The 226,219-nt window shown below is 40.9% G+C and overlaps 6 protein-coding genes across 13 annotated transcripts; 3 read left to right on the top strand and 3 right to left on the bottom strand.

Annotated features, from left to right (window-relative positions):
* The first annotated feature begins 22,058 nt into the window (after positions 1 to 22,058).
* PPP1R13B (protein phosphatase 1 regulatory subunit 13B) lies at positions 22,059 to 66,640 on the top strand. 2 transcript variants are annotated; one of them, XM_063399453.1, is made up of 17 exons: positions 22,059 to 22,206; positions 28,952 to 29,071; positions 30,540 to 30,607; positions 48,358 to 48,459; positions 49,498 to 49,672; positions 50,028 to 50,224; positions 51,921 to 52,085; positions 52,883 to 53,063; positions 54,755 to 54,910; positions 57,625 to 57,794; positions 58,646 to 59,147; positions 59,732 to 60,498; positions 62,058 to 62,195; positions 62,273 to 62,406; positions 63,108 to 63,274; positions 64,049 to 64,248; positions 65,106 to 66,640. In XM_063399453.1, the coding sequence occupies exons 1-17, from the start codon at positions 22,059 to 22,061 to the stop codon at positions 65,145 to 65,147; spliced, it is 3,432 nt and encodes a 1,143-aa protein (XP_063255523.1). In that variant the 3' UTR covers positions 65,148 to 66,640. The 2 variants fall into 2 exon arrangements, with proteins under 2 accessions (XP_063255523.1, XP_063255524.1); XM_063399454.1 differs by lacking the exon at positions 54,755 to 54,910 and having other exon boundaries at positions 51,921 to 52,061.
* Positions 66,641 to 66,937: 297 nt separating this feature from the next.
* ZFYVE21 (zinc finger FYVE-type containing 21) lies at positions 66,938 to 80,762 on the bottom strand. 2 transcript variants are annotated; one of them, XM_063399458.1, is made up of 8 exons: positions 80,573 to 80,762; positions 74,726 to 74,776; positions 73,238 to 73,406; positions 71,467 to 71,542; positions 70,993 to 71,084; positions 70,146 to 70,199; positions 68,543 to 68,685; positions 66,938 to 67,700 (listed from the first exon to the last, which is right to left on the bottom strand). In XM_063399458.1, the coding sequence occupies exons 1-8, from the start codon at positions 80,693 to 80,695 to the stop codon at positions 67,665 to 67,667; spliced, it is 744 nt and encodes a 247-aa protein (XP_063255528.1). In that variant the 5' UTR covers positions 80,696 to 80,762; the 3' UTR covers positions 66,938 to 67,664. The 2 variants fall into 2 exon arrangements, with proteins under 2 accessions (XP_063255528.1, XP_063255529.1); XM_063399459.1 differs by lacking the exon at positions 70,146 to 70,199 and having other exon boundaries at positions 80,573 to 80,761.
* Positions 80,763 to 81,231: 469 nt separating this feature from the next.
* Positions 81,232 to 92,819, top strand: XRCC3 (X-ray repair cross complementing 3). Of its 2 annotated transcripts, none has more exons than XM_063399456.1 (8): positions 81,232 to 81,371; positions 82,674 to 82,786; positions 83,137 to 83,274; positions 84,086 to 84,298; positions 86,918 to 87,072; positions 87,886 to 88,098; positions 89,107 to 89,153; positions 91,773 to 92,819. In XM_063399456.1, exons 2-8 carry the CDS (start codon positions 82,732 to 82,734, stop codon positions 91,786 to 91,788), a joined length of 837 nt encoding a protein of 278 aa, XP_063255526.1. In that variant the 5' UTR covers positions 81,232 to 81,371; positions 82,674 to 82,731; the 3' UTR covers positions 91,789 to 92,819. The 2 variants fall into 2 exon arrangements, with proteins under 2 accessions (XP_063255526.1, XP_063255525.1); XM_063399455.1 differs by having other exon boundaries at positions 90,189 to 92,819.
* Positions 92,820 to 92,967: 148 nt separating this feature from the next.
* On the bottom strand, positions 92,968 to 141,315 carry KLC1 (kinesin light chain 1). Of its 5 annotated transcripts, none has more exons than XM_063399449.1 (16): positions 140,970 to 141,315; positions 122,620 to 122,881; positions 119,488 to 119,718; positions 117,419 to 117,497; positions 115,292 to 115,517; positions 114,658 to 114,745; positions 113,908 to 114,009; positions 113,119 to 113,292; positions 112,879 to 112,978; positions 111,964 to 112,013; positions 111,807 to 111,874; positions 110,363 to 110,471; positions 108,328 to 108,462; positions 102,907 to 103,037; positions 98,278 to 98,344; positions 92,968 to 96,959 (listed from the first exon to the last, which is right to left on the bottom strand). In XM_063399449.1, the coding sequence occupies exons 2-16, from the start codon at positions 122,878 to 122,880 to the stop codon at positions 96,894 to 96,896; spliced, it is 1,887 nt and encodes a 628-aa protein (XP_063255519.1). In that variant the 5' UTR covers position 122,881; positions 140,970 to 141,315; the 3' UTR covers positions 92,968 to 96,893. The 5 variants fall into 5 exon arrangements, with proteins under 5 accessions (XP_063255519.1, XP_063255518.1, XP_063255521.1 ...); XM_063399448.1 differs by having other exon boundaries at positions 108,301 to 108,462; positions 140,970 to 141,312; XM_063399451.1 differs by lacking the exon at positions 98,278 to 98,344 and having other exon boundaries at positions 140,970 to 141,314.
* A 15,899-nt stretch (positions 141,316 to 157,214) lies between these two features.
* Positions 157,215 to 164,520, bottom strand: LOC134551616 (cytochrome c oxidase assembly factor 8). Its single transcript, XM_063399447.1, has 5 exons — positions 164,336 to 164,520; positions 163,138 to 163,335; positions 162,051 to 162,114; positions 159,980 to 160,070; positions 157,215 to 157,465 (listed from the first exon to the last, which is right to left on the bottom strand). Exons 1-5 carry the CDS (start codon positions 164,459 to 164,461, stop codon positions 157,360 to 157,362), a joined length of 585 nt encoding a protein of 194 aa, XP_063255517.1. The 5' UTR covers positions 164,462 to 164,520; the 3' UTR covers positions 157,215 to 157,359.
* Positions 164,521 to 164,523: 3 nt separating this feature from the next.
* Positions 164,524 to 169,974, top strand: BAG5 (BAG cochaperone 5). Its single transcript, XM_063399446.1, has 2 exons — positions 164,524 to 164,656; positions 165,235 to 169,974. The coding sequence occupies exon 2, from the start codon at positions 165,264 to 165,266 to the stop codon at positions 166,614 to 166,616; it is 1,353 nt and encodes a 450-aa protein (XP_063255516.1). The 5' UTR covers positions 164,524 to 164,656; positions 165,235 to 165,263; the 3' UTR covers positions 166,617 to 169,974.
* Positions 169,975 to 226,219: the final 56,245 nt, after the last annotated feature.

Raw genomic sequence — 226,219 nt, 5'->3', positions numbered from 1 at the left:
TTTTGTGTCGACACATTAAAAGTAAATGTTAACAAACTTTTGTAGTTTCTTGAGATTACTGTTTATTACACTTGAAGTAATTGATTGGGGTCACTTCTGCATTGGTACATTTGTACAACTATCTTTAAGAGTGAAGTAGTATCTGAAGTCCCTGTCTTTCTCCTTTGGTGTCTGTTGTGATTTTTTTTTCTCCCTTCACATGGGGAACAGTGTTACTTCTCAGTGGTTTTTATCAATTACAATTTCTTTGGTGAGTGGGATACTTCCCACTCTGTTCTTCAGGATCCTTTCCTTACAAGGATTTTATTCATTATCCTTTTTCATGTTGCTTACTCTGGTTCTGAAAAATACAGAATAACTATTCTTGGTCCTGAACACAGTTGAGCGTGAAGAAGAGTTAATGATTTAGACTACAGTCTTCTCACCTGGATTTTTTTCCTTTACTGACAAGACATATCAATCATAAACCCTTCCATGGCCTTCAAGAGATAAGGGCTGTGTGTATGATGAGTTTATGATGCTACACTGAATATCTCCTCTGCTAAGTGTTCCTGTGAGCATGCCTTTAATAGAGGGATATTTTTGCACTGAAAAGGTTAGTGTTTCTTGCATTCTTGGAATAAAGTGTGCAAACCTTGAACTATATGGTATCCTTTCAAAGAGGAAATCGTTTGGGTTAAAACAACAGTTATATTTATTTGCAGAATTATTGTGGATATAGTTCCTTTTTCAGCCACATTATCTATAACCTGATTGGAGGAAGAGTTATGTATCTTTTCTGTCTATTTGCCCCAATAGAAAGGCGCTTTTTTTTTTTACTTCAGAGTTTGTGTTTGAAAGAGTGTTAGAAACTTTTCCTTAAATAACGCAATGATTTTTTTTCTTGGATGGTAGTTCCAGAATTACCTTTTGAGTCAAGAATTAGCATTTTCCTTGGGCACAAGGATGCAAGCAAGAAAAAAGTCACTTTTGAGGAGCACTGTTTTCCCACTTACAAAGAAATAAAATGCAATAAGCAACTGATATGTTGGAGAAGCATTTAAAGCTTTCCTTTCTTTTTGCCTTAATTTTGGGTATAATTCTTTCACAGCTTGTGAGGTAACACCACACTAAAGAACTGTGTAGAGTCTGTGTCCCATCAGTAAAATGATAACACTGGTGATGGTGGGCGCCGTGTAAGAAATTGGATGGATTGAATCTTTTAGGAGGAAGAGTTGGTATTGCATTTTCTTCTAGCAGAGCTTTTCTGGTTTTGCCTTTAACTCCTGAATATCAGTGAGGTTGCAGCCAGTCATTCACATTTTGGAAAGCATCCATGAGGAACCATACGAGACTTTGTGTGAGGCTTAGAGTTGCTGGACCCATCTGCATGTGTATGATCAGGCAGCTGTGATGGTTGTTTCCACAGAAGGGAGAGTGAAAAGTTTAGAGTGTTTAGTGGTTTAATTTTTTTTATTCTAGTTAGTTTTGTGAGACACTGCAAGTCTTATCTGAAGATGCTCATGACTAATGCCTTTCTTATGTTAGACTAGAGAATTTGTACGTAAGCTCCTGACCTATGAAGATAAATAATATGACTAATAAATACAGAGAAAAGATGGGATATCTGCAGGAGTTATTTCTCAATTAAGCTGGTGAATTAAGAAAAAGTAGGGGCTTTTTGTTTTTTTGGTTGGGTGGTTGGGGTTTTTTGTTTGATTTAAAATGGATATACACTTGCCCTGTGTTGGGTCTAAAACATTTCCCAAAAAGTCCAAAGTGGGCAGTGTTTATTAGATTGCTTATAATTTAAAACCAAAGTATTCTTAAATCAGTGTCTCCTCTTCTCACTCCATAGGAAGGTTGCTACTGATATAATTATACATTATAGAGGAAGATATGTTGCTTTAATACACTTAAATCAATATGATGAATATTAATTATATTAATATGAGCAATTGTCAGTGATATGGAGATAAAATATATTGTGATTAATTCAGAACCATATAGTTCTCAGCAATACTGATATTCTTGTTTGCTGAATAAATCTGAACTGACTGTAGAGAATAATTTGCATGTTTATCAGCCATTATTAATGGAGTTATTTATTGCAACAAAGCTTAAAGGCCATTTCATGTTTTTTTGGATCATGTCACTGTTTTTTTAGGTTGACAGAATATGGCCTGTTCTGTGGTAAAATTAAGTTCATCAGCTTCACCATGTCAACAAAAACTATTATACACATGCTAGTCTGATAATAGAATATTCAAATATATTTATTAGATGTGTATGGGTTTGTTGAAATATATGAGAATTTTGAGGGAAAGGATGCTCTCTCATATGTTAACATAGATGAGTTTGTTGTCCATTGCAGACTTCAGAGAAAATAACTATTTGTTTGACAACAAAATTCCATTCCACCAGATTGATTTATCAAACAAAGCCAAGTTTCATATGCAATACATTATTAAAAAACCTTGCTTATTCACAGTTTTATATTGGGATGCATACAGCTGTGGAGCAGCCCCCATTAGGCCAAGAGTTGCCCATAGACAGAAAAAAGGCAGTCCTTTTTTGTAAAGAATTTGGAGTCTAATGCTTGGTTTGAAAATCAGTGCTCATGGTTATTATCTATTTAAATGTCTGGGGGGTTAGATTTTTTTTTTTGTCTTTATAAACTATAGGCATCTTTAAAAATAAAAAATCATTGCTGAGAATAGAGATTTGAAGAAGGAAACAAATTATTGCCTGATTAGGGGAGTGGGGGGAAGGCGTCTTGCTCCCTTTCCCTCATGACTCACGGTTGGAATTTACAAGTCTTATGTGTTTGTCTAAATTAAAAGCTTAGTATTACCATACATTAATTACTAGCACAAGATAGCTCAAAATAGTTAACCTCTTAAATGAATGTGCTAGCCTAGGATATAGGAGGTTCATTCCTGGGTTTGTATCAGACCCCAGCAAAGGGAGATTCTACATTTTTTTTTTCTTAAATTGAAAAATTATGTTATTAGGTGATCTAAAATATCTTTGAAATCTTTCTGCATTTATGAGTAGTTTTTCCATCAGCCTTGAATCCAGTTTCTCATTTGTTCTTAAACTGTGCTAAGATTTTTAAGTAAACAAATATTCTAAGATACGAATTTTAACACTTCAGGCTGGTACATTTTTCTGGGAGTTTGGGAAATCTGCCATTATCATCTATTAAACTTGAAAGCATGTAATAATCTTGAATGTGTTAGGCAATTTATCAGTGGAGTGTGCTCAATGTTTTGAGGTTCTGGAAGCAATTTTTTTATGACAGACAATAATAGAATTATATTGTGCAATAATAGACACCATCCTTCAGAAGCAGATCTGTGTGTCAAAGGCAACAATGGTACCTGGAGGACAAAGCATAAATTCTGCAGTAACTCAAAGGACCAGCAAGAATATGAATTCCTTAGTGGAGGAACAAAAAAATGTTTTGAACTTCAAATTTCAGTCACTTTACCTGGCTTTTAGGTCACCTTTTTATTTTTCTAAGATCGTGCTTGGAAGCAAGTACATGTGCTGTAGTGGAGAGCAGGTTTATCGTTGTGGTGCAGTGGGATGTCAGAGCAGCTGAATTCCTTTTGGGCTGAGGTTTCACAATGGGGATGAGCTGGGTTAACCATTTCCTGCAGCTCTGGAAGAGGTGGCTTCCTCTTCCTGGCTCATCCCCACCATTGCCTGTGAATGGACTGCACTGCTTGTCTCAGTAAAGCCGTGTAAATGTAAAAATAGCTGTATCCAAAGAACATTGAAGAGATTTCTGTACATGTGTGTACAGGTGTGAGTGCATACGTGTACATGCGTGTGCATATTGCACTGAATGTTGTCCATGATGGTACAGGAGGGAGCAGATTGCTTGGCTGAGACTAATAACAGAGAAGGGGATGGGCAAGTGGAATCTCTCTCTTCAAGTGTTTGTGTTTATTCAGTTTAGTTTATTGTGGAGCTCTACCCCAGGCAATGTATTTTGAGCAGGTAAGTAGAGCAAGGAGGTGAAACTGAAGTCTCCGCAGTGCAGTAACGTTGTTACTTCAGAGATAAGTTATGGTTTCACCAGTTTCCACACCTTTATTGCATACCCAGTAACATGTCTCATTTTCTCTGAAATGGGAAAATTAGGGGATATTGGGTTTTTGTTAAAGTATGTGGTCTTTGAGGAAATCTTGAGAAAGAAATGTAAAGTTGGGACACAAAAAAAATGGAAAGCCAGTAAAACTTAACTGGCAGTTGCCAGTCTGTCATCATTTCCCACCCCTCACTTTGCAGTAGCGCATTTCTTCTGATTTCTGACCATCATTTCCTTATTCTTTAGATTCATAGTGTATTCTAGCCTAGTTCTTTGGTAGTGGAAGTACAATTAAGATTTTTGTTTTAGTTTCCAGTTCACTGCTTTGCTTAGCAGCAGAATTCTATTTATGTATGAAGAGTCTGTAGCTATAAAATACTTTATTTAAGGAATTCTAACACCAGCAGGAAGCAATCTCATCTAAACTTGCATATGTTGCAGACACTGTATTTAACCCATGTATCCTTATGTCTAAGTTTGACAAAAGGATTTCAGTGTTCACATGATTAAACTTCTGTTTATAAATTGAGAATGAGGGAGGAAACAGAGGCTTCAGTTTTGTGTAGGGGAAATGGATGTAACTGCAGGGGTTGCTGAAGTCCTGCATCCCTGCTGCCCCCTCTCTTGTATTGGCTCTCCCTGGTATTTATCTGTTTCTGTGCTGAGCTGTTTGCAAACTCAGCAGGAAGCTGTTTGCCTTTACTTTTTTTTCCACTCCTTTGTTCCTTTTTTTCCCCCACCAGGATACTTCTCTCCAGCTGAGCACACTGGAACTGACTCAGGGCAGGGTCAGATAAGCACTGGAACCAGCACAAGAAAGGGCAGAAGTATGTAGATTGTAGGAAGGATGTAATCAGTTTTATCAGTTTAGGCTTGGATCTTGTAGCCTGAAACGACTCCATGGTGGTGAATGAATATGGGTGGGGAGATGGATTCATAGCATCTAGAAGCATCTAAAATCTAGATCTAGAAAAGCATCTAGATCTATGTCCAAAATGGCAAGGAAGTGTAACCTCCCTGCTCTCTGAAGTCAGAACAAGTGAACAGTGAGTTTCTAAGGTCTCTGCTAGGCTAATCTGGGAGATTCTCTCCACTCCCAAATCCCATGCTCATAAGCAAAGTGCATTGACTTGCATCTGAATTAATTCTGTGTTCTAATCTCTTGGGAGCCAGTTAGACACTGGGAGACCAGTAAGCCTTGTTCTCCTTAAATTCAGAATGTGTCTTCCAGACCTGCTAAGGTGAATAGCTGAGAATTGTTGAGAGTTCCTGTATTAGATGATAAAAGTAGACAGAGCTGCATTAACGTGTAGAGAAAAGTCTTGCCTGCATTTCTCTCTGGTGTTTAAAGGGAGGGAAACAGTGGTTTGAGACTGGCAAGGTTTACCACAGGCTTACCTGCGTAAATTTTTTTTTTTAGTTTCTCTAAGAATCTGGGTAAAGGCTTAGTTTATAGTAACAGGTACAGTTTGAGAAGTCATAGTTTGGATGCATTTTTGCATGAGAAAATCCTTTTCTAATCCTGTTTCCTAATGCAATTTGTCTAATTTATATTTCAAGACAGTGCTGCACCTGTTGGTATTCTTACTGCTGCTCTGCAGGTGATAATTTCAACATAATTCAACTTTTTTTCTTTCCTCCTCCTCCCCCCATGCTTACTACTTTATGAACAAACACGATTCACAAAGCGTATCTGACTATTTTCTGAAATCTTAACCAGGGTAGTGGTCAAAATCTGTCCTGAGTTTATTCTACCTAGGCAGAGGGGTTTTCAAATTACTTAAATCCCAAACATTGTCATAATATGTCTTTAATAAATGTTCCTGATATCTCAATCACTTCCTTTGAAAACATAAAATGTAATTGTTATGGTATAATTGTAAAATGTAATGTCTGTAAAATGGTTGGCAGGCTGTTAGTGTTTCATAGAGAGAATAATGTGATAGCAAAAGTATAATCCAGGTATTGTTTATGGACAGCATAGGAAACTAGAATCCCTAGCAGGTTTAAACAGTTCAACCAATTTGACTGAAACTGTTACCCACTGACAACTTAACTAACTTGTTTGGGCCATTGCTTACAAATCCTACAAGATAATTTTTATACTACCTGGGTATGTTAGATACCTAACTTATTCAAATAGATATGTCAAAGTAGTTAAACCAGGTTCTTAATGTTAGAGTTGCTGTTCAGATCTATCCACAGAGAAGTGGTTAGATTTTACTGCTGTGTATTTAAAAGGCAAGGTCTTGGAATTGAAATTTTGGATGATTTTTCAGGCTAGTGCACGGGTTAATTACTGTTCAGGCACCAAACAGTTGGATTGTAGGTATGCTTTGGGAGATGACTGAGTTCTTGAAACAGCATCTTGGAAAAATAAACTATGAAATTCTTCTCTGTGTGCAGCTTCATCTCTGCATGCAGCTCTGAATGTCTCAGCATGCCTGATGCTTAATTTCCTAATGTATTGTTTTATTGTCCCAAGTCATCTAAGTTTCAGTCAATTTTAGCTGCAAGTCTGAATCACGTACTTCTGATTGTGGAAAAAAGATCTGTAATGGTTGACCTCCTTTACACTTCTAAATCATGTCAGGATCAATGCAATTATTTTAAAACCATATCACATGGATTTGAGTCTATTCTAGCCCATGCCACTTGGAAATCTTTTCAGTCCTTTTTCTGAATAGTTTTTTTGCTGTACTAATAGTACAGTGTAGCTGTCATTTTATTGTTATTTATTGACACTTCAGCAAGGGCTTGTTGGATATGGGAAGGTGATATACATATCCAAGCTTTACACTCAAACAAATAAATTTCTAGTCTTGTTTGCAGTGCTCTCTTCCTGCCAAGTTCCTGACTGCAGTACTTTATTTTTACCTTCCCCCCCACCCAGATGGTGGAGAGCAAAAGTATTTGTTTTTGTCAAAGTGATAGGATGTAAAGTGAAGAAGGAGGTTTAAATCAGTTTAAATTCTGAATTATAAACTGTTCTGTTTACCCCAGTGTGATTTTGAAATCCAGTTCAATATTTACATTGGAAAAATTTAATTTATATATCAAGTATTTTAGTTTTGCTTATTTTTAGCTAAACATAAAGTACTTTCGAATTGGATCCACTTTTATGTGTACTAACCTTTAGAATATTTCGATAGAGGAATTTTTGTGTCTATGGTTCAAAATTACAACCTGAAAAAGCACTTCAAGGGATGTCAGATACACACTAAATCAGAGGATTTACGGTACAGTCTTTCTAATATGGTGTTTTTGTGTTTCTGGGTGTTTTATAACATTCCACCTGACAAATCTTTGTGATTTGAGTCTTCAAGGCATTACTGGATTACCCCCATTTGCTGCTGCTCCCTTCCCCCAGCCATCTGAAGCTACCAAATACTGCTCAGTTCACTCTCTGAGTTCTGAAGAACTGAAAAGCTTTGACACAAAATTACAAGTAAGCTTGATCTGGAGTGTGCGTGTAGTCGCCCTTATCTTTTCTGAGCAGGAAAAAGCTTTTGGTCAGCTTTTTCTTATTATCTCTCCAATGATTTAAAAAATTTTCAAGCACTGAGGTTTCAACAGCCTCTTTTATTCCTGTAATCAGGGATGAGTGTTCTGATGTGTATGAATTTGTCTTCCTCCCCCCACTTAAAGTGGGTACCGAAGTCATTCAGTGATTCTTCTTGTTAAGTAATTCAGTTTTCTTGTGAGACAAGATGTGTTGAAATATGTGAAAGAAAGCAAAAATGTGAATGTTTTCATGTAGATCTGTATGCTTTTATGTATTAGTGTTTCTAGTCATACTGGAATAAACAGTCTGGTTTCCTGTGGGCTTAGGGGTGCCACTGTATTTCTAACATCTTTTGGAGAGCAGATTGTAAAATCCCTTCAAAACACTCCAGCCTCATATGGGAAAAAGGAAACGAGCTCACCAAAACTCACTCTCTGTAGGTTATTGAGTGTACAGTGATTAATGTAATGGAACATCTCATTTTTATCCCAGTGCAACAGGTTTAAGAAATGCATAAACTTGGTTGCCAGTTTACTGAAGTGGAAGTATGTAAACCTAGATACCTGTCTCATTAAGTGTTATTAATTTGTAATGATCTGTGAAAATATTGATGTTCTTGTTATTGTTGATGGGATTTTGGTTTTATGTTTGTTTGTATTACTTTTCCCAGTATGATCCATGGATTTTTGATTGATTCTACTGTAAAAACAGAAAGAGAATACATAGAAAAAACCCCGTAGTGCTTTGGGCTTGTTAAAATTTTGGATGCAAATAATTAGAAGTTAATTTTCATCTAGATATAATATTAAGGTGTCTGTTTAGATTAATTTTCCACAAATATGGAAAAGCTTAGCTTAGAGAGCCTCTGTGCAATTATGCATATTTGTAGTTAAGCATGTTTAAATAAATTGTACATTTGCACATTTGGCATTTATAGTATGGCTTATGTAGCAAGAGGAGAGAAGTGACCATAGTGAAAGAGTAAAATAGGCTGGCAAAGTGAAACAAAATTATTAAAAGAACCCTTAATTTAAAGTTATTGCTACCCTGCATGCAGTATGGTGTTTTGTTCTTTCTGAACTCTCTTTTCTTCTTGTTCATTGATTCTCTGAATATTCTTAGCTGCTCACACCTATCAGTTTTTTATCTCTAGCTTTATTTTCAGTGGTTTTCCATTTTGCATAGATGTTTGACACAAAGTTGTATACATTTTAGAGAATTAGACTTTTGAATTTTCCTTTATGTACTTTTTTCGTACGCCATTCTATGTAGTTTTCAGAGATCACGAGTGTCTTCATATTAAAGTACTTTAGTGGGATCACAAGCAGCAATTACTTTCCTGCTGAATGATTTACATAATCTGCAGGTGTATAGATTTGCTACATGTGAGCTTTGTCATACAGGCCAAGACTTCTTGCATTTTACACAGGATTTTTTTTGATTTTAATGTAGGAGAACAACTGATGTCAGTGAAACAGTGCATGTATCTTACCTCCTTCATTAAGAACATTCAAAACTTCTTGAAATTTTAGTGAGGAAAATTCACTTCTTTCTTTAGTTTGGGATTTTGAGGCTGATACAATAAGCAACCAGAGGCTGTGGTATTCTTATCTCCCTATATATACCCAGATTTGTATTTACCTGTCTGACAGTAACAGTTCTAAAGCAGCCAAATGCCTGCACTGGATCAGGCACTCAGTGTGGAGAAGATACTTTGATAGAACATAAGGGGCTACCCTGTGTTTGTATTGGTTTTATTATTTATCTGATTTAACAAATTACACACAGATATTTTCAGTTATTTCAGGAGGGATGACAGGATGAAAGGGAAATTTCACTGACACATGTTTATTTTAGTTCCTATTATTCTTTTGAAAGAACCCAATTATCCAATAGATATGACAGGCTTCAGTGTTTGACCCTCCCATGTACTGCTGGTTTGCATGTCTGTCTTGTCTTCCTAAGTAAGGCTTTTATGAGTCTGGGGGCAGTTTAGAAGAATTCAGACCATAGAGTGGCATAATATGTGTTAAAAGAGGCCCAGCTTTTCCTCTCAAATATTTATTCATGTGATAGTTTGTTTTTGTGGCAGATCAAGATACAATCTGGTTTTGGAGAACAACCAGATTAGATTTTTTCCATCCTTCCTAAAGCAAAACAACCCTTCGCTTTTAAGAAATAACCTTGAGTTTCTCATTTATTTAAAATGTTCTTAGTTGCTAACAGGTTATTTTTTTTAGGTTGCAGCATTTTAAACATCTGACACCATTCTACCCATGATATTCTCAATAAATCTCTCAACATGTACATGTTTGCTGAGCAGGAAGGAAGAATACTGCATGGGATCAGAATGTTTTTGTTAGTGACAAAATGCATTTTGGGAGGGCTGTACTGATTCTGAATGTGGAAGCACTTTAAATAAAGTTATCTCATTAGCTTTGTCTGCTCTGCAGCTGCTGGTAGGGAAGGGTAAAGTAAAAAAAGGGTAAAGGTGAGAGCTCCATACTTTCCTGGTCTTGCTATTAATGTGTAAGGTGCTACACAGAGTGTGGCTCATAGCTCTGAGGGAGATGGGTTATTTGGTTCTGCTGATCTTTTGTAGTGTAGGTTGGTTTGAGTTCGTTTTTGTTTTGTATTTACCCTTGGATCCCTCCTTCTCCATTTGCTCGAGGAAGGAAATGGATCAGGCTGGAGAATGATGCGTTCATCCTGCAGTTATAGAGTAAGGGCAAAATGCACTGCTGGTGCCATTGCTCTCCCTGTTCCCCATGCCCATTCCTGCATTGTGTTGACAGGAAAGATGATAAACATTTGCTGTCCCTTGACATGATGAGACAGTCAGAAACATAGTTTACAGTTTACATTCTTGCTGCTTGAATTATGTCCAGCAAGAAGTCAAACTGCCAAGAATGTGGTAGTGCTTGAACTATAGTATTTTAAGGCATAAATATATGGTGGTGTTGTTTTGAAGGTAGTTGGTCCATTTAAAACATTTTTTGATTTAAGAAAATGTGTTGTGGGAATGTCTTTTGACAGTTGCTAGGATCATTTGCTCTTAGGACTTCTGCTCTTGTCATTGCTTCCTTCAACAGGAAAATCACTTGTGTGTCTTTTGAGACAGGCAGAGCCTTACATGTAAATTTATTTAAGATAAATGCTTACTATTTATCATCATTATAATAGCAACAAAGACTACTGTTGCACAATGAGAGGATAGCAGAACTCCCCTACTGCAACCTTGCCTAATTAGGTGAAACTTGATCTAGCCTATCTTGTTCCTGTCACAGCTGTGGCCTGTCTTGTTTCTTTAGAACATCTTATCACTGCTCGTCATTACTGCCTAAATTTGTGTGCCAGTAGACCAAAAATACTCCATTTAAGTAGATTTTCACTGTAGTTCTTGCACAGAAACTGTTATTAGGTTTTGGCTTTACACAATATTTTTATATTCACTGCTATTTACAACTGTACATATGAAGAATATTTTAAGGATGGTTCTACAGAATATTGTAAAAACATCAAAAGGGAAATCTTGGCTACCGAAAAAAACTGGACTTAACTCGAAACAGCGGACCAAGGACAGAATTATAAAAAAGAAGGTGGGACAACATTAGGTTTTGTTTGTTTGCTGTGTATCTTAAGTGATTTGGGATTTCTTTTTGTAAAACCAAACAGTGAATCTTTATAATGGAATTGTGTGTGTGTGTGTTTGTGTGTGTATGTGAGATTTTTACTTGAAGATCAGGGATTATTGCCTTATATGAGTTTCCTTAGTATATAAAATCCCTGAAATCTTAAATTTTACCTTGCATATCTTGATTTATTATTAGTAGTAGTTTTTGATTCAGCCAAAATGGACTTCTGAGTACAAACCGATGGCTTTTAATTTTTACACCTGCCACCTTAAAGCTAAAGAAATGTTTTGGTTAGAGTTCTTCCACTCTTGTGGAAGGAAAATTCTGCTGGCTTGCCTGTAGAATCCCCAAGGATGTATTCACTTTTCACTTAATAGTTTTTTACAAAGCCAGGTAACATTTTTACATCTAAGATTGAATGGCTGGTATTCCCTGAAGACAAAGCACTAAACAATCAGTATTTTGTTAATACTTCCTGCTTATTGGAAAAAAGCTATGGTAGTACTTTCTGCATTCATTCTATTGAAAATAAAGAGGAAAGAATAGTGTTGGTTCTATTTGGAACACTATATATGGTTGTATGACTATAGATTTTGTAGAAATCATTCCTTGTTTATAAAATGGTAAAATTATGTTTGGTGCTGCAATTCACCTTTATTATTTGACAAAAGCTGTGATCTTTAGTCAAAATACTATGTTGGTTGGTTTTGGTTTGTGGTTTAAATATTTTTGTTTGATGGGGTGCTTTATTGATATTTTGTTGAAAGGTTTGTGAAAGAAAAGATACAAATGCCTGTTTTTGTATCCTATGCTTTTTCAATGAGATGATTTTTCAGTGCAGTAGGTAGGTCAGACTTCTGGAATTCAGTGGATTTTGGATGACTTTGCTGTAGCTGTTGACAAGGTCAACCACAAGACTGTAGAAACATCAGCACCTCCCTGTCCTTAACCTTGGCCAAAATATTTTTAATAATTTGAGAACATTCAGTTCTATGCTACAGATTCAATGGGACACTTCTGTTGCATGTAGATTTTGAAGATTGTTTTCTTTTAGGAAAATCGACTCCAACCCTCACACTGAGTTTGCTCTTCAGCTTTGCCGGGGTTGTCAGACTGAACTTTCTTTCCAAGTAAATCGCGGTGTTGTTAATGTCAATAACAAAAAAGCTTGAATGGGACTTTGCTACATATCCCCACATCATAAAAGTAAACCACTTTTTTTTTTTGTCGTTTTTATCTATCATCTGGTTCTCGAGTCTTTGTAGAGGGTGTCCTTTTTTATAGAGTTTGGGGTTTAGGGGGTTTTGTGTGTGTGTGGTTTTTTTCTGGTTTGGGTTTGTGAGTGGCTCTTTGTTTGTGTTTGTGTGTGGTTCTTTGGTTTGGATGGGGGTTTTTTTTAAACCTTTCATTTTAGTGAACACAACTACTTTTTTTTCCCCTGACTGGAAAGCTGAGATTATTATGTAGTAAAAGGATCTCTGAAGCTGAGTCATCTTGAATTCATTTAGTTTTGGTTTTAATTTATTGCCAGTTCACATGCGTGTACTGCGAATTTTACAGCACTACAGTTGTGTTGTTCTTCAGCCACGTCTTCCTTAATGATTTGGGGAATAAAATATTTAGGAGTATTTTTAGCATGTTATTCATGTCTCATCGGTTGATGAAATGGAATGGGCAGTTTATACTTCAGGACTGTTTTAGTAAGCTTATGATGCATTTGAGGTGTGGCATACTGGTTACCCTGTCAGATATGAAAGATTTAAACCTCTGAACATTAAGTGATGGATGGCATTTAGTACAATGAGATGCAGTTGTAGTGCCACAGTGGTTCCTCCCTCTTTTCCCTGGCTGCTATGAAGCCACACCTGACCTTGTACTGGGGTCCCCACATAACTCTGAACCATTTGGTTTGGAGGACCCTGACCTGAAGAAGTGAAGAATAGCAGAACTGGGAACGTCATGTTCATATTTTATTAAGTAGAGCTGGTGGAGTTCATGGACAATTGGAAAGATCACTGCACCAGTGCAGCCTTGTTTTTATCTGGAGTCTTGCTGTCCTCCAACCTTCTGACTTCCTGTGCATTAGTAGTGTTTTGTGCATTTGCAAATGCAGCAACTGCTGCAGTTTTCTGAGAGTTTAATAGGAATCCATTATTTAAGGAATTCTCATATTTATAGGCCTTATCAATTTCCAAAACCCTTTGTTATAGCTGGGCTATTAGCTAGTTTCTTAAATAGATCAGATTTTTTTTTCTTTTTAATTAATCAGCACAAAATTTTGACAGCTGATTTTTTTGTTTGTTTGTTTCAAGGTGGTCTAGATAAATCTCATTGAAATTAGGCAGGTAGGACTAGATTAGGTTTATAATTAAAAAAAAAAGTATTCCAGAAGGTAAAGAAGGGTCTCCTTAATGAAGACAGCAAGTATCAAAAAAACCTCTGGAACTTCAGGGTGGCTTGATTTGAAGATCAGTCTTCTGCTCTTGCTTGATAGATGATAAGACCCATTTGCAACAATCCTATAAGAAATCATATAGTGCTAAATTGCAAGGTGAGAACTTTTAATAATAATTGTGAATATCATGAAAGATAGTATATGGCCCACTGTCTTTTAAACAGTGAAAGAAAGCAAGATTTCAGAGCCTTGTTTTGGGAAGAGTAAAAGTAAAAACATTTTTAATCTGTGTTGCCTGATGGAGAAATGTGCTCAGCAAGGACTTGTCAGTGTACCTAGAATTATCCCCGTGTTCCAAAGTCTCTTACGTGGTAACCGGTGTTTTCACAGTCCTTTGGTAGAATTATTTGCGTCAAGGAGCAACAACAAGATCTCTTGCTGTTTCTCCAGATGTAGCAATTTAGGAATCAAGCCAAAAGATAATATGATGGAGGGATGTTGAACTCACTCTGCAGCAAGTGCCAAATTATATCTTCCACGGGAAACATCACAAGAGGCATGTTTTATAGATTTCGCTAACTTCAGGCTGTGTTGCTTTAGCTGATGATGATAAATATTGCACTTGGACAGATATTCTTCTGAAACAGCAGTTTTATATGTAATGCAATCTCTTTGGGTTTTTTTGTTTGTCCCTTTTGAGCTATACTTGTTTTTCCCTGCTGTAGCCACAACTTTACTGCCCACCTTTTAAATTTTATCTAAATCTCAGCTCCTGCTTGATTTTAGCAGAACTGTCTGAATCTAAAAGAAGGCATTTCAATGTTTTTACAAATAACAAACAGCTTCCCTAAAGATAATGTCTGGAGATCTGGCAGTGGTTCACTCCCATGGATTGACTCTGACTTCTTATATAGCAAAATGTAGTCTAAAATCTGATGTAGAATTATAATGTCTAAATTATGTCACTCTTTTGTCTTAGGCCAATGCTAAAAACTTAACATTTGTTAGGTTAGTTGTTTTTTTAGCCCTGTTGATATCTTGCTTCCACAGCATGTAGTCTGTGGGTTGTTTTTGTTGTTTACACAATTGAACTCTTAGTTGCCATTGTTTTCAGTAGGTATTGTTTTCCTAGAGCTCTGGAAGTCTTTCAGTAACTGCTGCCTACCTTTCATTTACCAGTTGGTGGATCTGTCCCACTGATGGTGGTTGCTGTTTCCTTCCTTTAGCAAAAATGCTGGCTTATTTCCCTGCACTGCACTAAGTTTCCCCTCAGCAAATAAATACCAGGTAGGTGTAGGTTTGTGAAATAGTCTGAGTCCTGTTGAACACCTGCTGTCACGTATGACAGCTCCTGAAGGGGACAAAGGCAGCATTCCTAGAAGTCCTGAGAGGAAATCTCTGGGGTTCTATTAGTTCTTTAAGCCTTCACAACATATAGGCCTTGAACAAGATTTCCCTAGGTTTTTATATGATTTTCTTTTAAATCTATACATCTACATTTCTGTAAGAGGGGTTAAATACTTAATTAAAAGGAGTCATGTACTTCAGCAAGGGAAGTAATTTTTCGCACAACTACTGTCTGAAGTTCCTGGTTGTGCTCTCTGTTGGTAGGTTGTCTAGTGTAGAGCATGGTGAAAGTGGATCTCAACATGGATCAATTTTTTTTTTCAGTGATTGCAAAATAGCAAGTTAATGTAACTAGCATATGAGCTGATGCAGGAAAAAAAAGCTTTCGTGAGATAGGTATATTGAAGTACATTTAGGCAACATGAGATTTTCAGAGTTGATCAAAATCAAAAGTGTTGACCATAAATAATATGACCTTGTTCATATTTTTGAGTAACTTCATGAATGCTTGAGTTTACCAATAGTAAAATTTAAGGTTTTAGTGTTTGTTAGTAGCCCATAGCTGAATACATTTTTAGTGTCTGAGATTCACTCCCAGTTTTGTGGATTCCTTTGCAGGCCATAAGGAAGCAGTTGGCTTCAAAACTGAAAGTGTAGTAAGAAACTATTGCTTTCACAAGTCTATGTTTTGGCAGAAAATTTTGCTCATTTTTGTATTCTGTGCAAACTGAAGTCTGTTGGTTGCACTGCCTTTGTGAATTTTACTAATACAGTCAAATCATCACTGGGCTTTAAATTTTGTCCTAAACTCAAAGTTTAAACAGCTTGAATGTGAGTAGGATGTGAGGAAAGCTGTTTAGAAATATGGAAATTGATTGCAGTCATTTCTCTCTCCATATATGGGGAACGAGAACAAGATGATGTTAGAGGACAGAAATCTTCTGCTGAAAACCACAGTAATTGATAATAAATTTGCTGTATGTTCCAATGCTTTAATTTGAATTAAGACTCATAAGCATACTGCAAGAAATTCAGATTTATTTTTAAGAATAACAGCTTGATTCTGAAGAGCAATAATTATTGGAAAAAGCATGCTGGTGGGTAACTTGTTGATTAGATGGATTTTAAGTGTTTCTTATTAATAAAGGGAAGTGAAATTGTTTGATCTTACTCCTGTTTTTCTGGGGTTTGCACATAATTACATCAGACTTTTCTTTGGGATTTTGTTTCTTCTGAAATCTCAATAATATAAAGAAATACTTGTGACTTGAGTCGAGAAAGGGTTTGTAGATGGCTTTAATTCAAACAGCTCTGTGGTTATAATTTCATAGTCTGTGGGTTTTTTTTAATGTAATTGCCCAACGTTTTACCTAATTAAGTCTGTAATCATAAAAAAGGGGCTGTGCTCCTACAAAAATTAAAACTCTGCTTTAAAGCTTGAAATGTACAACTACAATTTCTACAGCTATAGCTGATGGAAGTTTTATATAATAGCCTGAATTCCAGGCAAGCTAACCTGCATGTGATAATTGATAACTTGTAACTTTTTCTGACTGTTCTACATGCAAAGTTGTGCATATTAATATATCTCATCTCCAAAGGGATGATTTTTTACATTTTCACATTTTGCTTGCCTCTCGTTCTATAATTTTTCTAATAGCCGATTCCTTAATCTTATTCAAAGTTCATATTTCATTGATGGGACTATAACATTTCAGTAAGATATGGGTTTGGAATTTCCAGTTAAAACTTTATTGTAATAGCACCTTGAATATAGCAAACTCCTGGGACTCCCAAGTTAGCAAAATCAAGGACAAAAGTTGTTAAAATTCTTGGGAGATGCTGAGGAGTCTGCTGTTCTAGAGAGATTCACTTTGAATAAGTCGTGTTTTTGCTGATTGCCAAATCAATTGGAGTTGTAGGCACCACTAAAAGCACTGAAATGGCAAAGCATTGCAAGATCATGAATGAATGTTTTGGAACTCTTTGTTGGGGAAAATGCATGGTGAGAAGATAATGCCTTCCAGTTCCTGTGAAACAGAAGGATTGAAGTTGGCATTTCTATCAGAAACTGTTTTGTACTTGAAGTTTGTTGTATGTCAGCCTTGTATTTGAAATGTCTGTTCAGTGATCTGCTAGAAGAGAAGGGTTTTTTCTTGTTCATTTACACAGTGAAATTTCTGGGCTGGTTTAAAGACCAAAGAAAAGGCAAAGAGAGAGTCTAATATGACTAAACAGTAGTATATTACTTTAGCCATATTAAATATCTGGTATGTTTTTAAATTGCAGTCATATGTTTGATAATTCTTAAATTCAAAGCTTTTTTTAAAAAAAAATCTCTATTATCTCCTCTATATTTAAAATCATGTAGGCATTCAAAATTGGGGTAATAAGAGTAATGGATAGAATGAAATGGTTGTCATTTTCTGGGGATACAGGGTTTTTTCTTTCTTAACCTTTGGTTCTCTGCTGGAGTGTTCTTGCTTCTAAACTTTTCTATATGTGTCTTTGTTTTTTAAATTATGGACACAAAATAATGTGCAAGAGAAGTAATGATCTTCAGATCAGTTTTTGCCAGAAAATGCTAATACAGAAAATAAAAAGCCAACTGAATAGTTCGCCATCTTCATCCACAGAATTCACTTCCTTTTTTTTTTTTTTTGTAGGAGAATACATCAATATTACTGTAAGAAAATAATCTTAAACTTGCTTTCAATTCTAATGTTTTCAGCATGTCCTGAACTAGTACTTGTCTGGTTCCTTTCTGAGAGCTTAACTACCTCAATTTGGTGTGAGTAGGATATCAGGAAATGCCTACTTAGATGCATTTGGTTGTTGATTTTACAATAAATGTTCTCAGCTGCCTTAGTGAATTAGCTTGGACATAAAGCAATGGAGGTGTGAGTGTACAATTTATTTCTTAAACTGCAGTGTTTTGGGTCCTGGTGTCATAAGGTAATAGTTGAGAGAGATGACTTAGATTTGTGTCTGATGTGTTTTTTTAGCCAGAAAAGCAAAGAAAGGTTTCCAAGAAAAATAATGAGATTGCTTTGCAGGTGTATATAAGGCATGGTGGACAACACTGAAGAAACCCCCTGTTAATGCGAAGCACATGGAGAGCATGGAGATGTAAAGGGCCAATTTGACATAAATTTCTTGACAGAGAGTGAAAAGTGATAAGAAAGAAGATTGAAAGTGAAAACAAATAAATTGTGCTTATCAGGACTGACACAGAAAGGCAACTGGGTCAAGAGTGATTTTCCTTGTGATAGTTGTCATGAATGAAAAAGGTACACCAGTGAAAAGTTGGAAAACATTTTTGCAGGTTTGCAAACTGAGAGCATTAGCTGGACCACTTTATGGAAAAAACCACTTTTCTCTGTTTTACATATGGCACAGGAAAAGTAGATAGATCTCAGACAGAAGACAGAAAATGTTTTGTGTCAAAGATGGCTATACTGCAGCTGAGGGTGATTTGGTGCCTGTGTGTTATGATGAATGAAAGCTAGGGAATCACTAGAGAAACATGGCTAAGGACTGTGGTACAGGCTTGTATTGAATTGACAGCTAGGCATTCATAAGAGTCAATTGAAGATTGCCAACATTTCAGTTTCCTTAGCAGGAGATCAGGTCTAGATAGATAAAACTGTCATCTGTGTGAGTGATGCCTATTGAAATTTTTGTAGGTGATGTTATTCAACTGTAGAAAGAGGTGATATAATAAGCGAGGAAAATGTTCTTGTAGATTTATCCCTGTTTCTACCTCCTTGAGAAACAGCAGGGATGATAAAATGTGTCCTTTAAATAATACAGGAAGTATGATTTGAAGAGGGAATGGATGAAGGGGAGAGACCATGGTAAGAGGAATGTGTGCAAGTATTAGGGATTTGTGGGACAGAGAAGATTCAGGTAGAGTTCTGATTCCAATTCCTAGTAGGAGGTCATCTCTCAGCTGAGAAATGAGGTGACAGTAGTTTTGAAGCCAGCTTGGGAGGTTTGCTGTAGCTTATTTGGTATGGAAAAGATCTGAAATGTGATGGGGTACACTTGAGTTTGCATGAAGGTTAAAAACAACAAATAACAGACTGAAAAGAAAACAGAATTTGTGAAACTTGGAATCAAACCATTGGTTTGGTAATAGGAGCCACAGAGGAGAGAAACAGGCAATACCCATGTGTGTGGTGAGAAGGAAGAAGTTAAAGGTTTGGAGCTTGATGTTTATTGTGGAAAAAAGACATGATTTAGAATCCCTGGGGGGATTTGCTAATGAGTGTTTTAGTTAGTGATGATCCTGTTGTGTGACATTGTGTTCGCTAAAAACTGTGAATTGAGAGATGATCAAAGAAATGGTTATGATCACAATTTTACAAGATGGGTTTTATTCAGCTGCTCCTATTTAGAAATCAATTTAAAATGAGAAATCAAAGAATTTATCAGTTCCCTTGTGTCCTAATCTTTGGCTAAGAACATTTTTTTCATGTAACTGGTTTACTTCAGTGGCTATACTTGGGTATTTCACGTGTATACTTCACTTGCCTTCCTCAGCAGCAAAATTCCAGGCTCCATCAATGCTTATTTGTGTTTTACCACCATGTAATACCTCTGATTCTTACCCATTCCCACCACAAACAAGGACAGGTATGACACTGACTTGAAAATCTAAATAATATTGCCATATATTAATTATGTTCAGTATTTTGAGTCTTCCTGTGTATGTTTCAGGCTATTTGTTTTGCACCACAGTGTTTCAGTTTTATTACTCAGTAATAAATAATACTGAGTATTACTCAGACAACCTGTTGAAAATAAATCCTTACTTAATCAAGTTTCCTTGAGGAGTGTTAGTCCAATAGCTGGCTGCAGCACCTTACTTCCTCGTTAGTGAGATTCCTTTTCCTGGGCCGAAACTCGGACTACACAGCTTTGCAGAAGACAGCACTGATGCCCTCTGAGCTGAGGGAGTCAAGTATTGTGATTGAGGTACAGCAGACTTTGTCCTGGTGTTGCCAAGGGGACTGTGAGTTTATGTAGTGCTTGAGATCGGAATTTATGGAGAAGTGACTGAGATAAATAGGGTAACTCACACCTACAAGGCTTTTCTTTCTCATTCAGTCTGCAGAAGCAGATACATAATCCTGAAGACGTGAAACAAGTTTTCTGGGCCAGTGTTACTTTTACAGCAATAAGGAAATCAAAACCTGGAAACCATGTAAAAAAAAATCACATGATGTTAAGACATTCTGTATATCCTTTCATACCAAGAAAACAGGTCTCCCACACAAATGATTGAGGCAGTAAAGCCAGGGTCTCTTGGTGTCTTCAAAAAGTTTCAGAAGTTTGGGTTTTGCTCTGAAACTGCTGTCAAATGCTATGGGGAAACTGTTTGGAACACTGGCACCTAATAACTTTGTTAAACCGGTGGTGTTTAATTTAAGTTACTTAATTTACTTACATATTGCACAGTCTTTAAATTTAACTGCAGAGGGAAAAAAAAGAGGAAAAAAGGGTTTTCTGTTTCCTCTGTGGCTAGAAGAGCTAGGGGGTTTAAATGGTGGTAAGGAAAATTTTAACTAGACTTTAAGAAACTTCCTCTTCCAACAGGAATCCTGGATTTCTTGGGCGGATGGCTTAGGGAAGTGGTGGAATTTCCATCATGAAAGGCTTTTCAGAACAGGTTAGACAAGCATCTCTGCAGAATAATGCAGGTGTAGTTTATCCTGCCTGAGGCCAAGAGACTGCATTAGATGACCTCTGAAGGTTTCTTCTAAGCCTGTTGGTTTACGTTCATGTATGTGACTCTTTCCACTTAAATACAAGGTCAAATTCCTCTGGTAGATTCAATATCAGTTCTTTGTTATATAACCACAGTCGCTGAATATCGAGACTGTGTGAATCTTCTGTTGGGGGTACAATAATGTTTCGAGCTGTTTACAGTAGGTGGTTACAAGCACTTTCGTTATTATTTGTTGGCTGCATCCTGTAGCTTCCTCCAGCTTGTATCATAGCTTTTACCATGGCTTCCTTTATGCTGCTGTTGGAAAAACTCAGGGGTGAATTTTGGTATATTTTCAGTTCTGGTTGACTGCTTCTTGTGTTGAAGTGTAGGTACTTGAAAACTTCAGGACACAGCATGCAGACTTGGCAGGCTGAGGGAGAGTAGAAACCTGGACTGAAATAGCCTGGAGGACTGACAAGACTGAGAGCTTGAAGCCTGGGCTTTCTTGGAATTTGTCCTGTGCCTATGTCTAAAGTAGACAGACTGCTCTCACTCAGTATCTAGCTGTTATTAATGTCAGTCTCCAGTCTGGCTGATGTTTGTGTCCCACAGATTAAAGTATTATGAATGTTTTTAAAAGTTGCCTATGCAAATTGAAGCACAACTTTTATTTACCAGGAGAGTGCTCATTTAATGAAGAGCTGTTATTAGGTTCGGTATGTGATGTCACATTTTATTTATGGGAAAGATCTGAAAGAACTTTCATTGCAGGCAAAGTCACTAATTTTATCATGTTCTTTAGGGACACTTACTGTTATGGTATTTTTTGCCTTCTAAAACATGATGTTCTTCTCTCTTTTCCATCCACTCTTTACAGAATAGTGTTGACTACAGATGGGAATTAAGGTGCAGAGAGAATGTATAAAATTTTCATTTAATTATAAACAGAAGCTTAGGGTTTGATATCTTTCAGTGTATTTAGTGCATTTTAGGAATATTTGTCTTTGAGTACATCCTGAAGCTTCTGGTTACTTTGCCAAAGTGTGCCTTTTTCTTCAACATTTAAATGCTATGATTTCAAGCATCTAACACAGCTGAAACTTGTTCCTTTCTTCCCAGCCTTATTTTCAGACAGGACTAAAGCATTTCAACTCAAGGTTTCATAAAAAATATTTGTCAATTCAATGTACTGTAAAAAAAAAAAGAACACAAAGGACTAAATCTTTGTCAAAGTTACAGGAGGCTGAAAACTACTTTGGAATGTGGTAGCCAAGCCTGGGCATACATTTCCATTTACAGAGGGAAAAAAAATTTACTCATAATCATATTTTTGTCTCTCTTTTATTTTAATATTCTGCTACTTTTCTTTTTATTTCTTTCAGATGATATTAACTGTGTTTCTGAGCAACAATGAACAGATTCTGACAGAAGTTCCAATTACACCAGAAACAACCTGTCGCGATGTAGTGGAGTTCTGCAAAGAGCCTGGAGAAGGACTCTGCCATCTGGCTGAAGTATGGCGTGGAAATGGTAAGTAAAATGTTCACTGGAAATGGATTTTAGTATGTGCAATTATAAAAAAAGAGTGACTTCTCAATACTAATTATTTCAATTACATATTGTACTCCTGTTTTTTTCTTCTAGTCTAGTAGACTTCCACACAAAGGATAGTAATTCAAATAACTGCAGAGATACATGTAATTCTTGACTCTTTTCTTTTCTGTTTTCTTCCTCAGCATGAAGTGTTCCATAAAATGCACATATAAGGTCTGTTAGTGTTCTGTTTCTAATAGGATGGAGGATATTTAAATGACAATAGGGAATCTCATGATTTTTTTGCAGTCAGTGGGTACAGATCGCTGTCTGCACTCTTTCCAGTCCTATTTCTTCGCTGTTAGCATATGAACACAAGCTGAAATTTAAGGAAGAGTATAGATTTTTTTTTTTCCTTCTGAATCATGAATAGCATATGCTCTGCAGATAGAATTATGCCAGATAGCATTATGGGACATAGTATCTCTCACCTATTCATGAACATTTCCTCTCAAAGATTTGACAGCCTCTCTTGGATTGGGTAGTAGTGTCCATATCCTATTTGTGTTGCAAGTATTATTTTACAGAATAGTGAGGCAGGCAGCTTTTTTCAGGAATGTGTCAAAATCTATGCACAATAGATTGTTTTTAAATGAGTTCTTGTAGTTGCATGTAGTACAAACCTCCAGGTTATCATTTATCAATGCAAGTAGAATTGGTGGATGAGTGGGGATAACAGATGTTCATAGAATCATAGAATAGCACCATGGAAGGGTTTGGGTTGGGAGGGACCTTACAGATCATCTTGTTCCAATCCCTCATTCTTATCTCTTAGTTGTTATAGTGACTCCTGTTTAATGTAGTTTGTTCTGTATAAATACTGATGAGATCATAACTTGATGCTGAATTCTTAAATTCTGTATAGAGATGTTTTATTTTGATTGGGGCCTTTTTTGCCGGACAGACACAACAGGCATTACTCAGATGTCTTTAGAACTTTCATATATTGGCAGTCCAGAATATTTTCCTCCTAGGAAAACTATGCCTCTTCTTTTTTTTAACTGTTCTAAGACTTTGTAAAAGGAAGAGATACCTGAAGAAGTTATTTCCTATCTGAGTGGGAACTCAGAGTTTAGGCAAGAGTGAACAGGGGAAAGGTTAAGAATTGTATGCACTTATTCAGTATACACTTAGTTAGAAAACCTGTCTTTAAGGATAGAACTTGAAGAAAGGTTAAAATTCTTCAAAATGGAAATTTAGATTATGGAGTCCGTGTTGCCAAGTGCATCACAGATTCCTAAAATGGATTTGCAGACTTTGATGACACTCAGATATTCCTAGTATTTTCCAATCCCTTGTCAGTGTAAGTTCCATATGTAGTATTATTTATTCTTTTGCTTTCACAATACTTTGAAGGTGTACTTCTTAAAAAATGTAGGAAAGAATGTTGTCAACTAGCTTTAAAGGATGACTGGAAACTGGAAAAGTAATCCACAGCATCTTCCTGGAACACTTAAACCTTGCAAACCTTGGGCCTTAGAAGCTCAGGTTTTCTCTGATAACTTGTAAGATTGAGAAAATATTTTATCTGTGGATGTAATGCTTTATTTCTCGATGTGTTAGATATCAAAAGCTACAAGCTTCTATAAAGTAGGAAATAAAATTTATCCATGAAGTTGCAATGGAGGGACCAAGGCTAAATTTTGGGTATCTACCATGAGAATTATCTTTCTTTGATCCCATTTAAAGTCAGTGGAGATCTGGATATTATTGTGAACAGAACAAGGAGGTGACTGATTTTAGCTAGTTGTTTTCTGTTTATTATGAGCACTGGAGCTCTCCCAGTTTTCTGGAGATCTACATATAAACACTCAGGTGAAGGAGCATAAGTCTGCCCTGAGCTTCTGCCTGTTGTTATCTCTGAGCTTCTGGTAAAACTCACATGAAGGTGCTTTCACAAAGGTAGGTTTACTTGCTAAATTCCTGAGGTGGTGACTGTATAGATCTATTCCACTGAAAGTGTAGAAGAGAAAATACTGGAAAGAATGAAAGAAAAAAATGAAACACTCTTATGTTTCTTGGTCTTTCAAACAGACCTGTAGTATCAGCAAAAATGATATCCAGCACGCTGCTTTTGAGGCTCTCTGACAGGACTTTCAGCACAAGTGTTTATTTCATTGTTCTTAAATGTAGGATGCTATTACAAAATCTGTGACCTCAGCTTCTTGACCCAACGTCCAGGGTACATAGATTTCTCAGTGGAATGACCTGGATATATATGTGATAATTTTTCCTTCTGCTTCTCTGAGAGCTAAATTGAACTCTTTCCACTGAAGTTTTTTAAAAATAATTTGGCCTGGAGCAGGGATCTGATGTGGAAAACAAGAGTCTGAACAGTTAAATGTGGCAGTTACAACAACAAACTTTAAACTATGGTTCTGAGTGGGAAGTGTGAGGCAATTTGCAGTAAAACTGCTGCATGTTGTGGCAGTGGAAAAGCATATTTTATCCCTTCTATTACACTGTCTCTGATCTCTCACCCTTATCCTCAGGAGATCTGCAAGTGTTCTTTCAGAGGACATTTTGGAAGGTAAAATTCGAAACAGAATACAGCAAATTATGGCATGAAAAAACACGTTAGATTTAGTCACACACCATAAGTGGTCTGTTTTCCTGGCAGTCTCTCCATGTGGCCCAAATGACAAATTGCACCTCCATCCATGAGAGTCTACCTGGCCTCTTGTGAAATATGTTTAACTCCTCTGCTCTACAGGTAGCCACAGCTTCTTTTAGGTAGCCCAGCTGAATAATGCATGTCTATTCAAATTCAAAGCACTGGGGCTGGTGGACTGTAATCTTATCATCAGGTACAAATAACAGTTTGCATGCCCAAAAAGCCTTTCTAAACTGTATTGCTCTAACAAAATACTTTCTCTTTTAATAGTCTTCCTGTTCTGAATGTGTATGTGCAAGTAGATGATAAACACTTGATTTTATTTTTAGAGGCTGAGACCAATTTTCTTCCAGAAAAATGTTACTAAAATCCAAAAATTATGTAAGATTTCAACAGTGCAGAAGAAGATTATAATAGCTTAGCTGTTGGAAAACATATTGGTTTATTTATTATTGTAGCTTTTATCTCTTTGCTTTTGTGTGACCAAAAATGGTTGAGGGCTTAACAAGGTTTGTAAAATAGTTCAAATGCTGTTTGCATCAGAGTCAACAAACTGATTCTTCTCAGACCTGCAAGGCCTAAGCATTTCATTTAGTCACATTTGATTTTGGCATTTCATTCTCTGTTCCCTCTCCTTTCCAGTTTCTTGAGATGAGTAGTAGTTGAAAAAGTCAACAGCATTTGTGCCTGATACATCAGTATACTTTGTATACCTTGTGCTTTGTCAGTTTGAAGCTTCCTCTTTTTGCAAGGATTTCTCATGCTGTAACAGGAGACAAAACCAGAATGTTCTTCCTCATTCCCCTGTTATTGCAGAGAGTAAGGAACAGTCAGTAAGGAGGGTCAGAGACAGGTATGATGACTACAGCCAGGAACTTGTAGTATGTTGCAAGAGAAAATTGATTTCAACCTTTAAATCCACCCAGTACTGAATTATTCAATCCACTTACACCTGAAATGCCCTTCAGCAAATGGTCATAACTGGTATTCCTTGGTGTGGTGGTAACATAGGATGCAAGAAAGTGTGAAAGAAATAGTTTTTTACTCTGAGTGTACTTCTGCAAACCTGAGCAGGGAAAAACTCATTCCAGACATCACTAGCCATCTCCCCTACGGAGAAAATCCATTATTTTTTATTCTGGTTTCATGTGGAGGAGGCATAAATGTGTTTATTTTACATAGCAGGATCCTTGAAGTCAGGATAAAAACAGATTTTGAAGACTGAAACTTACTTTTAGGTAGTGGATTTGTAGCTTCCACAATAAGAATTTTGCAACTCTTTTCTGAAACACTGGTGCAGTATCTGTGTTTCAGATTTACAGAGTGTTTTGTTTTGGAATACTTAAAACTATCCCATCCTCAAAACTTTTACTTAAAAGAAAAGTATTGAGCTAATTTCTCAAAAGTATTTTAGAATCTTGATCCAACTTAAAATCTAAGGCAGTTTTTTCAGGTAAGAATGCATGTATGCATTTATCATGGGTTTCTGCCTTGTTATTCATGAAAAAAAATGTTCTCTAGATAATTTTTGATATGTTGCTAAAGAATAGGGATCCAGCCTTTTTGTTGTTACTCTACACCCATTCTCCTATTTAAGGTTTTCCTCACACTCCCAGCATGCTCTCTACTATTTAAATTTTTTAAAAATTAATGTTTGAAATAGTTTTGAGAAACCAGTTACTGACAAATATTTCTGAAGCTATAACAACTGGGAAAAAAATAACTGTAGCTCTCCCCTTGTTTTGATTTGATTTGGTTTTGATTCTTAAAGAACTGGGACTTTCAGAAAATATCTCTTGTACTATACTACATATTTAAAATCATGCTTTCTTCTTGCACATCTTACAGATTTAAAGGATTTAAACTGTAGGAAGGGATGGGTATTTCAATTCTCATCATGTCTCGTGTTAAGTATTAATGTCCATTTCTTCTTCCTCTTTGTTTCCTGAATTAGTTTCATGTAGCCAGGTTGCACAGAGTGATCAGTGCTGCTCCATCTTTCTTTTTGTTGCTTCAGTGCTCTTGATGATGCTGTTACTACTTAAACCATTTTCTATCTACTTTAGGAAAACATCCCAAACTGGTTTTGTGGAAGAACTAGTAGAAAACGTCTTTGCCATTTCTTTCCATTGTCATTGTCTGAAAAATATTAGTCTTAATTATTGAAGGTGGATTATGTAAATGACACCTCTTACTTTGACTAGCCCCTGGGATCAGGGCCTTACTTTTAATGGGAGACCAGCTCAACCAGGAGTGAAGATGCAGCTACTCTTCACCATTCCTGAATTAGCCCAGCCCTGTTATAGTTGGGTTTGCCTGGCAATTTTTCTGCTTGGGAGAAATTCCTAAAGATTCATATCTTGTGTCCTAAAGTCTCTGAACTAAGCCACTTAAATATTTTTACATTCAGTGATCTTTAGAAGACTCATGCTGCAATTTTAGTGGATATGCTTCAAAGCACTTGAAACCTTACTTTACTTTAGAAGTTGAAAAACCTGAAAATCATGCTTTTTAAATTCCTTTTCAAGAACTGAGTAGTAATAAGCCATTGACTTTATTCTTGTGTGCTTAAACATTATTGACACTATTTCTAGGACACCATGTGAGTGAGGAACAGGAAGAAGTGAAGCAAATCATCTGTTTTTTAAATGCCGTTGTTTTGGTTTTGGGGTTGGGCTTGAGGGGGATCAGGTTCTTTTTTGTGTTGTTTTATGGGTTTTTTGGGGGTTTTTTTCTGTGTTTTTTTGTTTTGTGTGTTTTTTGGTTTGGGTTTTTTTTGGGGGGGGAGGGCGTGTTTTTGTGTTTGTTTGGTTTTTTTGAAGAAAGATAAGTAACCAGTCACCTGATGAATATGATTAGCTTGTGGTTTAAATGACCCTTGCCCACTGAAAGCAGCTAGATCTGACTGTGGCTAATTGGTGTTAATCACATACCTATTTGATATGACATATTTTGATAAAAGTTTATTGTATTAAATGCATTGTGAAACAATTGATAAAATTAGATTATTTTTAAGTACTGCAGTTAAGTATCCCAAGAGTGTCAAGATGTGTACATCTATGTAGTTCATAATGTATATAAATTTAGGTAAATTTAATTTCATAAAGGTATATTTGTGATTTGGTTTTCCCAAGATTTCTCTCATATCTGAATCATTTTGTCTTCTCATGTCGAATGAGTGAAGTATGAAATGCATGACAAACTTAGTGGTGCTTTTCCCAGTAGGGGATAGTGTGGTTTGGGTTTTAGAGGCTCAGAATATTTTGCTTTTTACAACAAAGTATAGTTATAATATCATTTTATTCTGGTTAGAAGATGTATTTTGGTATCTTAGCTAGTATTAGATCTTAAAACAGGGATTTTATTATCTTAATAAAAACATCTGGTAATAAATGTGAGCATAATTATGGAAGCAGTGAAAAACTTCTTAAGCGCATTTTCATTTTGAAATACTAAATATATAGTGTGCAGTCTCTTACTAACAATATATTTGATCAATTTAGAAGAGATAATTACTCTATGCAGATGTTTTCTTGGGGAAAAGCTGAGAGAGTGACTGTTGCACAGAACTTAGTCTTTATTTGTTCAAAGAGTTGCCAGTAATTCCATATATACTGGAAGTTAGTGTCTAGCAAAGTGTTTTAGAGTGGGAGTACCTGCTCAAGTTCTTAGGAGATGAAATGTCAATATAATGATAAGGCTTTTTGTGTGTGTGGAAACCCAGAGGTTCAAATTGAATTAATCATTTTAATAATGGAGCAAATTGCCCATTTGGTTGTGATGGGGAGAAAGTTGCTGTTTCCTAAATTAGGGTTCCTAAGCACTGGTGTGGATTTGCAAGCTGGTTCTGTAGTGCTGTGGAGCAGTGAGCTGTGCTACAGTAACAGGCCAGCTTTTAATACCATACACCCAGTTGGTGCCTGTTTCTTAGACTTCACATAATAAAAAATGCAATGGATAGATTGAATTGCTACCAGAAAGGATATTCTGACCATTAATAAGAGTTTTGTATAACCCTGCTTGATTTTAAGGAGTTGTGATGAGTTTTTTTTGGTTTTGTACCTCTAGAGCGCCCCATACCCTTTGATCATATGATGTATGACCACCTGCAGAAGTGGGGGCCCCGCAGGGAAGAGGTGAAATTTTTTCTTCGTCATGAAGAGTCACCAGCTGAAAGCAATGAACAGAGTAAGTACATTTATCCTGTGGTGTTGTTGCTGAAACAGATTTAGATGATTCCTGAAAGGAGTTTGGTTTTCAGTTTGTTCAGTGGACTTCAGTGGTTCTATGTAATACAACTTCCTTGTACCAAAGTAGTTTTGAACCTTCCTCAGGGGCACCTTTATTCTTGTTCTCTAATTCTCTTCTTTAGAATAATTTCTACCAGTCTGTTGAGAAATAGCAAGATCTGTTTGTATTCTGCTTATTTTTGATTCAAAGAAGTTGATGGATATTAGAGACTTGATGTAGTTTTTTCTTATTGAAAGTCCCTACATTTTGAGAGGTTCTTTTTGAGCTCCTATTCTTTCAGTTGCACGGAGAAAGACTTAGTAAACTCTTTTTCCTCCTTTAAAAACTCAAATCTATTTTTACAGACATCACTGGCAGAGGTTTCAGTCCTTTGCTGTCTCAGTACTTCACGTAGGTATGTTTAATAGTTGGGATAATCTTGAAAAATTGCTGGTCTGCTTGGTTGTACAGCAGAAATGATTACATGAAACAGTGCCCTATGAAGTGGGGTTTCTTAAAAGACTGGAAGAAAAAAATTAGAAGTGTTAATTTTCTGAACTTACTGGTGTAGACTGTACTTTATGAGAAGAGTTTTGAGGCTGCATATTATACACTTAATGGCCATCAGACTGTCTGAAGGGCAGGAAAGGTGTCTTGGTGAAGTGTGTTTGCATGCCCAGATTATCCTGACTGATTCAGCTAATCTGACTACTTTTACAACAGGATTTTGAGTCTTTCCTGAGTCCTTATTGCTTTCAGCTGAGGCTTCTTCTTTTATATTTAAGTGGTTCCTGCTTCTTTTGAATGCAGAAGTAGCAGACCCAAAAATGTGTGAGGGAATTTTATATTAATTAGGTACTTTGTAAAATAGTCTGTTATCCTTTGAGCAATACAAATATAAAGTATGTTAAGAAATTTAAGATACACTTAAAGCCAAAGAATTTCAATGTACAAGGAAAGCGTTGCTCCTGAACCATGCATGCAAGGCTTTTTAACTCATCACTGGGCTATGGATCGATTTCTAGATTAAAGTTGTTTACAAGTTAGACATTATAAAAGCTTCCTCTACTACATTAATTTATATTTTATTAGTTGAAGCTACTGCTTCGCATGGACACAAACTCTAAAACTTGAGTACATTGCCCTTCATGACATCTTTGCCTAAAGAGAAGTCAGGAAAATAGAGATGCATGTACATTTAACTGAGAAATTCTGTGAAGTAAAAGCTTTATTTCTGCTTATTCACTGCTTACAAAAAGTAACTTTAGTAAGAAAGAGTTGGAACTAGCAGAATAAAAATTCACAAGTGAAAATTTGGTACAAATTCTTGAACAGAATTCTCAGAACATTTGAGGACAGACTGGAGAGTAAAATGCATTTGTGTTGAAAACTGAACTTGGCACTAAGAGTGATGCTTTACTTTTAGGTGGACGTCAAGCCCAAAATCAAAGGAATGGCATAAATCTACCTGTGGAGAAACGAACAGAGAATGGGGTATGTAATAAATCTTAAAGGTTTGGATCAGCACCACTCAAACAGTTTGTGTTTTAAAAATTATTCCTTTTCAAGGTGTGTTATGATGGGAAATTGGGAAAAATACGTTGATCTTGTTTCTGTTTTGATTGTGTTAAAGTGAATGGGACAATGTGTCTTTTTCATCAACTGCTCTGAATTTACTGTCTAGAAAGAATTTACAAGATGTGAGAATCCACAGAGTCTTATTAATTCATGTTCTAATCTGTTTCATTCATTCTGTGTGAAGTAAAAACAAGCAACACTATTCTTTCACACTTGTATTGCCTGTCCACATATCTCTTCTTATCTCACTGGTACTGATTCATGACATACAGTTATATGTTGAGACATGAGGGTATATCTATGAATTGGAGTTTTTTCAGATGCTGGTAGAAGAGCTTGCATACCCCTCAGAGCCATCACTTTATACTGTTTTTATGCACTTGATTCTTTTCTACACATGGAATTTTTTTAACTAATACATTACTAGGTTTCTAATTTAAAATACAAATGACATGCCATAGGCAACCTGTGATTCCTGGCTTGAACATTTTCTCTTTTATACATAAAACATAGTATATCTCTTTCAAAATTAACATGGCTTAAAAGCCTTGTACTCCTGAGCTGAAACTCTCCTTACTTTCTTCTCTCTTGTCTCATCTTCAATATTAATGAAGATTCTGCAAACCCTAGTCTGTTCTTGTTTGTTCAGGACCATTCTGCTGCCTTTACCAAGACACTCCAGCTATGGTTAGCTATTTTAAAATTTCAGTAAAAACACTTCATCTCACCAATTCACAGTTATATTATTTCAGTGAAGCATTGTCACTTTACAGGTGTGCATATGGTTCTTTCTCAGAGTAAAATAATACTTAAAGTTGAAAAGCAAACAAATTAGTTCTTTCAAGCTGAGGATCTTAAAAACAATTGTGCAGATTCAACACTTCTGTGCTTGCATATTGCCTGATAATTAACATCTGAAATTCACATACACTCCTGTCAGAGATCAGACAGCTACAGAAGCTGAACTGGATAGCATTGCAGACTTTGTGGCCCTGGTACAGTGGAAGCCAAGGGAGAGAGAAACTTAATGCAAGAACAGAAGTGAAGGCATCATGTCTGGTCACTCTGACCCTCAGATGCTGGCTGCTCTGACAAGGGAAGATGCAACAAGGACTTTGCTGGTAAAATAAAATAGCAAAAGATATTACTAGAGTAAGAAGAATAACCAGAAGATTGTGTTTCTAAAAGGGACCAGGACAAAGGGATCCGAGTGGAAAATTTTGTACAAATGTAGTGACCTATAAATATTGGTAAATTGTGTCATAAACTGGCTTTGCTTTGCTGGCATAACAGATCTGTGTCAGTCAATCCTTGCATACTCCCATGTAGCAAGAGTTGTTCAGTCAGTTTGCAGCTCTTTGCAGCTTGTTTTGTGTATGGCATGTGGACCTAGGGGAAGGAATTTTTTTCCCTATTCAAAACAGTTAATCGTGTATTGCTTTCTGCGTTCCTTTTCTGTAGAGAACACTGGCTGATATCCTCTGCTGCATGGATCCGTTGATCCTGCTGCCATTGTCATATTGACAATGCAGTGAGATCATGGTGCTGTAAAGTGCTGGGGGAACATAACCCTTTCGTGACCTCCCCTGATCTACTCCTCCATGTGGTTACAGCTCAGATACTGCATTGAGATACAGTATATTTGGAAATCAGGATTGACATGTGAATGTGAAGACTACCTTACAGCCCTTCTTGGCAGGGCTGAGCTTTTTGATAGCATGGCTCTGTATTGAATTGAATTTGCTGTGAGTTTTTATGGGTAAAGCTCAGACTTGATAACTTGAATAACACTTCTATCTTCATTCTATTCAGGACACCTTTTTTTTTTTTTGTAATTCAAAAAGTTGGCCAAATTATTATTATTATAAATTCCAAAAATTAAAATTTGTTGGGGAACTGATCACTTTAAAAAGGACTTTTACTAGATTTAGGAAATAAAGTGTATTAAATACCCGATTTATGAAAACAGAAGAAAGACTAAAATCTGAAGGTGTTATAGTAATGTAAAATTGAAGTAGGTTTTATGCTAAAAATGGTACAAATTAGGTTTTGGAAGTGTTTAAAACTAAGATTTTCAATTATGCTAAGTTTTAAATCAGAGGGGGAGGGGGGAAAAAGAGGTGGCTTCAGGATCAAGGATTTAATCAGCTTACACTTACGTAATGCATTAGGCTTATTCATTGTTGCTGGCATGCTGAATGTTAGACTGGCCCTAAAATCAACACAAACCAATGGAACATTGAAGACAGCTCAGATCTTACCAAATCCTCTGCATTCAGGTATAGTTTTATTACGTGTACTGCTTTAAAGATGAAATAGTTGATTTCTTTCTTAATATTGGGTAGAGCTGGAAGTGTGATATGCATAGAAAACTTTAATATTAATGTTAGTTTTATTGATCTAACCAATAGTCTTGGAGAAAAATATGGGCAATCTATCCAGTTAAATTTAGATGATTCTAAATTGGCATTTTGTCATATGCAGTAAGATTTTGTTGTTGTTGTTCTTTGAAACTATATGTGCTTGATCAGCAATTATTTAAATAATGGTTAGCTTAAAATCACATTATGTAAATGCTTAAATTTCATTAGATTATCTTTCAAGTTAAAAATAGAATGGACTAAGTCTCTTCCAGCAGTGAAACATGCACTGTTGTAAAAAGAATACTTACCTGTAAGTATTCATCTGCTTTGCATTCTGCATAACAAAGTCAAAGGAAAAACTCCGTGAGGTTTTGTGAATTGACAAGTGCTCTTATTCCAGAGGTGACCGTTTGGGGTTTGCTTTTTGTTTACATCTTCCTTTCTTAGAAGTGGAATTATGCTGTAGTCAGGACCTGATCTCTTTCTGCCAGTACACAAAGGTACAGATACATGAAGATCGGACTTACATAACCAAACATTTCCTTTTGCCAGGGAGGTTGGACAGTGTCTCAGGAGGGATTCTCTTCTCTGAGAACAGCTGCCTCTTCCTCTTCTTTCTTTGGTTTGTGTAACTGAGCCAATTGGATCTGAACACAAGTTGTAACAAGGGAAATTCTAAATAAATAAGGGGAAAAGTGTTTTATCATTGAGAGTAACAGACATTGGAACAGACTGTTCAGAGTCTGTGGAATTTTGATCTAGCTGAATGAAATCCTGAGCAGTCTGGATGCTCCAGTCAGGGCTTATTGAACCCGATGACTTCCAGAGGCTCCTTTTACCTAAATAATTATTTGATTTTATGATTGGTGGCTGTGAAATGGTGGTCATCCAAATGCTGGCTCTTGTTTCCTTCCAGATATCCTAGCATGGTCCAAGCATAGCAGCAGCAGCAGTCTGTGAACTGTGTGGCAGAGCAAATATAGGTGAAACCACTGGGGGTCAGTGGCAGACAGGACAGGGACTGGGGAGCCCCATCCGGGCTGAGCTGCCGCCCTCGAGAGATGGGGATCAGATGCTGCTCTCCTGGAAGGACTGACTGCATCATGACAGCTGTCCAGACGAAAAGGTCATCACATAACCCAGAAATTTCTTGGAGATGAGGAAACAGACAAACAGATGTAGCTCAGGAGGGAAAAAAAGGATGTGGTACAGGAACATGACCGAAGTCAAATGTATTAGACTGAATAAAAGTAGATTAGTGTAATAAAAACAATCTGTATATGAAGAAATACTATTTGCTGTAGTTTCTTATACATAAATAATAATATAATTTAAATTTAAATTATTTTTATACATAGTAATTTACTTGGGGAACATAAAATCTCAGTTTGTTGTCTCTGGTGCTGATTCTTTAAACTTACTTTTGCTGTTTCTAAAATTGCTCCCCTGATTCAGAGAGAATTATCTCAATAAGCCTTTTTCTTAATGGATGTTGACTGAAGCCTTTGCCAAGGAATGCAAAATCATTTTATCTCACTACGGAAATTGTGTTAACTTTAGCATAAAGGAAATTTCTGTAGAGGAAGAAAACTTGACCATCATCACAAACCAGAGATGCGCTCCTGCAAATTTTCTTAATATTGAAGCTGTGACCAGTAGATGAAGTTGTGTGTTAAAAGTTGTGCTGATTAAATAACAGATCTCATGCTCACTATTTCTGTTACAGTGTCTCAAATCAGGCTTTTAGCAAAAATTACAACAGGTAGTCCAGCTGTTTTGGTATCAGGAGACTTATACTGAGGGAATTCTTAGGGAAATTCCATTAACAGATGCAATATACCTGTATACATAAGGCAGTTTTTTATAGTACTGATTTCATTTCAGAGGGTGTGTGGTTGCTGATGGAGGGTGGATACCCTCTTTGCAGTCTCTGTATTTCACTCCATCATGACAGTAGCAAAGCTACACTGCTTTTGAGTGCCTGTGGTGTGACTTGTCCCATTCTATGCTTAGAGATTAGATAGATTTACAAGTGGTGCCAAAATCCCTGAATAGAATTATATATTGTTCATTAGTTTTAACCATTTCATCCATACGCGTGTGACCAGATAAAAAGACATTAAACATCTAATGTACATTTTGTTATGGAGGGGGCATTTACAAGTATTCTTCCACATAGAATATAATAAAAGCTTCCTTAACTTGTCACGTGAAGATACAACAAAATCTAATTGTGAGGCAAACAAGCCACCTTTTTGACAGAAGTAATAAACTCAGATGAGAAATACATTTTAGGTACTTGCTTGAAGTTTCTCATTTGAACTATTGAAGGATAAAGAGCTTAGTCTGGATAGAAGTTGTTGTTCAAAGCTGAGCTGCAAATTCAATTTAATATAAGCTTGTAAGTATTAAGCACTCTGTTTATAACATTTAACAGTGTGCTTGGAAGGGGCTGCCATTCACATCAGACAGACTTTAATCAAATTTGTTTAAAATGAACAGAAAACAATGTCACTCTTGAAATTTAGATTCAGGGATTTCATAGCAAAGTCAAAGCAAATAATCCCATTAAGAGTATTTTAAACAATTTAGGCATAAACAATTTTAACAGTTTACAGAAAAGTATTTTTTTCTGAAGAAATATTAATGTAAGCTTCCTGGAACCTTTTGACCTTTTAATAAAAGGGTAATTAAATCAGATTCAAGTTTTCCCAGTTTTCTGCTGGAACTTTCTCTGTTGCTTTTGTTAAAGAGACAAAAACTTGTCTGATACTCTTGCTGCTGAGATGTTCCCCTGTGTAAGGTATAGATTCTGAAAATTGTTTACCTGTCAGAGAGGGGAACCTTGCTGCCCCTACAGCAGCCTTTTGCACCATCAAATTCCTAGTTCAGTTCTTAGGTCAGAGTTAATCGAGTTTGGATTCTACACGGACTGATAGAGTTCTTTGAGTCTGTCTGAAGCATATTCCAGACAGCTGGCAGTATGTTACTCTTCAAAAAATTAGAAAAACTAATCCAACTAAAGGATTTAAAGGAAAAAAATTAAATTAGGAAGCAGAAAAAAAAGTCTAAAGCTAATTTTAATGCATACAAATAGCTTTTGAATTCTTTCTGGACTAGAAATTTGGGTCTTTTCACACCTCAGTAAAGGATAGTTATGTAGGGGAGCATCTCTACAAGACTAATAATTGTGTAATCCCATAGAAAGAATTTCTTTGAAACTGTAGGGAATTCAAATGCTCTTGACCTCATACCTTCCTCTGAGGCCTTTTTTAAACCTTTTAGGCAGAATCACATTTTTCTTGGATTTGGAATGTCACAAAAACATAAACACACAAAAAGTGTTTTGACTTTTCCTGTGCAATCTCAAATATATTTCAGTCCATAACGGACAAAGCTTCTATATGTTTAGATTTTATAAATAACTTTATGAGTTTCATTGTACTTACTCTGTGATTATTTTCCTGTTACAATTTTAATTATGTTAGAATTAGTTTATCAGTAATACTCACTTTTAACATCTGACTTAGGTTGGTTTGAGGAATCTAAAGATGATTTGGCTAGTTGGGACCAGGGAGCATTCTTGGAACCCACTTGGAGCATTGTGGAAGGACTGTTTTCCTCCATGACTCCTCCATGTAGTTATGTAATTTTTAATCTCTGTCACTCTAGATACCAGGTACCTATCTAGATGGCCATGTGTATGAGAGTCACAGTACACAGGCTTGTATCATACAGACATTTACACACACTTATTTACAGTGTACAGGTTTTGTAGTTTTGCTGTTACTCTGGGCAACAGAGAGAGTTCTGTTCAATAAGTTACAGGAACTGAATATGTGGTTTTCTAGTTCATAACAACCAGCAGATGTGTTCCCATTTTGCAGAGGAGAAAATACCTAAACTGCACCACTGACTGCATCTCTACCTCTGGTTCCTGTTTTTACAGGTCTAGCTTTGCTTTTTCTCACTCATGGCTTTGCAGTTTGACAGCAGTACCTAGTTGCAGATATCCATGGAAGGGGGAGGAGGAGAATTCTGTATGTTTGTTTAATCTCTAACTATTTATTATTAATAGTTATTTATTTTCCTGCATTTGTGTTGTGGACATGGAGCAATACAATTCACTCTTTTCCCTGGCTTTCTAAATAAATGAAGCATGTGAAGAATTGCTTCCAGTTGTCACTGCACATAGAGATCTTCAGTTGCTTGGCTCTTAAATAAAGTTAGAACAATTTAGAATGAGTGTTTCAGCTGATGTATAACATTATGCACATTAACTCAAAGTAAACGCTACTTAAAGACTTGATACTTTTCTGAAGTGTTGCTGTGCAGCCCTTAAACCTGCACTGTGCACTTCAATGCCCTTTGTCACAGCTGTATCCTTTTGCAGTCACATTAGTATCATTTTTAGTTAAACCAAATATTTTAGTATCAAATTATTTTAAGGAAGTTGGGATTTGTCCTTTCCTTCACTTCTGTAGATCTTTATAGGAGACTGGTTATGAAAATCACTGCATGGCTCTGAGAGCTTAAATGTGAAAGTTTGAGAGTTTGGATGTTTCTTTGTCTCTGAACAGCTTTCAGTGCAGAGCAGGAGATTCTACTGGTCCATGCAAGGCCAGCTATTCATTTTCAGTCCATATTTAGAGTTCTGTCTTTTATGTAGCTGTGTCATTTGCAGATCAGTATTTTCTCTCATCTTTTCCACGGTCTCTGTGGTGTTTCTCATGCAGTGCTGCTGTGGCCTCCTTTCTGTGACACACCTTTCCATGTTCACTGTCTTGTTCATTTAGTTTCCTGTCCATCTCGCCTCTGGACACCAGGCATACTTATTTCCCACTGCATGTTTTTCCCAGGCGAGTGAACCTTTCAATTTCTCTGTTGTTTCTGCAACTGCCTCCAGATCTAATTGTTGTTAGTTTGTTCCCCCTGCAGTCTACCTCGGATCAAAGCCGAGAAAAATGAAAGTCCCTCTGGCTAATTTAGGAGCAAGGGAGTTAAACTTGTTCTTCTTCTCGTATTCCTAGTGGATGATCTTACTCTACAGCTCATACCTTTACTTGCTTGCTAAAAATAAGCCTGTTCTTTATTCAGCTGGAATAGTCACTGTACTGTGCTTAGACACAGAATTCTTCAGTGTTCTTATGGAGACCCATTTGGCTGGATGTCTTGTATAAGTGCACTGAATCATGCTTGAATTACGTTCTTGAAAGAAGGAAGAGAGCGTAAACTTGAATTCTCAAGTTGTGATTTTGACAAGGTAAATTACAGCTTTTAATGTTTTGGAGTTTTATTTCCTACAGTATCCTGATTTGTAGATACATAAGAAATTGTTGATGGGGTTTAGTATTTTCTGTAATATTTAATATTTAAAATTCTTTCATCCAGGTTTTGACTTGTTCCAGTCTTCTCTGGCTTGCAGATTCTTGATTTATGCTATTGCACACATGCTTTAGCTTTATTGCTGGCTCATATATCCTCATCTTGTTGCATGCAAGATTTAAGAAAAAGCTGAATTATGTAGAGAAAAGCAAATAGCAAACACTGGAAAAGTTACTTGCATAAGATTGTGGTATCTATTCTCCCTCTACTGTTTGCCTTTTGTCTTAGGTGGTCTCTGTTAATAAAGAAATTCTTTGTTAAGTTTCAGGTGGTATGGTTTGCTGTCACTTTAAACAATAAAACTACATACAAAAATCAATAATTTTTGTGATCTCTTTGGTATTCAGTTTCGGCCCAGCATTGGTAATACTACAGAAATACAAAGGAACAAATAACCCATGTGTTTTTAAAGCTAAATTATCTACAGTATTACGTTTTCAGTTTCACCTGATAACTGTGAAAGAACTGTGTATTGCTCAACATTTTCCATTGAATATGAAAAGTGCAATGAATCAAGCTGATTATAGCTGACAGCTGGCTTGATCTTGCCGTGATTAGATCTTTTACTGCTGGCAAAATCCACTAGCCTTTTCCGTTAGCTGATTGCTGATGAGTGCACAGAGACAGCTTTTCATATTGATAAAGAGTTTGGGGAAACCTGTATCCCACGTGGAATAAGATTAAAAGGCATCCTACCTACTATCGATTGCACTGAGCCAAAAAGCCATGCAGGAGCTCGTAAGAGGTGCAGGGTTGTTGTTTTGGCTTGTTCACAACAAACTGTTAAAGCAGTAGTGTAGACAGAAAATAGCAGAAAGATGGAGCTGAAGCGTGTTGAGGCGTCGGAAATGTTTACAGTTGACGGGCAGTGCTGCGAAATAAAGATGTGCTCTCTTGCAATTAGATGGGAAAATAGTGATCAGGTAATGACTTGCTTTTCAAAATTTGTTTGTTCTGCACTTTGGTGGGCATGTTATTTAAGGGCTGTGTAGCTTTTGCACTTTAATTTAAATGATTGTGGGTTTAGTTGTCACATGACCGGAATGCAGACCAGCTCGGGTTTTGTAACACCTTATCTCTGAATTAAAATCCTTTATCAGATTTTCTTACATGCATTTGCTATCTTTCTTGCATTTTAAGACTTTATCAAAAACTCATTACTTCAAAATGTCACGGTCAGCTTTTGCTTTTGACAGTTGGGTTTTATGGGGAGTAAAGTTGTACGCTAAGATCACAACACATATTCAGTTACAGGATACTTATTTTTAGTGCTTTTTCTTTTAGAAATGTTCTATTATACTGTTCTCATATGGACATATATAAAACCTTCATATTGAAACAGAATAAACACAGAATTGGTGCTAAAGATATTACTCAGACTAACAATAACTGCATCTTAAGCATCCTTAGCAATCCTATCAGAATAAGCTGTTGCTTTTAGAAAAGACCCAGTAAAATATAATTCCAAGACCATTTCTAAAGGATCTAGACAGCGTATTTGCAATGTGCATTGTAACTTCTCTATGACTCAAAATCACTATGAGTAAAAGGATTGGTGTTGTAGAAAGGTCTGAGATTTTGTGCACTACTGATATTTCAACAGGAATGCGTAATCTTTTTTAAGATGCTTTTTTTTTAGGAGTATGAGGTTGATGTTTTAATTAAAATCAGCTACTGGATATTTTAGCCAACACTAGAATTAATATATACATGCTTAAGATTTCTGTGGCTGTTTAAAAGTGGCTGCAAGGAGAAGGAAGAAAGTAGTGCTTTAAATAAACAAGTTTCAGATGCTACTTTCCTAGAAGTAATTTATAAGCAGTCTATTTCAGATGTAGCAGATGTTCAATATATGCTTAAATCCATTTCTAATTTTGAAAATCTATTCTAACATAGTTTTCATTTTTGTTAAGTTCTGCCTTTTCTTAGCTGTTCTGCTTAAAATAGATAGCACCCTCACTAAGAAAGTAATATGGGAAAACAGGAAATCTGGAGTCTGTAGCTTATACTTAGTAGACTTTCAACATTTTATTATGGAATGACTCACAAGCATCAGCAAACTGGAGGAATTACTAACAAGATAGTATAGATTGAGAGAGGTTAAGATTTTTATTAACTATAGCTAATGTGACATTTTTCAGCAAACTGTGATGTGGTTGAAGCAACTTTATTGTAAGAAACTGTTAGCGTATGAAATTTGCATGATACAATAATAAACTTTATAATAGCATTTTGGGGTAAAATTACCCAATTCTGTTTGTGATGTTAATTGCAGGATTATTTTATTATCATGAGACAGTACACTGGGTAGGTTTTTCTTTAATTCCCAATATTCTGGGTGTCTTTTCTGGGTTTAATTAGCTTGTTCATTTCCATTAAGCTAAAAAAAGGCACGTGCTGTTGTCATTGGATTCTTTAAAATGGATTTCTGCTATCGGCATGTTTCTGACCCAATTAAAAAAAGGCAAGGCTGAGCTGTGGATAAAGCCACTAAACTGGAAATAATGTCACCCATGTTGAGTTCAGCAAAAACTCAATTTTAGATTAAATAAAAACAGATACTTTCTTTTGTTTTTTTATAGCATTACACATGAGTTTAGACAAAGAATTTTCAAGTTGTTTGTTGTGCGTGTCACTATGATCAGGTTTTATGGAAAGTGTGGTCAAAAATCTATTAAAATCCTTGAATTTGATGATATATATGGTCAGTATATTTCAGAAATGTATGCAGGTCTAAATCACTAATCTTCAGCAGATGCTCCATCTCCTCCTGTAGACCTCAGGGAGCACAAGGAGGCCACATACTTTTCATATAAGACCTATCTGATGCAGGAGTGACATAATAAACTCAGATATCTTCCATCTGTTTTCCTCATCACTACTGTTGTGGCAAGGACAGGTACCCAAGGTGTGTCTTGGATATTCTCACCAGCAACCCTTAAAGCTTTGTTGCTAAGTGGGCTTTTTAGAGCATCTCCCAAACTTGGTTATTTTGAAAGAGGCTTAAGGCAAAGATGGAACTACCTGGGCTTCTGCTGCTCCTGTCCAAGTTAGCACTGGAGGATTAGGAAGTCCTTTGGTAGGTTCAGCAGGCAAAGCAAGCTGTTCCTTTCTTTCCTGCTCTGGCAGTTTAGCGTTCTTCAGCCAGAGCTGATGTTCTTTTGCTGTAAATGCTACACAGGGGAGGAAATGCAGGGGTGGCCCAGAGTGGTGACAGCTCCCTGGTTTGGGGGAGCTGAAAGTTGTCAGAGTACTGATCCCAGTCTGGCATTCACTGGCTGGAGAGCACTCCAGCCTAGCACTTTTCATTTTATAGTTGTCATTCTGCTTCGTCCTGGGGAAATGCTCATTTATGTGATACACTTTATTCCCTTTTTGCCCACATGCTCTTATACCTAGTTCCAGATCTGCCAGTTCTGTTTGTCATGTAGCTCTGTAGATTTCTGGGGTTTGACAGCTCTGCAAAGGTCAATCCCTAGTCTGGAGATAAGTTTTGTATTCCCTCCTGTGCCCTAGGAAGTAACAGCAACTTAAAACTGCTGTAGATTATGGAAAGCTGAGTCTTTCAACATGTGCAGTAAAACCTAAATATTAACTCTGCATTTCCATGTAGCCATTTTAATCCCTCTCAGGAGAAACTTGCAGCGTCTTTCTCACCTCTGCTGTCCTCTCTTAGTAGGGTGGTGAAGATATTTTCATTTTACCATGGCAAAATTGTACATCTCCTTAATGAAGCCCACATGAGGGACATAAATTCTTGACAAGCTCGAAGTTGTTGCTTCTTGGAACTTTTCTCACTCTTGTGGTTTCTGCCTGTAATAGTACTGTGGTTTTGGTTTGGTGATGAGTGTGAGTCCTCACACCCCCAGCCTTTGATATGCAGGTGTTGTCCCCATTTGGGTAAAGAGTGTTTCTTTCATATTTTTGCTCCTCGAGGATATGGTTACCTTTACTATCACAAGGAGAAAAGGTATGGAGGACTTCAGAGAAGTATTGTCCTTTTGGTTTGGTTTTGAGTTAGGCTTTTTGTTTTGTTTTGGAGTGCTTGGTTTTTTGTGGGTGTTTTTGTTTGTTATTTTTCTTGGTTTGGGAGTTTGTTTATTGAGGTGATCATTTTTGTTGTTTGGGGTTTTTTTTTGCTATAAAGGTCATTTGGCAAAAATCTTCCTTATCTGTGCCACAGTTTTAGAGTGGCAGCCTATGTAAAGAATAAACAGTGAAGCTGGGCTGCAGCTGGTGTGTCTCCTGTATTATCTTCAGTAGCTGCTCTGTATTGACTTTTTAATAAATTAATAGATGGTTGAAAGTAGTGCAATACAAACAAAAACTTTCTGGGTTGCCATTTTGATGGCCAAAGCTAGAAGCAGCTCTTCTGGGCTCCACAGTAGAAGCTAAGGCACAGAGTTTTTAAATTCTGTGTGCTGGTTGTTCATATTTAAGTGACATTGACCTTGGCAATTTGTGTTTTAACCTCAGATTAATTTCTGACTGTGACAAAAGAGGAACAGAGTGGTGGAACAAAGTACAAGAAGAGAATTACTAAATGAGGGAGAAAGGATAGAGATAATAGGGGTGACTGATAGGAAGAAAACTAGAAAATATTTGAGAGTTCCTAGTACATGACTGGGTGTGCAAGAATATGCATAGGAGAAGGTGGAGCTTGGCCAGTCTCAGGAAGCTTGAATTATTTGAACCTGTGGTTCCTCGTGCAGGGTTTTGGGAAGGGAACTTCAGAAGATTTGTGTGGGAGATGGGTGTGAACTAAAAAGAAGGAAGAAATAGATAAGGGAAGTTAATGACATGGTGGTTCTTGCAAACCTAGAAAAAGATCTGAAGAGATAGCATGCAGGAAATGATTAGTAAGTTTTTGTGCTACTGTGCTTTTCTTTTTCAATTAGTTGGTTACATTATGCTTTACACTGGCTCTTTGGCTGGATGTTGCTGAACCAAAGCATGAGACCATCAATCCTTACAGTGGCCTATAAAACTTTTGAATATTTAGGTTTTCCTTTAAAGCTCATTTGAAATCTTAACAGTCTCAGATGTGGATTTAGTGTGTGTTTCATTATTATTTTAAAAGTAACTATTTTACTAATGCAAATTTAGAAGATTATCAAAAATAAGTATCTTCATGGGTTAAGCATGGAGGCAAAAAAAAGCACATAAAATCAGACCACATTCCAATTACCATCTTTTAAAAAATAATCTATTCAAAAAGTTTGTCTCATGGGGTTTTTATTTTAATATTGACATAATTAGATTCCTCTTAAAAGAGCGTTTTCTGTGGGGAGTAAAGGCAAAAAACCACTGGAATTTGCCCTTATTGCTTCCATCCCTTGACTACGGTACATCCCTCATGTGAAAGAAATATTTTGAGTTCAGGCACAGTTTTTCATTTACCATTGTGAGCTGCTAATGAATAAACCAGTAATAATAGCCCATAAGTATGTAGATTGAGGAGTTTGTGATATTAAACAGCATAGAAAGGAAGGAGGAATAAGAAAATAAATTTTCAGACTGACAAGACTAATGTGTAGAAATCAATATTAAAGGATGTTTGGTTCATTAATTAAATGCCTAAAGTATGATTTGTTTCGAGGCTGCTTGTAAAGTGGTTCCCAAACTGTTTAATTACTACTGTACTATTCATCTCACCTGTCTCAAAAATATTAGTCATCATATGGTAAAATATTAGCTTGTAGTATGAGGATGATGTCAGAAGCTGAAACTCGAGTTCATTACAAATTCTGTCCTTCATCACGCCTTTTAAAGTGCATATTAAATAACATAAATATAATTTTTTTAAGATCCCTGTCAATATTAAGAAATTGGTGAATATAGGTGTAGATTATTGTTGCCTATGTGAGACATACATAATACTTCCTCAGTGCTTAATAATGCAGTGGCATTTCATTTAGGAGTTCATCCCTGTGTAAATGCTGCTGTGAATCAAAGAAAAGAAATTTACAATTCAGCAAAACTGTCTGCTTTGATGTATCACTATGTAGCAAATGAATCTGTGGAATCTGGAGGAGTAGGTATTTGTAGTGGCTTTTTAGTACCTCCTTCAGAAGTCGGTTCTGTAGGAGGTCTGGTTCCCTTGCTGCAGGAGGAAGGAGGAGGTCTGGACCTTAAATGTGATAGGCTCGTGTTTGTTATGAGAGGTGAGTGTCTTGACTTCGTGGATGGAATTATTAATAACTAGTAGGAACAGCACAAACTTAAGAAGCTGAGAAACCAACAGCTTCATTAAAGAACTGGAAACGCAGTGCTGTCTTTGCCTGGTATAGCCTGAGGTTCTGGAGAAGAACTGAGACAGACTTTTTTTTTCTGTGGTGGTGTTTGCATACAGATTATTACAAGCAGACTCAACTAATATGAAGGGCTCTAAACTAATTGATTTAACTAGATCTCGACAAGAGAAGGATTCTGTGTTTTTCATGCTCTTTCAAAAATGAAGCTGTGCTGATTTGGAGACCTGAAACCAGCAACAATCTATCTGAAAATAATTGATTCAATGTTGAAGAGGACTTCTACTGGCTCTTTCTACTGCTTTTGCCATGTGGATGAAAAGGAGAAAGCGACGAGTGAAGTTACAGGTTCAATGCTGTGTTTCCTCAGCATTTTTTTTCCCTAAGTGTGATGTAGCTCTTGAAGTGAAAGGGATACTTACTTGTAGTCAGTGAGGTGAACATTAAAAGATTTCTCATAGGGTGTTTATATTTAAATGGTTAATTATCACTGTTTCCCGTGTTCTTGTGTTTTGCCATTTATAAAAGGTTTTTTAGACATTAGAATTTCTAAATGGAACATTTTACAGTAGTTAAGAGCTTCTTCAAGGAGATGCTAATATTTGCATTAATCTTATAATTAATCCTCTATGTTTTACATGATACCAAATAATAAAGTACTTTTGCCAGGCATTATGAGAGAGACTTCCAAATAGGCCTGTTTAGACCAGTAAAAATTCTGAGCTCTTGGATTAAACTGGATTGGGGATTTTTTGGTTAGTTTCTGCTTCTTGTCAGTTCTGTTTTATATTAGAGGACTCCTTTTATGAATCAATTTCTTATTGTTATTGTGCATTCCAGGTTACATTATCCATTTAGAAAATCTTTCATTTTCATGTGGTAAAATGGCATTTTTACTTTGAAATGCTCACAATTCCTACACAGATACCACTTTTTGAGTCTGGATATGTTTTTACCAAGATTACTTGGTAGAACAAAACATCTCAGTGTTTCTTGGACAGTGTTATACTCAAAATTTCTACTGGAAATACAAGGAGCTATCAATGAGTGTTATACTCAAAATTTCTACTGGAAATACAAGGAGCTATCAATGTTTTTAACTTCAACTGGTAATTAAAGCAGAAAGAAAGGAAGCATTGGAAAAACTATGCATAGTCTGATGCAAGTTGCATATTTCTGAAAAAGCACATATGTGTATTGAGAAAATACTATTTATTCACACACACTCCCCTTCTAACTTCTAAAATCAATGATCCAGAGGGGAGCCTTCATGCCATTCTGAGCCCCTTGTAGGAACTGCCTGCAGAGCCCAGCAGAAGCAGATGTAGAAGTTTAGTTTTTTCTGGCAATTGGTCATGCCAGCTAAAGTCAGGAGAGCCTGAATGTGTTTTGGGAGCAGCATCTGGTTTTCTGGTTTGTTTTCTTGTCTCAAGTAAGCAGACTTTGGGTTGTGAATGGCACTTGGAGAAGCTTCCGTACTTTCTTAACCAATTAGTGCCTCTCAGTCAGTAATTAATAATAAAATGTCTCTCTCAGTGGCCACAAGTGCATACAAGTTACTTGCCCTGAAAGAATATTGGGAACTTCTCTTCTCTGCATAAGTCTTGCTAATAAAAAAGTACACACAAGGAACTTTTATTTTTTCCCTGTGTTGAAATAGAAAATTATAAATCTTGACTGGACTTCACCTCTTTTAATTACTTCTCTACTATAAAAAAATTTTCATGAATGTTCGCTAGTAAGAGAAATTTCAGTTGTCATTTCCAGTAATCATTTTAAATTTATTTCATAACTTAGTTGGGGGAAATGTTCAAACAGGGACAATATCTAAACATTTTAGGTGACCATATCATGTGCCCACTATGGAGCACCTTTAAAAGTTAGTGATCCAAATCTGGCTCATTTCAATGATTGACCTTGAGGTGTTTGTCTTACTTGAAGAATTCCATGCAACAACATGAAATATTAATTCAGGTAGAAAAAAAATATATAATTCAGTTACTTTAAAACAAACAGTATTTTCCTTTCCTAATAAAGCTTAAAGAAACAGTTCTGTATTGTGCATTGGTTGGAGAACTGAAACTTATGTAGGAGTTTGATGCAGAAATATGAAAAAAGCCGTTCAAAGTGCCTGAGATGATGTGGTGTCAAAAAGCTGTTTGTGAGAGTTCAGTACAAGTACTGCAGGCTGTACATCACGGGGCATCAGTAGGGTGGGCCCAGAAAAGCAGAGCAGCTAAATCAGATTTCCTGTGTGAACAGATCTGTAATCTGATGTGCGGTGGATTTTGGGCACTGGGGGGTTGTTTCTGTTTGGGTTTGTTGGGTTTTTTTTCTGTGTGTCTGTAAAATGTTCAAACCTCATTCCATTTTATAATCATTTGAAACAGTATTATTTATCAGTATGTCCAAAATATTTAATTATCTTTTCTTTTTCACCAGTATTGACTGCATTTGGGATAGCAAGTGATGTAGTTTTTATTTGATTTACTAATAGTGTAGCCCTGTAATTTGGTGAAAAAATTACATTGTTTAGAGAATTATTAAAGTGCAGTAGTCCAGTGTTTACATTGATCTAATAAATTAACTGAATTACGTGTAAATACTTTAAAACAGATGTTGGGCTATTCTAAACTTTGCAGCATAATTTTTCAAATGCTGGTATTTTCTTTCTGTGGAAATTATGAAGCTATGGTTAAACCCTGCAATTCTAAGGTTATGAATTTTGATTTTCTGAGTAGCAAGCGTCAGCTTCTGGAATTTTTCTTGATACATTGCACTCTTTCTTGTGATTGCATACAAAAAGGTGTGGTTGAAGTAATTTAGTGTATAAATGTAAATCGTATTTGTTGATAGAATTCTGGATATACTGAAACAATATGTCTGTTTTTAAAAAAACATGAGATCTGGTCACACACATGGTATGAATTTTAAAGAATTTTCATCACTTATGTCTGTATCCTAATTTTGTGGCTTGTGTTAGTTTTGAAATTCAGAAGGAGTGAGGAAGCCTTGCTAATACTTTGCATTTCATTCAATATAATAATCACTTACTTATCTGAAGAGGATCAGCTTTTCTTTTCTTCACTCCTACAGACTGTTTTTCACAGATCCTTACCCTAAATGGCCCCAGTATATCAGAATTTTCACCGTCTTTGAATGTGAGCTTAGTGACCCTTTATCTAAGGGTTCTCATGTGGTCTTGTCCTGTGCTAGGTAAATAACGTGAACCAGCAGTTTAAGCTGCCAAGGCAGTTAAGCTGAAAATATTAGGAAAGGAAAGCAGCTTCAGATTCTGCTGCTGCCTAAAATACCTCCTTGCATGTGTGTTAGCATGTGTGCCTTACGAGGACTGTGTGTCAGTGCTACCAAACATCTGAACAGAGGGGAGTTAAATGTAGGATAAGGGCTCTTATTTCTCCTCCTGTTTGTTTTGCCTCTTAGTGTTCTCCCCTGCATCCACTTTTAGCTTTTTCTGCCCCTCTGCTCTATGTTCTTCCTTTCTGCCCTGATGTTTCTCTCTCTTTCACAGGTGCCTATCATGCCTCTTTCTCTGAGGACCTGGGGGGACACTTTAACCTTTCTCTGACTAGTGGGGGTTTAGTTTCTCTGCTCAGAATGCCCTGGTACACATCGACACATTCATGGAACATTTTCTGTCCTGCAGGTTGGGAACCCACGTGTTGAGCTCACTCTGTCTGAACTGCAAGATATGGCTGCCCGACAACAGCAACAGATTGAAAATCAACAGCAAATGTTGGTTGCTAAGGTAATAATTATATACAGACCGATTTTTTTTCCATATATGCAAGCATAAGTTTCGTGGATAGAGAAAAACACACTAAGTCATTTCAGTTAAGCTCAAGAAATAGCATGAGAAATCCATCATTTTACCAGAATAATCTTTGCTTAGGCAATGCACAGTCTTTTGGCATAAATGCTGCTAGAACAACCTATGTTGTGTCTCTATAAAAATATTGCTAGGGTTTGTTTATCTCTCTTTTGTGGCCCCCTTCATGATCTGTGGCAGAACAGGCTCGACTCCCATGCTCATCTTTAGTGGCTTATTCACTCCAGTCCAGTAACAGTGGTGTGAGATGAGAATATGCCAAATCCATAAAAATTTATGTATTGCATTTCTAAGTCTCAGAGACAGAAGAACCTAAGTATGTTTGCAGAGTGGAGAGGGGGCTTAATGGTTTTGACATTTTTGTTGATGTTGTTTGAAGTATTATACAGCATGTCTTTGATGCTTGGAGTACCTAGGAGTCAACCTACTGATTCTGTTCTTATTTCTTGATGGAAATGATACAAAAAAAAATTTTTCCTAGTGTGCCCAGCAGAAAAACCATTATTTAGAACTGGAGCATTTTCTTACAGCAGGTCATTTTGTTTAAAATGGTTTGTTGGACATACTTTGTCATCTTTGGGAAGCTGGGTAATGGCACTGGAAATTTATTTTGCCAACAGCAAAAAAACTGTTAATAGTGGTACAAAACAAATGCCAGAGGAAGCATCACAGATGTATTTGTATTTGTTCAGACTAGGGCTGTATTCCCATATCTATGTAAATATGGTATTTTTTGTCTAAGAAAATGAATCTTGAATCTCTGCTCTAAACCAGCAGTTAACTGATGTTAAAGAATTTTTTCTAGGACTGCTACATACTTCAATGAAATGCAACATTTTCTGATCCATGGAAGTAGAAAACCTGATCAAAATGATAGGGTTTTCTAAGTTAATGTGTTGTGGCTTTTTTAAATAAATGGGTAACAGATACCTCTTGTTTAAAACCTCCTTTTCTCAGGAACAACGTTTGCGTTACCTGAAGCAGCAAGAACGTCGCCAGCAGCAGTCTGTTTCTGAGAGTGAAAAGCTTCAAAAACTTAAAGAACGTGTTGAAACCCAAGAGACAAAGCTGAAAAAGATCCGTGCCATGAGAGGACAAGTGGACTACAGCAAGATGATGAATGGCAATTTGTGTATGTGGAATTCTTAATTTATTTAATTTACTAGTCTTGTAAGTCAGTATAGCATTGAAGGAGGTTTTCAGGGACCAAGATTTTTGTTTTATGGAGGTTCTGTGTTTCCATGAAATTTGTATGCAACAGAACCTTTTGTTAGTTTTACATAGTCAAACATAAAGTCAGAATAAGTCTGTTCTCTAACTATTAGGAAATAATATGACTGTTAGCAAATCTGCAATACAAATATTTTATATGTATTTTAGATGTACAAACTAGGGTAATGTGTTTATTAGTACTTGTAGAATTAAAAAAATAAATAACTTTGGTTTTATTTAATTGTTTTTTGTTATTTTTATCTTGTTAATTTTAGCCACTGAAATTGAGCATATAAGTGCCATGTTCCAGGAAAAGCAGCAGGAGCTGCAGGCTGCAGTGTTAAAAGTGGATCAACTCACTCAGCAACTGGAGGATTTAAGGAAAGGGAAACTGAACGGGTTTCAGTCTTACAATGGACAAATGACAGGGCCTGCAGCAATAGAATTAAAAAAGTTGTATCAAGAGCTACAGGTAAGTAACAAAAAGATGTTATTAGAATTACAACTGTAGATTTTAAAAGTTTTAGTACTGCTCTTACGGGTGGCAATTTGGTTCTGTTACACCTCATAAAAGTAGTGTGTTGGAATGCTGTTAATGTGTGAAGTTGTAGTTGGCATACAAGCTTTTGTAAGAAAGAACTTCATTAGCTTTAAAAACTATTTTGTTTCTTATAAATGCAGTGATAAAGTGTGCATGTTTTGAAGGGCATTTCTCAGCCCCTAATACTGAAATACTGGAAGTCCACATAATTTATTTGTTTTAATCTCTCTCAAAAAATTGTTGTGAAACTAATTTTAGTACTTTTATGTTTTGCACTGATCTGAGTATAGCAAGCTCACTTAGATGTCATCTTAACTTGGAGACATGACTGTAATTTTAAAAGTATATTGTAAAAATATAGCTATATTGTCTGGTGTGAATAAACAAAATACATAGGAATTAAATAACACATTTTAATAGAGTAATCAAAAATGCAAGCTGCACTATATTCCCTGCACTAGATAGTGCAACATGGTTGCAGTATATTCACACAGTATTCCCTGCATCAATATTGTATATCTCCTGTAAGAAGATTATTATATCTAGAGTGTTGCTCTCACATGAGTACTTAAGTATCTAGTTTACATTGAAATTTTGTCAGTGTGTGCTAGCGCATCAGGATTTTGAGGGCTTTTTTAGTTTATTCATGTGCTTTATTGTGATCAAGGTAATAGCTCTAATATATTTAATATTTTAAGATTAATTTAAATTTCAAAATTAATCTAATTTATTTAAATGAGCAAATACAGCATAGAAATGAACCAATCCTGTTTTCATGCATTAGGAATAAGTGTCCTTTTTTTTCCTCTTTTCCCCTTTCCCCATTTATACAAGACACATCTGCATTTGAGTATTTTTAAGTGCAAAGATGCTCAACAGATGAAGATTTCTCTCTTGTGCTTTACAACAATCCCATATAAGTTTATCAAGACTTAAATTTGCCTCAGGTGTTTTTTGCTTGTCACATTACCAGGAAAATTAGAACACTGAGGCAGTGTCTTGAGTTATTGAAGGTGTGGAAAAATGGCAATGGCAAAGCAAGAGAAATAATTATAAAGAGTGTCATGGTTGATTTAAACCATAAATTTATAATCTACTGGAAAACTGCTGTGAAGGTTCCAGTTTAATCCCCATGCAGAGAGGAAAATCTGTCCCCAGTCCCTCCACTAGCAGCTCAGTTAACCCCCCTTCCAGACATCACCAAGTCTCATGTGGAACTGGAAACAGAATCAATAGCATAATTTCTGTTAAAAGTTTTGTATCACTTCGTTTTCGTGATAGACAAACTGTCTTGGGTAAGCATAACTTGAAACAAACATTTTCTTTGATTTCGTTCTTCACAGTAGAATTTTCTGAAATGTCTTTCTGCCTAATTCCTGAATCCATTTTCTATAAATGGGATGCAGTCTGTATGTATTTAATAGGCATCCACTAGTTTTTTAGGATATCTTTTCACTGTTTTTTTGACATGTGTGGAAGCGTAAATTAGACACCAGAACAAGTTGTTGATCCAAATTCCTTTGTTTTTTTTTTTTTTAACACTGCGTTAAAAACCAACTTGCCAAGAGACAGAATGAGAACTGTCCTACCAAGTGGGGTTTTATTTTTCATTTTTTTGCTTTTGAAGATCCGTAACAGGCTTAACCAGGAGCAGAACTCCAAGCTCCAGCAGCAGAAAGAACTGCTAAACAAACGCAACATGGAGGTGGCCATGATGGACAAGCGAATCAACGAGCTGCGCGAACGACTGTACAAGAAAAAAGTTGAGGCACGTCAAAAAGAAAACATTCCTGTAAGATAAACTGTTAAAAGGGCCACACTTCAGTTTATCAAGGGCCTGTAAAAACTACATAGAATCTCCCTTTTCCCCACTCAACTAATAGAGTTACCTATGATAAAAGTAGCACTTAAAACTATCTTAAGGTTTCTCATAGATACCCAAAAACTGTAAGACAGAATATGTTTCCTTTTATTTTTCTTTATGGCACAGACAATACTATATTAAAAATTAGAAAAGTTTATATTTTTAGGAAGGAAAGTATGATTCTGTGCTATGTGTTCAAAAGCATGAATGCATTAAAAAATTGGGTTTTATAAAATACTGATCTTCCAGTATGGAAAGTAGATAAAAATATCAACAGTTTGATAAAGTTAGGCTTAATAGTCGTCTGGAGCTTCAAAAAGATTTTAAGAGATGAATTCTGGATTTCCATGTGTATTACTAGCTGGAGGTATTACTTTAAAAAATCTCAACACAAACATATTTGATCATTTAAGGACTCATTTTAGACCTTTTGCTTGAGAAAGGCACAGTGAAAGAAACATTACAGAGATAAAGATATCTACAGGAGATGTATGTGCTGTGGCTAAGAAATTTAATTTTTGAGGGATTGATTTTAAGGACTAAAATTTGTGCTTTCTAGTACATTTTTTCTCTATTTCTAGAAGCATAGAGTGTAATAACTTAATTATTAAGGTGTCCTAGCTACAGTGCATGGTTCTAGTTAATTAAGCTTAGACCACCCTGTTGATAGGGAAAGGTCTAGATGAACTGGACATTCACATTTCAATTTGTCTGATGGTTTTCAGTTGAATCGTATCAATGGCACTTCATCGCCCCAGTCGTCCCTGAGTGCTTCAGGAAGGGTGGCAGCAGTAGGACCTTACATCCAAGTTCCAAGTGCTGGCACTTACACTGTACCAGTAGATCCAGTTAAGCCACAGTCTCTCACCATTGCTCCTAACTCAACACATGGAAGGTCAAAATCTGGTAAGTACTGGTGTGATGTTTATGAATAGTTAGGGTTTGAAAAGGGGCAATAAAGAAAAGGAGTAATTTAGGAGACCCAGTGTTCCCATAATTCGTGTAGGGGAGGAGGCAAGTTTCGGATGTGTTTATACTGTTCTGTGAATTTGACATCAGTCATGTGATCTGTGGCATTTTTGCTTCTTTCCATGAATTTTTCTTAGAAATTTGAGTGTTTTCTTTGAAAAATTACTGGTACATCCATAAAAGGAGCATGTTTTTGTCACAGATTCTATGCTGTGTCTTTAACAGCTTTTTCAATTAGTTTGTGTTGAATATAATAATGAAATCAACTTTGTGGAAAACTGTACTATAAATAACTATTTACAATATGTTGCTTTTTGTCAAGTAAAACAAAGTTAGAGAGTAAATAATAATATTTCTCAGAAGGAGACTAAATAGGAAAATAGAATAAAACTGTGAGAGGTTTTTGCTCCATCTGAGATGTGGGAATTTGTGGTCCTTATTGAAGCCTTTCCAGAATGGAGTAACCATAACATTGATGTTTGCTTGTTTCTGCCCTATTTAGTGAAGAAGCTGCACCTCCAGAATTCCCCAGAACTTTGTGTCCAAAATTGGCTCCTATATCTCTCATTATTTATAATTCCATCTACAGTATAAAATAGAATTATTATTTGGTTTGTGTTGGAGACTGAAAGAAGCAGGTCATATTTGTGCCTTAAGTTCTCAATTCTAGCAAATCTTACCTGTCTGCTCATACCTTAGAAAAATCAGAATTCTTAAGAAATTATAAGCTAGGAAAATATGCATAATACAAATAAAAATGCACAATCCCATTGGTCTAACCACAGGACTTATTTTACCTAGTCTCCTAGGAGAGATCAAAAAGGGGATAAGGAATGACTAGGAGACCAAGGCTGCTGCAATGTTCACATATATTCAAGTACTTAAAACTGAAATTCCAGAAGAACTTGCATCATGCTTTCCACATGGGCAGAAAGAGATGGAGAGAAGACAATCTGAACTTCTCTCTAGGAAAGAATGCCCCCCTGCCAAAAAACCCCAAGGTCAGGAAGTAAAACTGGCCAAACAGAACTTAAAAAAAAAAAAAAAGACTCCAATCTTTCCCATTGATATTAGTGATTTAGCAATATCTTTATCAGCTAAAAGTATTCAAAATCTGTACAAACCCCATCACTGCGATTTTATGGAGAAGTCTCAAGAATATGGAATGACTTAATTGTGAGGTGAAGGTACAGATGTGCAACAGGTTTTTTTTCAGATTCCTGTGTCCTTCTTCCACATACGGAAAAGGACAGTTCCTAACTTTTAAGTTTACCAACTAAAACCCACGATTTTGTAATATCAACCTCCCAAAATATATATAACCACTTTCAGACCTACTTTGGAACTTTTAATATTATAAAAGTAATTATTCTGCCTTAGGACTGACTTTGTATTTATTATTTTGAAGGTACTTGGATGAAATTCTGTAAAATAGATTTATGTAAGGAGAAGCATATCTGCTCCCAGGAAGAAAAGAAATTAAGAATTTATTTCAACTGTCATGCCTTTATTTCTCATTATCTCAGTGTTCCTGTTCTAATGTTCTCCATTGTCATTGTTATAATTTTTCCACCACTTTTTTTCTTTCTTTTTCTGTGTAACTGGATCTGCCTTGGTGCGTCCGGTAGAGACAGACTGTGGGTGTGTGAGAAAATCTCCAGACACCTGGAAGGTTTCTGATTTAGACATAATAGTGGATCCTATTCTGTCACCTCCCACTTCTCTTCAGTCTGCTGTTCACAATGTCATCCGCCTGGCACCTACTGTGTTTGACACCCAGCACTGTGAGTCCGTAGAAGATCTCTAGCTAGCTAAGAACTCAGCTTTTAATATGGTCATCTGAGCTCTTGCACACAGATGCATATTAAACAGCATCTTTAGAACTTGTGTTGTGGTCTGGCATGTAGAGGATGCTGTTGAAATGTAAATTGCTCAAGAAGTTGCTTTTCATCTTTGAAGGAAACAGATTTGCAGCAAATTAATCCCAGGAGTACTGGAGTAGTGTACTAGGGTTGAGTTTTTTCAGAGAAGAAAGTTTTCTAAATGTTAGAAATTTCTGGCAATCACTAAAGTGTTTTTTAGTATATTTTGGATTGGATAGATGTATAATATACAGGCTTAGTTTGAATTATTTGTGGGAAATTTTAAGTTTCCGTGTTGCATTGACCCCAGAGTTGGGATAAAAGCTCACTCTGTCCAAGTCAATACCCAGAGTCTTGCTACCTTTCATTGAACTTGGAACATGCTTCAGTTGCCACAGTTAATATCCTGGATCCAGACCTACAAAAATTTGAGGTAAAGTCAGAGAAAATGCACAAAACCTTTTGTGTCTGTGTGTCACTGTCCTATTTATGTAAATGCACAATGGCCTGGTGAGAGCTGAAATGCCCTGGGTGTTACATTTACAGGCACAGGCAAGAGGGTGCATTAGGAGGGGAAGATGCAGCCAGTTGGGAGCAGGAGCTGGGGTGGCCTTGTCAGGAGGGTGTTGCCATCAGATCCCCCTGGAGCAGGTTGCTCAAAGCCTCACCCAGCCTGGCCTTGAACACAACCCCCAGGGATGGGGCATCCACAACTGCTCTGCACAACTTGTGCCACTGACTCCCCCTCAGAGTGTAGAGTGTAGAGAGAGGAGAGAGAGAGTCTGAATCTACTTCCAGTCTCTTACCTCAGAATTTGGGGATAAACATGCTGATGACAGTAAGCTTTTGTGTATCTGTCTTTCTAATAGAAAAGTGTTGAATTTGCAGGTAAGATATTTTCAATTTGTCATGTTTTTGCTTTTTGTGTAAGTGCTTTCCTCATAACTAAACTTACAGATCCAGATGCTTTCATGTTTAGCATGAATCAATTATAACACCTTTCACTGATCTTCCAAACAAAGGTTTTAGTGAACTGTAACCTTACTGGAGGTACAGAATGTCTTGTGTATTTTGTACAGTAAGCATTAATATAGTGCCTGGTTGGAAAAATCACCATTATTTAGGGCCTAAATGTTTAGACACCTCTTGGTCTCACTCTTGATAACCAGATGATTAGAAACAATAGTAAACAAACCCACAACATTTTCAGCTGTTGGATAATGCCAATAATAAAACTGGGCCTCATAACTTTACTTCCTAGCAGTTTGCAAGTGTGAAAGTGATTTCTGGACTATATACTGTATTCTCAGTGTAAAAATATGCAAGTATTAATCCTGTTTTGAGAGATCTCAACAAAGAGGGTAAGGCTCAAGGATAGAAAGTAGACTGGTAATGGAAAATTCACTCTCATTACAATGTTCCTATGCAGCTTATTTTGAGACTATCTACCATACTAGACAGAGAATTCTAGTAATAGCCCTGCTGATTCTGTTTTCTAGAGGCTTAGAACTGAAATAGGAAACTTGGCCTCTAAATACCTGATTTTAATTTGATATTGTATTACCATGGGGTCCAGAAATCTCATTGAATCTCCACACATACCCAATCCCCCTCCATTTTAGGTGCTATCCTGCAGTAAAGTCAATTACATGCTACGTGTCACCTTCACTGATTTAAGTGCTTCACTGCAACAGTTACAAGCCATAGGGATGGAGCAATGATCTCCAGTCTCCTTAGAGGAAGAGATGCCTGAAGTTCAATCTTGTAAAGGCAAATCAAATCCTTAGGATCTAACATGGGATCTATTTAGTTACTATAAACCATATCTAATTCTTAGGCTAATTAAACTCTTTTGCTTACTTAGAGAACTGAAACTAAATAGTTCACACAGTTAATAAAGTAACATCAATGCATCTAGGATTTCATTACGGATTTGTTGCCTCAGCTTATGTGCAGCTATGCATGATTTTTTGCATATGATGAAGATAAAAGCACATGACTTGTGTCTTGACACTGAGTTAAAGTTGTCAGCTGACTTCATAAATTTATTTTATATTATATCTCTGGGGCAATTCTAATCGGGTAAGTATGCTGAGGAAAAATAAAAGGTGAGTTAACCACCACTTCCAGCAAAGGAATGTGTGCTTTTGTTCCACCCTGCTGTTGAAAGGAGTTTTTACATCCTGTTATGGGTGAATGAATCTGGTAACCAGAGTTTAAATTTGGAGTAAGTCCACTCAGGGCTTACACAGATTTAACATTTAACGTAATTTGACAGTGTCTCTGGATAGTACCCAGAGAATTGTGTTGATGAAGTGTTTCTGTACGGATTGTTACTCTGAATTTGTTTGCCTTCTAATAGCAGAATATGCAACACTCAAGCCGAAATTTTAATCACATTTTTTCTATAGAAATTTTCAGTGCAATTTGAATGTTAAAGGGTACTGCAGGAAATCAGTGCAGTGATTTGGCTTTCAGTATTGATTTCTGAATCAAATATTAATAATGATTTATCTCGCTTCTAGAATAAAACTAATCCCACTGTGATCTAAATTGTTTTATTTCACGTGTTGTTTTGCTTGTTTGCAATGCTAGTATGGATTATCTTAAATCTAGTATTTTTGTCTGTTTTCAAGCTAATGATGGAAATTGGCCGATACTTAAACAGAGCTCAGCCCCTGTGGTGAAACCCCCTCAGATCTCCAACACAGACTGGAAAGAATCGAGCATGGATACTGCTTTAAAACAAGGAACTATATCCAGCCAGCCTTTGCCAACTTCAGTATTAGGAAGTACTGATAAGCTGGTGGGTTTCATCTGTGACATATTTATAGATCTGCTTTGCTGAAATTATGAACCTTTGACTTTCATAGCTAAAACTCACTTCAATTAGATACACATTCCATTTCCCTGGTGCTGTTTATTTTAAAAGTCATAAAGAAAATTACCTTTGTATTTCTTCCGTTCATTTCTGGTTTCACCACATTAAAATGTGGGGGTTTGTTTTAAGTTCAGTACTTTGTATTTCTTCCTGTTCTTTTACATATCTAATCTCCCCTTTTCTCTCTCGGCTTCTCCAAATCCTCTCTTCCTCCTTCATGTTTTTCTAATTCATATCTTTGTTAGTCTTTTTCCTTTGTATAGATTATTGCTTTTTCAAGGTACTCTTTTTCTCATAAAAATCTCAAAAAAGAAGTAATTAAATCCATCTTTAAGTGAGTCCACCAGTAGTATCTGTCTGCACTGTTGTGCTAGTACTTTTGAATTCTTTAAAACTATAATCTCTAAAGAATAAGGACTTGGTCTTCAAGTTGTTTTGGTGACAGTATATATTGTCAAGTATGTTATCAACTAGACACTGAGATCTGGAACCTAGAACAAGTTATTCAGGCTTTGCATGTATGCAAATGGTTCTGAATTGATATGAATGTGTTACAGCTGAAGGTGCCTTTTAACAGTGGCCTTTGTCTCAGGTATGATGACATCCTCAGATAAACTCAGGTAGAATCTTATCTAGTGATAAAGAAACACAAATTGCTTATGCTGACTCCTTTGCTGTCCCACAAGATTGCTTGTATGGTATGTTGAAAGAGGGATGTTCTTGCTCAGAAGTACTTTATTAATAAATGATATATACTATTTATTGTTCTTACACAGGGTCTTGACCTGGGGAAGGTGCCACCAACAGTTCCTGGTGTAAGCAAGCAGTTGCCTCAGAACTATGGGACCTATCCAAGCCCAGTTCCCCTAGGAACAGGTTCTACAAACTCTCTAGAAAGAAGGAAGGACGGCAGCCTGCCCAGACCTGGCAGCAGCATAGCGAATCGGCAGCGGCCGGTTCCGCTCCCGCCGCCCAGCAACGTGCACCAGCCCAGCTCCTCCCAGCAGATCCAGCAGAGAATCTCTGTCCCTCCCAGCCCCACGTACCAACCCTCCGGCCCCCCCTTGTTCCCAGGAGGAGAGGCCAGGCCAGAACTGCCTTTGACTGTGGCAATCAGACCTTTTCTTGCTGATAAAGGATCCAGACCTCAGTCTCCCAGAAAAGGGCCACAGACAGTGAACTCCAGTTCCATCTACTCAGTGTATCTTCAGCAAGCAACGCCACCAAAGAATTACCAACAAGCTGTGTACAATACTTTAAATAAGTCGGTAAAAGCAGGTAAAATATATTTTCCTTTTTTTCTTCTTTGAAATACATTAAGATCTACTTGTTTGGCTTAGTTGACTTCCCATATCGATTTGGAAAACTTGCCTAAATCTGGGAGGAAAGTTATTTTTGTATATGCAGCATAGCAGCAAAATCAATATATCAATATATTTTTATATCTATATATTTTTATATTTTTATATCAAATTTATTCAATAGATTTTTGAGGTTATCAGTAAGTAAGGCCTTGATTTGCCTTTTGTTTTAAAACAAGATACAATTGGAACAATATAGCATGGATAGTTAACCAATACTTTGATAAATAAGTCAAAAAAACAGTGTCTAGGCAAGAGAATTTTTCTCCTGTTTCCTCATGAAAGAGGAGAAACACTACAGATGCTACTTGTAACTTATAATTGTAAGAAGCATCAGCATCATCAACAGGTAAGTATTTATTTCTTCTTTGACAGTCCCCAGAACAATATTTTTTTCCTTTCTGTATTAGTGTCAAACAAGTAGCAATAGTTTATTTATAAATATTTTATTATGTAATGTAAGAACAGTTCTTCACTGTTTTCCATCTTTCTTTTCTTCAGTTTATGGAAAGCCTGTGTTACAGTCTGGTTCAACCTCTCCCTCACCCTTGCCATTCCTTCATGGCTCTTTGCCTGCCCAGTCTCCTTCACAGCCACAATCTCAGCCTCAGACTGAGGTCACTGAAAAAGATCAAGAGGTGGAAAATGCTCCACCACCCAGTGAAAACAGCAATGTGGAAAACATTCCCCGTCCTCTCAGTCCTACCAAGCTCACCCCTATTGTGCACTCGCCCCTTCGGTATCAGAGTGATGCTGACCTCGAGGCTCTGAGGAGAAAATTGGCCAATGCTCCGAGGCCACTAAAGAAACGCAGCTCCATCACCGAGCCAGAGGGCCCGAGTGGACCCAATATACAAAAATTATTGTATCAGCGCTTTAATACCCTGGCTGGAGGGATAGAAAGTGCTCCCTTCTACCAGCCCAGCAATCCACAGGACTTCATAGGCAACTTAGCTGACGTTGATAACGGGAATGCCGGCACCAATGGCAATATCGAAGAACCAATCCCTGTGCAGCCTACAGTTCCTGTCCCTGATGAGCCACCCCCATCATCCGATGCCAATGACAACGAGTTACCTTCCCCTGCTACCGAGGAGCTGATAAGCACTGAAACCACGAATCAAACACCTGACACAACTGAAGACAACAACAACAACCTTGCTATAGTTCCTTCTACTGAGCAGTCACCCAGTCCCACGCCAGAGGTCAGTTCTCCAGTAGAAGATGAAGCTCCTTTGCCACCTGCTCTTCCTCCTCCACTTCCTCCAGTAAGTTACAAAGCAAAAGACCAACTTTGTGAACTACAGAATTAGCTTTGTGCATAAGCATAACTGCAATATGGTAAGCTTGTGCTCAGCAGTATCTTTGCACTTGAAGTCTCGTGCTATTAAAAGGAAAGAAAACCAGGAGGAGTTCCAGGGAGAATTCTGATGGATTAGTTTCTTTACTACTCTAGCTGCTTAATAAGGCAAATATGCAAATGGGTAACGGGAGGTTGTGTATGTGTTTTTCAGCTTTTTGGAGGTTCTGTTTGTAGAACTAATTCTGGAATTGAAGAGTCCATTAATATATATATTTTTTTTTAATTTGTCCAGTCCTTCAAAGATAGCTTACCCTTAGTTTCATACGAATAGTTATGTCAGTGGGAAGCTTTTTAATTTGCAGGCAAGCTGAAATAGCTGTTCTGGGGAAACTGCACTCCTTTTGCCCTCTCAGTGGAGATGGACCAGGGCTAACTCCAGCAGCAGCACCAGCAGGCTCATGATAGCAGAAATGTTCTTCTATGGGCTTGTCACATACTTTGAATTGCTTCTGAAGTTCATCCTCCAGCTGCACTAAAACCTTTTAAATACTTGGCATAAAGTCTACCACATTTGGAGAATTTAAAAATACAGAAAAAAGTGGATTTTATTATTTGTTGTTGTGATATCACACACTTTGAAACCAAGGTTCATCCTTACTTTTAGATTCAGGTCGGAACCTTGCATTCCTCTAAGAATTTGACTGCAGTGTGCACAAGGCTTTATATGGTTTTCCATGAGCCTAAGGGCCAGGATACTTCTAGGAGAATTGGATATGCTAGCAACTAATATTATTCATAATGTTAAGGTTTATTTTCCAAACTGAAATAGCCATCATCCTATTTAGGACCATAAGTGAAAACAGATCCTACTGAGCTAGAGACTAAAAGCATTCTATAAAAGCTGTAGTTAATAATAGATTATTTTTCCTCAGAAAGTGACAAGAACACATGTAAGAGATTCAGAATATTCTCAAAACACATTTAAATGTGCTTCAGATCTTGGAAATGCTGCTTCTGATAACACCTGCTAGAATGTCACATAAAATAGCTTCATGTTCTGTACTTTTTATTCCTACAACAAAACTCCCAACTTGCCAGGCCTGACCTTCAACAGAGACTCCTGCTAATTCAAGGCATTGGTTCCTCTAAGTACAGACTCTGGCTTAATTGTGTGGTGCTTTCCAGGCTAAGCAAAAGTTTTCACAGTGTCTCAGATAATCCACCAGCAATATGCACACCTTATATTAGATACAATTAAAATGATGATGCTTAAAACACTGACTTAAGTACTCCATTCCTTGCACTCATTATCTTTAATTTGAAGCTTTGAAATTATATTGGCTTGCTTTTTCATTTTTTAACTGCATAAAATGTAGTAATGTATCAAGGCTTTTATTTAGAGACTTTTAAACAGAAATGATTGCATCGTTCTAAATATCATTTAGGGAAGATGAAATTCATAAATTAATCATTTTTCTACTTGTACAACCTGAAATGATCCTTCCAACCTTCATCTCTACTCAGACAAAACGCACCAACTTGAAGAAACCCAACTCAGAAAGAACAGGCCATGGTTTGAGAGTGAAGTTCAATCCCTTGGCTCTCCTCCTAGATGCTTCTTTGGAGGGTGAATTCGATCTGGTACAACGAATCATATATGAGGTAAGCTTTTAAACAATGGCAACCTCATGCACTATTCAGGAAAAAGAAAGTGCTGAACTATTTTATGTCTTCAACAGGTCGATGATCCCAGTAAACCAAATGATGAAGGCATTACACCTTTGCATAATGCAGTGTGTGCTGGTCATCACCACATTGTGAAGTTCCTACTCGATTTTGGTGTAAATGTAAATGCAGCAGATAGTGATGGGTGGTAAGTGTCAAGATTTTTAACCTACTATGTGGGAGAAGCACACTGAAAATTTATTTGAGACCTGTTTTGGCAACAATTTCTTTCCTCTTTATCCCCAGCAAATGAGTACTCTCTAAGCTGTAGGTGGAGATGAACACAAATGCAAGGTTGCAGCGTGTTCAGCTCCTGAGCAAGCACACTTAAACCATAAATTAGATTACAGTTTGTGATAATTAGAGGTAGAGTTGCATCTCTTGTTCAGATGCTGAAATAATTAAACTATAAATAACAAACAACTGAAGTCAATTTGTTTAAGTTTCTTCATCATAAATCCCACGACAGATGTTGCTGTTCTTGAAGAATCTCACTTTATGGGTAGCTGTAGCATTCCTGAAGTCTTTGGGGGAAATGTGAACCCTCACCTTTGATTTACCTTTCAGGTTTCCTTGTATGGGAAAATACCCTTTTACACCCAACAGCTTTGTAAGCTGTGAAAATTATTAGTTTTGCTATCATCTGTTTCATAATGCTTGGCTTTACTGGAGTCAGGTAAATCCTGAAATCCACCCTAGCTGCTTGACAGGTTTGAGACAATGCATACACATACTATAAACAGAAAGAAAAATTTCCTTTTAAATCAGACAGGCTCTACATGGCAAGATGAAAGCTAGGATTCATGGAAGCTTCTTTCTTCACATGTACATTTTTTTGCTTTATTTCAGGACACCCTTGCATTGTGCAGCTTCTTGCAATAGTGTTCACCTCTGTAAACTACTGGTTGAATCTGGGGCAGCTATTTTTGCTTCAACTATAAGTGATATAGAAACTGCTGCAGACAAGTGTGAGGAGATGGAAGAAGGGTATATTCAGTGTTCCCAGTTTTTGTATGGTAAGCTGTTACACTTACCAGCTCTTTTCTAAGATTCATCCTGATTTGTCCCTCTGATCTGTGTGAAACGTCTGCTTAGGCCCCAGACTGGATGATATGGCCCATCTTGTCCCTGTGCTTTCAAAGTGCTAAAACCAGAATCACCTTTTCACTGTGATGTTTGTGTTAGTCCTTCTGGGTTTTGAATTACTTCAGAGGCTTCTTCAAATGTTAAGATTTTTAATTTGGCTTCATTTCAAGGAAATGCTTCTGCAGGGAGGTTTTGACCCTAACAGTGAGTTGTCAAGTTACTCTGACAGAGAGATTCCTAACTTCCAGATGCACAAATTTCTAGCAGATCACACAAAGAAAGAAATACACTTTATGAATAATTAACTTACAGAAGGTGCTTAGGTACTAAAATATATTTTGCAAGAAAAGCACTTCAATGGAGCAGACAAATTTTCATTTCCATTGGAGGATTTAAGCTTCATTAAAGCTCTGTCAGATCTGACACTGTGTGAGTTCTGAAAGCCTCAAGAGTCCCTGTACAAGGCCTGCTGTAGAAAGCAATTTCCACTGCATGTATAATAAAAGAGAAAAACCTCATTCTCTAAATTATTCTGTAAGATTTTTTTATCATGCAGTTAAATTTCTGACAGCATTTCATCGTGGAAGTGCTGAAAACTGTTCATGAAATGTTATTAACAGGAGACTAATACTTGGGCCACCATGTCAATAGTAAAAATCTCAGAGGGAAAAAGAGGCTATTTTACCATCTGGTGTTGTTAACAGGAGTGCAGGAGAAGCTGGGAGTGATGAATAAAGGGGTGGTGTATGCCCTGTGGGATTATGAAGCCCAGAACAATGACGAGCTGTCATTCCACGAGGGCGATGCCATCACCATTCTGAGGCGCAAGGATGACAATGAAACAGAGTGGTGGTGGGCCCGCCTCAACGACAAGGAAGGCTATGTGCCTAAAAACCTCCTCGGGGTAAGTTCTTCCACCCTCTCCCTTCTGCTTTTCACATGCACCTGAAGCAGGAACAGAAGATGGATCTTTGGTCAGAATCCCTCTGTGCACCATCCACAGCACTATGAAGTGGTGTAAAGCAGATTATCCTTATTCTCTCTGGCCTCTGTGCCATTGTAAACAAACAGGAGAGGCTACTGTTCAAAGATTAGTGGTGGTTGTCATTGAGCAAGTTAGTATATTATAGTTTATGCTTTAATGAGGCTTTTTTCTCCCCCTTGACTAAGATATAGAGCCCTTACAGAAAGCATGGTGCTTTATTAAGCATAGTGCTTTATTTGAAGCTTTGGTTCTGGAAGTTCTTTGGGAAGGTTTTTAATACCTGGCACAAGATAAGAACATAAGTGTGTGAGAGTTTAAAACAGGAAAGAGTCTTGAAGATGACAGATGTGGGCACATCATTTATGCTGCTCAGACAGATGAAACACTGTCAGGAGAGGCCAGGAATGTAAGGTGACTAAGTAGAGAGCTACTGAGGACAAAATGCATAAGAGAACCTTGCAGAGCAGGAAATAAGCTCTCTGGAGTGCTCAACAGGGAATTTTTGTACCTATGTAAAAGCGTCCTTTGTCTGTTCTGGATCTTGAGCTAAATGTGCCACGTCATTTTCAGAGCAGCCATGTTGCTGCCATTGGCAGGAGTAAATCAGCCCTTTTCCTCCTGCTTCTTGTTTTTCAGGAGCTGCCTAAGAACACCCCCAAGCTTACAAAAACCTCACCCCCCAAAACACCTCATCACCCAGTTCTGCCTCTTAGTTATAAATTATTTAAGCTGGTATTAACCATGCAAAGTCTAATACTGTTATTCTGTTTTTTTAGTTGTATCCACGAATAAAACCTCGACAGCGAACCCTTGCTTGAATTCAGTTGTACGACAGTGCAGTACCATGCTGGTAACTGGAAACTTAGAACATACACTGGAGCCATCATTTTTTGATCATTTCACACAGAGAAATTAAACTACGATACTTAGTTTTAATGGTGCTTTCTCTTGTTAAATGGACAGCATCCACGATTTCCAAGATCTGCAGTTTGTGATGAGGATCGTTTCTGTGTGACCCAGCACTGAGGAGGAGAGCGATGCCTCCGCTCCCGACAGTGTTGTGCCAACTCTCGTCCGCCGCAGTGTTTGAGTCAGAGTTCCGTGGTAGGAGCTTCCTTGTGTCCCGTGTTCAGAGGTGTCATTTGCAGAGTGCAGATGCGCTGTCCGGTTTGCTCCAAGCCCCCACAGCAACTGTCCCATGTCAGCATTTTGGGTATTTCTGTTCCATACCAGTGAATGTTGAGTTCTCATTACCCATCAACTCTTTGGGTTCTAGGACATGAGATCTTCATCTGTTACATGCATAATTAAGTAGTTACCAAAGCTTGGTGAAGGCTAGGATTTTAGGTGGCAACATGCTAAACACTTAAATCCTAGTCTGGACAACCCCAACGAAAGCTTTACCTAGTCTAGCATCTTGCATTATTTGCATTAGAATCAAGCTAGAGAACTAACAAAACCAACAGTATTTGTACACTTCTCAAAGTCCCTACACAATATTTCACTTGGTGTTTTATTTTCTTATTATTCAGCCTACAGCACCGGTGTTACCTCTACAAATGTAAAGGTTCCCCTACTAACCCCCCAAGCTCGTCCAGCCTGGAAACAACAGTTAGTACTGAAGTTGCAGCAGCTTAAGGGATTTGTATGTCTGCAGGGATGAAAGTGCAATAGTTGAAAAGGGTAAGAGTCTGGTAAGGGTTATACTGTGTCACCTGAAGTCTGCCTGAGTCAGTCTAGAAGAAAATATGAAGGACTGGATAGAAGTTAGAAAGAGGGTCGTGTAGATGCCAAGTCGAGGAGAAGAAAGAAACAAGGTTTAGAGAAGGATTTAAGAAAGGCAATAGCTTATTTGAGGATAGTTTCTGTGGTTCTTGGCAGCCTACAACTGCTGCCAAGGCAAGTTATGCAATAACCTGTTCCACTACATTGTAGTTTCAAGCAAAAAAGAAAAACCCCACAAACAGGCACTTCACTGGAATTTTAATTGTACATGATTTTATATACCAAAAGTATATTTTGAATTTCCCATTATAAGTTTTAGCCATATTTCTTGTACTTTTCTCCCACTTAACAGTATGCAATTTGATTAACTCTTCATGTACAAGTTCTGTGTATAATTTATATATCCATTTCTGCAGTGCTGTAACTTGCTTTTACCACAGGTCAGCATTAACTGTATATATTGTGGTGAAAAGTGAAAGGGTATTATTGTTGAAGAATTTGCTACATGAATGTGATGATTTCAAGAGCCTATGATACACTAATTCAGAGAACATGTAAATGTGCACAATAAAGTACTGCTAAGGCATGGCTGTGTTCTTCACTCTCTTTGTAGAGGTCTCTACAGCAGATGTGGCTTTGGTCAGAGTCTGCATGAAAACACTGACTGCAGCTTGCCAAGGTACAGCTGTCAACCCACCTTTCCTCCCTGTTTTATCAGCTTCACTGAAGATGTGCTGGCACACTAGTATCCCTATTCCAACTGGGACAAGTTATCTTAGAACTAAAATTAGTGTTTTCTTTATAAAAAGTGAAAATTTTCAGAGTTCTGATACCACGGTGGCCATTACTAAAGGAGTTGTATATTACAAAATTAAACAGCACCTTTTCTTTAAATAAGTGAATTAATTTATTTGTATTTGTACATTAAATTGTATACAATTTCAGATAGCATTACAGATTAGATTAACAAAAGCTAGTTACCAAAAAAGAAAATACAAAACTAAAAATTATTCTGGAAGCTTATTACAGAAGTGAAGTTTCAAGGTTAAGTTCATGTAAGTCAAATTTGGTGGTATTTGGTGAAATATTTAGATGTTTAAAATGAAATGTTTAAAAAAACCCACATGATTTCTATAAAACCCTATCTAAGGCAGATTTTTTTTGTACATTGATTTTAAACATTTGGCTAGAGGGAAAAACCTGAGATCTATACCCAAAAGCTATTCTCTGCAGAAGAGACATACACATTTGTTTGCTTCCTGTAGCAAACAGTATATAATGGTTACTATAAAAGTTGTGCTGTACATTAGCTGTAGTGCAGGTCACTTTCATATTAAGTGCCAGTAAAGGCTTAACAAAATATACAAAGTCTTAAAAGGTGAGGCTGTTTAAAGCATTAACTGTATACATATTGCACACTACCGTGAATACTCATGGTTCAAAAAAAATACTCACATTGCATTTGCCAGTTCTTACATAATGAACCACACTGGAATGAGAGAGAGTCAAGAACAGCAAATATTTCCAGCTGTCAAATCAGCACAAAGTGAGAGGCAGGTCTGTGGAGGCTGGTGTCTGTGTGTGCCCTCAGGAGGCCACATTTGCAGTTCTCACTGGTCCCGAGACTCATAGAGAAGTTTTGTTGCCTAACAGGAAGGGAAAAATGGCAGTGTTAACTCTAAGTTTCACTTGCAGCCACCTTATCTGCTTCCTACCTCTCCAAAAACCTCCTTTAAATCCAGGGCTTTAAATTCTTCCTCTATTTTCCTCCATCTGAGGCATGTACTAGCATTCAGGAGTGCTAAGTGCACTTGCATGGTATAGAACCTTTGAGCACACTGTGCTGAACAGAGTAAAAAGCACCCTGTTGGGGTAGGGGCACCTGGGGAGTTCTAAATGGCAATAAAGCAGCAAAGGGCCATGAACCCACCCATACACATTATAAATTACAGTTCTGATCAGCACTTGATCAGGTGACTGATCTGCGTGAGGCTTTGGGTTTTTTTCCCCCCATAACTGACTTAGAAAATATGAATCTTCAGTTTAATTACTCATGCAGGGCCTCGCACCAGAAGGTTCAAGTCTTCCATTTTCAAAAATCAACAACTTCTTTGAACCTTCATGAAGTAGTAAAAACAATTAGCTGAATTTAGGTTCAAGAGAGTATTTCATAGTGCATATTCTTCAGCCAGTAACAAAATCCAAGGAAGTTTAAAGCCAAAATCTTAGTTCTTTTCATCTAATAACATACACAGGATCTTGGGAAACCCTTCAGAGTACATAAATTCTTCAGGTCTCTCAGCAGAAAGCTGAAGTCATGTTCATTATACCCAGCCATAGCTTGTGTTTTCTAAGCAACAAGGCCCTCAAGTCCTTAATAAAAAAATAACATAAATACTCCTAAGGCTGAATGCTCTCTGTGGTGCTGCTAAACACCCCATGTCAGGATTTTCTTCAGCCTTGTCTGAGTTTTGGCTGCTGTGGTTACCTTATGCATGGCTGCCAGCCAGGCTGCCGACAGCTTCTTGTTACAGCTGAAGTCTTCACCAGCAGTAAACTTCATCTGCGTCACCTCCTCCGACCCCGGGACCTTGTACTGCAGGATCATCCCTATGGCACGAGTGTTGCCTCCTGAAAAGAGGAGTCACATCTGGAACAGCAGCAGGTTTTACCAACAAGTAACACAACGTTTTCCTTCATGAGCATGTCTGGAGAAACGTGCTCATTGCTCAGTTCAGAGCAAAAGCTGCTGCTGGGTCCGAGGAGCTCGTGAGCACAGCTCACAATGCCAGGCAGGGGAACCTGCAGCCTCATTCATAATTGTTTCATTCTCTCTGCCAAGCACCAAGGCACAACCTGCATCAACCATCAGGTGAAGCCAACACCTGGAACACCCTCATGATTTACTGTCACCATGTTAAGACACTGATAGCACAGTTTCCTACAGCAGCTTGCAGTCTGTAGGCTTAGGGTCTGATCAGACTGATGGCACAGCAGGCTCCTGCTGGATGGAGGCTGGCACAGCAGGCAGCAAACCTGGCAAAGGTTGGGAATGATGCTCATGGAAGGCTAGAGAACAGCTGGCAACATCATTTACTTCCTGAAGGAAATTGCTACCAGAGACCCCGCTCTGACAGCAGCACAATAAGCGAAGTGTTTGTATCTCTCTTACTGGGGCTGCAGAGATGAAAATAAACCAAAGCAAAAATACAGACATTAAACAAGAACTTTTAGAATGACATGTTACTGCCATTACTTCCTGCAGCAGTGGAGCATAAACTAAGCCCTAGGAGCAGCACCAGCATACACAGGACACTTCTTACAAAGCTCTTTTCAAGCAGTGTCTGCATGAGAGGGCTCCTGGAGGCTGTTACTGCACTATCTGAGGAGCCAAAACAAATCACAATCTAAGCCAAACTCAATCTAATTAGTGCTGTTAATGCACCTAACCCAATCAGAACCCCACAGCTGGGTTTATAAAAGAGCTATTTTCTACTCTCCTAGGATAAATGGAAATTCAACTTCATCAATTGCTTCTCTGCACCTACTGGTCAGAATAATGGATTAAGGGTCTACTGAAAAATAAACCAGCGGAAATCACACACCTACAGCCTTGACCAGTTTGCCCATGTCTGCATTACTAAGACAGAACACACCTTGCATAACAAAGAGGCCTTTCTTTTCAAGTTGTGTAAAAGCAAGCCATTAATTAACAGTTTCAGGACAAAGCCTTTCCAGACAGCACACAGGGAGCATATTCAGTTCTAGTATGCCCAACTCAGCAACCTGCTGAAGCAGGTAATCTCTAACACTGTGTACTACTGCAGATATCATTTCTCATCTTCACTTTTCCCAGCAGTCTGGTGTAAAGAAGGCCATGAGTGCCTCAGTTCTCCTCCAGACTGTTGCAGAACATTCACTCTTGGTTTATTAAACAGACATATGGGAAGGAACAGATACATGTCAGACTTGAACACAACTCAATTGAACAGCAATTATGGATCAAGCAAATAATCAGCACTGCAGAGAAGGAGGAGGTGAAGGGGTGATGACATGCTTTGGTGAGTCATGCTGAAAGGCACTGCAGATACCTTCAGTAACAGGCGGGCTCTCCAGGAGGCTGGTGTAAGTGTGAATATCTTTTTCTACCATCAAGAAGGAAGGCAGGCAGAAAAGAGATAAAGCAGTCAGAAGAGTGGTGAACAAGGAATTACAGGAGCATTAAGTGACTCAGCAATACACCTGGTTCATTTGAATACCAAGGTAAGTTTGAGTTAACATGCTGCACTGACTGAATAATGCACAGATGGGCTGTGCAATTAGAAAAACCCAGCAGTGACAGAAGTGTTGATAAAGAACAATCAATGAAATTCCTGACCTTGTTTGTTCTCATTTCAGTCAAATCATATTCAGGTTCATCCTGAAATACTCTAAAATCTGGTAAGAGATGGGGCAGTAAGTGGCTGCACTCCAATTTAGATGATACCAATTTCATTTGGCCACCCCTTCATCTTGAATGAAATTAAGAAAGCATAGTTTTATTATTTACTTCCCCTCCCCCATTTCATTCTGTTAATAATGTTTGTACCAGTCAAGGCAAAATCCCAGCTGGATTCTGAAATGGAAGCTACCAAAACCTCACAGTTCCCTCCTGTGAGCTCTTAAATCAGTAAACATTTGTACACAGCCAGGAGAACAGATGACAGCCCCCCTCACTCAGGTTTATCGAGAGGCTCTCCCACATCAAGGCTGCAGGGGAACTTCTCAATCTTGTTCCCCCAAATCCCAGTAGCCACATGGGACTGAGCTCTATTCTGAGAGCAGTTGTAACCAACACAGTTACACACTGAGTGCACTGTCTAGCTCAACAAGTGCAGCTTCACTTATGAACAATGCTTAAACGAACAATAGTTCATTTATATCAAAAGAAAAAGTTACCTCCAGGAGTAAATCCCTCTGTAAGTATCTGAACAGTTGAAATCTGTATAATTTCAATTTCATAATGGCTGTCTCCATCCAAAACCAGGTATCTACATAACAGAAGAAAAAGGGTTTTTTTCAATTTTTTTTCTACAATATCAAGTCCAAATCAAAGGAAAAAAAAAAAAAAACAATCTCTCAGTAATGCTGTTTATATATTCTTTGGGGTGAGGAGGGATAGAAATCAACCAGAAAATGCCACTTTTCATTGACATTCCACCCTTCCGAGACATTCTGATCCATGCTGTTAGTAAATTCAAACAATTGAATTGTTGATCCAGTATTCTGGATCTATCCTTTCAGTCTGAGTACTCTCTCCAGTATCCTCAGGGCATGTTATTCTTACATTTTTTTAGGTTATTATGTAATAATAGAGCTGTAACTACAACAATGCTGTAGTTTACAAGTGCAATTTCTATCAATCTTTCTCACCTCTGGTTGTTGGAAAGTCGACAAACCATGAGCTCAGATTTATCAGATGTTCCCAGAGTTACAAAGAATGTAGCACCTGGAAAGAAATGTTTTAGTACTCTAATAACGAATTCAAGAAGCAACATTCAAATATCAGAAAGAATAGCTAACTTTTACTTACTAGTACACTCTGAGTGAAATAAGAGAATAACGGAAATGTTAATTAACACCAGCAAAACCCTCAAGTATAAAAAGCTGATCTTTAATTACCATGTTCTGACTTACAGGACCTTTCACACATGCTATGCAATTTCTCCCACATGTAGAAATGTAGATGATATCCAAGAGAAATCTTCTAAAAATGAGAAGATATTTGGAGGTGGCAAAGACAGGCAATTAAAGGGCCTCTGTGGTCACTGTAACACAAATAATTGTTTCTGTATTAAAAAAGAACAATTTAATAGCAGGATGTGACCATCAGTTCTCTGCTTAAGAAACTGTAAAGACATCTCTCTTTCATTACTGAAGGCTGGCTCAGTCTTATTGTGAGGTCAATGAACTTCAGCCTTCACGTTGTGTTTCTTCCCCCTCAGAACTGCTCTGGCATGGGGAAAGTCACTGTTGCTACACTCGAGAAGTGACTCAGAACTCCAAGCAGCCCTACACACCCGACCCCTTCCTCCATGCCTCGTGCTCCCTCTATTACCTAATCCCAACACTGCTGGCCTGGGAAATGAAGAAAATAACATCCAGCCCTGCCAAATGTCTGCAAGCCATCCCCATAACCAGAACCAAGCAGGCCTGGAGTTTCACCTCGTCACTTCCCAGTTCACCCAGGCTCACTGACCCCAGCACAGACCCTGTGCTGCTGAAATGAGACAGAGACAGCAGCACCAAGGCTGAGAAGGACATCACAGCCACCACCACCATCTCTCTGACCATGACTTGTGGCTCTACAGCAAGTCAAGAACAACTTCAGAACATGAACACAAACAGGACAAGCTTTAAAAAAAGTCTTCAGTTTAAAAGATGTAATTTAAAAACTCTACGCATGAGGGTCTACGCCCTCATGGCAAGGCAGAGTGAAGAATGATTTATGTGCTCCAGGATGAACACACTCCCTTCAGAACCCAGGATCTCCCCAGGAACATCCGTGCCCATCACATGTGGGGCTGAGCTTACCCATTATGCATCATGCTGAGAGATCATCAAAAGGCACTCAAGGATCACAATATTTTAAAAACTGAAGTTTCAGCTTTCTTAATGTAATTGGAACGTGAATTACTGTATTGCATGAAGGTTTAAACCTATGGAAAATTGAGTACTCATGATGAACTGCCATCAACCACAGCTGTAGGCTACAGACAAGATCAAAGCTCTCAGATGAAGCTTGAAACAAGCACTGTATCTTGTTCAAAAATATTAAAATATTCCCTAGAGTATTTTTCATTCTTATTTAATGTAACAGGAATATGGCTAAAAGACGCATTATTTCAAGGAAAATGCCAACTGCACACACATCTGTTCTCACAGGTATTAAAAATCTGTCTTTAGTTAAATCACTCTTCAAAAAGACCAAGTACAAACTGAGAGGTGTAAACACTGACTAAGAAGCGTGAACCTCTCTCTAAACAAACCACGAACACAAAACTATTACCTAAAAAACAAGAGGCGTGACAAAGAGGAGACAGAACCGCAGCTGCTGGCCAAGAGGCACTGCTCTTGCTGTTCATCAGAACTGGAATAAATACAACTGAGGCAGTCACAGCACCTCTGAGCACGCAGGGCTTACCATTCATGAGCACTTTGAGCTGTTTGTCGTAGAACTCTGTCTCCTTCTGCGAGACCAGCGCGCACTCCGCACACTGGCGCACGGGGTCCACGAAGCACATGCGGGGCAGAGGCACTTTCTTACTGCAGCACTTGTCACAGAAACACTTCCCACACCTCCGGCAGTGATGCTAAGCACGGGAGAACATTTGTTTATTTATGAAGGAAACTGGTAAGGAATGATTTGAGAAGGTTACTACAACGGTTTCGCTGGTGTGACACAAGCTGAGGGACAGGCAGAAATTAACTGCTACAGCGGCACACAGCAATCTCTGAAGGTTGGACACCAAGGACTGAGTGTAGCATGAACAGCAGCACTCTAAGCCTTTGCTGGCAATCTGTAAAGATGCTTCTGAAGCAGAAAAGGCAGGAAAGGGTCTCTCTGCTGTCCAGTAAATCCTTCACCTCCCTGTCAATAAAAGCCCATGAGAAGAGTGGTTTTCAGGTCCCTTCGCATTTCTGAGAAAACATCTTGGGGAACTTCAACCAAAGTTTTTATTCTTCTTTAACTGAAAATACTATTCTTCTCTTTTAAAACTTATTCTCAAGTCTCTTCCAAGGAAAAAATATAAAAAATCTTCACACTTAGAAGCTAAACTAAAGCTGTTCCTTTTATCAGAAGTATCAGGCAGCACAGCACAAATCCAGTGAAGTTGCAAAACCAGAACGAGTATTGCAGTGTGTTCACAGCCCCTACATCTGCAACCAGTGGCCTGTGCTCCAGATCCTGCTGGGGTGTGACAGTGCCAGCAGATCTTCCTGATACAAGTTTTCATGACAGAGCAAGTACTCCCAGGCAAGCAGGAACTAATCTGTGGCTCAAAGCAAGCCTGAAAGTTTGACACAAGGAAATGATAACACTGCACTTTTGATCAGTGTTAGGATTTACTTCCAAATGTTCTGCAAAATTCTCTGGAGCACCTATTTCCCAGGGTACCTCCAATTGCTTCCCACAGGTAACACAAGGGAAACACAGCAGCTTGGCATCTGGTATAACATATGTCTGGTTTAAAATGTCTCCTTCCCTCTCCCTCCAAACAATTAAATTAAAAAACACAAACTATGTCACCGCAATACAAGTCACATTTTCACATCTTTCTTCACTTTCATAAGCTTGTGCTAACAAAGTATCAATATAATTATACAAAGGAATGATGTTCCCTCCTAAAAATCACTGCTGGCCTTCTTTGGGAAGGTGTTTGCAGAATTCTCCATGTCATATTCTGCACACAGGTCTGCATTCCACAGTGACTTCTTACCATTAATAAACATAATTTAATCTTAGTGTTTTCTGTTCATCTAGTGAGCCTAATTATGTAGTTTACACTTTCTACTTTAATTGCAATTTCTCTCTTCCAAACTCAAGACAAATCCTGGTTTACTTTTCAAAAGACGTCAATATTAGTATTTTGCAACACTTACTGCTTCATATTCCATTGATTTCTCTTACCTTTCTAGTTATGAAGTCAAATTTTGTATCACACTGCATACATCTTGGGCACTAGAAAACAGTACAAATTAAGATTAGTCTACAATTTTTTAAAATCTCTAATTCTAACCACCATATACGAAGAATTGTGCTTTATATTATGCCTCATAAATAAACACCTCCAACAAATTTCCACGCTTTCTCTTTTCACCATGGATAGCTTTCATTTAATACTGATGTATTAATTCATTTAATTTGATGTAGCAAAAAAATGTCATCTCCATTTGCAAGACAAAAAAAAAACAAACAACTGCCAAACTTCCCCCTAATGAGTAGTGCATCTTGCCAGCAGGCAAAACTACATCTCAGAATTACTTACCAGTCTTGATCATGTCTGGCTATCCAGACAGTCCTATATTCCAGAGTCAACTGTTTTTCTGTAAGTTGTCCTCACTCCACTCTACTACAATGCTCTGCTGACTCGCCAAAACATTGTTTACACAGTTTAATGCTCTCAATACTCACACATTTTGGAAACTTGCTAAGAGATACTTGGTTTTCTTCCAAGCCACCAAGACCTGATATTTATTCCAGCTACAAAAAGTCACTTCCTGAAATATCTTTCCTTTAACAAACTTACACCCACACTCCTTTCAAAAAAATGACAGAAAAATTTGAAGGAGTTTCTCCCTTGCAACTAAGTAGAGTTAAAGGGGTGACAGTTTTGACTGTGTTAACAACCAGAAGTGATCAGTGACTGTTGGAAAATCAAAATTTTCTGTATAGAAAGTCACCTATTGATACCCAGCCCTTAGGTCACTGGATTTTCAACAAAACTTTACCTATTTTTACCCACCATGTCAAACACCTTTGCCTGAGGCTTATAATGCAATTTTTTCTATATTTACTTGCACATATTAATGTAAAATTATGCCTGATATCTTATTCAGGAGAACATGGGTAGAAACTGTACTAAGTTTAATAACTCTAGAAACCAAAATTCCTCAAACCAGACTATCTCAGACTACAGCAGAATGTCCTCTTAAACACATGCCCTAAGCTGAGCAGGTGCTGTTTGCTAAGCACACAGTAATCATCCTTTGCCTTTAATTATATAGTTCAATACTTAACCCTTTTTCTTCTATAAATCCCCTCAGGTTACAACAGCCTCTATTCAGGGACTTTTGCTCCAGCTGACACTCAATCACTGTCACAAGTTCAACAACTGCAGCCAAGAAAATATTACAGAAGCTAAATTAAAAATTCTCCAGAATTTTTTCATGTCCTTTTGAAGTGTAAGCTTGTTACAAATTGGCAATAGTTTATATGAAAGGCTCTGCCGTCTAAACAGACATTTAACACATTAGACAGCAATGGCAGTCTCTGTAGTGGAATGTAATCACCTACTCGCAGAATTTGTTACAACAAGCTGTTTCTAAATCCCACACAAAAGAGCACTAGAAGGGTTCCTGAATTGTTTTAAATAACACCGAACTAAGGCATCCAAACACATTTTTTCACAATGGCTGCAGAAAAGGTTATTTCAACACTCACTGATAAATAACATTCAGCATGAAGCAATTTCAGCACACATCAGATTTCACCTCTGTAACAAGTAGAACTCTACAGCTAATATCATGTTCTACTCTACCTTTATGTTTTACTTTTTGACATGTAGTTTAATAGCTTGCCTGGGAGCTGCACCTGGCAATAATTTTGGTATGCCTTGAATTTACCTGACTTCTAATTAATTTTCTTAATGAAAATATTTGGAAGTTTTCTGGTTGGGTTTTGGTGGTGGTGCAGTTGTTTTAGTTGGCCTGGACTGGGTTTTTGGAGAGGCTGGGGCTTGGGGTTTTTTTGTTTATTTGGTTTTTGCCAAAATGCAGAAAGCACAAGTCACAAGCTAGAGGGGAAAAAAAATCAAACTCAAACTCTTCTAGATACTGTCCTGATGGATTTTATACAGAATGCTATGCTAAACATAAAAGTGATTTTTAGGAAGGAACAAAATTATTCATCCTTTTATTTAACGTGCACTACAGGAATATATTTCTGAATGCCAGACCCATGATGATAGCCCTGCCTGATACAAAGAGCAGTCCTAAATAAATCACAACTTAAGTTGCACCTGGCATTGCAAAATGGAATTTTCCTAGGAAAATATTCTGCACAAGCAAGCTCAGGATACTGTTCCTTCGAGGTATTTCTGCTTTAAGTAACCAGAACCAAGTGAACCATTTGCATAATGTCAACTTCTACTTTGCCTGGGAGAAGACATTTACTGAGAACACCTTGAAAGGTGAATTCTTCCTATTCATCCATCCACTGACATAATTAGAGAGTGAGAAGTAGTGAATTAAGCTTTATTGCTTGGAGGGGTTTTATCACTTTAACAGAGAAGGAAGCACAATGTCCAAGTTACTCCTTGTGTCTTCAAACAAAAAAGATGTGAAGCAAGAAATTAAATAAGAATTCATTTCATGTGCAGTCAACCGCGGACACCAGTATCAGATTACTTCATTCAGCAAGAGGAAAATGGAAGAACATCCAACAGCTGCTGGATCTTGGCATTAATTTAAAAATACAGAGAGCTGGTTCATTGCAAACTTCTCATGGGTTTGCTCAAGTGTGATAATTTATTTCCATAATGCCACAGATCCAGCCAGAGGTGAGAATCCCATCCATGCACAGGAATCTATAATTACACTTCACATGCTTTCTTTGCATAAATAATAACAAAGTGATTCAAGAAGTGATGCCTGGATTCTGCCAGGAGTCCAGGGCAGCTCTGCCACACACCCAGTGCCCCTCTGAGAGCTGAGGAAGGCTCAGTTCCACCCTGCAGCCACGGAGGAGCCAGGGAACCCTTCCACCACATCTGTCGGCTCCTCTGCAGCACACAGTGCTCCTCAGCCACGGAAACATCTGGTACACAGCTGGATATCACGAGATTGGGCCACCTCTGCAGCCAAACTGACACATTTTACTCAATTTCTAATCCAAGATTTCCTCAACAGAAATATCATCAATTAAGGTGTACTGGTGATTAATAAAGAAATTCTGAGTCAGGCAAGGCACATGCAGAGACCAACATTTTAAGCTCTGTCTCAAGTTTAATGATGCTCAGTACAGACTTTCATAAATCCCCCTCTACTCATTACCAGTAGTCCTGCTTCAGCCTTGCATTTCAAATTCCTCATAGTAACTGGTGGTTTAAGACTATACAATCTTGTGACATAAAAATTAAAAAATGAATTATATTTCAATGATGTATAAGCTGCAGAAAACTACCAACTGCCATAATTCTTAGGTGGCCTGAATTTTAAAAAATAAGCCAGTTGACTCTTCTTGCATAAGAAAAATAAAGATACTGGATTTGTGGGCAGTACTGGCTGCACAGCAAAAGCCACTGGATTTGAAAAGCCAGATCAGCATTTGCTAATAACACTCAAGGTCTTGCCTTGGACAAAGACACTTCAGTTTTAATTATGTCTGACACGGTAACAAGAGCAAGCATTCTCAAATAGTTCATTGCCCAGGTAACTCTGTCCCTTTAAATTTAATTGTTCTTAACAAAAACATGCAATTTATAGGCTTCCCTGTGTATCACACACCTGCTTTATTTAAGGAAAAAGTTTGTAACATATTTGGCAATTGTTAAAAATCCATCCAAAGGGATGTCAGAACTCTACAGTACTTCCAGAAATCTAGTCAAATAACTAGCCAAAAAGAACAACTCATAACCTTAATCTTGCATTAAGAAATGCATTTAAAGTATTTACCTCTATCACACTTCCTCTCAATAGCAAATACTACTGAGCACATTCAGTCACAATTCAACAGCCTCAGCTTATAGACCAGAAAACTACAGGGGAGAAGTTGAATTTAAGGTGAATAAATACCTACAATAGAACTGTAATATAAAATTCAACCTAACAACACACATCAGACTGATGGATCTAAAATACACAGACCTAATTCTCTAATATTTAACTAGTTTTAATAAATCCTACCACAATCCCCGAACAATCTTTAGTTGAATTAAGATCGTTGTACATATTAGAATCACATTAGAGGTACTTTGTTTTCCTTAATGAAACCAGTCTGCTATAATCACGCACTACTGACAGGCTGAACTGCACTTCTGAAGGTCAGGGACAAAATTAATTTCAATTGAGCTGTTACACAAACGAGACCCCCTGATGATGTCAGGAATCTGATCTGCAGGTGAGGGCACGGGATGCAGCCACTCACGCAGGCAGCAGCAGCAGCACAAAGGAAAAGATTGGCACAAGAACCGCTCAGCCCTCGCTACGAGCCCAGAGATCGGCACAAACCCGCTGGGACACACCCAGAGCCCGCAGCACCCGCGGCGGGACACGGAGCCCGGCCCTGCACAGGACACGGAGCCTGGCCCTGCACAGGACACGGAGCTCGGCCCCGCACAGGACACGGAGCTCAGCCCTGCACAGGACACGGAGCCCGGCCCTGCACAGGACACGGAGCTCAGCCCTGCACAGGACACGGAGCTCGGCCCCGCACAGGACACGGAGCTCGGCCCCGCACAGGACACGGGGCTCGGCCCCGCACAGGACACGGAGCTCGGCCCCGCACAGGACACGGAGCTCGGCCCCGCACAGGACACGGAGCTCGGCCCTGCACAGGACACGGAGCTCAGCTCCTGCACTGGACACGGAGCTCGGCCCCGCACAGGACACGGAGCTCGGCCCCGCACAGGACACGGGGCTCGGCCCCGCACAGGACACGGAGCTCGGCCCCGCACAGGACACGGAGCTCGGCCCCGCACAGGACACGGAGCTCGGCCCCGCACAGGACACGGAGCTCGGCCCTGCACAGGACACGGAGCTCAGCTCCTGCACTGGACACGGAGCTCGGCCCCGCACAGGACACGGGGCTTAGTTCCTGCACTGGACACGGAGCTCCAAATGCACCCGAGCCACGCTTCGGGTCAGGGAAAACTGCTGCTGCTGACGGCGGGATTGTCCATGCAAGACTTTCTATGTATGGAAGAGACGAACAAACCCTTCACAGCAGCAGAGACCCGCCTGAGCTGCAGAAACCGTGCTGGCAGAGCGAGCCTCCAGAGTTATTAGTGTTATTTTACTCAGAACTTTCTGTCTCAAGAGATATCAGGTAGAGGAAAAAATGTTCTTCATTTCTAACCAAGGGAGGACTCAGTGTTCCCGTACAAAACAGACCAAGCACGTCCGTATCCGCCAAGGAACGGCTTTGTTGGACGATTCCCGGCTTAAATTCACATTGGCTCATCTAAAATAAATCTTCATTCCGGTCACATTTAAATGCACTGGCGTGTGTCCACACCACTGAACGCTGGCAATAAATAAATAAACAATGGGTTCTGTGTTGTATGTCCATCTGGCCGCAGCGACTGGCAACAAAAAACTCTCATTACGTGAAATTAAAAATATCACCATCACATTGTTTACTTGGCAAGTACGTAAAAGCAAAGTTGACTGAAACAGACTGAGTTGTTCAATGACTGTTTAACACTAGGAACAGCACACCAGGAGCCAGAAGGGCTGTTCTAACTCAGCCTTATTGCTTTGATAATTTATGCAATTAGTTTTAGACCCACACGGCCTCCAGAACCACCTTTACAAGCATTTAAAGCAATGCTACACAGTTCGCTGCACTTCTGAATCACCAAATCGCTGTAAATTTTCGCGACGGGGCCGCGCACCCCTGAAGAACGAGTGACAGCCCCATCCTTACGACCTTTAACCCATTAATCTAAGGGAAATAAAAAAGCGAGGGGAAAGAGGAATGGGAAGGGGGAAAGGAAGGGGGGCAAGGGGAGCGCGGCGCCCCTGCCCGCGGCGGTACCTCCTTGTCGGGCACCCAGGGGGGCTCGTCGAGGCCGAAGGGGCTGCGGGCGGCGCGGTGCTCGGGCACCATGCGCAGCCCGCTGGGGGAGCGCACCAGCTTCTTCGCGTCGCCGCCCGACATCTTCCCCCGCGCGCCGCCGCCGCCGCGGGACGGCCGCCGCCCCCGCCCAATCGCCGCGCGGCGCTGCGCGACGGGCGCTGCACCCAACCAATGGGAAGCAGCGATTCGTCGGCCCCGCCCACTACTCGGGGCTTGCCAGCCAATCCCGTGTCCCTTGGCGCGCTATTCCCGCCTCCTTCGTGCCCCGCAACCCGGAAGCGAAGGGCGCGGGGGCCACGGCCGCTGACGCGAGGGGCGGTCCCTCCGCGAGCCCCAGGCGCTGACCCTGCTCGGCCCCGCCCCTCCCAGCGGGAGGGCAGCGCGCGCCGCCCTGCCATTGGCTGTCCCGCCGCGGCAGTCGCTGAGGGAGCTTTGATTGGCCTGCGGCGGGAAAGCTGCTCGCTGATTGGCTACGCTGGAGGCGCGGGATTCGTGACGGAGTGAGGGCCCTGTGGCGGCGCCGCGCTGTTCGTCCGTGTCCGTCCGTGTGTGTCCGTGTGTCCGTGTGTCCGGCTGTCCGCCTCTCGCTGCCCCCGACCGGTCCCGGTCCGTAGGACACCCCTGGCTGCACCGTGACCCGCTCCCGGTGTTTCGCTCTCCCCTGTGCCTCATCCGTGGAGCGGCTTCCTGTGAGGGGAGAGTGCGCAATGGTTTGGAGCCTTTCAGTCCAGGGTCGTCATGATCGTGATTGATTTCAGTAAGTTTCCAAACCTTCTCAGAATGTTGTTTTAAATGGGATTTATTCTGTGATTAGCACCCATCACAGCCTCTCCCCCCATGTTGAAAAAGGGATTGTTAATAAAGTCGTGTATTCTCATATAACTCCTGGGTGTCTGCTGCAATCCTTCATAAAGTTTATCAGAATAATGCTAAGAACCTCACAATACTCTTCTAGGCAGCCACGGTGCTGAACTGTTGTGTTTTGGATCAGAGTATTAAAAGAGCTGTTTGATGTCGCTACAAGAAACAAATAGATTTAATATTAAATTTACTTTCAGCTAATAAATTTGACTGTGCGATGCATGAATAATCCTGGGTCGTTCCACATTGCTTTTGTGTGAGACTTTTTTTCTATTTGAAAATGAAAGCCTCGTGTGAAGACCAACAGGGTAGAAATAGGTGTCTGCCCAGCCTGCCAGTGAGCTGCAGAGCAAAAGCACTATGCAAAATTACAGGCAATTAAAACTCCTTCTTAACTCAGGGTTATTGGTTGAACTCTTTAATAGGATATACATCAACAGCCAGCAGAGAAGACTTGTGCCACAGGGCTGGATTATGGAATAGTCAGGGTTGGAAGGGAGATCACCCAGCCCAACCCCCTGCCAAGGCAGGGTCACCTAAAGCAGGTGACACAGGAACGAGTCCAGGTGGGTTTGGAATGTCTCCTGAGGAGGAAACTCCATGACTTCCCTGGCAGCTGTTCCAGTGCTCTGCCACCCTCAATGTCATCAAGTTCTTCCTCGTGTTGACACGAAACTTCTTGTGTTTTGTTTATTTTATGGCCCTTGCTCCTTGTCCTGTCTCTGGGCACCACTGGAAGGAGCTTGGCACCATCCCCTCGGTGCCTACGTTTGAGATATTTGTGTGCATTGAGGAGCTCCCTCTCAGTCTGCTCCAGCTGGACAGGCCCAGCTCCCACAGTCTCATCAAGGAGATGCTCCAGACCCCTCACCCCTCTGTGGCCTCTGCTGGCCCTTTCCAGCAGCTCCTGGTCCTCCTGGGGAGCCCAGAACTGAAACACAGCACTCCAGACGTGAGGGCTGAGTAGAGGGGCAGGATCACCTCCCTCAGCCTGCTGGCCATGCTCTTCCCATAATAAAATAATATCAATATATAAAACTACCACCAATAATACCAACAACAATAATAATATCTCAGAATAATGTTACTTCTCTAAGCTAACTGATAAATATATTGTTAAAAATAGAAAAAAAAAAGCCCTGAAAACTTTTGATACTGATTTATGCCTATTTTTTCTTGTCTATGTCTGTGATAAAAGCCACTTTAATCACAGCTAATTACAGGATGTGCTGTTCATTGCTGTGCTGTGTCAGGAGATGGATTGGGACCAGTTTGACTTGAACCCTAAAACAATTGCTGCCCTGAAAAAAGGTAATTTAATTTGCCAGTGTCTCATTAACAGATCTGTCACCACAGATCTTTGACATAATTGTGTGTTTGTGGGTATAAGCAGGCAGATGGACACTAACATTTTAGAACTGTAATTAAGTATTTCATAAAGAAGTTCTTTGAGTAAGCAGAAGTGTTGGGTTTTGCCCATGCTTCAGTAATAATTTTCCAAACAATTTTCCAGCTTGTGTTGGTGCATTCAAAGTGAGTGTGGCCTGCCCACCATACAAGAATGCAGCACAGATAAACCTCAAGTAAATGAGAATTAGAAATTGGGAAAGCTTTGCTGTGTAAGACAGCCAAAAGGATTAAAAAAACTCCTCTTATTTCAGCTGACATAAAATCAGTAAGAGAAGTTTTAAACCTCTCTGGAGCAGACTTGCAGAGACTGATGAAGCTCTCCAGTGCAGACATCCAGTGCCTGCTCAGAACAGTGTCCCACATGCTGAGGAGGAACAGCATGCTCACAGGTAATGCAGCCAGGGCAGAGAAAGTCTTCTATCTGAAACTCAAAATAAATGTCACTGGGAGAAAATGCAGTTCTGGCTCCTCAATGACACAGTAATGTGGGTTTAAAATGAGAAGGGAAGTCGTTTAATTATGCTGAAGTGAATTATTTAACTATCCTAAGGACAGCTCCCCAGGGCTAAATGGAAGTGAATGGGTGTCATTTTTCAGGATGGAGCCTGCTTGACACAGGACAAAATGTTTCTCCAGTCTGAAACACTTCAACACAGGAACAAAATATTTCCTTTTTCTTTCACACTCTCTTTCTCTCTCTCACTGTTCTCCTTTTGGACTAAGAATAGTTGAAAAATATGTATCAGATATTAAAAGCTTCATAAACTGGTTTGTCATAAACACCTCACTCCAAAACAAGCAGGACCTAATAGCTCCTGCTGTACAAATTCTTAATGACAGCTCTGTACTTAAAATCCATTTTCTTGTGATTGCATGTGTCTTCAAGCTTTGACCAGATGCCTGCTGTGCTGTTTTATACTCTGCTGTAGCTTTCTGTTCCCAAAATTGCTGTGCTTCAACCTTTGCTGTCAAAATCCTCTCAGACTGTAACTTTCTTCAGGGACACCTTAGAGGCAGAGGTGGAAAAAAAGGAGTTTCAGAGGAGGAAAGAACTCTGTGTATATTATCCCCCTGTAGGTATAAACCTTGTATATGGCATCTCTTTTGTATCATTGTGTTGGAAAAATAATAAATGAAGCTACCCTTTTCTTTCTTTTTTTTTTCTTTTTAATCACTAAAAAACCCTCCCAAACCCTGCAGCACTTCAACTCTACCAAGATAAAGATCATTTCACCTCCCAGCACCAGAAGCTGAGCCTGGGATGCTCAGTGCTAGACAACCTGCTGAAAGGTGGCATTCCTTTAGTGGGAATCACGGAGCTGGCTGGGGAGAGTTCTGCTGGGAAGACTCAGATTAGTTTACAGCTGTGCCTGTGCGTGCAGTATCCTTACAAGTACGGTGGATTAGAGTCTGGTAAGTGCTGAACATGGATTCATTTCCCTTTTGGGGGAATGTGCTGTCTTTAGGAACCTCATAAAGCAGGAGCACATGTTCAGTGCATGTCTAACTTCAGTAGGAAGCCAGTTAGTGAGTAATGTGTCTTTACAGAGAGAAAAGCTTTCTGTGCACGTGCTGCAGCACAACATAACTTAATTCAGAATTACTGTTGGCTGTTTGCCTGCCTGCCACTCTGGGTTAAGCTAAACACACTCTCAAACAGTGTAAGAGAAGTGTTGCTGTCACAGGAGCTCATTGACTCCTCTGGTAACCACCTCAGCAGAACAGCTCAGCAGATCACTTCTACAAATATCTGGGTAAATGGTATCTATTCCCTAGCTGAGGATTTCAAATTTCAAAGATGATTTGTTTTGATAACAATAACTTTATTGATTTACAGAGTGAAATCAATGGAAATGTAATTGAAGAAAGGTAGCATTGGTTTGTACCTGTGATTTTCCTGGGTTTACCAAAGTGTACAGGTTTATTCTTTGAGATTTTTTTTTTGCCCTTCTATCACAGTAATCTAACTCCTTTTTTTTTTTTTTAATATTGTGTGCTGCTGTAGAAAGGGAGGAAACCTGTGTCACTTTGAGAATTCTAGCAGTCTGCCTTAGGTGTGTTTTGCCTGTGACCTTGCTGTCCCTTCCATACAGCACTGGCTTTATGTGGCAGCTCAGTGGCTCCTTGTGGGGAAACTTATTCATTTCTTGAACTATATCCACTCATGTGGAAAAATCGTGGACTGCACAAATTAAGATCTTGCTTAAAGGGCTGTGAGTGGCCTGTGGGTTACATTACATGATGTCATTAATCAGAGCAGAAATAATTATATTTTGTTCTGCTCCTTTGTGTGCTGCTGCTAACTGCTGCACGTAGTTTGACTGCAAATACATTTTTATCCATGTTCCAGCACTTCTCCCTGTTTGTGCTGAAATCAAGGAACAGAGGTACAGAAGAAGGTGCCCAACACTCTACTGGCACTCTCGTGTTGAGACTCCCATGAGAAATACAGCAATTAAAGCTTAGGTGAAATGTGAGGAGTTTTATCCTTTAGGAAACTTGAGGAGAACAGCAACGCTTAGAAACTTGGAGAAATCTGCACTACCAGTGGAAGATTTTGCTACTGATTTAAAATTATGGTGCATTGTATTTTTTACTGCTTAGAAACTCCCCTTCTTATCAGTGGTGACGTTGGAATACATTTCTTTAAACAGTTACTTCACTGAATTTAGTGCTAGTCTTGTTTGTAATTCTCAGTGCAAGGAGGTTGGCAGTACAGAAATCCTGAAAGTAAGCAAAGGCCTCCTTTGCCTCCAGGATATCTTCCTGCTGTTCTAGGAATGTCAGTTGTGTTCAATTGTGTGTTGGCTGAATTTATTTCATATGCCCATATTCATAAGTAATACATGAATATAATGGGACAAATTCATATCCATATTAGAATTCTGAGTTAGAAAATAATGTTTGCTACTGATTTTTGGTAACAAACTGGTTTGGTGCATGACAGATTATGATCATAGGAATCAAAATTGGTTCTTTTTGAGGCTGAGGGGTTTTAGTGGATTTTATTCCTATTTGGTTGATTTTTTTTGTGGGTTTTTTTTTGTGGGTTTTTTTTTTTTTTTTTTTTTTTTTTTTTTTTTTTTTTTTTTTTTTTTTTTTGTCAACAACCAGCATAACATATTTGTTGGCCTGAATAAGAAATCTGATGAAATTGCTGATTTCTGTTTGGGTTTTGTTGGACCTGTGACTGTTTCCAGTGTCCTGAATGTTGTAATAACTCTGGATCAAAACAGTTATTTAATCAATGGAGCATCAGTCTGTCTAGAAATGCAAATCTGCACCTGGAAGAACCCCAGGGACTATGAAATCTGAAGAAATGGACATTCCATCCTTTTTAAGTAAACCAAGGAGAGGACAAGTGACGCCCTGCTTAAGGCAGGTCTGGTTTTCAGAAAGCAGATGATTTCTCTGTGAGCCCACAATTCATGGCAGAGAAATCCCTGTCTTTCAGCATTAAAGCACCATTGTGCAAAAGGCACTCAGCTTAAATAAGAATGGTAGCTGAGGCAGCCAGAATGTTTTACTTAGGAACTGTTGTCTCAACACAAGTTAGCACAGGTTTTTTAGTATGAAATTGGTAGTGCTGTGTTTTGGATTTCTGACTGAACCAGAGAGACCATGCAGAGTGTCTCTGTGGGTTGGGTAAAGTGTGATACTTCTGATCCCCAAGGGCAGCTGTGGGTGTGCCACAGCTGTGCACAGTGAGTGTCACCCAGTGGAGGGTACAAAATCCACTTGTCCCAGCTGGTGCTGAAGAAAGGAATCACAGAATCACACAGAATAATGAGGTTGGAAGAGACCTCTAAGCTCATCAAGTCCAACCTATGCAACCAGGCAACTGCAGCAAAGTCACAGGAGTGGGGTTTTTGTTCATCACTGGTTCAACATGGTTGCAAAATAACCAAACAAACATGAATTTCCAGGTCTGTATGTGTAGCCTTTAAATGCAGAATGTCTGATCTAATTTGTGTGGTGTTAAGAAAACTGTGAGAGCCCTGTTGTAACCACAGGTGGTTTCCTTGGCTGCAGGAGCTGTCTACATTTGCACAGAAGATGTGTTCCCAAGCAAACGTTTGCAGCAGCTCATAGAGCAACAGCACAAGCTGCGTGCAGATGTTCCAGCTGAAATCATACACAAGATCAGATTTGGAAACAGCATTTTTGTTGAGCGGGCAGCAGACCTGGTAAGCAGTAGCACAAGAATGTTTCTAAGAGTCTTGATCAGTATGGATTTGAGGCAGTGTTTTTCTGTTAAGGGGTTAGTGGAAGAGCAGCACAGTCTGTAACTGGTCTGGAACATTAATGATAGTCTGGTGTCCTGAGTGCTTCAGTGAGAACCACTCCTTCCCCAGGCAGGCTGAGAAAGTTGGGGCTGTTCAGCCTGGAGAAGAAAAGGTTGTATGGGGGCCTCACAGGAACTTTCCAGTGTCTGAAGGGGCTGCAGGGAAACTGGAGAGGGACTCTCCATCAGGAAATGTAGACAGGGCAAGGGTACAAATTGAAAGAGGGGAAATTTGGATATTAGGAAGAAATTCTTTACTGTGAGGGTGCTGAGATACTGTAACAGCTTGCTCAGAGAAGCTATGGATGCCCCATCCCTGGCAGAGTTTAAGGCCAGGCTGGATGTGGCTCTGAGCAACCTGGTCTGGTGGGAGGTGTTGCTGCCCATGGCAGGGGGGTTGGGACTGATGACTTTTAAGGTCCATTCCAACCCCTTAACATTATATTACTCTATGGAGACAGGAGCAGTTTAGGAGTGTCGTGCTACACCCTTGAGATTTGAAAGTATCAGTGTCAGAGCTGCAGGTGAATGCAGGTTGCAGTTTTGTCTCTTCAGTTTTCTCCTCAGTAAAACCACCAGGTGTATTATTGGTGAGACTCAGAGATCCACCAGCTGCCCTCACGATTCGAATCTCCTCGAGCTGGTGCTGCAGCAGTGACTGTGGCAGCAGGTCCCTTGCCCCGTGTCACTGTCCCTGTCCCTGTGTGTGTGGCAGGACAGCTTCCAGCAGTGCCTGTCGCGGCGGCTGTCGCTGCTGCTGGCGCGGGGCATGGCGCGCCTCGTGGTCATCGACTCCCTCGCCGCCCTGTTCCGCTGCGACTTCGGCCCCGCACAGGCCGCGCTCAGGGCGCGCTACCTGCAGAGCTTCGGGGCACAGCTGCACAGCCTCAGCACCAGGTTCAGCACTCCCATCATGTGCATTAACCAGGTATGGCAGCAAACGGCTGCTTACTCTGTGGGGACTCTTTAATAAACGGCTGGAGGGTGATGGAGCAATCTGTAAATGCAGATTTCATGGTGTTGAATTATCACTGTCAGCTACTAATGACTGAGGGAAACTGAAGCTTCCTTAAACTGATGTACTTTAGTAAATGTTAACTACTCAAATGTTGTCAAAAGTTGTGCACTAAAACAGAAAAAGGTATGTATAGCAACTGCACAGAGCATCAAAGCAAAATAACAGAGTTCTTTCTTATCATTGGCATCAAATGCCATTGTCAGCAGGATTGCTCTGGGATTTCTGCAGGCACAGTTACATTCCAGGAGACAGGGATGCAGCAGGGACTTTGCTGCATTTCTGTGGAACTCAGCATCTTTGTGTAGCTGCTGAGATTACTGAAGCACTGAAGTGCATGCACTGACTTGAGCTGGACCAAAACGAGGCCACAATGATACTGGTCACAAAGAGTATTCTTTTGAGAGAACAAGGCAAGATACTCTCTTGGTCTGCTCAGAAATTGAAGAGGCATCTGAATGCCAGAGGTGAAGCATTCACACTCCAAATGTGGCCTTGGGAAGGCGTAAATCAGTGTGCAGGCAGGCCACTGAGAAACCTCAAAGATAGTGAAATCATTGAGAACAGGGCACTTTTGGGAGATCTAGGCTTTTGTACTATTTATCTCCAGCTACAACACTGAACCATTTTGTGAATGTAGGGGGTTTGTTTGTAGTTTGGAGGGTTTTTTAACAAATAAAGCATCTAGAAGTAATTTAATTAATATAAGCTGTAGCTTGCTAAATAGTTCTGACACTGTAAACTCAGCTCGTAATTCCCAAATCCATTTTAGTTTGCCTTGATAGAGTTTTTTCTAACTTGGCTTAATATATGCTCTGATAACTTGGATTTTCTTGCCTTGGTTCCCTGCCCTGCCCTCCTGCTTGCTCAATACCAAGGCAGGAGCCCAGGCCAGCTGCAAACCTTGTTTTTGTGCTGCAGGTGTCGGATGCAGTGAGCGAGTCAGAGGCTGCTCAGTGCAGCTGCAGGTGAGTCACGCACACAGAGGGGCAATGCCAAAAACAGCAGCCCTGAACCTCTGTTCTTTGTCACTCCAGGGTAAGCTGCAAGGTCCTGAGAGGAGCAGGGGGCATTGACCCAGCAATGCTGGATGTGCTGGAGATCAGTACTGGCTGATGCTGTGAAGGGAAAGAAATGTCACATACACTTACACTGTGATCCCTAATCACAAGTTAGCAGGGAAAAATCCATGGAGTTAATAGCTTGAGTACCTGCTTACACGAGAGTATTTTTGCATCTTGTCTTGTCTCTGAGTGCACATTCAGTCTGCTTAAAAAACATAGCAACCAAACCCTAGCAGCTGGCTTTGTTAGTGAGCTAAGAAAAAACCCAAAATAGTAACTTTTGTCACCAAGATATTAACAGGATTCAAATATACTTATCTGTTGTTTGAATCCCAACTATAATCTTGATCTACTGCATATGCTGGGTGCTACATAAATGGGTGTTTATGAGAAGTTCACTGCATCCTTCAGATTCTGACACTGACACAGAACAAGGATAAGGTTCAATTGTTATTTTCTGGCTGGTTGTCTTATTGTTATTTTACTGGAAAAATTGCACTTTTTCCTGGAAAAATGGTTTTAAACATTGGCGTGAAAGTCATACATACACAGTGTTCTGTTTACCCAACATCTCTAAATATAACTGCAACTGGAATCCAAGGCCAACAGTTACACATTTCAGATATTAAAAGTTCAACCATTTTCCTCTTGTGGTTTTCCTGTTGCAAGAGAGGCCCGTGCAGAGGGAGGCAGGTATTCCCCCTGGCTGTAGTTCAAAGAATGGCAGCTCTTCTGTACAGAAGCACTTCTGCTGTTTCCTTGGCACAGGGAGAACCTAAGTTTTGTGAGTAAACCCTGTCACCTCTGTCTTCAAAGACCTACAGTGTTCAATACATGTTAGAGAAACAGTAAATGATGTCTTCTAGAGCAGTTTTGTTACAACAGAAGGTATTTTATAGGACATCCCCGCATGCAGAAATGTTAATACTTCCTTTGTAGGGTAGAGGGCAGCAGAGTCACTCCAGCACTCGGAATAACCTGGTCCAACCAGCTGCTGATGAGACTGATGGTCAGCCGGGCCTCCCTGCCCGGACACTCACCCGGGGCAGCATCACACTGCGCTGGAAGCGTCAGGACTTTAAGGGTCGTTTTTGCTCCTCATCTCCCTCCATCCTTTTGCTACTATACAGTACAGCTGGAAGGTGTAAAAGGAATAAAATAACTCTTTTACACAGTGAAGTGTCTTGCCCCACAAATGTACCAGAACTTGGCTTCAGGAAGAATTACTGGTGAAATGGAATTCTTCCTAGACGAGAGAAATCGATGGTGAACAATGAACAATGGTATGGGTACCTTTAGCCTTGTCTGCATTGTGAAAGATGAGCTTTGTACATTGGATATTCAGCTTGTGAGATGAGTATCCTGAAGGTTTTGAAGGAGAGGGAAATTGTGGGCTGGTGGAGGCTGCACAGTGGAGTGAGATGTAGCAATCCCCATGATGGGGGAGACCTGATGTCTAATTTTATTTTAATAGCAAGCTTATCTAGAAACAACATTTACTGTAGTTTTGTATCCTCTGTTTCCAGACCCAACAGGTCTTGAAATTCAACCAGTTTATGTTGCCTGCTGGTGGTTCTGAGTCTGATGCTGCCAATTAAGGATAGCCATTCTTTTTCACAAAGCAGCTGCTCTATTTTAAAACCATTTGTTATTAAGATTTTAAAGAAAATAATCCCATAAAGGCACTTGATTTTAACATCTTACTGTAAGAATTAAAATTGCACTGCCTTTGTACTGGATGAGAATATCTGACTTCATAGCACTGTTAAAATTTTTTCTAATGGTTCATTTCCACTCTCTTCCTGCTTTCCAGTCCCTTCCCTTCATAGCAAAAGCCCCTTCAGCCTCTTTCATTTGAAGGACAGCAAACCACATCCCCCATCCCTTTGTTCTCTTTGCCTATTGCTGAAGCTGTGTAGCCTCAGGCCAAGGTCTCTGCTTGTTCCTGGTGCTCTGCCCTGCTCTGTGCTTTGCTGGATCAGCATTCTTCGTGGGCTTTGCATTGCCTCTCATGTCCTGTGTCCCTGCTGCTGCGCTCTCAGCTCAGATGCCAAAGGGCACCTTCAGCTCTTTTCATCCATCCAGAGGTTATTGCTCTTCTCAGGTGATTTTTGTTGTTCCATTAGAGCTTCACATGGGTTTTCTTCCTGTCTTTGTGCTGTCACATTTTCCTGCTGTCCTCTGGCCATTCCATGACATCCTCTTTTCCTGTGGCTGAGTTTTTCCATTGCTCTGTTCCATGTGCAAGCCAGCCAGGTGAAGTTACACTGTGCAAAGGCCTCTGTTCAGTGGGTGCCTGCTCCCATCAGTGGGTGACGTTCACTTGTATCACACAATCACCAAGCTCTCACCTTTCCCCTCCTGCTGTGGCCCAGACAGGAGCTCCAGGTGTTTCTGTGAGTGCCATTGCTCAGGTCTGTCTTTGGGCCAGGGAACCCTGTGTTTGTGGGACAGCTGCCTGGCTCTGCCTGTCTGCAGTCCCGCTCCTTCAGGACACTCATCCATCTTTTCCTGTGGAAGCAGGCAGCTGTGTAGCTGAAAGGGAAACTTCAGTCTGCCTGTGAGCTGCCTCAGCTGAACTATGGCAGAAGATTTCTCAAGGGACAACCGAGTATGACTCCAGGAAAAGAGACCATGTGTGACTGCCTCAGGAAGTTCAGAGGAGAACAGGCACAGCTTGAAGCTGAAGCAAGCAGAAAGGATGAGCTGCTTTGAGTGCCTTCTGCAACCCCTTCAGATGTCTCAGGGGCCCTTGTGCAAATACCACAAGTTGTGCCTAAGTAATTTTTGTAAAATGTCTTAATTCTCTGTATTTGGAAATGACTGCACAGCATTTTTTTAATAAAATCCAACCATGAAGCTTAGAAACCTTTGTGTTCTCTAAGAAAAGGTGACAATGCCACAGGCAGGGCCACCTCCTTCTTCAAACCCTTATCTTCTGTGTCTCCTCCCTCACCACTTCAATAAGGATCAACTACTGCAGCACAGGTACCACTTCAGCTCCCTTCTGTTCCTGCCCTGTGTACCTGGGCTGGAACTGCAGCCAAGATAATGCTCATCCTGTTATGCTGACTGGGAAAAGCAGCCACAGAGAGATGCAGCTGATTAATGGGAGTCATCAAACCCTACCTGGATATTCATTTGCAGAAGACCCTCATCAAATCCTGGGCTCCAATAACAGGAGTTTGCCTTGCTGTGAGCCATGTCCAGAACAGTGAGAAACCTCGGAAGGTTCAGTCTGTAATATTTTGATCACTCTTTTTTGCAACGTGACTGCTTGCAGGAATGGCCCCAAAGTGTTGAAGTCACAGATGGCTCTGTGATCAAAGTTCCAGTTTACCTGATAAAAACCACTTTTACCTACAAAGAGAAGTAATATTTTACCTGCTTAAGTGTTCTGTCATTACCCTGTTGGTTTGTGGTTATTTCTCTCCAGCTGAGTCAGAGTGCGTTACAGTTTGTCTCCTGACTCATGAGCACACACACACAGACCCTGGAATCTCAACTCCAGCTGAGCCCCTCTGAGGCTCACAGCCAACACTCACTCAGCCACTCCAGTTCTGCCCTGCCCCTCAGTCCCACCCCAGGCACAGCCCAGGGTGTCCATCTGACCCAAGTGCAGCTTTGGGGCTGCAAACCCTCACAGGAACCCAACACAGCACCTGTCTGTTCAAGCCTTGTGTCAAAAGTGTTGAAAAATAAATGCAATTTAAGAACCTTCCCTTTATAGAGCTTTATTCATCTTTGGGTTTCACAACTGAGATTTGTATTCTATACAAGAAAAGAAATCAAAGTAGTTTTTACAAAGAAGATTTACAGTCTAGAATGCATTAAGTCTTTATCCTGCAAGACTATTTAAATATTATTCTACACTTTGAAAAGAAACGTTAAATGACACTTGAGAAACTAAGGCTCCCTAAGTACTTCTCGTTTACAAGCAAATGTAACCAAGGAAGTGTTGCAACTTCACTGAGCACAAGCACCCTCCCAGCTTGGGCCTTTGGAGCTCCACCAGTCCCCCACACTCTGTCTGGCTTCTTGCTTGGTTGTTTCAGGTTTTTAACAACTGACCTCAACTATTCAGTGTACTGGCACAATTGTGAATGGTTTTAGGGGAAAAAATAATCCAATGTAGATAAATGAGATATTCATTGATTCTAAATATTTACACACAGCCCCCATGTATTTCTAGAAATCGATGAGAATGAAACTAAACTCCTCAGCATCACATCTGTTAACATTTATTCTCTCAGTACAGACTAACGTGACCAAAAATGCCACTCTCTCAGCAGCCTTCAGACACAACATGTGACCTACAGAACAAAAACCAAAGTAACTTAAACTCAGCAACTACTGTAAACACCCTGTCAATGCAGCACTGCACACGCCTTTTACTAGATATTTACAACAGAACCACGCCGTTTTCAAAATCTCTGGATTCAAAGGATACAATTTAAGTACAAATACTTCTCAAGCTCAAAACCATTTTAATTTACTACAGTTCAGGAGTGCTTGGAGGATGAAGGTATAATTTAGTAAGAAAAAGTACAAACAGTAGATAACTGACTCTTTTTGCATTGTGTAAGTGCAGACATACCACAGCAACAGGTCAGTTACTCCTCCTGAAGAGGAGCAAATCATGGAACAATTACATTTTACAGAACTTTTAGTAAGATCTAAACTCAAGACCAAATATTGCCAATATAGCACACAGCCAGAGACAGAAGGGCAGTGACAGTTTCTGTCAGTAACAGTTCCATGTACAATCCATCCCACATCCTGCTGTACACCCAGTCTCACCACTGTCTGCAGGAGAGGCTGAGGCCTAACGTGGAATCCTCATTACATTTTCATTCAAGTTCACCCTTAAAATTTTAGTCAAGGACAAAAATGCCAGATTAAAACCACAACTGCACTACCAAGGTTGCAGTTTTCCTAATAAGCTGTCAATTTTGAAGGTCTTTTCCAGTTTTCTGTTTCATCACAGCTGTTGATTTAGTTTGGTGCTGAAGACATCCCAGAATTACACAATTGGATATTCTGGATATATATTCTTTATATATATTCTTTATTCAGACTCTTAGCTATAACTGGAACCTTACAAAAGGAAATCCAGAAAGAAAATCTTGTGTAAAAGTGAACTGAGAAGCCCATCTGAAATATAAACGCACTCAAACCATGTCCTGACAGTAACTCATCCATGATTCAAACACAGGGAATGTTGACTTTAATTTGGTTTTTGTTTTTTTAAAGTTCTCAAACTGCTAACAGCTCACTGGCTCCTAACAGTAAGGACTTGGCTACTACTCTCAGGGATTTATGCATTAAAGAAGTCTTGAAATTTGTTTCTTCTCAGAAAAAAAAACCCTGAACCTTTTAAATAAGAGTTGTTTAACATGCATTAGCTCAACAACTTAACTTTCCATCACACTTTACAATACTATATAAAGAATTAAAACATTTAAAAGCACAGTATTAGTAATGCCACCACCAGGAAAGTTCCCTCACTATCACCATCAACACACCACAATCTTGCACTTGGAAACTTACTGTACATTGTCATTTGGCATGCTTACATAATTTATTGCTTATTTACACAGGGTTGGGGGTTTGAGAGGTGGCAAGAAATCATTTTGCTTCGAAGCTGAAAGATGAATGTGGGAATCACATCCTTTACTTTAAGTAATTCCCTACTACCCAAACAGTTTTGTCTGAAGAGTTTTGTGAGGTTTTTTTGGAAGCCAGATTTCAAGTGGGGTGGGAGCTGGACACGGGCACCCCTAGCCTGGCAGCCAGCCACAGTTCTTTTACAAAGCCAGCTCAGTCTGCCTTTGTGCAGAGAGCCCAGTTCACCATGAGGGCATAGAACACACTTTAGGGGAGAAAAAAGAAGTGTATATATTACATATTTTTTTAATATAAAAAGCTCTTAATAAAAAGATTAAAACTCAAGAGTCAACATTATATGAGTATCTACTGTTAAGATAACCGAGCAACAACCTGTTCCTGCTCGAGTTCATTAATGAATTGCACTATGTGCTAAAACTCTACATAATTATTAGCAGCATTGTCTCTCACCATTCCTACACTGTCCCTAAAGCAGGTGCCCCACTCACAGCTTCCTCTGCAGGGATGCTCAGAGGGTACCTCCTGGTAAACATTGTTAAGTGCATTACACAGACAACTTCTGCATCAGTTACTGTAACCAACTTAAAACCAGGTGCAAACCCAGTCAAAAACTCCTACTAGTACTAATTCTAATGACTTTTCACAGCCTGTTCAAATACTCAAACTTGCCTATGTTCCTATATTTTACCTCCTTCAGTTGGTGCTGACCTTGAATGAATTTTCCAGCTTTTCCCAAAGTTAATTTTGTTCGACATTTTCCAACTCACAGCTATGACCACAAATACATTTATACACACACAGCTTGGTTTTTTTACTTTCTCATCCAACTTCACACGAATAGGAATTTTTACAAATGATTAACAAAATGACAAGCTTTACAGAAAAGCAAAAGGAAATCCTAACATCTCTAAAATCCTTAAAACATACATACTTCGTTCCAGCAGCAGTCCTGTACACAGACAGCATATATATATTAACCTAAGTGGATTTAACATGGATATGTGGTCACACAGGTCACTTGCCACTTACGGCCCTCAGCACTGCTGGTCCTTGCAGAGCAGCCACCTTGCAGTGTGACATCCTGGTGTGCTGTGCCTGCTTCTGCTGTCACCAGCTGGTGTGGAGAAAGGCAGGGTTTGGGATCAGCACTGGGAAACGTTGGGCACTTTCAGCAAACAGAGAATGGGACTGTGAATTCCAGTGGACAGCGAGAAAGTCAACCTGAGGCTTGAGGTTTCCCTCAGAGCAGCAGCAGCTGCTCTGGGACAGTTGCAGTCCAAAACTTAAGTATTCTTCAATCACACAAATTAAAGGTTTTTTCCATTTCTCCTGATGTACACAAACCATCCTATGTCCATTGGTTATTGTGCCCTAAGACTTACACTACCAAAAGTTATGGTCACAGGTGTTACTGTTCATTCTACCTAAGGTAACTTACCTCCAGCCATCACTTCTTTAAGATTTAATAGCTCAGTCTAGTGGTTAAATCAGTCTTGTCTAAGTGCTGTTTTGCTAGCCAAGGCTTCTACCATTACAAGAATCAGTGGTGCAAGGGCAAACCCCACCACTGCAGAATGCTCAACTGGAATTTCTACAGTAATGCATATAAATTTATCCACGTCTCATTCCAGCGTGTGTGTATTCAGTGTCACACATTTAATTTTGCTTGCATTTTCCAACACTTGCATTTTGGTATGCTTTGAATGTATTTGTATTTTTAGGTGTTTTTTTTTTGGCTGCTGTAATAGATCTATTCAAGAAATTTCTGTAAGTAGCACAAATGGAAGCAGTGCAATGAGCAGTAAGTATCTATAGTTTTCCCTTAGAAGAAAACACACACTAATGCTGTGTTTAAAACTGTCCCTATTTAAAAAGTAAAAACAGCAGTCCATTGGAAAAAACCGACATCATTAACAAACTAGGTGTTCCTATACACAAGGATGAGGAACCAAAGCTTTGAAGGTCTCAGTGCTTCTTTATTCACACAGGAATATTAGCTAGCTTCTGTCCCAAATCTCAATGCGCCAGATCAGAGTGACTGACACTCAGAGCTCGCGAGTCTGTCAGACAATTATTTCGTTCCTGTGTGAAGGGGAAAAAAACAAACAAAAAAATTAAGCAGATGTCCAGACAGTTCCAGCAAACAAACAGAAGTACTAGTTTTAACAAACAGGAACAAACATAACAAACTGCTGAGAACGGTTCATGTTGGATAGGGGGATGCTCTCTGGAGTCCAACAAACAACTTTTTACCTAATTTTTAACTAGCAATATTGTGAAGTTCACACAGCCTTACAGTCCAACCCAAGCCTTCCCAGAACTGCAAGAGCCCATTTATGGGAATTGCCATGGGTGCCTATAGAGGAGGAACTACAAAAGGTCACAAGAAAAAAGAACTGATTTTACTCTTGTGTTGTACACACCAACAAAAGCCCCTCCTCTGGAAGTCACACCAATTAAACACACCCTGAGGATCCACCCAGCCAGGGGCACCTGGGACACGGCTCTTTGCCACCCTTGGCACTGCTGCTGCAGAGAATTGTGCTTTACCCTGGATTTGCCTTGGCTGAACCTCACCCTGAGCAAAGTTTAGCTCACACTTCCAACCACAGAGAACTCCGCAGCACATTTGTTAGGGATCATAAAGTTGCAACACCTTTACACCACTGGGGAGAACAAGAGCCACACTGGGGCTTTCCTGCTACTTTAGGACACACCGTGATAAAGATCCTCACCTACATTTTGTTAGTAGAGAAGCAATTTTATCTTCCTAAAATTAGTGGCAGTTACTGTGTTAGTAAAACACACAGCAGTGTTTAGAAGAACATTGCTCACTCATTTGACAATTTAAACAGCGATTTGTTAGGTAAAAACAGGCAATGAGGAGTAGCACTTGGGCACACCATGAACAGTTAAGCAAAAAGAGGTTTTGTATTAGCAGAAGCAAAACACAGATCAGACAAACTTTTGAGACTGCTCCTGTGCCACCTCAGAAATGTACAGCAATTACAAGGACAGGGCTCTTTGCAATAAAGGGGCTGAAGTAAAAAAATATTGAAATTATTGGGCTTTAACAGTTCTTGCATTTTTAAGTTGCTTTTACAAAAATCTAATATTCCATAAGTTTTATATCCACTGTAACAAAAGTCCAAGGCCAGAGACTGCTTGGTATCATAAAAGCCAATGCTCTTTCCTGGCTGGACCTGAACCCTTCCTTAAAATGAATCATAATTCACAAAAGTGTCAGAGAATGATGCCTTAAGCACAGCCTTCAAACTCCTTACTGAAGTAGGATCTTACAATCACTGTGAGTTGTTGGTTTATTATTTATCACACTCTTTTTATCCCAAACCCTACTGACAGTATTTATTTTCGTAAGAGTATGGTAGGGCTTTCTTACTTGAAAATGATCTTCAGTAGCCTTGCCACCCATGTTAAGAACATTCAGAGAACTGGCACGCTTCATGCTGCAACCAGGACAGTGAACATGCAAGGATAAACTGATCAGAATGGCTGAAAACTACAGCTCTAAAAACACAAGTACAACAACGAGCAATGCACAGTGAAGGGAGTGGGAACAACGCCCCAAAACTGAGCTGAGGGACAGCCTTTAAGGTAACAACTACAAAAGTTCAAATATGTTTGTACTCACTTCTAATTACATATAAACCCCCCAAAATTACAAGCTCCTTGGAGCTTAAACATTGCAGGCAACTGATTTAACTTAAAATCTCAATTTTTAAAGCACATCAAATTAATACAGTGACTTACACTGAGTTTTAATTAATTAATTATCATGTTCAATTTTGTGTGGCTTCTTACAAAAGCATCAAAACATTCAAACAGTTCAGGAAAAAACATCTGAAACACAAGTTTGTTGTGTAGGCAGTATTTACCTTGAAAAAGCTACAAAAAAAGTTAGTTTGGTACTTTCTGCCTCATTTATTTAAGTCTTCAAAAGAAATTTTTAAAAGCATTTTAAAATGTTATTTCAAAGTGAAAGGAACTAAGATAGTTGCTGCTGTCAGCTTTGGTTGTGCTTTTGGCTTTACAACAAGCAGTGGTAACAAGCATCCTAGAATATGGGATGGAAAGCAATGGAAAAGGGGAAAAAATTCATCACCTACCCAGGAGCTACTGACAATCAAAGTAACATTGCATTAACTGCAGTATCTGCTGCTGTTTGAAATGAGGATTAATAATTTGCCTACATTTCTCAATACACAAAATTTAACAAAAAATATTTTCAAGTGTGCGTCATGAAATTCAAGATCAGCCCTTAAATTCCTATCATGGAATGTCTGGTGTCCTTTACTCCAGTGCCTGTCCACTCCTCAGAATGTTCTGCATTTGCTCTGATTTTCCATGAGATCTTGAACTATTTCAGAACTAAATGAGGGCTTTGAATACATATTTGATGAACTGGTCACAGGACGACGAGCCCTAACCCTGCAGTGCTACCTGCAGCTTGGGACACTGGCTAAAGCAGATGTTCCAATGCCTTCCAGTAACAGGGGCAGGTTTATCCATACAGATCACCTTAGATAGTACCAGATCTGCCTTCTACTGAAGCAACACTGCTAACAGTCAAAGCACAGGTTTTAAATGCTTTGCTAAAGCAAAAGCTTAGCAGGACAATGAACCAAAACAGGGGCAACAGCTGCCACACAACACAGCCTGGCTGCTTCCCCCAGCACTAAACCTGGCTGTTTCCAAAGCCAAGCCAGAAGCACACAATTTAAAATATTCGACATGAGTGTTAGCAACAACAAAGCAAGGACTCATGCATGGTGTACACCTCTCATTTATTCAAGGAAACAGGTACAACAGGGGTTATATATGGAAGTTAATCTGTAAAACAAACAAAATGTTATAGAAAACTCTCCAAAAGAGCATAAAGGTTTATGGAAAACATTCCAGGGAAACAAAAAATCCACCAGTAAAAGTTCACACGCTTATTTTAGGTTCTTGCTAAAGTGCCAATTAAAAAAAAATTTAGTCATACCTGAGATACTACTTTGTTTGTGGGTCTTTTATATGTTTGGGTTTGTTTAAAGCAACATTTTAAAGAACTTTAGTCTGGCAAATGCACTTTTAGTTCCCTCCATGCCACAAATAAGACTCCATAAAGAACATGCAGGCATTTTTTTTGGTGCATAAATAATAGCAGTAAGGAAAGCTTGTTTTTTCCCTTTTAGATTAGAAATCTTAACTGTTCAGCTGTATGATCAGTATTTTTAAAGTGAAAAAATAAAGAACACTAACTAATCAAAGTTAAATTATTCAGAACTGAATTCTGAAATATGATCAAAAACGGATACCTTGCTTCAGGTATTGCATGTTTCAAAGACCACTATTAAGATACTTGTCATTTGTCAAAAAGGCATTTGCAGGATTGTAAAGAAACAATTTCCCTGATGAGTTTTCCATTTTATTCTCTTCAACCTTCTGTATCAAGCAACAACATGGGCACTAAGTCCTTCCTTCATCCTGTGAGTGTATTGCTATTCAAGCATTTTTCACTCAGTGCTCACACCAGCACTGTCAATTCCTATCTAGAGAAGCAGAGTATAAACAAGAGGTGTAAATCAAGTGTAAATCTTGTAAACAAAAGGTGTAAATCAAGTTCAAAGTAACGCCTTCCTAGAGGCACAGGCAGGGAATGCACCGTTAAGGAAGGAGGCACAGAAGTGTTCTACCTAAAGTGGCTGCCCTCACAGCAAGCAAAATTTTTATGTGTGCTATGTCTGTATTGAAATATTCAATAAACCCCAAAGGTCTACATGCTAACAACTGAATATGCCTTCTGTAACACTGAGAGGAAGAACAAAAAACAATTCTATTCACTGATGTTTCTTCAGGAAACAAAATCAAAATGATTTATTGGAATATCATTATGTAAGTTATACTTTATACCTACAGAGCTGGTGTTCAATACCAGAAATCTCTGCATTTGTTATTAAAACCAGCTAATATAAATCACGATTTAAAAATTCCATTTATTACAAGAACAGAAATTATAGCATTTGTTGTCCTATACACTGGAAGAGCCTATCTACATAAAAGCCTGTCAACGTAATACACTTATTGCAAATTTTAAGAATAAATTACTCCTTGAGAACTATGGTGACATCTAAACACAACATGATTTTGCCAGAAAGGGAAAGCAAGGAAGATACTGCTTTGCTTTCAATTTTGTTTCACATTAGTGCCTCCATCTGAGGAAACCTCATCTGGTGCTAAAGACCCTCCAGGGTAACTCATGTGAACGTGAGCAGAGGGCTCTGGTCAGGTAACACAACTCAAGTGCAGACAGTAACAAGGCAGGTGAGTTCTAACAGGCACTGCAAAGCCAAACACCTTCAGTTATTTGTAAGCACCATTTTCTACACCTATAAACATGGACTTACTTCACCTGCAGAAAGAGTTAGCTATAAATACTACAGAGATTATGGAATAAACCTCCAGGCTTTTGTGAAACTGAAAGCGTTTCCATGTCTCACAAAAATGAGGAGAAAATGCAAAATTAGCTATGGATAAATGTATCTATTCATACAATATACCTGAACTATGATGAATGAACTCTGGACAGAACTGAATAGAGACAGAAAACCAATGTATAAACTGCTAATACTGAAGAAAAAGAAGGAAAACTCCCATTTATTCTAATTTGACTTGCTTCTGTTTGTTTTCCCTAACGCATTTTACATTTACACATTTCCTTCTTCTAATCTCATGCTTTCCACACTTTATTCCCAACCTCTTATCTCAGAGGTAGTTCCTAATGATGGATCAATAAATGCAAAGGAATTTGACCTTCAGTTCTATTCAGTGCCTTCATCATCAACCTGAAGTTGAAGTTGGGCTGTGAAATTTTAAGTAACAACTCTACAATTCAGATCTGAATTCTTCAAATTCAGGCTGAATTTGAAACAGATACGCAAGGAAGCAAATTTTACATGTGCTACTGCTGTACTTAATGTTTTACAGCCATAAAAACAATAAAACTTCACTGGAGCACTTCCAGAAACACAGTGAGACCCTGCCTCCAGGTCACTGTCTCAAGTAATACTATTATCATCATCATCATCATCATCATCACATTACTCAGATTCCATCAGAAGCTACTCCAAGTTCTCCAATATGACTGTTTTAAAGCACAAGTTCACACTGTAAGTTTCCTGTCAACTAAAGGAGTTCTAGTTTTTCACAAGGGCAAAAAGCCCTGTAAAATTGACTACAATGGTGTTGGGAACACCCAGAAGGGCCACTATGAACAGCAGTAGGTGCATTTTAATGTTTCAACTTCTCTGCAGCAGGTGGTAAGTGATGAATGATTTTATGGATTTATCAGAAATATTACATACATTCAAATCCATCATCATATGGTAAGCTGGAAAGAGTGAGCAGTCAGACTCAGTAAATGTGGATTTTTACCAGACTTTACTGGGGCCAAAATGTTAGTAAGATACACAACTAGGCTCAAGTTTTCAACATTCTCTGCTCTCTGACATCTGAGTTGTCCAAAAACAGAAACCAAAAAGGGCTTCAGTTGGTAATTATGCTCACAGCAATATATAAAGCTATATCAAGAATATATCAAGATACTAAGCTTTATCAAGAATGTTAGTTGCAGGTTTACTGTACTTAGGCTTTTACTATAAAGATCAGTAACATCTATTATTCTCCACTGCTGTGTGAAAAGAGTAGTTTTGCACGTAACTAACATTTATTTATCAGTAGTTCTATGAAGCTTTTCTAATCTTCAAGTAGGTAAAGCAGCAAAAAGAAAAAAATTATTTGTTAAATCGAGTTAATTCTTACAAGCAAATATAAATCCTCAGATGTTACAGAACGTACAATGGAAGTTTAGGAAGTTATTCCCTATTTTATTTTTCTTTAAGATATAGCTGTGTATGACATTGCAGTTAGCTAAGCAGGGAAGGGAACACTGGCCCAGGAGTACCCTAGGCTGCACGGGGCACAGAGCAAGGGACAGCAGCACAGCTAGGAAGAGATAAGGAATTACCCTGGGTTCTTTGGTTCAGTGTCCCGGGAATTGCCTCCCTTCAGCTTCCTAACCAGCTTCTCACTGCTGCGCCTAAGGGAAGCGCGGAGCTTGCTAAAGGAACCACTGCGCTTTAGGGATCCAGTGCCATCCTGAAAGAGATTGAACACATGTGAGACTGCAGGAGCCTGCTGCCCTCCCCCCAGCCTGCCTCCAAAACAGTTCAGAGATGAATTATTACTTTTTCATTGCTATTAATATATACTTACACTATATACATTTACCTAAACACGTAATACCAAAAAGCTACAGCTTTACCAAAGCAAAAGGGTTCCTTCCAAAGTGTAAGAAAGATTTCTAAATGTGAAGGCATGCCCAAGCCACAATTCATCATTAATAAAACCACAGTAGTCCAACAATTCACCAGCACCATTTCATGTGAGCGCACCGTGGTTAACAGAGTACAAGCCCCAAGCAAAAGCATTCCATCAGTCTAAGAAAAAAACATCTTTTGTTCTTTCTAAATATCTCCATTACTTACAAACATATTTAATTAACCCTAAAATCCCTAAACAAAAATATTTTTGATCAGAAATATGTCTGGTCAAATTCATGTGCTTCGTCTTTAACTTTTACCAAAGAAAACGTAAACCACAATAAAATAAATTTTTCATATATTGCATTCATGTTTTACACTGCTGTGCTGACCCAGAGAAATTCATAGGAGTGACCACAACTCTATTTTTAAATGTTTTACTCTTACAGGACCCAAACAGTTTAGTAAGATTAGAAGTGACCACTTCCTACTGCACAGAAAACCTATGTGATTATGAAAGAAGAGTTGAAAAAGAAAAAAGCACTACTAAGCAAAGACAGACACCTGAGTTGGAGTGAGTTTATTAGAAGTTAGAAAGACAAATACACAAATCACTGAACACCAAGATTAGTAGAGAAAAGCATAATTGCCAAAATCTCACACAAAGACTAAACAGCAATGCTACTTTAGAATAATCGTAAGTGAAGACATCCAGAGTTCCATATTGATGTTAACCATATAATAGGTCTCTAAATACATTTTAAAGCACTTGGAGAACATGCTTTACTTTTACTGGTTTGGTTTTTCTCCTGTAAAGATCACCATCATGCCATTTCAATAATACCTTGTGTGATACTTTTAACTACCTTTATTCCATAGTGAACAGCTACTTATAAAGGTCATTGTTACTTGTTTGGTTTTTTTACTAATGTATTACACAGCAAATGGTTGTAGTAACATTTGGTATGACTAGATACATATCTGGCAAAGCTACACAGGTACAGAAATAGAAAACCAAAAACGACACCAGCACTGGAGGAATGGCCAGTTTACAGGGAAGTGTAGCTCTGACAAGAATCTTAAGGGGTTTGCTAAAACACAGCAGTCAGTACTGAAGAGAGAAGTTAAAGCTTGAAGATGGTGCACGCCCGTCATGCAGGAGACAGTATAAGAATCACAAAAGGCATCTAGGCCTGTCAGAAACGGAGAGAGAAAAACTGAATGAAACTGTTGGGAAAAATTCAACAGTTTTCAATTTTGAACAGTTAGTTTACAGTATTTCTAGGTCATGTTCAAAACCTTTTTTTTTTTCCAGAGTAACTATTTGGACAGCCCTTAAGTACAAAATGCAGGCCCTTGAATTATCAGAACCTACATCTTTATGCAGTTTCACCTACATCACTGAGATGGGACTGACAAATGAGCATGACTGATGCTGTGCATCCAAGTTAGAATTTGTACAAAATACAAAGCACCTTTACCAAGAAATAGCTTGGCTATTACATTCCACAAACAAAAAAAGGGATTTTTTTTTTCCCCAGTTCACTGTAACACAAAAAAGAGAACAAAAAAAGAGAAAAAAATAATAAAAAAAGGAAGACTAGAGCAAAGTGCATTCATTTCAGCTTTAACTTCTGTCAGGAATTTTCCTTGAAACAAGAAGAAAGGTCTTCACCTAACCTCCAGACAAAATTCTCTTCATTCTCGTAAGGCACTGGAATCCAGCTGGTCTGGGTCAATTCACTTTCACAAGGACTTTTTAGAACATATCTGTGTCTATATTTACAACCCAAGTGGGATTTTCTCGACTGTCCCTAATGCAGTGAGGCAGCTTTAAAATAAACTGTGGTTCAACTTGCACACTTTTCATTCTTTGTGCAAATACAGAAACCACTACTGATAGGTTCATGATACCTGTCCTTGAGAGCCTTCACATATAACAACTGTAATGAACAGTAATTAAAATTATCCTTGGAAATGGCAGAATGCCTTGCTACCAAGTGATTAGAAGACCTAAATCTAACTGAGTATTTATGTTTCAAACTAAATTGCATATGTTGTTCACACTTAAAGACAGACTTCAGCTTTGCGGGACTGAATAAACTGAAGTCTAAATTCCAGCTAGAAGTATTGGATCAGTGAAAAGGCTAATTATTCCTGTGACCTGCAATCAGCAATAGTAGAGTAGTGAAAATGATCCAAAGGCAAGACAAATTTGGTAGGTATGGAGTATAACTCTATACAATAAACCTGACTAGAACTTTAGGAATAAACAGACAAGCTTTTGGGTACTTCAAATCTAAAATAAAAATATCAAACCCCTAAGTTAAACACTGCTTGCTTAACAAAACACTTCTAAAACATGAGCTCAGGATAAAAAAAAAAGTCATTCCCGAGTCCAGAGTAAACAAAAACCAAACTCACAAGCTGTTTTTATGGCAAAGTTTAACTGCTGATTTTTTATGTCATTCAAAATGAGAATCACCTTATTACTGCTGCTTACACCTCCTCACCATCACCCTCTCCTGTACTTTGTCTGCTACAGCTCCCTCTGTCTGGCATTTATTTCAACAAGAGTAACTCTCCTCCGTGGTAGGGAAATCCATGGCTTTCCCTTTACACCTGGAAGTGGAATTACATGCTCAAAAGCCTGTTTCTCTGAAGCATATGGCTTAGAGTATGAAGAGAGAATTCCTCACACTACAAATATTATAATAAGTAGCACAAAGATTTTCATCTGTCCTGCAGCAGGCTGAGAGATCAGTTTACAAAAATGCCACTCAAAGGCACTCACTGTTATTTTTTATATAAAAGGATAGTAAGGGATCCAAATCTTGGCCCCACATTTTTAAGACCAGGCATTTCTTTGCATTTTCAAGTATCTTCTGTTCACTTTAAGTCATGAATTTTACAAGTAACATGTAAAGATGCACTGTAACACCTCACTTAAATGCGTCTGTTTTAATAGTTATTGGAAGATTTACTTCAATAGATTGTTCTGTTCTTTTGTAAGAGTGTAAGACATTACACAAAGCCTACAATGCTTAATATGGATACATTACATATGAAAGCCCTTAATTACATCTTCTGACATAGTTTTTTGGTTGAGTTTGTCCCTTTGCATACTCCACCTATTCTCTCTGACAGACAGAGTAGGCTTGACCACTTCAGAAGAATTTAAATGGAAAAGGCAGGCCTCTCTTCAGGCTCTGAAGACACAAATAAAAGATTCTACTACACTTTATGAATCAGAGTTATTTTGTCTGGAGGGAACACACAAGGGTAAAAAAACTACACAATATAAAGAAGAGGGAAGAACATCACTGAAATAGAAACATTTGCAGGGGGGAGGGAGAGAGAGTTGCCCACTTCACGTAGAGCATGTGATACAAAATACCTTCTCTTAAGAGAGGGAAAAAGAAATAATGCAGATGACAATGAAGTAATGCCACTTCAGCACACTAAAAATGAAATTTGCTTACCCTGAGATGTCAAAAATTAATTTTTCAGACCAGGAAACGTTATCACTGAGTTTTATTCAAATATTGACCTAGAAATACTGTCTATTGCTTTTCCCCAGAAGGCCCTTTCCATCCAAACCCTGCATGCATTGATGTCAATAACAGAAAAAAAGTTTAATTCATTTAGAACATACAGTCATGCAAAGTATAGCGAAAATTAAGGGAGGAGTACAGTACACAGTTCTAATGCTGAATGGGCAAAATGAGAATTAAAAAGAGAGTTATTCAACCTGACTTTGGCTTTATTAATGATGTGGTATTAATTCACAAGAGATGCTGATTGACTGTCTTGGCACTGAGAACACCAATGCCAAGAAAACAGTAATAAAGAGACAAAAGCAAAGATGGAAAGTACATTTTCCTTTAAGACTAAAGCACTGCGTGTTTTCTCAAGGTTTCCTTGGAATGCTAAGCTTTGTCTCACGTGGCTTACAAAAAGATGGGGAGAAAAAGATTGCTATTGTAAGAGAAATGAAGCTTCAGAACACTCAGTATTGCAAAGTAGGCTACTTCCCCTCCCATACAGCAAAAGCAACACCACTTTTATAATCTAAGAGAATGTTTTCAGCAGAACTGCAGCTGGGAGTTAGTTAAGAGAGCAATATGTATCCCATTGCCAGCAATGGGATAAAGCATGGGAAAGCTGGTCATAGAAGCAAACTACACAAGCCAGATAATAACTAAAAGCTTGCATTGTCCTTCAAATTAAAGGAAAACAATGGTTAGAAAAATGCACATGTAACCACATTTATATATATTTATATATATATACACATATATATACATATACATATATAAAATATTTATTTTTTTTAAATATATATATGTTTTTACATTATGACAATCAGTATAACACAGTGAAGCCAATATATGGGAAGCAAACAGGAACAAGCCTTGGCTCCAGACAAATTTTAATACGAGACAGTCACAAAGTCACCATCAGAGTGTTATGTGATGGCACTGCCTCTTAAAATAGATCTTATAGCAGCTTGAAAAGCTGTGTTCCTTCCTCCAGCAAGCTGGGTAAGGAGGAGATTAGAATTATTTTAGTGTTAGACTGGTCATTTTAATTTACTCTGAAACTGCTAACACTCAGTACACTTTCATAGCAAATGTTCTTTGTGATTTCAATTGATGGAGTATTTTTAAATAAACATTGAAATTACAAGCAAATACGGCACCAAAAGGAGAAAAGCAAAAGTGAGTTAATTGCCAGAATATTTCTACCAGTAAAAACAAATCACCGACAAGCAATTGTACACCAGACCACAACCAGGACACTCAATCAGCATTACACAACTTAGCCTTAAACACAATTGCTTGGGATTCTTGCAGAAATGTCACCATTCAGGACAGCAACAGGAAAGATGACTTAAAATTTTAAAATATGATGACTTTTTTAGCATTATGATAGACAAAATGTTACTCTTCATTTCTTAATTGATTCTGCAAAATCACAAACTACAAGGTAGACCAAGCAGGAGACTCCTGGGAGCACAGCAGGCTGGTGAGTGGACAGCCCTAGGTGTTAGGGGGTGATTTCCTAGGCTACTCTGTCCAACTGTGTACTGTACTTACCCCGTTCCACTCTACGCTCATACTCACTTCCTCGCCGCCATCAGGGCCACTCTCGTACTTTACCACATCCACGTTGAGGCTCTCCCGGCTCCGCCTCTTCTCTATGCTCTCAGGGTCGTTCAGCACTTCGGCCACTCTCTGTTTGTGAACATTGTCAAGACCCTGAGAATTTGATAGAATGGGAATAGGCTTTATGTTCTTACAAGCTCTGTTCATCTACACCTTACACACCAAAGCTGCGCCAAGCAAGAAGTAAAACCAACCCAAATTCATCAGTCCAATTCTGCTTTCAGAGAGCAGCTGAGCTGCCCCTTCTAAACAGGATCAACACAGCATGAAGTGGACAGCTGGGCAGTTTGAGAATTCACTGACTTGCCATTTTTTCTTCTTTTCTTATTGCTGGTCTAAGCCTCGTGGTGTTTGTGTCACTTACCTGGTGCAATCTGGCAACCAGCTAAGTATTTAAGCAATTTATAGATCATGAACCATCAATGTAATTCTCAAGCTTTCCAACCAACAAATGGTGCAGTTTTCACCTGCCTTTGGAGATGTGTCTGAATATCTACACCTCAGAAACAGGTTGTATTATTTAAAAATACTGACATACAAAGAATACTTGGCATTAATAAAATTTTCCCTCAATACAAACTCGTAATAAACATACTAAATATATGGTCAATAAGTTTACTTTGTGCCTATCAACTATCAAATAATCCTTGAAATATCTTAAAAGTGCTACAGTACATTCCGTGAAAACCCTGCACAGAAGGCAAAATCTTGAACACAGAAACTAGAAAATATCAAAGCTCAGATCATACTTATTTTCAGTTTTGTTTTCTTTATAATAAACCTACTCCACATCATAACCAGTTTTTGCTGACAGGAAGAGATCCCAGATGAATGTCTTATGCTTTACAAAATATTCTGCATCTTCTACACTACAGCACTAGCAGCAAATGCAGCAGGGATGTGTGTGGCAAATCCATAAAGCCAACCACAATGCAGAAAGTGAGAAAGATGCCAAAGTTCTTAAAAGTGCACAAACAAGAACAAAGGTTGTTTTAATGGCATGGAGATGTCAGGTTCCCATCTAACTGTTTTTCCCTAAGAGCATTGAATGACCCAGAATAAAAAAGTAGTGTTAAAATGCTGCTGTAACACAGTCTCCTACACATCTAAATCTAGGGGTGTATATACTGCCATATAAATGGATTAATGGTATAGGTGGTGTATGATGCACAGTGAAATTCTGAAGCATGCTTAAAGAGTCAGCAGCAAGCTTCTGGAAAAAATACAGGTCTTATTTATTCTCATATAGAAAAATGAAATTAAAATTGAACTTTCATGTTGTTTGTTTACTTGTATTTTCTTATTTTGCTTTCCATTTTAACACCAGATGACACCTCATTATAAAAGACATTGTAGCAAGCCATTCAAAAGGGAAAGGAAAAAAAAAAACAAAAACCAAAACAAACCAAAACAAACCCAAACTCTCTTCTACCTTCTAAGAGAAGAGAGAAAGGGTGACTTGAACAGTAAATCTGAGAGCACATTTAAAGAAACACTCCACTGAAACTGTGGAGTGTTTCTAAACTAAATTATCACTAAACTATCCCATTGGTTTACAGAAGTAACAAAAGGTTTCTGTTAGCTAGTCAGTTGTATGCAGAAACTGAACATTTTTAAGTCTGACAGCTCTTTATTAAAAACAGAACAGCACAATTGGCAGAGATTTCCAGCAGAACCTCCCCATTTTCCCCCAGCTACAGTCTTTTTCCCAGGACAAGCAGCCAATTGAGGACTGCTGGCCAACACAATGTTTTCTGCTTTTTCATTTTCCACATAATTTCACCCCCAGTCTGAATCATGTCCCCAGTACATGGTGCCACTGCCCTAACAATTAACCAAACTGCAAGTGTTAAGATTTATCAGTTTATCAACAGTTCAGTCTGAAAACAGAGGGTGATCAGGCACTGAAAGTTTCTATATTCTGCACACATGAAGTTGAAAATCTGCATGGCCACAATGCAGAAACATCATGAAGGTGAATTTTCATACTTGCCTGTTTACGAGATCTCATTGCTGCCTCTTCTAATGTTTCAGCAGCTTCAAATTTGCCCTGTCGTCTGTAAAGTGCCCCCAGGTTCTTTAAAGTAGTTGTTACTGTTGGACTATTGAAAGAAAAGAAAATTAACTCTGTGTAAAATACATACTCAGTAAACTCTTCTCAATTCACTAATAAAGCTTAGATCCAGTGTTTATCATATTTTTGGAGTAAGTTATTACAAATGGAATACACTACACTGTACTTCATGTACACACAATAACCTGCTGACCCCTTTCAAAGTGCATGTGTCTCACCCTGTGACCAGCCAACATCCCTGAAACTGGCCTGCTGAAACCTTGTGCTCCTCAGCTGCACATCAAGGTGAAAACTTATCTCTAGACAAGTGCATCCAACTGAGTAATTGTGCAGCTTCCAAAAAATATGCTTATTCATGCATAGAGAGACCATTACTGTAGGATGTGTTAGTCACAAAAGTAATTAATAGTTCTTTCATCAGCTTTTACTTAACACCTATTTGTAGTTTCTATGCATTCAAACCATGCCTGAACAACAAGAACAAAAACATTGCCCATCATTAACAAGTCTCACACTCCAACAAGACATTTTTGTTTCAACGGCACAAAATTAGCTCATCACACTATTTTTGAGTGAAGATTGGCTCCAGGAACAACACAGAAAAGGTTTTCTCATGCATTAGAATGAACAAGTACATGAAAAACAAACCAAGCAAATGTACTGCACACAGAACTCAGATGGAGAAAGATTTCAACAGCACAAAGGCTCTGATGCTTGTTAAACATGAGCATTCAAATACCCAGTAAACAAAAACCCCTCATTCACTATCAGTACTAGTTGTAGGTTTTTTCATACACTGCACCACCTACATGTTAAAAAAGTGACAGTAATGGAACAAAATTAGAGCAAACACACAAAAAAATTGACCAGTATAATCCAAGTTGAAATCCTTGTTTCTCTTATTTCACTTTAAAATATACATGCTCATTCACACAACTATATTCTTGAAGATTTAGTAACTCAGTGCTTATTTGTGGCAGTTTAGCTTTGTTTTCTTGTGCCAGCCAGGTAACTAAAGGTGCAGCTATTTGCAGTCTCATTTTGGCCCCCTCCAGAGGCAGGGAGGGCAGACATGCCAAGGATTGGTACAGAAGGAAAGGTGACCTACGCTGCCACCTGAAGGACTGCCAAGAACACAACTGGTGCAATTTTATGTCACTGGATCTAACCAGCCTCGAGTAAAAACAGCCCCAGGACTTGAAAATTGTTCCTGTATTACTGAAAACCAGTCTCACCCCGGAATTTTTAATGCTTTGGTTTTTATAGTCCTAACCAAGGACTTGCTTTGATTTCATTTTTGAAAATGTTTTAATCTGAGATACTGAGTATTAATGAGTTGTTTGTCCTGTAAAGAAATACTCACCTGTCAACTTTGCAAGCTTTGTACCAGCCACCATACTCCCCAAAAGATGTGCCATCTTTTTGCTTTCCCTAGAACAAAGGTATTGTTGAAAAAAAAAATCTGATTTGCAACTTAAACAAGTATAAACTCCAAAAAAGATTGATGGCAATGGTCTTACTTTGCATTCTTCCCTCTCTTCTGCATGCATCCAGATAGGCTTATTTTCATCTGGTGAAACAAGAAAAGTACTTTATAGAAGAACAAAACTACAAGGTATTGATTGTCTGATTTTCACCACTCTGGAACGAAGCTGTGAACCAGGGAATTATACTATTGCCACAAAAAACCCTTATTTATCCATCCCACAAGCAGCAGATAAATAAAACACACACTTCTTTTACAGTTTTACAATTCTGTCTCCTTTTCTTATCTGAACTTAGAAACAGTTACTTCTGAGAAGCTTTGAAGTCAGTATACACTGCCACCCATTTGTCATGTGTCTAGTTCTGTGCTAGAAAACATGAATTTATTTCTTTTATCCTAGCAACTACTTTGACATCTACTAAGTGGCGAATATGCTACTGTCACGGAATACAGTGAAAATTCTTTACTGGGATTTTTAGTTTATAAAATGCTCATGACTTCAATGTACAGTGTAATTCCCAATTTAAAGGTATTTTCCCCATTCTTTAAATGTGTTCATGGGAGGCTTGCATTAACAATGTCTTTATTCACGTCAATAAAAATCCTGCATTGACTTTTTCCTGTGACTGGAAAGTGATGTACATTTTTCTGCCTCTATAAAAATACCAGGATTTGGTTTAGTGGGGTGTAAAGATAAATTATGCAAGAAATAAAATCCATAAAACACAAACCCACTAAGTCTACCTCATGCTTGTGAGTCAATTTTTTTCTGCAGTATCTAAAAGCTTTCTTATGATGAATGTACTTCCAACACATCTATCAGCTCACTTTTTAAGCCCACCCAAAGCAAGTAAGAATTTTAACCAGGATACTATTGACTTCTTGCAAATTTTATTTCATAACTACAAAAATAAAGGCTAAATTCAAATCTAGGGACTCAGTTTCTTACCATCTACAGAGCCAAACTCCCGTTCATGAGCACGAGTAAGAATCTCTTTGTATAAAGTCTCCGCTTGCTTAAACTTGCCCTGTTTTAGATAGCAGGATGCCTAAAAACAAAATACCCCCAAAAGGTATCAGCACACTGCTTTATTTATCTTTAGAAATAAGAAATACAATACATTGTGGATAAAATTCCATTTCAACTCATGAGAAATTTTGTCTCAGGTCTTCTTTGGGAAAGGCTTACCAGATTGTTCTTTGTTTTTGCAACATTTGGATCATCTGGTCCCAGCTTAGTTTGGTAGATTTCAAGTGCCCTCTGATAATAATATTCAACTTCCTCATATTTACCCTGGTTCTGGCATAGCAAAGCCAAGTTATTTAATTGCTTGGCAACATCAGGGTGATCTTTCCCCAGGACCTGGAATTGAAATATGATGTATTAAAACATTCTCTAATCATCAGGTCAGGGTTTAGAAATAAATCATTTAGAAACATCCTGTTAGTTTTATTCCTCCTCAATTCAACATAAGGATGACAAAAGCAAAAGCTGCATTTCAAAGATATGAAAATGACTCAATTCTATCACACCCTGAGAATGATGCAGAACAATCTATAAGAGGAACAAAGTAAGCAGCAAAACAACATTATATAAAACTGAAGATGCAGTCTCATGGACTAAAATAAATATCCACATAGAGAACAATCAACTTAAAAATTTTAGCTAAGTTTCGTTTTTTAATTCCAATGCTCTTCTCAAATCAAAGACTATTTAGCTATCAAAGAGGAAGGAAAAAGGTAGATAAGGTTTCTCAGAAAATACAGAATTAAGCATATACCCAGAGTGCTCCAGCAATTCCGTGGCACTACTGGAATTTCCTACTGTTTTGAATTTCAGACACTCCTAACTGCTAGGCATTGTTAACTCTGGGGTTTATCTGGCAGATCTACCGAACCAAAGCACAAAAAGTAAGTGTTTAACTTTGCTCTCTCCTTCACAAAGTCCCTTCAGAGGCTCTGTATTTGTCACTCATACCTTTTCTCTGATCTCCAGAGCTCGCTTACACAGTGGTTCTGCTTCTTTGTACTTCCCCCGTTTACCATAAAGGACTGCAAGATTGTTAAGAGTTGCTGCCACCTGTCAACAGCAGAGAAACATTAAGTACACTGAAATCTGCTGATAAAAATGCTTGACAAACGAGCACATCTGCAAGGCATTGATGTTATCAAATTTTCCATGCACAGGATAGACCTCTTGAAATTTGCAAGTGAAGAAATAATTATTATTAAATGCATACATACACAATAAAAGAAAGAAAAACGTAAATCATGAAATAATTTTGCTTCCTTTGTGGAAATGTCATTTACTGCACGTCTTCACATGTTCCTCTCTTACAGAGGTACCTCTCACACCTATACTTGGAGCTGCCCTGTGTCCCACAGGCCATGGAAGTATCACATGAATTTTGCAAAAGTTTGATTTACATTTCACTGACAAGTAGTAGTAAATCAAATCAGAAGTGTCCCTTCAATCTCAGTATAATAAAGTGATTTCAGTAAGCAAATTAAAATTTTTCTTCTTCCTTTGAAATCTTTCTTTCATAGAAAATCCAAGCAATCCAAAATCAAGTATGGGCAAATTATTTATGATGAAACAGCACTGAATATAATGTGGCCTCCTACAAGCCAGGTCTTAAAACCTTTCCTATTGACTTTGATATTAGAATTAGTAGAAAAAAAGTTCAGTGAAAAAGAAAGTAAATTATGATATTGCATGTATACAAACCGCTGGATGATCTTTGCCCAAAGTCTTTTCACGGATGGCCAAGGCATCATTCAGGAGATTTGCTGCATCTTTGTATTTGTTCTGGTCTCTGAATTGGAAAGAGATGTAATTAACACCGGGGATTCAGGAATGAAAAAATCTTAAAAATTAAGCTGAGTTCACTATTGACCTAAAGATACTACTACAAAAGAAGAATAATTGAGAATATATTCATAAATAAGAAATAGAACCCTGAAGCCTGTAACTGTAAATAGTTTGCTAGTTGAGGACTGTACTGAGCACATACTATTTCTACACTGAAGTCCAATTTCTACCTCTAGATTACCTTGAAGGGGATAATCAAGTATGCCCTCTCAGTAGACAAAAAGAAAAACAAACCCAAAACCAATCAAACAAAAAAAAAAATCAAAGCCAACTTCATTACCAAAGCAAAGGTATAGGCAAGAATACAGCAACTTGTTTGACTTTTAAGTGTAGGGAAACATACAAATATTTTAGGAACCTCTTGAGGGTTTTAGTACTAATTTTAAAAGAAAAATAGAAGAAGGAAAAAACTCTAGTCTGAATGTTAAAAGGTTGTAGCCAAACACTAAATATTTATTTCACTGGTATTTATCTGTGCCAGTATACAAACCTGTACACCAATGCAAGAATGTTCAACATAGTGGCAACATCAGGGTGGTCATGACCTGAAGTCTTCTCCAGATCTTCCAGAGCTTGTTTACAGAGAGGCACAGCAACCTCGTATCTACCTTGGGAAGCATACTGGATAACAAGATTATGTAGGGTCCGTAATCTTGCTGGAATTTCATAGCCACCTTGTTGGGCAGCAGCTGCTGCACTGCTGTGCTGCTGTTGAACTGAAAGAAATCCACAAAATTTCAACTTTTATAAAAGATAACTGTAAATAAAACATCTCACATGAGTGCTCAATGGCACAAAATGAAACTCACTGAAATTTGCTTCTTCAATACACAGAATTGGCACTAGAACATACTTCACAGCAGTCAGGCTATCTTGAACAGTGACAGTGGAAATATGACTGGTTTATTCTTCATATCCTGTCCAGTATTGTATTACTATCATTTTTAGAATTCTAGTAGCTCAAAGGGCCAAATGTAATCAAGTAATGAAGAAAGCAGGAAACTATTTGGGCTCAGCAAACCATTAACACTCTCAAGATTATATCATAATTTTGCACTGACAAATATCGCTGTTTTTATATGAAAAGAACACTAACATAGATAAGCTGAATACCAGCAGAAAAGCTTTTTCCTTTATTCTTCTTCTCTAAACATACGATTTTTTTTTGTTTCCCTTTTGTTTCCCTTCCCTTGCTTTGCCAAGGAGCACTTAAGGTTAGCACATAAAGGACTGAAACACATGGATGCCAGAATTAACAGCTGCAAGACAAAATGCCCTGAGTCAAAGTCAACCTTTAAGTTTTACTCACTAATTCTCAGGCTTAGCCACTTTATTTTCCAGTAGCTCCTAACCTTTGGTTGTTGCAACCCTCACTCTCCCACTGCCCCTCAAACTGTACTACCCCTTTTCTCTTCAGCTGACCAATTTCTAACATTTAGAATATCCCCTCTTGTTCATTTTCATTCAGCTCTAGAGAAGGCACAAGATAAGGGCTGCAGCCAAGAGCCTGACTTTATTCTCTCCTTTCTATTAAGCAAAAACCACTCTCACAGAAAGTGGGAGCATTTTATGTCAGTGGAACCACACAAGTCCAAGCCTGTACCCAGAGTCACTGCAAAGCACTAAAGCATTTCAGCATTTTTTGGAAGGTCAGAGAAACCACTGACATGTCAACTTTGTCTTTTGTAAAGGGAAGTAAGGGAGCTTTGTCTCTCAACCTTCCCACTACAAAATTCCAGAGAAGCAAGGATGAGCTAGGAAGGAGTTCATGATCAACACTGACCTACTGCAAACTCTGCAAGCCTGCCCTTCAGTGCTGGCTGTGGATAGCTTTATTATACTGACAAGAATGCAGTGTACCTTGTATGCATCCCCATAAAGGAAATTTGAAACTGCTGATTGCAAAGGTGGGTCCCTTCAGACATTTTCCCTTGAGTCATTTGTCTGGTAAGAACCATTCTGCTCCCAGCACACTGCACTGACTCCACGACATCAACATATTCTATGTTTACACACGTACAAAAAACACATTCCACTAAGCAGAGCTTACTTATGTAACAAGAGCTTTTTTCAATCACACTACCAAAACATCTACCTCAAGTTCCACAGCATATGCCTCAGCCCTGCTCACCTGAAGACAAACAACACTTCCCCAATTAGTATTAAAACTAATGCAGACAACCTTAGCAAAGGACAAAAGACTAAATGAAGATGATTTCAAACTGAAACCTGCCACAAGAATCTCAAACCAGATCATTAAAAAGGTCATTAACAGAATTCACTATCTGATCAGAATCTGCCTCAGTCACTTGCAACAAACAATTCTGAGGCCCCAAAGAAGGAAAACGGGACAAATTCTTAATTTTAATCAGTCTGAAGAACTTCACAGCAGCTAGTAAACTCTCTTAAAAAACCTAAGCCCCAGTTCTGTACATACCAATGTACAGAATGCATATCAATGACTGTATTCCTTATTCTTATTCTTTACTCTAGCAGAGGCATTCACCACTCCAGCTGTGTCTCAGAGGTCTCCATGCTTGGACACATTTTTGTAAAGAGCATCTTTATATTCTGCACTGCAGAAACACATCAACAGTGTAATCTGAAATACACTTACTTCCCTGTCCTTGGTCATCTTCATCATTGGGAAATAGATCATCCAAAGGCTCTTTGGTGGAATCCGTGTCTTTATCCTCCTACAGAACAACCCCAAACCCAACAAATTAAATCCAAGGCATAAGAGGACAGTCCAGTTCATCAGTAATGTTAAAGGAAAACCACACATTCAGAACTGACAGGAATAACATTTCTCACTGAAGTTTTAGAAAGGTCTTATATTTTAATGTATTTACACACTCTGTCCCAAAACAATACAGGACACCTTCAGAAGGGCCAGGAATAGAAATGAGGTCTCCTAGATCTCAGTCTCAATTTAAGCACATTTGCCATTCTCACAGAGGCATTAGGTCTCATGAAAGTATCCAATGAAGAGTAAGCACTACTCAGTACAGAATTGTCCATGGTACCTTTTGTAGTCATAAACACAGCTATAGTTGGGCAAGGGAGAGGAATACGGAGACCTCAATTTCTGAGTACTCAACTTCTGTACAAATGATAAGATTTTGCAACTATAATCTGTAAAGTTCAAAAATCAAAATACAAAACAAAACAAGAACACTTGAAAGGAAGTTCATTTCCAGCAGTCTCCATCTGGAACCATAGTAATTTCTGCACAATCTGTCAGTGTAAATTGATTTTAAGCATCCAAAGACCATTTCAAATGTGAAACAAAGAGACAGATCATCCCTCAGTCCTGTTTCCTAAATGTTGAGCCTACACAAAATAGTTGAAGTTCTCAGAAATTAGGAGCTCAGTAAGGAGAAAACCCAGAGGCAGAACACATTCTTATTTTTCTGGCTCTCCATTCAATACCTTCTTCCACAGATGAGAAAAAGCCAACTGCTGCTGCTGGCATTCAAATTCAATGAGGGCAGAGCAAAGGCACTGTAAAACCAGCAAATTGATGGGACTGCATCTCAGATGGGAAGCTCATAATTTTAATTTTGATTCCAACCTCATACAACTATTTCAAAGGCTAGAAACAGAGACCTGTCCATATGGTTAGTAAAACTATAAAGATGCTTGGCTTACTTGGATTCTATTTGTTAATTAAACTTCAAATAATGGAGCTATTTAATCCATTTGCAGCCTATAGTCTGACAATGTAGCTCATCAAAACCCCAATATTCCCTCTGCTGCCCCTTTTCCAAACAAGCTTCACTGGCAAACTCATCTACAAATACCAAGTCATGGAACAGCACTGGAAAATTCCAGGTGCAACTGACCAAAACAACTCTCACCATGTGCAGTATGTTAAAAAGGAATAGTCATGCAGTCAGTTAAGCATGACTAAATCACACCCATTTTTAACCATTAAAATTGCTGAAATAATTAGCTATGAAAAACTGCACTTTCCAAGACACCACTGAGAAGGTTTGAACACACAAAATGAGATCCTTTTCTACACTGCCATCTAACCTAAGGAAGCAAAATAAAATTGTAAAAAGAAGGGCAAATAAATCAGAAGTCTTTTTAAGTAATAAGTTCCTTCTGTAAATTAAAGTTGTGCCCATTTTCTCTCTGAATCAAAGAATACATCACACAATAGGCTTGAATACACGTAGATGATGATGATGTCTGGCAGGTGGTCCTGGAAGGAGATTAAACAACATCTTATCCTTGTGTAAATTCTCAACAGATATAAAAGCTATGCACTGATTTCACAAGACAAAAATTAAATATTTTTCCTGCAGTTAAAATAAGACAAGTCCTCTGTGTATTTAAAATGTCTCACAGCTTAGATTTCTCACTTATTTTAATTGCTGATTTATTGAAGTGAGATTTTTGCTTTGGTCCAGTTCTTCACATTTTTAAGCTTATGTGATACTAAATGAGTATTTATCAATTTTGTTCCTCATGTATTTTATTATCTGCAGACAGTAAAATACATACTCTTAAAATAAGAATGAGCTCTCAGAATCATTCAGCAAACTATGTGACACAAGTACCAGGTAGTATTTTAATATATAGGGACAAATAAAATGTATCTTATTTCTTGTTAAGCAGGCAGATTACAACAGATGTAAATGTGAGGTGCTTTTAATGTTTTACTATGCAGGAACTTACTGATGGTGAAATATCGTCGTCGTATTTTTTTAATTGATTCATGAACTCTAGATGTTTCTTTTCTTCCTCCAGCTGAGCCACAGACTGCTCACTCTTCTGTAGTTTCTGCTGTGTATTGGCCAGTTCATCCCGCAGCCACTGATTCTCCTGGCATAGCCGGCGAACCTGAGCCCGCAGCTTCTGCTTCTCTGACTCCACTGCATTTAAGTGATTTGACAAGGCCATCATTACCTGAAAAGCAGAATGTGCCACATGACATACTTCCCTACAATGCAGTCCTGTTCATAACATGCAAGGCTTTCATTATTTAAACCTATGTCAGCTGTGAAATCTGATAAACATTCGCATTTCTCTTCTTTTTAGCTACGGTTCTCACCTGTCCTCTAAACCTTTTTACCATTTAGAATCACAGAATGATTTGGGTTGGAAGGGGTCTCTAAGATTATCTCTTCCTAGCCCCCTGCCATGGGCAGGGACACCTTCCACCTTGCTCAAAGCCCCATCCAACCTGGCCTTGAACACTTCCAGTGACAGGGCATCTGTTCCACTCCCTCACCACCCTCATAGGGAAGCATTTCCTCATAAATCCAACCCAAAGCTACTTTTTTTCAGTTTGAAACCATTCTGCCTTGTCCTGTAACTACGTGATCTTTGAAAAGTCCCTCTCCAGCTCTCTTGTAACCCCTAGCAGCCCTGGGAGGGAGTCTAAGTCCTCCCTGCAGCCTTCTCTACCTCTCAGCCTGTCTCCAGAGCAGAGGTGCTCCAGCCCCCTGGCTGTCCTCATGTGCCTCCTCTGGACTGGCTCCAACAGGTCCATGTTCTTCCCTTGTTGAGGTTCCAACCTAAAGGAACTCTTTACTAAATAATGGTTTTCCATGATGCTACCAGAAATTAAAACTGTTTCAGAATTCCCTCACCATTAAATATAATCTTAAAATACATGAAAAATTTGAACTAGGTTACTGAACTGGAAGTCTTTGTTCCACTAACATAAAATGGAGCAGTAATACCTTCAGCTTGCAGGATCACAAAAATAACCTAAAAACTAACACAGAGCTCTAATTTAGCACCTTCCAGACAAAAAAGGATTTGTCTACATGGTTATAGCTCCTGAAGATGAACACCTCATCATAATGGTAATACTTCAAAGGGACATTTATTTGACTGAGATTTGAATGTGCAACTGAACACGTAATTTATAGATGCACTTTATATCACTAGTCATAAGCTTGAGTGTGCAGACTTTCAAATACAGTCACATTAAGGACAAAAAAATAGAACACCCATAAAAGCAGCTTACTTGGACTGGGGTAATTTTGCTGAGCAAAGTTAAATGAAAAAGGAGCTTATTAAGTGAAAGCCAAACACTACCAGCAGAAGATATTCTCCCTTTACTGTTTATGCAATCTCCCACTGACACATGTAGAACAGCTGGCAGCAGTCCCAGCATGCACACCTTGCAAGAATGGATCACTGGTGAGAGCACAAATCTTTTGGATCAGTTAGACATCCCCAAGTTACTAGTATTTCATCTTCTCAACTTCATGGTTTTTTAAAAAAACAAAGTTATCTTTAAGTGGTTTTAAACTAAGTACTTCATGTGAAACAGATAATGTCCTTAGCTGAAATTTCAGGTGTCAAAACACTCATTAAGCCTTTAGAAATTAATTTTCCCTATAAAAGTAAGGAAAACTCCAGGTGTAATTTCATAACACCAGTGCAGAAACTCCAGACTTCAGCACCTATCTATTTACATATTAAAATTTTTTCTAATATTTTTAATTAGCTACAATGGCAAACTAAAATATTGTGCAGTCTTACTCACTACAATTAACTGAAAGAAAAGTCTGATTACTTCTTCAGCAAAGTTAGTTTCATTTTCATGGAAATAACACATCACCAGACCTACACGCCTGCCACAAAAAAAATCTACTTCCCTATCTTAAATTTAAAAAATAATTTTAAAAATACTACATTGTTACAACTCAAAGCATTCAGGAAGAGTAACCTTATCAGGTCTGAGAGCAGCAGTCTGAAGTGGAATTGGCTTCCTAACAAAGGCAGCAAAGGCAGACTTCTTGGCTTCTCAGCACCACAGTTCACAAAGTACCATGTGAGGCAAACAAGGCAGGAACATCTGCATCTGAGGCTCCTGATAGAGCCCAGGATCAGAACCAGCTCTTCAGAGCCCTAATACTACATAGAAGTTACTCGTTCACTTGCACATCTTCTCCAACCTTTAAAGGCAACTCAACTATTGCAATTTTACTCCACGTATCTTCCAGCATTTTCCTGCTATACAAGCATCAAAGTGTGTACAATGTATACACTAAGGCCTGACAGCCTGTCCAGGGCTTCTGCATTCCCCTGTCTGATAACCCAGATTTCATTCTCTCACTCCCAATTCACCATGATCCACTGCACACAGCTTCCAGATCACCACACAATAACAGCTTGATCCAGAAGAGAAGTCTGAGCACAGTTATAGACCAACAGAAAGCCTGTTAATGTAGAACTAACTCATTGGCACTCTCAACTCACTTGCAAATACAATGCCATTTTACAGTGATGACTGTCACATCACATCTTTTCAGGTTTTCAACTTAGTACAAAATATCATAATGTTGTACTGTAAATATAGTCCTGAAAACCCAATAAACATGCAACTTTTCACTTATCTTCAGATGGTATCTTCATCAGCTAAGAGTCCACAGAAATCAGCTCAGTCCCCTCTTTAATGCACCAGTCAAAATTGTTCAGATTCTTTACTCAGGTCTTAAACTTCAAAATGCTTTTAGTTTCAATTTTAGTTTAGTAAAATGTTCAGTAAACATCAGAGATTCTCAAGCTCTAAGAGCATCATGTGCTACTATAAAAAATCTGAGTCAAAGGAACATAAACATGAATTTAAGGCTACACCAAAGCTCAAAGGCTGGAGCAAATTCATCTATTATATGTGTGCTTGTTTGAGACCTTCCTATGCCATTGTTTAGAGTTAAAATGGACAGTAACTACCTTTATTAATTACAGCACCTTTTGTCCTTAATATCCAAGAAAAATGTAAATGTCCCAGCATATTACTAAAATCTGCAGAGGAATATCTGAAATGCTTAATTTTTACCGCAACTTTACCTGTGCTTCACTAAGGCCAAGCTCCAGCATTTCCAGTGACTTTCGAATCATGTTTGATTTTTCTTCAACCAGATTAGTTTCATCATCTTTCTTCAAACATTTCAATGTTTCAAGTAAGCTCTGTAAAATTGAATTGTGTTCATTCTTCAGTGCCTCTAGTCCATTAATCACTTGCTTAGTTTTGGCAATGATTTCATCTTGAGTAAGCTTCTCCAACTTCTCTTCCTTTAAATACACCATTGTGGACATGTTTTCATACATTCTGAAATGGAAGAAGAGTATGCTAGTTAATACAAAAGGAAAAATAAAATAAGCATATAACTGTATAAGTGAATAAAGTCTGAAATGTACATTCAGAACCCAATTATATTTGTGCACAACTTTTACAATGTTTCATGTCCTGAGTTTGAACAGTTTCAAGCTTTCCAGTTTTTATTTCCAGATTTAATATTAACACTCACTGATAAACAGTGAGTTTATCAACACAAAATGAAACAACAAAAAAACAACACATAATGAAACACAGACTATTATCATTTGTAGCAGTTGCTGAAGAACAGGGCTGCATGTCCAAGATTCTGGTTTGTGCAAAAGCAAAGTAGTTGGTGTATAAAATACATACTATAATAAATATTGCTATTTCCAGATGCCACTGATCTGTAGCTCTCTAAAAAACACCCACAAAATAGAGACTGAAGAATTTGAAAAAGTATCATCCAGCCTTCTGAAAGAGTTCATCAGTCAATCATGAGAAAAGTCATCTTTTTCCTGTAAAAGGAAACACCAGCTTCATCCTTTCCCAAGGACTACAAAAGCTCTTACCACTATGTATTTTGAACACCACAGCTACCCCCAGGACAACTTTAATTCATTATTTTAACTCTACACTTCACACATTTAATTGCCTAGGGGGTCTAGATGCATCTGTTTTGATGAAGATGCAATACCTGTCTCACTCTGGAAAAAAATATAGTTTATATAGTACAACCCTTGCAGCAAGAAACATTGCACTGTGCCATTTTATCAGTATCTAACGCATTACACTAAAGATAGTAAATTTCTGGATCTTTCTCAATACCTCTACCAAATGCAAATGAAGACCCAAAAAACTTCAGAAACTTCTATATTCAAATTATCATGCTGTTACTGAAGTGACAAACAAGCTTAACGATGTAAAAATGCAAAGAGAAGACACACAAACTGTCTGACCCTTTTTAAATGTCACCAGGAAAACGTTCTATAATGAAAATAAAGACCTGAGAGATTATTCCTTGTCGTGGTTGGGGGGGGGAGGTGAATTCTTCCAGGGGGATGTGGGCAGTCCAATCAGTGATCAGCTTTTCTGCTGGCACCTGGGTTGGTCACTCAGAGGTTTAGACACGCCTCTGAGGACACAAAGAGTTAAAAGCAGGAGTCTGGGGGACTCGGCCTCTTTTCAGATCTTGGTTTCAGCAGAGGGACGTGTCAGGCCTCCTTCCCCTGCCTGGCCACGAGGCTGGGTGGGGGAGGGGAAACACGTGGTCGGCTCAGGTAAGCCGGAGCCCCCGGGGGGGGGAGAAGAGAAGGGACAGGACTGGAACTGAGCTGCCCCGTCCAGGATGGAGGGGTGGAAAACTGTGGAAGTGCCTTCTGTGTGTGCTGACCCCCCTCCTTCCCCCCAAACTCCGGGAGAAAGTGCTCAGCCACGTGGGGGTTTGCCGAGCCTGGGAGTGCCTCCGCCTGCAGCACCCTGCCGAGAAGAAACTGTTAACCCTTGCTTGGCAGAAAGAAACTTTTCTTAGACATTGATTCTCATGACTGGTGGTTTTCAGAGAGAGGGAAGCGGCCTGGGACCGAGATGATAAAGCATGATTGGAAGGAATTCGATGGAAGAATGAGAGGAGTAGCCTTCTGAGCTGGAATTCTCTTGCATAATGTCAGCCATAGACTGAACTTGAGTCTCTTTTGAACATAAACTGCATTTTTGGGTGGATGCAGCTGCCCCTTGCTTTTGCTACAGTGACTGGCACTTGAAGAGTTGGAGCGAGCAGAGAAAAGAGGGGGAGGGTGAGGTGGTGCCCTCTGCCCTCAGGGCAGACCTGCTCCTGGAACCCCGGCCCCTGGGTGAAAAGGGGAGAGCTCGGCATGCAGCATCCTTAAAAAGCCCTGTATGTAGTTTTGGCCTATGAGACAGCGGTGAGAGCGCTGGACATAGGAAAAAGAGAGAGTCACCCTGGCAGACTTCTCCGGGCGGTGCTATAGGTGACATGGAAACACATAAGGGGTGGACCCGTGTTTTCTGAAGAACAGTCTGTGGTGCGAGAGAGACTCCTCTCTCCCTTGCTGAATTGAAGATTAGTTTTTTTTGAGTGGTGATTGTTTGATTTAAACCCCAGAGGTTAGTCTGTGAAAAGTGATGGGTGGGGAGGTAAAAACTGAGGGAAGAAATGTTCTAAGAAGTTTTTATTTCTGTCTCTGTGTGTGTTTAAGTGTATTTCTGTCCCTGTTCTTATGTAATTAATAAAGTTTTGGTGGGTTTTTTTTTGTTTTCAAGATTTAAGCCTGCTCTGCTCTGCTCCTGATCACATCCCACAGGAGTTGTTAGAGAAAAAACATATATTCATGAGTGCACTAACATCTGGCCAGTGCTAACCCATGACATTCCTCTATACCTCAGGTATTTAAATCTTTGAGGGAACCAGCAAGTATGAATTAGAGTAACACAGGAAGGATTTTTCAAAAGCAATAAATTACCCCATCTATGTGAAGACACCTGGGTAAGCACCGATAAACTAACATTTAAATTAATTAAAACTGTATTAAAACTTAGTACTGCAGAAGCAAGTCTAATTTTAGGAGGAATAAAAAAAACTTAGGATCACTTAAGTCTTGAATTAAAACTGCTGTAAGAACATGCTATATGCACATCATGACAACAGCCAAAGGATGTGCTCTTATGCCTTTGTATATTAAAAATAAAAGGCTGCTCTTTCTGTTTATATATACTCAAATTACACTCTCTGTGATGATGGATCTGCAATATAATACCCAAAAGGCACAACCAGTTATTACCCAACAAAAGTTGTAGATGACAATACTTTTTTCTGTAATAATCTGTTGTCTGAAAACAGAGATTTTGGGGAAGTGTGAACTTGGTTTTACCCAGATTAAATACAATAACTTCATATTCACAAATAAATCAATATGGAACACATAAATCTGTATAAAGCAACTAATCTAGTATGGCATAAGAAATGACCCCAAGAAGACCTGATGAGGAGAAGGATATTTACGCATTTCCCGCTTATAACCTGAGAACTATGACCCAGAATGCTTAAAAAGCCAGTTTTAAAGTAAGACTCTCTGAAGTTGTGTAGAAAAATGAACTGCAATTTAATGTGGATCAAATTTGTAAATAAATGCTTCTAACACATAGTTATTTAAGAAATTGCTATGGATTATGCTAATTTCAGCACAGAACTCAACCCTCACTACCCTTGGCACACTTTCACAGCCTCAATTAACAATTTCCATCCTGAATGCACAGAACCGACCTTTGATTATAAGCAAGTAAAACCAGCAGAGAAGTGACCATTTGTATATCTTATGTGAACAGGGACAGCAGCAATTCCTTCTGCATGCCTCAATATTCTGTCATTTTACAGCAAAAATGAAAAGCAGATGTCTGCATACACATATGTAATGCATGCATAGATGCTGTCTTTTACAAAATTACACATTTTAGACATCTCAGTAGAAATAAAATTAATTCTGAGTGATGAACACAGATAAATTAACACCCATAAATTAACAGGCCCATAGCTCTGGCTGAATACACTAAAGCTCCAACTAAGGATGGCTAAGCCAGCACAGCAGTTTTGGAGAGGAAAAGCAGATTTAAACATGATGGGGCAAAACCACACTAATGAATACATTCCTCCTGTCTCAGTCCAGTGTGTCAGATTTTTTAGCTGCCTCATTCCAACGCAAACATAGCTAAAAGCTTCCCCTGCCTCTGCACTACCAGTACAAGGAATCTACTGGAGCTGGAGCCAAGCCAAAAGCAGCATCAAGACAAAGACTGACCTGAAGGTCCTTGAAGCCTACACAGACTGACCTGAAGGTCCTTGCAGCCTGGGAGAGGGATTCTCAAGTCTCCTCTAGTGAACACTGTTAGAATCCCAGTCTCTCCCATTGACAGGAAAGGAATAAATCTTTGGGGATAAGTTTTGTGGGGTGTCTGTTGGTGTTCAGAGTTTTATGGATTGTGCTTGGAAGAATAATTTAGAAAACAGGAGAAAACAAACATGTAATTTGTTCTGCTATCAAATCTGACTCTTTGTAGGAGTAAAATTAATGAATAAGTATCTAATAGCCTTTAAGGGGAGTAAGTTAAGGTGTGGTGCTATTTCCATGATTTTTTAAAAAATGTATTTTACAGAAGATCATTGCCTGTTCATCAAACAAGTCCATATTTGAATAGATAATAACATAACTGCGGATGGTTTAGTAAAGGGCGAGGACTTGGATTCAATGATCTCTGTGAGTCTCTTCCAACTCAGCATATTCTGTGATTCTGTAAATTAGATTTGAATATCCTGAGGCAGCAAATGACATACAGGAAGCAAACAAATTAAGTTTGTATGAAGGATGTATACAGAGGAAAGGAGACAAAACCTACCCAGCCTTTCTATTGTCACTTCTCAAAAAATGTTAACTCTTTCTTCCTGTGCATTTTCCCTACAGAAAAAAAGAGTGTAGGCAAAGGCTTCTTAAGCTCCTGTAAGTTTTGTCCTGCACTCCACTGCACTGCAAATTTTACCTGGGTAGGAATTCTAGATTCAAATACTAGTTTTTAACTCAGTGTACACCTGAAAACAAAGCAAAGAACTAAGATGTACAAAGGTTTATAAAATAGAATTTTGGATGAGGAAAAGAAATATGCAATGCAGCCAGAGTTACAGACTCACTAGCTGGCTTAAGAAATTTACGTATTAAGTATATGTCTGTTTAGATCTTGAATACTATCCTCCTTCTTTGTTTGTGATAATACTGACTGTGCTGAAGTACAAAAGTCACTTAATGCTTTCCAACTTTTAGAAAAATCAAGTCACTGTCTGAAAACACACAAAAGTTAGTTAACTTTGACAGAACAACATTAAAAGCCCTGCAACATCTACTAAAGAGGTTTCCACAAGATTTTGTAACAAGCTCAAAACAAAGAAATGGACTGAGAATGGCAAGAGCCTGAACCAAATCAAGCACGGAGAGCAAAGCAAAACCTTTCAGAGTGTAACCACCGGGATAATCTCATCATATATAAACAACTTAATTGGCTGCTATCTTTAATCACTTTAAGTATTTTGTTATTCATAAAACTTGCAAACCAACAACACTAGTAGTGCTGACATCACGAATTTGTGCCTAAATTCTCCCGCAGAATACACATATCAAGCCAGATACCTAAGCTCTCCAGCTCATATTTAAAGATCTCCTAAAGAGCTTTTCCTACTCAGCTGCTTTTAAAGAGTCATTTTCCTGCAGATCACAGCAAAATATTCTTGTATCAAAAAATATATGAATTCTTCTTTGCATAAGAAAATGTATCAAGGAAGAATTTTATTCTAAAAATCCCAAGAGATTTTTTTCCTTAATTAAAGATTAGCATGGATCCTAAAAACAAATAAATAAAACTATTCTAATTTTCCTTCCTTGTTATGAATCCCTAATGACTTCCCTGATCTGTATTGATATTTTTATTATTTAATGGGTTTCAAGTACTAAAAGCTTGGAAGATAAATTCTTAATGTATTTAGCATGTGATCACTATTGCTGCAAAATACAATTTAAAATAAATAAATTATAACCCCCCCAAGTCTAAACTGCTTTATCAAGCCAAAGTCTCCCTAAACTTTTTCTCTGAATTTACAGCTAACAGACAACACAGCTGAAAATGAAACAATAATGTGCTTGCATATAAAAAGTCATTTTCCCAACAGTAAAAGCTGCTACCAGACTGGCTCAAGCCATACCTAGGGGCTCTGTCACCTACATGCAGTGGAAATTCCATAAAGTCATGGTGGAAAGTTATACTTATTTGAGCTTTTTGTATCTCTAATAGGGACCTATCACTTCACTGTTTCCTAACAATAAGCAGGCTATTCAAGACTTTTAACCCTAATTTCACTCTTAGTTCCCCTTTAATTAAATGGCAAAACTCAGCATTCTACATCTGCTATGTGCTTGTATCAATTTTGTATGAGCTGCAAATTACAAGTCATTAATTCCCTACTTAGAGCAAGAACACGTCTCATTACATCACGGAAGGCACCATCTTCAAATACTACGAGCTGCTTTCACTGCTAATCTTCATAATATGGAAAACTGCTTTCTCTAACAATCCTCAAAACATTAGAGGCTGTTCCAAGCACAAAACGAAACTGAGTAACAAAGGCAAGAGATGAAAAACAGTCTGGGAAAGAGTGAGTAGTGTGTCAAACACTGCATCAGCCGCACCCCTCCTGCAGGCAGCTCAGCGACTGCAGAAATGACAAGGATGAATCACTACGGATGCCTTTCATATGCTGAGAAAGGTATTTGTAAAAGCACTCGGATAACAAACACTCAATTTGGACTACATTCTGTTATGGTTTTCAGTCAGAGTCTCCAAGTTTAAAAGAACTGTGATTACCTGTTGTTTTTTCAAATTTAAGATGTTAAATTTCTCTTTACTTGTGAGACTATTTCTGCTGTCACAAGTCATATTCCCATAAGGAATATTTATAATCTTTCTCTTTTTGTCTGGTTTGCCTTCCTTTTACTTAAAATGATCCCTTATTCTCAGGAATATTGTTCCATCACATGATCTCTGAACTCCCAGAGGAAAGTAGCTTTTCCCTCTTGACATATTCAGGACTGCAGCTTCCCTGCCAGTGCTAGTCATCACTCTTCTCATCATCTATATTTGACTCTGCACAGAATAGAAAATGTGGAACTGCACCTGCAAACAGTGTCCTGGTGGAGGTCAGACTCGAGGCACGCTGGCTGACCCAGTTCTATAAACAGAGCACTGCTGCACCTCTGCACCGCCTCGCCTTTCCAAAGGCAGCACCTGCAGCACGCAGCACCAGGCACACAGCCACCTCCAAAATAACTCACAGGCAAAACAGCAGCACACACTGGGGGCTGCAAATCACTCACCAGAAGCAGGTAAGAGGATGGAGTTGCACATGACCTAGCAAGCAGTATTAAGCTACAGAGAAGCTCCCCCTCTCTAAGGGGAGTCACTTTTTCTACCGATTTCCAGCTAGTAAGCATCTGAATTTTAAAAAAAAATCTTACTGTGCTCCTCCTGCCAGCCTTCCATTCAGAGCTGGCCCTGAATGTAAAAGTCTGCCCTACCACTTGGTTTTAAGTGAAGGTATGCTAGGTAAATACTGTAAAAAGGACATCAGTAGTCCTTTAATGTCAAGGGCACATATCCCAAGAAAAGCTCAGAATTATATTTGGAATTTGACCTACAGCCTTAACGTCACAAAGTATCTGTGTTGGTAAGTAAACTGGACAAACACTCAACCTTTGCAAAGTTTTGGCATTTCTAAAGGCAAGCCCAGAGGTTTCTGAAGAAATGCACAGGATATTAATAATAAGCAAATAATAAATAAAGAACAGACTGACTAAAAAGTGTAAAACACAAAAAACCCCTTGAACACTGGCAGAAATTTCCACATCTCCAACAAGGCTGTTAGGACTGCCAGGAGCAGCCTACTCTCCACATGGCAGCAGTGGGAAGAGGCTGTGTGCCCTCACCTTCTACCCCTGCATCACAGCAGCATCCACCTCTGAAAAACACCCTGTCAGCCTCTAGGAAACTCCAATGGCTACCAATAAGCTCATGCATTGCATTAAACTATATTTAAGTGAAGAGGATTATGTACTTGTTTAGCTGAAGAACGTGGCCACTGTACATCTACCTTAATAAATCTTGGCATCTTTTGATGTTGTGGCCTGCTATTAAAAAAATTAAAAATTGTGCCTTTCAGAGGAGATCGTCAGATTCTTTGGAAGACGAAGAAGTTGTTACGGAGAAACGCACACTAACAAACCATATTTGCTAAAAAAAAAGACACGATAGCAAAAATAGCTCCTATAAAGCCCTTAGCAAGGGTGATGCTGACAATTCTCTTTGAGAAAGCACAAGCTAAGATGATTTGCACTGCTGAGAAAGTACAAGCTATGAAGATTTGCTCTGCTGCAGAGTTCTTTGATTTAGATTTCTGTAGCATGCTATTTCAACACTAATGAACACTTTCTTAGCAATCATACCTGGATTCTTAAAGGAAACAAATTTAATACTATTTTGAAAAAATACTTTTGCACATTTCAAAGACAACTGGGAAAAATGCCTTGAGTTATTTCAGCCCTTTGCCTTCTTCTGTAGTAAGCAAACTATTTTCATGAAAATTGTTACTTCCTGCTGAAATAGTCGAGTTAAAAATCTGTATACAGTACAGAAGTATTCAGTGACATAAAAGCATTCTTTAACTGCACGGATTATTCCTCCTCTTAAAGAAAAGATTATGGTGTCAATCCCTTGACCGTACTGCACTGAATAAACACTGGCTACTAGCTAGCATTTCAATTATCATGATACAGCAGATCTGTATCCTTTTAACTGCAGACAAGCCAGATGACCTGCCCATCTAATTCCAAAATCCCTTTTAGACTCAAACATATCTGGAATTCCATAATGCTGCAGGCCAAATCCCATCTTGCTCTTCCTGTTCACATCCTGCAGTAGACTGAGACCCCCAGACACAATGTGTGCCTCCTACACATTCTTATGCCTATTCCAATGATTTGTGTGAAAGGAATCAAGGGAAAGTATCCTCTTTCTTCCATATCTCACCAACTGCATTTTACCTTTGCAAAGGCCTAAAAATACAGTGATTGAAACACAGAATTGCAACATATCCTAAAATCACTGTAGGTTCTCTGAGAAGTGACAGATACTACAATCGATCTGGATATATTGTAAGCATGTAAGAGAAAAATTCATTCTCTGTGTGGAAGGATCTGGGTGATCTTTAAAGTCCCTTCCAACACAAACATTCCCAAGCCCTCCTGATATCCCAGATTTAAAATGAAACTGGATAACTATTAAGACCCTTCTATGCAATCACATCAAAGATTACTCTTTGTCAAAGCTGAAGCAAGTGCAAAAGAAATCTGACAGGCATGTGTGTGTCTAGGGCAGTTCCACAGCCCCAGTCAGGAGCCCAGAGGAGCTACACTAAAAGCAGACTTTCAAGAAGCTACAGCTTATAAACTCTTTGTTAACTGAGGCTGCTATCATCTGTTACATGCTGGTGGTATATAACTTCCTTACTCAAATCTGAAACAGCCCTGTGGCAGAAACCAAACCCCCTTCTGTTTCAGAATAATAAAACTGAGCACAACCCTCTTCTGCTGTTTGCAGTGTTGGCCCAAATCTAATGCTGACGTTTTTTAATTTATGTCCATGAAATCTCTGAAGGCAGACAGACTGCAAATCTCCAAACCCTTGAAGCAAGGGAGTTGTCTATCTTCTGTACCACTGTTGTGTCAACAGAAGCAGCGTCTGCTGGTCTCCTTCAAAGCGAGCACTTCCTCAGCTTCTGTGAACACTAATAAACACTTCCAAGCAGAATGCCACCAATGGATCTTGAGAAAGGAGAGCATTTTTCCCTCCCTAAAACACTGACACAACACATCAGTTAAGGCCACAGGAGATTTGCCTTCTGTATACAGCAACAAAGCCACCTCACTGGATCCCTTTAACAAAATCATGATGACTGTATTAAAAGCAGTTACATGAAGACAGAATACACTTACTTAAATGCATCAGAGGTGTAAAGACTAAAAAAGTAGTTATAATTACCCTTAATAATTAAAAAGTCTTGTCACAAGAATCAAAGATACATCAGGAAAAAACTAAGCTAATTGTTCAAAAATTGTATGGTAGTTCAGTATTTCGTAGTAACAAAGACATGCTTCACAAATTATCTACTTCAAGTAGACTGAAAAGAAATTTTGACTGTGTTTTTAAATAAATACTGTCAAGAAAGTCTGACTAACAGATCCATCATCACTAGTGAATTGCACAGTTTTTCCCCTCAATATTCCAAGAATCCACATTGATTTCTGTGTGAAAATGGCACTTGGCTCTTCCTGGACTGGCTACCTTGTGCAACCAGGTGTTCAATGAATTTCGATAAATGTCTTGATAAGGCTGGTTCTGGCTGGTGTAAGAGACTTTGAGACTGGATTAGGGTTAGGCTACATAGAGTAATAGAGGAACTTCAGCAACATCAAAAGCTACCTGTCTTGTCATTTATAGCTGCCAATAGTGTAGAGAAAGCATTTCTTCAGCTTGACTCTAGTTCTTTCATTTTACATTGTTATTTTTGTACAAGAACTGCTTTATTGACTAATCAAAGTAAGCATCCATTTATGTTATCTATTTATCTAATCTCTAAATAGCACTTAGGTAGAAGCACAGTAATGTTCCCATCAAATCAGTCTTCCAAAATACATTAAAAATGCTATCAGCTTGTACTTACTAACATCAGATCTATTATCTTAACCAAATCTACTTTTTATAGCACACCCATAAACATCTAGAAAATGCATTCAGGAAGGACAGAGAAGGCCACAGCTTGCCTCAAATCATTGGACCAATGTGGGAAACTCTGCTGACAATTCACTGTGAGTACTGACTACCAATGCTCTTGCATGCTTGATGACATTGAAGAGAAGGGTTCTTTGGACTGAAAAAAAAAGCAATTTCTTCTGCAGACATAAAAGGAACATTCACTGATATTGTTTCAGCATACAACAGCCTTTAGGTTTAGCAAATCCTTACACTGGGTTTTGAAACTATTTAATAGTTTACATTAAGATGCACAAACTGTGCAGTCCTCCTTCAAGCTTTAGGGAAAATATTTTCTCCAGCTTATCCTTCCAATAAAGTAATGCAAAACCAACAACCCAGTTCTTGCAAATAGACTACAGAAAAAGTTGCACAATTAAACTCTTCGGGCATAATCCTTAATATTGAGAAAGAATTAATGCTAACTCATTCAATATTACATCACAATCAATACTTTCAATGGCAACTACCAGTTATGAGAATAATTCCTTTTTATACCTTGCATATTTAAGTTTACAGAAAGCACAGCAAATGATACAACCATCTAGAAAAACTGCATACCACTCACTGTTTCTTACCTACAACTGCAGAAAGCTGACTTAGCTGTAAGGTTGGAAATAATTTCCTTGTTAAGTACCCCATAATCTGGAGACCTTATTCTGATGTTCTGAACTCTCTTGGGTCAGGAGGGGCTGAGCAGTAGAGCAGGCACTAACCCAACCCTCGCAAAGGCACCTTTACACTCTGTGCACTCACACCTGAGGACCAAACCACAGCTCTAACCCCCTCTCCAGTGATATTTCACATTCCTGATTTATCTTAGCTAGTACTGGGCACAGACTGTCCCTTTGGGACTCCTGAAATCCTCGCTGTGGTCACACCACTCGCGTGACAGCTCTCCCCACCCTGCTGCAGGACACCGCTCTTCTGGTGGACTGACACAGAACAAGAGCACATACTAAGTGAAAAATAAACACAGAAGCTAGAAGTTTCATCTGAATATTATTTTTTAAACCATCTCACTGGGATAATCTGTTTTGAAAGCATCCCCCACCCGAGGATGGCAGAACAGTGGCCTCCTAAAACAACCATGCCATTAAAAGCACCATATCATGTGCTTGCAAGCACTGCTCCATGTGCAGCCAGACTGCAGGCTGCAAGACAAAAAGGGAAAATAAAAAATGGAAGTCAGCAAGCATATTTTCAAGCTATTTGTTATCCTAACAAATGGGTGTGAATCAAGATTCAATGGTCACACAAAGTACAAGCAGTCATTGTAATTCAAAGCCCACCAACTGCTGCTTTCAAAAATGGGCTGTGCATCTTTCCACCTGCATTCAGCACAAATTCCAAATCCAAAAATTTATTCTTTCATTAAACAATGTATCCCAACAGCAGTATTTTAAGTGTGTTCTAAAATCAACATGCAGGGTATGATTTTACTTAAAACTCCTGGGAGAGAAATTGATACTAACTGAATAAAAAGTACTTAAAAGCAAAGTAATTGATTCATTAATCTGCCTTTATCTGTTTTCTAAAAAATGGAAAGGAGATGTAGTTAAGTAACAGCAAATTACTGAGACTCTGAGACAAAGTTACCTTGGTACCTCTTGTCTTTTCAAAAGGTATAGAATGGATAACAAATTCTTTAAAAATTAGGACATCTGGCTACCATAAGAATGCACTACATATTCTCTCTGTACAACTTCTTAGGCCCTTGGGAGTGCCAACCAAGGACCAGTGTCATGTGTTCCAGAATCCTCCCAGACCAGAATCTTATGAAGCAGTTTTATTACATCCTCCCTGTTAAACACAATTCTGCCCTACCACAGGCATAGTCCTCAGGTACACACACCCAATCTTCCCAAAATACATCACTCCTCAGAATTAACATGCTTTTCTGAGGATTCACTCCCTTATACCTCTAGCAAGAGCTCTCGGTTACTATCATGTAAGCTAACACACTGCCAAACATCATCAAGACTTCTGCACCCCCCTCTGTGTTTCAATACAGTAATATTCATTATTCTGAATGCTACTACACTGAATTGGGCACTACATCCAGGGAAATGGTAAATATAAGCAAAAGCACATTCTTTTATTTTCTACACATTATTGCTCTCTATGTTGAGAGGAATTTAGAGACAGAAACAGCCACTGAATCTTCTGGCTTCCTGCAAACACCAGACCATGAGCATTCTTTCACTCACCAAGGCTATGGCTAGACATAATAACCTGGTGATGCTCCTCACCCAGTCATATATTTCATTCATATCCCTGTCCATAATAAATCAAAATACAGATATGTGGCTTTTACTGGATTATTTTTCCATAAGAGGTGAGGAGACAGAAAAGATAAAAGGTTCAGGCCATAAACACAACCAAAACACACTTTCCTCAGGCTGCCATACAGCAAACTGTGTTGATAAAACAAGGATGGGGAACAAGCAGCAGGACCGTGGAACTACATAAACCAGCACTGAGATGGAAGAACATTACATCCTCAGAGATCAATTATACAGTCCTATTCTGTCAACAGAAGCATTACAGGAGGTTGTAGTCCCCCTCCTAGTTCAAAACTATAACCTCCCCTATGTCCTGACAGATTACCATCCCACTAGTTGCATTAATCTGACTACACTCTGCCACTGTGGGGGAGAGATGAATCCACTTCTTCCATCAACCCTTCTCCCTTTAAACACACCCTAAATGTGATTGGGAGCTGGGGGAGAGCAGGGTGGAACATCCAGTTTAAGGACATGAAGAAATGAAACATTAAAGATGAGGATATGCTAAAATCCACTGGTGGCAAAGACAGGAGGGATGACAGAGTAACAGCAGCCTCTCTGAAATGGAAGCTGCTCAAGCCAGAAGAGAAAGGCAGAGCTGTGGCTTTCCCACACTATTCAGGCTGACACTGTTTGATAAAGGAACATCCAGAAAAGCACTTAATCTTAAAACAATATTCTATTCAGAAAACCAAAATAAAGCAGCAGAACCACACCAACACACACCCTGCTCCTCCCTGCCACTCCATAATCTGTATGACATTGTTTGCAAATCCATCAGCTACTGTCAGCTGGAAGGGGCAAACTCAAGATATGGTGCAGGAATGCAGTTACTGCAATCCTTTACAGAGCTTAAAACCACCACCCTCTGCACTGTGGAACAGCACACAAGTTTGAATCATAGCACACTACCAGTAATCTTAATTTTTTGTTAACATTAACTACTTAACTACTACATACAAACACAGGTAAGAATGAAAATCATTTATCTGGTAACCCTGAAAATATATATGTATTGTCCTTTAAAAAGACTAACTTGTAGATATAACATTTTAAGTAATAACAAAAAGTTGGTTTATGTCAGACATTTCTTGAACTTCTGAACATTAATAGGTGCAGTGTTAACTTTTCAAATCGTTTACTGGGGTACATCACAGTACATGTAATATAATTAGCCACCACGCCAACCCTACAGATATATAAGGAAGCCAGTATAACTCACTAGATTGGTGATATCCTTTTTTCTAGCACTTTAAAATTTAATAAAGTTAGCTACATTTCTGACATAATCCCAGAAAGAAAATCTAAATATGATGAATTTGGTTTATGATGAGTATTTACAAAATAATCAAAATACGAAACTCCTCACTTTTAAGTCTACCCACAAAAGATATTTCACTGCTTTCATTTGTAAGGAAGACTTGATATTGAGAAGCCATGTACAAAATATGTCCATTTAAGCAAACAATAGAGGGAAAGCATACTGGAAATATAAGATGGCATGATCCCCTGCTTCCTTGTTTCGAGCAAGAAACATGACCAACAATAATTATTTGACAAACTAAATTCATTTTAATTCTACATACATGCCAAACGCCAAAATACAGCTTCCAGAGTAAAGATTGTTTCTGCCTGCAGTTAAATAGCAGCATCCCTGGGAGATAAGCTGGAGTCAAAGAAACAAACAGTGATTAAATCAACACACAGATACTATTACTTGCATCTGTTTTCTTAGCTGACTGAATCTGAAGAAACTCTCAACTATCAGAGACTGCCTACACATTTAAAGAAATTAGAATCTCTAACGTTAACTGTGCTTTAGTGTTCATTCTTTGTTCACATTCCCAAACATATTATGGGTACTAGAAGCATACGTACACCCTTCATCCTCATGCTTGCCCTTTCAGTATGGCCTCTCATTATTAACTATGTTAATTGTCTAGCATAAAAGAGCCCCATGTATAGTGTCATCTCATGCCTGATGACTACAAAACACCTCACATAAAACCCTCTGGAAGTAATTCCTGTATTACTGAAAGCATCTGCAATTCTGGCTCTAATCCTCGTAATGAAGTGCCCAATTTAAATCCCGGAAGATGACGACAACAAATATCTCAGCAAATCCAAGTCAGAAAAAGGGCACCTTTTTCTGGTCTGGCATTTATTTAGTAGCTTTTCAAAGGAACCACACTGTCTTCTACATCCTACTTTCAGAAAGGAAATTTTTTCACTAAAATACTGGGAAGACTTTATTACCTCAAAAACACCTCAAGCTGACTCTGACTCAGGATAACTACTACAACCAGTTCTATTTGGAAATCAAATAGGATTCTTTTTAGAGTGAACAAGGTTTCTCTGACAGATATGTGAGTACAACAAACATGTCTTAGACACTATGTTTGTCATGCTTCTGCTTGAAGGAAAATCAGAGTTAACATCGAAATGTTTTTCTAAACTTTGGTCATACCTTTGGTCAAGGTAAATACTGTGTTCTTGTAAAACAATCAGAAATACTTTGGAAACATGAAATATCATGAAGGCTGAATTAACAGAAAGCCTGTGGCTACCCACTTTATTGAGATCATGATGGAATTGGTCCATTTTTACAACAGTTGTGTCATACTGAACAACACCCTGGAGGCACACTGACTACAAAGGATGTTAATTTAACTAGACCTAGCATGCTTGTGCCCATCACTATCTGCTACTCTGCTCTTCAACACTGAATACAAAAGTCCACTTTGCTTATTTACAAATTTACCCAAATTTCTGCATTTTTCACTCCTGTTATAAAAACTTTATTTTACAAGTATTTGTATACTGAATTGAGTTTTAAAATAATCATGAGCTATGCAGCTGGAGAGATGCTATTAATCCCAGAGTAAATCCAATTGCACGTCTGCCAAAGAAGTCAAACAGAAGAAGAGATGAAAGAGTAACTCCACAAGCCACATTTCAAGACAAACAGAAGCTGCATTAAAGGGACTCTGAAGTGAATATAAGGCTACAGTATTTCCCCAAACTCCCAATTAAATGAGAGACATATGTAGGTATGTGTGCATACACAAAAAGATACAGAGAGAGAGAGATGTGTACTGTATGAGCACTATATGAGTGTGAGGTTTCTGACATTAGCATGGCAAGTTCTCAATAAACACACAAAGCAGTAATTGTCCTTATATGCCTTAAATATCTGTACAGTGTATTTTGTTTTATGTCAAAAAAAATCAGATTGTGTTTGGGACTCCTGCATATCTAATTAAAAATTATGTATGTGATTCCTCTGTTGTCAAACACAGACCTTTTAAAGGAATCTGTTTCCATTAATAAGGCATTACTAACTGTATCATAGGAATTTGACAAACAATTCATGAGATTATTTCACAGGTCCTTTGGGGGGGCAACTTTATTCTCTTTTTTAGTTCTATATGGTAGTAAGTGAAGGGAATCTATGCTCAAATTGCTGTTAGAATTTCTGATTACTGGAACTGTCCAGCTCCATCATCATCCTTCAGAAACGTGAAGGTTGCCAAACGTTAACTGCAACATGATGCAGAAGTGATACTGCATTGATGAGCGAGTTTCAGGAACAGACAATTTAAATCCCCTGCTTTTACCCACTGGCTTCTGCATTATGTGAAATGCCTACCTAAATGAACTGCTAGAGTTCTCCATAGCTGCTCTAATTTCATGGAAAAGGTCCTCCTAAACCATGTGGTCACAAAAGTAATTGTGCAGGTGACTTACAAAGTCCTCTGCACAGCCTCACCAGATGGATCAGCTTTCTCTCTGCTGCCAGTTAAAGCTGAATGTGTGACTTTCAATTGTATCTGTAACCCTAGGGTTATAACATCCTCTATCATATTTCGCTGAAGCTTTGGAATTCATACTCACTTAAAATAAAGCTATTTCCCAAAAGAGTTTTAAATCAACTGTGCATTCTAAAAGGTGTTGCTTTCAGTTTTGTTGGGCATTTTTTTAATCCAAATGCTAAGTTGTCTAAAATCTCAAAGGTTCCTCTTCCTCTTTTTCCAATGGACACTCTTTGTGCATAAGTTTCCTATTTAAGTGATGAGCAAATGCAAAAGTGGAAGTGAAAGAGACAATTACTTTGCAGAGCAATTGTTAAAACTTCTGCCACGCACAAAACAGCTAAAAATTTATTTTAACTGGATTAGTTTCTTGTATTTTTATGTGTAACCATGAAAGCATGCTAGATGAATGACACTGGGTCACAATTTTGCTGTTCAAAGCAAACTAGAAAAACAGACTTTTGCTTTTTCCTAGCCGGTTTGGTTTTCTGAGTCTGTATTCTGACTTCATGACCAGTATTTTGAGTACTGATACTGCTTTTACATCATATCCATTAACGCAAATCACTAACACGACAAAAAAAAAAAAAAAAAGAAAGAAAAAGGAATAAGAACACCATCATTGATTTAGCTACCTTCAAAAAGCCGTATTCATCACACTAGGTGATGCCACCTTGGCCATTAAAATGTGCTTCAATATGCCTAGAACACAGAATTCAATAAAGTGTCAAGAAGTTTCCTTCTGATTACATACAACTGCTATGCAGATCTACAAATCTGGCATCTCGTTACTTAGAACTACCAAAAAGACGAAAGCAAATTGAGTAAGGTTTTAAAGTGTCTTTCTAATCAACCTCTGCTCTAAAGATACAGTTAGTTATCAATTAAATGAATTATGTACTTTTACAAGAATAAACTGGTGTTTCTAACCAATGCTTTCCTTATTTTTGAGGTGCAGAAATCCGGGCAAGACCTAAGTCTATGAATCGCCTCCGACTACGGCAGGTGACCTACACTGTATAAACCCGGTCACTATGTACAAAGCTCAAAGCAGACCTGTCCTCGCCTCGCCTCCCACCAGCTCCCAAGCGGCAGCGGCACAGCCCCAGAGCCGGGGGGGCGCAGACAAAGCGCCGCACGCCCCGAGCCGCAGGCCGAAGCCTCCTCAGCCCGCTCTGCCCGCTCCCTCCCAGGGCGGCGCCCGCCGCAGCACCGAGGGGAGCCGGCAGAGGAAACGGGGACAAAGCCGAGGCCATCCCCATCCCCAGGCACGTACCCCTGCCCGCAGCCGAGCGCTGAGCGCAACTGACAAAACGCCTGAAAACAGCTTCCCCAAAACCCTCCCCGCCCTGGGCGCGGGCAAGGACGGGGCCGGCTGTCAGCGGCGGCACTGCGGGGGGACCGGGCGGCCCGCGCCGCCTTTTGTTGTTTGCGCAGCGGCGGATAAAAAGGGAGAGGAATTGAACACCCCACGCACCCGCACCCCGATACACACGCCCCGGTCCCGGTCCCGGCCCCGGTCCCGGTCCCGGTCCCGGTCCCGGCCCGCCGGCCCCGGCCCGGGCGGCTCCCCTCGCTCACCGCTCGGTGCTGCAGCTCGGGCGATGTGCGCAGCGCTCGCTGGGGCGGCGGGGGCCGCGCAGCCCGGGGCGGGGAGGCGGCCGGAGGAGGATGTCAGCGATGGGCGGGCGAAAGGGAGGAAGGAAAAGGGTTTTTGGGGGGCGACAGAGGACCGGAGAGAGGGAGGGAAGGCGAGAAAGAAGCGAGTCAGCACCGCGGCGCACTCAGTGCTTCCCGCAAGGCGCTGGCAGGGCCGCGGCGATCGGCGCCGGCGGAGCGGGCGCTGACAGCTGCCGGCAGCCGCCACCACCGCCCCGGCTGCTGCTGCTGCGGCTGCGGCCGCCGCCCCTGTCCCGCCCCGCGCTCCCCTCCCTCCTTGCCGCCCGCCCCGCCTGACATGGCGGCGCCCCCCTTCTCCCACAAGCGCCCGCGCGCCCTTCTCGCCCACCGCCCCCCCGCATGGCGTCATCCCTCCGGCAGCGCCGGCTGGAGGCGCCGGGCGAGCGCGGGGCGTCGGGGGCATCCCCGGGGCTGCCAGCGCGGGCACGGTGAACCTTGCTAAGGTTTGCCTCGTCTGCCTCAAGTGGGTGTCCGTGGAGAGCGGATCCCGGCGTTCCCTCAGGTCGCCTCGGTGACGGTGGGGTGGTTTCGCTCCAGAGGAGGCACCGCTGCTGATGCTCGTGGCGCTGGCTTGACCTGCTGTGGCGGAAAGAAGTTCAGGGCTCTGGTGGCTGCAGGACTCGTGAAACTGATGCCTCCATCTTAGGTGAACGCCTCTGGGAAAATCTTCCACTCCCTTTAAAAAATGACATTGAGGTGCTGAAGTGTGTCCAGCAAAGGGCAGCAAGCATCATGAAAGGCCTAAAAAACATGTCTTGCAAGGAATGGCTGAGGGACCTGAGATGGTTTAGTTTCAAGAGGAGGAGGCTCAGGAGAAACCTCGCCACTGTCTACAACTACATGGCAGGAGGGTGTAGTCAGGTGAGGGCCAGTGTCTTCTACTGTGCTTGCAGTGAGAAGGACAAGAGAAAATGTCCTCCAGTGGAGAGATTCAGATTGGATATTAGACCAGAAAAAATTCACTGTTAGGGTGCCAGACATTGGAATAGGTTGCCCGGGGAGGTGGTGGAGCCACCACCCCAGAGGTGTTCAAGGGGCATCTGGATGTGGCACTGGGCAATGTGGGGTAGTGGTTATGAGGCTGCAGGGGCAGTGCTGGGTGGATATTTGGGCTGGATAATCTTGAAGGGCTCTTCCAGCCATGACTCTTATGAAACACACATGAAAATCTCCCCAGAGTGCAGCAGCTCATGGAACAAGTCACACAGAGAAACGGGCTGAAGGATGAGTTCTGTGTTGAAGGTTGGGCCCCCACACAGAGCTCAGTGTGTGTTGCTAATGTATTTCAACGCCCTTGTCTGTTCTGCATGGACGTGAAAGATCCCTGCTCTTACACAGGTTTACACATGAAAAGTAAGACTTCCGTGAGAACTCAGTGACACTTGTCACAAGAACTATTTCTTTGCAGCTTCCAATTTCATTCCCACTCCCGCTAGAGAGGAAGGAACAGCCACAGTATTTTCTTCTTATTGTTATGTTCCACTAGGTAGAATTTAAGCCCAGAAAGGAAATATGGAAGGAATTGAGGTCTAAGATAGAAAAAAAAGAAAAAGAACCATTTAAAAAACCAAACACAAACCAAAACAAAACACCAGAAATACCCCCTAAAAACACACACACACACACAAAACAAAACCGAACAAAAACAAAACACAAAACCCACCAAAATATTAAATATAACACAGCAGTAAAATGTCCATTCTAAATCATTAGGGATTAGTGACAACCTAACTTTATGAGAGAGTTATATTATGATGCATTATCACCTGAGCTCCACATAGAATAGAAACGCCTCGTTCCGTGTGAGGGGACCTGCAATGACTGTCTGGTCCCTGCAGTACATACAGGGTATGAAGCATAACCTAACAGGAGAACATAGAGGTATTGTGGTAAATTGAAATATGCAGCCTCACCTAAGTAGTAATATTTAATATATTCAAGGAAAGCAGAGCTTGCTTATGTTTGCCCTCACGTACAATGCTGAGCAAGTCTACAGAATAGCAGATGTGAGTACAAGAGTCAGGTGAGAAAGCAAGACTCCTAAGAATAAACTGGAAGTCAGAAGAATCAAAGCTAATGATGTTGTCAAAGAGGCAGAAGAACAGGATGAGGCACAGAAGCCCACAAGAAACAAAGCAAAGTTAGGGGAACATGGATAGCTGCAGACTGCAAATACAGAGAACCACTGCTGGATTTAAAAAGCTGAGGGAAATAAAATGTACTTACTGAATTCCACTGTCTGATTGATATCTTACACAGATCCAGCTGTCCAGCAAAACCCAGTTTTGATACAAGTATTCCTGAGCAGCAGTTTCTTGCATTCTTCATCTCCACTTAAAACTTTCCTCTGGCAACTTTATATTAATGGTTTAATTAACCACATTTTAATTTTGATAGGCAATACCACCCAGCTATAACAATGTGACATATGTGTTTGCACAGTAACACAAAAAGGAAAAAAATATTGAAGGGCATTTCTTTATGTAAACTACATTTTAAAGAGTTATGCCAATTGGTTCACAGGTTCAGAGTATTCTCATGAATATGCAAGAGATTTAATTAAAAATAGAACATGCCCTAATTACATAATTATGCAAGAGAACTGATTCAAAGGAACCACTCCTGCCTTTTGAATAAACAATATTCATTGCTTTCTTCCTATCACACATTTGCTTTAAAAGATTTCCTGCAATTAGCAGCTTACACCAGGGATGTGAGCATCCCTGAACAAAGCAACTACTCCAGCTATGACCCTGATTCATAATATGCTGGCTAATCAAGTATTTGCATCCTGGCAATTTCCCACATAAACAGCACACACTATAAGCTCCCTCCTGCAGGAAGGTTGATTAATTCAATGAAACTAAAGTGCAGTGTTACTCCTCTCTGTTATGGCACACAGCAGAAGATAGAGACTTAGTGAACGTGATTTTTCCTGAAGCTACTGCCTGACCTGAAATATCCGTTTGGATCTTGTTTTTCCTGTCTCATCTACATGAGAATTATCCAGGTTCATCTAGCAGTAAAAACTATTCACTGCCCACATTTCCATTTTCTCTTAAGGAACTAGTTATGCTGCATGCCCTGATCTTTGGATTAAATTATCGAGACATGCTGTCTCTAGTATATTCCAGAATCATAGACTCAATTAGGTTGGAAAAGACCTCTGAGATCATCGAGTCCAATCTATGACTGAACACTGCCATGTCAACTAGCCCATGGCACTGAGTGCCTCATCCAGACTCTGCTTAAACACCTCCAAGGATCCTTTACCACCAAGGTCACCATGATTTTCTGCAGACATCTCTGTGCATACCAAAACAAAACCTCAAAACACATTATTTACAATGCTGGGATCTTCAGTCTCAATATACCAATTTCCCTGTTCTCCCAGAGGAGAGAGGGAGGTTTGTAATTCACAGTGGGAGAGCAAAAAGCAAACAGTTCAACTAATGCAGCACAAAGCTCTTCAGTTTAGAAGTGCAGCAATGTGAGAAATACACACAGCAAACTGAGGTCATCTTAACTGACATCCACAAATGGGGCAAGCCTCTAAAGAAATTCAGTCACTTCATTTAAGAAGTGTGGGTCATTTTATTTTACCATTTGTGATGGGTTGATGCTGGCCAAAAGCCACCAGCACACCATAGTACTAAAAAAAATCCTTCTGATTTAGAGGATCTTCCTACCAAGAGAGAATTTTTTTTTCAATCTAATCTTATAGTCTATAAAACCTATGACTTCATTTTAGAAATATGGGCCACAATAAAGTACTATATTGGAGTAATTTCAACTGCTGCTAAAGTGCTGTTTAAAAGCATCCCAGCAATAATAAATATTGAGAGGCCAGATTCAGCAACCTGTCTGGCTTTTCATCACAACCATGTGACAGTTGCCTATGTTTTTAGTTTGTATTTCCTACAAGAACGTCCTTTATGGAAAAGAGGAAACATAAAAATCAGTGCCCAAGGCTCAGAAGTGTCAAGTACACAGTCCCAGACACATTTTAGCCCAACTCTTTTGTTCATATGTGCAATTACTGCATGCAGAGCTACCTTTTTATCAGGCAGTTCAGGCACTTTGGGGTAAAAGGACTGTGTTTTGCTTTGCTTGACTCATTGTCAAATGCCTGAACTTACCATTGGGAACCCACTGTCAGGCAAGGCATTAATTCTAAGTAAAATAAACACTGATCGTGATCCTGCTTCCCAAGTCAATAGGCTTTATTTACATGCAAGTGAATTCTCCTTTTTTACAGTCACAAGGATTTCTAGGAAGCTCTAACAAATGAAAGCCAGTTTGCTTTTCCCTGCTGTTTTCTGTCTTCAGAGAAATAACAAGGAAATAAAGCGTGCAGTGTGAATTCAAGTCTTAGCAATTAATTTCTATTATATTTTTTAAAACAGAGCAGGATACTTGCACTGGACATTTTGATAACAAGGTATTTTTTCATCTCTCAGTTATTACAGAGCTGTGCTGCTGCTAAAGAACGTAACATACTGAATGAAAGGTTTAAGCAGCACATTCAATTAGCTTTAAAACAGTTCTGTTATGAAAAACAGACTTCTAAACCTCAGGTAATACAGTTAAAATAACCATTGGAAACCTAGAGAATTTGCATGTCAATATTAATGTGAACATAGAGGAAAATACAAGACAATTTCAGCAACATAGCTATATTTATATAGCCAAATTTCAATTGTTATCTTCAAAGTAGTAAGTGATCAAGGAACTAAGGATTCCACCCTTTGACAAGTTCTAATATTCTGTGCTCTATGAGTTTACAGACACTGTCAGTATTCTCCAAGATCCTACTTTAAACATCAAAATTCTGAACAGGTTAAAGATTCACAGAGGAGAGCTTGTGATGATAATTAGACTTGTATTTTTACTCTTGGCATTCAAGGAATAGGTTGTCATCTCTACAAGGGAATTTTTACACCACTACATACTCACTATGCTCCACCAACAGTTTCTGTTCTGCCTTCTGTCATCTCTCTCATTTCATTGAAAGATGAAGAAACTTTCTTCCTCCCTTGTTTTCATGTTCCATAGTCAGCTGATGGTTGACTACCAGCACCTTTCTAGTTTGGAAATACTCTCTTCTCTATGTTCACTCTGCATGATTTTAGTGCTTATGCATGAAGTAAGATAACATTCGATTTATGTTCCTCCTTCCCTTCCTCCACACTTTCACTTCTCAGTGAGTTTATTCTCTCCTGGGGTTCCAGTTGCTTATTCAAGGTTATGAGGATTATTAATCGCTGTGTATGAGTCACAGGAAGTTACATTTATTTCTGTATTCACCTACCTCAGCTACTGAACCATTGCAGAAGTGTATTAGGTCCTCCAGAGGAAATAAAAAACATGCTGTTGATGGAATATCAGCTTTGACCACTACTGGAATAATAACATTCAGTCTGTGGTACAGGACTTCCCGTTCATCCTCCTATATCCTTACTTCCCAATTATTACTCAGCTCCCTTTTTTACCTTTAGATAAGGATAAGGCCTAGTATTGATAGGAAAAAAGTTTATTCCACAAACACAACAAATAGACTCTTCCAAACACAAAATCCTATGTCTTTGTTCAAACCCAGGAACATGTAGGTAAAAGCAGAGGGGAAAAAAGGATCACCTTTACTGATTTTTAAGTGCCTGCTTTCTTACTGCTTCCATTATCCCCTTCCTTTTCTTAGAACACCAGCTCTTTATTACCTTTATGGTTTGTCAGCATTCCTTTAGAGAGCTGCTAATTCATCCTGTTTGCCTGCCACATTACTTGCAATTAGATTAGGTGAGACTTCTTCCTTGGTAATTTCAGTAGTCATTGCAGGATCCTTGGCAAAGGAGACTTTTTAGATAATCTTTTCTCATTACATCCTCCAGAGTTTCATTGTGAAAAAAATCTTTTTCCTAAAAAAAAAAAAAACCAAAACAACCAAGCTGTGACTATGATTTCGGTCACACACCAGTGTAAATCTGGGATAATTTCATTAAGCAGTATGAGATTTTTCTTATTTTGAGAAGTGAAGCTTTGAAAATGTAGGTAAAGCACTAATTTTTTTCCCAATCAACATCAGGCAGAGGCACAGACTGGAATATAAACTTGCCTCAGCACCAGGAAAACTGGTGCTTCCTCATACAGAAATAGGAGATCTGAGGTTCCTACATATATTTAGGGAAGAAGGGAGCTGGGATTTTTCAGATGCTGCTTTTTATTAAAGCTTATGCATAAGCTAATAACAAGAAATGCTAATGCCAGTGGATGCCTGTATGTGACCTTTTCCAAGCAGAAATTTGCACCTACTGATGAAAGACAACTAAATCTCCAAAGTCTAAAAGCCATTACAGATAACCACCTAATCTGATCTTTTTCTAAATGTAATTATCAAAGTCCATTGAAAACCAAGCAGGCATCTTGCCCTTCCTGCCCAAGAACATCACTCCTCCACTGTGCATTCTCAAGGGTAATATATACATACAGATATTGTGCCAAATTGTGTTATTTTTTTCCTGGCTCTTTTCCCTGGCTGTAATTGGCCCCATTTCTCTATGTGTTTGCATTTCTAAGGAAGTCCTCACACGTAACACTTCTCTTTTATATGTTTAATTAAATTATTGTAGAAAAAGAAGATTTTCCCTGCATAACTCCCTTAGCTCGTTCTTCCTTCACTCACCTGTGTAGCAGATTCTGCACACCTTTCTCCCCTCATGACCATTAATTTGCTCGGCTAAACAAACTGAACTCTTAATCTCTTTAAAAGAGATTCTGCATCTCCCTGATTATTCAATTTGCGCTTCTCTGCTCCTATTTGCTTTATCTTTCTTGAGCCTAAAGAGCTGCAACTGTTTGTGCCATGGTCACTATCCAAAGTACTTGTTCCCAAGTCAGATTTTTCAGTACCCTCCCTTTCACTTGATGTATTCCTTTTCTGCACATGGCACAGTAATTGCCAAAATTTTATAGCCCTTTCTTCCATTAAATGCTTTTCTCTCTTCCTTAGCTAATGCTCTACATGGAATTATACCAAATTTACTTGGCATCCAAGGTTGATTGGAATTTCTCTTTTTTTTTTTTATGAAGATTATTTTACATCTTTTCATTGTTGGCGTTTGTCTTGGCTAAGAGGGTATTTCAGGGGCAGTACCCAGCTGCACTGGACTGGGGGCTTCATGGTAATACAGTTTGCCCCAAGGGAAAGGGAAATGGAAATGCTTCTGCTGTGTGACAATAGTTTGTGTCATTTCTGTGCCAATGACCAATTATGTCTGTAGAGAAAATGGCTCCTCTGAATGTGCCTGTGGCTAGATGGATGGTAGACAGGACGTGGGGCTGAGAAGGGCAGAGTCACTCTAAAAATCAATAGCAAACAGAACTGCCCGTGCTGGATATTTTGTTCCTCATTCTGTCTCCTGGGAGACAGAGCAGATGCAGGATAAGGACAGATGATCTTATTCCCAGGGGTTTGGATATGAGTCCTCTCTCCTTGCTGCCTCCTTCTTCCTACAGCAAGTATGTACTGTGGAGCTTTTGCTTAACTTTCAAATGCTGTAATTCCTATATTTTCTATTGGAATTCTATATTTTTTAATCTGTTTTAACAAGACATTTTCTTGTTCACAGATAAATCCACTTAAAAGTGGATTGAGTTCAAAGACATTCCATGGACACACTCTTCATTTCTTCTGTATCTTCACAACAACGCAGAAGAAAGCAAGATGTGAACATCACTGGTATCAAGGCTTGCAAAACATCAGTGAGATGATTGTGTAATTCACCCCTACAGGATGGAGCGTGGCTTTTCTGTCACTTACCTGAGTGCAAATATTCTTAAGAACTCAATCAGTGGACAGCCTCCAAAAACTCTAGAACTGAGACTGAGAGCCCAGATGAGAAGAGTTTGAGTTTGTCCCTTCTCAATCCTATACTACTCCCTGCTCCCTGTATGATTTGGACAGCCTCAAAGACCTGCCTTTCATGTGATAGTTCTGCCCAAGACCTCCACAGGGCCCATCTCTAACCTACCCTACCCACACTCAGTGCACCCCCTATATTTAGGGGATGTGAAAGGAGGCCTTAGAAAGTAGCATTGTAAGTGTCTATTTCTGAAGAAAGCAATTCCTCCTATATCTGTGTATGGGTTTTTTATTGACCAGTATAGGTATTAAAAAAAACAGCGAGGGGATACTATTAGTTGGACAAGTTTGGCAGACACTGCTGAATCACATTGTGTTCTGAAGGTTTTCCTCATGCCAAAAAGACTGGATCCAATTTAGGTAATTTAGGTAATTTATGCAGCAACTGGCTAAGAAGGCAGTTACCTCATTGGTATGTAGGTCATTACAGATATTCTGAGGCTACAATTTTACTTTAGAGTGATGCCTTGAGAGGCTACCTAGAACAGAGGCTAAAGAGTGTTAAAGGAATAAAGTAGATATTTATTAAAAAGGCCTTCAAAAGATACACCTTGGGCAGTACAAGAGCCTGACACCCAAGATGGACCCAAGATAGATGACGGGTCACACGTTTTCACACTTTTATAAGTTTTGGTCCATTTACATATTGGGGTTAATTGTCCAGTTACAGCTTCAGGTTATGAAGGCCCATCCTCCCAGATTGCTCTCCTCATTTGGCTGTTTATACTTTTTGGGCCTGAAGCTGCAATGGTGTCTTTGGTTCTCAGGATGGAAAAGGATTATTTGACTAACTAAACTGTGAAGAGAACTTGCTAACACTTTATATGACATTCAGAGTTATATACTAATGCAGCACAGAATCTGGAAAATATGAAAGCTAAAACTTAAGCCATCAAGAGGACAATTATAAATAGGAATTTAAAGCAAGACTCCTTGGCCTTTGACTTTGGTGGCCAGCTGGGCATAGGAAAATTCACAGAGCAGAGCTTGTAGTAATTTCTTTGAAGGAAAAAATCCATGCTGCCATGGTTCTGTACAACACCATTGTCACCTAAAACGCCTGGACTGTTTGAGGTGTTTTGATTACAGAGAGCAGTTCACTCTGCCATACCAATTAACTACAACCTCCTAGGAAAGTTCTGGGGAACTGCTGAAACATGCCATATGCAGTACTTTAGATTTTGAATGTGTATTTTAACACAAGATTATTCCTTAATACCTAAAATAATTATTTTTAACTAAAGCTGAAATTGAAATATATTGAAATTGTTGAATACACTGAAATTGTTTCAAAGACATATAGTCCAGTTTTGTATTGAAGTCTACCTACTGAAGATCATGTAGCTGTAAACAGGAACTGACATATGCCTCAGTAAACACTAAGAGGAAGCTGGGAACAACTGATAAATATAAATTAGCCATGAAAGTGAAATGTACTGCCTACACAGTGTTACATTTCATATTACATGCTGAAGGGCCACAAAGTACACCATCACCATATGTTTGAAAGCTGCCATGACTCACACAGAATAGGCTGATGAATAACACTATCTTCCATCCCCAGTGTATAACACTGACCAGAAATCTACCCTGTAAATGGTTCCATTGTGGACAGTAGTTCAACGTGCCCCACGTCCTTGTAATTAACTACATAATGTAAAAATGTGCTGCCAGGTTTATTGTGCACCAATGCAGAAAGCACTCTAAATTCCCTTAAAGGATGGTTCACACATTTGTCATTTTCCATCCCACTCATTTTGCAGCCAAAGGAAGCTGGAATGCTGTGTTCACTATCTTTTTCATTAATTTTACTTCTTTTCTATCTCTTTGAATTTTTGGTTATGAATTCTGTTGGATAGCACCCAAAACCAAAGTTCATATTGTAAGCAAGTGACATTGTTTTTCTAATTTACATCTAAACATACAGTAGCACTAAAAGCTGAAATGACATTGTTAATTACATATGAAATTGAACATTGAGTGCTAAGTGGCTGTTTGATAATACCTATAAATTATAGACTCAAGTCAGTAAGTAATAAGCTGCTTTGCTGCTTTTAGAGAAACTGTGAACCTCATGATTTAAAGCCTGAGAAAAATCTTCCTGAGATGGAAAAGTGCTCTGCACAGTGGCAGCTCTCCAGCCACACTGCCCCAGCACCAGCCTCTTTTACTCAGTCCTGTGGTACTCAGATTTATGGCTGAGATACTGGGGTAACTTAGACATGCCCAGCAAGCCCTCAGGTGTCACACTGAATTTCCTTTTTTCCCCTTTTTTCCCAGCAGCAGAAGCAGCACCAGGGGAGAGGCAGTAAACGAATTAATTTTGAGCATCTCTTGTCAATTCAAGTTGCTCTATAATATCCTATGGCAGAACTTGATTTTTTTTTTCTTTGAAGTGAGCTGGAGTTCTTCCTTGGTACAAATTGGCACCTGTGGCTATTTACTCATATGTCAGCTTAGTATTTTGTTGTGTTATCCATGGTGGAATTTTTCATGAGGCCTGAGGAAGCTGGAGGTTTTCCAGACATGACAGTAAAAGTGAAATGCTATTTTGGTAAATGTGAAAAGAAGATTGAAAAATTCAGAAGACATTTTCTTACATATTCATTGGAACTTAAGTTTCCATTTTGTCTTCCATTTTCATAAAATTTTGAACAAATAAGTGTTTTCTACTAAGTATTTATTGTAGAGCTACTAAGGTCAGAACTGACTTGATTTGTTGCAGAATATTTATGCTGTGTCATACCAGCTATTTTATATATGACATGCCAGGATAATACGATCACTTGGAAAGCAATCAAGGCAGTCAGGCTTTTTTGAAATTTGAAATTCATGGATTTTGTCTTCTTAAATAGCTTTAACTACAAAGTCTGTTTTGCAAAACACATACTCCCTCTGCTCTCTCCCAAGAATTTAGACTTTTAATTATTTGAGTCATTCCAGACATTAAAATCTGTAGCTTTTCTGGAACCCTTTAAAAAGAGCCAATGTATGCTACACCCCAAACATCATATGAGAATTTTTCCATGGCAAGGATTTCTTACAATTTGTCAACAGGAAGTTCTTTTACAATGAGATATGAAGAGTGACCTGAATTTCTTATGATTCTGAACTTGAGTTTTGCCTGTTAATGTGTTTTGGCTCAGCTGATGAAGGTATCACAGCCAAGTCTGCAGCTGAACCATATCAGTGGGTTCTTTGGAGGCAGCGGTGTGAACAGAGCACTGCTGAGTGCCAGAAAGCCTGGACTGCCAGGGGCTGCTGCAAACTCACACCAGACATGGCCCATCACAGCAGCTTCAGGCTGCTCTGCCTTAGGCTGGTGCTGATTGCCTCCTGGCAGCCTCAGGAGATGCACACAGACATTTCTGCTGCCTCCTGCTGTCTCAGGCCCTGGTCACCACACACCTGGGACCACCCTAAGGATGAGAACCTGCATACACCAGGAAGCAAAATCACTGTGCCTTTCCCTGCAAAATATAGAAACTTCATGAAATGGGTATTTGGTTTGAATCACAAGCCACAAACACAAACCAATGTATGAAATAGACCATGTCTTCAGAGCTTCTACAACCAATTCTGACTGTAGGTAAATCACTACACAATAATATTTCTGAATAAGATCAGATTTGAAAAGGGATCACGAATTTTTTTGCATTTACCATTTCTAGCCAAATGTATTACTCTTGCACTTCCACAGCATCTGCTGTTTGAATGTATCAGTCAAGCAAATCTTACAATACTTGGGGTAAATCTTAATCCATTAATGAATGCAAAGCCAAGGCACAAAGAAGTGATTTATATAATTATGAATACTAATGAGTATGTACTTCAAGATGATTACATTCCATGCACTTATAAGCTCTTCTGAAGACATAAACTGTTAAGAAATAAAGTGAGCTGTGTTTCCCTTACTGATTTTTTTTTTGAGAAATGAACTTGAATATTCAATTATGGGTTTATTATTCTGTGAATCAGTTTACAGTGATCAGTGAATATAATTTTTAGTATGAAAATGTTATTCTTGCATATTACAGTTCCAGGCATCTATTATCCTTTCATGAAAATATTTCAATCTTCCAGTCTTTATGCAAAAGATTGGCCTGTGGGCTCTGCACAGGATGTAAATTAAGTTCTTGCCTGGCTAAATCTGATTACCCTGTAGGGTACCAATCTTGCTTAGTGACAGTGGAAGCTAAAAATTGCAAGCAGGACAGTCCACTTGAAATGGGGCCAGAGAGGGTCAGCTTCTAAATAGTGAGTCTGAGGTTTGAACTAGGTTTTAATATTATCCCTAAGAATGTTCAGTTAAACATAGAAGCTGTCTCCTCCATAGCTGCTATGATTGCTTTTAAATATTATAATGAAATTCAGAACAGCTCTCCTTTTTTTGAGAAGTACAGGTCTTTATTAATCATATGTAAAGATGCTGCAATCACTTTAACCCAGTCTTTAAGTCAGTCTGTGGCTTAATTCCCAATTGACACTTCCTCTTACTCCTCTCATATTCTATCAAAATGATTTCTCCAATAGAGAAATTCAGTGAATAGCAAAACCACACACAGATTTTCAAAACAAAAGCACCTCAAGTCAATACAAACTAAAATTATTTGAATATTACCAAAACACTATTGCTGTATTGTGGACTTACTGAGTGCATGAGAGAGACTACAAAGGCATATGCTGACACTACTGAATATGAAATACTGCTGTTCCTTCTGACAGGATTAGCTAAATACTTAAATGATAAGGACACTCCCCTGTATTTTTCCTTTACTCAGAAAATGTACACAGAAAAGTCACTCTTTGATCTATTTCACTAGCTTCAGTTACTGTAGTTTTTGTATACATAAAATTTTTATTTTTAGTAGTCTTTGGCATCTCCTTGGCTTTCCTTTGATGTATAAAGGTTTTATGATCAATAATATCTAAAAGCAGCTGGTGTTATTGCAATTGCTCTGAATCAAGGAAAAAACCCAACAAAAGTAATGCAACACTGGTGAAAAAGATATGGCTTTTGGCTGTTCAGAAAATGTAATTATCTCAGTAAATGCATGCAGTTTTTAGTAATGAGATTCAAAATTTCAGATGGATTATTTTTAATAACATCTTTTCACAGTGGTTCTATTAGGTATTCTAAATCAGACCTCAATACTTACCTAATAGATAAATACCTCATGCCCTCAATAGGTTTTAGATGAAGGCTCTCAGCACTCCACACAGACTCCTAACGAATTTGAAGGGGGAAAAGGATAAAACCAGGCCTGGAGATAGCCTGGGGGCACCATGCCAGTGTCTGAGGGATGGTGTGCTGGGGAGGTCCTTACATCTCCTGTCTCGATGGAGACAGGGGATGGAGATCCATGTGGCAGCAGTGAAACAAGGGATATTGATGTGTTGGGAACCACAGAAGTGCCTGAGAATGATCACATGGAAGGTGACTGACCCAGTCTCCTCCTGTGACAAGATGACCTGTGGAGAGGATGAGGGAAAGGCTGTGGATGTTGACTTCTGGACTTCAGTAAAGCTTTGACAGTGTTTTCCACAGTATTCTCCTGGAGTAACTGGCTGCTCATGGCTTGGATGGGTAAACTCTTCACTGTTAAAAACTGTCTGCATGGCTGAGCCCAGAGTGCTGGTGAAGGGTGCTGCATCCATTTAGCATCCAGTCACAAACAGTGTTCCCTAGGGAGCACAGTGAGGCCAGTTCTGTTTAATATCTTTATCAGTGACCAGGATGAGTGGATTGAGGACATCCTCAGTCTGCAGAGCACACCGAGCTGGGCAGGATTGTGATCTGCTGGAGGGCAGGAGGGCTCTGGACAGGCTGCACTGATGGGCCAAGGCCAGTGGGGTGAGGGTCAACAAGGACAAGCACTTGACAAGTTGTGTCAAGTGTCTGAACACGAGGCAAGTGTGCCCAGGTGGCCAAGGCCAGTGGCATGCTGGCCTGTCAGGAATAGTGTGGTCAGCAGGACCAGGGCAGTGACCATTCATTCCCCTGTACTCAACACTGGTGAGGCCACACCTCAGGAGCTGTGTCCAGTTCTGGGCCCCTCAATCCAGGAAGGACAGGGAGGTGCTCGAGTGTTACTGCTCTCCACAGCTACCCCAAAGGAAGCTGTAGAGAGGTGGGAGTCGGTCTCTTCTCTCAAGTCAAAGCAACAGGATGAGAGGAAACGGCTGCAAGTTGCACCAGGGGAAGTTTAGATGAGATATTAGGAAAAATTTCTTCACCAGAAGGGTTGTCAGGCAGCCGAACAGGCTATTTAGGGAGGTGGTTGAGTCACTGTCCCTGGAGGTATTTAAAAGACAAAGCAGCTCACAGCTTAATCCTACCATGATCCACTGTATGCTGATATTGCTTTTGGGTGACCAACACTAAAATTACATGCTCAGAGAACAGTTTTAACTGTGAATTTACAAAAGCACAATCCAAGCCTTCCATTTGAATTCCCACAGCTCCCCCATGCCAAACAACACGTATCTGCATGATGAGGCACATTAACTCATCTGACATGGAACAGTTTTTTCCTTGGATTAGTTCGAGTAGTGAATCGATTTCCTGATCTGGTTCAGCAGGCAGACACAAAAATGTCTCTGGTAATGGAAGGGAGCAGCTCAGAAAATGAAAATGCTTTTGATTGACCTCTACCCATTTAAAGCATATGTGAAACTACCTCAGGGATGTTTTACACAGGCTGTCAGAACATATGGCCTTTAACCACCAGTGCACTGGGGCTCTGGTCTCTCCTTTTCTGGGTTATTTTCTTGTATTATCCAATTATTGTTTTATATCAGAAGTACCTATTAATGTGAGCATTCACATTGTGGTCAAAGCTTACATACTGTAAGATATGATTTACCATAAAACCCTGAAGAATTATATTACATAGCCACAGTAGTCTAGTTCAAAAATTTATTTTCCTAAACATGGCACTTTGTAATTTTTTAATAAATATATACCCTTTACAGTACTGATGCAGTGTAACATTCACAAATATTTTCAAAGTATTGGTTATTATCGCAGCAAGCACCATTAATGACTGTTTTCATTTACTAATAACACTCAAAATCACAATTCAGTGGCCACTTTAGCCCAAATAATATCACAGTTGTATGAAACACTGTGATCTGCTACTGCATCAGTAACATTTATTTCATTTTGCAGAGAAATTATTACAGCTGATGGGGACAAAGCTTTTTTTTGCTCCAGTTGAAAAAGTCTGGGAATAAATCATGTCATGTTTAGAAATGAAAAATAGGTCAATGGCTACTGAGATGGTATTTCCAAAAGCAGAACCTTCCCTACAGCACAGCTTTAGGAGAACACTTCATCTGACAGCATACATTCTTTTTAACAGAATCCTCTTAGTAGATACTGGATAAAAAAATCATTTAACTGTATATATGGACAGAGAAAAGATAGTGAGGAGCAAGACTTCTTTTAAATTAAAAATACATGGCATAATATTTTAGGACTTCACTTGAACCAAGTTCCTTCCAATTGATGTTACCTACCTGGAGGCCACAGAAACAACCCTCAGGAAAGTTGTTTTCAGTGCCCTGGAGAAACTGGTGAGAACAGCACATTTTTTTGGAAGAAATGAGCCAGGAGAAAGCAGTGCATACTTATAGTAATGTTGTTCTCCATACAGGAGATACCAGTTTTGTCTTCTACCAAGATTAAATGCCAGGCAGCACATTTGTCAAATTGCTCAGCAACTAAAACATTTACCAATGTTTTGATCAGAGGAGCTCTTGTACCATTTCTCTTAATTAAACAAAAATCTAAGAAGAACCTATTGCATTAGCATTTTATATGAAACCATATCTTAAATCTTTATTAAAACTAGCAAATAATCCCACTGAAGAGAGGATTATTCTAAATTGATTGTATATATATACACTCACAAATCAAACTTGTTCCTTCACCCATTTTGTGTTACTTTGGGATAGCTACTGCCCCAGAAAGGCAAAATGACGCATTTTTGTCTTTATATACTAATATAGTGAGTGGAGACATCATTCTGAGACCAGAGTTCAGGTACAGCACACTGAATTTCACATTCTTTAGCAGCCACAACTCTACAGTAAAAACAGCATAGTCATTACCCATTCCATCTGACATAAACAAAGAACAGCTTTTAAACGTTTTCTTGGTTGTGTTTTCGTGGAGAAATTTTAGATATTCTTGGAATAAAGGGTAAAGGAAATCTACATAGTGCTTATAAATTAAGCAGTGTTGACTTTTATTTACATAGTTTTAACAAACAAATTCAAGTAATTATTGCATCAACCATTCAGATTATGAACATTACTATAAACCACAAGTTTATAGCATACAATGTTGCATTCTTCATGGAGCTGTGATTACTGTTCCACATTTTTCTTTCTCCAACGAAGCCACCTCAGAGCTCTCGACAGTGCTACTTGTCCCATGAGGAATGTGATCCTAAAGTTACGTTTATACCAATCTCTAGGATTCCAAAGCCAAGAAAATCATCAGCACACGGAACAAGTACAGGAAAAATATACACAATTATATTAAAATATCCTCTGGCATTGACAAATGACATTGCAGTGATGACCTGCATTTTCGGTTCTTTGTGGTAACACTTTTCCTGCCTAGTAACAGTTAAATAACCTATGAAAAAGTCTATGTGTATATCCACATTCATGAACAGATGACACGTGGATTATAGGCTTGCAACTGTATTTGAAATCAGCTGAGATAAAACAGTTAAAACCATGTCTCATGTTTCAGAAGTAAAACTGATCACCCAGCTGTCTGGACTAACTTCCTGCCAGTGCTGTGCCTCAGGTAAGATTTGTTTGTGTGTGGATGAAGATGCCTGTGTTGTAAAGGGCAGAGTTGGTCTCATACAAGGGTAGGAAAAAATAAAATCAAATCACACTTTAAAGGCTAATTGTATAACCCATTTTCTATACCCACATTATCTTTCTACTGCAATATCTTTTAAAGATAATGCCTTTAATATGGTCAAAGTTAGTTTTTATATGTTTAAATAACTTAATTTTTATGAATCATGCATGGCTTCTGGAACCAATTCAAATTATTCACAGTATAGTCTGCATCAGCCATTTTTAACCTCTGAAAAGTGGTTTCAAGTTCTTGCCCCTGTTACAAATTAAAAGAATATCAATTTTTTTTTCTAGTTTCTAACAAGGATCTCACTCCCATGCTGTAAAATGCTCACAAGAAGCAATAGGATACGTGGAATTCTAGAACTAGAACACTGGGATTTAGGTCTTCTCTTGAGATGTCTGGGGCAAACCTTGCATGCATAGGTCTAACATAAGCCTGAGATACCAGCCTCTCAGTGAGGACAGCAGCCAAATTCACACTGACAGGCAGCACTGAGCTACCCCTTCAAATGTCATGTTAAATAAAAATATCATGCTAACATTGCAACTGTTTCTTTTCCCCTTTCACATTTAATTTCCTACATCCTTCTTGAATTTTTTTTCCAAAACTAAATTGTATTTCCAGTCTAAGTACCCTGAACTAAATATTCAAGGCATCTATGCACAGTCATTGCTTCAATTTTAACTACATTTTAGAAGTTGCAACACTTCAGCTGCCAGTTTTCAGGCCAGCTGGCAATACTGCAAAAGAACATACAGCTAAATGCATAAACAGATTTTTATAAATATGACCCCTCAAAATCAGAGTGCCTGTAATAAGCTCTGCTGTTTTCAGGGCTGTGCAGTTCCACTTTGAAACTACAACAACGCAGCTGTCACAACCTGATTTTACAAGTCAGCAGCAAGGAAGGTCGTGTTTAAGCACAAAGCATGAATTATCTTACCCTGAAGATGGCACACTATCCTAAGGTCACTGCAACAATGGCAACTGGTAACCAGTTCTAAGATGAACTACCTGCATTCCCACATATCAATTATAGCCAATGTATTGACAATCCTTTCACTAAAAACTATTTCTTACTTTGCATCTTTTCATGCTGTTGCTTTGGATCATGGTGAGTGTTCCCCTCTGCCCCTCCATGGGCGAGATAAGATGTGCTTATTTAAATATTTGTTAGTTAAATTGTTCTTACACATGAAGAACCTTAAGCCACCATTTGTCATAGATCAGTTACAGTGAAGGCAGAATGCTCAGTAGCATTATGTCATTAGGAGCCCAGTCACACTTGACACTTTTGAGCCCAATAATCTCCCAGTCCAGTACAGGGAGGAAACTGCAGCTGTGCTTTCACATTCAGTGGTCAGTTATCCTGGATTAAGTGCTGTCTTTCTCCACCTTCCCATTCCTCCCTCATTCCTAGCCCTTTTTTAAGTCTACACAGCTATTTGCAGGGGGGGGTGTGTTTGCAAGTCATTTTTCATCCCTTTCAGATCCCCAGTCCAGTTTATAGAGTTGTTGTACACACAGTAACACTGAAACAATGCAGGAGATGCTGTCAAGAGTTGAATGTGGCTGTGGCTGAGATTCTACCCAGGACTGATCAATTTAGGCCTTGCCCAACTCCAAAGCTGATTCTTTTTTTACTAGACACTTGCAAAATAATAGACCCAAGATTATTAAATGTTACTCCCATTAAAGATTTTCCTTTGAGATAAACCATATTTAGTTGTCCTTATTTAACAGGCAGCTAGAATCTGTTATACAGAACTTTCAAGTGGTCTATTTGCATATTTATCAGTTTCAATTAGCAGCATGAAAAGAGCCATGCCCTAAGTTAATAAAATGTGCCTGATCTTGTCTCTTTAAACCTCAGACTTGAGCTTATCTTTCCACTAAAACAACAATAAGCAGCAGCAGAACTCAAGTGATAATGCAACTTTCTGTCAAATGCTAATAATAGCATTAAAAAAATAATTTTCCAAAATTACAGGGGTTTGTGCTGTTTTACCAATTACAGAAAAAATGTTCACATTTTAAAGCTGATCCTATATCTTTCACTTAGACTGTAATGTATAATGGCCAACATAAATACCTTCTACATACCTGTTATACTGCAAATGCTTTTTTAAATTTCTATTTAGAAAGTCCTTGTAAAAGTCAGCCATTTCTTCTGCATTCAGTGTTGCTTTCTGACCTGAAAATAGGTTTTGGTGTAACAAAGTCAAGGCAATTCTTTGGATGAAAACACTGGGTTCAGATGCTAGGTCTAACTCCCTGCTCCTACAAGCTTCCTGTGTAACCCTGAACAAATTATTATGCCTTTATCTTTCAACTTCTTCAAACTTATCTAGAGAGCACAGCAGATTAAAAATACTGATCATCTCAAAGCTGGCATAGTTCTTATACCCCTATTACTTGTGGAAGTGATAAAGTTTATATGCTCTTAGAGTACTTAGGGAACCAGTGAACCCCTATGAAAATGTGCATAGATCTAGGAGTATCTATCCTTTGAATAAAACAATTTCTCACAGGGCTGAAGCCTAAACAATACCAGTAAGAGCATTTAGTAACTTAATTTCCCCCCCTAAAGCAAGTCCATAAATATCAAAAGAACACTATCCACAAGTGACATGGTATTTTCAGATGTAATTCTTTTTCTATTACTGTTGATAAATTTCAAGTTACTTCAGGCAAAAAGTTCATGTTCTGAGATATCAGGCTTCCAAACAATCTAGCAGGCAATTATTTTAGAAAGAGGCAAATACAAAAAATGATTTTGAATATGTCACTCATAACCAAAATAGATAAGGAAGAACAGGAAGACCTGTGGCTACAGCACAGATGTCTAATCCTGAGAACCAGCAAATATTCTCAACTCTACCAGACAATTCCTACACAAACCTTCTGGCACAAAGTGTCCCAAAAATGAAAGTCAAATTTCAATGCCCCAGGGAACATGGATATGATGAGGGAGATGGAATTGTGATATTCAATTTGTTACTCTTCCAAAATGCGTTTTAAGGCTCTTGAGATTGATCACAGAAATGTAAATTATTGATTGGTTCTATTTGACATTATTTAAAAAACTAACATACCACAATGTATTAACATACAATGGGATAAATTAACTCTAAACACATTTGAGGGCTGCCAGCTTAACACATATAGTTAATTCCTTCCTACTGGTATCAGCAAAACGGATTCATTTCATAGAAAAGTAAATTTTGTTCCAACTGTTCATGTGTATTTTTATTTTTACAAAACACTCACAGCTGTATTATAGAATAGCTGACCAAAGGCATGCAGTAGATATATACTTATTTTTAATGGAAGTATGTGTTCACTCTCTTTTACTTCTAGAGTATAAAAGCTAAACAAACAAAAAAAAAGCCCAAAATAGCAATATAAAAAATGTGCATTTGAAACAACATAGATCTTAATTAAAGTTACTTCTCAAGCACACACTGATCACCAGGATACAAACAGAAAGGAAAAATAATGGTCTGTGACATACAGAACGTCAGAGCAGATGCTTCACTAAACTCAAACAGATCATTATTCTGTGAACAAAGTATTCAACCTCATACTACAATGCCCAATTCACTATTATTATGAAGGCATTTTGTTTTCATTTTCACACAATGAATTAGAGAGACAACTATTTTACAGCAACTGTGCTCAGGCAGAGACACGCAGATAGCAGCTGCCATCTCCCCAGAAGCTGGCTTCCTCTCCCTCAAGGAAAAATATTGTATTCATTGGACACACCAGGGACCTGGAGCCAAAGACTCTGAATTTATCCATGCAACCATAACATGCACTTGAGGCAATGCTCTGTATGTTCATCTCAGCCAGCTCACTGGCTTAGGAGGTGTGAAAGTAGAAAGTCCCCTCCTCCTTAGGCTACACAATTATTATATTCCTGGGCTAGGATTTCAGCACATTCCCTCTTGCTGCAGGGAAGGAATTAGGGGGAGAACAGTGCAACAGATGATCTGAGCCCCACGTGCACATCTCTGAAAAGCTCCTTGTCTCTTTTTGTATCACACTCCTGAAAACACTTCTAAATCCTATCCCTAAGATTTACTTGTGACAGAATACAAAGAGCATAAACTAACAAAATTTAAACAGAATTCAGAATGCATCCTAAACTATTAACAAAGATCTCACTAACCTGATTCATCTCTCATTTCCAGACCCTTGGCTTTCAGTCTTGAATAAATAAATTCTTCTTTTTCCTAAAACATGTTTTTCCAGATTAGAATGGGATGTAGTCAGTCCTTGAAGTTAACCATTGTTTTTAATTACAAACCAATGTAGTGTTCAACACCCTTTGAAATAACTAGCAATACTTGTTATACTTGGAAGTGTCAACTAAAGACTTTTCTTAATCCAGTGAGTTAGTTAAACTGGTGACTTAGCTCCTGCTACCTGCATGCATCAATTAATTCATCCAAGTGTCCTACTGATACATATAAAACTGATTTGTGGAGTAAAGCTACAGCCAAACTTCAGTGTTGTTTGACAGGATTCAAACTTTCAATTTATAAAACAAACTATGGAAACATGCTGTACTGTATAACTGAGATTGAGCACACAGAAAAACATGCAGCCTAAAAAATTAAAATTATTTAGATGGAAGCACAATAATTATTTGTGTGTGACTTAAAAAAAAGTTCTGAGGAATTAAAAAAAAGCAAGCTTCATTTTTTTCTGGGATCTTTGCAAGTTTTGGGAGGATATGACGTTCAACATCATAAAAAATGGTGTATTACTGAACTGTTACTGTTCTTGCAAAAAATGCCACATTTGTTGTGAAATGCTGAAATCAAGAAAGGAGGCAGAGACACTTTAGCCTTGCTGGGATACGCTGCCAGTGAAATGGGATATATCATTTAACCTCATTTAGTCTTGGTAATTACACCAAATTTCTCTCACTTATGACAGGAGAAAGACCAGCCATGAAATAATTTTCAACAGCTGCTCTAGTCACAGACAGGTCTTGCATGTAGGGCAGCTACAACTTTATACTTTCAGCGCAAGACAGGAAAAAGGCAAACACTCTATGCCACTAGGCAGCAATAAAACGTGGGATTTTTAGTTTTGTGCATCATTTAAAGAAATTAATGACAAAACTGTAATTTTGTGTGCGACCCTGAGCGTATTAACAGCGGGCAGAACCGAGCCCCACCTCATAGAGGCCAAGCCCCGGTGTGGGGCGGGCGGGCAGCAGCAGCACCAGCAGGTGCAGGCGGGCTCACCTGGCGGAAGGCGCGGTTGTGCCGTGCCCAGAAGCGCTGGTTGCTGTCCTGCGCCTCCTGGCGCGCCTCCCGCAGGCGCCGCTCCAGCGCCGACTCCTCGGGGGGAGCGTGGAAGATGACGGGGCGCAGGTGCGAGTGCGGGTCCGGGGGCCCGATCCAGTCACTGCGGGAGTGCGCGGGGGGACGGAACGCCGGGCCCTGGGGACACACACAGCGTTATGGGCCCTGAGAACACGCACAGCGGTATCGGTCCTGTGGACACACACAGCGTTATGGGCCCTGCGAACACACACACAGCGTTATGGGCCCTGAGAACACGCACAGCGGTATCCGCACCGCCGCGGTCTGATTGCAATAAATCCCCGAACGCCACGGAACCTTAACGCATGCAAGTTCAGAAATGAGGCACATTTCTTTACTGTGACCAAAAACATTCACAATTTACTTTTACTTACAAATGCGCTACAGAGAAGATACCTTTAACTCTTTTACCATGGGCATGAATCATGAGGTATTTTTAAATCAAATTTTTTTTTTCTCTATCACTGATACTCTTAAAATGTGTGTTTCGTGGAGAGAACTAGCAAGTACGCAAGTTTTTTATGGTGCAGTTCTCTGCCCTCTGGTGACCAGTGACAGCACCCGAGGGAACAGGGTGAAGCTGTGTCAGGAACTTCGGGCTGGATATTCAAGGCTCTTCACCCAGAGGGATGACAGTCAATGGCATCAGCTCCGCAGGGATGGGGTCACTGCCCCAGCCATGACAAGCTGAAGGAGCTTTTGGACAACTCTCTCAGACACACGGTGCGATTCTTAGGGCTGTTCTGTACAAGGCCACGAATGGAATTTTGGTGATCCTTGTGGGCCCCCTGAAACTCAGCATATTTTATAATTCTATGATTCTAAATTTTCCTCAGCCCGGCGTTCTTCCTCCACCCATGTGCCCACACACAGGCGTGCCCGAGCCGGGTTCAGGAACCCCTGGCGTTACCCCCCAGCCCGGACCTCAGCGCCCCTCCAAACACAAGCACGGAGGGCTCGAAAACCACCCCAAAACCCAGAGGCCGCGGGGAGCGCGCTTTGCTACCGGCCGCCCCCGCCCCGCCGGCGTTACCGGGGGCAGCCGAGCGCTCCCCACCCAGGGCGGCGGCCCCCGAGGCTTCCCCCGCGGCAGCTGCCGCCCCCCGCCCGGGTTTACCGCGCTGTCCTGCGGCTCCCCGCGCTCCGCCGCGCGGCCGCCACCGGAGGGGGCGGAGGAGGAGGCGGAGGAGAGGAGGCGGCGGCGGCAGCAGCCCCCGGCCCGCAGCCAGCGGGCGGCCGCCATGGCCCGGCGCTTTACGGCGCTGCCGCGCGGGCGCTGCGAGCGGGGCGGGGCCAGGTCGGGGTCGGGGCCGGGCCTGGGCCCGCCTCGGCCCCCGCCTCCCTGTGCGCGGCCGGGCCGGGCGGGGCTCGGGCGGTTCGCGGCGCTCGGCCCGTGGCGCAGCGCCGGGCCGGGCAGCGGGTCCTCGCCGGGCGGCGGGTGAGTGAGTGGCCGGGGCGGGTCGGCGGCGCCGCGCGAGTTCGCTGCGGTGCCGGTGCGGACGGGCCTCCCGCAGGCGGCGGCCCGGTGCCATTTCCTCTTCGCGCTGCACCGGGCCCCACCGCGGGGGAGGCGGGAAGTTGCGGCCATGGAGGGGCTGGGGGCGGCCAGTGCTGAGGGGGAGCAAGGTATGTGCGGGGAAGCAGCGCTGCCCCGGCTTGCGGCGCCCGAGGGCGGTCGGGTTCGGCCGCTGTTCTCCCCCCGCTCCGGGTTCCCCCCCGGGCTGCGGGTGCCTTGTTTGTTCTGCGGCGGCTTCGGCTGCAGAGCAGGTGAGGAAGGCAGGGCGGGAGGCTGGGGGTGAACAGCCGAGAGCTGGGTATGTGGCAACTAAAGCATCGCCCCTGCGGCCCGACCGAGAGAAACGTGTAACAAATTAAAGGGCTGTGAAATATCAGTAAGTGGTTTACTCGTATTGGTGAAGATATTTAAAATAGCTGTAATGCTGAAGTGCTTCAGTATGTAAAAGTTGCAACGTGTGCTCGTGTAGCACTTAAGTCTTGTTCTCGTTTTCCTCGTAGTTCATCTGGAGCTGGCCGAGGGAAGAGGAATGGATATGGGTAACCAACACCCATCCATAAAACGGTTACACGAAATACAGAAGGAAGTCAAAGAGATTGAACAGCAAGTGGCTGTCTTCAGCGGGCTGTCTACCGACCGAGATTACAAGAAATTGGAAAGAAGCCTTACGAAACAGCTTTTTGAAATCGATTCTGTAGACACCGAAGGGAAGGGGGATATTCAGCAAGCCAGAAAGCGAGCTGCCCAGGAAACTGAGAGGCTGCTGAAGGAACTGGAACAAAATGCAAACCATCCGCGCAGACTGGAAATAGAGGCTTTGTTCAAGGAGGCGCAGTCGCTTGTGGAACGCGAGATCACATCTCTTTACAAAGGAGGAAACTGTATAAGTGATGAATTTGAAGAAGGAATTCAGGACATTGTGTTGAGGCTTACCCAGGTGAAAACTGGAGGGAAAGTTTCTCTACGCAAAGCAAGATACCGCACTCTGACAAAGATATGTGCTGTTCAGGAGATTATAGAGAGTGGTGTAAAGCAACAGCTGTCCCTGCCACTCTCTAATGATGCACATCCTGCTGTCTCCAAAATTAACTCTGTAATGTGTGAAGTGAACAAAGCCAGAGGAACTCTCATTGGGCTTCTGATGGGAGTGAGCAGTAATGATACCTGCAGGCATCTGTCCTGTGTGCTCACCGGCCTCATTGCTGATTTGGATGCTTTAGATGTCTGCGGTCGCACGGAAATAAGAAATTACAGAAAGGAAGTAGTAGAAGAGATCAATAAATTGCAGAAATACCTGGACTTGGATGAAGAAGCAAATTCTACTCATGCTTATGATTTGGCACAAAATCAGTCCATTCTAAAAATAGAAGAGATCCGCAAGAAGATGAAGGAAGTTAATTCTTTACTTTTAAAAACAGAGAATGCCTCAGATTTGTATCTGGGATCCAAAGCAGAGTTGCAGGGACTAATTGCCCAACTAGATGAAGTGAGTCCAGGAAAAAATCCCTGTATTAGAGAGGCCAGGAGAAGAGCAGTAATTGAAGTTCAGACTCTTATAACATATATTGATTTGAAGGAAGCGCTGGAAAAAAGGCAAACGTATCCAGAGCAAACTGCTGCTGAACATCAGTCTCATAAAGCAGTTTGGACTGTACTTGGAAACTTGTCTCAAATTCAGCAAGAGGTGATTTCATTCGATGGAAACAGAACAGATAAAAATTACATGAGACTGGAAGAACTTCTTACAAAACAACTTCTAGCCCTGGATGCTGTTGATCCGCAAGGTGATCAGCGGTGTAAGGCTGCCAGGAAGCAGGCAGTAAAGCTTGCACAGAATATTCTTTACTATCTGGACATGAAAACAGATGAATGGGAATACTGAAACAGCCGTGGCCTGACACAGAACAACATTTTCCCCCTTGGCACTTTATGAAGATCATTGGAAGCACATAATAAAGTGTTCTGTGCTTGCTGAAATCATGGAGATTGCATAAGCAGTTGACTTGGCTATATGTCTGCTACCCCACGCAGTCACCCACTTGCCATGGCAACTGTCAGTACACCATCAGCAATTCTGGTCATTGCTGTAAGCAAAGAAGTGCAATTCTCTGAAGGAATAGCTTAATACTTGATCAAATAGCTTCTTTTTTTTTTTTCTTTTTAGCTTTCTTGATTTTGTTTCAATAGCCTTGTGCAATGTTCAGCGAATGCAGGTTTTTCAAAGACAGAAACTTCCTTATGGTGCAGTACTGGCAAAACTATTTAGGAGACTGGACATGAAAATTAGTATTCAGGCATGAAGCTCCATCCAGTAACTTCACAGCAGTCTGGATATACTGTTAATGTGCTGTTGTGACATAAAGTACTAAGGGCAAAAAGCCTGCTGGCTTTTGGATTATACTTGATTTATTCCATCCATCATACCATCTAGATTTCTCAGTTAATGGAGCTATAATGCCAGCTGCAAATTAGCATTTGCATAGGCAAAGCCAATTATGTCAATTTTGGTAATACCTGAGCCCTTTGATTTGCAAAACCGGGTCTTTTGTTGGTGGAAATGCTTTCAAGTTACTGCTTTAAGGTACTGAGACTTGGAGAGGAAAATCAGTACATTTATACCAAACAGATAAAGGGGATTTCGAGGATTTCAAACTGTCAGCCATACACCCTTGAAAACTGCACTGAACTTTATTTAGTGGCTGCTTAGGTGTCTTTAAACTCTGCTGTTGCATCTGGTTTTCACACTTGGTGAAGACAGAGTTCACTTGGAAGTGAAATGTGCATTTTGGAATTATTTTTGTAAAATTAGGTAGCCAGCTATAAAGGTGTCCCTAGTGATGTAAGTGTGTACTACGTGGTCAGGTGTGGCTTCAAGCATGTCTTGGAAAGACTTGTGGCAAATGTCTCTCTTTGCAACTCATTCACTTAATTGTTTTAGTAGCTTCATAAATAAGCTTGCTTGTACTGTTTTATGCACCTACCTTTTTATTTGTGGCTGCTAGTGCCAATCACATTTCTACTATAGCATGTTTTTTGGCTTTTTTGAGAGCATGGCATTAAAATGATTTAAGTATATATAGATATATATCAAGAATATAGATATAAAGATATATTCAATTATGGATCATTTGCACTCAGCTCTTTCAGGATGAACTAATGAATTACTGTTCTATAGATGAAGATTTGCACCACTTTAAGGAGTAAAAACCATTTTGGATGTTACAGTAAATATTTTTAAGATCTATTTTGGACTGATTAGAGAAGACAGTACTGTCTGTGAGAGACAAGTGCCTTTATGACACTGCTAACTTGCACCGTCATATGTAGATATAGGAACTCTTTACTGGCAGCTTGATACATTTGTAATCTTTGCAAACTGGATTTTTCAGGTATATATCTAACTCTGCTGTAGTATATGTCAAGCTAACATAATTCAGTAGGTGACAGTTGCCCCACAGAGTCCTGAGAATGAGCGTCAAATTTAGGAAATACGTATTCTGCTTAAAAACTAAAGCATTGCTGTGGAGGTGGGGGACTTTGGGCAGGTCTTCTGTGCCTATTGCTACAAGAATAATATGTTTGTTCATAATATACTATGAGGTGTTGATTGAAGGCTGCATTCGCACCTTCAGAATGTGAATAGATTTTGTTTGTGATTGTACAGGTGATTGCTTTGCAAACCTACTTGCCAAAACCAACCTAATTGAGTACCGTGCCTAAGGCACAATTTGGCAATGACAGAATGTTGGAGGATTCTTCCTGCTCCTTCAGAGATACAACCCCATTGAATTGAACTTCCTTCACAAAAAAATAAAAAATCCCCTAAAATTAAATTTCCAATCTCTATTTGAATATTATGTGGCTAACACAGGATATTAATAGTGTTATACACCTGAATTGTTTTACTCATTTCAAGCTCTCTACACGTTGGAATTGCAACTTGTGATTTGCACTTACATTTTTAGGAAAGATAAGGATTTGATATTGTAATGATATGAATCATTTTTCTTTAGTATTACTGTCGGGTCTACAGTGGTTACTTGTAGTTTGTTTAAACAATTTCGTGTCTGTGTTTTCTGGCAGATACCTGTAATTTTTAAGTGAGCCTCTTAATGTAAAAATGAGTAAGTGTAGTTATCAGATCTGATCTATTTTAAATGTGTCTTTTAGTTTTCCTGAATGAATTTGTCATGCCTGCATCTGTAAGAATGCAAATGTGTAAGGTTAGTGTAATTTGACTAACTGAGTAGAGTCCAGTAGCAAGATATTATGTGGGGTAAGCTTTTTTCCTTTATTCTGTACTCGGATAAATTGACTATTTAAATTTTATGGTAAAATCCTCATCTGGAATGGCATTAATTCAGAGTTTTTGCATGAATGAAAGTAATAAAATATATGTGCTTAACTGAGAAAAAAAGAAAAAAAGAAGAAAAAGGAAAAAAACCCTAACCAAAAAAGAAATGCACAGGTTTCTCAAAAATTTGCTTTTATGCTGAAGAATGTAATTTCTCTGGTTTTTTGTATCCAAAGATTGAGAGACACACAACTTTCCTTTCCAATGCAGCAGGCTAAAATAATCAACAAAAAGTAAATGGACCAAATGGCAAAAGCCTGCATTTTAGTACTATCCTAAAATAGAATAACCTTTCTGTGTGCTGTGTTATGTACCTTAGAGCAAAGTAATCGAGTGGATATGCTGGGGGAGAGGTAATCCTGCATCGTGATTCCTGTCTGTTAATCAAATTTCTTTTTGAACTAGTTTTCTTTAGTTATTTCAGTATTTATTTTTTTGTTGTTTGCCACTCAGAGTGGTTTTTCTGTGATACCAGTTTGGAGAAGACTTTTATTAAGTACAGTTCTTACCTTTTTAATTTAACAGAAATCAGTGTCTCTGCTCCTAATAGTGTACCTGTCTTCAGTTGTTGCTGTGTAGGAGGTGACATTTGTGTTCACAGATACAAGATTAAATATTGCAGTGTTACATTCTTGATTATTAATACAAATACATTACTGCTTTTACTAGGTATTCATTTGAATGTTATGCCCTGATGCCTTTCTCTATTTATTTTTGAATGTGAGTTATCAGAATGTAAATTACTTTTGTCTTAGAGCAAGTGTTTTTATTAAACATGCAGACAAAAAACTCTCTTCCCCCCACCCCTTTCTTTAAAAGTTTGCTTTTTCACTGCTGTATGATTAAAATAAAGTTCTTTGTGTGGATACCACTCCTACTTGCTAAAGCTGGTGCCTGTTGGTTTTCTGTGCATTCCTCAGCAGCAGCTTTGCAGCCTGCAGGGTTCGGATGTGGCCCCTTTGCTGTTGGAGGTGCTGCTGAGCAGAGGAGCTGGCGAGACTGATGGCGTGAGCCTCTTCCTGCAGTCAGTGTGGGTTGCAGAGCCTTTAGCTTTAGCCTTTAGCTCAGCTGATCTGGTTCTAGGCTGTGCACATGAGGCAGCTTCCCTGATTGCTCTGTTGGCTCAGGGTGTTTTTTGGAGATGCAGTGAGCCACGTTACTGGTTCGCTGCTGATGGAAATTGGGAGTTCTCTTTCTGCCCAGAATGCTGCCAGCTTTGTGCAGTTTCTGCTGCTTGGCCGACCCCAGTGAGCTGATTTAATCCAATAAAATGGGAGAAAACAAACAACAAAAATGGAGGAGAGGGTTTAATGAGCCAAACTGGCTTAGAAATGCATGTGGGCCAGGGCTGCTGCAAAATGAAAGGGTGGGTGGTGCAGCCATGGGCTAGGGAGCAAGTGGTAAGAATTTCAGTAGCAGCAAGTCATTAGATCAACTTGCATAGTAAAATAACTGGAGGAGGAAGAAGGAAAGGTGTCAACTATCGACTCCTACAAAGAAGTAGGAATTTTCTGCTTCACTAATGGGATATGATGAAGGCAATACCAATGAATCATGTATGGGAAATAAACCAGTAGCTTTCAACTGCGCTTTCATGGTCATGTCACAAGTGGTCATAGAATCCTTGTAGAATCACTAAGGTTGGAAAAGACTGCCAAGGTTTGGTTTTGTATCTTTGTACAAAGTACAGTCACGTCAAAGTACTACACAGGGTCTGGAAAAGCCTTACCCAGAAGATACTGGATAAGAGCAGGGTTTATAAAGGTTGAATGTTCCTATAGGTAACAGCTTCACTGTATCTTCTTTCTCTTTTAACAATAGAGCTTATTTGAAGGAAATATATTCTTCAAAGACCAGTAAATCTTCTGAGCCATGGCTCTAGATGTTGCTCAGCCAGCTGCTGACCTGTTTGTCTTGATTACCTGTTTACTTGTCAAAAGAGAGAATTTATGTTGTAAGAATATTTTTTGTGTGTGTTTTGGTGCCTGAAATGGTTCAACTGGAAAAACACCGTATTTTATATTTATGTATTATTATATTTATTTTAGGTGTATCCTCTCCTTTGGAGAATTCTTGGCTGAGAACTTAAGGAGTGGAAGGACGTTAGTACTGAGCTCATGGATTGAAGGCCTGGGGGTTCAAGCTCACTGCCAGGAGACATTTAAATGGCAGGATCCAGGAAAACATTCCTGCTAAAGGAAACTGCTAGCAGAGACATGACCAGTTTTTTTCAGAGCTGATGTTTTGAGTGAGCTCTGTGTCTGTTCCTCTGCTGTTGCTGAGCTTCCACTGAAAAAATGGATTCTTAGGGAAATATTCCCTGATACATTCTGGGGCTTTCTGTTTTAGATGAAACTGAGAAATAATGTTTAAAGGTTTTGCTGAGGTGTGGTGGGGCTGACCTGGATATCATTCTGACTTGCTGTGTGAAACAGTGATGTCCACAGTGCTTTCAGTTATATGGGTAGGCATGTACATGTCAGCTAAAAGCTGGTCAAGATGCTGAGAACGGGCTGTGCTTTTGTTGAAGGCTTTGCCCAACACCCTTTCCCTGCCCAGCATTTGGTTCTGGGGACTGCCAAGCGCAGATGATTGCATGAGTTGCACTGCTTGACAGCTCAAAAAATAATGAGGACCTTTTCTAAGTCTGCAAACTCTTCCTACAGGACATAAATTGTTGCAGAGTTTGCCATTAGAAATGGAAAAGTACAATGAGTTTCTTAATTGGGCCATTTCTCCTCAATTAGTTTTGCCAGACAAATTTCAGTGCCACAGGAATTCCTTGTGAAACCTGTATTTCAGGCAGCTAATCAAAAGCATCTCATGAGGGAGGAAACACCATGATGCAGTGCAACGTCCTTAGTAAGGTCCAGAACACAAACCCCAAACCAATCTCTGATCGTGGCCACCAAGAGTCCAAAAGCCAAATCAAGAAGCAGAGTGACAGGAAAGGCTGGAGGAAAACAAAACTAATGTAGTTGTCAGGTTTGACCAACTTAATTTAGTTTTATGACAATAAAGCAAGGAACACAAAGCTCCCTTCTGGCTTGGCGCAGTTGTACCTTGTCTACACCCTGCAGTTCCACATTGTTTTCCAGCCTATGTCACCCTAAGTGCTCCTCCTGGGCACGATGGAGCTGATGGGGGTTAGCCTTGGAGTGCCCTGGAGGAAGAGGGTGCCACCCATCTCCAGGGATACCATAATTACCTTCATTCTCTCTGAAATGTGTGGTTGTGGCAGCTCCTAGCACACAGCATATCAGCATGGCTTGCATAAGACAACATGAAGGTTATACCCTCTAATAGACTGGTAATTGGAAGGGGTTGTATAATAACTGCTGGCAAGTCTGAGTAAGGTATCTTTTGTGTATTTATGCTGAATTTACTAGGTTTTTGAAGAAAAATCTTCATAATCAACCTGGAGCCTGTGATCAAGTCTCTTACCTTCCAGATGCCTCATGGTAATACCACATGAAAAGAAGGTTTGAAGCACCCCATCATCAATGGATATTTAGGAATGGCCTCTGCTCACTTTCAGACATGTAGTAAAACCCAGATTTTCCAAAACACTCAGCATCCAAAGTTCCCACCATGACAAGTAAGGGCATGTTTTGAAAAGGAGCCCATCCACAGACCCAAACACTGTCATCTCTTGTCACAGACAGCCACAGGATCATCCCTGCAGCTAATCAAGAAGCCACTTAAAATGGCTTTGCCTCATTTCTCCAGTGAAAGGTTGTTCCAAAGCATCATTGCTGTGAGGACTGAGTAACCTTCTAATTTCCAGCATAAACATATTCATGAGAAGCTTTTCTTCTCCCCTAGCGTGTAGTCTGCAATATATTTATAGGCCACAGCTGAGTTGCCTCTCAGCTCTGGATTTGCTTGACTGCCAAGCAAATACACCCAAACAGGCTGAGCTCCTTTGAAAATCTCTATTCTCTGAATCCAAAACAAATTATAAGTAGTACTTTGAAATTTTTTTCAGGAGTTTTTCCAGTTCTGACAAAAACTTCCAACTTGGAGTCCATACATGTACACTGTTGGATGTATTGTTTCAAAGGAAATAGAAAAAAAAATACTAATATTAGTTCTGTAGCACTGCAATTGTAAAACTGAATTACATATTTTCAGTACTTTCTTCATGGCATGGTCTTCATGCCCAGCTTGCTTTGCCATTTGAATATTCTAGCAGTTGATAGTTTTGAGTTCAGAAGGGGATTAGGAACATTTTCAGCTCTGCTATGTTGGAGAGTTTTTGCATTAACAGTAGGTGTGTCGCTGTCTGGAGGAACTATGTGTGAGTGGTTTTTAGATCAGAACCTCTCACTGATGGTTTCACTCAACTGGAAATATGAGTTTACTTAGGCAACTGCAATAGTAGCCAAACTAGATTAAAAGGTTCTTCAGGGAGAGTCCACTCCAATTCATGGTAAAGGTCTTTGAAATCATCAGTTAAAACAGGAAACTGCTTAGTAAGTGTGGCCATAGTGTAGAAGAATGATTTACATTGCTTTCATGTCTAGATATGTTCAAATTTTCATTATTAAGAGTATTCAAGTCTTAAGAAAAAACATCTAATAAACTCAAAAACATCTTACTGCACATATATACACAAGTGGACATTCATATGAGTTGTGCACTGTGGTTTTCAACCTTCTTCAAGTTATAAACTCCAAAAACACATGTGACTAATTAAAATTTGCTGACCACTGTTGCCTTTTGGGAGCTTCTAAAAGTGCCAGGGATCACTAAGAATCTGCAGAATACTAGCTGGAAAGATTACTGACATGCAGTAAAGCCAGTGGCTGTTTCAGAAAGCCTCAGAATAGCCTCATTTCAACACAGTGCTTTGGAACATTTCTCAGCATCCCTGTTCTCAAAGCAGAAGCCAATTTATTGTCTGCTTTGTTTGTACAGAGCTATTGTGTTTCTGCTGTATTTGTCTCTGTCTTTTCATTTATAACCATTAATTCAGTTTTGTGGCAAATTTCATCATATCTGGTCCATCTTGTTCTTCCCAAGCATGAGTTTCTTCCCAAGTTACTAATTCTTTTGTGGGCTTTGTTTCCAGCACTTCACTGATGGCTGAGTTTTTTCTGTCCTGGTGCAAATCTCACAGCTGATGTTTAGGGTCCATTTCCCTGGAAAAAATAAATTTTCCTCACTTGGTCAGACCTGGAGATACTGAAAAAATACATGTTCTCCGCATGAGTTACTGTGTTATGAATCTCTGGGACCCAGGTCCTGGTGGTTAAGAAAAAGCTGTTTGAGATACAAGGCAGCTGGGAGGACTTTTATGAGCTTCAGGTACAGAAAAAGAGAATGTTACAAGGTTGCAGCAACAAATGAGAAATCATGAGAAGGTAGAAGAACAGCCAACAAGGTGACTAAAAATACTGATATTGCTGATGTAATCATCTGATGGAAGGTAGGAGACAAAATGGAGTTCCAGGAGGCAGCATGACAGCAGGGCAGGTCCTGAGACAAAATCCAGGCTCTGCCAGGAGTCCAGATCACAAGACCAAGCTGCTGCTAAAGCAGGTCTGAGGGTGGGCCAGGAACACAGGCAGAGGGTTGGGGTCAAGGCTCCAGGTCCAAATAGTCAAGGAGAACAGTCAGAGGTGACAATGTTTTAGAGAGACTCTGCTAAGCAGTTAGGGGACCACAGGAGAAGATTAAATCATAGGAAATTTTGGTCTCAGGTCACAAGGATGCATTCCTCTAAATCCAGAGAGCAAAGTCAGCTGCTGAGTATTTCAAGGACCTGAGTGTGGACAAGGTCTGGACCTTCAGCAAGTGTGCAATTTCTGATCATATGATACAAATTTAGACACATGCCTGTACATCCAAAGTTCATGATGCAATTGCATTATGACTTCTTAGTATGGGATGATGCTATATGGGATGATGATTTATATGATGCTGTATGACTGAGGACTAGCAGATGCAATATTTGTATTTGATGCAAGGCTAATTGATCTTGACTCACTGAAACTGCACAGAGCTTCATGCAAAAATTTGAATGGTCACTTCCAGTACCCATTTCAGTTTTGACACTACCTCACAGAGAGCTTTCTGGAGTGTTTCTAGCTATCCCTGTGGTATGGACACAAAGATAATGAAGATGTTCTTAGAATGCACCACAGACAATATCTTCATTACAGAAAGGGAAATATTACTGTCATTGCACAGGGGAGTAAGGAGCTCCCTTTGAGGTATCATATGCATCTTTGGTCATTCCCACTCAGGGAAGCTTAATGACCACAAGAGATGCAACAGACCAGAGGAGTGAAGGGCCTGCTTTAGTGGAAGGCGGTAAAAGAGCTGGGTTTTGTAGCCCAGAAAAATGAAAACTGAGGGGAAAAAAAAATAAGATTGTTCTCTCTCAATAGGTTAAGTGTCAAAGATGAAAGAACAATTACTTAAGCTAATGGATGCTGTGGGCTAAGATACAAATAGATGGAAATGCAACAGGCTGAAAATGGGAAAAAAAGACAATTTCTGAAGGAAGCTATATGAGATGTTGCCTTGATTATCCCAAAGATACATTTGAGTCTTTGAGTATCTGCCTTCTTAAGTCTTCTGTGGATGTGCTAGTATATGTCACATATTTCTATTTCGCTTACCCTGCTTTGGAAATAATGTTCATTTCAGAGTAGCTGTAAGGCTCTGTTAAATTCTTACAGACAAGAAGCCATCCTATGATGGCAATGTGGCTAAGTAACCATGCTTTAAAAGTTACTCGGTATTTCTTTTGTAACCCCTTATTCAGCATCTGGCTTCACATTTATATAATTTCCTACAAACAATGTAACTCCTACTCTGAGTATGCCATTACTAGTTTCATCCCAGCCTCAGCAGATGTCACTGACACTGGTGAGTTTGATTCCAGAGCACCCCCAGGAATCTCAGGCTGTTATTGTTCCTTGTTCCTAATTGGCTCTGAGGACCAGTAGGTGGGAGAGGCTGCACCATACCCAGTATGCAGGGTGTTAAAATTTAGATGATCATCTCCAACATGCCTTCGCTGTCTGTGTGGGAGTACACTTTTCAGGAGCCCACAGCCTCCAAATGAAGGCATTTTTTTCATAGGAACCTGGGAAGCAGAAGTCTGGCAGACATTAAGTCACAGAATTAGTGACTTAGACCACAAAAGAATTAGTAACCTGGGAGGGATGCAAGAAGAGCATTTAATGAAAACATTTGCATTAAGAGAGCATTAATATCGACAGGTCATGAGTGACCAATATTTGTGTAACCTTCTCAGAGAATCCACATCCTCTGCTGGCAGTTCTAGCTCTTTATTTCTATAATTAGCAGTTTTTTCCTAACAGCTTGACTCTTCATTTAAAGATTTAAATAGTGCTGATTTTTTTTTCTTCTTACTCTATCTTCATGAGTGTGGAGAGTAAGTAATGGTTAGTAATAGACAACTAATTCTTTATTATTCACAGAAAATAGCTGTTTCCTCAGCTCCCCTTTTAGCAGTTGCTTTTATAGACTAAGCACCCAAACAGCTTCAGCATTCCATCACAGAATAACCCCACATTATTTACATTTCTATTGCTGAGGTGTCTGTCCCATATATGCTCACCATGGGCCTATTTCTTGAAGTATTATTCCCAAAAATGGACACAGGACTACACCTGGGGAGTCACTGGCAATTAGTAGCATGGCATAATTGCCTTTCATATTTTAGCTATTACAGTCCTATAAATACAGCCAAGAACATTTTCCTTGCAAGAGCATCACAGAGTTGACTCACATCCAGCACAGGATCCTGCATAAGCCTGGACCTGTCTGATCTCACCCATCATGTGCAGGACTCCTGGCACTGCCTCCTGCCCACAGCAAGGGCGAGAGCTGTGCTGGGCACATTTCGGTGTTTGATCTGAAACCTCCAAATGTGGCCTCATTCAGAGATGGTTCCCAAACATCTTCTGAAGGAAAAGAACTGCTCTAACAGGGCACCTTAAGAGATGTCCATACTCACTGGAAACTTTTCATTTTGCTAAGCCTTTTCCTTATTCCCACACCCTTCCTTAGTGTTACATGTTCAGCTGCTGAAAATAGGAGTGCCTTCTGCTTTCTGGCATGCCTGGCTGCTCATGCAATCAAGAGCACTCTCTCTGAGGTTTTATAGGCTTGTGTAGCTCTTTGGCAATGGACACATTCTCTTCCACATAGTCTGGATTATGGCAGACAGAGCATTGTATCACCTGCACTGCTGTGATTGCCAGGCTGTGTTTTAAGGAGAAGCTTCCTCTGTGTACTCTGTATTTCTGAGCTGTGTTCTAGCTTGGAAGGGAACGATATTTAAAAGGAAGGAGGTAGATGTGGGTGGCAATCATTACCACAGGCATGGGAAAATCTGTTGATATCTGGCCCTGGAGTTGCTGGTTCCTGGGTTAGTGATTATATCTTTGCATTTGTTCAATACCCAGCACAGTGAGGAATTAAACTGGTGACCCTGGGGAGAAGGGAGATGTTTGTGCATGACTTCAGTACCTGCCTCAGTCTGATGGGCTGAACTGGAGTTTCCAGCCTGACTTCAGTGTCCTGTCCCTGCTCCAACCCTGGGAGCGCCTGCGCAGAGGCGCTGCAAAGATAAGGCACCACTGCAGAGATAAGCCACAGCTGAGAGCAGAGCAACCCTTCCCAGGGGTCAAGCAGTTCACAGATCACTGAACCTGTTTCCAATGTGGTTTTCAAATGTAAATATTGGAATGTCAACTTTGGGCTCTCCAAGGCCTTTCCATGAGATTTTCACCCTCCTGCTCAAACACCTACACTGCAATTCCCTCTTGTGATTGCCAGCTTTAGCTTAAACCCAGACACTCCCTCACAAGAAGTCATCTTGTAGGAAGAAGCTCCTTCCCTCCTCCCATTGGGAATGCAAAGGGCATCAGCCCACCTGGAGAAACACAGGACTAAAAAGGCAACCCCAGCTCTTTTTGAGACTCAAACTGCGGAGACTTCGTGCAGGCAAAAGCCTCTGACTGTGGATGAAAGCAACCCCTTCCCTCACATCAAAGGGTTAAAACACTTCATTGCTTTGCAACAGGCACTTGGATGCTTCCAGGCATTGTATGAGCTGCTGGGTGTGTTGGGAGTGTCTGCTGTCTGCCTGGACCATTGTTCCTTTCTTTAAGGCAGCACATCACTCTCTGCTGTAGGATATCTCCCCCCTCCTCCTCCGTGTAGGTGGAAAACTCACCCTGACAACACCTTGCAGTGTCTGCTCCTTGATTTTCCTTCTGATCTGGTATTTGCTGTGACCTTTTAATCTCACCAGGATGGCTCTGCTTTGAAGCACGAAGCCGCATGGTCCCTTGGTTGAGGTGTCACTGCAGTTTGGTGGAAATAGGTTTTGTTTGGGAAGGAAGGGGGAGGCACAGCACCAGCTTTCTATTTCTGTACATCACTCCAGATCCTTGCTCTCTGCTGTGCATGGCTGCTGCCTTGCAGGGTGTGAGAAGTTCCATTTCTTCTTTGCTTACCCATTTTGTCTGACGTGGTCCTGTGCTTGGGCACTAGACTCGTGCCTGGTCCCCTAAATCTCATGAGAGTCTTGAAAGAAACAGGGCACAACCTAATCTGCTGTTTTCTGTCTATAAGTGGAGTGTATGACACACTTCTCAAAATAAGCTGCAGTACTTATTGGCTGCTGCACTGTCACAGGGTGCAGAACAGGAAAAGCAGTTCCTCAGCTTTCATCAGGGCTTTTATTGCCAACCTGACTTGTCACTTTTCTAACTGAAAGCAGCAGGGCTTTTACTTCTTTGTTGGCTTCACCTTTTTGCAAAACAACCAGTAGAATAAATAAAACAAACATGGCATTTTGGCAGTGCAGGAAGTCAGAGGCATTATTGTATGTGGATTTGTAGGGAACAGGATTCAGCTCCTTCACTTGACTAAAGAACCCAGCTCTGACTTTCATCCCTAAACACATGGTTCTCCAAAGTTATCTGGAATGCAGTCTTGCAAAATCCTCAGCCTCTGCTCACTTCAAGTGGCCTGGGTTGTGCAGAGGGAGAGGAAAACCTGTCTGCTCACAGTGCCAAGAAAGCACTGGCAGATGTTAAGAGGGTGCTGATATGTCTTCAGCCACTGGTGTTAAATTCCCGAAGGGTTGAGGCTGTGAGGGGTCTGATAAATGGTTCAGACAGGGCACTGCAGCTGCTCTAATCATGTGCCCAGTCAAGAAAAGATTGTGATTTTCCAAAAATGAAACACTAAATTGGAAGAAGATGAATGTGTCTGCACTTTTCAGACTGAGTATATTTCTTAAATACAACTCATCAACATAAATGTTGTCACGAAGGGGTTTTTTTAAAACTCTTAAAAATGTAAACATTAGGAGAGGCACTAAGCAACTCAGTGAGAAGGACATTTAGGCTAATAGAGCTTCTTTCAGAAAATATCATTACACTAGTGCTTAGCTAGCTTCTTTTTGTCTCTCGGTTATTTCTGGCTTATAAATGCAAACTCTATTCTTCAGCCAGCAAAGTCATTTGTATGTGCAAACCCATGCACAGGAGATGGCATGAAAGTCCAGATGGTAACAGAATTATCACCTGCTTAGCAGAACAAACACTGCCTGGGACTGAGAGCTTTTACCTCAGGGTCAATATGAACTAAAGACCCCACCTAAGCCAGCTCTTACTGACCAAGAACACCCTATACCAATGATAAAACAATAGGAGGTTTACCTTACAGCAAGAACAAAAAATAAATATATGCATGGCCAGAAGAGAAATGGGCCACAGGAAGTTTCAGTCAGAAATTTGATCCTGAGTTTCTGCTGTGTGTGGTGCTGGTGTGTACTTGTGAATCACAGTGTGCTGACCTGGGGGCTTTGTTCTTCCACTCCTGTTGGTTCAGCATATGGAGAAGGGCAGCACTTCCAAGAACTGCTGTCCATCTTGTTTGTATAGCAGGGCAGGCAAATGAAGGCAATTGCAGGCCCCATGGTGGGACGATAGGCAGTGGGACACACCCAGGGCACCCTTCCAGCTCCCGGGCTCTATCTCCAGCACACAGCTCCGGGGCTGCTGGGTGTGAGCACAGCCCCTTCACAGGAGATCAGCCCCAGCAGGGCACAGGCTTGTGCCCAGCACACAGCTCAGCCACCGGCCAGGCACTGCTGGGAGCCCTTCCAAGGACCAGAGCCAACACACACACACCTGCACAGCCCTGGCTGCCACCGTGGGGATTGCTGCCTGCTGACCCTGGCTGTGGCAAACACCACTTCTTTCACATCCCCTCCTTTAACTCATCAAGCCTCCTCTCAAAATACTCCCATGGCCCTGGTCTCAAGCCTCCCTGCCAGCCACAGTCTGGCAGTGTCCCACCTGAGATTGCTGACAACCAACCACTTGTCCTTGTGCTGGCTTTGTCCTTTAGATTCAAAATCACATCCTCCCCTGGGCCAGCTTGTGTTTATGTGGCAGCCTGTCCCAGCATAGTCCGTGTAGGGTTTCCTTGGGGTCTTTGTCTTCAGGCATGTGGACACATGATCCTCAGTGAACAACTTTCTCACTGTTTCTCCAAAGGTCTCTCATGTCTCACCAAAAAGAGCTTTATCTGTGCACTAATTCATTCCTGGCTGCTTTGTCTACTGTGATCTCTGGTCCATCTGTGAGTTCAGGCTGTGTCCCAGTGGCCACCTGAGGTATATTAGATATCACAAAGGTGTCCCTGCCCTCCACTGCATCCCCACTGCTCTGGGAGAGCCCCAGCCTTGCCTCTGCAACACCAGCCTGGCTGCACACAGCAACTAATGCCCAGGGCACTGAGAAAAGTGAATCCTCTTGCTCCTCCACAGGAGGCTGGAAAGCTGCCCACTTTCTCTGGAGATGCTGAATATAAGCGGGTAGGTATGAGAGGTGCAGATGCTTTAACAGGAATATTTTTTCAAGAACCAGCCCTACTGTCTGGAAACGGCGCCAGAGTGTTGTGTTTGCTGTTTCTGACTCAAAGAAGAGGGATAAAAATAGGCTTGTACAGGGCTCACCACAGAGGGCGTACTGCTGTCACACTGGTACTGGCACACAGCACTGCTTAATGTTCATTTACCTTTGTTGATATTGCATTCCCTAATTTTTTACCCCACCAGAGTCCACCCTCTCTAGCCTAGTATTTAATGCTTGAAGCTTGGATTTTTCTTTTGACCTTCTCCACACCACAGAGTGCACGTACCTGGTACCCTCCTGATGAGGTGAATCCAAATTTAGAAACTCTTCCTTGCAAAGCAAATGAATTTTCATTTGATGAGAAGCACCTGGCTGAATAGCTGAGTGATAGTTTCCCTCTAGACCTTTCTCAGAAGCAAAAAGCAGCTGTTATCCTTGTGCTGAGTAGTCTCAAACAACATAACAATCTAGCAGTTATTGACCTCCTGTAGCTAACTCCACAAATTTTGCCAGTAATCAGAAGAAGTTTTTAACATCCCTGAATAAAAGCTAAGAAGAGAGGCAGCAATTTCCCATCTCTCCGCCAGCACTGATCTGCCTCAGGGACTTGGCAGGACAAGTGACAGCCAGGCCTGACAGGCCTGTCTGCAAACAACATGAGATGGTGGAAGGTCATTTAACACATGAGTATTTAAACCACCTTTGAGGAGGGAGGGCTGCACTCACCCTCCTGCTGTGGGCACCAAGTGCTTGTGGCTCCAGGCTCAAGAGGGAAATCCACATTCCCTGCATAGCCACAGAGCTTCTGAGAGCTCTGCTGTGAGATATTCAGAGCAGTGTGGAAGTGGGCAGGCATGGCAGGGCAGATAACCACTGCTTCACTTGTTCCCAGGAGTGTCTTGTGCGATGTCCTTCTGCCCTGGGTTTAAATTTTCCCAGTGATGGGTCTTTCCATTGTCCAAGCTGTGGCTCCATCTGCAGTCACATAGCCAGCTGAGTGTTTGTCCTTTTGAGTGCCAGGTAAGGGAGACTGGCTGAATGGAGAGAGAACAGAGCATTGTTTGTGTGGTTGGGATGGATATGAGGAAGAGGAGATCTGGGAAATGTCAGGGGAGAATGATGAGGATGAGCAACCAGGTAAAGCTGGGAAGGAAAAACAGGCTCTTCCTGGACTTCTCCCCATGGCTGAAATCTGAAAGAATGCACATTTTTTATGTGCTTTTGAGGAATTAACTAAAGCATTAAATGCATGTCCTCTGCTTTACATATATTTAATTATTTTTTGCACATTCTTCTGCTAACAAACGAGCCAAAGCTCAGCTTGGCAGCCCTGCCTGCCTTCCTGAGGACAGCAGCAGTGGCAGCCACAGCAGCAAGCAGCTGCCTGTTCCCCTTTGCACTGCTGCATTCAAGGGTCTCAAAGCATTTTTGTAGACAGGGCACAGTCTCTTTTTCGAGGAGGAAACCACAGTAAAAGGAGATGGGTGCAAAAGTGATGGTGTAAAAAGTGATGGGTGTAAAAAGTGATGGGTGCAAGCTGACGTGATGTGGCTCCATGACCTTTCAGCCCAGAGAAGATGGGGGGTGTTCCAGGGGCCTCCAGTGACCTGGGACACCCAGGCCCCATCTCTCCTGGGGTGTGCTATCCACTGCAGATGGCCTTTTCTGTTGTTCTCTGCAATGAGAAAGAAACACCAGCTCTGTACAGAATAGAAGTTTACCTCCATGCCCTGAGCTGCACCAATAATTTTGTGTTTTCCTGAATGCTGCTGCTGGCAGTTTCTGCACTGTGCTTCCCAAGAGGCAGTCCACATTTAAGTCCTTGAGGTAAAGTTCACTTTTTATCCACTGTGTTTTCCACCCTTTCTATCTTTCTATCTGGAGCTTTCTATCTCCAGAGCCCCTAAGGAAAAGGTTTGCAGCAATTCCTTAGTACTGCAAGCAACAAATGTAATGTCTCCTCTGGTTTTGAGAGAATGCCCTGTAACTGTTCAGGAGTCTTGAATTTGGCAGCCAAATCAGTGGCAGACATGACAGATGCTTTTCAGCAGGGTTTAATCAAGGTATTTAGGCCCATTAGACTCACAGACAAGCAAGCTAGCACCCCACTGCCACCCTGGCCCCCTCATCCACCTTCCTTGTCCCCTCCAGCATTTCCACCTCCTCCGAGAGTCCTTTTGAGCAACATGGGGCATTACATGTGCCCCAGCAGCCCCAGATGGAGGGGCTGAGTCCCAGCACTGGTGAACTCACCCCTGCCTCGCTGGTGTGGTGGCCAGGAGGCTCCATGGCCATGGGATGCTTGGAAGAGGGAGCACAAACTGTCCATGCCTCAGCCCATGTGCACTTTGTACAGGTTATCAGCTCTTCCACAGAGGTTTCCAATTGAGGATTGGCAGGGAGCTGGCTGAAACAGTTTATGAACATGTTCTGTGGGTGCATTAAAACTCCTGCAGCCAGGGATTTCCTCTGCAGGCTACCTCTGCCACCACCAGCTCCCAAAGCTCTCCCTCCTTTCTGTCTCACCTCCATGGAAGTCAGGGCTGTGACTTTCCCAATGGCTTGTGGCTGTTTGTGTGAGCTCATAGAAAGAAGTGAAGTCAGTTTTCAAGTCAGAGCTTACAGGGGTGGAACTTGCAGGGTTTGGGTTGCATGAAGGTGTTTCAGCTGGCAGGTTTGTTTCCAGTGTTGCATTGAGGAGAAGCAAACACAAGCCCTCAGCCAGTCTGTGTCCAGGTGAACAGAAATGTCAGAGGACACAGGCTCATCCCCTCCCTTCCTTTCCCTACCAACACCTCAGGATTTTTGAAGAAGAGCAAGGTGTCAGCTGCTGGCTCTGCTGGTCATGCTCTTCTCAGAGGCAGTAGGAAACTCTGGTGCATTGCCAAATTTGGTGACCTTGGTGAGGGAGGATGGTGACACCAGTGATACCATGACACATTACTGGAGGTTGATGTGTCCCAGTACCTCCTGAAGATTTTTGCTCTCTGGGGAAGCTGGGCTACTCAATACCCATTTAATTAAACTCTGGGCATGACACACAGCCCATTTATTTTCCTTATTGGTAACTCTGAGTGAGGCAGCATGTCACGAGCTTGAGTCCCAGCAGATACCTGTCCACATCACCAGTTAAGAATAATTCTCTGCTGCTGGGGTTAGAGGCAGAGACTTTGGTTTGGGCTACTCAGGAGTCACACCAAAGTGCTGCAACACTGCCTCTGGTTTTCACAGTCTGTGAATCATATCTGGCATCATGACAGTAATTTAAATAGGGTCATGAGGGCAGGCAGTGGATGCTGTTAGCCCAGATCTACTCTGATCCTGGGGGACCCCAGTGGCAGCAGAGTTGGGGAGAGGTCCAGTCTTCCCTGCTTTGGGCATGTGCCCAGCCATTTGTTTCATGCTGTGAGGTGCTTGCTCACTCCTTGTACATCAGGACAAAATCTGTGAGGATTCCCCAAGGAACACCGAGTGTCCTTTCAGGCATGTCCCTGTCCCCCTCCACAGGCATCTCTGAGGTTTTCAGACTTTGAAGGGCTTTGCAGTGCAAGTAGTTAACTCTGAGTAGCTTTAAAAGCAGGCAACTATAAAGTGAAAATTGAGCAGAAAGAGGTGTTAGGTCAGGAATTTTCCAATCCAAACCGGTCAAAACATGCAGCAGAGATGCACTGTGCAAAAGTAATTGTTTTCAGAAGGCTGTGTGTTCACAGGCTGCAATGACATAGCAGAAATAACTTAGATAATAAATGTAAAATTGACCTGAAGAGAAACTTGGGAGTGTTTTCTTTAAGAGAATGGAGGGAAGGCATCTCTTGGAAATTCATATTCTGTCTATCTCAGAGGGACTTTAGGGAAGCACCTGAAACCAAAAGCCATCTGAGCAGAGGAAAGGTCCACACAGGCCCAGCAACAGCTGGATTTGGCCCATCTGAATGAGCTGACAGACGCAGTTAATAAAAAAGCTTTGCTTTTGGATGCTGAAAAGGGGATAATTTCTGATGTGTGGACTGGAGGAAGGTTTCATGGGAAAGCTAGCACGATGAGTAAGAAATGTGCCTACATTTAATAGGGATTTTCAAAAGGAAAGGGTGTGCTGTATGGTCCCAAACTTTGTTTTGTCAGCTGGATTTGAAGCACTGTGTTTGCTCAGTGGTAATGACCTCTGTGAGTTTACTGTAATGTGGGACAACACACAGGCGTGTTGGTCAGCCTCAGCCAGAGGAGCTTCCCAAAGGATAATGCTGCAGGACTTGGCCTGACATGACTGCTGGGTGAATCAGCAAATTCATGAGCTAAATTCATGGGGTAAAACTAAATTCATGGGCTGCTGCTCAGAGTGAGACGGTGTCCCCTTGTCCACATCATGGAAATAGGGAATGATGGAAGCTGCAAGGGACCCCTGGACAGCATCTCCCCCAATCTCCTGCCCAAAACAGGCTTGACTGTGATGCTTGAAGTTTTATCAGGTTTACGGTGCTCAAGGCATTTTCCAATTGAGTTTTCTCCAGGGATGGAGTCCACCTGTTTCTATTCCTCTATCTAGTGTCCCACTGCTGTAATAGTGAAATATTGTTTTGTTATATATCAGCTTGGATCGATATCTTCATCTGTTATAAAGAATGCTGCCTCTTCTGTTTTTCTGTAGAGAGTGTGAGATTTTAGAAGGATTTGTGTTTTACCCCCCAAGGATTAAAATAAAGTAAGATTGTCCTTGATGTGGGTTTCCTGCAAACAGTAGCATAATGAATGCCTATTTTGAAATCTTATCTGATTGTGCCCTAGGAGAGGAGCGAGAGATGCTGTTTTAGAGACTAAATATAGTTATTTAAAAAACAAAGAGGAGCTTCTTCCTTGCTTCCTTCTGGGAAAGATAAAACCATGACTTACTGTGTATAAGCTTTGCCTGCAGTTTCCCCCGAGAACCAGAGATACACAGGAACACAAAGCAATATTTCAGTAATTCTTATTTTGTATTCTGGCAGCAACCTCTGCAGCTGTTCTGGTACAAAGTCAAACCTCAGGCTGCATTTTGACTTGACAGGTGCTGGCCCATGCAGGTGGCAAAGTGGAGCCACTCTGCATTAAAACTTGGTATCAAACAGAATGAGATAAATTTTTAATAGAAGTCAGTTGGAATCGTGCCTCTCTGTGGAAGAGGACCTGGACATTCCCTCCCCAGAAAGCAAGTTCATGCCTGCTGTCCTCAGTGAGAAGAGCAAATGCTCTCCTTCCCCCTGTCAAAACCTGCAGATGAGTGCAAGGGAAGGTGGGAGCATGGCCCTGTTTCCACCAGGCATTCAAGGACAAGATCTCACTTCTATATGGAGTGCTGAGGGAAGAAAGAGGCTGTTCTTGGGGGCTTGGCAGAGGTCAGGCAAGAATCTCAGGTTTTCCCTCCAGTGTCAACAGACAGGAATCAGATCCAGGCTGCTCTGTAGATGTGACCTGGCTCACCCAGCGTATACTTCCAGAAGAAGTCATCCTCAACTGCACATCTGGGGAATTCTAGAAGGCAGAATGAAGTATTAACTGAGGGTGTCTCTATTTAATCCACAAATGTGGATTCTGAGGTGTCTTTTGAAATCCATAGGCCTTTGTTTCTCTGAAGCTTGGAGCTGTCTCCTTCCTGTCTGGAGGTGTCCTGGAGCTGTGAATGATGTCCCAGGCCCATTCTCCCTGGATGCTGGGGTGTCCCCACCTTGGTCCAACCCCCTGAGCCCCACTGGGTGCCACAGTGTGTGCCCCAAATGCATCCACTGAAGTGAAGATCCAGAGTGGACCTGTCTACTTTGTCAGACTGGGGGGAATGTAACACCCAGGATACACCTTCCAGAGCAAAGGAGCGTTTGCAAATTAAGCAGAATACTTTTCTCGTTACTTAGGATAAGAGTGATGAGTCCAGGGATGGCTCCGTTACATCCTGAAGGCAGCTGGATGAGGAAAAGGCAGGGCTTAGCCATCAGGTGGCACTCTGAGCATGCTGTTGAGCAGAGATGCCACTCACAGCGTTCCTGGGATGGAGGAAATTCCTTCAGTTCAAGAATATGACATAAACTTCACGAGCTGTGATTCATTTCAGGTTAACTCCCTTTCTTTATTCCTGCAAAATTAATCATCCAGCTACTGCATTGTTTTAATACACAAGAGTCTAAGAAGAGAAGTACAGAAACGACATATTTTCCTAATGTTTCTTTTTCTAAATATTTATTATGTGGCTTAATATTTTTGCCAAAGTAGAATAATTCCACTATTTGTTCTTCTGTAGTAAACCAGCAGATCTTGGCATCTGTTCTGAGTTTGTGCCTGTCTTTGTCCTAATCTCCTATCATCAAGCTGATCTCAAAATAGGAACCTGAATTAATGATCTCCAGGTTTTTTTACATAAATCCTGTCTTAAACTTTTCAGCCATTTAACGGTATTTGCAAGCTCTGCTATTGTTCTGCATGAGGTTTCACTTGGGAAGAACTTCACTTAGAGCATTTTTTTTCCTAGAATTACACATCTAGATAAAAACATAATATTTGAAATGCCTTCCTGGCTTGTTCCTTGATCATTTTTTAACAGTAGAGCATTTTTAGCTTTGAAATACCAGCAGTAGTTTATTATTAGTGTGCTGGTTCTACATTAGTGCTTCCACAGGAAAAATTGTAGTGACAGCAATTGAAGGGTGAAATGAAAGGACTCGTGGTTAGCACTGCAGAACAGCACTGCAGACTATAAAATCGCTGTTCTGCTGCTTGAAGGCAGGATTTTGTAACTGGCATCAATGGGAGAGAGATCAGGCTCTGTAGCAGATGGCAAATACTACTCAAAGGCAGAAGACAGCAGGGCTGAACGGGTTTTGCACAGTATTCTCCCCTTCTGCCCAGCGTATTTGTAAACCATATTTTTTAACTTTTCTGACCTACTCACCACAGAAAACAATTTAATTCCTTACCCCTGCGTCATCTGACCCTGATATTTAGTGTATTCCCCGCCATTCATGGCTCCCATCCCCAGAGCCGTGAACAAAGCCGTGCTTGTTCCAGGGAAAAGCATGAGCTCATCCATTGTAATCACCCGGCTGCTTTAGCTGCTGCTCCAAATGAGGTTTTGTGGCAATTTCTGAATGCCTTCAGACAAGCCAGCACTGGATAAACTTTGGTTGAATCTTCAGGGAGCAAAACTGAGTGGATTAAGTGCTCGTAGCTGCCGTAAGAATAGGTTTTCTGAATGCAGGGGAGCCCCGGTTATTCAGATGATGCAGTGGGGTTTCAGCTCCACACACATCTCTTGGAGGCTCAGGGAGGCAAGGTCCCAGGCAGGCTTCAGGCACCCCCGCAGCCAGTAACCTAGATAATCCTGTGATCCTCTGACATTAAGGGCTTCAGGCAAACAAAGGTGAGAAAATGAGAAATGCAAATAACTAATTTTGCAAGTGTGAAGAAAAGGACTTGCTGAAGCTTAAGCTTGCCGAAAATAGCAATGAAACAACTTCATTTTATGCAGATGAGTTATAATCACATGTAAATTGCATTTTTTTTCCCCTCCAATTGGATTCACTGTAGCTTTCAATTTAGAGACCTGCTCGAGGTCCCTGAAGGTCTATAATCTCTCCTCCAGCTTTGGCTCCAAGGAAGAAGACTTTGCTAAAATTATTCATGTGCTGCCTGGCTCCTGAAAAATCGATCAGCCCACAGCTTTTGTGCATTAACTACCTGAATGATAAACAGAGGGCAGTGTCCCGTAGTCATTCACTACAAAGAACTGAGATAACAAGCTTGTAGGAGTTTTCCCACTGCACACCTGGGTACAATGAAGCAGCTGCTGCTCTGCCTCCATACCATCTTTTCCTTACCTCATAGGTTAAAGAATAGACCAAGTTCTGAATTTTTAGTAATACATAATCTAATTAAGTTACATAATCAAGTTAAGAGAGAAGTTCAATGTAGAAGTTCAAGAAGTTCAAGAAATCTTCACAGGTTGTGGGACCTTGAGGCATTGCTTTGCTCCTCTAGACATAATTTTCCCCAACCATTACAAATTAATGTGTTGATACATTTTTGGCATCTCAGTCTGCTACTGACAGAGAATAGGCTGCTATAGCTTGTTTGGGATTTCCTATATCTGATTTATCTACAGAGAGAAGTAAAAGGCATGCACAACATTTCCCCCCCTTCTTTGTAATTAGTTGTTAAACTTCCCTATAACTGAGGTGAGCCCACAAAAAAAAAAAAAGTCACAGATGCCAAAGTCTTCACCCTTTTCTGATTTCTGTTTTTTACATGAGACTGACTTAGCATCTAAAAATTAGGAGCTCAGACTCTCCTCTTAATGTAGCGAGGGCAGTAATCCCTTTACATAACACATGGAAATGGCATCATTCTGCCAGACGGCTGCAAACTCAGCGGGGAGCAAAGCACTCAGACCCTTACCTATTGTTTTCCTATCCTGACTCATCCCAAGTAATTTTTCCTATGGTTTCTTCTGATTTTCAAATATAATGTAATTCTGGTTTAATTTTTTTTTCTCCTGGCCACACATGTGTCTTTCATAATAAGTGCAGGTTTTTATTCAGCTAATGCACTCATTATTGGTGCCCTGAGAGAGATCCGCACTGGAATTGCAGATGAAATGGAAAATAGAGCTACAGCAAAAAGTACAGCAGCTTAAACCTAACTCATGACCTTTTAAGACTTGTGGGTTAGCTCTGTGCTACACAGTGTGATAACGTGGAATTTCCTGGCTGTAGCAAAGAGATACTCAGCTCTCTTTGCTCCAAAGCTCAAAGCTCTTACTGCCAAAGAGGGAAAATCTTCCTTACCATATGCCAGGCTGGTGAGCCGTTTATATTTTCCCCAGCAAGAGGGACACATATATGTTTGACCGTAATTTCTTTATGTTCAATTATATATTATATAACATGCAGCCAAGAACACCAAAATAATGAAGTCTTGTAGTACCCAGAAAAGTAAATAACTGTTTGTAATATTACCAGCTTACAGGTGGTAGGGAGGGACAGAAGCACGGAGGGATTTATGTGACTCGCCAGATGTCATGAAATGCAGGTCTGCCAGAGCCAGAGATATCCTCTCTCACAGTCTCATGTTTTAATCCCCAGTCCTTCTTTCTTCCCATTAAGATAAAATATGTTTCCCTAATCCACAATAGTCAAGGGCTTTTCAGGTAAGCCCTGAATCACTGGAATTCTCTGAAGCTTCTTCTGAAAAAAGCAGGGTATTCAGCTAGCATTCATGAATATTTCAGCTGATGCCATTATAATTTTTTTAGTATGATAAATATTACAGGGCAGAGCGGAGAGGCAGCGAAACTTTGCATTGGGAATAACAGTGAATGGAGACAGAGAATTCAGGGCAACCAGCTTGTTGGTGCTGCCTGTTTACTAAGGCATCTCTCGGAGTGCCAGGGGATCTCCATGGTCTGTGTTCCCAGCCGCTCACAGCGCCTGTGCCGTGTGAGAGATCGCCACATCCCCGTGGTCCCTGTGCAGTCCCTGTCCCCTCCTCATGTCACCAGCCACCGCCGGGCCACCTTCCACCACCTTCCTCCCCAGGCTGGGGAAGCAGGGCGGTGAGGAAGGTGGTGGAAGGTGGCCCAGCGGTGAGGAAGGTGGTTACAGGGCTGTTTCCCCTGTAAACAGCCCACAAAATTTTCCACAGAGATGCTATTCATGAAAATATTTTTGCACGCGCCGCTTTGCAGCCTGCGAGCCGCAGTTTTGGGTTTCCTGGGAAGAAAGCCTATTAAGCTGCCTTTCTGCGGGATTGCCATAGCAACCCTCGCACAATGCCAGTGGCCCAGATTCCCTTCAGCCCCTTCTTTCTCAACTGACAGCAGTGATTCTAATGCTCCTTGAACCAAATCTTTGCATGCGGAGACCGCTTTGGAAAAAAAAAAAAAAAAAAAAAGCGCTTTTAATCAGGACTAGTCGTTCTCTTTTCTCTTCCCTTTCTTCCCGGGAAGCGAGTGGGAAGACCTTTAGCATGGCGTCCCTCCCGGCCCCTTAAAGTCGCAGCTGGGTGGTGACCACAAAGCAGCCCCATGTTCGGGATTATCCGGAGCTGTGGGACATGGTGGAGATGATGCTTGCACAGGGATTGCTTTTTGCAGATATTTACATCTTCGGGCAGAGATGCTGGGAGCACAGCAGGGAAATAGAAACGAAGCAATCACAGGAGCAAGGCAAATTCCTGGTTAAGCATGAGAGCAGGACTGGGACTCAGAGCAGCAGCTCTGTGTAAAGCAGGCCAGGCTGCTCTGCTCATTTTAAGCATCCCAAAGAGGCCAATCTGTGATTACTGCCAGGTCTGGAAGCTGTAGTAGGGTCCCCCAGTGGCACTTGGTAGGGCATAATGCCACAGTCAGGGCTGGCTTGTGGTGGAAGCTGGTGACATGGGAGATGGGCAAGCAGAGCCAGCACCTGAGGATGCAGCTCCGAGCCAGCTCCCCGCAGGGGTGAAGCCACTCTCCATCTGACCACAGGCACAGAGCACCCCGGGTGCCCAGGGCTGCCAGCGAGCCAACAGATGGGCAGGCAGGAAAGATGGGCACTTAGACACAGCTCAGGCAGGAAAAGAAATAAATGTCACCAGTGCCTGACTAACCCATGCTTTATGGAAAGCAATCCCTGAGTAGAGCTGGTGCTGGGGTGCCAGGCTGCCACAGCCCTCAGGCACCCCTTTCTCTTGCCAGTGTCCCTGTGAACTCCCCTTTTCTCCTGCCTGCCCTCAGAGGGGCCCCGTCCCCATGGGCAATGCCATGGAGATGGTGGCAAGGTGTGGTAGCCTGGGGAGGGTCCCTGGAGGTGACACACCAGGTCAGATGCTGGTGCATTGAGCTGCAGCATCCCAGGCTGCTGCAACCACAGCTGCAGAGGGGGGGCAAACCCACACATGCATCTTGTGCAAGGGGAAATAAATCAAAGCTATCTGTCTAATGTCATTCCTGCTAAGAGACAGACTCCAACCCCTTCCTCTCAACTGCTCATCATATCCATTGGCAGCACTTCCCAGCTGCATCCCTGTTTGCTGTAAGCATCTGGCCCTCAGCAAACACAGTTTGCTGCACATTTACGTGCAGTGCTTAGTGCTTCTGGCTTAAAAGTCTGTGCAAACATTAGAAACAGAGGGAGCTCCTCAGCCACTGAATCCAGCCCTGGGCTATCTCAGGTAATCATGTCATGTAAGCTAACTAATCCTCCCAGCAGTGGCCAGATGGAGGGATGAGCTGCCTGACTCGATCTGGGGAAGGGAACCAAAGTGTGTAGTGAGCAGCTGAGACCTGCAGGGATTCATCCCCTCCCCATCTGAGCCTGCCCTGGTCAGTAAATGTGAGTGGTTACTGCTCAGACAGGGTTCATGTCATCAGTCCAAGCAAATGGAGCATGGACACAGAAGGGATGATGAGTGGAAACATGCTTTAGGGGAGAAATACAGGCCAAGTTCTTGTCTGCACGAAACCAAAGAAGCTTTTGGAGCTGCCCCAGACTGAGAAAGCTGAGTGCTCCCTGCATCCCTGTGTCTCCCTGTGGATGCTGGATTGGCCTGTTTCAACCCTGCTGTGCTGTTTAGTGCTGGTGTCCTGCTGCCCACTCTCCCCTGATGCCAGGCTGCCCCAAAGCTGACCTCTCTCTGCAGCCACATCCTCACATAAATCCTACCTTGGCATGGGCAACCTCTCTTTTTGGGACCTGGGAGAAATAATCTCCCTAAAACAGAAGCCTGCAGAGAGGCTTGCAGCAGCTGAAGTGATGCAGCAAATTTCCCTGATCTCTAAATGTATTTATATCCCATCCCATCTGCTTGTGGCGAAAAACCCCTTACCAGTGCTGTGGATGAGAAGGAAACCATGTTTGCATTTATCTGCACTTTTTCCAGCTGGTGGTTTGATGGTTTGTGGGATCTGTCTTTCCCAGCAATCCTCTGTGAGCTGCTTCAGTGCTGGGAGAGTGGGAGAAGGAACAAAATGCTCCTTTGCTGGGGGCAGAGGGACTGGGCATTTTCTCCATTGCCCCTCTGCCTTTGGACAGTTTGGGGAAATTTTCACAGTCTTAAATAGACTTAGAGGCTTACAAGCTTTGCATTAGATTTCCCTTATATATCTGCCACTAATTCTGCCTGGATTAACTATAAACACTACCTTACTATTTCTTATTAAAAAAAAAAAAAAAAAAAAAAAAAAGAAAGAAAGGAAAAAGAAGTTCTGAAGTTCCTGTAGGGTTTTACCTAGGATAAATATAACCTTCTTCATATTCATAAAGATAACAGCCTGCAAAAAATGAATTTTTACAGGATTATTTGCCACTGTGGGAGCCAGGCTGGGTCCCAGTTTGACCACTCACATTATCTCTGTGCCCATGTGGGGCTGGAGGAGCTGTGCACAGGCAGAGCTCCCGGCTCAGCTGGCTGGAGAGGCTGCTTCACTTCTCTCACTCAGCAGCTCTCAACGACAGAACAGCACAAATATTTGTGTGTGAAGCAGAAATCGTGCATTTTCCTGGAGGACTGGTGGCATTTGTTTTATCATGCTATGCCTGGAAATGTTTGTAAACACTGCGTCAAGTTGCTATACTACAGCAAAGATCAGGATTCAGCGCTTTAAAGCCTGTGTTGAGGCTTGAGATAAGTCTCTTTTTAATGAGGTATTTGAGGACCACTCATACTCCAAAAAGTATGGTTTGGGTGTGTGAGTCTGCCCTTGTTTTCACTCTGAACAAGCCACAGCTGAGGGAAGTGAGGCAGATGCACAGCCTCCTGAACAACTCTTTCCAACCAGGGACACACAGATGCCACCTCACCAGAAAACACAAGTTTCTGCCATTGCTCTTCATGTGGCTCAAGCCACAGACCAGGCCAAGTTCATGGCCTCACACTGACATCAAGGCTTTTAAGCAAGAACTACATTAGAAATTCAAGGAGCTAGAGAAAGTCCCTACAAAGCCTGCAGGAGACACACAAAGCACCACAATTCTCCCCTTGCAACAGATTATAAACCTTGAGGTTTATAACCCAGGCTGCAGAAAACAACCCTTGAAATCCCATTTTTCCAGCCTGCCTGTCCCACTGGTGATTTGGAATCTCCAGCACATGCCCTGCTCCTTCACATGCTGCTGGTCCCCTTCCCCTGCTCCCCTGTGCATCCCTCAGCTGCTGCTGGGGTTTAGTAAAGATGGAAAACTGCCAGAAAGACAGAGAGTCATCTCCATGGATATGTGCAAAAATGAACTACTGCACACGTCTAACCATCTGCACATGGAAAAGGAGGCAATGGCCCTTCCTTGGGTAACCTTTCCACAGGGTGTGGTGTTCCATAGCTTGGAGCAGGCATGCCTGAGGGAGGAGGGAATCTCCTTCCCAAACCTCTCCTGATGTTTGCCCCACATCCTGCTGGAAAATGTGCTGAGCTCATCCTCTGCTGGGAATACTCCTGGCAACTTGCTGGCTCATGCCATGTCTCCTCTGCCAGGCCCTCGCCCTCTCACAGCAGCAGCAGAGGAACCACAGGGCTTAATAAGGCAAAGTCTCCCAGAGCCATTGAGCATCTCCTTTGTGTGCATCCAGCCATCCCATCTGGAGCTCCGAGAACCAGTTCCAAGATGTCAGTCAGCTGCTGGACTGGCACTGACATGCACCCACAACCTGCAGGGTAATAGGCCCTCATAAATTGTGTTGCTCTAAGCTATGAGGGCCTATCTGTGTTTCTTTTTATTGTGGAATAAAGCTGAACAAGCTGAGAGTCATACGGGTGTGTAACACCACCAACAGTTTTTATGAGACTGAGCCTTTTGGCAAGAAACTCACTTCAACTGCTTGCTTGACCCAACTGAACTGCACCTGGCATAGAGGTTGCCAGAAAATCCTGGTCCTCCATGATAAAGCCAGGGCTTGAGATGCAGCTACCCACCTCTCATCTCCCTGATTTGTGACACACATAAACCATGAGGTTGTTAATTTTGTCTAATTTACTTACGTATTTCAAAGGTGCCACGTATTCAAAATCTGATTGTCACATGGACCCTGGCTTTACTTATAGGCTGAGGGTCTCACTCCTCTGCCTCACCTGGGAATTTTCTATTACTGACAAGTCTGTCCCTATGTATTTTATCTTTTCCTTTAAAGCTGGCAAAACCTAACTCCACTGTTTGTTTGGGGTTTGGTTTCTTTTTCTTTTTCTTTTTGTCATGAGTACTGAAAAACAGGCAGGAGGTCTGTTTATGACTTCTTGTTGGCCTTTAATGAAATTCTTCACATTTTATGCCCTATTTTTTTCTGCTAACACTGACTAGTGAATCTTGCTTTAGTACTCCCAGCTGTACTGCATGGTTGATCTGTGAATGCTTCTAGAAGAGCAATGGAAGATGAGAGATAAATATATATATTCCCTTACTGGGATCTGATTTCTCTGGTAGGAACATCTCCTTTGTATATAGCTCTCATGTCTTGCCTACATCCAGGACAGTACCTGATCCAAGCATACACTATAATCATGCTCCTGTTGGAGCATGTTCCCAGAAAAAGCCCTACATGAGTCATATCAGTCTCCCAAACTCCCTGCCTGCTGCCAATACATCCAGCTGCAAGAGGAGGAAGCACACACTGTCACATAGGGATCTTTTTGACGGTGCTGTCCTGTCAGAGCCTCCTCAGGCAGCGCTCACCAGGCTGTGCTGCCTGATTTGCAGCAAGGCTTGCTCTGCCGTAGGAGATGTGTGGTAACAAATTCCCTCTGGGTCACCTTCATCTGCAGCAGAAAACCAGGCAGATGGGGCCCGAGGGAAGCATTTCCATAATGAAAGAGAGAGGCAGAGTACCTCCAAGGATGGCAGGAGTTCTCTTGTATTAATAACGTTCTTAAAAAACAAGCACTTTTGATAATCTTTTCTCACTAGCTACTCTCCTCAGAAGTCCCTTCATTCAGTTTTAGTGCCTCCCTTTTGATGGTCTTGAGTTTTCTCACAGCCTCATTCAGAAGTTTTTATTTTCCTGTGTTTCAGCTCCTTTGTGGACTCATCCATTGTTTGCTGCAGCTCCTGTTACCATGGCTGTTAGTGGTGCAGCAGTGTTGCCATCACAGACCTCAGTGGCTCCTGCTGCAGATGTTGAGTTTAGCCTCAGTTACACTCACGCTGTTGTTTTCCCCATGAGATGAACTGACACATTTGAGGTGCAGGGTAAGGAGCTGGAAGAATACAAGAGTGGGAGGAAACAAGCAAAGGGTTTACATGGAAATGTCTTTCAAATGGCTCATTTTCTATCATTTAAAGTACAAGAACTAATGCACAACAGGAAATGTCTTTATTCCAGCAATATTTCTTGACCACCCACAGTCAGAAGGCTTCAATGTGTCATGTCCTTCCATGTATGTGCATGTTTTACATGGAATGGTAATGTCCTGCTACTTAGTTTTCCAATGATAAACCATACCCTAGGGGTAAAACACTTGGCTTCCCCTCCTTTTAGGGGTGGGGGGATAATGCTCATCTGTGTAAATCACTTTGTTGCCTACAGCTGGAGTTTGCCTTTGTTAATCTCCACTCCAAAGTAACCCAGACCACCGGAAGAGGCTGATGCCATCTCATTAATTTGCCTTGTTTTGTGTTTCTGTGCATTTTTCTGCTTCAGATTCTTTGGAGAGTCATGAAACTTTTACAGAATGCAAGAATGACAGTAAAGACTCTGGTTTGTTCCTTGTGCTGCCAGCTGCAGAGGGCTAGAAATGATGAGGGTGACTTTTCAATCACAAATCCTGAAATGATATGTATTTTTTCACACGTTCTTCTCCTCTACTTGGAGCCTCCAACTACAGCCAGTACCACATATTCAATTTTTTTTCAGCAAAAAGGATGCAATTAAAAGGGAAAAGGAAAAAAAAAGCAATGGGATAATTTTCAAGAGGTGAAACATGTAGGAAAACAGTAACTACCGTGGGCATTGAAAACCCAGAGAAGGTGGTAATGCTGATTTAAAAACAGTTTTGAAATTTAATCAACTTAATTTTAAACTCTGTTTCACTCCTTGTCTTCTGCTTTAACCTAATTTTTAGTCCAAGCTAACTCTGCTGTTGCTAAGACTTCCAGGAGCGAAATTCGCGTTTCTAAGGGCCATTAGAGTTGACACAGCAGGACTTCGGCTGAAGACTAATGTGAATTGAAGGCTGGGTCCGGAGGACACGCCGGTGCTGTGCCTGCCCTGGCTGCCGGGTCACGGCGCGTTCTGTGAGCGCCGCGATTGTGCTGCTGCCGTGGGCGGCAGGGACGGCCCGTTCCTATGGCCGGGGGAGGGATGGGGCCGGGGGGGCCGGGGGAGGAGAACCGCGATTGCCGCTGCTCCCACGGCTCTTAATTGCGGCGGCGTACATGGCGATAAGCTGCTGAATTGCCTTTCAGCGGCCGGGAAAGCCGGCATGTGAAAAAATCCGGGCTGTCATTGTCTGCCCGCACCGCTCGCTGCCTGACCCGGCAGCCTGCGCACAATGCGCGGAGAGAAAGGCAAATATTGCTACTGCCGCTGCCCCGGGCCCGGCGAGGTGGAAGGATCGAGGCGCTGGAAATGAGCTCCCGCTGGCCACGTCGCAGGCTCCGTGTGTCCTCCCTTGGGGCGGCACCTCGGTGGCAGAGCTGTGTGTGCAGGTGAACAGCGGGGCCGGGCTCAGGGCTCAGGGCTCAGAGCCGCACACGCGTGAGCCGCTGTGAACAACATCCCCCGGGCTTTACAGCTCCCGGCCCGGCTCTGGAACACCGGCTGTGTGCGAGGAACCTGTGCTTTGCTTGTTTATTTATCTAGCTCATCCTGTGACTTCCAAGGAACGGTTTCCTTGTCCTTATGCTAATTCAAGCCCTGCTGAATAAAGAGGCTTTTCTCCCCCCACCCCGTGGTGCGAGAGGTCATCTTTATTCAAGAGCCATGAATGATGTGCGCGGGGTACTGATGGCGCACAAAGAGCCCCGTCCCGAGCCAGCCAAGCGTACAGCTGTCCTTTTGTTCGCAGCGATGGAGAGGGGACCCAAAAAGTGCTCCTGCCCCAGGGACAATAGCAGCGGCTCGAGAGACGCCTGAGATTTGGCAGGGCCCCTCTTTCCTGGCGCTAAAAGGGCCTTTATTAAACATAAATCATGTCAGCTGCTAACGCAGCCCTTTCTCAGCTTATAAAAGATTCCCCTTTACTGCTTAAATGACACGATGGAAAGGAATTGCTCTGAAATGCCCCAAAGACCAAAGCAATGGAGCAGGTTGGGGACAAATGACACTTCTGACTGTTTAATGGTAATGCTCATCTGTCGCTGTTACAATGATGCTTGCAGCTGGGTTAGTTTTTTAAGGTGGCTGATGATTCAATGTGCTTTATTGATTTTGTGTTGTCTTGAAATGTCATGAGGTCACAAGGACAAATTTTGTACCTGTGAGTTATGAAGAATAACATGGAGTCCTACAAGCCCTGGGATAAATATGCTGCCATATGTTATCCCTGGAAAAGTGTGATGCCTCAGGCATAATAACTAAGTGTAGAGCCTCTCTGCAAAGAGTGTCATACCTGTCAGGGGAATAATTATTTGACTTTCTTATGCAGTGATGTGTGACCTGACTGCAGCATTTCCCTGGGCTGGGGAGCAAATTCTCTTTCCTCTTCCTGTTGTAAACAAAAGGGCATTCTGAGTATAAGGAACAAAATCATTCATGGAAAATCAGGTAGCTTTAGGTAGTGCTGTTGGCAGTTCCTGTCCTCACTGGGCAGCGGGTGCTTCTGGGCAAGGAGATGTCACTGGGAGTGCAAGACAGACAACCACTGAAGCTTGGGGCAAGAGGAGGATGTGTCAGGAGGAGTTTGATGTCCCTCTGGAATTTCAGGCAACTGGATGCTGGTTGTGACTGGAATTGAGTAGTGTATAACTTATAGTCTTACCTGGAGGGCTCCCTTGAAGGTGTACACATCTTCTGCTTCTCATATAGAGATGCATCAGCCAAACCCAGGCATTTCCAGCTATGCACTCTGTCCAGAAATATGTATATCCACCTGTTGTTTAAATTTGCACTTTAATAGCAGTGATAGCTCGTTCAGACCATGCCTCAACATCCCTCCTCCCCTCCTGCTTGGGTTCCCTTTGTTTCCCTTGAGCTGACACACCTGGCTGGGCAGCTCCCTTGCTTGCCACAGACAGCTGTCCCAAGTTTGGCATGTCTGTCCCACAGGGTCCCCTGGCCCTGTTGTGCTTGCTCTCATTCAGTGTCTCACCAGCTCTTAGAGGCCAGGCATGGCAGGGCTGCACAGCCATGGAATCAGTCCGTGCATCTTCCCTGCACACTGGAACAGGTAATTCCATGGGTGGCATTAGTCCCCTAGTCCAGTTTCAGTGCCATGCTCCATGATCATCACCTCATGGAGTCGGGGAAGGCATATTAGAGGCTTTCACCACTGAGGTCCTGCTGCCACTGGGTGACAAGCAGAGCTCCTTAATTGTATAAAGAGCTCCTTTCTCATGTTTTCAATGCATTCTCAGGTTTTGACGAGGATCCCCCCAATCTCCCAAGGATTCCTGAATAACTGAGCCAACAGCTCCATGCTTCCTGTCACAGCTCCTCTCTGCAGAACAAGCTGAGAGGAGCTCTGGCCACCACCAGGTTTGCAAAAAACTGTGTTGACTCTTCCATATTTTCCAGGCTGGATTTAGGTCTGGTTTGTTCCTACCATCTTTTATTGCAAGTTATTCAAGTCAGTGAAGAGTGGCTTAGTTTGCACCAGCAATACCTTTGGCCCCGAATCTGCAATAATTTATTCCTATTTAAAAAAGCAAAGGTATTGTCTGCACACCACTGGGACATTCACAGAGAATATAAAGTCTTTTATCCAGTGGCTGTTGCTCCTTGAATATGATATTTGCCTTGTGAAGTTCTGGGTGACATGGCACTCAAATGAAGATTATTCAGAAAGACACATTTTTCCTGACATGAGTAATAGGCTGGAAAAAGAGCTAATGGAGTGTTAGTAACCCAGAGACCAGTCATCACACTGCTATCTTCACAAAACTCATCTGTATGAAATGCTCAGCTTTTTTACAGGTGCCATGAAATGTTAGTTTTCTCCTAAATAATATATCTCAGAATTTGCATATGTTACTTGTATGTTTATTATTATTATTTATATACTTATTTATACATTATTTATCTCAAAGTTTTTATGTATATATAAATATACTGAGATTATATATATTTGTATGTCAATGCATATCTCTTATGCATAATATGTAAAGCTGAAGTATCAAAGCTTAATTTACCCAAGTAAAGTTTAATGGAGTTGATGGCAAGGAAAGGCAGAGAGAAAGCAGTGTATTAATTGCTTTGGATCTTCAGGTTTATTATTTCTGACTTACTGCAGACAAGAATAAAATTCATAATAGCACAGGTGAATCATTCTATTTACTCTCTTTACACTCAGAAGCTTTAAGCAGTTTTTAAATGCATTTATTTTCTTTAGAATACTTTTTCAATTGCTAGGACGCCCTGACTTGAGTTTCAAATATCTTTCACTCACTCGTTAAACAGAAGAAGAAGGACAACAAATGTCAAAGTGAAAATGTGCAGAGGATGGGGAGATGATTCAGCCTCACTGATCACTATTTACCATGGCAATTTGCTTTATGAGTTGCAGATGTAAGTTTTAGCAAAGCAGGATCATCTTGGACTGTTTTTCCTTCGTGCCTTAGTGTCTCCATCAGTTAAAAAATTTTGCTAGGGCTGAATATGTAGCTTGTGGTTAGCCACACAAACACAAAGGCAGATTCTCATAGCTGGTGTGCACCAAATTCAGCCTAAGTGTGGCCACTCACTGCCCCCACCCCAGGGGTATATTCAGCACTCCTCCTGGAAACATCTGAGTTGTTGGAAGCAGGGGGACTTGGCCTTGAGCCCCCTCTGAGACTGCAGATGTCTGCCTGTGTTGTGTTGTGTTCCTCTGCACCCACGCAGGACCACTGAGCCCTCCTCTCATGAGTCACAGCCTCGGGAGCTGCCCTGAGGCACCAACACCTCTGGCTTGGCACTGACTCCAAGCAACTTCTTGGGAATTTATTGCCATGTCTCACTTCCAATGGCATCCACAGCTTTTTGCATGTGAAAGCATGAGATGTGCTCTCAGAGATTGCTTGAGCCAGCAGAGCACAGATGTTCCCAGAAAGCACGTGGGGTGGGGATGGACAGGGCTCACTGCTTTTTGGGGAGGGATTGCCCTTGGCTCTATGAGCAGTGCTGAAATAACAGAGCATCAATATTTCTGAGACACATCATCCAGTTATTGGTTAATAAAAGCTGAATACCGCCAAAAGGTGATCACAGATCAATAAATGGTATGCTCCTTGTGAGGTCCTGATGAACAGGTGTGTGCCTGAGAGGGTGCATAAGTTCTGACAGTGGCCTAAAAAGTGATAGGAAACATTAAAGGATTCACCACCTATTTTTTTTTCTCTCATTGTACCAAAGGATGTAGGTTCAGATCCCTGAAATTTATGCCATCAGTACCTCATCCTAGTGAAAAGGAGAACTGATTTTTGTCTGCTACCAGAGCATAACCCTTAAACTCACTACCCAAAGGTGTACTTTGATCTGCACTTAGGTGCACTGTATTTTGCTGTCTCCTGATGTGCTCCTGATAATTGGGGTCTTTCTACACCTTTAGCCCCTGAATAACTGAATTATGGACACAAAATTACCTGGACTTGCAGGGAATGTGCTCCTATTAATTTTCTTTCCACTCAACTGATATGAACCTCCGTTAATCCTGGCAAATGTCTTAAACCATTTTCCCAGGCCAAGTAGCACACGCTTGATTGGCACTTGTGCAAAAAAAAGGGGATCTGAATGTGAAATCCTCGTTTTTTTAGCAGCATCATTCACACATGGGAGCTGCCAGATGGCTGTGCTCTCCTAGGCCAGCCCATTGAGGGAGCAGCGAAAGCGGCACACGACATCCTGGCGGCTGTGGGCTCCCGGGTGTGTGGGCCAAAGGAGGCAAATCCCACCTCCTCCCTGCTCCAGGAGGCAAATCCCACCTCCTCCCTGCTTCAGGACATGCCATCAGCAGATGACTGCTGCCTCTGCATGTCAGCCCTGCCTCTGGGCTACAGGCAGTGAGTTTGTCAGTGAGGTCTGGAGGGAGAGCTGCCACAGGGCATTGGAGATACCCATGGGTGTGCTGGAGAACGGATGTCAGAGCCTGCATTAGGAGCGGAGCAGCTGGAAGGGGGTTGGCAGGGGCTGGGGGTTCACTGGATCAGCACAGGAAGGTGCCTCACTTATTTAACAGCTGCAGAAATTCCAAGGAGCTGTTTTCTCCCCTGTCAGAGCCCAGGACCTCATCGTGCCTCCTGAAGGGCTGGGGTGTGCAGGCTTGGTGCAGCGCTGGCACTGAGAAGGGAAGCAGGGTTGTCTCATGGAGCCAGCTGAAGAGACAGGCAGGAGTTTTGAGCTGGTGACTGGGAGTTTTCAGGGTACTGTGGGCAATTTTCAGTATCCAGTGTCTTGTTCCCCACCTAACAGATCAAAGTCATCAGCATGAATTCAGACACCACCATTTATATTTCAATCTATTACAGAAACCAGACCTTTTTTTACCAATCCCTGCTGTCTGCAGGTGAAGGCACCAACTTCAGTCACAGTAGAAGTGCTGCTTCCATTTGCCTCATCCCTCCCCACTGCCCTTGCCTGCAATGGTTGCTATTTTTATCCTCTGTAAAAACAGTACAATCAACTCCCTCTGCTACCAAAGGAGCTCTGATGGATAATTTAATACCAAACACTGAGATGATAAGGGGTGCAGGGCGGCTTTATTACAGTCAGAGAGAAGCAGAACAGGGGAAGGTTGTGCTGCAAGTCTGAAATCTCCCAAAAATAGCAATGTGGAAAGCCCACGGGGGGGAAGCTCTACGGAAGTGCCAAATGCCGAAGAAACTGGTGGCTCAGGGAAAAAGAGAGGCTCCTTAGAGACTGGGGGCTGTTCACCCCTTAAACCCCAGCCTGCAAAACAGGCTGGCTTCAGGTGTGGTCAAACAAAACATGAAGTGGCTGTTCAGGCTGTCAATGAGTCAAACAAATCAGGCCATGCCTTTAATTACACCCACTACTGCTGGACCAAAAGAGGAATAAACAACTCTACTTTCCCCACAGGAGGAAAGCCATGATTTCTTTGAAGCTCTCTTGATGTCAGAGGTCATCTGTTTTACTTTTTTTTCAACACTGGCTCTGCTTGTTGTTCACCTCCCTGTATTGTTGGAGGAAAGGGACTCACTGGGTCCTGTAGAGGAGCACGTGTTATAGCAGACTGTATTTTCTCTGTCAGCTGCTGCTGACTGGAAGGTGCCCCATGCTGAGCTGTGCACACAGTTACCATGGCATAACTCCTTTTGAGCGGGGTAGATCTGCTCTCTTGCAGATGTGCTGGTATAAATACATCTGTATTGGGATAGCTACTCATGTGGATAAATTAAATGACTCTTCTTGTCTAAAATAGATATACTTGTTATACCAGAACAATTTATGCACTAAGGGAATTAGTCATATAACTATATACAGTAGTTGAAATGGGATTTACCAGCTAGTGGGATGAATATTTATTCTTATCCATACAGAAGTAAGTACAGGTTTATTATTAATCTGTCCCATGTAGCAGACACAGTATGGACCCATATGGCTAGCAGTGTGAATCTTATAACTTCCTATATAGTTTGTTTCCAGGATATATATCAATTTAAAAAAAATGTAAAAATAATTATGGCAGGACAAAGAGTGCCCATGCCCTGTCTGAACAGCTGTCTTGAAATAATTATGGCCAGAGGTGGGTTACAATCCTTCCTTCTGTCCAAACCCATTCTGGCTTTGAGATTTCAGTCATACTAGTATGATAAAGTAAAAACCTTTCTTGTCTTTTGTGGCATTTCAATAAGATCCTCAGCTCATGTGAAGTCCACCTTCAGCTGATGGAGTGGCTTCTTAATGGGAAACCCTATTTAAACTTGAGACAGATCATCATGGCACCGTGGGGAGAACCCGTGCTGGGTCTCCCTGTCCATCTTCCTGATGCACTGGGCACAGTTCCTTGCCCCTGGTCCTTTGCAGGGGGTTGGCACAAGGGAGACACCAGGAATTGTCCTCAGCATTGATGGGTACCAGTCCTGGGGCCAAGGCAAACTCATTTCTTTGCTCTTGGGTGTGCTGAGGAGCAGAGACCAGCGAGCATTAATACTGAGCTGGAGCATTCACATTCCACCCACTCCCACCCCTTTAATCGTACACTGATCTACCCCAGCCGTGGGGCTTACAAGATCTGGCCTTTGCTAGCATTTTGCTGGAGCCCAGCAACAAGACTTCTATTTTGTCTGGCAGGGCTCATTTCAAAGAGGTCTGGTCCCTGGAGAGGCAGCTGACATTCTCTTTCTTCATTTCATCCTGCCAGCTGTCTTCTCAGTTCTGTCTTTTAGACCTGTTTTTGTTCCTGGGCAGAAATACTTGTGCAGGTCAGCACTGAGCTTTCATTCAGTAGCAAGCTAAGGAATTTTTCAATGGCATAATGTTAGCCTATTTTAATCCCTGCATAAATTCACTGTCCTGTAGCCTGGATACATTTAATTTAATGACAACATTGAGCCACATCAAGAAAACAAATGAAAGTAGGAGGGGGTTAAAAGAAGTCCCAAACCTTCTCTTTTGGCTGTCTCAGACTGCAAAGTGGATGAAGAATGCAGAAATACACCTTACACTGCACCATCTTGGTGACTTTTCCAGGCCAGCAGAGCGGTTACTCAGTACCTGCTATTTCAGTTCCTAGCTCAGCCACGGATGTCACTGCAAAGATAAATTCTCCACCTTTTGCTGGGAGTTGCTGATGTAAGGAATAAGGCACCCGGTTGCAGAATCCAACTCTGTGTCTCCCAAACCAACATGGAATGATGCAATGGTTCTCTGAGTGTTTGGCAGTTCACCAACAGGATTTCCAAGTATGAATGTCAACCAAAAACGCCTTCTTCCTGGCTAAAAAAAACCACCCTCTCTCAAAGCCATCTCCATCTCTGCTTCCCCAAGGTCCCAATTACAGCCATGTAAGAAACTTTCCTCTCCCTTTCCTTTGCTTGCAGCCATGTCTTTGTGGTGTGGGTGGAATTGCTCTTTGTAGGTAGCAGTGCCCCGGGGCTTCGTTCTGTGAATCTCGCTACAGCAGCCACCTCTTCTTATCTGCCAATCAAGGTATTCTCCCACTAGTCATTTTATAATCTACCATGTAATACTTAACAATCTACTGTAGGGTAGACTTTTGACAAGATATTTTATGGTTTATTTGAGTAAATGCACACTAAGCTCATTTAATCTAAAATCCATGCAGTTTCCAAAATTTCCTGTGCTCTCTGTATCCCTTTTATAAAAATACCAGATTTTCTTCCTGAAGCTTGGATTCTAACAGGGCTTTATTTCATTCCTCTATCTTTTCTCTTCCTTCATTAACCAAAAGTTGCTGTCTGCTTCTCCTGAAGACAAGGGCAAAGCTGTGATGGGCTTCAGCAAGTGAAAGGCTGGGTCTGTAGCTACCACGCTCGTCTACCAGAGACGAGACCAGCTTCACCTCCATGGGATGTGAGGACACCTTTGAAACACATTATCCACCGTAAAAAGCAGCACAGCTGCAGGCAGACCACTCACTCAACAGCAGATTGAGTTACCAGAAATCAGACCTGTGAGTTACCACACTTACCCTGAGCTTTACACATTAGTCTTGGCAAATGCTGAGAAAAGAATCATAGAGTGAAAATCATGTTGTTGTTCCAAATGGACGTGCTCCGTGCCAGCAAGTGAGAGGTTTGGCTTGGCTGCAAATACAATGTCTTCAGGGGACACTCTTATGTCCTGACTGGTTGGGAGAGTTTTGGTGACAGCAGCATTTCGTTGGACACAGCTCCTGCAGGGTGGCTCCCTGTGAGCAGCCTGAACATTCCTGGGGTGCCTCTCCCACTGCTGTGCAGGGCTGTGACTCCCTGAGCACCACAGCTGAGGGTTCAGCTTGGTGCCAGTACCTCACTGCCACTGGGGCAAGTGATGCTTTAGAGGTGTGTATTTTCTCCATCCCTGCTGAGCAGTAAAATCAAGCCCTTCATATGCATGTGGGCTTGCCCCAGGGTTTCTACAACTGGGCTCAACTGGTCCCATCTGTCACCACCAGCTGTGTTAGATATGCAACGTGCCTTGCTGCAGGGTAAGTCCTGGTGTCAAGGGCCTGGGCTGCAGCTGCTGCACACCCAGATGTCCCCAGTCTCAGGTATCAGTTGAGGATTTTCTGGAGGTAAAGGGATACATTGACTGAATTCCTCGCCCCTCGTTCCTCCTTTTGTTTTCACAGAATATGCTGAAATGGAAGGGACCATTCAGAATCATCGAGGTCAGCTCCTGACCCTGAGCAGGACACTCCAAGAGTCTCTGTGTGCCCAAGAGCATTGTCCAAATGCTTCTTGAACTCTGTCAGGGATGGTGCTGAGATCCCTTTCTTGGGGAGTTTATTCCAGTGTCCAACCACCTTTTGCATGAACAACCTTTTCCTGATACCCAACAGAAACCCACGACACTCAGCTTCATGCTCTTTCTTCAGGTCCTGTCACTGAAGAGATTGATACCTGACCCTTTGCTGCTGTTGTGAGGATGTTGAAGCCAATGAGCTTTCTTCTCCACGCTGAACAGACCAAGTGACTTCAGCTACTTCTCATAAAGATTCTCCTCCAGACCTTTCACCATCCTCATGGCCTCCTTTGGTAGCTTTATGTCTTTCGTATATTTTGGCACCCCAAACTGCCCCCAGCACTGCAGGTGAGGCTGCCCAGAGCAGAGCAGAGCAGGACAATCCCCTCCCTTGCCTGGCTGGCCATGCTGAGCCTGATGTCCCCAGGACAGGGCTGGCCCTCCTGGCTGCCAGGGCACTGCTGGCTCGTGTTCAGCTTGCCATCGACCAGGACCCCCCGGTCCCTTTCCACAGCGCTGCTCTCCAGCCCCTCATGCCCAGCCCATGCACACAGCCAGGGCTGCTCAGTCTCAGGTGCAGAATCCAGCAGCTTCCTCTGTTCATGCTGTTGGTGATTGCCCATCTCTAACTTGTTGAGGTTTCTCTGCCCTCCAGGGAGTCGATGGCTCCTCCCAGTTCAGTGTTGGCAAACATACTTAGTATTCCTTCCAGTCCTGCATCCAAGTTGTTAATGAACATTTTGAGTAATTTTGTTGGACTTAGCTCTTCCTCACCTTCTGAGGAAGCCTCTGCTCTGTGGTAGACCCTCAGGACATCGAGCAGACACATAGGCAGCGAATGACCCAGAATTCTGTGAGGCCACCGTGATTTTGCAGACTTTTCCAAACCCAGGAGGTTTTGTGAGGAGTGAAACGTGTGGGAATGGCGAGCCCACAGCAGGGGGCAGTGCTCTATGGAGAATCCATCCACCGTCCTGCAGCCATTTTGAGCATGGAAACTGTGACACCACAGGGCCTGACCTAGCAGCCTGGAGCTCCCTTAACATCCCTCTCCCTCCCTGTCCAGCAGGAGTGATTGCAATCCAGAGACGCCTGTACACATCTCACAACTTAGGCTTTGCTTCTGTCTCAGACACACACTCGGTTTTGAGGTGGAAGAAAATTATCAGCTGTTTCAATATTTAAATCCATGTGTGTATTTTCCCAGATGTATCAGGTGTCTCTTTGGGCCATTCCTAGAAAGAAAACTCAAAAGACCGAGGCACCTCCAGAGCACCCTGAGAAATGAGCCCCCGGCAGCCGGCCTGTCTTTATCATCCATCATTCAGGAATCACATGCTACCCCAAGAGGGGCCATTTTAATTAAACTTGAGACTGCTGCCAGCCTTTCCACTCGACTCCAGCGTCAGCCCTTTTCCTATGTTTACTGCAGACACATCCTGCCTGGAACTCTATCCAAACACAACAGCATCTTGCAAATAAACACTCAGCAGTGAAGTCCAAGCCTTTTCTCCTCCCTGTTGCACTGCCCTGTTGCTCGGGAGGTGGTGGCTGTGCTGTGGATGACAGACCCTGGTTGGGAGGCAGCAAGGGACAGCTGGTCCTGGTGAGCTGAGCTGCAGCTCACTCCTGCAGTTTAGACCAACTCAAAGCTTTGCTGAAGGTCTGCTGCTGCAATTTAGGGTAGGTTGTTTTCTCACTGTTTTGGACCATGTTGCCACTCGGGAGCTCAGTTGGAGGTAGGAAGCAGCTCTCTGTTCCCTTCTCCATCTCCTCTTGCCATTCTCTGGCATGCAAAGGTCTCAAGGAAATACCATGTGTGAACCCTCACAGTGCTTCTGCAAGTGTCAGGGCAGTGAGAAGATTTTCCTATCTAATCTGTATCTGTGTATTTGCTTAGACTTGCAATAGGTGCAAGAGAGCAAGACTGCCCTTTCTGGTCCTGCCCTTCCCACCCAGACGCTGGGACCTCTGCCTGCTGTCTTGCTGCTGACATTTCTGTGGAAACCACAGAACTGGCATTGAGGGTGGAAAGGGTTTGGAAAGGATTTCAGGTCTTTGAAGAATGCTTTCACATCATAGGCTTTGTCTCCTACATCCCCAGAGGTCCTACAGGTCTCTGAAGCCACCAGAAGAGGCATGGTGGAGCTGCCCAAGCCTTCAAGGGCCTCACAATGTTGGCCCTGTACTTTGCTTTTTGTTTTTGTGATCTCTGCTCCCTGGCTTATCCCCTGATCCCTTTCTCCTCCCCTCTCTGACGTGCCTGTCTGGCTTTCCCAAGCACTATGCCAAGACACTAATTACATTCCTCGTGCTCCTGTGTTTCCATTAATGGCTGAGGACTTGGACCCATTCCTCTTTCCTTCTCTCCCCCCAGCACACCTCTCCCTGACCCAGTGATAGTCCTGTCCCAGGCAAAGAGCCTGTGCTGAGGGTGCCACAAGGGATTGGGGCAGGACTCCAAAATCCAAGTGAGCAGAGAGGAGACAGCCTGCACACTGCCCAAATACAAATGGGAAAGGTGGGACTTGTCACCCCAAGTATACACAGGCTCAAGAAGTAATTAGACAAACTCACTGAAGGCAAATATAGGGCTACCAAACACACAGACACTACCCCTAAATGAGAATGTCCCTGAGCTGTGGGATGCAGGGCCAGGTGAGGGTTCTGGGGAAGGAGCCCATATTTTTGCTCTGTTTGTAGCTCTTCTCAGTGTTGCACCAGCAAGTGTTCTGCAAAGTCAGAAGAATCATATAAGATCATAAATTCTCGTCCACAGGAATCTCTCTCAAAATATCCCCAGCCATATTCCCACTCGCTTGCTTCCAGGTTTTCAAATATGTAGCTAATCATCCAAGACAGGGAGCAGGGAACTGGCTTCACCTTGTGAATGGTGTACCAAGGTGGCAATGGTTTATCTGGCAAAAGAGATCTCACGTGGATGGCTGCCTCTCAGTCCCTCTGTTCAATGATGCAGGGTGCACCATTTTAGCACCAGGAATCCTCCTGGGTCACTGGCTGTATCCAAAAAGAAGTTTTTGATATCCAAAATGAAGGCTTTTCAGTGATGTGCTGGAAGCCACATAGGACTTGATGGGAAGCTCCCCCAGTCAATCTCAGACTTCAGCATTGCTGCTCAGGCTGTTGCTGTTCATCCAGGAGCTGCTGCTGCCCATCTTGCCTGCACCCACCCTGTCCCCTCTGTGGGCTGGGTTCTGCCCCATATTCATTATCCCTATCAGGCTCAGCCTTGGGGTGCTGTGGGGTTCCTGTGACTCCCCTTGCCTGTGCACCCTCAGAGGGGCAGATCTGGGTCCCAGATTGTGTCTATATAGAGGAGGGGGCAGCCCTGGGAGAGCTGCCACAGCATCACACCAGTCCCCCAAGACAAGCTGCACCAGATCTGCTTAAAGCAATAGTCACCCAAAGGCTGTGCAGTGTCGCTCCCAGAAAAGGCTCGGGAAGCTGTTGTGCAAAGCTGACCTAATTTACAGCTTTCAGTGCTATTCTAGTAGTTTGGGATGTAGTGAAAAGGAACCTGGCATCTATCCTCATTTAATACCCATCTCAGCCTGACTTTGAAATGTCCTACTGAAAGTGCAGCCAAGGGAAACTGCTTTTTTTTTAACAGACCAACAGCCAAGGGGGGAGTAAAAATCAGGGAAGAGGGAGTGAGAAAGAGAGCAACAAACAGCAACCAAGGATTTGGGGACTGCAAATAGCTTCATGAATAATATTATCCCCTGGAAATCAAGTGGCTGGAAACACTTGCCTGACCCAATATGCAAATCTGCCCTGGGAAGGGATGGGGCAGACAGGATTTCTTGTACCTAGCACTGGGCTGTTGCAAGGGGGACTCAGTCTTCAAGGACTGAGCACAGCCAGAGGTCTTCACCATGTGTGTCACCTTTGGGGATGCCACTAGGAATGAGGTCAGGTCATTTTGGTGAAAACTGGGGGGATGCTTTAAGGAGGAAGGGGATGCATGTGGTGGGTGAGGGTCAGCACTTGCCAAGGAGAGCTCAGAGCACCTTGTGGTGGGAGCCCCTCTGCGCTCACAGATAAATGCGGATGGGGCTTAAGGGACAGACAGGGATCCCTTGCAGCCCCCCTGGGGAATGTGGACCTTTTCTGAGAACAGCAAAGAGCTGCAGCCCCGTGGCATGGCTGTCACTGGAGCCTGTCTTGCAGCACATGAAGGGCGGATGCTCCACTCACTGCCCTGCCAAGGCAGTTCTGACCAGCCCAGTCGGGAACACGCTGCAGCAAACACACCTCTGTTTACAAAGTATTCATCGATAAAGGCCCTGAGAGTGCACCAAGGGAGGCAACAGGTCTTGAGGAAGGCAAAGGGCATTTTCTCACAAAGCCCTTGGGCACAAGGGCACAGCCCTTGTCAGCCTGTGGCACGGAGGGGCCTTTGCTGTTGTGTCCCTGCTGCAGAGGAAGGGCTGTCCCTCCTGCTGGCCTCCGTGGTGCTTACTGAGGGGTCTGGCTGCTGGACCCAGGCCCCTCTGTTCCCAGGAGCCCTGTGCAAGATCGAGACAAGGACTATGGTTTTTACCTGGCAGTTTCTCCGACAATAGTTTCCAATAACACATAATGTATCACTAGACATTTCCTCATCCCCAGTGCACACACGTGTACAGCATTCCCAGGACAGTGTTTCACAGTGGCTGGCTGCTCTCTGTGGCACACAGGGACTGGCATGCTGGTCTGGCACAGGAGGTAGAAACTGCAGTAAATGTGTCCTGGCAGAGGTGTTTGCACAAAGCTGCCATTTTTGCCCTCAGAGTCCAGACACATGTGGTCATACTGTAGTCCATCAATGCTCTGGCTATGCCATTTCAGATCCCTTCCAGGTGTCAGTCTGCTCCCAATGGCTCGTCTCGCTCTGAAGACTTTTCCTTCATTTCTAACAGGAAGATTCTTCTCTTTTTCTCATGACTCTGTTTTGACTTCCTACCCTTTTCCCTCCTTGCATAACCTTGTAACTGTTTTAATATGGAATGATTACCTCTTTTTATGGCATGGAGCTCAGGGATCTTAGCAATGCCTGGTTGTTGTTTTCATGTGACACATCATTACATGTTCTGCACTTCTTATGTTTATTTGGAGAGTTGTTCCCATGGATGTTACAGTGGCTCAATCCAGCTGTCTCTGGTGCAAATAACTCAGACCATCCCTTTAGCATCACCACCTCTTTAAAGTATTTGGCACTGGAGAGTTAAGAGAGCTCCCAGAATCGCAACAAATCTTGTCAGTCTCACATCAGAGGCCAGCACATTGAACTTGAGCACAACGTGCCAAGACTTGAATTAAAATTAATTTGTGCAGCACACTGGTGCTTGCAATGCACCTGATAAAGCTGGAGCCATCAGCAATTTGCTGGGGTGCAGCTTGTTGACCTCTCTCCAGATGGACCCACAGTGGGCTCATTCCTCCTTCAGTACAAGGAGCAATTGCAAAACTTCTAACACTGAGGTCTGATCACTGCACACTGGTTCACCCTTTCCTACGCCCAGGCAATTTGCATAGGTTTTGAAGGATGAATCTTGCAATGGCTCCCTTGGATATCGAGGTACCGATGGGACTAACCCATATCAGTTGTGCAGCCTGGCACACAGATGCAGTGGGTAGTTTCTGTGCCCTTATCAGAGCCTCTGTGCTTTGGTCTGCAAATTCACATGTGGCAGAAACCAGCCCTTAATCTACAGAGAGCTGTACTTGAGCTCCTTTCTCAGTCAGTTCTGTAGCATTGTTCTTCATTTGTCTAGAATGGGACTATTTAATTTTAATCACTGGTCACGTAGCAGAGCCTGAAGGCATGGTTGTGTAGGGTTAAATGGAAAAGGTTCTCCATAATTACAGTGAAATTGCTCATATGAGGGTCAGTTTTAACACAAGCTTTAATTTTAACCACAATTGCTTTGAAGACTGACAGACACAAAAGGGATCCAAGCCTGTCTGAGTTCAGATATGAATTCTGCCCTGTGGCAGGACCAACAAATGGCAGAGCTCAACGTCTCCAGGTGTAATGAAGTTTGATTTACTTGATACCACAGCTGAAAATCTGACTCTGGGCTTTGCAGCACAGGTGTTGCTGACCCTGGGAATGTTTGCCTGGGTGTAGCTGTGTGGAATGGGTCTGGGTGAGGCTTTCAGCACAGTCTGAGTGTGGTTTGCAGCATTGCACAAGGTTTGCAGCACAGGCCGGGAGCAACTGACCTTATGTATGCTCCCTTCTCAGCCAGTTTTATAGGGTTGTTCTACATTTGTCTAGGATGGATTTTAATTTAATCACTGGTGTATGGTTCCACATGTCTCCTCTAGGTATGGGAGAGATTCATAACTCCATCAAAATGAATACCTCAAGATAAAGATCTCCAAAGCCAAGGATACTTCTAGGGATGTACACGATAGCTGTTTTCTCCCACCATCTTCTCCCTTTGCTGCTTCCACTTTTCCTCTCACACCAGTAGAGTGAGGAGGTTTGAGGAGATGGACAATCTGAAAAACTAATCCCACAAGGAAAAGGAGGATATCTGTTTGGTTCCTCCACATACCTGGAGAAACCCCAGTGCTTCACTGAAGGTGAGAGGAGGTGGGACCACCATTTTCAGTTCTGCAGTCTGCCTAGCTGTATTGTCCTGGTGCTTTCCTTTAATTTTCACTGCTTTTCCCCCACCTCCCAGGGACATTCCTGTCATTTTGTATGTGCCACCAAAATACAGAGAGGCAGTTTCCAGAAGGCAAAAGACAGGTAGCATCAAATGACTTCAGAAAACAGATTAGGATTTTTAGAGCATATGCTGTGATAGGAATCTTCTTCACCTGCTGTTGGGAAGAAGATACTTCAGCAGCTGTGGCTATAAATAGCACTTATCAGGCAGTGAAAGGCAAACAAAGGCTTGGGTGATTCCAAGAAGAAATGTCTAGGGGAGGATGATTTTTTTTAAAAGAGAAATTAAATTGGCTCCTATGCAGCTGGTGAAGGTAGGAGATGTTTGGCAGCATGGTACAGAACAGCCAGATCTAAGAAAGGTCTTTCAGTAAAGGTCAGATAAGAGCAGGGGCCAGGAGCTTGTGCATATATTGGACAAAAAAATCAGAAGTAAAGAAAGGTGATTGCGACTTTAATAACTAAACTGGCATTTCTCTGACTGAGAAACAAGAGCCTGAAACTCTTTCAGCTAAGGGCTATTTTTTTCACAAACAGCATTTTTATCATACCTTCACCTTCCAAAGATGGGCAGCAGATAATAGAAAAGCATAATTTCTCTGTACACTCTGATGAGTGTACATCCTCTTAATTTAAAAGAAAGATCTTAAATTTCTTAATTTAAGAGAAAGATCTTGGGCGTGACTTGAATGCCAACAGGCCTCTGCAATGTGCAAAGATCCTTGGCATCAGCAGACTTGTGCTCAGGACGAGGCTGGGAACAGGGCAGGGGGCAAGTGCAGTGGGGATAGGGACATGTGCTGCTGCATCCTTTCAACAAATTGGTCTTGAGTGGGCCAAAGAGAAAGTTCACATGAACAGGCAGAAACCAGTGGAGCTACAACCATGAAATCAATAAGATTACCAGGTTATTAATTCAGCATAAACCACATGACCAATCATTTGTTTGTGTTCAGATTGACTGCGCTTACCTCGGTTTTGCCCCTGTTGAAAAAGGGGACAGGAAATATTTTACTAGAAACAGGAAAACCTGGAAACACACAGCTCGCAGGCAGCTGCAGCTCAGTTTATCATATGTGGGATTACATTTGGCTCACCCAGTGCTCAGATAAATGGTGTGTGCTGCTTGAAATGTCAGCAAGGTCGCCCAAGGTGCTGGATGTGACTGGAAGAACTGATAGTGCAAGGCCAGTCTGTTACCTCTGCTGTTCCTGCTGCCTGGAGCAATGGATTTCTGTATTTTGGCCGTGCCAGTGATTTGTTGCAGTGCACATGCTGCTCTTCAGAGAAAAAATGGTAACATGGTTGCATAGAGTACTTATCTGGTAATAAACCTCTTACAATGAAAACTGGGGGAGTGAGTGAGCAAACGCAAATACCTCAGCCCACATCAATCTCTGGAAAAAAAATACGTTCAGGGCCAACATAGTAGCAGGAATTGTTGGTCACTTAGCTCTGCCATAGAACAGTCTACTCCCAGCATATTTTGGTCTTAGTGACAACGAAGGACAAATTGCAGCTGTATCATGTGAGAAAGAATGACTTAACTGTGCTATAGTGTGTTTTGCACTAAACTGTTGGGAGGCTGATGCTTAGTGGCCAAGACTCTGGTGCATTTTGAAGTCCCACAGTATGAGCTACATGAGGGAATAAAGTTTCCCTGAGATCCACTGTGAAGGCTTAAGTCCTTAAAAAAATTTTGCCCCTCCTCTCTGGCCATGGCACACTTAAAGTAACAGGGCCAAGACAAAAGCAGCAAATAACAGTGAAAATTTTTCAATTATTAAAAAGTGGATTTTTCAGAAGTGATGCTGGTACCTGGCTCTGGTCCTTGCTTCCCTCTTTGAAAAGACAATCCAAATAATCCTGTTCCCCCTAGACAAAGGACCCTGCCTGTTTTCTGTTGCCCATAGAGATGGACTTTTGTTGAGCTGGGGATGATTCCATCTGCAATGCCCTCAGCCTCAGCTCCCTGTGACTGGTCTGATGTGCACTGTGGAAAAAAATGGGGATCTCAGGATCACTTTTTTTTTAGTAAGCAATTCCATGGCTGCAGTGCCTAGGAGAAGCTCTGCCTCTTTCCATTCTGAGTGCCCAGGCAGCACTCAGGCCTGCCAGGCATTTTTTCCCTTTGTGAACTAGACACTACTCTGTGGAAGAAAACTTAAAGAGCAGAAGGAAACTCTGCATTTCTTGGTATAAAATTCCACAGTAAAAGTTCTTACTGGTCTCACTGCATCTTGGGGTCTGCTATGATCTGGGCTTTCAAAGCCTCAATTCTCCTTGCAGGAGGTTGGACCCTCAGTGGTGTAAATGCTTCAAGCTAGAGAGCTTGGTCACTCACTCTTGTTCTCTTCCAAAAGCCAGAGGCAGCTGATGTTGAAGAAATCCTGGTTTCCTTCTTTGGTTCCTGACTCCCAGGCCTGTGGGGAGGGTCAAATGTTGCTATATTTAGTGACATTTTTATGTGTGTTTGATTTTGATCAGTATTGGTCCTTTTGTAGTACCGAAGAGCTTCCACAAGCCCAGTCTGTAGCCATGGTGCTTGTTGGTACCAGGCTGGTCCCAGTAGATACAAATCAGCTGACAACAGTCCACCTCCACCCCGGCTAATTTTTTCTGCAGAGTAGCTGTGAGATACAAATCTCTCTGCAGAGAGAAAACCTCTTCTCCTTCTTCTCCTTCTCCTTCTCCTTCTCCTTCTCCTTCTCCTTCTCCTTCTCCTTCTCCTTCTCCTTCTCCTTCTCCTTCTCCTTCTCCTTCTCCTTCTCCTTCTCCTTCTCCTTCTCCTTCTCCTTCTCCTTCTCCTTCTCCTTCTCCTTCTCCTCCTCCTCCTCCTCCTCCTCCTCCTCCTCCTCCTCCTCCTCCTCCTCCTCCTCCTCCTCCTCCTCCTCCTCCTCCTCCTCCTCCTCCTCCTCCTCCTCCTCCTCCTCCTCCTCCTCCTCCTCCTCCTCCTCCTCCTCCTCCTCCTCCTCCTTCTCCTTCTCCTTCTCCTTCTCCTTCTCCTTCTCCTTCTCCTTCTCCTTCTCCTTCTCCTTCTCCTTCTCCTTCTCCTTCTCCTTCTCCTTCTCCTTCTCCTTCTCCTTCTCCTTCTCCTCTTTCTTTTTTTTTCTCCTCATTCTTCTCCTTCTTCTTTGTCTGTTCCTGGGGAGAGCATTGGGATCCAATGGGATGAGTTCATACCTTGAGTCTCCTGAAAGCTGACCTGTTCAGGCCTCATGCAAGGACAGTGCTTACCAAGAGCACCATTAGAATTTCCTGCTCACAAGAGAACATTATGGATCATGCCCTGGATTCTTTAAAGCCTTTGATCACTGCTCATCAATGATGTCAGGAAAGATTTTCTAAAGTTTCCAGCCTCCCCAATGTACCCATGCCCACATAACTGCCCTGAAGATGTGGGGCCAGTCAACATTCCCCACTACTGAGAGTAAGGACCCTCAGACAGATCACATCAGGACTTTGCATCCCGTGGTCCACCTTAACACCTGTTATAAACACAAGTGGAAATCTGGAAGGCAAAAAAGGAAAGTATATCAAGGAAAATCAGAAATACCAGGACAGCCTCAGGGGCTTTATCGAGGAGTTCAGTTCCAATTTAGTATAAAATTCACAGGGCTGGATCACAGTAGCACCATAGTGACGGACTGTGATTTTCCTCGGTCTGTTCGTCTGCCACCTCCTCTGGGCACAACCGAGGGAGAGGAGCTAATGAGGTCCAGACTGATCCAAGTTGGAAGGAACACACAGTCTGCTTCTCAGAAGGATTAAGAATTAAAGAGCCACTGTCAGGTCCCATAAGTGTAAGCACGAGGTACAAAACCCAGCAGCCCTGAGCTGCTGAAGCCGAAAAAGCTCATTGCATTCTTCACGGCAGGACGCAAAGGGCATCCGTCCAACAGCGTCTGCAGAACAAGGCCTGGCACTGTGTCAGGAGGAGGGGCTCTGCCAGGCAGGTTCTTGCAACAGGTTGGAAATGCCGTGATTGCCAGAGGTGGATTAGCACCAAGTTACCCAGGGGACTTTAGCCTGAGTGTCCTGGTGCCTCACGCTTCTCTGAACATACAGCTTGGTTGTATTGACCTGGTCCAAAGCACGTCTTGGAACAGCTCATCCCAAGTGCCCAGGCAGTAGCGTGTCCCCCAGTAGGTAGCAGAGGAGCAGAGGTGTTTTTGGAGAAGTTGTCCCAGCTGTGGTCCATGTGTGTCCTGAGTCACCCTGCTTTGAACCTGGAAATCTGAGTCATGGTCCCATGTCCCTGCTGGGCCAGGAGGGTTTGAATCAGATCACAGCAGCGTGAATCAGGACTGGAACAAGCCCTTTGCCTGAGTGTCAGGAGGCTCTGAATCAGGTCGTGAATGAGTCCTTTCCTTCCAGACATGGAGAACCTGAGTCAGGGTCTAGGCTGATGCTCCTGCTCCAGAGCAGAGGGTGTTTACTGAGCATGATGGTGAGAGTCCCTGTCCGGCAGAACAAGAAGGGAAACCATTGCATGGTTTGATTAAAAACTGCCTGGATGCTCTCATTCTCTGCCAATTTGCTGCAATATCACAGGCCCTCTGAAGTGGAGACGAGACAGCAATACAAAGAGGAGTGTTCTGGACCAGTAATGATGATTGTGTTGGAGAAAGGGCACTAAATAGGACACTTGCAATCTCCTCACAGGGATGGCCTGATTCCAGAGAGGATATTTAGTAGTTTTCAGCCCACTACAGAGCCTCTTGCCTCACTGCCTCTGTGTGTAATACAGTCAAGCACAGTTTGTGCGGATTTTTACTTAAGTTTTGAGGATTCTTGCCTAAGTGTGGGAGTTCCTGTGTGAATGGTCACCTACCAGGGGAACTTGGAAAAAGACCAAATCCAGATGAGTGACAGTGCAGAAAAGGAGGCACCATCCATATTTTGTAGAATGAACATTGACATTATCCAAAGTCACCCAAGGGCACAGTGTTGCCAGCACAGCTCCAGGCCCAGCTTTTCATACTGCTTTTGAAGCTTTGTTTTGCTGACACAGGCATTCTCCCTCCCTGTCAGGGAATAAGGGATGCTTTCTTCAGCTATACACATTTTTGCATGCATTCGCTTTCATGCTTTGATTCATTGACTTAGTGATGGGAGTAATTAGAGTGGGCTGCACGTGCTCTTTTGCACTCCTTATCTTTATTATTGCCTTTGACACTAATAGTGCTCTTGAGCCGGGATGGGGATGATTCATGTGACACATTTGATCACCTGAGAATGGAGTTTACAAGGTGTTTTTCCTTCTAAGCAGTCCTGTGGTAGCATCTCTCAACTTTGGTCTAAGGGCTGCTGCAGTGGAGAATTGCTGTCGTGTGACCCAACCAGGGAGATGGTTCCTTACAAGAGAAGATGGAGGCAGAAGGAAAAAATTGTTAGAAGTGTGGGCCAGGTCCATTTGTGCATGCAGCTCTCTGGTTTCAGAGAATGCATGGAACAGGACAACATGGACAGCCAGTCACTGCTGACAGCTGATCACTGGCAGACATGAGAGTGGATCAGCCAGGATTGCCTGAGTATTTTGTCTCCATCTTGGCAGCTGCAAATGTGACAGCTGGGTGCCTGCTCCCCACTTCCAGTGTCAAGGCAGAAGATGCTGGATCACATTTGGAGAAGGAGGATAGAGAATGGTTAGAAGACATGTTATGTTTGGAGACAAGACTGACTAATATCTGGCAGGAATGAAAGGATATTTTGAGCTATCTGTGTAACCTTCTGCTTCCTTTACGCTTTTCCTACAATATTCTCCCCTTCTATTACTTGCAGCTACTTTATGTTATATGTACTTTTGGTCTGCTTTAGCACCCCTGGGAATCACTCTGCTGACTTGGAAGGGACTTCTCATCTAACTGTCCCTGGGGTTTGTAGGAGAATTGTCATGCTATGTTTGGGTCAACAGCAATGATCAAAGCATAAGTATTGAATTTAAAATAAAATAATAACTAAGTGGCATCTGCCCCTAGAGTGGTTTCCTAGCTCCCATAACTGAGCACAGAAACAAGTTTGGTCTTGCAATTAAGTCTGTACACCCAGGGACAAAGTGGCTGTGCCACGGCTTCTTTATGTCCCAGAGCATGCAGCTCCTCCAGCCCTGGAGAGTTGATCTGGCACTTCAAAAGCCCCAGAAGGGGTAGCTTATGTCCCTGTTGCTCACCTAATGCCAGGTTTATGCCTTATGATGTTCATCACAGTGGCATTAACTGGCATAGAAACATCTGCTCAGGAGCTGAGCAGAGCGTGGTGACCGAGACACTGACTGATGGGAGCTTTGGCAGCGAGTGAAGACACCCAGGGACTGAGCCATCTATAAGGTTCATCATGGCAGAATAAAACAAAACTGATTTCTACCACTTTTTTCACGCACCAACCCTTTTCCAAGCAGTTACTGGTTGTGCCAGCAGTGCAATTAACAACTCCTATTTAGGTTGTCCTTTAAAGACCCACTTGGTACATCTACTTAATTGCCAAGTTACAGCAGGAGGCAACTTCACAGTCTGGACCCTGACTTTGAATTTAACTGCAGTAGCCAACACTCAGGACAGATTTTTGCTTTTGTTTTGTTGTAGTCTTGTGGTACTGTCCAAGTGCAAAATGCTGGTAAGAAGAATAATAATCCCCCTAGCTTCCAAAGGGATGGCCAGCAGGAGCAAAACAACATTAGTTTGCATCTAAGGAATCCTGACACAGGAGGCTGGGAGGGCAGGAGAAAGGGGATGTTGCTTGCATCTGAGCAATGTTTACAGCTCTGACAATAGCTATGGGTCTGGAGGCTTTGAGGTGCTGCTCAAGGCCAGAAAGAAATTCCTGGCTCCTGCTGATGAGGTGACAGGTGGGAAGGATGGAGCAACTTAGCATCAGCTGTCATAATGCCCCTTCTGAAGGGACAGCAGCTCCAACCTGCATGTCCAAGGGCTGCCAGCTGTGGCTGTGGTCACCTTGGATGTGGTTCACTTTGGTGTCTTGGCTTGCAGAGACCACGCTGATGGGCTGCTGCCATGCCATGAGCCTGCCCTGCAGCCTGGCCTGCCTGTGGGATGCTGTGGGGCTGTGACGTGCCAGCCAGTGCCAGACCCTCCCGGGTGCTGGGAATGGGGACAGGCTGCAGGCACCCAGCCCTCCCCAGGGAGAGGTGTCCTGGAGGTGTCAGTCCAGCCAGGAGAGGAGACAGCTCAGCCACGGGAGCAGTGGCTGTTCCTGTGTGTGGTTTGCTCTCTCTCCTCTCACAACCCCTTTGCTTTGGGAGGCAGAGCGTGTCTGCTAATGGCAAGCTGACAAGTGAATCAGTGCATATGTGCAATCAGCAGTGCCAGGGGAAGGAAAGAGGGATTTATCCTGCCCCCGTTGCTTTAGACAATGCTTCCGCTTGCAGCCTGAGCTCCGGTTAAGGACATTTATTGATTGTTTCTCTGGTTTACTACTGGCTGCCCAGGGAGCAAATAACAACATTTTAAATGAACAGGCTGAAATATGGCAAGGCGGGAGCTGACAGGCAATGATTAAGCAGCTCTCTGATCTGGAGGAGGGTGAGAAACAAATGACAATATATATAGATGTATGACGGCTAATATAGCAGGGGAGAGAATTAACTCATTGTAGGAAGGTGGAAGATCTTTCTGCTACTCTTATTCTTGTCTGATGATTAAGCTGCTAAACTAGAGGTTGCCAGAGGGAGAAATTATCCCAAATACATTTTTAAAAGGCTGCTGCCAGAGCACTGTGTATCCGTGTTCCCGCAGCACCCACAGAAATGAGGGGCTGATTCAAAGTCAATGGGAGGGTTTCCAGTGATGTCTGTGGGTGTGGGTCTGACCTCCAAATTCTGAGAATGGTTTCACTGAGAAAAACAATTAATACATAGCACCCCTGAAAACTGGTCCCCAAATTATTGTCACGAGAAGAAAGGAAGCATTGCTGGTGACCTTCTGGGTGCCACAGTAGCAGGAACCCTGGATCACAGACATGCAATTTGTATTACACACCTTTATATTATTTTTCTAATCTCAAGAGTATAAGGGAGTAAAGCCACATTTTCCCCTCCCCCACTTCTGAACTGGTATATATAGCCTACATTGGAGGGTCCACTGAGTGGTGGTCTGCAAAGCATTTTGCTCAATGGGTCATTTGTGCTAAATGGTTCATTCCTTATAGTTAGAACAAAAAACTTTAAAGGTGGAAGGAGTCCAGCTGCTGTTCTGCACAGTACCATGTGCTACCACTGTGTCACCTCGAGCCCAGGTTCCCTAATCACATATGTCTGGTGCTGCAAATGCATTATCTGCTGATAAGAAATATTTGCATAAGGCAGACTGATTTTTTTTTTTAATATCTATAACTTATATAAGAGGAAGTAAGTTCCTGGAAAATATTGGCAGAGAACTGGAGAGATAGCACAGTTCCTCTGACATCCGCCATCAGCCTTTAATCTCCCTCTATCACCATTTTTGTATTGCCATTTGCAGTGGGGCTGAAAGGCATTTCAAAGGGCTCAGGTGGTAAAAGAGCTGACTACAAGCTCCAAACCCATGGCTGAAGGTTGCAGGCTGAGGTGTGGCCAGCAGTGGCAGGTCTGACAAATGTGTTGAAAGTCAGGTGCTCACTGTGCCATTGCTTTGCTAGACATGAACTCAAAAGCTCTTGAAGGTCACCGGGTGAGTTTCACAGTAGGCTGATGGGAAAAGGCTGTCTGCAAATCAGGTTTTCACTAAATGTAATGTTACTGTAGAATCAAAGTCCGTTTTGTTTAACAAGGACAACAGTTTATAAAGATTTTATCATTGCCAGATATTACTGTTGCTCTGTAAAAGCACACAGCAGGGTGCCTGAGAACACAGGAGGCACATTATATCATCTTAAAACCTGTAATTAAAAAATAGTCCTTGTTTGGAAAAAAAATTAGCCTAGAGTGCAAATTCTTCAATTTTTTGCAGGCAGGCAGAATTGAGAGATATCATGCAAAATGTCCATGTTATGTGGTGTCAGGCTGGACTTCAAGATAAAAAGTTTGAGAGAGAGCTCAAGAAAAGTGCGTGTATGACTCAACTTCTCTGAGTGTGTTTTCTGGGTGTCCCACAGAACCAAGTGGTTTCCACTGACAACACAAGCTGGCTTTGACTTTTGTCTCTGGGCATTTTCTTTTCTTCTCATTAAAATTAACTTTCCCCACTGACACTTTCTCAGTGGCTGCTGTTTCATGAGTTGTTGGACTTTCCTCAGGAAGAAGCAGCTGCAAGACCATATCATGTATACTCCCTAACATGGACTTTGGAGGAAAGTGGGAGGAAAAAGGGTTGCAGATTTGGAGAGATGCAAAAGACACATTTAAAGCTGTTAAGGAAATGGCAAGCTTTTAAAAACAAGGCATTTTTATGAATAAGAAAAGCTCATTAAGGCTTTTTAAACATTGCCAGCTCTAAGGAAGGGGCATTTTCATTTACCTTTGTGTGCAAGGGAGAACTTTTAGAGATTCTTGATATTTACATTGAGAACAGGCTATGTCTTGCGAAGATCTGGAGAAAAATGACAGAACACTTTCTTTACTAAATGGAAGCATTGCCCCTGTGTAACCCAGGCCTGTGGGATGCAGGTGAGAGGAGATGCCCCAGGGCTGCATCACACATTAATCCTTTCATGATATGAGCTACCACAAGCTCGTCTGACTCCCTAACATAGTATGTGTTAAACCTGAATTCAGCTACTGCAACTCGACTCCAGGGACCTCCAAACACTTTGCTTTCTTATTAGATGAAGAGTACAGAGTCCTTATTTTGTGCAGAGATGGGGCTGAATTATATGGGAAATTTCCCTGGCTTTCAGAAACATAAACTGAGTGATGTAATTATGAGAGATCTTTGTTTCTGTGTACATAAGCTTTCTAAAAGACATTAATTTACGGAATAAACCCCTAAGAAGCTGACTTTATAAAGCACCCTTCACTTTGCTTTGAGCATATAATCGATCATCATGTCCATACGGCCTACATAGAGTAGAAAGTAATATTATAAACAAGCATGTTGGGAGGCTTTTATTATTTATGAATAATAAAAGAAAGGTAGAACGCTAAGAGCAGAGCCAGCAGCAGTGCCTGGTCCTGTGCTGGCTGACTGGGCAGAGCCTTGCCTGTGACAGTGCTGTGCTGGACCCAAGTGACCCATCCAAGGTCAGACACAGCCTGGTCTGGCAGCAGCAAACAGGGACACTGGCCCTGCCCCATCAGCTGAACCTTTCCTGTAGGTAATCACTTTTTCCTTGATTTCTTTGTTTTGAATTTGCAAGAAACTGCCCTGCTAATGGAGGGATTTATTCCCCAGAGAGGGGCAGGGGCAGTCTCCCTTCCTGTGTACCAAACCCACACTGGTGTTCCTGGAGTTTAGCATTTCCTCAGTGACAGGCCTGACTGGGAGGAGGAGGACTGGCAGAGAAGTGGAAAGACTAATTTCAGCAAGGAACATGGAAAAACGCTTCCCAGTTCTAGGGTGTGAGTTTCTGAAATTGCCTCCTCCCTCCTCGTGAGCTCCTGGTGAGAGATGTGGAGGCAGCATGGTTCCTCCAGAGGGATAACATCCGTTCCCTGCAGTGTCCCACCAGGTGACAGGGACATATGGGCACAGAGCACATGTATCCTCCTGCTCCTGCAGCTCCCAGCAGCATTGCCCTGGGGAACATCCACCTCAGGGGGAACTTTCTGTTACTTTGCAAGTGCAGACTGATGGCTGAGTGGGATTGCTTGTGGTGGAGGTACAACTCATTTGTTTTCCCCAAATAAAACTTTTTAATACAAGAAAACCCCATCTGTAGCTGATGTCTGCATTTGCAGCACATGACTGAGGCAGGTGAAGCTATACAGGTGATTCTGGAGATAAAGCAAAGGCTGCATGGCCTTGGCACATGCCCAAGTGCCAATGTGCCTTTTGGGGCATAAACCAGCCTTTCCTGTGCCTGCCAAGATGTGCAATGCCATGAAGTGAGAGAGCGCTGCTGCTGTGAGAGCACTTTGCACAGTTCCTGCTCTCAGGCATCAGCCCCAACGCCACCGCACAGCCCAAGAGCTGCCTGAGGAAGGGGAAGAGATTTAAACTGACACATTAAAGAGACCAAAATGAAAAGTTGTGGGTGCAATTGGGAATAAATGCTGCAGAGCTGCTAGAGCTTGTGCTTGAAAATAGCGCAGAGGAGGGGGGTTTAAGCCCTGCACAGTATTTCCAAGTAGCCCTTTGGATAAATTGACACAAATTCCAGAGGGATTTTAACTACTAGGACAAGGATCCAGAGCCTCTGCTCTGCCTGTGCACAGGCTTTAACCATGTAATGGAAAAAGCCTGTTTTCAGTTCCATGGGGCAGGGACAGGAATTTGGGAAGGGAGCGTGCTTATAATGTGCATGCTTGCACAAGCTTCACTAAGATTACTTTTAGGAGTATTTATTGTACCTGGCCAAAAGAGTATGAGCAACACAAGCTTCCTTCCAATACAAGACTATACAGTTTTGTGAGAAATGACAAAATAAATATGTACCTAGTGAAAGGCTCAGGAATAGGGTTAATTTTTATTTTGTCTTTGGCTTGTTTTTCCTGTTAAATAAATAATACTGCTGTTAAAGGTTCATTTGCAGAGAAGTGTGGTCTTCTTTGAAACCAACTTTAAGCTGCATCATGGGGAAAGCTTCTCTTGGGCTTCCCAAGCATTTGCTTCTCTTTTTGTGAGGTTATGGTAGGAAATGAGCTAGGAAAGCGAAGCAGATGTTATTAGGATTCAATTTATTCCTTTTCCCTCAGCTCCTGTGCTGCAGCACAAAGCTGCTCTGAACTGTGGGAAGGCACAAAGCTTTGCTGAGCAGGTTTACTCCAAGGTCCTCAAGAGGTGAAAGAGGAATTTGTCCTTTCGCTGGCAAAACCCACTGCTTACTCTGTTGCCCCTACAGTTCCTTATCTGTAGTTAAATTCCTTACAAGGTTGTTCCACCACCCACAGCCTGTGCCCCTCAGCCCTGCTGGTGCACTGCCAGAATTCAGACTCCAGCACTGTCACATTTGTCATGTGATTTTGAGGCTGCCTTGGTTCTTTTATCTATGTTTCAAAGATAATGAGCCAAACACATTTCTGATGTCATTGGTTTAAATTTCCTCATTAATTCTAATTGCACTGCATAGAGCTACAGGCTCTGACTGCATTGGAATGGGGGCTCTGGGCAGAGACACAGCAGCTTCCTGCTCTTGGAAGCTGAGGAAGGAAGGCTTTAGGTGCTGATGCCAAGGGGAAATCATTAAAGCCATCTTATGTGCAGGTATCCCCCAAGGAAGCTCAGAAGGTGACACAGTCTGGAGTCTTTATCAGATCAGAGCAAAGAGTCTGCCCAGCCCGTTCAGCCCCCATGGGCAGCTTGATAAGCTCAGTGACAAGAAATGCAGCCAAGAGACCTCCCATAAAACTGGTACCAGTGAGATCAGGAGGACATCCTGATTGTGTGTGACTAATGAAGCAGGAAAGAAAAAACACCTCCTTAAGGCACAGGAATTAATGATGTCAACTTAGGCATGACAGGTTTAATCCCAGAGAGACCTTTCTGAGTTTGTCTGTGTTATCCCATCAAGCCTGGGAAGGGACCATCCTTCTTTCAGACCAGCACTGAACCCACTTTTCCAGTGCCTGTTTTTAGGCTCTTGCCTGTCACTGGCAGTTTTGGGATGGGGCTTGAATTATGGGGCCATTTCTGTCCCCTCATTGTGTGAATGCTGCTGTCACAGGCAGACAGCTGGTTTTACCTCTTCTGTGAAATTCTGTGAATTTTGGACCCCGTTCAAGAGTGAACAAACCAACGGGGACTTTCCATTGTTTGTAGTGAGCTCTGGAGCAGCTGTTATTGTTCTTCATCATCTGCTGGAACATTTCTAATCGAGCTATTGTTGTCTCCTGAGGAAACTTTCAGAAGACTTTCAGAAACCTTCACATATTGGCAAAGCAAGTTTTTGGTTTCATTCCCAGGGCCACAGTCAGGCTTTTTTCCTTTGTACTGACGTCATGGCTTTTGGATGTGCTC

This window comes from Prinia subflava, chromosome 5 (assembly GCF_021018805.1).
Source record: "Prinia subflava isolate CZ2003 ecotype Zambia chromosome 5, Cam_Psub_1.2, whole genome shotgun sequence".
Classification (NCBI taxonomy): domain Eukaryota; kingdom Metazoa; phylum Chordata; class Aves; order Passeriformes; family Cisticolidae; genus Prinia; species Prinia subflava.
The sequence above is the reverse complement of the archived record's forward strand: the minus strand, read 5'-3'. Positions and strand labels throughout refer to the sequence as shown.

Bases quoted from the DNA above. Each gene is read 5' to 3' on its own strand.
- PPP1R13B (XM_063399453.1), top strand. From the start codon at position 22,059: ATGATATTAACTGTGTTTCTGAGCAACAATGAACAGATTCTGACAGAA. The intron at 60,499-62,057 runs GTAAGTTACAAA...ATCTCTACTCAG, and splicing joins TTCCTCCTCCACTTCCTCCA to ACAAAACGCACCAACTTGAA. The intron at 62,407-63,107 runs GTAAGTGTCAAG...GCTTTATTTCAG, and splicing joins GCAGCAGATAGTGATGGGTG to GACACCCTTGCATTGTGCAG.
- ZFYVE21 (XM_063399458.1), bottom strand. From the start codon at position 80,695: ATGTCGGGCGGCGACGCGAAGAAGCTGGTGCGCTCCCCCAGCGGGCTG. The intron at 71,543-73,237 runs GTAAGCCCTGCG...ATTTCTTTCCAG, and splicing joins GCTCAAAGTGCTCATGAATG to GTGCTACATTCTTTGTAACT. The intron at 68,686-70,145 runs GTATCTGCAGTG...TCCTCTTTTCAG, and splicing joins GAGCCCGCCTGTTACTGAAG to GAGGCAACACTCGTGCCATA.
- XRCC3 (XM_063399455.1), top strand. From the start codon at position 82,732: ATGGATTGGGACCAGTTTGACTTGAACCCTAAAACAATTGCTGCCCTG. The intron at 87,073-87,885 runs GTAAGCAGTAGC...TGTGTGTGGCAG, and splicing joins TTGAGCGGGCAGCAGACCTG to GACAGCTTCCAGCAGTGCCT. The intron at 88,099-89,106 runs GTATGGCAGCAA...TTTGTGCTGCAG, and splicing joins CCATCATGTGCATTAACCAG to GTGTCGGATGCAGTGAGCGA.
- KLC1 (XM_063399448.1), bottom strand. From the start codon at position 122,880: ATGTATGAAAACATGTCCACAATGGTGTATTTAAAGGAAGAGAAGTTG. The intron at 119,719-122,619 runs GTAAAGTTGCGG...TCTGCTTTTCAG, and splicing joins TTGGCCTTAGTGAAGCACAG to GTAATGATGGCCTTGTCAAA. The intron at 103,038-108,300 runs GTAAGTACAGTA...AATCTCTTTCAG, and splicing joins TGAGCGTAGAGTGGAACGGG to GATGGCACTGGATCCCTAAA.
- LOC134551616 (XM_063399447.1), bottom strand. From the start codon at position 164,461: ATGGCGGCCGCCCGCTGGCTGCGGGCCGGGGGCTGCTGCCGCCGCCGC. The intron at 162,115-163,137 runs GTGAGCCCGCCT...AACATGTTTTAG, and splicing joins ACAACCGCGCCTTCCGCCAG to GAAAAAGAAGAATTTATTTA. The intron at 160,071-162,050 runs GTTAGTGAGATC...ACCTATTTTCAG, and splicing joins GGAAATGAGAGATGAATCAG to GTCAGAAAGCAACACTGAAT.
- BAG5 (XM_063399446.1), top strand. From the start codon at position 165,264: ATGGATATGGGTAACCAACACCCATCCATAAAACGGTTACACGAAATA.